This window comes from Ursus maritimus, unplaced genomic scaffold (genome assembly GCF_017311325.1).
Source record: "Ursus maritimus isolate PB19 unplaced genomic scaffold, ASM1731132v1 scaffold_24, whole genome shotgun sequence".
NCBI lineage: Eukaryota > Metazoa > Chordata > Mammalia > Carnivora > Ursidae > Ursus > Ursus maritimus.
In genome coordinates, this window is record NW_024424897.1 from 36,951,861 (window position 1) to 37,236,615 (window position 284,755).

The 284,755-nt window shown below is 50.7% G+C and overlaps 2 protein-coding genes, 1 long non-coding RNA gene and 1 pseudogene across 3 annotated transcripts in view; 2 read left to right on the plus strand and 2 right to left on the minus strand.

The window, feature by feature from the left end:
- CCT6B (chaperonin containing TCP1 subunit 6B) overlaps positions 1-1,629 on the plus strand; it is a 26,551-nt gene extending 24,922 nt beyond the window's left edge. Inside the window, exons 13-14 of the mRNA XM_008695397.2 lie at positions 846-918; positions 1,440-1,629. Coding sequence (XP_008693619.1) covers positions 846-918; positions 1,440-1,512 — 146 coding nt within the window. The 3' untranslated portion in view covers positions 1,513-1,629. The remainder of the gene's footprint in view (positions 1-845; positions 919-1,439) is intronic.
- A 56,910-nt stretch (positions 1,630-58,539) lies between these two features.
- Positions 58,540-191,732, plus strand: LOC121105034. Its single transcript, XR_005837476.1, has 3 exons — positions 58,540-58,746; positions 190,931-191,072; positions 191,160-191,732. It is a non-coding gene; the product is annotated as an uncharacterized LOC121105034 (long non-coding RNA).
- A 19,843-nt stretch (positions 191,733-211,575) lies between these two features.
- Positions 211,576-211,698, minus strand: LOC121105135 (annotated as a pseudogene).
- A 46,465-nt stretch (positions 211,699-258,163) lies between these two features.
- On the minus strand, positions 258,164-271,735 carry TMEM132E (transmembrane protein 132E). Its single transcript, XM_040639834.1, has 9 exons — positions 271,693-271,735; positions 269,968-270,898; positions 268,367-268,513; positions 267,904-268,096; positions 266,860-267,003; positions 264,348-264,553; positions 262,267-262,555; positions 261,160-261,351; positions 258,164-260,282 (listed from the first exon to the last, which is right to left on the minus strand). Exons 1-9 carry the CDS (start codon positions 271,733-271,735, stop codon positions 259,227-259,229), a joined length of 3,201 nt encoding a protein of 1,066 aa, XP_040495768.1. The 3' UTR covers positions 258,164-259,226.
- Positions 271,736-284,755: the final 13,020 nt, after the last annotated feature.

The window sequence follows — 284,755 nt, forward strand, 5'->3', positions numbered from 1 at the left end:
GTATCCTGGGCAGAGGGAGCAGCCAGTGGAAAAGCCAGTGTCTGAAGCTTTTGAAGAGGAGAAATGAGATGAGAGAAGTAATAGAAAAATCATGCAGGGTGTGTGGGCCAGTCCAAGGGCTTTGACTTTTACTGTAGTGGAATAGGGAGCAATTTTTGACAGAGGTGTGACATGGCCTAATTACGTTTAAAAGGATCACTCTGGCTATTCTGTGGAGAGGAGTCCGCTGAACAACTGGAAGGTTGGAATGGCCATTAACTGCATCAGAGAACTGTGGGTAGAGCAGATTGTGGTGGGGAGAGATCAGCATTGAGTTTTGGCAAAGTTAAGTTCGAAGTGTCTGCAGACTTTCAAGTGAAGTAGATAGTTGGAAGTGTGAGTCTAGAGCTCAAGAAAGAGCTCTGGGTTGGAGATAAGAACGAGAGTCATCGGAGCGTGTATGGTTTAAATCCAGAAGACTGGGTGAGATTACCTGGGGAGTGAGTGTAGAGAGTGAAGAAAAGAATCCAGGACTAAGTCACTGGCTACTCCAAAATTAAGAGCTCTGGGAAGAAGAGGAAGAACCAGGAAAGTCGACAGAACAGGAGCCTCTAATGCAAAAGAAAAAACCGGGCTGAGCGTGGTGTCCTGGAAGACAAGTGAAGAAAACGTAGTCAAGAGGCCGTGTTGTTTCTGATCCACAAGGCCTGAGAACTGACTACTGGATTGATTTGATAACGTGGAGGTCATTGTGACCTGGACACTAGTAGTTTTGGTGGTATATTGAACACTGTTAGAATATATAACCAGTATTAACAGAATATATCAAGATGATAGTGCTAAAATAGTTTGTTCTTACTTTGCAGGTGAGCCCATGGTAGCAGCAGATGTAGGAGTTTGGGATAATTATTGTGTGAAAAAACAACTTCTTCACTCTTGGTAAATTCATATTAATAAAAAGAGAAAGACTTTTAGGGACATAATCAGTAACTTTAAAACTTGTCTATTATTTTTACCATCTATACTGAAAAATGGTTAAATGTATGAAAAGGCATGGTATCCAGTTAATAATCCTAACTTCTGTCATTTTACAGTCCTTTTTCCATTTTAATTCTAGCAGTGTCAGACGTAGGAAATGTTTATCTTACCATTTATTTGAGGGGAAAGGGAAAGAAGGAAGTTTACTGAAATTGTACCACAGGCATAGCGGGGAAAAGCAAATGATGTGCTAAAAATGAGCTCAGTTTTGCTGGTATATAAAATCAAACTTTTTATTTTATCAGTAAAAGAGTTGAAATTATAATACAAGGGGTGATGTTTGTATTTACAATAGCTTCGTCTTGTAATATCTCATACCAACATCATTAAAGAACAAAGTACTTTTAGTAGCTGAAGATTGCTGGGGGAAAAGATGAGAGTGGGTTGGTAGGCTTTACTCACCCTATTTTCTTTTTCCTCAGCACGGTGATTGCCACCAACATTCTCCTGGTTGATGAAATTATGCGAGCTGGTATGTCTTCTCTTAAAGGGTGATTGAGTTCAAAATCAACTCTTCTAGAAGCTGAGATTTAGTGCATTTACATCAACTACCGTTATATAGCCTGAGCCATTCTTAATTTTTTGCACAATAAAAGCAGTTTATATTTGTTGGCTTTAGCAGTCTCAATAATACTTCATCAAGGTATAAAGAACACAAGAAGTACTTTCACAGTAAAGGAATAATAATCAAAATATTTTTCCTTAAGAGTTCTAACTTCTGGGATGCCTGGCTGGCTCAGTTGGAAGAGCATGTGACTCTTGAGCTTGGGGTCGTGAGTTGGAGCCCCACATTGGGGATGGAGATTACTTAAATAATAAGTATAAGAGTAGAAGAGTTCTAACTTCCTATCCTTTATTATATGTGTGATATGAAATAATAAGAAATATTTATTTGGTTTTCATCCCCAGTTCCTGGCACAAGAGCTTTTAAAACTTTTGTAATTTCCTGAGTAACAGAGGTGATAGGAGCATTTTTTTGGTTATAATATTTGGTCTCAATCTCTGCTTCCAGCTGTAAGAGACTCTAAGACCATTGGAATCTCTGGAATTAATGAGGGTCTTCTTGTATGCTAATTAATGACTCTTGATGGGCCCTTTGGAAGGCACCTGGGTGCCAGAGGAACCAACCTTGTGGCTAGAGGGTTAGAACTTTCAGCCTCTCCCCACATCTCCCACTCTACCCCTCTACCTCTAGGGTAGGTAGAGGGGCTGGAGATTGAGTTACTAATAATGTCTATGTGATGAAACCTCCATAAAAATTTCTAAACTATGGGATTCCAGGTTGGTGAACACATCCATGTGCCAGGAGAATCAGCCCACTCCAGCCCTCCTGGGGACAGAAGCTCTTGTGCCTGGGAACCTTCTGGACTCGTGCTATGTACATCTTCATTAGGTTGTTTGTTTATATCCTTAATAATCTGCTAAACGTGTTTCCATGATTTGTAGTCCAGTTGGATAGAAGTGTGAATAACAAGGGTACCCATTACTTGCAATTGGTGTCTGAATTGGTGGGGGGCAGTCTTGTGGGACTCAGCCCTTGATCTTTGGGGACTGCCCTACCTTCAGGTGGTCGGTGTCAGAATTGATTGTAGAACACCCACTTGGTGTCTGGAGAGTTGGAGAATTGGTTGGTGTACAGAACCCCCCCCCCCATTTGGTGTCAGAAGTGTTGTGAGTAGGGGAAGCAGTGTTCCCTTAGTAGGCTACTGCAGTTTTCATAAAGTAGGATCTATTGGGATTCTTAGACCTTTGGACAACTTTTAGTGAACAAAATATGGCGCATAGGTTTTTGAGTACCCAAGTCAATTTCTGGTTTGTCAGGGAGTATGAATGTAACAGGACAACATTTTATTCTCTCTCAAAATTCCTTCAGTAACTTTACTCCACTCGTTCCTCTTATAAATATGACATCACTTTGTGATTATAGCTTTGGGTTTCATTGAGATCTGACAGTTTATTTTGTATATAATATATTGTATTTTATCTGGTTCTTTGATATATGTGATCAGCAACTTACACTTCTGTGCTAACTCTCTGACCAGGTGGTTAAATGGAGCAGGTCTCATCTGGAAAGGAGTGGGGGGGGGGCGGTGTTGGCACCAACACTGGGAAATAATTGTTTTTGGCTTTGAATGCAGCTCTTCTGTATCAGTATTATGGCAATAGCTTTCCTTTCTTGTTTGAAGCACTGGAATTAATCTGTTGTACTCTTTATTATCATGAGGCTGCTTGTAGTTAATTTCTTTTTGTGGATGCAAGTTGATAAGAGACTAAAATAAGGCAGGTGCGTTTAATGGAACTTTGGCTTATTAGTGCATATAGTAGGAGGTTTGTTTAACCATTTCCTGCCTTAGTTGAAAACCTATACTTTTATACCCCTTTTCCCCCTGACTTGATATGTTGTCAGCATCTTTCCAAGTCAATAACCATGCTTCTGAGCTGTGGTTATATGACATTTGATTGTGTGGCTATTCTGTGATTTATTTAATTCTGTTTTCAAATTTTTTTCTCATTGAAAACAAACATTTCCCTTTTTAGCTTCTGTTCTTGTTTTATAGGATAAGTCTTTTAAGATGTGCATACCATGCATACTGCCAGACTTTTTTCTACATAAAATGTTTAAATTATGAAATATTTTAAATAAACCAGAAGGACAGGAAAAATATAAACCCCTTTGTACCCTCCACCTAGCTTTAACAAATAGTAACATTTTGTCATGTTTGCTTCAGATTTTCTTTGTTGTTAAATTGCCATCCTTTCCCACCCACACCCCATCTTATGCTTTCTCCACCCTTCCTCCCTAGAAAAAGACTGCCTAGAGGTAGTCTTTGATCTTTGAAATATATCATCCCCATGCACTTAAAAAAAACTTTTAAAATGTATGCATATGCCTGTAGCAATGTAAAATTATTCTTTCTGGGTTTTTAAAATATAGGAAAAGTATATACTTTTGCTGCTTTTATTTCCCACTTGACATATGGTTTTGAGATTTATCCATTCATTCATTTGAGCTGTTTTTGAGTATTCCAGTGTATCTCTATACTATAATCCATCAGTGGACCTTTTGGTTATTTCTAATTTTACATCATTTTAAACACCACAGCTTTGAATTTCTGTGTACATGTCTCTTTGGGCACATTTATGAGAGTGTTTCTAGAGATTATACCTAGAAAGGGAATGGCTTAGGTTTAGATTATAAAGTCATTATACCAGTTGACATTTTCCCCTGCAATGTATAAAACTATTGTTCCATGCCCCTACAACCTTACTAAGTCTTAGTATTTTTAGAGTTTTAATTTTTACCCATCTGAAAGGTATATAATTATAGCTCATCTTAAGCATTTGCCTTGATTACTAGTATAATTGAACATATTTTCATAAATCTCTTGGCCATTTTCAGTTTTACAAAATTGCCTGTTCACATTGTTGACCATTTTTTTCATTGGATTTGTCTTTCAGATTGGTGTATGTAGGACTCTATCTCTGTTTGTCTATCTATCTGTATTTTACAATATTTTCTCCCAGCCTGAGGCCTTCTCACCTTTGCAAAGTACTCAGAAGAATTTGATACACATAGTTTTATTTTTATAGACTAAAATTTGTCATTTTTTTCTTTTCAATTTTTTGGTGTCTTTGTAAGAAATTCTTCTCTACTTCAATAATAAAGATTTTAAAAATATTTTATGAGTTTTCAAATTTTATCACATTTAGGCCTTTAATTCATCTGGAATTAATTTTTGTGTATAGTATGTGTTGCGGATCTAATTTTCCCCCCCACATTGCCAACCAAGTGTTCTCAGGCTGGCTGATTTATGTTATCACCTCTATCATATATTACATTCCCTTGGATTGATCAAATTTTAAAACTTGCATTTGTTTCTGGTTTAAATATTTTATTCCCTCGGTCTGGTGGATTGTTATTATAACAATATTGCTTTAATTCTTAAAACTTTATAAAAAAGTCTTGATATGTGGTAGGGTGGTCCCCAAACCCCTTCTTTATTTTCTTCAGAATTGTTTAGGATATTCCTGGATCTCATCTTATCCTTCTTCCATGTGATGTTTAGGATCAGTTTGTTGAGTTACATGTTTTGATTAGAACTGCAATAATTTTATAGGTGATTTCAGGTTGAAATGAATATATAAGTATATATACACACCTTTCATAAATATTTAATTTCTCTTCATTTATATCTTACTAAGTGCTTCATTTGCTTTATTTTTATTTATTTATTTTATTATTTTTAAAAAAGATTTATTTATTTATTTATTTGACAGAGAGAGAGAGCCAGCGAGAGAGGGAACACAAGCAGGGGGAGTGGGAGAGGAAGAAGCAGGCTCCCAGCGGAGGAGCCCGATGTGGGGCTCGATCCCGGAACGCGGGGATCACGCCCTGAGCCGAAGGCAGACGCTTAACGACTGCGCTACCCAGGCGCCCCTTTATTTATTTATTTTAAAGATTTTATGTATTTATTTTGAGAGAGGGAGTATGAGTGGGGGGAGTGGCAGAGGGAGAGGAAGAAAGAGAATGTCAAGCAGACTCCATGCTGAGCGTTGAGCCCGATGGGGGCTTGATTCCACGATGGTGAGATCATGACCTGAGTCAAAATCAAGAGTTGGATGCTTAACTGACTGAGTCACCTACCCGCCCCAGTGCTTCAGTTGTTTTAGATTAGTAAATGTTTTGTTTTCAAGAAAGCTTTAGGTATTTCCTATAAAAATGCATTGCATCTTTGGCTAGATTTATTCCTATGTGTCTCATTTTGGAAGCTATTATGAATAAGCTATTTTATAAAAATTGTACTTTTTAATTGTTCATCATTGTACTATAGGCCCTTTATGGAGTCTTCATATTGGCTTTTGTAGTCCACAACCTTGCCAAACTCTCTTACTAGTACAGTAGTTTTTCTGTAGCTAAACAGGGTTAAGTCTGTTCCTTTTTTTTTTTTTAAATGATTTATTTATTTGAGAGAGAGAGAGCACAAGGGGGGAGAGGGACCTCAGGAGAGGGAGAGAGCGAATCCTCCAGCAGACTCCTTGCTAAGCGGGAAGCCTGATGTGGGGCTCAATTCCAGGGCCCTGGGATCATGACCTGAGCCAAAATCAAGAGCTGGCCACTTAACTGACTGAGACACCCAGGTGCCCCATCAGGTAGCATAAATTCTTCATCTGTGCCTGAACATGGTGCAGACTTTGGGCTTCAATTTCTTGTAGGAGCCCTGAGCAGAGCAAGTTTCTTTACTGTTCACTTGGTAAGTGGGTAGAGTTTGTCTAGCATCATGGAGAGGTGGTTTTTCCAAGGCTCTTCTTTCATCTAGGGGCCTATTATCAGCTCCTTCTTTCAAGGGTGGCCTTGTTTCTGTGTGAGCATCAAAAACTTGACACCTAAACTAGATCTTATATTTAGTTTCTTATTTTCCTGGGCTTCTTCTATTCACCTTTAGAGTTTATCACTGTTTGGGTTTCCTCATCAGGAAAATCTCCCTCTCTTTTAAGTTCCATATAGTTTTTTTAAAAGATTTTATTTATTTATTTTCAGAGAGATAAGAGAGAGCCAGAAAGCACAAGTTGGGGGAGTGGCAGAGGGACAGGGAGAAGCAGGCTCCCTGAGCAGCGAGCCTGCCATGGGGCTTGATCCCAAGACCCTGGGATCATGACCTGAGCCAAAGGCAGACGCTTAACCAACTGAACCACCCAGGCACCCCTATAGAGTAGTCAACTTTTAAGTATGTAAAAAATTCATGATAATTCCCTTAAAAATAAAAAAAAGACTTAATCCCAAGTTTGTTTCATAAAACTCTCAGTTTCAGTTAAAGTTTCATGAGCCAAGAATCGTTATCCCCCTGTCTGCCATTCTCCTAATGGTTTGTTTCTTACCTATCTTTTTTTTTTTACAGTCCTTTCCATAACAATAACTCTCTCTTTGAGATCACTTTATTGGTGCCATCATTATTGCTTTATGTTTTGATCCTGTCTGATAGTCATACATTACTGTCCTCCCAGCCTCCCACAATACCACTGCCATCCCAGGGTTTTGGCTCTTGAACATAATTCAGTTTAATATCTCTAAGTATTAGGTCTTGTAACAATCCATTCACTCTTCCTTTACAGCTGCCTATATAATTGTCAAAGAGATCTAGGGGAACAGGAATACAATCATTAAGGACATCCCCAGTGACTCTGTAAATAGACTTGCTTTCCTTATCCTATTCTAGATTGAGGTCTTTAAGCTTATCAACAAGGAAATCAAGTGCCTCATGAATTAATCTTCAGGCATACTTTTCCTGGCCAGATCTTTAGGCTATACAGGAAAGGGACAGAAATGGGAAACTGGAAGATCAGTGTTTTAGAGTTCAGAAGATCGGTGATTCGGTGCTTTAGTGAAAAACAAACATGCTGCTAAGCTATTTCTAAAGATTGCCTTGCACCATAGACTTGATTATGGATTTTTAAAAAAGATTTATTTATTTATTTATTTGACAGAGAGAGATAGAGTGAGAGAGTGTGAGAGCACAAGCAGGGGGAGCAGGAGAGGGAGAAGCAGGCTCCCTCCTGAGTAGGGAGCCCAACGTGGGGCTTAATCCCAGGACCGTGGGATCATGACCTGAGCTGAAGGCAGATGCTTAACTGACAGCCACACAGGTGCCCCTTGATTATGGATTCTTGTCTACATTTAGTTATTTTAGTTATTTCATAAATAACTTTAGTTATTTCATAAATATTAGCCTTTAAGGATTTTTTAACAAGATTTATTTATTTTAGAGAGAGAGGCCCAAGCAGACTCCATGCTGAGTGTGGAGCCCAGTGTGGGGCTCAATCTATGACCCTGAGGTCATGATCTGAGCTGAAGCCAAGAGTCGGACACTTAACCAACTGCACCATCCAGGAGCCCTAATATTAGCCTTTCTTTAAAAAGGAGACTTGAGCATCTGAGTTGGAGCCATTACTGAGGGGGCATTATATTTGAGGACAGAGAGAGAAGTACTAGAGTGCTGATATTTCCCCAGAGCCTGCAGATGGTAGGAATGGTTTTCCCATGACCAGATTTGCCATCTTCTCCATGCTCAGTAGAGTTCTTGATGGTACAGAACTGAGCGGATGATAGTCACAATGAGCAATGACTGCAGTTTCCTTCCTTCTGAGACTTTCTCGACATTTCTCAGTTGCTTAGTCCCAGAATCAGCTGGCATAGCCCTGTGTGTGCTCATTGCCTAGGCCAGGATGGAGCCAAGTGTCTTGTTGGACAAATAGCCTGTGGGCCTAAATCTGGCTCCTGCCCATGCCTTGGAGATAAATCTAGATGCAGAGGTTAAAGAACAGGTTTGGGCCATATGCTTGCCTGGCAGGTGCTTCACAAAAACCTCAAGATGCATAGGGTAAGGCTGCAAAAGCAGTGAGCTTAAAAGGATCTTTCTTATTGCCTCCTTCTTCTGTAGCCCTTGAGTTATATGCAGGGGCCAAGAACTGTATGCAGTGTTTGTTGGTGGAGGTGCTGTTGACATATAGGAGGCACCATTCCTTGTGCTTGACTCTTCTTCTTCTTTTTTTTTTTTTTAAAGATTTTATTTATTTATTTAACACAGAGAGACAGCCAGCGAGAGAAGGAACACAAGCAGGGGGAGTGGGAGAGGAAGAAGCAGGCTCCATCAGAGGAGCCTGATGTGGGGCTCAATCCCATAATGCCGGGATCACGCCCTGAGCCGAAGGCAGATGCTTAACGACTGACTGAGCCACCCAGGCGCCCCAACTCTTCTATCCATTGTAGGATGTTTCACACTCCTGGCACTCAGGCAATATATCCCCATTTCTTATGACAGCCAAGAATGCCCTTGCATTTCCAGATGTCTTCTGGAAGAGGGTACCACTGAAGAAAACTCCAGCCATTCAGGAATCTACCCATTTGTGTATCATTTTTATTATGTGGTTCTTTGTATTCACTAAACTTCAGCCTCAAGAAGTTCTCTTTTCTCCCTCACCCCTGATCTGGGTCAAAGAATATGATGGGCTGTCCTATGCGGGGGACAGTGTTGGAGACTCCCTCTGTCATGGAGTTGTCTTTGTGGAATGGGGCTGTGCTGGCTCTGGAACCAGAGTGCGTGGGATCATATTCTGTCTTGACCATCTATTAGCTGTGTGACCTGGGGCCAGTTAATTAACCAAAGTTTTCTCATCTGTTAAAGAGGGATAATATTGTACCTATCTTACAGGATTGTTGTGAGGTAAGTTAGTATATATAAATTGCTTTATCCAGTGCTTGGTCCATGTTTTGTACTTAACAGCTGTTTAGCTATTATTTTCATTACCAGCAATGGTATGCATAAGAGAGAAGGGTAGTTTGTGACATAAATAGAATAAAATCAACTAATGATAATAACCCTGCAAGCTTCTGGCTTTAGTCCTTAGACCTCAAGAAGTGTCAACATCGCTTCGACTGTAGGACTAGGATCATGCTGCCTGGAGGCAGGTTGGATGCTTGAGAGTATGCCAGAGGTGTGTCAAATGAATGTTTTCTTTCCTGTTTCCCTGTTGGGCACACTGTTAGTCTCTACCTCAGACTATGACTGGTGAAACTTGTGTAGTTTTTGTGGGGGGGAGGGGGGTAATGTTCCTGAAAGACCATAAGGCCTTTAAAACCATTTTCCCTACAATGTAGGGAAAGTATTTCTGCCTAAGCACTGTGTGACATGAGCTGAGAGTTCTTTTCTGTCACTCCAAATTAGACTTTCTAGAGATGCAGGCTTGACCTTACACATACATGTGGGTGGGTAAGCTGAAAGAGTGTGGTTTCAAGGCACCAAGAATGTTCCGACACTCAAACCTTTCTACCTCCTGTGGATAAAATTCCAATATTAGCACTTAATTCTTTTGTATTAAGCATTATGTGCTTTCTGGGTTTTTGTTTGAAATGCAAGTATGTAGAAAAGAGTTAACATAGCAGGCCTGACTCCTGTCCTTTGAAAGGCCTCCTTCTAAGGTTGGTTCCTGGTTGGGATCTGTCACTTGGATTTTGGGAGTGTTCTTACTACTCTGATAAGAGTGGCTCACTGTGCCTCAGCTAACCTGTCAACAGTATGGTTTGTGCTGAACATTTGCTTTCTTTCTGGTAGTCTGGAACTTGGGTTTATCTCAGGCATGGGGTGCCGATGTGACCAGCCTCCAAGAAAAACCCTGGGTGCTGAGTCTCTAATTTCCTTCCTTGGTTGGCAGCATTTCACATGTTACAGTTTCTCGGTGGGGGAATTCAGAGCATCCTGTGTGACTCCACTGAGAGAGGGCCTTTAAAAACTTGCACTTAGCTTCTTTTGCTGATATTGCTTTGTTTTCCTTTTTCTGTAATAATTTATAGCCAAAAGTATGACTATATACTGAGTCCTTTGAGTCTTCCTAGTGAATCATTGAACTTGGGGGTGATCTTTGGGTCCCCCAACACAACAATATTCCTGATATCATAAGAAAACTACAGAACAATATCTGAGCAAAAATCCTCAATAAAATATTAGCAACCTGAATCCAATATCGTATAAAAAAAATGATACACTCTGACCAAGTGGAATTTATCCCAGGAATGAAAAGTTGTTTTTACATTAAAAAATCCATTAATATAATATATCATATTAATAGAATAAAGGACAGAACCCATACAATTATCTCAATAAACACACACAAGAAAAATCATTTACAAGTTTAATGATACAACGCTGTGAACTTAGAATAGAAGGAAACTTCGTTAACCTGATAAAGGGCATCTATGAAAAGATGTCACTTAATGGTGAAAGCCTGAATGCTTTCCACCTAAGATCAGGAATAAAACAAAGCTGTCCACTCAAACCCCTTTGATTTAATAGTGTTAGAGGAAGAACTGTGTTCATAGACAACATTATCTGGTCTCTAGAAACTCTAAGGAATTAATAAACACAAGTTGTCCTTAGAGAAGAGCACATTGTCAAGTTTGCGTGAGAATGAGTATAGGGGACTTTCTTCTTAGAGCCCTGAAAGAGCCTGGCAACACGGGACTTGGAGACTTGGAGACGGAGGAGGTGTTGAATGGGAAATTCACAGTCTGCCCGCTGCCTGGTATGTGGTTAGTTTATCTACTAGAGTACATAGGTAACTAGGAAGACAGTCTTCTCTGATATGTATCCCTAAGACAAGAGCAGGGAATGTAGGGGTTGTTGACTGTTTAAAATTCTGCTGTAATGCCTGTCTGTGCCTTCTCATGAATTACTGAGAATGAACAGGGCTCTTACCAAAGGGACGGGAGGGGCATGACTTTTGGAACCAGACAGTTTCATCTTTGAATCCTACTTCTCTCTTACTTAGCTGTGGTATTTGGGACCATGCATCAGCTTCAGTTTCCAAATGGGGATGATGGTAATAATTACTGTATCTGTTAAGACATGCATTTGACTGCCAGCAACTGAGATGAGGGATAACAGTAATTTAAGCAATAAAGAAGTTTATTTCTCACTCATGTTCAGAGGCAGGGACATCAGGCTTGTATAGTGGTTCCTCAGTATCAGCTGGGACCCAGGACCCTAATTTTTTTGTTCCATGATTCTGAACATAAGATTTCCATCCTCAGAGTTGCCTTTGTGATCCATGAAGTCTGTTGGAACTTCAGCCATCATAACTGAGTTCCAGGCAGGAAGCAGGAGAAAGGGCCCACCTCAGGAGTCTCTTCGATTTAAGGATCTTTTCCAGAAGTCCCACACAATGATGTCTTTGACATTTCGTTGGCTACAGTTTAGTCTTATGCCTAATTGCGATAGAGACTTTAAAATGTGGTCTTTAGTTAGGCTCCTTGACACTCTCGGTAAAACCCAAGTTCTCATGCTGTAGAAGTAGGGAAGCGTGGCACAGAATAGGCAAAGCAGTCCCAGCCACACCTACCTTGCTGAGCTAGTGATGGAAGGGCTCCGCGATGTCATGCACAGAAAAGCCAGCACAGGGCAGGAGCTCATGAGTGTTCTTCCCTACGCCACCCCCTGGCTCTCACTACCTGTATCCAGGAATAAGGTGAATGTTTCCTAGGGGGCTGAGTAGAGGATGTAGGTGACAAGGGCACTAACCAAGGGCTTCTTCTAAGGGCAGTGCCTTTCCCCACGTTTGACTACTTGGTTCAGTGCCTGCCACTTCATAGATGCCCATAAGCGCTTTTGGATGAATGGGAGAGCATGGTATTTGGAGTCAGGCAAACTTCGTACTTGAATCTTGTCTTTGCCACTGCCTGATAAGGTTACTTAACCTCTTGAGTCTCAGTGTCCTCATCTATAAATTGGGGATGATGATAGTAGTTACTTCACAGCCTGTGAAAGGATCAAACAGGAAAGTGTTTTGTGAAACTCCTAAGCACTGAATGGATAGCATCATCATGGAATTTTACGGGGAGAAAAACAGTATGGGAGGCAAAATTCTTCCCCTGAGCCCCCCTCCCCTTGCTCAGCCTGCTTCTCTTCAAGCCATCTTTGCCCAGGTTCCTGTCCTTACATAGCCATGAGCGTGGACCATAAAGCCAGCCAGCACAGGTTGGCTCTCCACTCTGTCCCTTAACTGGTTGGTACTTAACTGCTCTATGCCTCAGTTTCCTCATCTATAAAATACACAAACCTCACAGGGTTGTTGGGAAGATGAGGGGACTTGATACAAAGCTTTAAGAACAGTTCCCTGTTCATGGCGTTAGCTGCTACTTTTATTTGGCATTCTCCTTCCTCTGCCTGGCACCTTTTCTCCATCCGATGCTCTCTACCGAAATTCACATCCTCTTGTTTCTCGTGAATAATGAACACACTTCTTCTCCGGTGCCTGCGGCCACCTAGGCAGCCCTCCCTCACCACCCTACTTTTCTTTGGCGACGCCTCAGTGGATGACAGGGTTTGCCACCTCCTCCTCCTAGAACTTGAAGCAGCAGCAGAGCGTGAGCTTGGGAGTGGGGGTGTTGCTATGGCCGGAATGGGAGGAAGGCTCCTCTCAGGAGGGCTCTCCTCTATCTCCAGCCCCCACCCATGACTGCGGCCTAACAGGCCCTACCTTGCACCACCCCACCCACCTCTGCAGCCTCATCTCTTGCCTTCCCCACCCCCATCACTTCTCTTTAGCCACATTGTTCTCCCTGCTGTTCTTCCCTGCAGGCTTGTTTCTGTCTGGGGGACTTTGCTTTTCTCTCAGCCTAGAACACTCTTCCCCCAGGCCCTTGCGTGCCTTACTCCCTCACTTATTTATTTATTTAGTTTTAATTACCCTGCCTTCTGCCGTGTTCTGTATTGTCTGCTTTATTTTTCCTCAGACCAGGCATCACTACTTGAGACTTCAATAAAATGCTAATTGTTAATTGTTTATCTCCCCTGTACCAGAATGGAAGATGCTTTCTGTCTCTGTCTGCGTCCTCAGTCCCTAGAACAGTACCTGGCACATAGTAGGGCCTCCAGGAGCTTTTGTTGTTGGGGTGAAATGCTGGTTAATGCTGACCTTTCTCTGATCATTTTTTCCTTTTTGAGCCTAAGATTGGGGGTGAACTCTGGGGTGAGATTGGGTGGGGGAGGCTGATTGTCACCTGATAGGCTTTAACATCAAGGCTTGGGGTGCTGTTCTGGGACCCCAGTTTTCTCTCCTGGCTCCAGATCCTCTGCTTCTATTACTTATTTATTTAGTTTTAGAGAGAGAAGAGAGAGTGTGAGTGAGCTCAAGCAGGGGAGGAGCAGAGGGAAAGAATCTTAAGGAAGCTCCATGCTCAGCATGGAGCCCTATGTGGGGCTCGGTCTCATGATCCTGAGATCATGACCTGAGCGGAAATCAAGAGTGGGTCGTTCAACCTACTGAGCCCCCCAGGTCTCCCCTCTGCTTCTGTAGTTAGTTACAGTCAGTTTACAAAGAAACTTCATATACATTGTCTCTGTCTTAATATTCACAAGGATCAAACAGTTGACCTCGGGTACAGCTGGTCACTGTGTGAGCTGCCTGCCCTCCCACCGTCTTTCTTATATGGCATGCTGCTGCAGCGCAGAAAATCCAAGTGCAAGACTTCCTCATCCTCAGGGCAGGCCCAGGGCTGCAGGCCGGGCTGGCCACAGAGAGACAGGGGCGAAGGGCAGGGCTCCTTCTCTAACTTGGGCATCATCCCGTGGCCCAGGGCCTGCTCGGGGACAACCTGCTCCACCCCTCCCCAGCCTCGACATTTTGCTGCAGGCTATTAAGGGCCCCCATCTGCACATCTCTCATTAATTAAAAATGCTACAAACCATCTGTTTGAGAGGAAGCCTCAGAGAGGGGCTGCCTGCCTGAGGCTGCATTTTCTCATACCTCTCAACTTTAATTGAAAACTTAATTTTAGACTAAAACCCAGGCCCATAATCCCTTCTTGCTGCTGGTGGCAGTGATGGTGGAGGGGGTGGGCCAGGTGAGCCCCTAGGTAGCAGAGGCTCTGGGCTCCCGGGGCACTGGTGCTGGGCAAAATTTAGGAGTTGTGTTAGCCAACTTATCAGGGAGCCTGGAGAGAGGAGCCAAGACCCAGAAGTCAGTGGCTAGAGGAACAAAGCCAGAGATGAAGGGGTAGCCCAACTTAGAGGAATACACCTTAGACATGAGAGGAGCCAGGGGGCCCAAAGCATCTCCTAACTGCTCTGTGTGTGGCGAGGCCACTTCTCCAAGTCAGCTACTTCCCCTTCCTGGGATACTGGAGTTGGGATGGGTCCTTGGCTTTGTGCAATGGGATGGTTTAAGGATGAGGGCCTCCTCAGGGAGTGGGGGCAGACCCTGGCTTTTATCCTGCCTCTGACTGCTTCCTTCCACCCTCAGTCTCTCTTCCCATTGCCCCTGCCCTGCCTGTTTCCCTGGGAACATTTTAAAGGCTTTGAGGTCACAGTCACTTATGAGGTGAGGGCAATGGGTAATGGAGATTTCAGCCAAGGCTTGATCCCCTGGATACTCTGCCGCATGCCTGGGTTTCTTGGATTTTCTCTGGATTTCCCTGGCAATTGAATAGATGGCAGTCCTTCTTCCCCACCACATACAGAAGGCCCTCTGGTTCACTGATGACATTCTTTTCAACTGCTCTCCCTGGCACCCACCCCTCCCCCCAGCAAGATAGAACAGCAATTACCATCCCCATTTCCCCATTTTCCAGAGAAGGACACTGGTGGCTAGGCATAGAAAGTGACTTGCCTGAGTCATTAACACGGCCGTTAGAGCCAGAGCTGGCGCCAGAACCCAGGCCTGGCACAAGGCCAGTTCTCTTTCTTCCCCATCTCACTGTCTCTTCTGGTCCTCCCCCTGTGGGTCTTGGAGCAGAGGGGATGATGGAGGCAGGCAGCATACCTTAACCTGATGCAGAGCTCAGTCCATGGTGAGGGTGACTGTATGGCAGCCAGAAGCAGCTGATTTATACCTGTGTCCCCAGGGCCTACTGCAGAGCCTCCTGTAGGTCCTCAGTCATGTGTACTGAGTGCAGAGGTGAGTAAATGAATGGATGAGGGAAAGAAGGAAGGAAGGAAGCTTGTTTGCTCTAAGGCAAGCCATTCTGGCAGCCTCTGAAACTTAGAAATTAGAGTGATGCAAGCCAGGAGAAATCACTGGTGAATCTGGACTAACCCAGCCAGCTCATTTTAAAGAAGAGGCCCAGACAGGAAGTGACAGGCCTGGGCTCACAAGCCCACTTTTGGAGGGCCAGGCCTGGAACGCAGATCTCCTAAGTTTTTCTCTTTCCCCTCTTGCCCTGGGTGGAGATCAAGGGCAGGAGGATCTGAGCTGCTTAGAATGGGCTTCACATCAAGTCACGCCAGCCTCTCTCTGTCTAATGTCCCCAAATCAATTTGCAAAACTTCCATTAATACTGTCAGGAAATCTGCAAGCTGTTTAAAGCCAGGGCAGCACAGTAACTGCCGGCATAACAGCTGCCTGGGGGGAGACCAACACTAATGGCATAATTAAAGATTAGTGTGGCCTTGGGCAGTTCAACAAAATTTACCTTTCTCAGCAACTGCTGATAGAGGAACTTTGAGTGGTGGGAGAGCCCCACACTCACTAAGGGCTGGGCCAGGTGGCTTTTCACCTCTCTTATTAACACTGTGCTTATACCTAGGAGGCTGGCATCTTCTGGGGACAGGGACAAGGAGCAGCAACTTGTTTGGCCAGGTAGAGTGAGGTTGATCCAAGGAAATACCGTAGAGCAGGGCTTCTCAGACTCTGGTGGGAAGCCACACCACCTGGGCATCCTGTGAATGCGGGTTCTCCTCCACAGAGTTTGGGGTGGGGCCTAAGACTCTGCATTTCCAACAAGCTTCTGGGTGATGCTTGTGCTGCTAGTTCTTGGAACACATAGTGAATAGCAGTGCCGTAGAGATAAAATCCAGAGATGATGACAGGAGCTATAGCTCAGACACTCATGAACACAGGAAGAGGCCAGCCACCAGGTTGTTTCATTGGTGTTTCCAAGCCAGCACTGAAAGGGGGTTCTTTCTTATGTGGGGGGTTCTTTCTTATGTGGGAACCGTGGCACAGGGCTCAAGACAGGTAGCTCTGAAACCCTAGCTGCTCCAGTTCAGAATCCTAGCTCCAGCGTTCAGTGCCCAGAAGATGGAGATAGTAATTGTACCTACCTTATGGAGTTGTTACAAGGGCTAAATGAGATCATTCATTTAAAGTATTAGTTCTGAGCATGTAGAAAGTGCTCCGTGTCACTGCGAGATTTCTTTTCAGCCTCAAGACAGTTTGCATAGAAAGGATATTCAGAGAATACCTATGTTTTTGAAAAGAATATCTAATTCATTAAAGTTATACATTTTATAAAAATCTAGTTCTTATATTTTAAGATTTAGCTTATAATTTTTCTTTTTATAAGTCTACCAAAATTTAACAGTCAGCTAAAGGGGCCTTTGGATGATATTTGTTCTACTTACAAAGTTAGCCAAGCATCCTCAAATACTTAAAATATCATTTGATAAATTTAACATATTTCATTTTATTCTTAAGTACTACGATTTATTACCTAACTGACAAATCTTCCCAAGTAATTAAGTAATTCTTATAAATGCAAGGGAATCTTAAGTTATCTTAAATGTTCCAACACTTAACACATATGAATTTTAAGATGATTTTTTAACCTTAAAATCACAGATCTAACTCAATTATTAAATTACATTTTAGATCGGAACTAAAGGCCAACTTGCTATTTAAATAGGGCCAAATTCTCAAAACGTTGCAAATACTTAAGGTGCCAATATGCACGGACCCTTTAACATCTAAAAATATTCATCCCGTGGGTTTGAATTTCTCTCCTTGAGGATACTTCTAAACATTTCTATATTTGAGGATGGAAGATTTTTACCCACTAAGGAGATAATTATACCTTCCTAAGTGGTTTTGGGGGTCACCTTCTCAGACAGTTGAGGTTGCATAATAATCAGAGTTATCGGCCACGACGCTGGCTGGATTCTTCTCAGTGGCTTTGATGGAACCTGCTCAGCTCCGTGTTGAGATGCTCTGCCAGGGACTCCATAAAGTAAAGAAGGAGGTGGGTACGCAATCTGCGCCCCAGGATTGGGGGCCTTTATTATGCAGTTCTTCAGTCCACTATGGAAATGTGAGACCCCTCCTAAGCCACCACAGCATGTGGTCAGGCTTTGCATCTATTGGCCTCTTGAGATACTGAAATATCCTCTTTCCCCAGGCTTTGATACCCTTTGACCTTGAGGAGATGCTGTTCTGTTTATATTCTTCCTATTTCTTAGGTTCACACCTCCTTAGATATGACAATGGCATCCTTTGGGAATTCTGGTTCTCTTTTGTGATTTGATTTACCTTTGTGGTTGCAGCTCCCAGGATCGTGCTCTGATAAGTCAATGTTAGCACTAAATTAGGATTATCGACACTGATCATCTTTTTTTTTTTTTTAAGATTTTATTTATTTATTTGACAGAGATAGAGACAGCCAGCAAGAGAGGGAACACAAGCAGGGGGACTGGGAGAGGAAGAAGCAGGCTCCCAGTGGAGGAGCCTGATGTGGGGCTCGATCCCACAACACCGGGATCACGCCCTGAGCCGAAGGCAGACGCTTAACCGCTGTGCCACCCAGGCGCCCCGACACTGATCATCTTAAAAGGAAGGTGAGGGGGTCTCTGTGCAGACCCCTGGGATATTCAGGAGAATGCCACACGGTGGCCCCCAGCTGCTCGGGACCTGGGCACTTGTGGTCACTCTTCCTCTAGATGTTTACGGTACAAAGGAAGGAGGATGAGCTCAGGGTCTGGCAGAGACCTCGGGAAGTAGCTTCACCTCTCTGAGCCTCGGTTTCCTCTTGTGTGAGATGGGGACTGTGGTATTTCCCTTGGTAGGGTAATCAGGAGGAGCCAGTGAGAATGAATAATACAGCGTAGTACCTGGTACATTGTAAGTGGTACAAAAAGTTACGTCCTTGTTCCCTTTCTTTCAGTCCATTTTCAAAATAGCAGCTGATTCCATATGTCTCCATAATTATAGGCAAGAGCAAATCTAAGCTGACAGATCGGACGGCGTTGTCTTCAAAACACTAATCATGGCCACTGTCCACTATGGCTGTCTGTCTGAGTGAGAATGTCTCTCCAAGGGCAGGGGCTCACTCAGCTCAGACTTTGCAATGTGGGCAGATTGGCCTCGGTCTGGAGGTGGCAGCTGACCTGTTTCAGGGAGCCATGGCCATTTCTTCACAGCCCTCCCTAACCCCACCTTGGGTCCGCTTCACTCCCGCTGCCTCTCCTGCAGCACGCTCCTCCTGGGGACAAATTGGCATCCCTAGGGTCGTAGAAAGAGCACAGGTTTATGGAGTCGGACAAACCTGAGCTTGAATTCCAGTTCTGCTATTGACTGGCTGGAGACCCAGGCAAGCCACTCCATCCCCCAGGCCTCTGTTTCCTCATCCACAGAGTGAGGGTTATCGAATAAGCCCTGCTTCACAGGGATGGCATGAGATGAACTAAGATGATGGGAACTTTGCAAACTGTAAAGCCCTGTACATGTGTTTACTGTAAGGACCATTGCAGTATTAGAACATCATTATGAAATTGACATTTTTTCCTCCCCATGTCATGTGCCTTTCTGAGGAGCAGTGCAAACGCCTCGTCCACTGCAACATCTTCTGTAGCCAGAGTGAAGCCTTCCCTTGTCCTTGCTCCCAGAAAGCCCAAACTTCCCCGTAGTAGAGTTTGTGGAATGCTGTAATCTCCATAGCTGGTGGCTTATTGGTTAGTGTCCCCCACTACATCGTGAATCCTGGAGGGTGTCTTTCTCTTTTTCTGTGTGTCCAGCATAAAACGGGGCCTGCCTCAATGGATGCTAGTTGAGTGAAAGCATGATTCACAGGCTAAGTGTGTAGTAGAGCAAGCAATGCCCTGTTTCTCCAAGAATTTTGTTTCCAACCATCTTCCCCTCTGAGTCTCTTCCTGGACTCCACTGGCCCTCCCACAGCTCCTCCCTGGGCTTCTCCACCCCTCTTCATTTCAAGCCCGGAACCGGATGCGCAGCTCCTGTTCCCTGCCTGAAAGATTAAATGCAGTGATGAGAAATGTGTTTTCTTATTGTTTTAGGAAACCCCATAGGGCGGGGGCGAGGGAGGGAGAAATGGAATGAGAGGCAACAATTTATCTTGTGCTAAAGGGACTATAAGGTTCCAGGAAGCTGTGCTCTTACTGCACACCTCTCCCCCAGTGCTGACCCTTCCTTTACTGGGAAGGTCATTGGCTGGGACAGCTGGCAGCCCAGGTGTGCCCATCCTTGCGCCCGAGGGGATTGGGGTTCAGTGGCCCTGGATGGAATTCTGATCCTGCTCAGGGACCTCTCCTCGTTGTAGGAGCACACAGGGGATCTCACTTCACCCTGCCTGCCCCCTGCCTGCCCTCAAGGCCTTTGCCTCGGTTTCTTAGGCACTGAGGTACCACAGAGAGGTGCATTAGGAAAGAGACAGGAGACAATTGCCACTGTTAGGTATGTCACCTTGAGCCCATTTGCCTCTCTGAAGTAGGGATAAGGACAGAAATGTGTGCCTCACATGGGCTGAATGAGTCCTGTGAGCTAGCCTGTGCCTCCTAAGCTCCAAACCCCAATTTTGTCCCTGTGCTCACAAAGGTTCTGTGTTTGGGGCTGATTCACAATGACAGATACATAGAAGAAGCAGATGCACACGAGCCAAGATGCTACCCTGTGGTTTATACAGAGAAATACAAATGCCAGGTGGACAGAATACCCACCTGACAGGGCTGATGCGACAGAGACCCAGGCCCAGATGTGGGCTCTGCCACTTACCTGCTGTGTGAATCTCTCCCAGTTGGAGCCTCAGTTTTCTCTTCTCTAAACTGGGAAGAATAATAATACCTACTGGATAAAGTTGTGTGAGGAACGAGGAACTATTATATGTTAAATGCTTAGCTCTGTTTGGCATTTTGAAAACACATCATAGCACATTAGCTGTTGCTGTTATTATTAGTTGGCCTTAATTAAGCAAAGCTTTCACCCATTGCTTGGGTAGATTTTCCAAGAAAGGAGGAATAGTTCTGTCTGCTTAGCTAAAACGTTCCCAGGGCAAGAGCTGGGGTGGGCTCTTCAAAGTTTGCTTCTGGGAAAGCCATTCTTTCTATTCCCATTGCTGACCAAGCTGCTGTGCATGTTGGACAGAACACAACAGCTGGGGGGACCTGGGTGGCTCAGTCAGTAGAGCGACCGACTCTTGGTTTTGGCTCAGGTCATGATCTTGTGATGGTGGGATTGAGCTCCGCATTGGGCTCAGTGCTCGGCGTGGAGCCTGCTTAAGATTCTTTCTCTCTATCCCTCCCCTTCTACCCCTCCCTGCTTCTCCCCCAAAACCAATCAATCAATCAATCAATCAAATCTTAAATTTTTTTTTGCTAAATTGCCTTCCATATACATTTTGTCACTTCACCAGCAAAATGTGACACTTCCTGTTTCTCCAAGAGTGTTCTCAAACTTTAAAGTAAAAAAAATTTTTTTCCAGCTTTACTGAAGTATAATTGACAATTTTTTCCCCCAATGATGGATGAAAAGCCATAGGTATCGTGCTTCAGGTTTTTGTGTTTCCTTGTTAATGAGGCTGAGAATCTCATGTCATATGTCTGAGAACTATTTTTGTTTCCTTTTCTTTGGATTGTCTGTTCTTCACCCATTTTTTCAACCTGGGCCTTTGTTATTTTCTCATCCATTTTTAGTTCTCTAAGAAATGAGGCCTTTTTTTCTGAAATATATATTGAAATATGTTCCCTTGACTTTATCATTTGTCTTTTGATGTTGTTTACAGTTTTTTTCATGTAAAATAAATAATTTTATGTAGTTGAGTTGATCTGTCTTTTGTTTTATGGTTTCTGGGTTTTGTGTCCTACTTAGAAAGGTGTTTTTCCCACTTTCAGATTCATTTTTTGGAAGTACATTTATGGTTTCATTGTTTACGTTTAAATCTGGGATCCATCTGGAATTTATTTTGGTGTGTGAAGTGAGGTAAAGATCTAACTTAAAATATTTCCCAGATGGCTAGTTCCTCAAATAAGAAGAAATGGAAGTCCTTCATATTTGAAATCAAACCCAAACAAATCAGAGGCTGTGATTTGTTTGAATTTGTTTGAATTGAGCCCAAACAAATCAGAGGCTGTGATTTGTTTGAATTTGTTTGAATTGAACCCAGACAAATCAGAGGCTGTGATTTGTTTGGGTTTTCACAGATGATAGGACCCACAATATCGTGGGTCCATATGAGCATTGAGAGCCTACAGTGATGGAACATGTCCACAAAAGTGATCTCCCAGGGCCCAGCCAAGGGACAGGCATTTGCTACAGGAATTTTCCTGGGGGCCGGCAGAAGGTGACTTAGTTATCTTAGTTAACACTTAGTGCTTACCATGGGCCAGGCAGTGTTCTAGGTGTGTTCTAGGTATTTACTCATTCAATGCTCACAGCATCACTAGGAACTATTGTTATTCCCATGTTACTGACTGAGGGGAGAAGTGACTTGCCCAGGCTCTCACTACAGAGGGGTGCCCCAAACATAGGCTCTGCTGCCTTTCATAGGGTATAAGCAGTGATAACCCCAGAGTCTGAGCCCGGAGCTTCCCAACTGAGGGCAGTAGGTTGAGCAATGGAGGCCCTGTCCTGCAGGAGCACACAGAATCTCCTGGGAGCAGGGAGGAGTTAGCACATGAAAAAGCAACTTTGGTGTTAGGATCTTTAGAAATGGAGCTTCACTTTGAAAACAAAATTTTGTTTTGGAAAACAAAAAATCCTCTATGTTTTTCATAGTGTAGGTCACTGAAAGGGCATGAGATCTTGATGTTGCTTAAACAGAGGTGTATATTTAAAAATACATAGTGGGCCCCTGGCTGGTGTAGTCGGTTGAATGTCTGACTCTTGATTTCGGCTCAGGTCATGATCTTGGGGGCATGAGATGGATCCTCATGTTGGGTTCTGCTCTTAGCATGGAGTCTGCTTGAGATTCTCTCCCTCTGCCCATCCCCTCCACTTGAGCACGCTCTCTCTCTCTCTCATAAATAAATAAATAAATAAAATCTTTAAAAATATATATTAAGAAGCATTGGTCCAAACCAATTTGCAGATGAGAAAATGAAGGTCTAATGTGGTGCCCAAGGTGTTGGTTGGGAAGCACGTCAGCTCTAGAGTCAGGGACATGAGCGATTCAACATTGTGTCCTACTGACTGTGTGACTTTGGGCCTCCTCCGGGGCCCTCTCAGACATACCCTCTCCTGTAAAATGGGAAAAAGACCACCCGACTCTCAGGGAAGGGGAGCCAGGAGTAAACAAAGTGGCCCAGCTTGTGCTGCATGGCGGGCTCCATCACCGTTACTGTGTGTTTGAGGCAGGCCCGTACATCAGCCGGGGTCATGACTCGGTGCTGCGTACCCTGGCTGACATCCACTGAACACGTGCGGCTGAGTGAACCCTGAGGGACCTGCCGCCTGGTTCTCTTTTCTGTCTCCTGCCATTGCGCTGACCCCTTCCCACCGTAGCACTGCTGAGCCTGGAGTGAAGCTGGGGGGTTCCCCTCCTCTGCAGGGGTGGCGTTGGGGGCTCTGTGCCAGCGAGGAGATGGTCAGTGGGGGCTGGGAAGCTTCCATGGGAGCTGCTCAGGAACTGCAGCTCCTGTTTGGAAATACAAATTGCTGCAGATTTGTCATCTCTGGAGAGAAACTGCATTTGGTAATTTCAATGTTTTTCGCGGTTTGGTGCTCCTGTCTGTTTAAAGGGAGGGGAGAGTGTGCAGAGCCTTGTGGGGGCGGGGGGATGCAGGCTGAAAAGTGAACAGGAAAAGCAACCTGGAGCCCTGAGGTGTAGGAAAAGAATCCTCTCCCCATTCTGACGGGTGGGCCTGCATTCTGGGGCTGAGCTCTGGGGTGTGGGCCATCCTCCAGCCCTGGTCCTGGTGTGTGCTGGCCTGGGCATACCATGGCTGTCTTTACAGAAATAGCAACAGACTCAGACCAAGGGCCAGAAGACTGGCACTGTCACTGTCCCTTGCTGGTATCTCTGCCTACAGGTGGGAGCTTGGGCCAGATGATACAGTAAAATAATGCACCAGTCTGGAAAAGCCTCAAGCCTAGTGATTGGTTGATAAGAGTAGCTAATAAACACTTCGATAATAGCACTTACCCTCTGCCTAGTGTTACTCTAAGGCCATGGGTCTATTAACTTGTGAATCCTCATAGCAATTGTATGAGGAGGGTACTATTATTTCCCCCATTATATAGATGAGAAGCCTGAGGCACAAAGAGGTTCAGTCACTGGCTGGGGGTCACACAGCAAGTTGGTGGCAGGAACTCAAGTCTCTCTCTCTCTCTTTTTTTTTTTTTTAAAGATTATTTATTTATTTATTCGACAGAGATAGAGACAGCCAGCGAGAGAGGGAACACAAGCAGGGGGAGTGGGAGAGGAAGAAGCAGGCTCATAGCGGAGGAGCCTGACGTGGGGCTCGATCCCATAACGCCGGGATCACGCCCTGAGCCGAAGGCAGACGCTTAACCGCTGTGCCACCCAGGCGCCCCAGGAACTCAAGTCTCTTGACTCATAGGCCTGAATTTATTGGCAAGCGTCATCTGTGAGGTCAGTCCAAGTGCTGACCCTCCAAGACCAGGTGTTGGGGGAAAGTGGTGGGAAAGTAATCAGGGTGTTTTAAGTCAAGGAGGATTGTCGGGGTCCACGTGGTTAATCGTGGGTGCTTCCTGAAGCAGGTGAGACTTGGGGAATAGTTAGGATGATCTGAGAGGTTGATGCCTGGGTGCTGGGCACCCCTGTCATATGACCCTGCATAGGCAAAGGTTGGGCAGCTGGAGTGGGAAGATTAGACAGAGGGGACTTTGGGCTGCTTAGCCATCTGGGAGGCTTGTGTGGGGAAGAAGGGGAAGAGATATTAGTAGGCAGAGCACTAGCACCTGGGCTTGTTCATTCATTCATCTATTCACCGAGCATTTCTGCAGTCTCTTCTTCATAGCAGTCCTTGGGTGCTGGGGCTATAGAAATGGGTAAGACCCAGTCCTGGCCCTGGACTTGACCGTCCTCTTTGCAAGACATGTTGGTAATAAGCTCAGTCATAGTATTGTGTGCTAAGAGCGCCGGTAGTTGGAGGTATCAGGGGACCTGGGAACTCAGAAGGGAGGCACCCAGCCCAGGCAGGGGGCGGAAGGATGGTTAGGGAAGGCTTCCCAGAAGAGGTAACTTCGGGGCTCAGGTATGAGGAAAAGGGGCAGTTCCACTAGAGGTCCTCACGTTGGCATGGTGGGATCCACCCTGCCCCCTCCCTGGCAAGCTTTTAAAAGTTGCTGTTGCCTGGGCCCCGCCCAGACCCATTGAATCAGGATGTCCCCTTGTGATTCTTTTTTTTTTTTTTTTTAAAGATTTTATTTATTTATGTGACAGGGAGACAGCCAGTGAGAGAGGGAACACAGCAGGCGAGTGAGAGAGGAAGAAGCAGGCTCCCAGCAGAGGAGCCCGATGTGGGACTCGATCCTGGAACGCCGGGATCATGCCCTGAGCCGAAGGCAGACGCTTTACTGTGCTACCCAGGCGCCCCTCCCCTTGTGATTCTAACATGCAGCCAATAGTGAGAAAAGCTGAACTGCAGGGAGAAAGGAGGAACTGGTGATGGGGAAGGGGAGAACAGTGTGAGGCAAGGGATGGTGTGGAGGTGGGAAGGAGGGTGGCATGTTCCAGGGGCCGCAGACCAGATAGCAGGGGCTGCAAAGCAGAGGACAGGGGGATGAATGCAGGGAGAGCTGTGAGGGGGGCAGACTGGGCTAGGGTGGGCACACACGCAACAAAACAGCTTCTGGTGTCCTGGGTAGGGCTCTCCATCCTGCCAGCCCACCCCATACCCTGCACCCATCCTGTGGGTGCTGGCCGCCTTGGTGAGGGGCAGGTGTTCACCTGTGTTCCCCTTGCTGCCCCTGCATGGAGCTGCCAGCCGTGCTGCTAGCTGCGTGCAGAGTTTACCTCGCAGAATGGTGCTGGGTCAGTAATAGAGAGCCCTTGGCTCCTAGAGGCAGCTCAGGGCTGCCAGAAGGGCATGGAAGCCTCATGGGATGGATGGCCATTGCCTGTCAGAGACCTTGGGACTTGGAGGAACCCTCGGAAGGGGCCCGATGACTTACCACGGCAGCCCAGAGCCCAGGGCTCCTGGGAAGGGGTAGCGGGTCTGGGGGGAGGGCTGCACTGACTGGGTTAAGCCCTGATTGGCCCTGTGGGTGCTGGGCACTCTTCAAAGGCCTATTTTTGAGCAAGCTCTGTCTTGCAGACTCTTGGCACCAGCCCTGAAATTCCACATAGTCACACAGATCTGAGTTCCCTCCTGAGGGCGGTCACACATTTGCTCTCTGACCATGGGCAAGGGACTTCTATCCTCTGGCCTCAGCTGCTTTATTGGTAAAATGAGAGTTGAAGTCCTAACCCAACAGGGTGTGAGGATTGAGACAGCGTGTGTAAAATGCTCGGCATGAGGTCAGTACAAGCTCAGCAAATGTTGCTTCTCACTTCCTTCCCCAGCTCCACCCTGCCTTTCCCTAAATATTGGTCCCTGGCATTAAACAGCTCTGGGTCTTCACATCTGTGTCTTCTGAAAAGTGTTCTCCGATGGCTCTGGATCCTGCTGGGGTTGTTCAGAGTGGGCTCTGCCCTTTCTCCCTTCTCAGGGCAGGACTGTGGGCTTCCTCCTAGGCCCTGATCCGGGCCAGCTGCCCCTTCCCTCCACGTGGAACACCTTATCATCGAGGTCCCAGCAGTACTTCCTACGTTGTCCTGACCCTGAGAAGTGGGCGCAGGGGACTCGTGAGGGGTGGATTTCCAGGTGAGGGCAGCTGGTGCCTGGAGGGCGGGTGATGGGGAGTTACGGGAGGCACTGCTGTGGAGATTTAGGAAGGGTTCAGGATAGATGCTTGTTGCTAGGTGACCAGCAGGGGCCAGTTGGGAGAGGTGTGCAGGATTGCTGTGGAAAACCCAGGTCCCTTTTATTGTTAGCTCCTAGGTGGATTCCGTCCCCCTGTCACGTCCGGTCCTCCCGCTTCCTATTCTCCCTCTTTTCCCTCTCCCCCATCCAGTGCCATCAAGAGCAAATTTGTACAAGGATGAGACAGAGTCCCAGGTCGTTGGCTTCAGGTTTTAATTTTCTTCCTTTTCATTACTATTCGCAGTTTGTGCTGTGTGTGCTTATTTGAGTGGGCATGTTTGTGTGTGGGGGGTGTGTATGCACATGTGTACACACTGTGTGTGCACGTATGTGTGTGCAAATATAAAATAATTCATAGAGGGGCGGTGGTGGCAACTGCTCCCCAATATTGCATGTATATGTGCCAGGCACTTGCTACGTCCTTTTCCCTAATCATTTGCATTATCTTTAATCCTCACAGCCACCGGTGAAGTAAGCAATTATGTCACCATTTTACAGATTAAAAAAAAAAAACACCCACAGAGGCTCAGAGAGCTTAAGTGGGTTTGTCTGAGGTACCTGACAGAGAAATGGGAGAGCCAGGCTTTGAACTCAGATCTGCCTGTGCACTTTTGCATTGAGTAACGCTCTGTAGAGACAGGGCTCCCCAGCTCAGGGAAGCCATTCCTGGCCTCAGGAGAAAGGCGGGTCCAGAGGAAGTACTTCAGCCCAGGACTTAGCAGGCCTGAGGTCTGCTCTCAAGTTTGTTGCTGGTGACTCAACTCTTTGACTCTTGTCTTCTCTGGGCCTCTCCTGTGAGTGGCCCTGTCAAGTTGATGCTCCGTGGCTCCCCTCCTAGGAGGGGTCTGGGTCTGCAGCCACTGGCCTGACCCATGTAGATATGGGGGCTCCGAAGGACTGTCTTAGCCAAGGGCAGGCCAGCTCCCCAGGACAGAGCCCTGAATGGAGCTGGGCAGAAGCCCACTCTCTGTGTCCTCCTGGAGGTTCCCGGGCCCAAGCAGACATATGGAGAGTGAGTTGATACAGGTGGTCTCAGAGCTGGGGCTTGGGGCAAGCCCAGCACTGTGTGAGGGCCCCGAGATGCAGGCAAGGAGCTGACTTGTCCACACAACACTAGGGAAACTAGTGGTGGTCATCACCAACCCACAGGCACATCTTTTTGCTTCTTCCCCAGTGAGGGGTTGGGGACTCTGACCCTGAAATCCTGGGCCCTAAAACACTGTGGCTGTGACTGTCTGGATGGAGGAAACTCAGCATTGGAGCGGCTGTCAGGAAACCCCTCAGCTGGCTTTGGAATTGCCTTCAAAACATCAGAGTTCCTTGCTCTGTCCAACAGCTGGCTGACGGCATCTGGTTACCAGTGATTCTGACTCAGCACAGACCTACTATGTGCCAGGTGCTTTTTATACATGCTGCCTTATTTAAGTGTAATGGCAACCCTTTGGGGGGCATTGTTCTCCCTGCTCTTCAGATGAAGGGACTGAGGCACAGAGGGGATAAGTCACCCAAGATGGCTGGATAAGCCGGCCGAGATGATCTGGAACCCAGTCAAGGGTATCCCTAGAAGGACTTGCTTTTGAACGTGGATGGAGCATTGAGTATGTACCTGGCTTTGTGTTGAGACCTTCCGAAGCAATACCCCACTTAAATGCTTTCTAACACCAAATGAGGGAAGAATTACTCTTCCTCCTAACAGATGAAGAAACTGTGGCTCAGAAGGGAAGTGGTAGAGCTGGCATTCAAACCCAAGAAGAAGCTGCCATGTCAAGGCCCGGCCTAGCCACGGGGGTGGGCATAGCCTAGCCCCTGCTCATGCCGGCTAGTGGTGTTACTGTTGGTGTCAGCACACACTCTTCCCTACAGACACGTTCCAGTTACGTGAAAGAGCAGTGAGGATGTCTTTATGGAAATGGGACTTTGGGCTGTGGGAAGCAGAGACATCTGTCTTAGGGAAACACTCTGTTCTTGGCTTTGCTGCCCTTGTCCTGAAGATTTCCCCTGGGGCTTCCCCCACCCCATGGGTTCCCTTCCAGTACTTGTTGTGCCTGCTTCTCTCCTCCAGGCAGCCCTGAGGGTGCAATACTGTGCCCACTCACCCTTCTCACCCAAGCCCAGACTGACCAGGACCAGAGAATTTGGGCCTGGGTTTCAGTTGCAGCAGGAGGGATCCCGGTTGGATCCTAGGAGGCACATCAGGACACTTAGGAGTTGTGGGAGGATGCATGTGGGACGGGAGTTTTTAAGGCCCAGAGCCAGCAATAGGGACAGTGAAAGGGGTGGGGTGGTTGGGGGGGGGCATGTCCTCTGACCCTGCTCTTGGGGAGAGTTCTGATTCAGGGGTTATGTCCTCACTTCCTTCCCCAGTCCCACATCCATGTGCTAGACTCGGAACCCCTTCACCCGCACTCTCTACTCTGAGCCTGCTCCTAATATTCTTTTAAATGGATTTCCCCCAGCTTCACAGTTTGGGGGCGAGGCTCAGGGTCCCAGCCACAATCCAGCATAGAGACTCTTACACCCCACCTCACCCCCAGTTTATAGAGCTTTCAGATTTTCTGAGCAAAGCAGCCTCCTCCCCCGACTGCCTGTGGGGGGCAGCCTTACCCCACGCACCCTCTGTAGAGCCCTGTGGAGCCCAGTTGCTCTAAGGGCTAGACTGGGGCTCCTGGGGGAAGAGGCAGAAGAGCTGGACCCCCTCCACACTTCCCCTTGGCCTGTGAGAGGGGAGAAGAGGGAAGATCGTGCCATGAGGGTAACCAGGGGCACAGCTGGGCATGTGGGTGGGAGCATCTAGGGATTCTGAGGGGCACCTCAGCCTGGTTCAGGGGAGCAGTTCTCACCCACAGTCCAAAGCTCTCCAGTGCCAAGCTATGACCCTGCCAGGCGCCCCCCTCTGCAGGGCTTTTTTGGATGCCCTGGATAGGACGAGTGGTTCAGATGTGACAATGAGAAGAGGAGGTAGGGATCCCAGTAGCTGGCTACGTGTGCAGGGAGAGATGGACCCTGTGGCAGGGGCTGTGAGGCAGGGTGGGCCGATGTCCAGCCTCTAGTCACCTCACTGCCCATCTACCAGGGTGCCCAGTCCCTGGAACCTAGAAATGCAGGGGATGGGAGGGGACTTGGGCTCAGGAAGACAACGCTGGGGAAGAGTGGAAGTCAAAGGGGAAAGGCAATGAGAAGACACAGCTCAAATCCCTATCAGCCAGGAGACGTTGGGCTTTGTGGCCATCAGTCAACTAGGGTGCAGTGTGGGAGGGTGGGGGTGAGGGTACAGGTGGGCTGGAGGGTGAGGATGCCTTTCCCCCAGGGCTGCTGGATTAAGTGCGAAGTGAGGAAAGTGCTTGGCACGTGGTAGGTGCTTACCCAGGGGCAGTTTCCTCTGGCCATCTTGTCCAGAGAGCCTGACTCCTTGATCTTTCTCCCCTGCAAACCGCAGCTCTGGAGAGGCAGCATGGTCTAGTGATTAGAGCAGTGTCTGGAGCCACACCGTCCTGCTTTACAAGCCTGCTGCAGCCACACACTAGCCAGGTGTCCTTGGGCAACTTATTTAATATCCCCGTGCCTCAGTTTTCTCATCTGTAAAATGGGGGTAATAATAATTCCTACCTCAGAGGGCTGTGCTGAGACTAAAATGACCTTTTTTAAAAAAAGATTATTTGAGAGAGTGTGAGTGCATGAGTGAGTGGTGGGGGAAGGGCAGAGGGAGAGGGAAAGAGAATCTCAAGCAGACTCTGCACAGAGCATGGAAGCCTACTCAGGGCTCGATGTCACGACCCAGGGATCATGACTTGATCTGAAACCAAGAGTTCGACGCTCAACGGCCTGTGCCACCCAGGCGTCCCTAAAGTGAGTTTGACTGTATGTAAAGCACTTAGGACAGTGCCTGTTCTGTGTGACCACTCTGTAAGGGTGTGTACCATTGTCACTTTTTTTTTTTTTTTAAAGATTTTATTTATTTGCGAGAGAGTGAGTGAGAGAGAGAGTATGACCAGGGGGAGCAGCAGAGGGAGAGGGAGAAGCAGACTCCCTGNTGAACGGAGAGCTGGACACAGGACTCCATCCCAGGATCCCCAAATCATGACCTGAGCTGAAGGCAGATGCTTAACCAACTGAGCCACCCAGGTGCCCCCCATTGTCACTATTAATTGTCACAGTCCCATATATGTGCATGACCCTGGGCTCCCTGTGAAGCTGTCCCCTAAGTGAGCTGTTTGAATTCCCCACAGCAGTCACTGAGACAGATCCATTAGGAATCCTACCCATTTTACAGGTGAGCATGTGGAGGCTCAGAAGATAAAGTGATTTGCTCAAGATCAGACCGTCCCCTTTTCTTAAAAGTGACTCTTAAGTTCTTTTCAGTGTGTGCATGGCCCTGAGTACCCTCCAGCTGCCGTCCAACCTGGGACCCCTGGTGAGCCAGGCCCCGAGCCTTGGGCCAGTGAGGATGTCTCTTCTCTCTTCGGGTTGCCCATCCATGCTGTCCAGTTTGCTTATTAGCTGTCTAGTTTGCTTATTAGCCAATTAACTGCAAGTAAAGTTATTTGTTAGCTTTGATTTAATCTTATATGTTAGTATCTTTTCCCGCTCATCAAAACAAAAAATAACAATAATTAAAAAACATACAAGGGAGGCAGGTTCAAGGCTCCTGGTTTGGAAAGGGGACTAGAAGCCTGGGCAGCTGGAGTGAGGGGAGGGCAGGGTGAGGTACGCCTGTGGGGCTGAGCTGGGAGTTTCAGCTGCCTCTGAGGCCCTGGGCTTCCCTTTAATTATGATCTGCAGGTGGCCCGGTGCCCAGGGTAAGGCTTTCATCTGACAGGTGAGGCTTATCTCCTGGAGCTGGGGAATTGACTCTGTAATTGACCAGGATGTTTTACCTTTGATGGTGTCCCCTGGTAGTCTGAGTCCCCGCACAAGGGACCAGGGGTGGTGGGGGGGTGGTGGGTGAGGTACGGGGGTGGCATGGTCGGTTTTAGCCGAGCCTCTGGTTCTTTGAGTGAGGGACTCACATGGAGCCTAAAACCCAAACAAGGGGGGGGGGGGTCACTGTGTGGTGAGGCGGGGTGTGAATGCCCAGGGGGCTGCTGTGGATAAGAGCCTGCACTCCAGAGTCAGACAGGTCCAATTTGAGGACTGGCTCTGCCACTAAGTAGCAGTGACTCTGGTCACCCTAATTAACCCTCTGATCTTCCATTGCCCCATCTGAAAATGGGGCTAATGGTGTCCATGTGACATAGTTACTGTGAGGACTAAATAGGATAATGGGTGTAAAGTGCTTTGTGCAGCACCCAGCACCCTTGTAAGTGCCCAATTAAACGTTAGCTTTACTCATGGTCTATGCATGTGGTATGCTTTGCGTATCCAAGCAGCGCTCGGCTTCAGGTGGGTTCTGCCCCGAGCCCTCTTATAGTGCTAGATCTGCAAAGGCTTGAAATCCACCCCTCCGAGGGCTCCCTTCCCAGGCAATGAGAAAACCGCATCGCCACCTAACCTTTCTTGAGCACCAGCTATGTGCTGGAACTGTGTGCCCTAATGTCAAGGAGCTCAGTCTCCTGGGTCTAGTTATATCACAGGCTGATGGGGATGGTAAAAGGGGGGCATCATAGTGGGCACTGAGCAGGGAATGATGCACTCTGGGTGTGACTGGTGGGTGGCTTCCCAGAGTGGCAAAGCCATTCACATTTGCTCTGTGCATTGAAGGAAGATTTTGGGGCAGGGTGGGGGGAGGGTTTTCCTGAAGATGAACTCGCATTTACAAAGGCCTGGAGAAAAGAGTCCAGGCAGTTCCCCCACTTTGTCAAGAGCACTCAGGCTCCAATTACAGAGAAAGGACACATCCCAGGCTGGGGGATGCAGAGTTGGGGTGGGGGTGGGGGATATTCAGGGAAATCCCCTTTTCTTTGAAGAGGCAGTAGGAGGCCAGGTTTGACAAGAATGGTGACAGGATCTGGGAGCTCGGGAGGTGGCTCTTCTGTCTGGCAGAAGGGGATTTATTTAAACAAAAGAGAAACAGGAGGGTGAGGGTAAAGGAGGAAAGCGAGACCAGTGTCTGCTCTCTTTCGTCCTGTGCTGGGGCAGAGGGTGAGGGGGTGTACCCAGTCCCTCACCTCTGGTTGGGGCTGTGGCCCTGCGGGTGAGGGTGGGCAAGATGCTGAAGAGACACTCCCCGCACATGGCAGAGGGGCACCTGCCAACCTGAGCCCAGGAGCCTGTTTTCAGGGGAGCGAAGGACCCGCTTGTCAAGCTTGGAGGGCCTTTTAATTAGTTTTATAAGAGGCCTCCATCTCCGTGTGTCTCTCTTCACCAAGATTCCCCCGGGAAGGAACAGGGTGGAGGGGAGACGGGTGCAGCCGTTCAGAGAATTTCTCCAAACCCTCATGCCTGCAACATTTGCCTGCCTGATTTTTCCTCTTGCCTTTTGTCTCCCCTAGAACAGAGACCCCCTGGGGGAAGGGAGAAGAGGTAGGGGTGGGGCAGCCACCTACCAAAGTTGGATGCTGGATGTTTGTGTACAGGGGCTGCTGGGTGGTAGGAAGCATGAGGACAGGTTGCAATATACTTCCTCGCTTTGCCACTGACCGGCTTGGTGGACCTGGGCATGTCCTATACACTCTTGAGCCTCCCTATTGGAATTTACAGATGGGGCAATAATGCTCATTATCGGGCTCACTGTCTGGAGTCATGCTGGGGATGAAATAAGATGTAGATGAGGCATCTAGCACAGACCTGGCAGGGTCCAGTCTTCAGCCTTGCCACAAGCTGGCCAGATGGTGTCCATGGGAAGTGTTAGGTGAGCAGTCAGCCTTGCAGAGGTCTTTTAGCAGGTGGATGGGTTCCCAGGTAAGGCCATCAGCCTTTGGGGTATATTCCTCAGCTTTCAAGTCTGCAAAATGGGGTTAATAATAGTATTTACTTCATAGGTTGTGTGACGATTAAATGAATTTTATGTCATAGTGTTTGGCTATAAGGCTTAATAAATATTAGCCATTATTACTGATTTTATTATTACTGTTAGTTAGCTGCTGAGGCAAACTCTCCAGCCCAAGGATTGGGTCACAGGTCTCAGAATGGAACAGAACTTGGCCTTAAGAAAGAGGTGGGAGGCCACAGAAAGCATTCATTAGAACCCTGGTCCAGGTCAATGTTGGAAGTGCTGGGTCGTGTGAAGGCCTGGATGGGTTGTCTTGTCTGGGGTGTGTGTGCCCAGGGCTGGTGTGTGGCTCCCTGTAACCCCCTCCCACCCTTTCAGAGTTCTCTCAGCGTATTTTCTGCTCGCCTTGGGTGCCAGCTGGGAGGGCCAGGTTAAAGCTCCCAGGCCAGGAACACCTGCAGCCTGGGCGCCTCCACACCGGGCTCCCATGGCGACTCAGAGGAGCAGGCCTGGCTCTGCAGGAGAGGTGATGTCAGAGGAGTGGGCCTTTCATCCCACCTAGAGCTTCAGTGGCTTTTTCTCACAGGAGTGGCAGTGCCAGGAGAGAGGCTGAGAGTCAGGACAGAAGAGGGAGACAGTAGACGCTGGGGTACAATCATGACCCTTCTTACCCTCAGTATCTCTGCATTCTCCAGTTCATGGGAGAGGAAGACGTTGCTGGCGGGGGGGGACACCCAAACCCTTAACTCTGTTCACAATTGGGGTTATGTATTTAGAATTGTATCTGCTGGACCAGTGGGAGGGGCAGTGAAAGCCGGGATGCTGGGGAACAGTGGGGTCCCTGAGGGAGAATTCATCACAGGGGGCTGAAGAGGTCTGGTCTTGATGTCTGGCTGCTGTACATGCCTGAGGCCTGGAGGGACAGTGGTTCTGGGAACAGGCGCGTGGCTGGTCATCAAACCCCTTTGAACCCAGTGACAGTGGTAGTCGGAGTGTCCCCAGAGAGAAAAAGCTGTGTATGTCAACTCAAAGAGTAAATTCATTTACTTTCTAACTCGTTGGGGCCCAAACAACACTGTGGTGGGCCCCTTGCTGTCAGCACCTGAACATAACACGGATTGAGGGAATGTTCTTCCCACCGTGCAGGAGAATGCTGAGTTCTTAGCACTGTGCCTGCTATGAAGGAGGTGCTCAAATATACTTGGTTAAAGTAATGGTAAGATTAAAAAATCAACCCACCTCATTTAGTGAAGGGTTTTGTTGCAGCTAATTTGCAGAGCAATCAAGAGCGTGAAAACCCAGGCCTTGTTGCAGTGAGATGCCCCTGGGGGCTCCCAGGTATGGGAGGGAGTTGGCAAAGGATTGAAATCCCCGAGTTGGTGGGTGGGTGCTTGGAGCTAGCAATATTTGGTTGCTGTCGTGCCATTTGCTTCCGCAGGCTGGCGAAGGGGCCATCTCAATGGTTTCTGAATGAGGCAGGAAAGTAGTTTGTCCACAGGAGAGGTGGGATCTAAGTGAGGGGAATGGAAGTCATTTGGCAATGCTGGCACAAACATTACACCTTTATGGCTCACACATCTATTATTTTTTCCTTTTTCGTCCCTGCTCATCTTACTGATGCACTCACGCATTCTGAACATGTTCACGTAGCTCTTGGCATCTGGGGGTGTGGGGCCCCCGTGAGGAAGGATCCGCGGGTCTGCCAGCATCCCGACTGAGGGAGCTTGTCTCCAAGGGAGACGTGACAGGCCAGAGAGCCTGGAAGAGGGTTATGATATTTCCTTTCTCATCTTCTGGTCCCGGCGCGCTCATGGTCTTCTCCCTCTTCTCAGCACTGTAAGATTAAAGACTGTGGATTATTCATTCCCAGTTGAGTGGAGCGCATTTCAAAGTCAGGGCTTCTGGGCATCTTGTCTCAGAGTTGCTAAGGGCAAAGGCCCACATTTTTGGGCCCATCATCTCTGTCAAGTTGAAGCCCAGAGATCCGGAGCCTGCCCTGCCTGCACCCTGGCCTTCGCCACCTGTTTGATTTCTTCCCTGGTTTCTCCCTGTTCAGATTTCCCTGCCCCACCTAACCCCCGAGGAAGCTCAGTTGTCAGTGTGACCACCTCCTGGGCACATAGCTGTGGCTTGTGGGCTCCAGGGTTACTGTTGCCCAGGGCCCTCAGGCTGTCCCTTCCAGTGGGAGCAGGGAGCCTGCGCGTTTGGGAGCTTGGCTTCCCGGGCAAGCAGCAGTGCTGACGAGCACTACAGGAAACGCTTGTGGCATGCGCTCTGTTAGCCATTCTCCTGAGCACTGTGTATGCAATGTCTCTGTTGAGCCCCACACCAACCCTAGGAGAGAGGGACTGTTTCTATTCTGATTTTGCAGACGAGGAAACTGAAGCTCAGAGAGGTCAAGTGACTTTCCCAAGGCCACACAGCCGACAGGAAGCCAAGCTGGGATTTCACAGCCAAGCGGTCTGATGCTAGAGTCTGCACAATGCGCTGCTCTGTTAGTTTGTTTATCCTTACAACGACCCCAGGTAGGGATGGGGAAACTAAAATCTTGAGAAGATAGGTGACCCATTCTGGGTCATGTAGCTTGTGAGGGGTAGAGCTAAGATTTGAATCCAAGGCATTCTAAATTAGAATCTGTGCTCCTTCTACAGCTCTCCCTGAGACTCATGGACAAGCTGACATTCTAGATACCCTTATGAAGGGAGGAAAAGAAGGGGCACTTGCAGACCCGGGGAGCCTCAGCCTGTATGCTTGGGTGGAGGTGGGGGCCACAGGGAGCCCTGGCTGATGGATCCAGGCTCTTTGGAATTTCCTGAGAACGCATTTCAGTAGATGTGTTTGCAATACAGGTTCAGTCTCACACCACCACCACATAAAGATTCAGAACCGACAGAGGAGGAAAACACAGATGCCTTCCTATCCGAGCCATTGCTTATCATTGAGAGTTTATCTCCAAGAGGCTGAATAATCATAACACACAGCCCCCACATGTGGCTGATCATGTATGTTTCATTTGGTTACAACACGAAAGTCTCTTCTCGAGTTAGGGCACAGCTCTGTGGCTGGCTTGCTCACAGCTGAGAAATAGAATAGACGTACCGGTAGGGCCCAGGAGCATCAGATACTGAGGTTGGTGCTTGAAGAACGTGTAAGTTGACAGAGATCATCGTGCAGCCTTTCCTGTGTGCAAAGCCATTCCACGTGTCCTCTTCATGGGCCATCACAGCAACCTGGGCCTTTCTTCCCAGAGAGGCACTGGTCAGAGGTTTGGGCCATTCACAGAGGGTAGGGAGGAAGGGGAGTAGGATGAAGGCAGCGTCTGGTTTGTGTGAAAACTGAGTGTGAGGCATGGAGGGTGTGTTTTATTTTTAAGACAAATTAAAAAAAACTCAACTTTGTCTTGTGCCTGAACCCAAATAATACTAATCTTATTTATGGTTTTGTTGTGTGTGTGGTTTTTTTTTTTATAATGATTTTTTATTATATTATGTTAGTCACCATACAGTACATCCCCAGTTTTCGATGTAAGGCTCGATGATTCATTAGTTGTGTATAACACCCAGTGCACCATGCAATGTGTGGTTTTTTTTTGAGCACTTACTATCTGCTGGGCATCGTGCCAGGTGTTTACAGTGCAAACTTATCAAGTAGGGGAACTCATTAACCTCATTTTACAGACGAGGGAGGTGCTGCTGGAAGGGGTGAAGAGAGCTGCCCCAGGAGTACCGTGAATGAGGGAAGGAGCCAGGCAGGCTGATTCTGGAGTCTGTACCTTTCTTGCTGGGCTGTTCTGCTGGACAGCGCCTCTCTGTGACCCAGGCTTCCCCTCCAAGAGCCTGGTGGGCTGTGGGAATGAAGGGTCCTCTGGCAGGAGGGAGCTCTCTGTGGTGACCTCAGCCATTCCACTTAGCCTCTCTGGGAGCCTCCAGGAGTGAGCAAATGATAAGTTGTCTTGAAGGAGGGGGTCTGGCTTGTCCCACGCTATGTGTCACTCTGTGTCTTAAGGCACACTTTGCTCATCTCTAAAGTAATGTTTTCCTGATCAGAGGCGGCCTGAGACCTGTGGCCCAGGCCTGGAGTGTTTGCACATGCCATTCGCTTGTTGGAAATGCCCTCCTCTCCCCTCTTCCCCTGATTGGGTCTTTTTAAACTTTCAGCTGTCAGCTTCAATGTCCTCTTCTGAGAGAGACATTCTCCCCCTCCTCCCCTGATGGACTGGCCTCAGCCCCTACCTCTGTCAGTCCTGGGGGCTTCCCCTGGCTCCTCTACTTCATCCCAAACCTTCCTATGAGACCCAGCCCTACCTGTGTATGAATTATTCAGGTAGAGGCTGAGGGCTCATTATGGGGACAAATATCCCAGCAAAAACCATCTGGCTGGAACAGAGAGAGAGAGAGAGAGAGAGAGAGTGGGGTAGCATTTAGTGTCAGGAAGTGATTTCCCATGGTAATTAAATGCTCACACCAGTGTGTGTGTGTGTGTGTGTGTGTGTGTGTGTGTGTGTGTGTGTTGGGGGATGTATTTTATCACTGTTCCCTCCCAGGCTCTGATCTAGCCTGTGTCACACCAGACTCCTGGGTCTAAATAGAGCACCATCCCCCAACTTGAGGGGGATTGATGTTTTCAATTAAAAAAAGAAAAGAGGAAGAATCAGGGCCTCTGTGAGGTTCCCTGAGAAATGATGGGAGCAGTGGGGTCAAGGGGAGCTGATTATGTAGATGTATTTAAGCTCTCAGCAGGGAATGGATGGTTTCCATAAACCTGCTGGGGGCCAAGACCCCCCTGTGTTTGCTGGCTCAGATGCAGCTGGGGGTTGTTTCTCAAGTTAGGGAGGAAGGGGATGAGCAGGTGCTCAGGATGAGGGGCTGCCTGTCAGGTGGGACCCAGTGGGATTTGGAGAATGGTGGGAGGGGCCCTTTCCCTTCTGGAGCACACACTCAGTCCTGTGTCCCCACAGAGGTGTGCCTCTAGGTGACACTTCACTGGAAAAATTCTAACTTGGTCTCTGCTGCAGACATGCTATGTAGCCCTGCTCTGGTCCTTTGTCTTTCTGCACTAGGTTTTCAGTGTGTAAAATCAGGTGAAGTTCTAGAAATGGATGGTGGTGACGGTTGTACAACAATGTGAGTGTACTTACCTGTACGCTTTAACATGGTTAAAAGGGTAAATTTTGTTATGTATCTTTGCCACACACACACACACACACACACACACAACTCTAAAAGAAAAATTAGGTGTATCTGAAGTTTCCTTCCAGCCTTAATGCTCTGTGGATTGATGATCCTGGATTCAAAGAAATGCCAAGAGCTTTATCGTTATTCGAGGAACAAGCTATGTGACCTCTGCTAAGTTCGTTTCCTCCTGTGATTCTCCCTCCTTTGGTGGCACAGTAGTTTCTCCAGACCTGGCCACTTGCTTCCCCTCACTGTTTTCTGTAAGTCTCCTGCCATGGCCCTGAAGTTTCTCCTCTCCCCAGAGGCTGGACCACACCACACCGCTTTGGTACTTCCACCATCATTTTTCTTGGCCTCCGTGGGTTCTTCTAGGGACCAAGGGGGACCTCTGCTTGGCTGTTCGTTGAGCCATTGAAAATTTCATGGATAATTCAGGAACACAAATCAAACAGGAGGCTGGAAGCTCTGGATTTATGAAGAAAAATGAGGCAGACTTGGCGATTTATGAGCAGTTCAGAAGAGCAGCATGGTGGAGTTTGGGAAGACTGGAGGACTGGCCTAAGGCGCTGGAGGGCATAGTTAAGGGAGGCAGAGGAGGGAGTAGGGCTAGAAAGAATGTAGCAGGCCTGGGCCTAAGCACCCAGACCACTAGATTTGTAGGAAGTTGTCTGTGTCCTGGCAAAATAGGGCAAGTGGAGTCCAGTGAGGGGCCAGGGATGCCTCAGGCTTCAGGGGCAGTGGCCAGCCCTCAAATCTGAATTTGGTTTCCCTGTGGCCTGGGCTTTGCTTGGGCTCCAAGGAGAAGGGAGGTAAGGGGAGGGGGTATATCTCCAGCCTTGGGGGAGTACTAGGCCAGAATTGAGAGGGTTGGCTGACCTGAGAGAGGGAGTGAGACCCCCAGTTGTCCAAGTGGCTTCTTTGAGGCTTTTCGAGTATCGGGATGGGGGGAGGGGAACCCTCAGTCTCTGAGGGTGGTGGTAGACTCTATGTAAATCGAACCCCAGGAACCCAGAGGGACATCCCAAAGGCTATCCCCAAGGTCAAGGCCCCAGAAATTTATGGGTCCCATTAGAAGTGGGGCAGGAGTCTGACTGGCTTTGCTCCTATAGCTAACCAGTAGCAGCTGGTTCCTGCCACCTCCCCAGCATGGTTCCTGCTGGACAGTCCCACCTTCTGTCCAGTTCCCCTTGCTTGGGATGAGCTCCAAGAAGTGCATTTGCAGATAAGTGGTCTAATAGAAATGACTATATATCTGAGGATCAGGGAGGAAGAGACAGGGATGAGCCCCCAGTAGGCAATGCTTGACAGGATGACATGGAAGAAGTCACATCACCTGTTAGGACTGAATTTCCTCATCTGAAAAATGGAAATTCCCTTCCATCAGCCCCTTCCATAATTCATAATGCTGTAGTATGGATGAAATAAAATTATGAATGAATGTGTGCTTGGTATCCTCTAAGGTGTTGTGTCAAGGTGGTGGATTCTCTTAGTTTTCCATGGGAATCTACCACAGTCAATTCTTCTTCCCTTCCTTTTCTTCTTCAGATTTCCAAGGTGTGAAAAATGAAGAGATTAGACCTAGTCAACTCTTAGTCCCCTTCTGACCTGAACAACTGACCCTTTGTGTTGGTATCTCAGTTCCTGATCAACATGTCCCTAGTTGAGGGTGGGGCTTCCAGGGTCCAGGGCTTCTAGCAGGCCGGACTTAGTTCAGACAGCCATTTAACAAGATGATATCTAGGTAGCGAGCTTTGCTGGTTTGGCTTAATCTCTTCTAGGGTGCTACTGAAGGTGTGGCTGGATGTATGCATTTGAATGACTTAGATGGGTGGGGCTGTCCCTTAGACTGTATCAGAGAGATTTTCCCAGAACTCCCGTCCTTTAATGTAAAACATCCCCACTTTAAGAACTGAAGGAGGTGGCATGTGAAGGGTTTAGACTCACGAGGTACGGGCAGAGATGCACTATTGACCTGGGAATCATTATTTAAGAGTCAGTGCATAGTTATTGAGCTCATACTACATTCCAAAGGCTGTTCCAGGCACGTTCATGTTCTTATTAATTTGGTTCCATGATAACTATGGGAGGAAGATGGTATTATTCTCTTTTGGCAAATGGGGAAACTGAGGCTGTTCAAGATCACACAGCTGGGAGTGGTGGAGCTGGGACATAAACCAGGCCTATCTGACCTCAGAATTGGAGCTTCTGCTACAAAGTGATATCTTATTCTAGGCCCACTTTTGTGTCTGGTAAAGCCCCCACAGTCATCTCACAATTGGCTTTCATTGATTTCTCTTTGAAGATGGTCACATTTTCCTCTTTCTTCATATGTCTAGTACTTTTGGGTTGTATCCTGGACATTGTTAATGAACTATTAGGCTCTAGATTCTATTATATATCTCTAAAAGACTGTCAATTTTTTGTTTTTAATTTGACTGAACTCAAACTTCAAACTCTGTCTCCCAGATGGTTGGCAGCAGCTGAAATCTCAGTTCAGTTCATTTAATTTTAGCTGGGGTTTTTGTCTCTCCTGTGCATGTATGTTGAAGGATCAGCCAGAGATTTGGGCAGAGATTATACAAAGAAGTTGGGGCTTAATCTCTGTGGCTCTTTCCTTTCTGGGGTTTCTGCCATCACTTTCCAGCTGCTGCGTTCACCCACATTTTCTCTGTTTCTTCGAGCCACTATGATTTCAGATTTCCTATAAATTTAGCTATCCTGTTTGACACCAACTATGGTCTGTTCTCAGGAAAAATGCTTTAAAAACATAAAATACACCCTTGTCATTCTTCCAAGTATCAATTCCTCTGCAATTTCTGCCTGTTCGTTGTTTTACCAGTGCCTCTGGGTAGTTTTGAAATATTTTATACAGAGTTTGTAGTTGTTATCTGTGGGAGGACAAGCCTGATAGGAGCTACTTGACTTCATTGGAAGCCTTGTTCTGCTTTTGAGCATGTAGTTCCTTCTATGGTTCTTACCAGGTGGGTCCTTCCTTCCTTCCTTCCTTCCTTCCTTCCTTCCTTCCTTCCTTCCTTCCTTTTTTTTTTTTTTTTGTTTTAGGATTTTATTTATTTGTTTTAGATAGAGAAAGTAGGGGGAGGGGTAGAGGGAGAGAATGTTCAAGCAGACTCCGCACTAAGTGTGGTGTCTGACATGGGTCTGGATCCCACAACCCATGAGAGCATGACCTGAGCCAAAATCAAGATTCAGACACTCAACTAACTGAGCCCCCAGGTGCTTGCAGGTGAGTCTGTTCTTAAAAGTATATCAGGCCTATCAGAGTCTCTAGGACTCTAGTCTTCAAGTCATAATAGCAGGTACTTATACCAAGACAATGTTGTATTGTAATTGGCTCTTGGAAATGTCATGCAACTGTGTATTGGACAGCCTTCGGAGTGGCTTTGACTTATGTGTATGTTGCCTTCAGTATCACCCTCTTNGGGAAAGAGTGCTTCTAGACTGCAAGGGGCTTCCATCCTCAGATCATTGTTCCAGGTACCATAATGCTGGGAGTTGGAGGGGCGAGCTTTGTCTCTCTCTCAAGCACATTTTTGGCAAAGTCTCCATTGGGAGGGCAAGAGGGGTCAGGAGGGAAAAGGAGGCAGATTCCCCAACTCGCCAATGTCATCCAAGTGTATGTCTGCTTAGACTTTGCCTTAGGGAGTTTGTCAGATGGCCGCCACCTGTTTAAGTTCCACCAGACACCTTCTGGAGCTGCAGGTGTGTGTCAAGGGCTGGAGGAAATTGGCTCTTCCCCAAAGTTCCTTTTCTCTTTTGTTGGTGATAACAGAAAAGCCAGAGCATGATGGAAAAATCCATGTGCTTTAAAAAATACTCCTGCTTTGTAGAAGGGTTGTTTTTCTCCCCTTTTCTTCTTAAAAAAAAAAAAAAAATCTCTTGTGTGTCAGAAAGATGAAGCCAGAAGAGAAATGTCCCTTTGATGGCTGAGAATTATTGTTTTAAAGGCTTTATTTAAGCCGCTCTTAACAAAACTCAAACATCTGGCTTGTGGCGCCTGTGTGCCAACTTTCAGCTTGAATGGAATGCATGAAGATGGCAGGCTCCCAGGCTGAGTGGAGGGAAGGCAAAGCCTGCTGTGGTCTGCTTGGCTGCTGTGACTGCTGTGGCCACTGTCTGCATTGTGTCTCCTCCATGGGGCAGGGGCAGAGGAAGAAAATCACTTTCTTGAGCATGTTTTTATGCTAGAGACATTTTGCTAAGGTGAATGTATCTGTGCCTATCTTTCAGGACTTACGGTGTGAAGAGAATCAGGACTTGAGATTAAGAGAAGCTGGGCTGGGGGGAAAGGAAAGGAGGGTTGTGTTTATCCAACACATACTCTGTGCTAGGCTTTTTCATATCCATTGTTGGGTTCAGTTCTTACAACCACTCCACGAGGTAGGTATTTATATCCTTTCATTCCAGGTAAGAAAGCTGGTTAGAACTTGCCCAGGTTTACCTGGTTAGCAAATGGCAGAGTCAGGAGTCAGTCTCAAGGCTGGTGCATCTCGAGTCTGGGTTTCTTTTTCTTTCTTTTCTTTTCTTTCTTTTCTTTTCTTTTCTTTTCTTTTCTTTCTGATTTTATTTATTTATTTGACAGAGAGAGACAGGCAGCGAGAGAAGGAACACAGGCAGGGGGAGTGGGAGAGGAAGAAGCAGGCTCCTAGCAGGGGAGCCTGATGTGGGGCTCGATCCCGGAGCACCGGGATCACGCCCTGAGCCGAAGGCAGACGCTTAATGACTGTGCCACCCAGGCGCCCTGGGCTTGGGTTTCTTTCATAATCTCTGGCTGCTTCTCACATGAGCCCTGAAGCCTGGCTTCTCCAAGCCACCTGCTGTCTTCCTCCCTCTAAGATGGAAGGGGCTATTCTCTGACTTGGGGCATTGGGAAGAAGGAGAGAGGGGATGGGCTGTCACTGCAAGTGACTTCCCTGATGATTCTGTAGCATCAGAAATAGATTCTGTAACCTAAATTTGTGTAGGGGACGTTTATGAGGATGTACCCTCAGGAAGCATTCACTATTCCAGGCTAGACTTCTGGCCTTGCCCACCAAGAGTTGTGTAATGTTGAGCAAGTTACTTGGCTTCTTTGAGCCTTAGACTTCTCAGGTGGGGATAAGACTACCCACCAGAAGGATCCTAACTAGAAATGCACATAAGAGCCCGCGGCTCTGGGCCTGGCACAGGAGAGGTGCTCAGCAAGTGTTGGTTTCTCTTCTCTTGAGCTGTGAGAGGTCCAGGTTCTGGCCCCAGAGCCAGGAGTTGAGATGCAGAGAGCTCTGGGAAAGCAAGGGAGACTAGATTGGGAGGCAGACACCTTGAGGGGCTTCAGACTCATTAATTGATTGGTCAGAGACTGCCGGTGTCCAGCTGGTGAGGAAGGCTGGGTGAGAGAGTGGGAGGCTCAGTGTGGGGCTGCTCACATGTCTCTTACCTGGTGGGCCCAAGAGCCTGGAGGTCTTCCTGCTGGAAAGATCCCTTGGAAACCATCATGTCCAGCTTTCACATTTTACAGGCAGGGAAAGTGAGGCCAGAAAAGGAAGAAGTCTTGGCCAAGGCGCTGTAGCCGGTAGGAAGCAGAGCTGGTTCTTCGCCTCAACTCTTCAGCTCTGAAGGCAGGGCTGGGTGGGGGAAGGCAAATGTAGAGTGACATGGCCTGAGGGCGCCAGGGCTGTAGCCCCCTAGCTGCTGCATGGGTCCTAGGGCCCAGCGGCCCTTACCTGAAGCCAGCGGGCGTGGGGGTGGTGGTGGTGACAAAGAAGCTGGAGTGGCTCCCGCTCCTGCTGATGCGCTTCTGATCTGTCTGTGAGCATCTGTTCGCCTGCTCTCTGATCACTGTGTGGGCGGAATCTGCCCATTAGTATTTTACACCCAGGGTCTCAGCACAGCCAAGCAATTAGGATGCCCAAGATCTGAATCTCTAGCTGCTGCCTCTAAATGTACTCAGGAAAGTTTCTCTTGTTTTCTTGAGCCTTAGTGTTTCCAGCTGTAAGATGGAAGCAAGTGACCTGCCTTGGAGGATAGGAGTGCTGGAGAAATCCCTAAATGGTGCATTGGACACCCTAGAAGTTAAAAGAGATAAATGTAGGGTACCACTATCATGAATTGGCTGTTTGGTCTTTTTCCCTTCCCTTCCTTTCTCCTCCCTTCCCTTCCCTTCTTTCTTCCTTACTCCTTTCCTGACATATTTTGAGCATCTGAGGGGCCTGCTGTAATGGCAAAAACCAGGACTAGGAGGTGGGACTGTATAATGGAATTTTTGCAGGAAAGGGTGAGTATGTTTGGAGAATTTCTTGAGACTCCCAGGAAGTGGGGGAGGCATAAGAAAGAATGGAAGGAAAGCGCATAGAAGATAAAGTGGCCCTCAGATCAGAGCCAAGCCTTAGGAGAGGCGGGAGGAGGGGAGTTCAGGGGAACATTGGGTCTTCACTATGCTGAAGGGACAGGGAATTCTGTACCCTTTTCCATCAAAACAAGACACCTAGGGGTCCTTTTGTTCAGGCTTACCCCATGGAGCTCGGGTAGCAATGGCTGCTCTAGGTCCTGCTGGCTGGGATCTTTTCTGGAGGTTATAGGGTTCGTGCTGTGAGCCTGGGAGAAGGGACCTGGCAGGAGGCATTTTTGTGGTCTAGATCCCAAGGCAGCCTGTCCTGGTGGGGCTGCCCATGGGTTCCTCCAGCACCCAGTCCACTCTGCCCTTGACATTCTGTTTCCAGTAGTGGGTTGGTTGGGGAACTGTCTCTCCCTGAGCACTGGGATGACTCAAAGACAAGGACTTTGTCATGTTCATCACATGTGGCCTACTTATGGCTGATCAAAGTCAAGGCCGAGGCAGTGTAGAAGAGCCAAAAGAGTAAGGATGTTGCAGTTGATTAGATCTGAGTTAGAATTCAAGTTTTGCCAGTTTCAAGCTATGTGACTATCATAGGTCAGGTTCCCTAGAAATAGATTCTGTAACCTAAATTTGTGTGTGGGAGGTTTATGGGGGTGAGTGCTCAGGAAGCATACCTATAATGGAGTGAGAGAAGCAGGATGGGGCAGAGCAAGAAGTGGAATCATGGTACAGTTGCAACAGAAGCCTCAGCCAATCCCTGGGGGAGTCTTAGGGCCAGCATGGCCCTTCGGTATTGTCCCAGACTGAGGCAAGGGAGCCAGAACTTTGTACCACCACTGACCAGTCATCGGATGTAGGCTTCCTAGGGAAGGGCATATACTTTGGCAAGGCAGCTTTTAGCTGAAGGCAATGCCTGAAGCAGGACTCAGTAGTCAACAGCCCCACTACTGGGAGGGTGAGCACCTCAGCCCTGAGGGGGCAGCTGGGAAGTACACCACATCATCCATCACAGTTACCTTGGGTAAGCCACTTAGCCTAACTGAGCCTCAGTTTCCACAATTGTGAGACGGAGATAATTGATTTATTCATTCAGAAGTTCTCTCAGGTGTTGGGAAATACACAGCAAACAAGACAGACAAAGCTCCGTCCCTCAGGAAGCGTACATTCTAGCTGGGAAGTGAAATGACTAGAGTCAAAGAGTGCTAAGTTCAAACCCAAAACCTAAGACAGTAAGGCGACAGGGACTGCTGACTTGGGCAGTTCTCTATTTTATATAAGAAGGGCAGAGCGGAACCTAAAGGAAGTGAAGGAATGCACCATGAGACCATCTGGGTCAAGATTTCTCAACCTTGACACTATTGAGATTTCACGTGGGATAATTCTTTGTTGTGGAGACTCTCCTGTGCATTGTCGGATATTTAGAAGCATCCCTGGCCTCTACCCACTAGATGCCAGTAGCATCCTCTCCAGTTGTAACAACCCAAAATGTCCCCACTTAGTGTCAAATGTCCCTTGGGGGGCAAAATCGTCCCCTGGGTGAGAACTATGTGTTCAGAGGAAGAAAATTCCAGGCAGAGGGAATAGCAAGAGCAAGGGCTGAGAGGTGAGTGCATTCTTTTTACATCTGAGTGACGAGGCCAGTGTGGCTGGAGTGATGTGAGCAGAGGGGAGAAAGGAAGCAGAGGGGAATGGAGAGATGGCAGATCATGTAGGATCTTATAGGCTGTCAGGATTTTGGCTTTGACTCCAAGTGAGAAGGAAGCCCTTCGAGGGTTTTGTGCAAAGAAATGATATGATCTGGCTTATATTTAAAAGGAATTCCTCTGGCTGCTCTTTCACAATAGTGATGGAAGATTAAAGATGATGTTTCTGACACACAAAGGTACTCAATAAATGGGCCTGTCATCCTCAAGAACAGGTGGAGTGTGCCCTTTGTCTGCATGTAAGGTCATTGTGCAACTTGGCTACCATCCCATCCCGGTATATTATAGTTGCTTTTTTTGTGACTCAGGTCTTGATGAAGACCCAAGAATGTTAAGAACTAGAAGGGGCTTTCAGGAGAGTGGAACCCAAACCACTTATTTGAAAGAAAAAAACTGAGCGTAGGGATACGAAGCAACCTGGACGAATCCACCCCCTGCATCAGTGGCAGTGCTAGGGTTAATATCTATAGAGTTGCTCTTTGGGAAAGAAAGTCTTTGATGGTGACCTAATTTGTGCTGCCTTATGTGAGTGTTTTTTTTTTTTTAATTAAAAAGATAAAATTCAAAGACAAGAAGAATGTGCTCAAGGCTGGATGAGTTTTTGCACAAATAAAGGATTTGACTGGAAAATTAGTTGTAAAATAATAATAATCAAAAGATGGGTTTGGAGCCTGTCTTCCTAGCAGGAAGCCAGATTGCCATATCAGCACCTGACAGTAACTCCTTTCTGAAGCTATGGAGCTGCTATTTTGCTTTAGCAGAAAATGGGCAGAAGGAATGGTTGCTGTGAGACCCACTTGTGGCCGCCTTTGTGTTCTTGGGCTTGGATAATATTTCTCTAATGGGCAAGTCACATTCTTAGATGGGATATAGAAGCAGAGGTAATCTTGAGTTTGACCCCATTGACTGATGTTCATCGTGGTGTAGACAGAACCTGAACATAGGGCCCAGGGCTCTGGACTTTATTAGGTCATGACTTTCTGGTTTTATCACTTTGGTGAAGTCATAAAATGTTGTGGTGCCTCCATTTGCTCATCTGTAGACCAGAGACTATAGTTTCTCCCCCTTTCCAGGGTGTTCTAAAGAGAAAAACACTTTATCTCCTAGTTTCTCTGCTTAGTGCTTTGCATTGAATGGGTACCTGATACACATTTGTTGAAGAAATGAATATTTATAGGGAAAAATGAGGTGATGTATGGGAAATATTAAAGTGAAGCATGAAGGACTGTATAAGACTCTCTTAATACTATTGGGTGAGTTCCTGGCCTCTGGTAAGTTGATGGGTCCTAGATTGAGAGGTTCCTTTTATCCATCCACCCGCCACAGGCCACGCTGTATAGTGTACACACTTTTCAGGAGGCAGAATTTCTCTTCTGTTCTTTGTGGCCCTTTGGAGCAGACTTGCTGAGCGGTATCAACACTTAGGATAGGGTAGCGCCATTTTGTTGCCAGGGTCTGATACCATGGCCATTCCTGACTCCCATGGGCAGGAGTAGGAATTGGCATTCTCTCAGGGCTTGGAGACCTGCACAAGTTCAGGCAGGATTGTGGGAGACGCAGTCCCTGGTCATGGTGATTTCTTTAGGGCCTCAAAGGAAGCTTTGGAGTTATTTCAGAGTGACTTGGCTTTACCAGTTACTATTATGTGTTCATGGGTAAGTTCTTAGCAATCTGCCTCATTTTTTTCATATGTAAAGTGGGGTTGTTATGGGCCACAACAAAAAAATAGATACTTTGGACTTGGACTTCATCAAAATGGAAAACATTTGTGCTTCGGAGGATTCTATCAAGAGAATGAAGACAGCCCACAGAATGGAAGAAAATATTTTCAAATCATATATCTGATAAAGGACTTGTATTTCAAATATATAAGGAACTCTCACAACTCAAAAATAAAAAGACAAATAACCCAAATAAAAATGGGCAAAGGATCTGAATAGATACTTCTCCAAAGAAGATGTACAGATGGCCAGTAAGCACATGAAAAAATGTTCCACATCATTAGTCATAAGGGAAATGCAAACCAAACCCACAGTGAGAGAATTTCATAATAGTAGGATGACTATAAAAAGAGAAAAAGACAGATACTAACAAGTGTTGAGGATGTGGAGAAATTGGAGCTCTCACACACAGGGAGAATGAAAACTGGGAGAAGAAAATTGCAGTCATTTCGGAAAACAGTCTGGCAGTTCCTTAAAAAGTTCGACATGACTTACCATATGATTCTGCAGTTCCACTCCTATGTGTATACACAAGAGAATGAAAACATATGTCCACATAAAAACCCATACACCAATGTTTATAGCAGCATTATTCAAAATAGCCAAAAGGTAGAACCATACCAAATGGCCATCAGCCGATGAATGAATAAACAAAATGTGGTCTATCCATGCAATGAAATATTTTTCAGCTATAAAAAGAAATGAGGTACTGATACATGGTACAAATGGGTGAATCTTGAAAACATGATGCTAAGTGAAAGAAACCAGTCACTGAGGACCACATACTGTGTGATTCCACTTATTTGAAATGTCCAGAAGTGGCAGAAGTATAGAGACAGCAGATAAGTGGTTGTCTAGGGCTGGGGGGGATGGGAGGGGTTGGGGGACTGATAACTAAAAGGTATGGGTTTTTGGCAGGGGGTGATGAAAACATTTTATGATTGTGCAGCCATCCTCTGAGAATATACTAGAAACCATTGATTTGTGTACTCTAATGGGTGAATTATATAGTATGTGAATTATATCTCAACAAAGCTGTTACAAGAGAAAAATGGGGATATTAGTAGGTCTACCTCTCAGTTTTGTTGTGAGGGTCAGTGAGATAAAACGCAGCGTCTGGTATGTAATTAGCTCCCAGAATACACTAATTGTTTTATTATTAATGTTATCACTGGGCTGTTGGAGATTATAGGAGATAAGGGACAAACTAGTTAGCATAGTTTCTGACACATAATTGGTGCCTGCAATGTTGGTGTCCGTCCTGTGCTTTCTTTCTAAATTTGGGAGATGTAGGGAGACTCCCACTGAATCCAGGACTCTGGTCAGCTCACCCTTTGGAGGGGATCTTTATGGCTCCAGCTGGGAGATCTACCATGGGAGGCAGCCAGGGGAAAGTGTGGTTTGGGGCCCATAATAGGGTTCATTAAAACCACAGACTTTTACGTTTCTCTGGAGAAATTCAAAGGGACATTTGTGGTTCTAGCCCAGTCTGTCAGCCTATCTCTGTCTCACTGCCTCTTGTTCCCCTTCCTCATCAGCAGTTTCTCCTCTTTGTTCTGGGATTGCTCAGTAAGGAGCTGAATTATTGTTTTTATTAATGTGGCCCCCTGAGCATTTTCAATTTGAATCCTTCCCTGTAGCCTAAGTCTCTCTCCCTAACTTCTCTTTGTAGTGCAGATTAGCTACATGGAAGGATATTTTACATTATTTTGCTTCCAGGAGGGATGGGGAAGATAGGGCTGAGCTGGAGTTTGTGGTGGGAGGCTTTGGTGCAAAGGTACGAGTTTTAGTGGTTCTAATTCTCTCCCCCACCTCTCGTCCAGGCCAGAGCCCTGTCATTCACCCTCTTTTGCCTCTAGTTTTTCTCTCCTCTGTCCCATTCATCAGTGCCAAATGGTAGGTGTGGGTGTGGTGGGAGGGAGTTATGGGGCTGAGGGGAATGACACATATGGTTTCCTATATTTCCCTGTAGTAAGGCCTAGTACAGAGAGGGATTTCAGGGTCCTGGTTTCACATGATGCATGTACACACGTGTACACGTGTGTGAGAGAGAGAATGAGATTGAATGTAGCGGATGCTGTGGTGTGCTGTATGGCCCAGATGCCCCCTTCAGGGCTGAATCATTCATTCCCCCAGCAGATGGCTCTCAGTTGAGTTCTCTGGGATTACTTCAGCCAAAAAAATGGTTGACTCACCCAAGGTCTTACCCCCTCCCAGGGATGGTCTGCATCCAATGACTGCTCATTGTGGGGAGGGGGAGATATAAGGGATCAGCCCCTTCCTCAGAGTGGGACGACTTTGAAGGGCCATGTCAGCTCCATAACTCTCTGTGGGATCTGCTGAGGCCTTAGTTTTGACTATATCACAATTCATTTCCTCCCTCCACCCAGTCCTGCCTCTTTCACTTCTGACAAAGAGAAAAGCAACCTCTGACATCCAGGAGCTGGCCCTGGACTCACAGCTAGGCTTTGGTGTTGCCCTGTTAGACAGAAACCTTCTCACAGAACACTGGACAAGACAGAACATGAAACAAGACCACTCTATAATCTCGTCTCATCAAGGACAAAAGCATGATCACTGTCCAAACCACAAAAATACCAAACATCCCCATGTCCTGACTAATGTGAGTGATGCGTCTTCTTTACCAACTGTAACTTTAGCTTCACTGTGTTTTTTCTTCCTTCTAGATAAGATTTATTAAGATACCTGATCATAGAATTACCCTTGCTTGCTAATAGCAGCCAATTCAGAGCAAAGCCCTAATTCCTTGAACCATCCCCCAAGTCACCTACCATGAACCCAAATCCTATAATAAGTCCTTTCTAACACCTTCTTATTGAGATGCCGTACAGGTCCCCATGGCATCTGGTCTTCCTCGTTGTAGCAAACAATAAACCCAACTGTGCACCTGCAGAGGTGTTCCTTGAAGTCCTTGGCTAGAAGGCATTGACACTTCCTTATGGGCATTGATTCCAAGGAAACTCTCAATAAACTTTCCGAACGTGAATCTCTTTCTCAAAGTCTACCTAAGTCAACTTAAGAAAGTTAGTGCCAGGAGTGGTCCAGGGAGGAAACCTTTGAAATGATCTCGGAACTGAAGGGCAGAAAAAGCTGAATATCAAGCCTAGTCTGCTACTCCAAGTTCATAACTATGACTGGGAAGGAGTGGGACCACCAGGTTTGTGATTGGAGCATCTGGGTCAATGCACTTGAATATCATGGATCTTCAGATCCTTTTGGTCCCTTTGGGTCTACAGAAATGGCTTGCTCTTCCCTATTAAAGGCCAAGAATCTCCCCTGCTCTGCAGAAGTTGATGCAGATGCCTGTCTTGGACAATACGCACTGCTTTCTGAATCTACCTTCACTTCTCCTCTGGCTACCAGACCAATAAATAAAGTTAACATATAGCCTGGCTGGGGGAAGTGCTGGGCCTGCTATAAAAGGAAAGGGACTATCTACCCTAGTTGTTGCAGATCCAGATGACACTTTGAGCAGGGGTGAGTATGTATAGGATTGGATCCCTTACAGTGCAAGGGGGATAGGAGACATTCATTCCCCCAGCTGCTGATAGCTCTCAGTTGAGTCATTCTCCAATAGTTTCCCTCAGTTGAAGAGAGCTGCTTAGCCTTCCCCAGTGTAGGCTGTATTCAATAACTGGACGATGGGATGGGGAGGTTAAAATTCCTGCCCCCTCTCCTCAAGGTGGCATGATTCTGAAGAACCATCACAACTCCAGAGCTATCTTTGGGATCAGCTGACACCTTTATGGCAACTGCATTACAGATACCTCTGCCCATTTCTACTTCTTTCACCCTCTCCTCAGGGTGGATCTGGGGGCACTCCCATAAATTCCCTGCATGTGAATTGCTGTTTCAGAGTTTACTTCCTTAGGGAATCCGACCTTAGACAATGAGAAAAAGAACAAAAAGAAAGAAGACATAGAAAACAGGAATGGCAAAGGAAAGAGATGGAACCTCTGAAGCTATGGGTCCCTCTCTGGAACTTCAACTAAGGCCAGATGTTCCAGCTATTTGCTTCTGTGCAGAGGCCCTACAAGGAGTGGCAGTGACTCCCCAAGTGACATCAAAGAGCAGCTCTCCATTAATAAGTAGAAGGAGGGCAGAGCTGTGGAATAAGGACAATGGGAAAGCAAGATAGAACTCTTGGAAATAAAAAAATACTGTTGAAATAAAATTCGATACAAGGATTGGAAGGTGAAGTTGAGATTTCTCAGAAAGTGAACAAAAAAGGAAAAAGGCAAGAAAAGTAAGAGAGAAAAAAGAGACCCCAGGGAAGAATCCAGAAGGTCTAACATTTGAATAATAGGAGTTCTAGAACAGAGAAAAGGGAGGGGTGAAGATTATCAAGAAACAATGCAAGAAAACTTTCTAAAGCTGGCAGACCTGAATCTACATATTGAAAGGGCCTATTAATATTAGGCCCATTCGCTATCCATATGAAAAAGAAATGAACCTTCATCCTGACCTCATACCATATACAAAAATTAATTCAGATGGATCAGAGACCTAAATGTGAGAAGTAAGACAATAACATATCTGGGGGAAAAAAGTCAGAAGAATCGCTATATGTCTTTGGGATCAACAAAGATTTCTTAAATAAAACCAAAACCACTAACTATAAAAGAAAATATTGCTAAATTTAGGCCCTATTAAAATTAAGAACTTCTTATATGGAACCACGAAAGATCCTGGCCATAATAACCCTGAATAAGAAAAGCAAAACTGGAGGCATCAAGATTCCAGACTTTAAGCTGTATTACAAAGCTGTAGTCATCAAGACATTATGGTACTGTCACAAAAACAGACACATAGATCAATGGAACAGAATAGAAAACCCGGAAATGGACCCACAACTATATGGTCAGTTAATCTTTGACAAAGCGGGAAAGAATATCCAATGAAAAAAGACAGTCTCTTCAACAAATGGTGTTGGGTAAACGGGATGGCAACATGCAGATGAATGAAACTGGACCACTTTCTTACACCATATACAAAAATAAATTCAAAATGGATGAAAGACCTAAATGTGAGACAGGAAACCATCAAAATCGTAGAGGAGAACACAGGCAGCAACCTCTTCGACCTCAGCTGTAGCAACTTTTTACTAGACACGTCTCCAGAGGTAAGGGAAACAAAAGCAAAAACAAACTATTGGGACTTCATCAAGATAAAAAACTTCTGTACAGTGAAGTCAACAATCAACAAAACTAAAAGACAGCCTATGGAATGGGAGAAGATATTTGCAAATGACATATCTGATAAAGGTTAGTATCCAAAATTTAGAAAGACCTTATCAAACCCAACACCCAAAAAACAAATAATCCAGTTAAGAAATGGGCAGAAGACTTGAATAGACATTTCTCCAAAGAAGACATCCAGATGGCCAACAGACACATGAAAAGATGCTCAACATCACTCATCATCAGGGAAATACAAATCAAAACCGCAATGAGATACCACCTCAGACCTGTCAGAATGGCTAAAATTAACAACACAAGAAACAACGGATGTTGGCGAGGATGAGGAGAAAGGGGAACCCTCTTGCACTGTTGGTGGGAATGCAAACTGGTGTAGGCACTCTGGAAAACAGTATGGAAGTTCCTCAAAAAGTTAAAAATAGATCTACTGTACAATCCAGCAATTGCACTACTAGGTATTTACCCAAAGGATACCAAAATACAGATTCGAAGGGATACATGCACCCTGATGTTTACAGCAACATTGTCAACAATAGCCAAGCTATGAAAGAGCCCAAATGTGGATAAAGATGACTCATAAATGGATAAGGAAGATGTGATATATACATCTGATAAAGTATTACACACACACACACACACACACACACACACACACACACGAGTATTACTCAACCATCAAAAAGAATGAAATCTTGACCATTTGCAACAATGTGGATGGAGCTAGAGTGTATTATGCTAAATGAAATAAGTTGGTCAGAGAAAGACAAATACCATATGATTTCACTCATATGTGGAATTTAAGGAAAAAAACAGATGACCATATGGGAGGGTAAGAAAAAGAGAGAGGGAAGCAAACCGTAAGAGACTCTTAATGATAGAGAACAAACTGAGGGTTGATGGAGGGGAGTGGGCAGGGGATGGGCTAAATGGGTGATAGGTGTTGAGGAGGGCACTTGTGATGAGCACTGGGTGTGGTATGTAAGTGATGAACCACTGAATTCTACTCCTAAAACCAATATTGCACTGTATGTTAACTAACTAGAATTTAAATAAAAATTTGGAAGAAAAAAATAAAATTAAGACCTCCTCTTCAATAGAGACAATATTGAGAGTGAAAAGCCAAAAGCCTGAAGTATTTGTCATACATACACCCAACAAAGAAGGTACGTCTAGAGTATATATAGAAATCCTACAAATTCACAAAGTAAGAAACTTTTACTTTTAAGAATGAGCAAAAGATTTACAAAATAAAGTCACTAAAAGAAATACAAAAATGACCAATAAACATATGCAAAAGTGCTTGATATTGTTAGTCATCAGGAAAATGCTAACTAAAACCACAATAAAATATCACTACATCCCTACAATGGTGAAAATAAAAGGTCTGACAGTAGGGTGAGAATGTAGAGCAAGTGGGACTCTCAGGCATTGCCACTGGTAGTGTAAATTTGCACACCACATTGGAAGGCTGTTTGGCAGCATCTTCAAAAGCTCAATGTGTGCCTACCCTGCGATCCAACAGTTCTACTGCTAAATGTAGCCTGAAGGGACATGAATACTTATTTCCACTGAAAGACATATGCAAGAATATTACAGAAGTGGCTCAAAACTAGGGACAGTTCCAAATGCCCATCACCATTTGTCTAAATGTGGGTATATGCTCACAATGGAATATTATGCAGCAATGAAAAAGAACCAGCATTCTCTACATGGAACAACGTGGGTGAATGTTAGAGACATAATGTTAAGAAAAAGAAGCCAGACACAGAAGGGTATACGCTGTAAAATTCCATTTATATAAAACCCAAAAAGGCAAAACTAGTCTATGGTGGTAGGAGAGAATAGCAGCTACTCTTGCAAAGTGACTAACCAGGAGGAGGCACAGAGGAGGAACTTGTTGGGTACTGGAAATGTTTGTATCTTGATATATATTTGTGTGGTTTGCAATATGTAAGATAGAAAATTACATGTAAGTTCCAACTTAAAATAAGAAGGGGCTTATTGAGTACTCAACACAATAAATGGAAAGAGTCCATATCAATTTTCAATTATTGTGAGTCAGAACAGCAAGAGAAAAGAACATTCTAAAGATTTCCAAGAGGGAAATCAGGTCACTCACAAAGGAGCAAGAATCAGATGGGCATCGACTCTCGTCAGCAACATCAGATATCTTCAAAATTCTGAAAGAAATTATTGTCAGCCTCTGCTTTCTATATTCAGGCAACCCACCATTCAAGTTGCAAGAACTCAGAAAATTTATGTCCTGTAAATCCTTTTTAAAGAAGCAATGTGAGAATGTGTTACAATATTAGAGGAGTAAACCATGAAAGGGGGGAACTGGGAAGGCAAAAGCTGTAGATAGAACCAGAAGAGCGGGGATGAATTCCAGGATAAACGCTAGAGAACACCTCGTCTGGATTGAAGCAAGAGATCCAGTGGCCGGGAGTGGGGCTCCCTGATGAAAAGGGAAACTGGGTAGAATATGCTTTATAAAGACTTTTAAAAAGTATTGGGAATATGATAAAGACAACCAGGACAAAAGAATAAAAATAGGCAACTGGAAACTTACAAGTGTGCATGCACACGCTTGTATAGACACACACACACACACACACACACACACACACACACACACACAACTGTACCTGAAAGAAAACCATAATCCTAGTACACCACTTGGCTTTGCAAGGAGTAGTCTTAATTGAGGCACAAATATGATTTTCAACTCTTAGAATCAATCTGAAAGACCTGTATGTTACAGGATAAATGTAAAAGTTAGCAACTTTACCAACATGAAAGTAAAAGTATGGATGGCAGAAGTTAGGAGGTGGAATGGGAGAAGTGAGGAGAAAGCAAGGATGGGAATATTGATATCCTATTTACAAAATGCAGATTCTCTTTTTGCCAAGTGCCACTCTAGAGGATGGAAGATGCCAGGGGTAACTAATGATGAGTGAAAAAGAGAGATATGGCAGGAAGGGGGATGGCAGGGGTGTGAGGGAGATAAATCCTCATCTATTACAGTAGTAAGTCAATAGATTGTGTCTAAAATTGATGAATCAAGAAATACCAGCAGAAGCATATTATGTGGAAAAATGGAGGTAAATATAGGAAGAGATGTTTTAAAAAGACATGGCTGCCTAGGGGGAACAGAGCTGGGAGTAGGAAGTAGTTTAGCAGGATACTGTATTTAAACTTGTGCATATATTATTTCACATAAAAACAGTTTTTTTTTTTTTTTAAAGAAGACAGACACAGGTCAAATAGAGGACAGTTTTTTCCCCTAAGGACAATCAAGGCATCAAGGAGCCCTGGGCAGCCCCCACCTGGAAGAGGAAGTCAAGGCTTTGACATCTGGGGGCTGAACTCAGTTTTTATAGGAGCAGGGATTTGGGGACTTTGAAATGTCACTAATTTTCATGCCAGCACTTCTCTGTGATAAACTTCATCCCTCCCCTTCTTCCCCCTCAAAAATACAATTTTCAATAAATAGCAAGCTCATAAATAACATGAGGCACTGCGGATCCTAATGAAACAGTGACAAATGTTATATCTTCATGGGATCAGGAGAAATAACAAAGGGGAGCGTGGGGAGGGGCCTGGAGTTCCCAGAGTTCCTGAGATTTTATTAAAAATCCTTTAAGTTTCATGTGGCCCATTAAAGCGCTTCTTCTGCAAAATAATTAAACATCATTCAGAGTCGTTGCTGCTTTATTAGGAGGATGCAGTGCCTCAGCTTCGGTGGGTGAAGGGTGTATTTCGAGTCTGTCCAAGACACGGGGCAAGTGGGCTGGCCTGGGTCCTCACCCTGGCTCCCCTGCTGGATAGCTGTATGACCTGGGGGACTCTTACCACTTGGGCCCCAGACTCTTCATCTATAAAATGGGAGAGTTGGATTAGATGTGTTCCTAGTCTGTTTGGGGGGGGACAGATTTCTCTCCCTCCACGAAATGCACAGCCACACGCACAATTTTATAAATAATTTTGTGGCTCCCTTATGCCTATCTATTATCTTCTAAAGTCATTTTAGCTTGGGTGCTCCAGGATTCTTTTTTTTTTTTTTTTTTAAGATTTTATTTATTTGACAGAGGGACAGCCAGCGAGAGGGAACACAAGCAGGGGGAGTGAGAGAGGAAGAAGCAGGCTCCCAGTGGAGCAGGAAGCCCAATGAGGGGCTCCATCCCAGGACTCTGGGATCATGACCTGAGCCGAAGGCAGACGCTTAATGACTGAGCCACCCAGGCGCCCCTCCAGGATTCTGTTCTTTTCCTTCTCTATGGCTTACGGCTTACAGCAACTGGCTCCAATTTTAATCATAATCATTTTAGTTATTTTAACAGGGTGAAGCAGAGCTCTTCATGAAAGTCCTTGTCCCTCCCCAGACATCATTTTTCACCAAGCACTGGCTTGGTGGCACATGCAGGCTCCCCGGACTTGCAAACTTAGGACCATGCCATGTGATCAACCAGATGGCCACTGCTGGACCCACTTGTTCCCTTTAGATCTCCCTGGGGGAGACTGCTTCCTTGGGACTCCAAATCCCTGCTTCTGAGAGTAGAGGTCCTAGGCTTCCTACTGAATCTGTGGTGTCTCCCTGTCAGGGTTCCTGGGCCAACATCTGCAGGCCCTCCTGTGAGTCTATGCCCCAAACTCTCCCCGTTACACTGCCTCTGGACTCCAGCTAAGCAATTGATTTCCTTTTCTCCCTCCAGCTTGGGAAGGCCCATGTTCCTGGTCCTCCATCCTGCACTGTGTCCCTGGGTGGGCCTGGCTGCTCGTTAGCCCAAAAAGCCTCTCCTGGAGTCCAAGCCTACTGATAGGACTTAGAAGACTAATCACCCCCATCCGTTGAGCACCTTCTGTGTGCTTGATGGTGAGTACAGTATCCCCTGTCGATGGTTATAGAGAAGGAAACCGACACTGAGCGAGGTGAAGGAATGTGGGCAAGGACACACAGCTAGCAATGGCTATGGCAGGCCAACTTAGAAGATGGCCCGCAGCGACCTCTGCTTCCTGGTATTCATGACCTTGTGTAATCATCTCCCCTTTCGTGTGGGCTGGACCGAGTGACGATTCTAACCAAGAGAATATGGCAAAGGTGATAGGATGTCACTTTCATGATTAGGTTACCAAAGCATGTGACTTCCTTCTTGCTCTCAGACTCTCCTTCTTGCCCTGTTGGCTTGCATGCTTTGAGGAAGCAAGCTGCCATGGGGGGTGGGGAGGCCTATGTAGCAAGTTGCTGAGGCCCTCATTGCAATAGCCTGCGAGAAAAGAAGTCCTGCCAGTAGCCAGGTAGGTAAGCTTGGAAACAGATTCTTTTCTAAGCCAGCCATCAGTTGAGACTGCAGACCCCGGGCTGACACCTAAATTGCAGCCTTGTGAGAAACCTTGTGGCTTGCAGAGGGCCCAGCTAAGCTGCAGCCAAATTCATGCCCTACAGAAATAGTGAGATAGTAAATATGTGTTGTTTCAAGCTGCTAAGTTTTGGGGTCATTGTTGTGTGGGTTATGGATAACCAACATAATGGCCAGGCTGGGATTTGAAGCCAGGTGTGTTTGGTGCTAACATTCTGGGTTGATCCTGTTGCGGCTGCTTCTCTCCATCCTTGCCCCTTAGCCCCAGTATGGGGGTCTCTTGGTAGTTGGCAGGCCCTGTAGCACCTTGGCTTCTGCTCCAGGGCTCACCTATGCAGTGGCAGATTTGGGGGACAATTACGTACATAGTTCAGCCTGAAGGCTGATGGGATGGTTCATGAGGGAGTGCTGGACCAGGAGCCAGGAGACCACTTCTCATCCGAGCTTTATCCTAAGGAGCCCTGTGACCTGGGACAGGCCTTCCACTCTCTGGGCCTCAGTTACTCTGTGTGCCAAGGAGGTAGTTGGTTGAGAACATTGTTAAGGTTCGTTTTACCTGGTTCTTCTGAGTTAGAGATGGATCGTCTGGCTGCGGGGGGCTTCCCAGGCAGTGCCAGGTTCCGGGTGAGTGTGACCTCACCTGTAGGAGCTTGAGGGTTAGACAGAGGCTGTGGGCAGCTGCCCTGTTTGAGTCTGGGGAGGGGGCAGTTATGACTCGAACTCCTGGTAGGGGTCCTGCCTTGGTCCCTGAAATTCCTGTTTAACCATCATTTTCTGGGGGACTTTCAGTGACCTTTGGGTGGGGAAAGCCCTCTGGAGTGGAGGCTTTGTTCCCAGAGCAAAGGGCAGGGGCGGTGGGACTGTGTGTGTGTGTGTGTGTGTGTGTGTGTGTGTGTTGAAAGGGGTGCTAGCTCACTGGGCTTCAACAGGGGGCATTTATTATGTACAGGGGAATGTGATAAATGGGGGCCCATCCTCCTGTCTTCTTTCAGTTCCCTGCCCCTGGGGTGATTTATGCAGCTCCATTTATGGTCCTGGGAGGCTAACACAGAGAAGTTATTCAACTTCTTTCTTTCTCTTCTCTTTCCTTTCTCTTGCCCTTTGCTGTGTCTAGGCGGGGCAGGGGTGAGAGGAGTTCTTTAGCATCTCCAATAAATGATAGCTGTGGATACTCATACGGGCCTCTTTGCTGTCTTTGAGCTGCATGGAGTCTCGGGTTTGGAGAGATTTGCTTTCATGCTTCAAGGAGGCAGAAAAGTAGAAGGCTTTAAAGTGCAGGCTTGGAGGCAGACCACTGTGTTTGAATCCTTGCTCCAGCACTTCCTAGCTGTGTGACCTCAGGCAAGTGACTCAGCCTCTCTGAACCTGGGTTTCCTCATTCTGTAAGATGAGGCCAAAAGTACCTTGTCGTCTCATCGAGTTGTTGTAAGTATTAAATGCGACAGGGTAAGAGGCTCGGCATAGTGCTGGCATGTAGTTAGCAGTCAGTAAGTGCCCGTGATGATGAGCGTCCCCAGGCCTGAGATGTGACTGGCCTGAAGTCTGCGGCCCTTCAACTCTGCTTCTTCCAGTAAGCCGTGTCACCTGCTGCCTCTCTGTCGAGTGCTGTTCTTCTGAGGGTGGCACTTTGGCTTGAATTGGACCTCGTTTCTCTGCTGCTTCTTGAATGTGTCCTTCAGTCTTTTCCTGGAGGCGGCAGAGGTGGGAGGAGTGGGTGGGGGAGAGACAAGAGAGCATGGTGCTGGGAGCCAGAGCGGGAGGCCTGGCTTCTAAAGCCCACCTCTGCGTGTCTATTTATAATTCCCCAGGGGTTTTCTCTTTCCTCACCTCCTTCTTTCCCCATCTGTACATTGGCATTTATCAACATGTGTTAGGCTTTGTTCTCATGTGACAGAAAAGAAAAACAAAGGCTCAGAGATGAAGTGGCTTGCCCAGGGTCACATGGCTAGAAAGAAGTAGAGCTGAATTCAAATCCTGATATTTGGGCCCCTGTCTAGGACCTTGACCGTTTTCCCAGGGCTTCAGGCTCTGAGTGACCCTGGGCGTGTCTCCCTCTCTAGCCCTCAGTTCTTTTGCCTGGAAATGAGGTGTGGGGCCCAGATCATCCCTGACAGCCCTTCTGGCCAGGGGTTCCTGGCCCAGGTGGAGGCCAGGTCTGTCTGGTTCTCACGTGGGAGGAGCAGACATCTCCAACTTTCTCTGGCCTTGTTGCTGATGGAAAGTTTCTGCCTCAGCTTCACTGTACCTTTTGGAGGCTTGGGCCCTGGAAGCTGAGTGTCGTACTTAATTATTCAGAAACCCATATATTCTCTGTAAGCAAGAAATCCTCTCCGACAGGCGAGAAATGCCAAAAATTGTTTATTGCTCTTTGCTTCAAATCTGGAGTAGGAAGCAGGGTTTGGGAGGTGTCTCCGGCTGCTGAAGACAAGTCTCTGTTCACTTTCGGGTACAAGTGCTTCTATCTTATCTAGCTTTTTTAGGGGCAAGGTGGTCCCTGGGTCAAGGATGGAGAGGCAGGGGTCGCATGACCCAGGTCCCCATTCTTCCACAAACCTGCTGACTGGCTTTGGAGAGCTACCATCTCCTTGGAGCCTCAGCTTTCTCATCTGAAAAATGGGTTCACGTACACCCTGCCCCATAAAATCAGTGAGGTTGTGAAGGTCACTCAGGACCTGAGAGAATGCTTGAATTCATGGAGTTAAATACTGCTGGTGATGGGGTTCACGTGGGGGCCGGGCAGGGAGGGGAGGAGAAAAGCAGCTGGAGAATGGGCAGAGATCGCTCGTTTCAGAAGTTTTCAGAGAAGCAGGATGCTCAGCCGCCTCTCCCAGCATTTCCAAGATTTGTTTTTGTTTGGGTTCTTGCAAAGATTCCACACCATCTCTGTGCAGGGCCTTTGGGGCAGGATGGTAGGAAGTCACTGTTGACGCGCCACAGGAAGTCGAGGAGGGAGACAGGTGCTTGCTGTGTGTTGGTCACCGGGCCGTGGACTTGGCCTGGGTTTCTCCATTTTTTTTCAGCAACTTTGTCCATTTTGCAGATGAAAAAACTGAGGCTTACTAAAATTGGCACTTGCACAGGGCCACAGAGTGACAAGTAGCAGAGCAAGGGTTCAGGCACGTGGGTCGCCTAGTGTCCTTTTCCATCAAATCATAAAGCATCATCGGGAAAGTTCACTCTGCAGGTGGTAAAGGACTTGAACAGCATCCCCAGAGCCCTGGCTCTCTGCATGGCTGCAGTGAGAGCCAGCTGATGGTCCTTGTCTTGGTTCCTTGTCTCTGTGGCTGGACATGGGTCAGGTCATTGGTCTTGGAGTCAGAGCTGTAAGAGGGTGGTAGAATGGCTGGTGGTGGTGGAGTGTGTGCCCCATGCTGCCTCTCACCATTGTGGATGCCTCTACCATACCTCTGCCTCTCCTTCCACTGGGCCAGTGACCTCCTGGCCACATGCGGCCTCTGGTCCAAAGAATTTCTCAAGGTGGGGTCACAGCACTCCTCATTACTCAATTCACTAATTCATTTACTTAGGCATACATTTGAGAAGCATGTGGTAAACCTGACTCTGAGTCAGACTCTGGGCTCAGCTCTGGACAGTGTATGTGTGTGTGTGTGTGTGTGTGTGTGTGTGTGTGTGTGTGTACGTGTGCATGCACACGCATGCATGCCCACTAAGACACTGCTAAGACAGTGTCCCAGGGACGCAGCCTTGCAGTAGGGGCTGGAGTAGCAGCCTGTACCGGACAAAGCAAGACTACCAGGGAGGGCATGGTCATCTCCTCAGTAGAAGGGGTGGGGAGGGGCTGTCAGGGAAGCTGGCCCTCCCCTCACTGCCAAGGGTAACTGAGGAAGTGTACTTCAAATGCAACACAATTCACTGAGCACCTACCTGAGGAAGGATTTAAAGATAATCCAGACCCCGTGGTCTCTGCTTTTGTGTGGTTAGGGATGGCCCCCAGCCACCAGCAAGGTGTTGTTCCTGGTGGTGGGAACCAGGAACTTTTCCAACCATCCTTTGCTGTGTGGACTAAGGTGGAATAGCTTATTGTCTGGAGCTGGGGGATGTGTCAGATGGGGCAAGACCAAGACAGTGGGGAGAGTTAGGTGACTGTTGTCTTTGTATGGCGAGCAATGATAGGGGTCCAGATGGGGGCCTGGGCAGGGAGGCAGACACTGTCAGTGCTCTGTGCAGGCCCCTCTGCTCTCACTATTTCCATGCCCCCAGACCCGGGGCCACCAGCTCTAGCCTGCAGTCTGGGCCTCTTTGCCCAAGGCTTTTTCTGCCAACTGGAACCCGCTCAGCCATCTCAGCAGGGTGAGAGAGTGTCCACTGGTGATTGACAGCAGTTGGTGGAGACAAACCCCAGCTCCCTCACTCATCGGGCAGGATTACCCTGAGGTGTGTTCTAAGCTGTCCCCAGAGCCCCTCAGTTGTCTTTGTGAAGCCTGCTTATAACATATTCTGTGTTGGCTTCACTCTTTCCCTGTTTCATAGCTCTGCTCTCCTCCTGATACTTCCTGGGGCTGCCTTCTAAATAACCGTCTCACACTCGAATCCTGGCCTCAGGATCTGCTTCCGACGGAGCCCAGCCTAAGACACATAATGACGAGGACAGTGTGGTTAGCCAGACCCGGGTAAAGGTGTGAGGCCACCACATAATCACTGTGTAGTCTCGGGCAAGTCGCTTATCCCTCTGAATTCGAGTGCCCTCCCCAGTAATGCTGGGGGGGGGGGTGCTGTGGGAATTAAATCAGCAGTGCTCCTGACCCCTGGTAGATGTGGAATAAATGGGAGCTATTATGATTATTATCTGATTGTGAAAAATCGGAAGGCAGCCTAGATGTCCAGTTACTGAACTGAGATACATGTGTCCCCTAGTGTCATGGAGCATCGTCAGTGGGGAGGGAGGGGGGCAGTGGAAGACGAAGGAGGATGCTCTTTGAGACAAGTCAGAGAGAGCCGGATGTGAGCATGGAGGAAGAGGACATCTGCCCCAACTTTGGATTCAGGCTTCACTGGCCTTTGGGGGAGTCAGGCTCCAGAAGGGAGATTCTTGATTTCCCGGAAATGGTGGTAAGGCTAGTCGGGGAGCTGTGGTGGCACACTGGCTGACAATCCCAAGGAGTTTCCCATGACATGAGCATCCCTGGTTCTAGGGTTCTGGTCCACCTGAAACTTGGGTTTGCTCGGCCCTGGAGTCCACATGCCACAGACCTGAACCCCTCAATACTCAGTCGTGGAACCTCATCTCATGGTTGCTCACCCCACCTCCTTTTGTGCCCAGGCTTCACTGGGAAGTATTTATTACACGTCAGTGTGATAAATGAAAAGTCATATTTTACTGTGAATTATCCCCAGCCCATGTGAAGCGTAGATCTATAGCCTGGAGAGTTATTAAGTGCTTACCACGGAATGCTATAAAAATCTCATCATTTTCCCCAAGGGCCTCTCCCACTAGGGAATGGGGAGGGAAGGGGACTGTGGAGAAAGGGGCCTGCTGCCTCAGTTGTGGGAGGGGGAGAAGAAAGGTCCGCCAGGGCCAGTTGGATTGCTCCGTTCAGGGAAGACACCCTGGGGTGGGATCCTGGGGTTCTTGGCTTCTTGTGTTTGGCTGTGACCTTGAGTATAGTGTCAGGAGGCCTCAGTTTTCCTATTTGTAGCCAGCAGCCATGGGCAGTGATGGTATTGAAAGTTGTGAGCCACAGGCCACATCTGATAGTGACTGACAACATAAAGCTTAGTACGGTAATGAAATAAAGCCAACGACAAAGTGAAACTGACTCTCACATTTCACAGAACTGCTGAATTAATTGTATGATGTAGAGAAGCCATATAGTTTAATTTTTTGTCTGATTAGGAACCCCCATGTATCAGCCAGGATCCCAGCAGGAAACAGATGGCACACTCACATTAGGATAATTCCAGGAGGGATTTAATAGAGGAACAGTTTACAAAGGTGTGGGTAGGATGTAGGGAAAACACAAGTGTTGGGCCCATACCCCCAGGGTTAGTAACAGTGATCCCCTGGCTATGTCCCTCCTTGGGCTATGAAGGATGAGAGAAGTGAGCGGAAACCAGAGGTAGCTGGGCTGTGTGGTGCAGGCTACTCCAAGAGGAGCTGGGACCTTCTGTCTTGAGGCCCAAGGTGGCCCTGCAGAGAGCAAGTGTGGAAGCTACGTACCCCTCCTCTCTCCTGTGCCCTGCCAGGGCTCCCACTGACCAGGCCCAACAGGAGGTGGAAGGAGTTGGGGCCTGGGATCAGGTGTCCATGCCGGTCAGCATCTGGGGGTGGGGGCAAGGTGAGGATGAAGAGGGGATCTGAGAGCTGAACTGAAAGGACCCAGCCAGCTCCCCATTGAGGCTGGCTTCTGCTTGAATATTTCAGGATGGGGTGGGTAGGGGAGGCACAGGGCCTCCCTGAGTAACAGGTCCCACTGTTAGGCTGCCCTCATTACTGGGGAATTCTTCCTCAGGGTGAGCCCAAGTCGGCTTCCCTATAAATCCTCCCCACTTAACAACAAATACAATCGTTATTAGGCTGCATCTGAGATGCAAATGGTCAACAGTCAGTGTGACTACAGTTAGTATCATTGTTCGCTTTGCATGACCTACCCTTGTTTTTATAGCTTTTCTCTTTCTCTTTGGTGATTCTCCTGCATCTGTAAACAACAATGATGCTGACATTTCCACTAATTCCGTGCACCACTGATGGCACGCAGAAGGTCTGTGTTCTCACCTCGGTGCACTTGCTGAAAGACTAATAAAATGGTTCCAACATTCCGATATGCAAAATTCCCTGTGACCTTGTGAACTTCTGCCTCCCTTTATACCAGGCATGTTTTCTCCTCCTGGGCCCTGAACTGAGTGGCACATCCAGGGAGGCAGACCACGGACACCTACTTCTGAAGCAGAGGGGCACATGGAACAGGGACCTTTTCCAGAACCCAGAGTCCCTGCTGACCATGCCCACAGAACGGCAAGTTTGTCCTCCAGATCCTGAAATGTGAGGACCAGGAAGGGGCGTGGTGAATGCCTTCACCAATTTCTTTTCTAGCTGGGCACCTTCTTCCCAGCCACTATCGCCTAAAACCCCATGTTCATTGACTCGGGAATCTCATGAATGGGAGGTACCCTAGAGGTCTGACTGTCTTTCTTTTTTTTCTTTTCTTTCTTTTTTTTAAAGATTTTATTTATTTATTCGACAGAGATAGAGACAGCCAGCGAGAGAGGGAACACAAGCAGGGGGAGTGGGAGAGGAAGAAGCAGGCTCATAGCAGAGGAGCCTGATGTGGGGCTCGATCCCAGAACGCCGGGATCACGCCCTGAGCCAAAGGCAGACGCTTAACTGCTGTGCCACCCAGGTGCCCCTCTGACTGTCTTTCTGATGCAGAACCCTTGAGAACAGGCCAGGATGGTGGCCTGGTGTCTGTTTGAATACCTCCTGTTTGACAGGAAGCTTGCTACCTTTTATTTATTTTTTTATTATTATTTTTTTTAAAGATTTTGCTACCTTTTAAAGATAGCCTGTGGAAGCTATAGAAGCTGGGATGATTATCCAGTCAAGGAGAGTCCTGGTTGTTTTAAGGGTTCTCCTGCTAATGAGGGAGAACACAAAGGGCAAAGAGAACAACAAACACATAAATGACACAGGCTATTGGGGCGCGTGGGTGGCTCAGTGGGGTAAGCATCTGACTCTTAGTTTTGGCTCAGGTCGTATTGGGGTTGTGAGATCAAGTGCTGTGTTGGGCTCTGTGCTCAGCGGGGAGTCTGCTTAAGATTTTCTCTCTCCCTTTGTCCCTCCCGTTTGTGCCCTCTCTCAAATAAATAAATAAATCTTAAAAAAAAAAGACATAGGCTATCACAACCGTGGCTTCTGCTCTGTCTTTTCTATCTTGTTTTAGAGAAGGCCAGGAAGGCAGTTCACCTTCCACGCCCTCCCCATCCAGGAGCTCATCAAACTTCCCCACTTCCATCAGATCAGGAGCTCCGCAAAGCTCCCCACCCAGCCAGCTCTCAAGCCCCCAGCAGGGTGCAGCACTCGAAGAATCTGGATTTACCCTCCCAGCTGCCTTACCCATCATTCTGCCTGCTCCCTGCCGGTCCACTTCGGTCTCTGAGGCCTGCCTTCCTCTCAGATCTCCCAGGCTGAGCTCTCCAAACCCTCTTCTCTCCTGGGACCGCCCACCCCCTCCCCTCTGCCCTCTGTTAGGCAGCGGTGGGCTTCCCCTCATTGGACCTTTTGCTTCTAGGGGCTGGGAAGACCTCTGGGCCCTGAGGAGCTTGGGGGGCAGAAGATAGAGGAGGCAGCTGGTCTTCATAATAAATCCTTTGTCCTGTCAGGGAAGCACCCACTGTCTTCCTCCCCCTTATCGACCCCCCCCCATCCTGGCTGAGCCCTCCCGCCCTCCGTCCTCTCCCACCGCTGGCCCATCTCTTCTCCCGTACATGCCACCCTGCCCAAATCCTTGGTACATTTACCTCATTAAAAAGATTACATGGATAACACCTATTATTGTAGAACAACTAGAAAATATAGATAAATGTGAAGAAGATAAAAGTCATCTGCAATCTATTGCCTAGAGATAACCTCTGTTGAATTTTTGGGTGTAAAGGCAACCCTCAACTTATGATGGCTCGACTTAACAGTTTTTCGACCTTATGATGAGACCCATTCCATAGAAACTGTCCTTTGAATTTTTCATTTGGATCTTGCCCCACGCTAGCAATACACGGTACAGTGGTGTCTCGTGGTGCTGGGCAGTGGCAGCCCACTGCAGATCCCAGGCAGTCGCACGATTGCGAGGGAAACAGCTGAGACACTCGCAATGGTTCTGCACCCCTACGACCATTCTATTTCTCACTTTCAGTACGGTATGCAATAAATTACACGAGATACCCAACACTTTCTTACAAAGTAGGCTTTGTGTTAGATGATTTGGCCCAACTCTAGGCTAATGTGAGTGTTCTGACCATATTTAAGGTGGGCTAGGCTAAGTGTGATGTCTGGTAGGTTACATGTATTAAATGCATTTTCGACCTATGGTATTTTCAATTTATGAGGGGTTTATTGGGATGTAACCCCACTGTAAGCTGAGAAAGATCTGTATATCCTTCCAGACTTACATAAAGATATTTTTCTCCTTTCAAGAATGGCATCATGCCATACATATTATTTTGCAACCTGCTTTTTCACTTGAGATATATGTGCACATTCTTCTACGACAATAAATATCCTCCCCGACATTGCGGTTTATGGCTGTACAGTGTTCCGTGCATGCACGGGGCACAGTTGGGGGTTTAATTCCTAGGGTGCTGGGGATACAAAGCGGAGATTGTCTCCTCTCCTCCCAATGCGTGCAGTCTGACTCATTGCTGGTCTGTTGGGAACTGTCCCACTGCACCCTGGGCTTTCCCTCTTGCCCGATTTCTAGGAGCTTAGCCAGGACTAGCTTGGGGCAGTGTTTTTATTCTCCCTGGCTCCTCCCTCTCATTTGGTCTCTCATCTTTCTTGCACCTTCCATCAGTGCTGCTGGCCTGAGTTCTGCCACTCTTCGGGGGCCCTACTTTGTGTTTCGGCAGAGAGTGGGAGTCAAGTGCTATTGGAATTTTCTGTTAATAGAATTACTTATTCCCCCTTCCCTAAATGTTTGCTTGTCCAAATTGCCCCTGTCTTTCAAAGGCTCAGGTCAGAAGCCACTTCATTCCAGGAAGCCTTCCTTCCCCTGGATACTGACAGTATTTTGTCTTTACTCTTATCCTGGCTCTGCTACTTACTAGCTGTGTGACCTTGGGCAAATTACCGAACCTCTCTGAGTCTCAGTTTCTTCATCTGTAAAATGAGGTTAATACTAGTATCTATCTCCTACGATTTTGCCTGGTAAACAGTAGGGGCTCCCTAACTGTTAGCCACTGGTAATATTACCAATCTTCACTGCTCTATTAGACTGCAAGTTCCCTGAGAGCAGAGACTGTGTCTTTCTTAGTCATCTCCTGGTCTTACCTGTGCTCTTCATTCCCAGTATCTAACGCAGGGCCTGGCACCTAGATAGCATGTATCACTCACTCCATGAATAAGTGAGTTCAAACCCAAATCCTGATTTGCAGACCAGGAGGAACCATGGCTTACCAGAATCACAGCAAGCTAGTGGTGGGGCTCAGAGGTCCTGCCTTCCCACTGAGTGTCCTCTGCCTGGCTGGCCTCTGCACTGATGAATCCTATCGCCTTTCATCAGTGGTTAGTTGTGTATAGAACTAATTAGGGGTATTTGGTCTGAAGGCTCTGGTGGCTGGAGTTCTCCTTCTAAGAGCCTGGCTCTGTGGTCCCAGGAGGTTAGGTTCCCCTTCCCACTCCAGCATCCCCTTTTTCCCCTGATCCTTAAACCTCTCATCCTCCCCTTCCCACTAGTCCTCTGCAGGTGCAGGAATAAGATGGAGCCCTGCCTCTTCCCCTGGCTCCAGCCCCTTGGCCCTCTTTTCCAGCCCCGCACCGGTGCCTTGGTGGCTGAGATCTGTCATTAGGGGATGCGGTCAGCCTGCACACTTCATTACACAGGGGGGTCATGAGTTAGGCAGCTGGGGGGTCAAGAGTGCAACAGGGCTGTGGGCACAGGGTGGCATGGCAGAGATGGGGTGGCAGGGAGACACTGCTGCCCCGCCCAGAGGTGACTGAAGTGCCCAGAGGGGACAGGAATGTCCGATCATTGGCCTCCCAGGTGTCTCACTCAGAGCTGGGGACACAGCGGTGGCTGGACTCTGGGAGCCTCCTGGGAGCAGGGCAGGTGTGGCGGTGGGAGAGGGGCAGGAGCCTGTCTCAGCATACCTTGGTCAGTGAGATGGGCATCTAGTGCGTTGAAGGGGAGCGTGGATAGGCTGCATCCTGGGCTCTCTGAGCCACCCTCCTCGATGGACTATCCCATGGAAAGAACATGTGCTTTGGAGTTTTGAGTCTTGGTTCTGCCATTTCCTCACTGTGTGATCTTAAGCAGGTCATTTGAACTCTCCGAACCTCAGTTTTCTGATCTGTAAAATGGGGATAGCAATAGTGACTTCATAGGGCTGTGGGGATTAAGTGCAGCTATTTGTGTGCCTAGCAAAACCTCAGTGAGCCTTGGTTTCTTCTTACATCCTTTTTTACTTTTTGGCATTCTCTTCTTTCTCAACAGGGTGAGCCCTGAGAGCCCAAAGAAAATCACAACTGCCGGGTTCCCAGGGCCCGGTCTATACCCTGCTCGGCAAAGTTTCACCAGCCATACCCTCCCCTGAGCCACACTAGGGTCTTGGAGTTCAATGCCCTTTGCTCCTACTCTCTGCCAGCACTCCCTCTAGGGGCCAGGCTGCTATCTTCTTGCTCATTCTCCCACAAAATTAAAGGCTTCTCCCTACGGCAAATGCCCAGTTTGGGGAGACTGTGGCTCCTGTCCTGGGGCCTTGGGAAGACCAGACTAATAGCCCAAGGTGGAGAAAAGGCTTCATGATGACTCCTCCAAGCCCAGACCTTCTCTGTGGTATAGACCCCCAACCAAGATACACAGCTGTGATTCGCACTCAGGTGGCCTAGCCCCTCCCTTTATAGATGGAGACAGTGGGGGACGAAGGGGCAGTGGCTTGCCCAGAGTTGCGTAGTGAGTGCAGGAGTGGCTGAACTGGGATCTGGAACTAGTTTTCCCACCTCCCAGTGTGGAGCTCCTGATGCATGTTCATCCAGCATCTTCTGTGTGCCTCTTATTGGTTTCCAAGTCCTGGGAGGGCTCTTAGCCTTAACCTTGGCCCCTTCCTTTGGGGAACGTGGCTTCCGGAGCCATGCACAGGGTATGGTTGATGGGGCTATGCACTGAAATGGGTTCAGGTCTCTGGGGGCCACCACACTTGGGGCTGATGGTTTTCAAAGGTGGTAGGAGATTTCTTCTTTCACTGAAGCACTTCAGGGCCTGTCCTAGATTCAGAGAGCTGGAGGTTGGGCAGGGGTGTGGGGGGGTGTCTGAGGAGGAGGGTGATCAGCGGTACCGACTGATACTGCAGAGTTTTATCCTCTGTGTCTTGTTCCAGTTCAGAAAACATAAAAATGGCCCTATCTCCTTTACCCCTGCCCAGGTGGTGGGAGCAGAGGTTTCCAAAGGGACAGATTTTTTTAAACAAGATTTTATTTATTTATTTATTTGAGAGAGAAAGAGAGAGAAAGGAGAGTGTGAGTGGGGGAGGAGCAGAGGGAGAGGGATAAGCAGACTCTGCGCTGAGCGTGGAGCCCCATGCGGGACTCCATTCCACGACCCTGAGATCATGACCTGAGCCCAAATTGAGTTGGATGCCTAACCAATGGAGCCACCCAGGCGCTTTCAAAGGGACAGATTTAGCTTAATTCCCCACCTGCCTGCCCGCTTCTTGGGCTGGGGCGGGAGGGGGTGTGTTCTATTTCTCCGTCTCCACCCTGGGAGCCACTAGCTTTAACCTTTCCTACAGGGCAGGCTAAGTGGATGGTCCCCCCCACCAAGGACATTTAACATACACTAAGGGTGTCAGTAAAAACCAGACATTAGCTCTGATGAGTGTGTGCATCACAGAAGCTGTGTTTGAGAGTTCAGGGCTGTTTTCAGTTGAATCCCATATGAATGGTGCAGGTAGGGCAGTACCATGGTCTTTCCAGAGCTTGATGCTTCCAGAGGTCTCATCCTGGCTCTGAACAGATCCCTTTGAGGATCACTTGAAAGCTGTGGACCCTCTTTCCAGAAAGGCAAATATGTACAAACATTTGGTGTGTACTTTCAAACTTCATAATATTTCCCCTTGTTTAGAACCCTTGCTTCAGAAGGTGGAGTCACGGCGCTTCCCCTGCTAAAGCAGGGTGAATTGACCTGCCGAAGGGACAGAGGTAGGGAAACATGCTTTCCGTCCTTAGTAGTGCCTGGATTGATGTGGGAGAGATATCCTGCCCTGGGGGAGCTCCTGGTCTGATGGGGGAGGCCGTCTGTACTGTCTAGGAGGTTCTAGGCCAGTGTTCATGGACTAAAAAGAGATGAACAATTACAGAATGACCTAAACTCTTTGGGGGCTGAGAAAGGGCCAGAGCTTGGGTTGGAGGGCTGGGAAAGAGACAAGCATAATCCGGGAGGACTTCGTAGAGAAGGGGTTGAGGCTGATTCAGAGTGAGGGAAGAGGTAGGGGAGTCAAAGGGAGGTGGTAGGATGTTGCCTGTCAGTGTGCATGCCCAGGTATTAGTGCAAAAACCAAACCCAGCTGAGTGGCCAAAAAAGGCACGAGGCCCCACACATCTGCACAGATTTATAGGGTTCACCTTTAGGAACATCTGCTCGTTTTCTCCCCTGACAAAGGAAAACAGTTTCAAACATAAATCCTGGAATGGCTTGGATAGATTTCTCCACCCCTCCCTCTCCCTGATTGCAGGGCCTGAGGGTGTAGGAAATGTGTTGTCTTGTGTTTATCACAGCCAAGCAGAGCTCGGGGTGGCAGGCCTGACAGCCTGGTCATGTGGAGGTGATATACGGAGGTTTGGGAGAGGGCCCCAGAGAGGAGACTTGGCATTCGTCCTTCAAACACAAAGTCACGCTCGCTATTTATTTATTTATATATTTGCTTGACGGGGACAGCTTGCTCCCAACTCTGTTGTGGGCACGAGGCACACACACTGGGAGAGGAGATGCTGGGGACCTGCTCACCTGTGCATACCCAGGAAGAAGAAGCCAATGGCCCGGTGTTGGGTAGGCCTTGCTGTTTGAGCAGACAGGTGACCCTGCTCTCCTGTTTTTTTTTTTTTTTTTCCAGGACTGCTCCATGGGTTTCAAATTCCTATGACTCAGGAATTCTGTGCTGCTACTATAGACTCTGTGATTGATGCTAGGGTCTTTCTGATTTAGGATTGGGACAATCCAGAATTATTTCCTCCATAAGGAGGTTTGTGATTTTTTTTTTTTTTAAAGAGTCACAAGTTCTGTGGGATTCTTTCACTCTGTAGTGTTGAGAAAGGATCCATTTCTTTCTCACATTCTGGAGTCCCCTTCAGGAGAAGGGAAAGAGAAGCCTAGGCTGAAGGTCTGCTGCTGGGAAGGAGGAAAACTCAACTGTACTTAATTCTTTGATATCCTCGGGATAGAGGGAACCCCAGAGTAAAACCCACGCCCAAATGCTTTCTTCTTGATTCTGAAGTCCATAGCATGATTCTTCTATTGCTAGACCCAGTTTTTCCTTTGTAAGGTCCCAAGTGACAACTCCCCTCTGGCACCTGAGAATGTCTGGTTGCTCACTCTTTACCCTGGTCCCCACCATTGGGACTGCTTACAGGTTTTGGTGCTCGAAGCTTGGTTTTGAGCTCGTCACTTGAAGGGTTCTGGGGAGCAGGGTGAGGGGCCTTGTGAGGAGCACTCATCTCATTGTTGAACCAGCCTCTTTGTTAGAAAGGCCACTCCCTCTTGCCATAGTATCATTCTTTTCTTATTGTCAGTATGAGGCAGTTACCTCCTAAATCCTTTATTTGGAAAAGACATCATTTGAATGCTTGGGGGACAATAACTACAGGAGGCAAGAAAAGCCAGGTATTGCTCTGGTAACAGTAGCCTGCAGATCCTGATGGCATAATACATCGAAGGCTTACCTCTGCCCTCTGCAAAGTCCACTGGGCATGGCCTCCAAGTGGCAATTGGACAATCTGGGCAGCTCCTGTCTCAGCTCAATTCCACCATCTCACCATGTGGCGTTCATGGGAGAGACCATGTGGCCATGTGGCCACAACATGGGAGAGACCTCCAAGGGCAGTCATGTCCTTGTTCGGTGCTTTGTTCTGGAAGTGACAGACATCTTTCTGCCCACAGCCTCTTGCCAGGATGGGCCCCAGCCAGGGTCCCCGGATGACTAGCTCAGCATCCTATCCCTGTGCTCTTTCACGGCCTGGTCCTATGGGGCTGCTTGGGAGGGCAGGTGGAGGCCTGGGAGCTCTCCAGGGCCATGCGGCTCGGGGTGGTCCTGGCCAGCCTCTAGCCTCTGACTCCATCCATCCAGGGCACGAGGGCCAATTAGTCAGCACGCACCATTATGCCGCCTAAACAACTACTTTAGATGCAGCCAACACGGGCGTCGTGTGGCAGCTGCGATGGACGGCGGCAGTTGTAATTAGCAGAGAATTCGGGGAAGGACAAATGGGAGGCTTTTATAGTCAAGCAAACCTCAGAATTGAAATAGCTCTGCTAATTGTGCTTCATGTGCTTATTAACATGACCTCAGATAGTCAATAATGTCCCCCGTCTGAGGGTCTCTCTCTCCATTGTCTTTGGGACTGAGAAGAAGAATGGTGCTCTCACTGATAGACCACCTACTACGTGCCAGGCACCGTTCTATTTTACATGTGTCCCCTCGTTTGGTTCTCAGAGGAAACTGAGGCGCCGGACAGCAGGGTTTCTCTCCCGGGGCTCTGCGGCCTGGTGGCTCTGCCCTTCACCGCTGCGCCCTGAGAACAGAGCACACTCTTTGTGTAAGGCGAAGGCTTTTCTCCTCGTGTCTTGGAGATCCGAGGAGACCTGGAGAGAATTCTGCGGGTTCGTGAACTTGGAGGCGAAAAAGTCCCATCTTTGTTTTCATCAGTCTTTACCTGCAATTGAGTCTTTCCCTTTAGTATGAATGCAGGGAGCAAACTGCAGTAGGTAGAATTAGCAAGACTTGGGATTTGTCACCGATAGAAATCACAGGCATTTGCATATCATATTACATTTAATATCTTGAAAAACAATGTTTGCTCAGCACTACTTCCTGCTACTAGATCTTGTTCTTTAGCGCATTGTTAAAGAGGTACATGTATTACTATGAATGCACGTATAGTTATTTGTTTATTCAAATTTTTTATAGAAATGTAGTTGACATGCAATATTGTATTAGTTTCAGGTGTACAACATAGGGATTCAACATTTATATCTATTAGGAGTGATCACCATGAGAAATCTAGTGACCGCCTGTCACCATACAAAGCTGTTAGATATTATTACCTATATTCCCTATGTTGTACGTTGTATCCCCAGAGCATACATGTATTAAAAAAAAATCTTTCGGGGCGCCTGGGTGGCACAGTCGTTAAGCGTCTGCCTTCGGCTCAGGGCGTGATCCCAGAGTTCTGGGATCGAGCCCCACATCAGGCTCCTCTGCTAGGAGCCTGCTTCTTCCTCTCCCACTCCCCCTGCTTGTGTTCCCTCTCTCGCTGGCTGTCTCTCTATGTCAAATAAATAAAATCTTAAAAAATAAAAAAATAAAATAAATAAATAAAGATAAAAAAAATCTTTCGATAGTGACGACTTTGCTATAATTGGTTCCCTTTGCAATTGTACATACTTTATTTTGTGTTTTTAAAGGCAACATCCCATAGGCTTTACCAGACTGCCAGAGACTTCCAGAGCACAAAGGTCATGAACCCCTCTGAGAGGGTCTCTCTGAGCTTCACTCACTTGCCTCAGACACCATGTCATCTGGAGTGAGTGGGTTACATCCTGGTTGACGCTCTTCCTACTTTATAGGGAGCTAGCAGCAATTCCTTGAATGTGCCAAGTTCTCTCTCTTTTCCATACCTTTGTGCAAGCTGTTCCCCTTGCCTGAGCGGCTGCACCTCCACCCCTACCCCATCACCTGGCTCCTCGGCTCTACCCCGATCAGTTAGAGTGCAGCACCTCCTCCTGCCCCCGGGGCGGCCTCCTTGCTCCTCCAGGCTGGGTTAGGGGGGCCTCCCTTGTGCCTTCCCAGGGTGAGCTCCAGGGTAGTAATGATCCCATTAGATTGGCTTAGAACACGTTAACTGTGGTGGGGCACTTTGGAAAGACAGTCTTCTGGAACACCGAGGTGCTGGCCAGAGGCTTGGTTCTAGGCTACCTGGGCCCCTACTCTGCTTTCTCCTCTGGATGACCATATGGCCCTATTAGTACCTGGTTGGCTTTAAAAATAACCCCGAGTGGCTATGCATTTCCTGAAGTGTGAGCGCAAAGACTGTCAGGGTCAAATGTCTGGATGGTGCCACAGCCCTCAAGCAGAAAAAGCTAGTGGTGTCGCTGGGGTGGGAGGACCCTGCTTTTGTGAAGAAGGTCTCTTGTAGCCCTGCGACTCTGGAGACCCCAGGGACCAGGGTCCCGCAGAGCACTGCTGCGCCTGCTTCTGCTCTGGGTGGTAGTTCCTGCTCCTCGCAGTGTGTGTCGAGGACCCCTTCCTGCCAGCTCACTGCAGACACCCCCGCTGCAGCGGCTGCAGGAACTTCGCGAGCAGGTCGCCTGGAAGAATGCCTTTAATCCTCATAAGCCCCTTAGAGGGAGGCACTGTTATCTCAGTTGTACGTATGAGGAAACTGAGGCACAGAGAGGCGCCCCCCCACACTCTGATTCTGCAGCCAGAGTTCTGAACACCAGACCTCTTGCGTTGCGTGTGAGACACCCACTGCAGAAGGCCTTGTATAATTCAGAAACTTGCCTAATTTAAGACAATTCCTGACATGCTGGTAGGTGTTTCTGTTTATCAGCTGAAGTGGCACTGCCGTGTGGTGAGCACGAGAACACGGTTCGCAATTCACTGGGCCTGCCAGCTTCAACATTCTTCATGCTTAAAAAATATTTGGGATAGACATTATTTAAAATTTTACATATGAAGTGAGACTTTATTAATATCTTTATCACGGCGTCAAATCCACATATACACAATCTCATAAAACATGAAGGTATTATGCTGCTGAGTAATTGGATTTTAATCTGTCGATGGAGCCTGGACCGGAAGCCACAGTAGGGAAGGTGTGTCTTTATTCATGTGTGTCCCTGTACCTAGCACAGTGCCTGGCACCCGGCAGGTGCTCAGCAGCAAAGGGTTAAGGGAACACCGTCTAACTCAAAGCATTACAGTTCGATTGGTTGTGATCTCTTCTTTGAAGGGGAGCCACCTTTAAGCTTGTATTTCTTAGTAGTTTTGTTCATCCTGAATTTACCACCTCCCTCTTTCCCATCCTTAAAAAGGGGAAGAGAAAGAAGAGACATTAGTAACTGATAATGAAAAGGGACAGGGACAGAAGACCTGAGGATGAGCAACAAGGCCAGTGTGTCATCCTAAAGAATGGGGCTTGTATGCTTAGGGCACAGGCATGGGTTATGTATCGGTCAGGGTGCCTGCAGCAATGGAAAGCCAATTCTGCATAACTTAGCAAAAAAGGGAATTTGATCTAAGGTTCATGGAGCTAAATGGGGTGGGGAGGCTAGTCTTGGGGACAGCAGGAATCCAGGGGTTACTGCTGAGGTGGAAGAAGGGAGAGGACACGCTGCAGGCCAGCCTGGTCAGGACGCTCCACGAGAGGTGACAGTACACACAGTGGGAGGTTTCCTAACAGGGAGGTTGGGTGCTAAAGGGAAGAGGATGTGAGTGCTGGAGTGACAAAGGGGACATGTATCCACCACTTGCATCTCCAAATAATCAGGTGGAGGGGACAGTGAAGGTTGTCTAATCCCTCTTTGTGTCACCGATGAGAGAATGGAGTCCAGCTTCTTTTCCACTTCATTTCTAGTTGGTGATAGAAGCACGACCCGAGCCCTCTCTCTGGGTGCTCTGCGCAAAGAGGGGGCAGAAACATTTTAACACTTTAAAGACCTTCCAAGCACCATCAGTCTTTATCATGATGGGTCAAAGGCCCTGCTGTCAATATGCCCTGATGGGGCATCCCTCGCTCTCACCCCAGTTCCCTCAGCCTGGAGGATGGAGGGTCTGGAATGTCCCTGGTCCACTCTAGTGGGTAGGCACTCTCACACCTGGGCGTGTGTGTGGTGGGCAGGGTTTATAGTCACGGTAGTCCCTAGCCAAGCGCACCCCTGCCGTGCTTCCAGGCGAGCAAGAATGAAGATCTGAGGAAGGCCCCAAAGGGCAAAATAAGAGGGAGGGACATCCAGGAAAGGTATAAGCCCTAGGTTCATGTGGGAGGGGCATTTTTATGTTCCCTTGTGTGCTACTTGCTGTAAATATGTGAATCCCAGCTAAGTTCTACTGCCAGAAGAATACAGCCACTGCCTGTTCTTGACAATTCATTGGGCTTTATCCTGGGTGGGGATACCAAGATTAACTGAACACCTACTATATGCCAGACTTTCTATTTAGATCATCTTATTTAATCCAATATTTCTTTTTTTTTTTTTTTAAGATTTTATTTATTTATTAGACAGAGATAGAGACAGCCAGTGAGAGAGGGAACACAAGCAGGGGGAGTGGGAGAGGAAGAAGCAGGCTCATAGCGGAGGAGCCTGACGTGGGGCTCGATCCCATAACGCCGGGATCACGCCCTGAGCCGAAGGCAGACGCTCAACCGCTGTGCCACCCAGGCGCCCCTAATCCAATATTTCTACCAGTCCCGTGAGACAGTTATAATTACCTCATTTTATAGTTGATGAAGCTAAGGCTCACGTAAGCCTCCTAGCTGAGGAGGGTAGAGCCCAGGGCTCGCACAGTGACGCCACCTTCTCTGATTCTCATGTAGGTATGTGTGTTAGTCAGGGTTCTCCAGAGAAACACGACCAATAGAACAGAGATTTTTATTTATGTATTTATTATATTATATTTTATTGATTGTCAAGAATTGGCTCATATGATTTTGGAGGCTGAGAAGTCACAAGATCTTCAGTCAGAGAGCTGGCCGCAGGAGATCAGTTCCATCTTTCCCATTCAGGTCCAAAGACCCGAGAGCCAGGAGAGCTGATGGTGTAAGTTCCTATCTGAAAGCCACCAGGCTCAAGATGCCCAAAGAGCCCATATTTTGATATTTTGAGTCTAAAGGCTGAAAAGACCAATTTCCCAGCTCAATCAGTCAGGTAGAAGGAGTTCCCTGTCACTCAACCTTTTTGTTCTGTTCAGATCTTCCACTGATTGCTCGAGGCTTACCCACATTAGGGAGGACAGTCTGCTCTGCTCAGTCTACCAATTCAAGGGTCAGTCTCATCCAGAAACACCCTCACAGACACGCCCGGGAGGATGTGTGACCAAATGTCTGGGAACCCTGTGGCCCAGTGAGGTGAACCCACAAAATGACCCATCGCAGTGTGGCACCAGGGACAGTGAGGGGAGGGGCCTTGGAGGCCATTCTATTCCGTCTTTGCAGAGGAGGTTTTGAGAGGGAGTAGACGTGTGTGTGTGTTGTGTGTGTGTGTGTGTGTGTGTGTGTGTGTATAAGAGAGAGAGAGTGTGTGTGTGTGTGTGTGGGGTGCTAACCCTTTTCTCTCCCCTTCCAGAGGAGGATACTGAAGCATTCCCAGCACACAGCCAGCTCAGCGCCACAGGTGGAAGCCAGATCATCCGTTTTGCGGATTAGCTCCCCCGGGGCTGAGTTCTCCCAGCCAGAAACAGCAGCCAGGGCTCCCGGAGAGGGGAAGGAGTCAGCAGGGGGCCCATCATTTCTTATCCTGGGACTGAACCAAGCCTGCAGCCCTCATCTCCCTCAGCTTGGCAGTGTGGTCACAGGCCCGGTGCTTGGACTGGGAGTTGGGCCTGCTGGTTCCTGGCACAGAGACTGCAGGCCTCCTACATGCATTCTCTTCTCTTCCTCTGTGAGAACCCTTCACAGAGCCACCCAGAATAAAGACTACAGTTCCTAGCATCCCTTATAAGTAAGTGGGCCATATGACCAACCTAGGGACAATGGGCTGGAAGCAGAAATGGTTGGTATAACTTCTAGGAAGTGTCCTTAAAGGGAGGGTGACCTTCTCTCCCCCAGTTTCTTCTTTCTTGCTGGCTGCCATGGAGATGTCATGACTAGCACCAGAGCAGCCGCATTGGGCCACGAGGTAGACGTAGGAGAGGCTGTGAAGCGACAAGGCAGATGGAGCTTAAGTCCCTGACCCCCAAGGCACCATAACAGGCCTAGACCCCCACCTGGGAAGTGACAGCTAAACTCCATCTGGATTTTTATAGCCCCTCCCTTGCTGCAGGACCTGGGGCCATGGCTCAGCCTCTCTGGACCTCGGCTGGTTATGGATAGTGATAACCACACACGGTGTGACCTCCCGTGCAGGGGGTCAGGTGTGAGTGGGCAATAGGGAGTTTCACCTCCAAGGGGACAGCATGTGGAGAGGCGGGGGGTTTGGTTCAGCATTAGCTGTTTGGGAAGGTGGCAGAGTGAATGGAGACAGCCTGGAACAGGGTTGACTCTTGGTTTGGGGACTTGTGAGTCAAGTGACCTTGGGCAGCTTGCTATCTGTGAACCCGAATGTCCTCGTCTGTGTATTAGAGAGGGTGACGCCTGCTTCACAGATTGTGTGAGAATCAGAGACAATGTGGTAGGGAGCCTGTGCTCTGTGAGAGGCAGGTGCTCTGTGAATGGTCGCTCTGAATTTCATCGTTGGTCTGAGGGTCCAGAGACCTCGATTTTTGGATGTGCCGTTGAGGTCATGGGCAAGTCACTTAACTCTCTGGACCTGTTTACTCACTTGGAAAACGGGGGGAGAGGTGGTGACCCGATCGCATGAACTCGGAGGTTCCTTTCCAGCCCTGGTTGTTGGTCTAGACCCCTTTTCCTATACTTTACAGGCAGTAAAACTGAGGCTTCGTGTGGCAGAGACAGCTCACTGTGCTCCCCTTCCAGAGTTGGGTGAATGTGGGGGAGCAGCTGCCCCACAGGGGTGCATTGCCCCGTCTGCTTCTCACAGAGGCAGTGTGAGCTGAAGTCATGTGTGTTGCTTCTGGGCCAAGATGGTGAACACATGGGTATATCTTTCCCACCCTCTCTTCCCCACCTGCCAGCTGGAAGTCCAGGCCCAAGGCAGCCTGGGAGGCTGCCTGTTAAAGATGGCAGAGCCCCTCTCCGCCTGCTCTGTCAATGACTGTGGGGGGCGTGGTGCACTGACCCCCTGCCCCGTCCAGCACCACTTTGGCCTTTGTGTGAACAAGACATCACTTCACTGAGATTTCAGGGTTCACCTGTTAGAGCAACCAGTGTTATCTTCACCAATACACTGAAGAGCCAGAGTGAGTTGTCTAGAATTTATGCCTCCTCTCTGATTCTTGGTGGCATCTTATTTGACAGTCTAGTCTTCTCAAGTAGTTTCCTGGTTCCTTGAGAGCCAGAACTGTGGCTCACACCACCGCAGGCTGATGACACCCAGCCCCACTTGCCTCTCATCCACCCACAGGGATGACCTGCCGGCTGGGACCAGGCAGTGGCCAATAAAGACTTGGTGATTTGCATTGAGTGTCTACAGGCCACCCACCTGAGTCCTACCAGGCTGCAAGCTGACCCCACAGATCAGGTGCTATACCCTCCCACATTCCTGGAGGCCCCAGAGTGTGGGAACCCCAAAACAACAGGCAAGGGAGAGCTAAACTCTCGACGAGGGGAGCCTGATTAGAGCAGGACCCAAGGCCATGTGGGTCTGGGAGACGCGTCCGTGAAATGGGGAATACTTTGATATTTTGTGGAATTGAGGATGGACATCTGGACTGGGACAGAAGCCCTGATCTGAGTCCAGCTCTGCCCCCAACTTGTGTGTGACCTATAGAAGCCCAAGGTCACCAGAGAGCTGGTGACAGGGACAGAGACCAGAACCCAGGCTCCCCTCCAGCCACGGATGGGTTCTTTCCAGAAACCACCGTCCCCTCACTTTCTCTTCCCTCCAAGCCTGGGCATCCCTGATTAGGATGCTAATGGAGGGAGGGGGTGAGGAAGTGGGGGAGTGCAGAGCGAGGAGAAATACCGGGGGGACTGGGGAGCCAGTGGCTAATTAAAGGCTCCATGTCAAAGAGGAATGCCAAGTAGGTAATTTCCATGCCATTTGAATAATGGGAAAACGTTTACCATTTCTCAGGTTTGCTTGTTGAAGACAGAGGGGAAGAAGGAAGGAGGGGAGAAGATTGTGGCTGGAGGGGCCTCTCCATACTACTGGGGAAGGTGGGGGTGGCGCGGGGGAAAGAATTGCTCTAGGGAGGTGGAGGGAGGCAGGGAGCGGAGGGGGCCAAAGTTCTGCCTTTCTCCAGGAGGTCCTGAGAAGTTCCTGAAGCCGGGCTAGGGGAGAGGGCAGCGTGGTGCTTGATGCTAGGTCCTAGCAGTGTTCAGGAGCACCCTCCCACGGCCGCACTACACTTCAGAGTTGGCCTCATCCTGCCCCCTGGATCGCCTTGACAGGCTGTGGGGTAAGCAAGGAGTGGGTGACGGTGATGGTGACGGTGGTGATGATTCCTATGTTAGAGGTAAGTAACCAAGCCCCGGAGAGCAAGGCCACATTTGTGCATTTATTCATTTATGAATTCGACAAAACAGTTTCTTGGGGAAAGAGTGCATGCCAGGCCCAGTGCCGTGTGACAAAGGCTGTGGATGAGGAAGACACGGCCCTGCCCTCCGAGAGCATAGTCTGGAGGGGAGACGGGGAAGTGAAGGCACACATCACTGGGTGCTGTGCGTGGCGGGGCTGGACGGCCTTAGCCTGCTTGCCTGAGGCAGTTGGGTGCTTCCCAGAGGGACAGGCATTATGCTGAGGTTTCCAGCAGGAGCTTGCCTAGTGACTGAAGGGAGGAGCATGTTCCAGGCTGTGGGAAGAGCACATGCAAAGGTGTAGAGTCCCAGGAGGGCTTTTCTTGGCTAGGGAATGGTGAGAGGACCCATGTGTGGGGACGGTAGGGCTCCGTGGGGTGGCGTAGGGTGGGAATGTGGCTGGAGTGCTTGTTGGGAGAGGCTGAGACCACAGAGGCAGATCCCGGACACATTGTGGAGGGCCTGTGTACTTTGCTAAGCCACGAGGATTTGATCTTCAGGCAGCAGGGCCCTAGGGAGTGGCTGAGCAGGGGCTGGTGTCCCATGGCCGAAGCTACTGCTGTCTCCTTGCTGGAAGCCAACCTTAAGAACCTGGGTTTCCCAGCCCAGCCTGCCTAGCCCGGGCTCCTGAGCTCCTTCGAGTCATGGGGACCCATGAGTAGAAAGCCAAACCATGGGGTAGAGGGTCCCTGCTGCTCTGGCCTGTTCCTTCTTATAGCAGTTACCTGTTGATGCTTCACAAGTTACCCCAAAACTCAGTGGCTTCAAACCACAGACAACATGTATTGTCAACCGTGCTTTCTGTGGTTTAGACATTTGGCAGTAGCCTAGCTGGGAACCTCTGACTCTGGGTTTCTCATGAAGTTATGGTCAAGATGCTGGCCCAGGGCTGCAGTCATCTGAGGGCTGGACTAGGGCTGGAGAGCCCAACGCAAGAGGCCCCATTCCAAGATGGCTTCCTCGCATGCCTGACCAGTTTGTGCTGGTGTGGTCTCAGTTCCTCGCTACTTGGAGCTCTCCAGGGCTGCTTGAGGTCCTCACAATATGGTGGTGGGCTGTCCCCAGTGTGAGAAAGAGAGAGCAAGTGGCAGTGGCAATATCTTCAACGACCTAGCCTCGAGGTCACACACCATCATTTTGCCATAGCCCCTTGGTTACGCGGTGTGGGAGAGGATTACACTAAGGCATGATCCAGGAGGTGAGGCTCATGGGGGCCATCTTGGAGGCTGCATACCACTCTGTCCTCCAGGGAATTGTGGACAGCAGCTCCTGCAGCCACACTAAGCAAACCTGGCTGGGGAGATAAAGTGGTTTCCCTGGAGAGGGAGGGCAGGTCTTACCTTGTTCTGCCTCCAACTTGCTGTGTGACCCTGAGCAGTTTCCCAAGGTCTCTGGGCCTCTGTTTGCCATCTCTGTGATATGGGAGGAACTCCTCTGCTCTGCAGGGCTGGGAAAACAGAGGACCCAGTTTCTGAGGGATGGATGAGAATTGCAGAACATGGAGTCTTCTCTCTTCTCATCCTTAATCTCATTTCCCATTTCTTCACACAGTTAGATAATCAGTTTTCCTGGAAGTCTTTGCAGCAATCAATTTGCATAACCCCAAAATAAGCACAGTTCCTTCCTTTAAGCTAACTCTCAGCTGTAAATATCCAGCTGGCTTTTGTGCATTTGAACCAGTGTGGTTTAACTTTCCTCTTCCAAAGACCACTTTGCTCCCTGGGTGGCTTGGAGCAGAGGCGGGACCTGGTGTCAGCTCTCCTCACTTCCCTCATGTTATCCCAAACACTGTGTGGCCAATGCCCGGGAGTCAGGCCAGGCCAGGCCCAGTGGTCCTCTCCTTTCCTTCTCAGCTCTCCTTTGTGGTGGTGGTGGTGGGGGGCTTGGTGGTGAGGGCCTCAGGATGCCAGAGCCGGAAGGGATCTTGGAGACATCTCATGCAAACCCGCCATTTTACAGATAAGACTCGGAGAAGGCCAGTAAGAGCCCAATGTCACACAGCAAGTAGAGAGCAACACTGGGCCGAGAATCAGGTCTCTGGACCCCATGCAGAGCTCTTTCTGGTCTCACTACGGGCATGCCCGAGAGGTACTCTGTGGTTACTCTAGATGGGTCCTGGGCCACCATGGCTTAGGCACCCCCATCTCTCTAAAAGAGGCAGGGCAGGTTCAGGGCATGCAGGGCAGGTGCTGGGCATGGGGCAAGGGTGCTATCAGTGTGGGCCAGCCAGACCCACACTTAATGGGCATATAGAGGGGGGTATATACAAGAGAAGAGTAAGAAATGGACCAAATCTTTGAAGACTCATGCTCCATGGAGGAACAACAGAGCAGGAAAGAATCAGAAAGCTAGTGTAGAATGACCTAGACTCTATGAACTTGGGTATAGAGGGCCTTGGAGGTTGGCTTAAATCTGAGAAGCCCACATGAAGGGGAGGGGTGAGTTGAGTTCCCAGTCTGTGGAATGCAGGGATGGGCAAGCCAGGAAGAGGCAAAAAGGCATGGCTCCTCAATGGGCCAGCAGCTGCTTCTCCCACTAGGCTATGTGCTCACAGCAGTGGGGGTGTCATGGTTCACTCTGGCATGGACCACCAACCAGCCCTGTGGCCTGTGGCCAATGCTTCCTTGTTGGTCTCTGAGGTCCTGCAGGTTGGCCTCACTGAGTCTTCTTGTCCCTTTTACTTCCCACACTGTTCAGCGGGGTGAATGGCACTGGCCCACTTCTGGCTGGTTGACTTAGTATATTTCTAAGTCTTCATTTTTGGTCATTCCTCTCCCCTAAATTGTCTTTCATTGTGAGCTCAGAAAGCAAACTCCCTTGGATCTTGGCTTGAGTAAACCTTAATCCCAAGGAAAGAAATCTGTTAGCTAGGACAGTATCATCCCAGGTGCCCAAGAGTAAAAGGCTTCTGAATTACTCAGGCATGAAACTTCTCCTCCTGCAGACTAGAAACTCCCCAAGGGCAGGGCCGTGCCTGTCACCATGTGGCAAGGAAGAGGGCAGGAAGTCACATGCACTGAGGGTCTGTACCAGGCACACTCTACCTTTGTCTTCAGTTGAATGTTCCTGATGTGGGAGAATTTCTGTCTCCATTTTATGGCCAAGAAGCCTGAAGACCAGAGAGGGCAGACACTTGCCTAAGGTTACACAGCCAATTTGTGGCAGAGGTGGGTTTGGTAGCTGGGCTTAGGGGACACCAAAGTCCAAGTGCTTTTCCGACGTGTTGCAGGCAGGAGGGGTCCTGCCCTCCACCCCCTAGCTCTGTAGTTGCTGGCCTTGCCAAGATCCTCAGGGAGCTGGGGAGGGCAGCCCCCACGGCAGCTAGATTTGCCACTGCACAGGGCTGGGTTAAAGAGAAGCATTGACACTAATTGGGGAGCAAGAGCCCCCAACATCTTTATTTCTCGTCTCGGCTGCTTGGCCCAACAAAAGGCCTTTGTCTTAGCTGGCGCAGTAACAGCATCATGTCATGTTCTTCCTGCCTCCTTCAGCCAGGCTCCTTCCTAGGCCTTTTCACGCTCCCCACAACTCCCCATCACCATTTCATATACAGTCACGGACAGGAGACCTGGGGGGACTGCCCAGCCAGCTACCAACTAGCTGTATCTTGAGCAAGTTGCTTAACCTCTCTGGGTCTCAATTTCTCCACCTGCAAAATGGGGTTAGAGGCTGGAGCAGACATTTGCTAAGTTTCACTGGTAACTTCCTTCCCATCTTGATGACTGGTGTTTGGGAGGGCAGTGTGACGTTAAAGTCAGGGCCACTTCTGAACTCTGGCTGCAGGGATGGGGGCATCCCCAGGCAGAGACATCTTATCCAATCACATTATTGTTAGAGTGATGCTATTTGCGTATAATTTGCACTTTCTTTTATTTTTTTTAAAAAGATTTTATTTATTTATTTATTTATTTATTTAACAGAGAGAGCCAGCCAGCGAGAGAGGGAACGCAAGCAGGGGGAGTGGGAGAGGAAGAAGCAGGCTCTTAGCAGAGAAGTCTGATGTGGGGCTCGATCCCAGAACGCTGAGATCACGCCCTGAGCCGTGAAGGCAGATGCTTAATGACTGCGCCACCCAGGCGCCCCTGCACTTTCTTTTAATGTCCAAATGCTCTGACATACTCACCCTAATCTCTCCCTCCCTCCCTGCCTCTCACCACCTGTTTTCTTTCTCTCTTTCTTTCTTTCTTTCTTTCTTTCTTTCTTTCTTTCTTTCTTTCTTTCTTTCTTTCTTTGATTTTATTTATTTATTTGAGAGAGAGAATGAGTGAGAGAGAGAGAGACAGAGTGAGCAGGGGCAGGGGCAGAGGGAGTAGCAGACTTCCACTGAGCAGGGAGCCTGATGCGGCGCTCCATCCCAGGACTCCTGGATCATGACCTGAGCCGAAAGCAGACGCTTGACCAACTGAGCCACCCAGGCGCCCCTCACCACCTGTTTTCTATCGCCCACCTCATGTCAGCCCCAGTCCTATCTGGCCAGGTTGCCCCAACCGCAGCCCCTGCCTGTCTTTTACAGTGCGACTCAGCCTGGTAGCATCTACAGTATGCCTGGACACTGTGGATGGTGACCCTCATATTCAGCTCAGAGGGGTCAAGCAACTTGTCCACAATTCCACAGTGAAGTCACAGTCAGCATTCAATTCCCTGACTGCCTGACTCTGGGATGGTGCTTTCCTCCTTGCAACTCAAAGTGAGGCCCATGGACCAGGGGTATGGGCATCGCTCGGTGCTTGTTAGAAATCAGGCCCCACTGCAGACCTGCTGAATCAGGGTCTGCATTTTATCAGGATCCCTAGGAGGCCGTGTGCACACCAGAGGTAGAGGGAAGCACTATTCTAGAGCTCTGTTTGCCACACTGGCTTCTAGGTTCCAGAGCCACTCGATGCTTTCTGGAGGCAAACTTTCATGATGTCAGAGCCAGAGAAGCCCTCAGATGTCTCTAATGCTGGTGGTTGATCATTTGTGCTCTTTGGAACACTGAGGTTCCCAGAGGTGTCTTTGTGGCTTCTCTGCTGTGGGGTGGGTGCCCAGCAGGCAGGACCCCAGAACTCCCATGCTTGCTTGAGCACTTACCCTCGGATTAGGTTTATAAACTCATGGAACACAATTTCAGTGGAGTGGGTTTGATTGTTAGGTCTATTGGCTAAAAAAATTCTTTTTAAAAATATGCTTTATTCCATCCTTCTATTTTACAAGTGAGGAAATCAATACTCAGAGAGATGTAGGGACCTGCCCAAAGTCACACAGAATCTGAGACCAGAATCCAACTATATCAATTAGGATCATTTTTTACTGCAAGTAGCAGCAAAGTTGACCTACAGAGGCTTGTGTAAATAGAGTTTCTTACAAGAAGGTCGGGCATAGTTTGCTGAGGACTGGTACTATGTTCAGCTCAATGAGGCATCAGTGGCCCTGGCTCTTCCTCTTTCCCATTTAGCCTGCTCCACTCCTCACCACAAAACCCTCAGCCTGCCGCTTTTATCCTCATGGCAGAAAATGGTTGCTATTGCTCCATACCTTCCATCCATGTTCCAGGTGGGAAGAAGAGGGGTGGATGAATGAGCACAGGGCATGCTTCTGGTTAGTTTCTTTCTTTCTTTTTTTTTTTTTTTAATTCAGGGAAAGGTGCCCTCCCCTGAGGCTCCTATTTGTTGTAGGTCAGAACTTGGTTACATAGCCACCCCTAGCTGGAAAAGAGCCAGGAGTAGAGGAGTGGGGAATGCGCTTGGGTGAAACCATCTGATGGTAAATGCTTCCCTACCTAGGGATCCTGTCCTGGTAACCCGAGATTCTTCAGGGCCCAGAATTACAGCCTTTGGGATGGGATGGGATGGGATCTGTCTGAACTACAGAGGCGTATGTGCTTAAACCTCAGGGCTTGATCCCCCCCACCATCAAAATGGTCCTTTATGGGAGCCATTTGGTGTGGGGACTAGAGCTTTGCTAAACAAAGACTTACATACTTGGGGGCTTGGAGGCAGAGGGACTGGATTAGAGGGAAAACCACAAGGGCTAATTCTAATTCTCTGACTATCTCCACTGCTCACAGCCCCTAATGAAAACATGTGTAAGAAACCCGCAGGGTTAATTTTGCCGGAAAAAATTCCAATAAAGCCCCATTAGATTTTCACGTTAAATTAATGTAATGGATGCTTAAAAGCCATGCTAATTAGGCTTTGTTATTAACAGGAATGTCAGGTGGATGGGATCTGGCCCAGAGCTTACATTTTTTCCGGGCCACCTATGGGAGATGGATTTGTCAGTGGTCGGGAAGCACCACACCATATGGCCCCACCAACCCAGCTCCCACTCATGCCTTGGAATGTCTTTAGTCATTTAAATTCATTTGCCTGGAACTAGAATATTTGCTTCACCAAGATGACAGGCAATGAACTCTGTTTTGGTTTTATTTTTATTTTTTGGGACATGTCCAAATTTTCCCTCCTCGGAGCTGTCCTAATGTTACTGCTAGGGACATGGCTTTGATGGGTTCCTCCCTTGCTCAGAAACATTTGATAGCTCCCTATTGCCTATCAGAAAAGTCCAGAGTCTCTGACTTGGTATTCAAAGCCTTCTGGGATTTAGCCCTAATTAACTTTTCTGGGCCCCCGTTCCTCTCCATATGTACTAAGGGCAGGCTCCTTGTGGAACTTGGCCTTTCCAACTCCCCTTGACTTTGATCACAACCTGCAAACCTCATCATCTCAGCCTTCCAATACTTGTGCTTCCAAGACTTCTTGCCATTTTACAGTTGGTAAAACCGACCCTGATCACTCAGATTCCCTTATATAAGGTACCTGGCATGTTTTAAGTGTTTAAATAATTCTGTCTCTCACTTTTCTCCCTTACCCTCAACCTGTCTGTGGGCCAGGCTGGACATCTTTAGGGTGGCTACCTGTATTGCACCAGGGCTTAGGACTTGGGAATTCCAAATGCCGCATGGCATTTGGGAAGAGGCTCTGTTTTGGAAAGGGGAAATGTACAAAGCCAGGATGAACAAGAAAAGGGAAGGCCGGGGCCCCTGCTCCTCCCATCACCCTAGGCTCTCTGGGCCTCAACACTAGAGGGAATTTGCATTATCTTAGGGAGACACTGACCCTCAACCCCAGACTCATCTGCCTGTTTATAGGGGATAAAACCTCTACTGCTTGGCTCCAGGCAATCTGGACATGAATGCCAGCTGTTGAGAGGAGCTGGCAGTGCATCTGGGGCACTGGGGGCTGTGGGAAGTTGCAGGTCAGAGGTGGGCTGGCGGGAGCCTCCGCCCTGTGGGAAGCTGAGCCTGAGTACAGGCACCCGTGAGCAGAAGGGGGCCCAGGGTCGCTTTGCAACTGTCCTATTCGTGTATCATAGTCCATGCTCACCCCTGAAAGTTCAAGGACATAAACCTCTTTTCCAGGGCCACTGGTCTCTCCAATCTGAACTAGGACAAGCGAGAGGTCATTTAAACCTCTTCTTTCTCTGTTCTTTGGGATCTCTCATGTCTTTGTCTGACCCATGGGGTTGGCTATTACCCCTCGGAGGTGAGTTAGATTTTCCCTTTAGGGTCACCACCAGGTTCGGGGTGAATTGCATGGCATCTGACAGGAGGGCTAGGGGGTAGATGTTGGTGCAGGGGTGAGTCTCACATGGCTAGGATTGGCGGGAAGGGAGAGGGCATGGTTCTTGGGAGTCTCATCAATCATCCAGACACCTGTTCATTGAGCCCTGGGAACTCAGAGCAAGAAGAGGGGACAAAAGAGCCCTCTCATCTCCAGGAGGCAGCTGGAGAAGCTTAATACTTTAGAAATCGCTCAGAGGATTTTTTGAGGAAAACCTAGCCATGATAGGGATGTGACAGCACAGGGAAAGGAAACGCGGCTCCTCTGGGCCCCAGCCACCACAACTAGAGGAATTGCTTGAGATTGAAATGTTTATTTCCATCCCGGCAGCCAAGTAAAGTCAGAGGCCAGCAGGCAGTGTGTGTGTGTGCGTGTGCATTTGTGCATGTACACACACACACACACACACACACACACACAAAAGTGTAGTTAATGCAAGGCCTCCCACTGCAGAATAAATTGCCCGACTGACCCCAGGTGGGAGGGGACATGCCTCCCCCCTCTTGCACGCTAGAGATTTCCCCACGACTGAGCCTGTCAGCGACACTGCCTGAAATGCAAACCTAAACTGGCCATCAGTAGACGGCCTGACTCCCGTGCACCGTGCGCTGTCATTGGAGAGGATGGTAGGAAGGAGGCCCAGGCCTTCCCCTGCTGACTCCATGTATAGTCCTCCCTACCCCCCACGAACTCTTCTTTCTTAATGAAGGCCATGTGGCCTTGTGGAATTTGCCCCTGAGCCTTTGTATGACAGGTGGCCCCCAGATGGGACCCACCTTGCCTGATACCCTTCTCCATGAAACTTCGTTAAATGCCTGGGTAATCTCTCTGCCTCACAAATTCTGCCCAGATGGCAGAACGGAAGTCCTGGCAAAGATGCATGAGCCCAGATGCCCAGGGTCTAAAAGAAATGAAGGTGGGGGAGGGGGAAAGGGAGAGGTGGGGGTGGGGGGATGTGCCGGGAATCTGGGAGCAGAGGGTATGAGTTTCTAGCCTGTGCGGAGATGGAGGGGTGAAAGAGTCTCCATGCACCAGGATGTGCCCTGCCCATCCCAGGCCATCTGCACTGCCACGTCCGTCCTGGCACTTGGCACAATTGGGCTCAGTTCTGAGTACCCCTCAGAAAGGGGGGCTGTTGGTCCAGCCCACTGCCTGGGGCCACTCAGGCTTCTCCTTCTTGGTGCACAGCTTGTGGGTTGTGAGGTCACTGAACAGGAAGGTGAGAGAACAGGAACTAAGAAGGCAACACAGCAGGGGATGCCCACAAAACCTTGGCCTTTCTGGGCTGGAATGTGGGGAAGGGGAGGGAAGGACCAAAGGCCAAAGGGTCTCCGGAGGTATCTGTGCCTATGCTCTGGGTTAGAAGCCAGGCTCCTGGGGAGATGAACCCTTCCCCTGGCTCTTCCTGCCCCCTACAGCAAGAAGAGGCAACAGGGCATTGAAAAGACACATGAATAAGGTGGACTGTGTCTCTTTCCTAGACCTTGAGGGTGAGGACTCTCCACATGACCAACAGAATAGGAATCTTAAAGTTCCCATCTATTGCCTTCCCGACAGCCACCCGTCTGCCCACTTGTTTCTTGCTATCAGAACTCAGATCCCAGCAGCCATGCTTTTCAGGGGAGGCTGGGACCCTCCCGGCCCCAGGAGGGGCTCCTGACTAATCTGGGCAAATGTGGCAATCCCATGTCCTTGGCCAGTGATGTTCACACATGGGCATGCTGTGTAGTTCTGGCCAGTGCCAACTAAGGGTAAGATTGTTGGTGGAGAAGGAGTACTTTCTGAGATCTGGAAAACTGACTTGCCAGAAGCAGCAGCTACTCCTGCCCACCACCTTAGGGTGTCGTTAGGTGAAGATGTGATGTCTGGAGCTTCGGCAACCACATTGAGATCACAAAGGAAGTAGTTAAGATGCTGAGGAATGAATAGAAAGAAAGAATCTGGGTTCTGGATGGTATCCCAGGACTCAGCTGAATTAATCAGACTTGGAATTGCCTTACCTCCAGACTTCTTAGCGTAAGAAATTATGAACTCTTTATTTTTAAAACTACTCATAATTGAGTTTTCTATTGATTGTTGCTGAAAGCAGCCAACCTCATCATGTTTCTGAAGTTAGGCTGAAGTAATTCGGATTGTCTGCTATGATTCTCTCTTTGGGGGCAATGAAGCTGTCTCTGAGCTCCCTGGAAGCTTAGCTTAGCTGGAACAGCCTCCTTTCCCTCTGGGCAAAAGTTGCTGAAGAGTCTGGATGTGGGAGCCAGAAGAATTGGGTTCAAATCCCACACCTTTATGCAGGCACTATGTGACTTTATGTTAATTATTTAAACCAGGGGCTGGCAAACTTTTTTCTATAAAGGGCCAGATGTAATTATTTTAGATTTGGTGGGCTATACGGTCACTGTTGCAACTATTCCACTCTTGTTTTAGTTTGAAAGCAAGCCGTGGATAACACCAAATAAATGGGCATGGCTGTGTTCCAATAAAACTTTATTTACAAAACAGGTGGCATGCTGGATATGGCCTGCAGGCCATGGTAAGTTAACCCCTGATTAAACTCTTGGGATCTCAGCTTCCTCAGGAGGAAAATGAGACTAATTCCTGTTTTCTTCATGGGGCAAGTCTGCATATCAAATGAGTTGACTTAAAACTATCACTACATAAAGTATAATGTATGTGGGGGCCCCCTTTCCTATGAAAATCAAAGGTCCTGGCACTTAGGGTTGGAGAAGTGCTTGACTCTGCCACCTACATATAGCTGTGTGACTTTGGGAAAGTAACCTAACTTCTCTGAGCATCACTTTCCTTCTCCCAAAGTGGGGATGCTAAGACTGACTTCATACATGGTTGTGAGGGTTAAGTGAATAATGTGTCTAAAGTGTTGCACAGATTGAGTACCCAAGGAACTATAGTGAGTGTTATTTTAATGAGTAAAGTCCCCCTTTTCTGACCTGGCAGATTACGTCTTGTCTCACTCTATCTGTGTCTTGACATTTGGTAAATCTCCATTCCTCCCATGGACCCCAGAGACCTTGGGGGCCTGCAAACCTCCCCCTGCCGTGCACTTTCTCTCCCTCCACCACCCACCCCAGCCCTCCCCACCACACCCATTTCCCCATTTAACAGAACGAGTAATTAACAATGTTAATTCTAATCTCATTTGCTAATGAAGGCAGTCTAATTGCACCATAATTGGCAGCGGCAGCAGCAGAAAAACACAAAATAAACCCTGCGTGGGTAATTCGGTTTAACTTCTTTATAATTACCTTGCAGGCTGGGACCGGGTGGTAGTGAGTGGGATGCGGAGGTTGGGGAATTAGGAGAAAGGGGAGCCAAGACCTGAGGAGGGGAGAAAGGGTGAACAGGGAGCCCTTCTCCTGTCCCACGCCCCACTTATCATGAGACCTCTAAGATAAACTTGCTTTTTGCTTCCCATTTTCTGCTTTGGTGAGTGCTGGCAGACCTCTTCTGCAGGCTGACTTTCAACTTGCAACTTGCAGATACACCAGTTACACCAGTTAAGGGCGGGGACTTACCAGTCCTCCAGTATCTTTATGAGCCCACCTTTCCCCAGTAGCACCTCTATGAGACTGGAATGCAGGCCCCCGATCTGGCCCAGCCTGTCTTCCCATCCATATCTCACAGTTCCTACCTGATATTCCAGACAAACCCAACTGTTGGCCCTGCTTCTGCACAGGTTGTGTCCTCTGGAACGCCATCCCCACATTCCCCTTCACCCCCTTGGACAACCCATCCCTTTAAGCCCTTTGAAGGAAGTCTTCCCCGACCCCTAGAGGCTAACTTGTGCTCCTTTTCCGCTTTACCTGGTACAAACCTGCTATACTGCACATCCCATTACTTAACCTGTGCCCGTTTACTGTTTGCAGGCCTTGTTGGTCACTAGATTTTGTCATTTTATTTACCACCCGCCGCCCCCCACCCCGTGCCTGGCCCAGACCACGTGTTGGATTCTACTTTTGCAGAAAGCTTGAATGAGATGTAGGAGACCTTGGAGAACATTCTGGAAGCCTATGACAAGGCCCTGGGTTCTGGTCCTGGCTCTCTGGCTTAACCTGCTGTGGAACCTGAGGCACTTCTCTGTCTCGTGAAAGGCTCACACTCTATAATCTCTCCTTTTCCACCTGGTTTCAAAGTTGAGGTCTTCTTGCATTTTCATGGTTGAAATTCTTTTTCTCTTCATAAATAAATAAAAAAAATGTACAAGTTAGCCAACCTCATAATATCCATTCCAGGCCATCATTGTCACGGAAGCAAAGTTTCTGCCTCAACTTCTTGTGCATTCTTCTCCATTTCCACCAGGTAACCTCACTCTGATGTTGATGGTTCTGCATAAGTGAGTAAACATCTTCTCTGGACCCTAATAGAATGTCTCCCACATCTCAGCCACCTAAGCCATACCTTAATAGCATCCCCTGCCCAGTTTTGGAAGAGAGGAGTACCCCAGGTATTTATTCTGCTTATACATACAATCATTTCCATAGCAACCATCTGTGATTTAGGGGGAGCTAGGAACTGCTTTCAGTGAAGGGGTGGTAGCAGAGGAAATCTAGCATTTCTGTCCTAAAGAAAGCACTTTAGAAGGAGGGCCCTTCTTCTGAGCCTGGAGTCCCCACACACTGTATCAAACGTGGGCGTCAGCTCTCTGAGTGTTCACAGGCATCTGTGGTCTCTTGGTTTCATTTTTTCATTGGAGACATCCCTCCTGGAGTCCTCCATCCTTCTGCTCTCACATTCCCCAGGTGGAGCTGCCATCCTTAATCCTGGGGTTTCTTTGCCGCCACCTGGAAACCTCCTTGGCTCCTCTCCTGTCTGGATATCATGTTCCCTGGTCCCCACAGCTCCATTTTTACTTGGTTTATGCTCTTATTTTGGTGCAGTATGGGAGATACAATTTCTGAGACTGCTTATGAGAAATTTAATGCCATGCAACTTCCTGATCTTTTTTATGTAACCAGACTTCCCCTTTCTCTCTGGTGGCTTTAATAACTTCATCCTTAGTGTTTTGAAATTTCCCAATGAAGTGCTTTGATATCGGGGCCCATTAATCTGGAAACTCATATCCTTCAATGCTAAGACATTTGCTTATGTTACTTCTGTGATCATTGTCTTACCTCCGATTTCTCTCTCTTTCTGTATTGCCTGTGAGTTAGATGTTGGATCTCTTGGACCGATTTTCTGAAAATTTTAATCATTTTTCTCCTGTATTTTATTCTCACTCTTTGCATTTTAGGAGATTTCCTCCATGTTATTCACCAACCCTCCAGTGGAATTTTCTCTCTCTTTTTTTAATTCCAAAGTTCTTTTTATTTCCTGAATGTTCTTTAATCTTTTTTTAAATTTTAATAGGAGCCTGTTCTTTTTTCAAGAGTGCAGTATCTTCTCTTATACAAGGGTAACTATAGGGTTTTGAGATATCCTCCTTCTTCCTAAATCGCTTCTGTTTGATCTGAGCCCCTCTCTCCCAGTTTTTTTTTTTTTAATTCTCCATTTTTTGTATTCGATGCCCTGGCTTCCTGGAAGGCCCATGTGCATGGGCCCTGTGTGTGGCAAGAGGATGGAGGATGTTTGGGGGGACACTAGCTCTCAGTCTGTTCTTGGGCTGTACTGTTCCATCTGAGAGGAGTCCCCCCAAGCTCCAGCCTGGGTGGTGGAAGCTGTGCTGCCAGTGCTCAGGAAATTGAGTGGGCGTAGGAAGCACGTAGACTTTTCCTTAATACCTGTGTTCTGTCATCACCTTGCCCTCGGTGATGACTTGTGTTCTGGAATTTAAAGCCCTTCAGATCCCATTGCTCTCCTCTCTTATGAGGGAGAGTGGGGGTTGTGTCTGGAGGGTCTGACTCCTTCATATTCAGACTCTCAGTCCACTCCTGACTTGAGCCCCGCTCTCAGAAGCAGCTGGCATTCCTCATACTTGAGACTTTCTGGGCTTCTGCACCAGCAACCAGCCAGGTCCTGGACTTCGCCACGGCCAACTTAGGTTTCAGCCTTTTCTGGCCTCCTGAGTCAGTTGTTATTCACCCATCTGCTCCTAAGCCTCGGCAGTTTTGTTGCTGTTGCTTCCTCTCCTTTTCTCCTGGCCTGGTTTATGTCTTAACAAAATTCCTTAGTCATTTTAGTGGGGTGTTGGGAGGAAGCAAGGTAAAGAGCGACTTCCTCATGTGTGCACAGCACTTTAGTATATCTGCAGTCCATCCCCATCCGTCCTCTCATCTAATCTGCACAAGAGCCCAGTGGACCAGGAAGGGAGGGAGGTTTTCTCTACCATGTTTAGCCAGAACTCTGAACATGACCCTTTCAGCAGCATTTAAAAGGAAGTGAGCAAGAGTTGGAAACAGAGGTGAGGGGTGGTTTCACCAGCATTGCCCCTGCTTCTCCATGCTCCCCATGTGGAATTTACTGAGAAGTGAAATGCCATCGGTGATGTGGACCCAGTGGGAAGAGGAATTTGGAATCAGAGCAGCTAGAAACCCTGGGTCCAGGGCACCTGCAGTAAAATTGCTTTGATGTAGTAACTGATGATGTGAAAATTAAAAGTTTGAAAATCAAAGGCAAAGCCTGATAGTGATGTGGGAGGCATTGAGGGGGGCCTTTGGGACTTCTTCCCTCTTTCCTCAACTCCTGTTTTTCTTTCTGGGTCAGTAATTTCTGCTTATTGGCACATGTGTGTGTGTGTGTGTGTGCATGTACATACATATATGTATTTGCATGCATCTGTGTATGTGTGTGAGCACACGTGTGTATGTATCCGTGTGTACATGTGTGCATGCATGTATCTGTCTGTGTGTGTGCCTACATTTATGTGTGTGTGTGTGTGTGTTGGGCAAGAGTGACAGTTTGTGAACTTCAACTTGGTAAAGTGGGAAGGTAAAGGATGTAGAACTGGATTCAAGGACATACCTACTTATGTTATCATAGGCAACTCTTGCTTTTCTTTGAGTCTCTACTTTCTTATATATAAAGTGAGATTTACGATGTCAAACCTGGATACCACATGTGGGGTGGGTATTGTGAGAGTTTGTAAAGTGTTAAGGATCATGCGATTGTCCTTCCTTCATTCATTCTTCTGAGACATACTTTTTGAGCTTTTCCTACCAGGACCCCAGTTCTGAGAAATATACTTTTACTTGGAAGAAACAAAGACATAGGCACCTAGGATACTGTACAGAGCCTGGAGGAGCACCAAGGGGAACATTGAACCCAGCAAGAGGAGGAGGAGGAGGCCCCTTAGAGCTCAAGGTTGGAAGTGGGAGGTGTGTGTGAAGAAATGATATTGCAGACAGATGGAGGAGGCAGGAGGCCTGGGTTAAAATCTCCTTAGGCAGAAGAGGAGAGATACAAAGGCATGGACATGAGAGTGTGATCTCTCCGATTTGCCAGGAAGTTGGTCTCAAGGGGTTGGGCACCATGATAGTCTGGTCCACTGCCCTCTCTCCCACTTAGGGACAGTCAGGCAAGATCTGGGCAAGTGCTCGCTCTGGTGGTCATTCTTTGATTTATTCTTGAATGTAACAAGCATTTATTAAGCTCCTACTTTGCTATCCCAGCTGTAGGCTCTGGGGATGCAGGAGCAGGCCCAGCCAGTGGAGCCCAGAGCTGTGCAGGGCCCTTCTCGGCAGCCCTCCCTGCAGGTGCACCTTCCAGGCTCAGGCTGGCTGGGAGGGTTCTCCCAGAACAATGTCACTGCGGAGTTTTATGCTGTTTTATCCCCTTCCAGGGGAACGTCTGCCAATGACTTTTACGATGCCGAATAAAAAGCCTTTTTTTTTCTTTACATATTTTTATTTCACCTTTAAAGGATGTACAGTAAGGGTGAGAACATCTTGATGAAATCTCTGCAGTAAATAACTCTTGGATCTCTTTCTCATGCAAGCAGAAGGACAAAAGGACAAGGCACGCTGGAAGTGGCCTCCTCACCTTCCTCATCCTCACAGGGCTGGGGCTCAGTGAAATCACAAGCAGGTGGGGAAGATCTGCCCCTGCTCTGGAGGAGGGGTGGTGGTTCCTCCCTGTGGCCCCTAAGGTCCACGCATCCTAGCCCTTCTCCCTCCTCCGTGGGAAGGGGCGAAGGGTGCTTGGCCACCTCTGGTGCATGCCACACACTGTGCCAAGCACTTCATCTTGGTATGAGAAGGTTAAGTGGTCAGGACTCCGGATCTGGTCTGCTTGAATTTGGCTCCTGCCTCCTCTACTTGCTGGGTGTGAGACCTCGGCCAAATCATTTGTTGCATCCATGCCTCAGTTTCCTCATCTGCAAAATGGGAATAACAGCAGTGCCTACGTGACTAGAGCTGTTGGGGTGAATAAATAAATTCTTGCAGGTAAAGCCCATAGAAGAGTGTCTAGGGTGTAGAAAAGTGTCGCTATTTTATTATTTCATCTTTGCATCAGCTCTGCAGGCCCCAGCCATGTGCTTGTCTCACTCTCAGCTGAGGGCCAGCCAGCCTCTTGTCTGAGCCTGTGAGGAGGGTGAAGCTGAGTGGTCTGCCAACAGCAGCCAGTGGGACAGCAGGGGACAGTGGGGCTGAAGGAGAAGTCCCTTCTTTGGAATGCAATTCCCCAAAAGTTCTACTCCTGAGGAATCGTTCTGGCATTTCCTCTGAGAAATGGCAGGTCCGGAAGGGGGAATGACTTCCACAAGGCCAGTGTTGCCTCAGCATGGAGCCAGGGTCTGTGCGCAGCCATCTGCACTGACTCCTGGTCTCAGGCTCCTTCTTCCCTGAGGGACACCTATTGGGTGTGGGTGTGTCTGTTTGCCCCTCGCTTCCAGACCCAGGGGAGTGTGGCAGGGGAGGGGTCCTGTCCCATGTGTCATCGGTGGCAGGGTGGGGAGGTGGCCAGGGCTGTGGGGTCAGTGATGATACATGCCCGTGTGGTCTGCTGGACTGAGAGGCGCCAAAGGCTATTTTTAATGAAGCTGTCAGCTGGGCCCCTGGGCACTGGGGAGCAGACTGGACAGAAAAATCATCAATTTAAACAGAATATGAGTCAGAGGTTTGGGTGGGGTAAGGGCCTGGGATCAGCAGGACAGCACTGGAGGAGCTCTGTGGGGAGATCATGGCACCACCGACAGGCTCAGCTCCAGTGGCCCGCATCCCACCCTCGCCCCACCCGCAGGGCCCCCCCGTGCTGTTCGGGTCAGTTCAGCAAACCTGTCCTTGGCATCGGCTCTGTGCCCGGAACTGAGCCAGTGCTGGGAACAGAGACAGGAGATGTGTCCCTGCCCACAAGGAGCTTGGTCTGAAACGGGAGACAGACACGAGAGTAGTCCATGATCGTGACCATGAGGAAAGTGCCTAAGAGGACCGACTCTGGAGCTTGACTGTCTGGCTTTCGGTCTTGGCTTAGTTCCCTCCTAGCCTTAGGACCTCGAGCAAGTTACCTAACCTGGTGCTGCCTCTGTTTTGTTATCTGTAAAATGGGGGTGGGCCCCAACGGATTTGTGACTATTATTGCTGTATAACAAGCCTCCCGAACTCAGGGGCACAAACAAGCACCATGTTATTGCGTGTTGACAGGTTCTGTGGTCAGGAACTTGGGCAGGGCGCAGTGGAGCGAACTGTCCCTGCTCCACAATGTCTGGGGCCTCAGCTGGAAGATGTCATTGTTTAGGGGTAATGAACATGCTGGGCTAGAATCATCCGGAGGCTTTTCTCTCACATGCGCCTTCAAGGCTGGGCTCAAGTGGGGACGGCAGAGCAGAGCCCCTCGCAGCCTGTGCATGGGGCTTGGACTACTTCCAGCATGGTGGCTGCTGAGAGGGAAGCTCCTGAGGGGAAATGTCCAGAAGCCAGAGCCCAAGATGGAAGCCACGTGGTCTTTCATGACCCAGTCTGGGAAGGCACCCTGCGTCACTTCTGCTGCACTCTGTTGGGTGAGGCAGTCACAAACCCATCTAGGTTTAAGGAGCAGGGCGGGGGGAGGTGCATTTTCAAAACTGGCACTCTACTCATAGCGTGGGGTGATTAAATTAAATGAGACACATATTGTGGGTCTAGGATAGTGCCTGTAAGCACCCAATACATGCTAAGTATTATAATTAGTGCTCTCGTGGGGAAGGAGGTGGTAAGGAAAGGCTTAAGAGTGAAGGTTGTATCTGAGCAGGGCTTTGAAGGATGAATAGGAGTTTGCTATGTACTCTAGTGAACACAATTCATGTGGAGGGGACAACTTAGGCAAAGTGAAAGAAGGCTTGAGACAATGATGTGTTCAGGGAAACCATGAGTAATTTGGCTTTGCTGAGGCCCTGAAGGCAAGGAAGAGTGACCAAGGATATGCTTGAGAGGCAGCAGGCTAACAGGTGCCACAGCAGTGTCTTGTGGGCCTGACTGAGAAGTCCGCATTTTGTCCTGAGGGTGTCAGAGAGCCATGGAAGGTTTCAAGAAGGGGAGTGACATGGCCAGGTTTGTCAGAAAGATTATTCTGGCAGCATTGTAGGGGATGGGTTGGAAGGGAAAAAGCTGACGCTGGGGACCAGTGAGAAGGCCATTACAGAAAGAGATGAAGAGGGTTTGACTTAAGCGGGTAGCCGCGAGGGCGAAGGGAGCCAGAAGGATGGAGAGCCACTTAAGCCCTAACATGAGCTGGATTAGGGGTAACTGGAGGTGGGAGGAGAGGGAGCGGCCCAGGGGGTGGATCTGTGGCAGGAGGGTCAGGCTGGATGTGTGTGGGTAACATTGACCTTGCTCCTGAGCAGGGCCAGGGGAACAAGGCCAACACGCTGTTTCCTTAGCCAGGCCTGATTCTGCTGCTTCCTCTTTGGAGGATGCCTTCAGCTCACCTCTGAATCCTTCCAGATTGACTTGGGCCATACCGCTTGGGGTCCAGCTGGCTGTGGAGGTGAGGGAGAAAGAGGAGTTGAGGATACCCCCACTTGAGAGCAAGGGCGGTATCTTTTCCCTTCTGTGTGCAAAGTTTGGGAAGCCCTTCCTGAGGATGAGGGGTCTCTCTTCTTAGAGCCTTTCCCCAGGCTCAGTTCTAGGGTGTCAGTGACCTTGGCTGGGGGTGGCTCAGGCTCAGAATGGCAGAGTTCCAGAGTAGTAGAAAGGAAGAGTCCTGGTAGGAAGACCCAAGTCTGGCACTAGACAGGACTGTGTTTTAGCTGTGTTTCTGCTTCTTCTTGGCTGTGTGGACAAGGCATTGTGTAGGACGGAGGCCATGCCCTCACCTTCCCCACAGGATTGATAAGGGGGCTAAATGGGACACAGATGGGAACAGCATGGGTTTGAACTGTGGGTCCGCTTATATGTGGATTTTTTTCGATAAATGCAGTACACTGCTACAAATGTATTTTCTCTTTTTTTGTGATTTTCTTAGTAACATTTTCTTTTCTCTCATTTACTTTGTCGTAAGAATATACTATATAATACATACAACATACAAGATGTTTTAATTATTTGTTTATGTTATCAGTAAGGGTTCCAGTCAACAGTAGGCTATTAGTAGTTAAATTTTGGGGAGTCCAACGTTATGGATGGATTCTCAACTGCATGGGGAGAGGGGGTGAGTGTCCCTAACTCCTGAGTTATTCAAGGGTCAACTGTAAATGTGTATATATGCGTGTACATCTATATCTATATCCATATCCATATCTATATATCTATAGCTACCTATCTATCTTATTATAAGGACTTGGGTCACACAGTTACAGAGGCTGAGAAGTCCAAGATCTGCAGGTGGCAAACTGAAGACCCAGGAGTCAACAGTGTAAGTTCCAGACCAATGTTCAAGCTCAACGGTCAGGCAGAGAGAGTGGATTCTTCCTTACTTCGCCTTTTTGTTCGATTCAAGCCTACAACAGGTTGGATGAGGCCCACCCACGCTGGGGAGGGCAAGCTGCTTTACTCACTCTATTGATTCAATTTTTAATCTCATCTAGAAATATCCATACAGAAAACACCCAGAATAATGTTGAATCACCTATCTGGGCACCCCTTGCCCCCCTCAAGCTGACAAAAGATTAGCCTTCCCAGAAGAGCTTGCTAAGGGTCATGCTGCAAACTTGTGGCAGACCCAGAGCAGGGTCTGATCCAGGCGGAGATGGGGGGGCAGAAAGCAGAGATTTCAGCCAGTATCTCTACCCCATGGCCAGAGGACAGAAGTGGCCTTCTCCCAGAGAGTACTGCATCAGCAGCCATTTGGCCTGGGTTCTAGTTCTGGCTCTGCTGCTTTCTAGCGGAGTGACCCCAGGCAGTCACGTCTTGGGGCCCTGGTTTCTTCCTTTTTGCAGAGAAGGTGTGTTGTGAATCTGTGACTCACTGAATGGCCATGTCGCATGTGACAGCATGGTGAGGGAATTCAGGGCAGGAGACTACATTTGGCAGAGAGTGTAGAAGAGGGCTCAAGATGGTGCTGGAGCTGGCCTTCCAGAGCCACCAGCTCTGTGTCCTTGCAGGAGATACTTACTCTCCCTGCACCTGAGTTTCTTTATCAGCAAATGGGGATCCAGTGAGATAATGCATTCTAAGTGCACAGTGTGGTGTGGAGCTCATGCAGACCTTCCAAGAATATTAGTCATTAGGATTTGTTGAGAGCCTTCCACGTGCCATGCATCTTATTTATTTTATTTACATAAAATCCTCAGCTCATCAAATCATCCCAGTAGCCCAAGAGGTGGTATGGCAGAGGCAAGACTATGCGCTCCACCTCTTCCTTTTCCTCCAGGACACGCAGCGGACTACACTTCCCAGCCTGCCCAGCAGAGGGACCATGTGACCTCAAGCTGGCCAATGGAATGTGGGCAATGTAATGCCCTCTGCTGCTTCCTGGCTGGCCCCCTCAAACTGCCTGTGTGAGATGCCATGTGTTTTCTCTTTCCTCCTCAGTTGGATAGCTGTGGAGGGTCTAAAGCAGTGATGCTAAAACAAGGCAATTTTTTCCCCCTCTTTCATTGGAGATTTCCATTTGGCAATATCTGGAGACATTTTTTCATTGTCACAACTTGGGGAAATGCTACTGGGGTCTAGTGGGTAGAGGCCAGGGATATTTCTAAACATATCAGAATTCATAGCACAGCCCCTACTACAAAGAATCATCCAGCCCAGATGTCAGGAGTGCTGAGATTGAGAAACCCTGATGTGGAGGTCCCAAGGCCTTGGAGTAGTCTATAAAGAAGAGCCTGGGTTCTTGAATGACTGTGTGGAGCACAGCTCTCCTTCCTCCAACGTGTAGACTACAAGCAAGAAATAGGTCTTTAAATCACAGAGATTTGAGGGATTATTTGTTAGAACAGTTGGCCTACCTTGACTAATGCCGGTGGCTACTGCTATGCCCATTTCATTGATGAGACAACTGAGACTGAAGATCACAGAACTTGTAAGTAAAGAAGTGTGGGTTTGAATCCAGGTTTGCCCTGCTCTTAAACTCATGCTTGTCTCAGTGTTCGTGCACCCTCTTTTCAGCTCCTGATTTTAGGGAGAAGCCTCATCATCATTTCTGTCCCGTCTGTCACATCCACTAGGGGATTTAGGTGGAGGCAGCCATAGGACAAATCACTAAATTGCTGTCAGGACTCTTCTGCTCTGAGGCGTCCTGCTTTTGGATGGAGCGTGCTCCCCAGGACAAGCTGCCTGTGCCCTCTTGTCCCATCCCAGGCAGCCCATGTTGGTTATCTGTGACACTGGATACCCCCCTAAAAAGGGCTGGTGCCCACCCCATGCATGTGTCCACTGTCTAGTGCATGGAGACCCCTCCCATCACATGCTCTGCCTCCTGAGCCAGCCCCCACCTGCTCCAGGTTTGAATTTCCGGGCAGGTGTCTGGAGGTGTCTTGGCTCCCTGTTAATTTCCTGACTTGGCTTCCTGAAAGGCAGAGGGCTCGGAGGTGGCTGCCTGGAGTGATGAGGAGATAGAAATGTCTGCTCTGGCTTCCTGCCTGTCTGTGGGGGCACCACTGCCCATCAGCCCACCTGAGGGCCCGTCCCCTCGCAGTCCGGCCACACAGAGGGAGTTGAGGGTGGGGGCTGGTGACTCTAGCTGTGGGTGGGCTGCAGAGCCTCATCAGGGAGAAACACATGTGTTTAAGCCTCCAAGAAGGGTGTGTGTGGGGTGTATGTGTGTCTGAATGTGTGTGGTGGAGTGTTTACCTACACCTATGCACACTGAGAGTGGTAGGAGCCACCAGCAGGTCATTTGGCACAGAGGATTTTTCTGTGTCCACACAAGTTAGCACCATTCCAATATTTTTTTAGGAAAGGAGACCCCTCCTTTACTTATATAACTCACAAGGGTGAACTCAAGCCTGTACCAGTTCCCTGATGGGTTGGAAGTCCTTCCTCCAGTCTGCTCCAAGTTCCTCTTGTTGCAGTCTGTGTCCATTGTCTTTATTTCGTGGAAATAGATGACATCTTTTTGGCTCCCTGATGTCAACCCTGCAAGTACATGAAAGCAGAAACTGTGCTAGTTAGAGGTGGAGACCAACAGTGCGGGAGCCAGGAGGTGCAAGGTCCCTGAGCACAGCAGGGGCTTGAGGATGTAGTCTAAAGAGTTGCCTTTCTGGGCGCCTGGATGGCTCAGTGGGTTAAGTGTCTGACTCTTGATTTTGGCTCAGGTCCTGGGATGGAGCCGGGTTGGGCTCCCCTCTCAGCAGGAAGTCTGTCCCTCTCCCTCTGCTGCTCTCCCTGCTTGTGCTCTCTCTCTCAAATAAATAAATAAAAATCTTAAAAAAATAAAGAGTTGCCTCTCTCCTTTTCAAGGAGGAGGGAGGAGAAGGTCCAGGCATCCCTGAGCAAAGGAGCTCTCGGGAGGACCACAGCTCATTTTCCTGAAGCCTAAGGTAGCATTAAGTTCTTATATCTGCGAGCAGCCTTTCAAATTGGCTACTGCCACTGCTGTCTGTGTGTTACATAAATCCTCATGGAGACAAGAAGCAACTAGGGAGCGGGTGGGGAGAGAGAGAGAACGCAGAGATTCAGGGAGAGGTGGACAGAGAAAGTGAGAGCTAGAAAGGGGAGATGGTAAGACACAGAGAGAAACACATTCAGATAGATGCAGAGACAGGTAGCAGGACAGGTGGGGAAACAATAGAGAGACTGAGGAGAAGAGAGAGGAGAAACAAATCAGGAGACACATGGAAAGCAAGTGTAAGACAAAAGGACACACAGACAAATGTGCAGAGTGAGGCAGAGAAGGCAGGAAATAGGGAGAGTATGGATGGACAGGAAGGCAGGCAGGCAGCCAGCCAGCCACACACATACGGAGACACAAAGAGGGGCCAAGGGAGAGAGAAAAAGACATCAAATTAATTAGAGACACAAAGAGACACAGACATAAAGCAAGCAAAGGGGATCCAGAGAGATGAGTTTTCTTTTCTTTTTTGAAAATAGATTCTTTATTTATTTGACAGAGAGAGAGAGAGAACATAAGTAGGCAGAGTGGCAGGCAGAGGGAGGGGAGAAGCAGACTCCTTGCTGAGCAGAGAGCTGGACGTGGGGCTCAATCCCAGGACCCTGGGATCATGACCCGAGCCGAAGGCAGATGCTTAACCGACTGAGCCACCCAGGCTCCCCGAGATGAGTTTTCTTTTTGTAGAATCTGGAGTTTAAAACTGGTTCGCACATGAAGGGGAGGAGGAAGGGTTCGTTCTTAGAATCATGAAGAAATCGGTTTGGGTGGAGGAGAGTTCAGGGATCAGAGGAACACCTGCATGGAAGTTTCCATGTTCACACACACTTGGGTTTTGCAGGAGCCCTGTGAAGTCGGCAGACAGGGATTGCTGTCTCCCACATTTGAAAGGTGGGTGATGGGAGAGACGGGGAGTTCCCAAGGCCCCCCGCCAGTAAAAGACGGTGGTGTTCGCACCTGCAAGGGCCGCACTAAAAACTTGCAGGGCATTTCTTGGAGTGCCCCCAGGGAGACTGATGGGTTACAGAGCTGTTCTGGGTTCTGTGCTTCGTGCATCTTCTCAAAGTGGGGGTAGAGGGCATTGCAGAATGAGGGCAAATTTGTGATCCATACCAGACTTTTCTGTGGGGGTCGCCTCTGGTGGGAAACTTGGCTTCCCCCTCCTGGAAGTCAGAATTCTCCTTCCGGGTAGTTTTGAGTGTTGTGTGTGCCAAATGAACTGTGTGCTTCCTGTCCACCTAAAATCCCTTGATTTGACATCCGCCTTTGTCTGAGATGAGAGGTCCAGTGCCTCTGATGGCAACCAGGGACTTTGAGAAGAAACTTTCGTTCTTCCCTCCTCCACCCCCATTCATTTCCCAAATGTTCTGTATGTGCCAGGCAGCTGCTGGTTGTAGGTACTGAGGGATTCAGAATGAACAAAACCAGTAAAAAACAAAATAAAATAAAAAGATAAAAAAGACACCTTGCCTTGCCCCCAAGGAATTTACATTTTAGAGGGGGTGACAAAAACAAACAAAATCAATTTTAAAAGAGGCATTATTAATGATAACTCATGTTATGCAGGAAAAAAGTAAAGCACGGAGGGGAGAGGTGCTGGTGGTACGGTTTGTAGATGGCAGCTGGGAAGGCCTTACCTGGCAGATGACATCCGAGTAAGGATCTAGAAGTGGGGAGGGGCATGTGAGTATCTGTGTACGTGCAAAGGCCCTGAGGCAGGAGGTAAGGAGTAGCAAGGAGGCCAGTGTTGCTGGAGCAGAAAGGACGTAGGGGAGAGTGGTAGATGATTAGAGCAGAAGTCCGTGAAGACTAGAGCACGCAGGGCTCTGTAGGTCATGGTCGTGACTGACTTTTACCCTGAGTGAGACGGAGCCATTGCAAGGTTCTGAGCAGAGCAGTGCCCTGACCTGACTTCGATTTTAATGGAATTGCTCTGATGGCTGGGTTGGGCCTCGTGTGAGGAGGGCAAGAGCTGAAGCAGGGAGACAAATTTTTCCACATTAGCAAGGCTCCGTGAGGCCACAGGATGAAAAGGCACCGTTTCTGCTCTCAGAGCAAGTTGTACTTGGTAGAAGGTGTGGGGTTCATGGGGACAGGTGACCTTCGCCTCTATGCCTTATGCCCCAGACGGTTTCGAGAAAGGGCTGAACGTGCAGTGCAAGCTTCTGAGTTAGGCATAGGAGGAGAAAGCAATTGTGTTAAGTATATTGTAGGTGTTGAGCACTGTTCCTACCAATACAATTTAATTTGAATCATCACACCAGCTTATGAGGTGTTTTCTCCTCTCTCTAGACAAGGCCCCTGAGGCTCACAGTAGTAGTCAAGGAGCTTGACTGGCCTCCGCAGAAAGGCGGGTGCTTCTCTATCAAATAGAGTCAGCCCACCTGGAAAGGCCTCTTCGTGCCTCTGGGCTGATGCCTCACCTGACTATGCCCGCCCTCGGCCCCACAGCACAGAAGCCCCAGGGCCCGTTGGTAACTCTCAGCTGCCTTGGTTCCCTGTCTCTCTTCAGAGGAGGCTCTGTGTCATCCTTGAGTGAGTGAGTCGAGCTTTTTCCTCCTTGCGAGACTCTCACAAGCTGTTTTCTCTACCCAGAACACTCCTCTCCAACCTTCTTTTGCAGGCAAAACCCACCCCCCTGTCAGGTCTAAGATACCAAGTTATCTTCTCGGGGGGCTTCTCTGGATCCCTGCATGAGTCAGCCTCCCCATTCCGTGCCTTCCATAACATTTGGGATTTTTCCTTCAGTGCTCATCCTTGGGCAAAGGCAGGAATGGGAGAAGCAGGAGGGATGCTCTCGGGGGAGAAGAGGGATGTGAGGCATCGGGGGCCTGGCAGGGTCAGGAATGGTCTGCTACTAGTGATGGGGAAGGCTGGGTCCAAGGACACGCGGACCTGGCATGGGTCACATGCGCAGTGCGCTGTGGGCAGTGCCTGGACTCTGTCTCCCTGACTTTAAGACAGTAAGATGTCTCATACCTCTTGTCCCCTTCTGATCTTCCTCCACCGTGTTCTCAAGCAGGGGGCATGGGGGAGCTGGGGAGGTGGGGCCTGAGAAAGTAAGAGCCTGAACTCAGGCAGAACCCATCTCATCTCCCAACTGGACCCCTCCCTGTGAGCCACAGCCCTTTCCCATAGGTAGGACAAAGCATTAAGGACCTCTCTTTTCTTTCCTTGCTGACACTCTTCCCGGAAGCTGGAGAAATGGAGGGACCCACTCGGCCTGGGCACTGTCGGCTGCCGTGAAAGGGGACTGGGCTTGTCTCTTCCCTTGTTTCCCTCTGCATTCACTCTCCCTCCCATGCTGGCCCCCCAGCTCCGGGCTCTTCCTACTGGACACTGGCGGGGCTGTTGCTGGCAGAGGCGGTGAGTGATGGTGACAGTGAGTGACTTTGGAGCAGTCAGGGCTGCTCCACCTCTCCTCTGGGGAATCTCAGAAAACAGCATTGGAAATGGAATGTGACCTTGGTTGCACGGCATAAGAGAAATAAGATCTCAGGCCAAATGAAATCAGGGAGAAAGCTCGAAAGAAGTCAAATTCCCTTTTCTTCCTTTTTAGTCTCCTACGTTTGGTGCCCACGGGACTCAGTTTTGAAAGCACCTGCTGACTCTCACTTAATCCTAGCAAGTGGGAGTGTCCCGGGGGCCAGGGCAGGGAGACAATGCTTGCAGGTAGTGAGGAAGGTAAGTGTTGGTGAAAGACAGTTTTTCCTGGTCTGATCTCAGGCACTTTGGTTTTATTTTTGTTTTGTCAAGAGAAGAGCTGCTGTAACATTGTACTTATTATTTCTGTCTCTTCCTTACTGGAGATAATTGCAGTTGGTGCTGGTTTCTTGTAGCAAAGGCATCAGAGAGGTACAGTAGAAAGGCCGGGCCAGGCAGTAGGAGACAGCACTTTGCCCCCAACGCAGTGTGATCTCAGGTCCTCATTTGTCCTCTCTGGTCCCTGTGTCTGTAGGGCTAGGTTTGACCTGTGGACCCTAGGCCCTTGGACTGTGACAGGTCAGAACGGCAGAGGATGTCGCCAGACCTTCTGGGAGGTAACTCCGGATTCCTTGGGAGGCGAGGCCTCCTGTGGCCACCAGATCCTGCGTGTCTGGTGTCCTCTCCTGTTGAGAAACTCCAGGCTGGTCTCCCCTTGCCTGGCTCACTCCCCCCGCCCGGGCATCCTCAGTGAGGCCCTGACCTCCATCTGCTTCTCACTGCCTGCTGGGAATTTCCTTCCAACAGTGGTGGCCTCCATGAACCTCAGCTCTTCCAGGGCTGGGAACACTTCATTTGGCAGGCTGGAGGCTCCCGATCTCTGATTCTTTCTTCTTGACCCTCTGGCCAGGGATAAGTGTGGGAACAGATGGAAATGTCTGATTCGAAAGAGGATACTTCTCTCTGAGACCTGGATATTTCTGCTTCATGGTGGTAGAAGTGGGGCGGGGGTGGGCTCCCTTGGGAGAAACTGGTTCAGGGGTCCTGGCTTAGGTTCTAACTCACTCTGAGCATCTAGCATCTGTCTTCTTTCTGGGCCTCAGTCCCCCTATCTGTAAAATGAGGGGGTTGGATGATGCCTGTATTCTCAAGTGATCATTCCTGGGCGTCTGCCTCAGAGCCACCTGACTGCTTGTTAAAAATGCAGAGGACCGGTACCTTCTGTAGACCTTCAACATCGAAGCTTCTGGACAAGGGTCTGGGAATCTGTATTTTAATAAATCCCACCCGATGATACTGATGCACGTGAAGTTTGACCCTGGCTGGAGCAGATGACCCCGGAGGGCCCTCTGACACTCACGCTCTCCCAGCCCGCCTGCCTCGTGCTGTGGCGTGTGATGGAGTGTTCAGTGCCATGTACAAATGTTGTGTCACATGACATCCTGTAGGAGGATCTAGGGAGGCCTCGCTCTCTCTTTAAAAATAATAAGGGCACAGCACTTTTTATTTTCTTTCATCCAAAAAAGAAGTCCTGCATCTGTGGGAGGGAGACGCTAGGTGAGGACCAGATGCCTCACCTAGAGAAGAGATCACGGAGAAGGAAATAGTCACATCTCCAGGAGATGCTGTGGGGGACAGATTGGCCTTGTTCTGTGAGACCCTGAGGGCAGGTGCAGGGCTATATGGGCACATGTGGAAGGAGGGACGTGCTTCCTAACGACAAGAGCTGCAGGCCGCCTTCGGCGGTGGTGAGTGCCGGGTCAGGGCGGAGGGTAGGTTGATGTGTGCTCTCTTGGGAGAAATACGGTGGGAGAGCCTCAAGCAGCAGATGGGCTTGAAGACGTCCATAAAAGTCAAGCAGCTTTGCCTGTCTAGGGTTTAAAGCAATGTGCACACACCTATGCACACATACAAAGAGACACTCATGTGTGCAAACCTCCAGACACACGCGTACATGTACTCACAAGTGCACGTTCGCCTACGTGTGGCAGAGGCATGTTCCCATATGCAACAAGGGCACACAGGCACACAGAATGAATACATGTGTAAGCGCCACGGACAGGCGTGTGTTTCACATGCTGTACACATCCATCTCAGTCTCTCTCCTCTGGCTGCTTGTTTCCCTCCCCACCAGAGCCTGGGCCTCCCTGTGCAGCTTCCAGGCTGGTCTCTGGAGTCGGAGCCTTGTTTAATCTCCATTAGCTCTCTTATTTCCGGCATCAAATTAAAAGTGTGACCAAAAGTTAATTATTCTAATTCAATTTGGCCCTAATGCGGTGCATGCGTGATGGGAGGCCCTGGGTGGAGGTGAGGCCTGGTGTGGGCAGGAGGAGGAGACCTCAGGATTTAATACGCCTTAATGATTCTTACAGGAAAATGCCCCAAAGCCTTTTTTTCTCTGCGTCTTTCCCTGCCACTCCCCCAGTTTAGATTTCTTAGAAATCTCCGCGTGCTCTTGGGAGCTTGGCTCTGGGAAATATTTGAGGAGATAGCAGTCCTCTCTCTGGAGGCCAGAGCAGAGGTGGAAAGGGGTGTGCACATATGTGTGCTGGTGGAGAACACAGTCCAGACTCTCACGTCAAAAAGCCTCTGGAGAGCCGAGCCAGAGCTTCTCAGGAGAATACGCTATCGAAGCCCCTGCTGAGCCTTCCCCCTTGGATAAAGCTGAGAGAAATGAAGATTACTGCCTTTGTTGGACACTTGGGAGCAGCCAGCCCTCTTCTCCTCCAGCTCAAACTGCTTTTCAGATCAGTCTCCAGCTTCTGCTCCCACTCCCCTCTCAGACTTGTCTGTTCTTTCCCCTCCCTCTCCCGCTTAGGAATAGAGATTTTGGGCTCATATCCAGCTTTCCCTAGTAACCAGGCATTCCCCAAATACTGAGTCTTCCCCCACACGTGAACATGGAGCCCTTCATGGGTGCTGGGGCTGGGAGGAGCTGGGGTGGCGTCTGAAGGAGACTTAAGATTCGTGCCCTGGGGGCTTTCTGTCTCAAGAAGCAAGCCCGGGCCTTGGGGGAGATCCTGGACTGATGGAGGAGGCAACGTCTTTGTTGGGAAAGATAATAAAATCACAGAATCTAAGTTCTTGAACATAGCTTCAAAATAGGAAGCTGATGTCAAGCCGCTAGCTGATGCTCGAATAGCTTCTACAGCATTCCTACCTCTTTGCACCCCCCCCCCCAGTGATGGGAGCTCACTATCTCCTCAGGTCTCCCTGTGTCCATATCTTCCTGCCCTGTGTCTAGCTGTGATCTACATCCTTGTCCCCCCCCCCCCCCCACTGATCCTACAACTGCTTTCCGGGGTCACACAGGACAACTCTGCGCCCTGACAGTGCATAAAATTTTTGAGGATAATGTATAATGTTAAACCTCCTCTTCTCCAGGGCAGCAGTTGCTCAGCTGTCCTCCCACGATGGGGCTGCAAGTCCACATGTGATCGTTGGGATAGGCTAACTGCTATGATACACCATGTCCCAATCTCAGGGGCTTCGTTGACATACAGGAGTTGAGTTCTCATTCAAGTAACTACTGTTCAGTGCTGGTATTCAGCAAGCAGCCTTCTGTGTAGTAATTCCACATCCCTGTTTCCTTCCTCCTTGGGTTCTGCCCTCCTATAGAAGGAGTCTTCTCTGTTTAGCCAGGGAGCAGGTCATGTCTGGAAACGATGTGCATCAGTCTTGCCCACACTCCCATAGGCTGGAACCCGGTCACATGGTTGACCCTAAGGGCAAGGCAGGCTGGGAAATATGGGCTGGTGGTGAGTCCAAGAAGAAATGGGAAATGGTTTGGTGAGCTAGCCAATCTCTTCCATATCACCCTTAGATCACCCTTCTCCAAACATGCTCCAGCATGGGCAGGGGAGAGGGTGGGGGCAAGGGCCAAGATTGTTGGACCAAAGTGGGGTGCTGGCCCTCCAGACACTGCCCACTGGCATCTCAGTGCTCCTGAACAGAAGGTGCTGGGATGTAGTCATTAGGAGCACTGATCTGTAGCATGCATTAAGAGGAAAAGAAGGGAAACTAAATTTTGTTTTTAATCCAATTAAGGGAAAATACCAGGGATGGCAGGTTTGTGTGTTGTTACTCACTGGCTCATTCAGCCATTCATCTAAGCATTCTGGTTTAGCTACATCACTACAGTGAAGCAATTGGCGTAAGGAATGAGTTTGCAGCCTATGGGGGCAATGGATGAATCTGGAAGGAGAGTGAGGGGTGCTTGGCAGGCATGCATATCTAGGATGAATGAGAGGTGGCCTGAACTTCATCTTTCATTAGGTGACCCTAACACTGGCCTGTGGGCTGGGCAGTAGGTTTCTAGATCCCAACCAACAGGACGGAATTCGGCAAAGTTTTTCCCGGCCCTTGATGGTTGGACTGGATTTATGATTTCTGGTCATCTTTTCTCCTCTTCTGCTTCCTTTTCTCACTCTTCCTTCATTTCCTTCTCCTCTTTATTCTCTGGAGTTATGAAGATGGTGAAGAGTGGAAAGGAGTTCCCAGGAAGGGAGCCAGCATGAGTAAAATCAGGGAGAGGCAGAAGGCAAGCGGATGGACCATCCTAGCTGGAGGAGGGTGGGGTGGCAGAACACCAGAGGGAACTGGACCAATTGTGAAGGACCTTGGATGTCAGACTATGTCGTCTTTGAAGTGTCTTTTTCATTGTTGCATCTCTAGTACCTGGCACTGTGTCTAGCACATAGTGGGTATTCAATAATAATTTTCTGAGTAAGTGAAAGACGTTCTGTAGCCAATGTAAAGCCTGAACTTCAGCCAACTGAAGCTGGTTGAGGGGTAGAGTGGCATAATCCAGACACGTATTAAGTGCCCAGAAGTTTTACAGTGGAAAAGGAATGGGAGTATCGGGTTCTTGCTCCAGAGAAGTTCACTGTCCAGTTGGACAGCTAATCCACTCATGCATGAAGGATTCTAAGGCAACTTATGTGAGAAATAGCACAGACCTGCTGCGGGCCCCCAAAGTAAGGAGCATATAGTTGTGAAATACATTAGGGGAAGATTCTTGGAGAAAGTCAGAGTGTGATTTGGATTGCTGGAAGGGTGCTGGGAGGGCATTCCTGGCAAGGAACAGCCAGAGTAAAGGCAGGGAACAGTAGACGTTCATTGGGAGGGGACAGTGAAGAGACTGACCTGTCATATTTAATAATATCCTAGAACCCAAAGACCCTTCATTTTTTTCAGAGCATCAAACTGAGGCTCAGAAAGGGTAAATAAGAAGCCCGGGGTCACATAGCAAATGCTAAGAGGACCAACCTTCGGGCTCTCAGTCCAGTGATCTTTCTTCTACACCATGCCACCAGCTACCCTCTCAGGCAGAACATCAAGTAAAAATTTAACAAACCTAGTCACAATGTGTCAAGGAAGGAGAAGAAAATCCCCAAACTTTGGGGCCCTTTCTGGGGTTGTGCATCATTCTAAATGTCTTGCATCTTCAAATGTTTTCCTTTGGAGATGCTAAAAAGATCTTGGGCATCCTGGGAGGTAAGGAGGAGAGACAGAGGGAGATAGAGAGAAAGAGAGAGAGGTATGGAGAGATGGTGTAGTTGGGGGCAGAGCTCCATCTGTTTGCCATATGGTAACCCTGGGCACCTGTCTGGTTGGCTTTGACCTTGACTGTGTAGGTGGGTAGTTATGCACAGTGCAGGCTCACTTGCTCCCACTCTGGGATTTAGGAACTTGGGCTGGAGCTCTTTATTTGAGCTGTTAATCTTTTATTCTTTTGTGGTCAAGTCTTCCCCATTATGGTGGCTTTGGGGTAAGTTTTGCTTTTCCTTCAACTGACTCCCTACTGGCTCAGACTTTGCAGTATGCACATCATATTTCTTGGGGCTGATTCTGGCTTTGTTTCTGGGACCTCTGGTTTTTTTTTTTTTTTTAAATAACAAAGCTGTTCTTTAACTTCCAGGGAGTGAGTACAATTTGCCAGTATCTCCAGAAAGATAGTGCTATGACGAGTGGTAAGGAATAGACTATGGCGGCCCTTCTCATTTTCCTTGATACTGTAAGAAAAACATCAGAGTCAGAGCCTGCCAACAACTGTCTGTGTGACCCCCTTCTCTGAGCCTCAGTTTTATTCCTGGGAATATGAGAGAATTGGACCAGATTTTCTCTAAAGTGCATTTTAGTTTTAGCTGTTCAGAATTCCATATTTATGCCTCAATTTCTCCCTTGGTCAGAGATATTTATTGAAAATTTCTTCTGTATAAAATAACCTGCCTATTTTCCCTCTCCACCTCCATACATGGAATGACTTAAAACACAGTTGCAAAGTAATGTATCTCATTACATAAGCAACGAGAGGGAATGTCAGCATTAGCATCTTGGTTAAGGGCATGGGCTCTGGAGGCAGACCTCTCTGGTTAGAATCCTGGCTCTACTACTTATTAGTTTGTGACCTTGGGCTAGTTCATAATCTGCGTGGATGTCAGTTTCCTCATCTGTAAAGATAAGGATGTTAATAATACTCATCTTAGTGGGCGGAGAGTACCTGTGTACTTGTGCTAAGTACCTGTGTACTTGTGCTAAGCATTTCTCTAACCCTTCACGCAGGGACCACCACTTTCACTGGGGGAAGTGATGGGCCCAGAATACACTTGTCATCAGGTGGATTCCCCTGGAGCTGACAATATTTACTAATCTACCTTCTTTTCTGTGAGCTACCTGAGAGTGGAGACAACTTCATTTTTATTTCTATCCCTGGTGGTAAATACAGTGCCTAAGTTCATGCTACTCCCAATCAAGCCATCTTTTTATTGCACATAGAGCTTAGAGTTGGTGCTTAATGAAATTTTCTGAGCTTTGTATGAAACACTGAAAATGGATGTTGGATATGTGAAGAGCAAGGAACAAGTTGAATGGTGTTGGGGGTGGGGATGCAGTTATAATCCAAGAAGGTTTACTGAAAAAATGAGTCTTGAGCTGGTTTTAAAAGCTGATTCAAGATCTCCTTCATGGAAGCAGGTGCCTTTGGGGACTTGTACCAGGTATCTTGGTCCCCACTTAGAAACAAAGGAATAGATAATCTGCTCACCTAATCTTCATGCCCAGTCTAGGTCCCATCACCAATCCTTTCTTTGTTCCTACCTAGAACCTGGGTATTACTTAGATTTCTCTTTCTCTCTCAACCCCTTTATTCTCTCCCACTCCAAATATCAAGCCATAGGTTTAACCTCCAGAATATTTCTCCAATCTGTTCACTTTTCTATTTTTCCACTGCCACCACCCCAGTCCAACCTGCCATTACTCTTTGCCTGGATTATTGTAATAACTTTATAGTGGATGTATCTGCATGCACTCTAGAGCCCTGTATCAGTTAGAATTAGTTTAGAGTATGAGTAACAGAGACCTAGAAGTCTGCAGGTGAGCAGTTCAGCACTACTGTGGTGGCTCTGCTCCACAGCATTGTCAGGCACTGACTCCTTTTATTTTAGTGCTCTATCATTTTTACTTTGTGACCTCATGGACCAGGATGGATGCTTCAACTCCAGCTATTATATCTGCAGTCCAGCCAACAGGAGGAGGACAGTCCCTTTAAAGACACTTCCTGGATAGTGCTTCTACCACCTCCACTTATCCCATTGGTCAAAACTGAGTCATATGGCCACACCTAGATGCAAGAGAGACTTGGGCTGGAGTCATGTGCCAATTGGCAGACTAGAAACGCTGAGGAAGGAGGTGAGTGGTAGTACTGGCGGACAATTAGTGGCTTCTACTACAAAGCTCTACAACAAATTCATCATCATTTCACTTTCCTGCTTAAAACCCTTCAATGGCTTTCAGATTCTTTTAGGGTAAAATTCAAAAGCTTAACACAGCCTACAGAATTATGATCAGATCCTACCTTTTTGGCCTGAGGTCCTTCCCCAAACCCTTTGTGTTCTAACCATCTTCTCTCTCACCTTCGGGGGTATCAATGGGGGCCAAGAGTCAGTGAACAAATGTCCCCATCCTCTGTCCTTAGAGAAATAATTATAAAGAACATTCCACATGGTTCTTCAGAGGGTCCCAGCAAGGCTGAGCCTAGTTACCCACAGTGTAACCAACTCAACTATGTACCTTTACTGGTTTTTCTCCTTCCTGTCTCACTGTCCCTACTCTGTTTTCCTTACTCTGGTTTGCTGGGATCATCTTCTAAGTAAACCATCTCCCAAGACCTTGTCTCAGGTTCCGCTTTTAAGGGAAGCTCAAGTAAGACAGTTAATACTAGAAGTGGTCCTAGAAAGTACATTATCTACATGGGATTCTGGAACACCCCTTACCAGTGGGATGGCAATAGGGACTCCATTATAGGTGGCTAGTGGGGGTTTGAAAACCTCTGATGTACTGAAGCATCCTAATTACTGAAACTTTCACTTAGTGGATTGGGTTAGGTACAGTTAGAGGGCAGACAATGCTAAAGCCCAACCTCAGGTGTTAATGATAAGAAAGGGAGAACTGCAAAGGAGACTGAATGTGCAATCTCCATAGGCCTCCTAGACTCAAGTCAGGTCTGTGATAAAGAAGGAATTAGACCACAAGAATGGACAGGGACATGGGGTGATGCACCTGAGAACATTGAACTCCCAGATTCCCCTGAACCCTCTTGGCTGGTAACAGTAGTCCACTCCCCTGTGTTAGAACATGTCAGCATCTCTTTGTCTGAAGACCATGCAGAAACTTCTTCTGACTGGGCTGCCTTATTGATGCTTGTCCAACCTCACGATCTGCCCTTCATTTCCCACCCAGATCCGGAACTAGAGTCAGTTCTTAGCCTGCTTCAAGGGAAATATAATCTCTATTGTGGAAGGAAATGGTTTTTTCACTGAAAGAGTTGCAGAAGGACCTGGGTAATATATGGCAGTATGAATTGGGAAGTCTGTATGGGAGTGGAATTTGGGGGTCATACTTGGAATGGGGTGGAATATAGGCTGGAAACAGATTTATGGACATAGGGACACTCTCTCATGACTCAGGATTTAGTGTTCTGGAGAGGGCTCCTGGAGCCAGTCCTAATCTGCTGCTGGGATGGCCCCTTGAAGATGTCAGAATAGCCTTGGCAGAGCACTGAGGAAGGGGTCAGAAGGTTCAGAGAAGTGGATGTATTAGAATGGATTTATTACATGAAACCAGGAAACCACCACCTAATCTACGTGCCCTGGGAAGGCCAGTAAAACACTCGCCATTAAATTGATAAGGAATGCGCTAATGAGGGAGGCTCTAGCACCATCGAACTGCTCAGTGGTGGCTATCTTCTGGAGGCCAGGGCTGAAGTGGGAGATGTAGCCTTAGAACTAGTTCTCTGTGTCAATGGGGATGAGAAGGTTCTGGACTAGCAGAGGTCTGGTGGTGGCATTAATCATCAGAGGCAAGGTGGACATAATTATCATAGTGGGAAGCAGGACCAGAATGGCCACCAGGTTGTCTTGACACACAGGGAGCTGTGGTGATGGGTAACACACTATGATATTCCTAGGTACTAGTAGGTAGGTGGCCAGTTAGGGTATTCCATGACTTATATAACCAGGAAAAATTAAAAAAAACCCTGGGTATCTGATGGTCAATATCAGCCACTGCAATAGAAAAACATGATTTCTCACCCATGCTCTAGATTTGAGCTAATTCTCAGACCTAGTGTTCATCAAACTAATGGAAAGACCAGGTCCTCTTGAGGAAGAACCTGCAATGCCACCACAAGTATATACAATAAATATTCCCTTAATTCTTTCCCAAAGGAGCCCATGACAATTCACCAAAGAAAGAGGAATGCCCAGACCTTTTGAGGAGTATTGAATACAGGGTCTGAACTATCAATGATGCTAGGGGACCTGTAATACCATCAAAGTTCCCCAGTTAGACTGGGGGTGTGTGAAGGCCAGGTGATAATGGAGTCCTGCCTATGTTCACCTTGTAGTACATCTCATAGGTCCATAGACTGTTCTTGCAGTCATTTCTCTAACCCTTATACTTCTTCATTGGCAGAATCCTCACATTGGTGCCCTCACCTGTGGAGTAAGAGTTTTTATGGTAAGAAGAGCCAAACAGAATGTCCTGTAACGTCCCCTCTCTCTAGCCAAGGCAGAAAGTGAAAAGCTATCCAAGTGGAATTGCAGAGATTAGTGCCACCCTCAAAGATCTAAAAGATGCAGGTTGTTGGTCTTCATTTAACCCTATTCAGTTCACCTATTTGCCTTCATCCTCATTGGATTTGATTTGTTGTTACTGTTTACAGTGCTTCCATTAGTATTGCTATTTGAGGGACTAAAGCACGCCTGATTTATCCACATGGGATCCCACAAAAACATCATCTCAGACCAAGAGACTCATTTCATGGTGAAGGAGGTCGACATGATCATGAGACATGTTGGTGCTGTGCCTCCAATAGCTAGAATACACATGTCTGGGAAACAAGGGATGGAAGTAGTGTTGGGTCCACTCATTATCGTTTCCAGTAACCTTTGTGGAGAATGTGTGCTCTCTGTTGCCACAAGTCTAGGCTCTGGTTCCTGTGGGGAACACTTTCATCAGGAGATAACATAGGGGTCTGCTGTGAGTGACACTAGGAGTATGCCTGGTCACTTTGGGTTCTTCATATTAGTGGAATAGCAGGGAAGGAAAAGAGGTTGGGGGAATTCCCTACAATTTTCATAAAGCTGGGTTTGATGCTACCTAATGAGGGAAAGGAGGACTCAATCTGGAGCTCAGGGATTCACTGGGACATCTTTTGATGTTTGCATGCCTGATGATAGATAGTTAATGGGCTATCGTAGCAACCCTAGTATGATTAGGGCAAGGCAACCAAGGGCTTACACCCCTCAGGGAGCAAGCAATCCAGAGCAGCTGAAGTCTGACTGAAGGTGAAGGAAATATAGGGTAAGTGGGAAAGGATGTAGATTATGAATATCGACGGTAACCTCAGGATCTGCTACAGCAGTTGGTACTGTACCTTGATCCACTAAATTTCCTGCTTAAAGACCTTTTTTTTTTTTTTTTTAAGCTTAAGGCCAGCTACATCTTGAAAATTTAGTGACAAGGTGCACTTATTTTGGGTCATGAGCAGATCTGAGCACTACAAGGGGTGGACTGTAGCAGACACTTCCTGTGCCCCATGCCACATTCCCTCAATTGACCTGATTTCAGTGCAACTCTGGTGGACAGTTCTGGGCATGCTGCCAGCATCTTATCTCAAGCCTGCAAAGTGGTGTCTCTGCTTTTTTGATTCAGGGCTTTCTCTGAAGCCAGAGAAGACTGCTTAGCCTGCACATGTGCAGTGTGGAAGTGCAGGAAAATGAATACCTCTGGGGGTCACTCTGAAACAACGGGGACAGGAGTCAGAGGTGAATGTCCCAGCTTCTTCCCTTCAAAAGGATAATTCTGAGATTCATTTTGCACGGTTATTCAGAGGGTCCTGAGTTTTCTATATAGGCAACTAGTTCAATAATCTGTGCTTTATTGCTTTTTTCCTTCTCTGTCTCACTCCCCTTACTCCCTTGCTTTGGCTTCCCAAGATCCTCTCTCAAGTGAATTATCTGCCCCTGAGGCTCTGTTTCAGGCTCTGTTTTGAGAGGAACCCAAACTAAGAACCCAAACTCATTTTCTCCTTTGAGCTTATATAATTTCTATTCAGATTTTCACCTGTGTCACTTCTTTCCAAATTTTTCCCCAACCCCCAGGTCTTGGTAAGATGCCCCTCTTATGTCTATACTCCCAGCACCTAATAGAGCACCTGGTCTATAAAAGGCTCTTGGTAAATATTTGTCGAGCAAATGGCTCCCCCAGTGGATTCCTCCCAGGAGGAGAGAGTCCCTGAAGACAATTCTGAATCTTGCCACCCTTCGACACAATGCTGCAGTCCCCAAATACACCAGTGCTGGCTCCCCGTGTGGGACAGAAGTCCATTATCTGCTCATATCAGACTCTAATACTCCTTAGCAAGGGGCCTTGGTAACTAGGCTGGATAAGTGCTGCACAGAACACCATCTCCCCCCTCCTGTCCTCCTCCTCTACTCCCCTCCTCTCAGCCAGCCACATTAAGTGAGTAAGTAATGAGAATGGCTAGAAATTGAATTTTATGAAAAAGTAATCTGCAGCTTAGAGAACAAGCAGGGAAGAAGGGGGGAGAGATTTGATGAGATGGGGGAGACGATTTTAAGGGCCGTCAGAGGGAATGAAGGAACATGGGAGCCGACAAGGAGAGTCAGGTAGGAGAGTCATTCAATTAGGGAGGCTGAGACAGTGGCGGAATTTTGTCCCCTTCTTCTGTTCTTTTCTCTTTTTCTCCATCCTTTTCATCGTATCTATGGGTATTTTGTCTTTGTGTTCATGGGGTGGAAGGGAGGAGGACTAAGACAGAGACAGCAGTAGGTGGAGGGTAGAAGATGTTCAGACTGTGGGATAAATTACTCTGCCTGCAACTCAGAGAATACTGGCATCTGGGGCATCAGGAATGAACAAGGGGAGGAGGCAAGGGGCTGAGGACATACGGGGATGGGTGAGGACATGGAGTGCTAGCATGGCCGTGATTCACCCCATCCTAATTTGGCCTCCCTCCCAGATGGCCTCCCTGGTCGTCCTGGGCTAGTCACGATGGGTGAACCACACTGTGGGACAAGTTGTGGTCAAAGTAGGGAGCGAGCAAGGCTAGGTACTTGTTACAGGGAGAAGAGCATATTTGTCATGCATCCTATGGTGTGTGAACCCCTCACTGGGTGTGTATATGAGTGATCACATTATATCCTGACAACTTTACAAGGTTTCCACTTTCAAGATGAGTAAAGTGAGGCCCGCAGAGGTTAGCTGAATTTCCGGGGACTCACAGGTGGTGTGATAATCCACTCAAGGAAGACTGAGAGCTCCCTGAATATATGACTGGAGTTGTGCCAAAGCCTGTGCTGACCAATGTCTATGTTTGTGATTAGAAGGTCACTTTAGGGATGTGATTATGGTCAGAGCAGACATGAATACTTGTATTGCTCACAGGTAACCAGCCTTTCTCACATGCCTACACACACCTCACCTGCCTTGCAGCAGTCCCCCTACCTTTGTGTCTTCTTACAAGCCCCCCAGGCCCCCTCTCTGGGCTTCAAGCCTCTCACTCACACACCCACGTGCCCCCCACTCCCCACTGCCATTTGCAAACAGCTAAGTGGAGCACAGCTTGAGTTTGATGCTTGGTGATGATGAGTTTCCCAGCAGGGGAAGGGTTTGCTTTGCAGAGACAAAGACCAAAGCAGCAACATTAAATCTTCCTGCTCGTCCACACTCAGAGCTGCAAGGAGGCCCAGACAGCCGTCTTTGGGAAAGCAGCAATGGGGTAGATCCAGAGCAAACAGAAACCCCAGGGGGTTAAATGCAGCAATAGAGATGCCCAAAGCAGGGCTGATGGGATAATGGAGGTGGGTATATGCAAGGCCATTAACTGGCGGATGAAAGGACAGAACCACAGAGGGAAAAGGCCACAGGGAGAGGAGAGACTGGAAAGTAGGGGGCCAGCTTTTAGCTCAGGCTCTGCCACCTAATCATGGAATGATTTTATGCTTCAGAATTTTAATTCCACTTTTTTTTTTTATGGGAGGGGAGGATTGGATTACTTTTAACTCCAAGTAAACCGGAGTTTAACTAGTCAACAAAGCCATGAGCAGTTCTAGGAAAGGGACTATATTTTAGCACAGTTACTACAGACAGAAGGGACCCAGTGATTTATTCATTCATCTACTGTATAACCAGGCCTTATGCTAGGGCCTGTATGCACAGTGGTGAGCAACACCAGTTTGGACCTTGCCTTCTGGAAATCCCTATTCTAGTGGCAAAGGAGACATTAGATAATAATCACACAAAAAGCTGTCTCCTTATAACCACAATTTGTGCTCTGAAGGAGAGGGGTAAAGTGCTATGAGACAGCATTATATGGAGATTTAATTTGGACTCTAAGTTTGGGGTAGCACTCCCTCTGAAAGTGACATTGAAGATGAGCTCTGAAGAATGAGCAGGAATTAGCCCTGTAAAAAGTAGGAGCGCAAAACTTCCTGGGGATGGAGCCAAAGCACCCTGAAATGGGGAAAAGCTTATCCGGTTTGAGCAGTGAACACAAGGCGCATGTGGCTGGAGCACAAGAAATGAGGGGCCACTGCTGAGGAGAAGGCTGGGGAGGTAGGTGGCAGCCTGGTTGGCTAGGGTAGAGTGGCTGGGCCTAGTTGGCGAAGGGTGGAACTGTCCGAGGTGCTGATCGAGAAAGGGTGCTAAGGCACCAGTGAGCTCTTGGGGCTACTCAGAGGAAAACTTTGGGTGGTTGTGGCTTCAGAGTACGTGGACAGTGGGCCCCCCTCCATACCAGTCCCCCAGATCACTCTTTCCCTGACCTTTGTGCAATGTGACATTTCAGCATCCTTTATACTTGTCATTATTTGGAATATTTTATAAACTCACCTCCTATAACCATCCCCCGAAGGAGCTGGGGCAGGAAAGATATTCCCTGCTGCAGGAACGCAGAAAAATGAAGAACTTGGTGATTTTTTTCATAAAGAAAGTGAGGGTCTTGGAACCCATTAGCCAACCATCTCCTCCACCTATTTATACATTTATATGCAGGATTCAGAATCATAGGACATAGGGAGTCTGTGGCCAGGTTATGAGAGAGAAACCTAAAGGTGTACAGGAAGGTACCAGAAATGAGTGAAGTGGGTCAGGCATAAGAAAACTGAGGGATACACTAGGGAGAAGTGAGGTCTGGGGCAATTTGGAGAGTGCACATCCTGTCTAAAGGAGCAGTAATTATGCAGCACCATGGCTATTGCCATGAAGGGATGTGGGCCCACAGTTGCCCCATCTTCTATTTTTAAAGAGGCACTAGAAATTTGGATTTTTAGATGAAATTTCCTATTGTCTAAATTACCAAGTAATTGAATTAAAAAAAAATTTCCCTAGTCTAGTGAGTCATACAGAAAATGTCTGTGAGGCCCGTGGGCCTCCAGTTTGCAACCCCTGTTGTGGTCTACTCCCCTTCTTTGATAGATGAGTATATGGCTCTAAAGAGAGGATGCAACTTGCCCAATGTGTCAGGGAATACATGTTATCATGGACCAGAATGTACCTTCCCAAGCTTGGAGTGTCTGCTACATGCTAGGCCCAGTGGACACAAAGATGTGTTCAGAAGACATAGCCCCAGGCCCGGACGTGCTCATGGTCTGGTGAGGAGCAGGCCCACCCCTTCCAGGACACAGTATGATGGCTGTTAGCTGTTGGCACGGAGAAGGCGCAGAAGAGTCACATGCATACTGATGGGGTGGAGCTATTCAAAGAGAGTTACAGTCTCCTGCAGCCCAGGTGCCCAGCTTCCAGGGTGTGTCTCTGTGCCAGCAGGTGGGTGCTGAGGGTGAGGATCACCACTCCTCTTGGCTGGAGGCTGGATGCAGGAGTGCAGGCGGGAGCGTCTCTGCTGTGCCTGGCAGAGGCAAGGCTGTGCCCGCAATTTACAGCCCGCTCTCTGCCACCTAATTGCACCATCAGCGCTTGGTGTCACAGGGCCAGGGTGAGGATGGATGGGCTACAGTTATGGGCCTAATGGCCGCACTAAAGTGTGGTGTTTACAGTGTTAAATAGCCTAGCCTGCCCATGCTTGAGGGCCACCCTCCAGCTCCATTTTGGGCCAGGAGCTCGGTGCATCTGGGCTGGGTTTTGAGAGTGGCTTGAGAAGGGGCTCCCCACTCTGTCTCCTGTATCTCGTCCCTAATGTAGGCAGCAGAGCTCTGTGTTGGCAATACAGGCCTGGCACTGGTCCTCTTCCCCTCCTTTCTGGGTGGCAGCTTTGCACAGATAGGGCTGTGCTTTTACCATAAGGCTGGGGCTCCCCCAAGGCAAGGGCTGTGTCTCCCTGACAAGACTGGGGACTCCCACCAGGTAGGGCTTTATACCCATTATCCTACCAGGAACTATATCTCTCTCATCAGACTTGGGGCTCCCTGAACTTGGGGCATATTCATCCTCCATCAGACTGACTTCTCTAAGAGGATGTACTCTTTCTCCCACCAGAGTCCTTGGGGGTGAGGACTCCATGCTTTGGTTCTTTCCCCCTTTAAGCTTCAGCTTGCTCATCTATGAAACGGACTCCCAACACTCTTCTGCAGGTTTCGTTTTTGTTTTGTTTTGCTTTAAGAGTGGGCATTCAGCGCTGCTCCTCCAAGCGTGGTCTGCAGACCACCTGCCTGGGCGTCACCTGGGAGCTTGTTAGAAATGCAGTGTCAGGCCCTGCTTCAGACCTGCAGAATCAGGGTCTGATCTGAACACCATCCCAGGTGACCGTCATGCACACTGAAGTCTGATTTACAAAGCTCCTAAGACAGTGCCTGACATATAGTGGCCTCAATACTATTTGTTTCTCCTTCACCCTTTTGGCTTCCCAGTGTCTGCGTAGGGGCATTGTAGGGGTCACGAGTGGATGGAGATGGGGACCCATCTCAAGGGCCGGGCCACAGTACATGCTCAATAAATACTTGTTGAATGCAAGAAGGGACCATTGCATCTGAGCTCTCCAAATCATCCACCATGCTCACTTGACTTTGGCCCCTGCCCTGTTGCTCTTTCTCTCCCAAGTACTTCTCTTCTTGCTGGCCAGAGGAAGGGTTAAAATCTAAGAACCAGCAAAATTTCCATGTCATGCTGGATGGTGCCTGCTCAGGCCACATCATGGGGGCTCTGGCAGAGGAAGGGTAGTGGACAGGCATTGTGCCGCCCTCAGAAAAGGGACTCTAAGCCCCTGGACACAGCCTCAGTCTACTCTGGGGAGAAGCCCAGGCCACATTCCCATCCCTATCCCTGTGTGGACTTGCTGTGCAGCCCAGGGTAAGTGATTGTCCCTCTATGGGGAAAGGGAGATCAGCCTCTCTAAAATAGGTGCGCCCAGAGGGTGTGCCTCCTGACCTCATACTCAGTTCAAGAGTCCCCTTTGCAGGGTCCCTGATGAGGCAATGCCAGTCTCTGCTTGAGCATTCCCTGTGCTGGGGAGTTCCCTACCTCACAGGGGAGCCTCTCCACGTGTGGAATGCCCTCATGGCTACCAGGTACCTGAATTATATCTGCCTGTATTTCAGTTCAGTGTGACTCAGACAAAATCAGGGCACGAGAAGAGGCTCTGGAAATAGACATTGTCACTGGTTTCAGGGAGTACTCAGGGGAAAGAGGGGCAAGTTAGACTCCTCTAGCACAGGGCAGAATGTGATTATAGGTTTGATGGAGATATCAATGTTCTGGGGACACAGAGCAAAGAAACCGTTATTGTTGTGTGTGTGGAGGAAATCAGGGAAGCTGCATGGGGGAGAGGGTGTTTGAATTGGACTTTGAAGACTGGGTAAGATTCCAGTGGATGTGTCTGTCTTTGGATGTCTCTCAAATCCTCTCCTCGTCACCATGCTCACTGCCCCTGCCTTGGTTCCAGCCCCAGCCCCTCTCACCTGGACTAGTCCAGTGGCCTCTTAACACTGGCCCACCACTCTGTCTCTTGTCCCACCCCCTGGAACCATCCTTCACTCAGCCGCCAGAGCAAATGCATGCTCACAGCAGTCAGTGGCCCTGCGGCATGCCCCTGGCACTGTGAGACCCTGGTGTTCCTTGTCTCACCACTACTCCCCTAGTCTTCACAACCCAGCGACCACAAACTGCTCCAAGCTTCTCAAATGTGTGTGTTCTTTATGACTCTGACCCATTGCACATGCTTTTCTCTTTGCTCAACACACCCTTCCCTCAGCCGTCTTACCCAGTTGCTAAATCTCTCTTTACCCTTCAGGATCCAACCCTGCACTGCAGGCATCCTTGGTAGCTCTCTCTCTACCGTCATGGCCACCACACTATTTTTAAATGACTTTTTGGGGAGACGGTCTTCTCCTGCTATATCAGGCAGAGATTTGTTAATCTCATGTTATTCTGTGTTTTATTAGTAGTGCCAACGGTAGGTGCTTACTGCATGTTGAAGGCACAGATGACTAAGTGAGTAGAGTTGCAGGCAGAGAACAGAGTTTAGGCATAGGTGTGGAGGAGGGACAACGCGATGAGCTGCTTGCTGTGGCTGGAACGGGAGGTGAGGGAGGAGGTGGGCTTTCAGGGGTTGGGGGCTTACAGGAGGTGGGCTGCAGCTGTCTGGATCCTTATCCTGTCCTCTGGGGAGGGCCCTTCAATCCCTGGCTCCTCAGCTGGAATGGGTGGGATCCACCAGCCTCCTCACCCTCTGCCTTCCTCACTGAGATCCCTCCCGAGACAAGGGGGAGGGAGACGGCTCTGGGGTGGCAGCTCTCAGATGCATCCTTTCCAAGCAGCGTGCTCTGCTGTCCCTATAGCAGGGGCTGTGTCGGCTTGTTGCTTGCTGGAAAGGGAAGTCAGGGAGATAATTGTGTCTCCTAGGGAAGAAATATGGGTGTAGGCAGCAGCATCTCTCTTCCACTTTGGGAGAAGAGATGTCTACTCAGCATCCTTCCCCAAAGTGGGGTGTGGTAGGGAGGAGTGTTTAACTCTTTCCCTCTAAATGCCCTCTGCAAAATCAATTCCCAAAGACGAACAGTGCCTAAGGAATTTGGAATCATCCAAAGAGGTGGTTGGGGGAGAGTTCTTGGCTTGGGATGGGCTGATGGCAGGTGGGGAATCACAGATGTCCAAGGGGACAGTGGGCAACTCTGGAGCATATCAGTTGAGAGAGTGGCCATGGTGTTCATTTCAGTCTTCCACGTTTATCCCGCTGTCATTCTTGTAGATTGTCTTGTTTCACGCAGCCCGAGGCATCTACTTTCTGTTTGGCCCATGGGCAATCTGAGCCCTGCTCCAAAGCCAGAGGCTGGCTCAGAAGGCACAGAAGGGGCTCTTGCTCCAGGCCAGGCAGCCCTCCATCTCCATCACTCGATTAATTTGATTTCCAAATGAGTTTATTCATGCCATTCTCCTTCACGGCCCCAATCTGCAATTTCCATTAATTAATGATTGTAAATTGCTAAGTAACGAACCACTTGGTTGTGCTGCTATTATTAATGGCTGGGAGTGGACCTTGATCAGAATGTGGGGGAGAAGGTTCATTAGCCTCATGTGGAAGGACTGTGTGCTGCAGACAGGGCCAGTGGTCCAAGGGGAGGGCAGAGTGAGGGCATGACAACCCTTGGGTCCCATCTTCTCACCAGCTTGGGAGGTAGGAAGCTTTGGGGCCGTGGGATGCCCCCTGGTGGTGGCCCCGAGATCCTGAGTGTCAGGGTTGGGGACTGAGGGAGGTGGTGGTCAAAGCTATCCCTAGAAATGGCAGGTTGGGAGATTGCACAGGGCCTGGCCAGCTGGAGCAGTGAAATGATCCAGCAAGATTGCTGGTGAGGGCTGGGGGTGACCTTGGGGGGAGGGGAGAAGGTAGGCCCCCAACACCTGCTAAGAACGGACTCCAGGTGCTCAGAGTTGACCCAGGCATTCATGAAACATCCATACAGTAGCTGGGATCCAAGGCAGCTCGAATTACATGCTTAACAGGGACATGACTCTAGGGCCACCAGAGGTTGAGGGAATGGAGTAATTTATTCTTCCTGGAAGAAGCTTGGAGGTCTCATTGGAGAAAGCACTATTTGAGCAGGAGCTCTGAGGATGGGAAAGACCTTTCTGATGGTGAGTGAGGGAAGGCCATTTCTGGAGGAGCTTCAGCAGAGCGAATGCTAGCATGTTCCGGCAGCAGCGAGTGATCCAACATAGCCAGGGTGTATGTGCATGTGTGTGCACGTGTTCGCAGGCACGTGTGGGATAAGTGATGAGCAGTGAGGCGTGAGAAGGTAAGCTTGGCGAAGTGGGCAGCAGCCAGCTTGGAGCACAGCCTGGCATGGTGGTTAAGAGTGTAGGCTCTGGGGGCGCCTGGGTGGCACAGCGGTTAAGCGTCTGCCTTCGGCTCAGGGCGTGATCCTGGCGTTATGGGATCGAGCCCCACATCAGGCTCCTCTCCTAGCAGCCTGCTTCTTTCTCTCCCACTCCCCCTGCTTGTGTTCCCTCTCTCGCTGGCTGTCTCTATCTCTGTCAAATAAATAAATAAAATCTTAAAAAAAAAAAAAAAAAGAGTGTAGGCTCCGTATGGGTTTGAATCCCAGCTCTGCCACTCAGGGGTTGTGCTCTGGGCATGTGGCTTAACTTCTCTGAGCCTCATTTATAAAATAGGGATAACAACAGTAGCCACCTTACAATAAAAGTTGCTGTGTGGATCAAGTGAATTAATACACATAAAGTGCTTAGAATAGTGCCTGTCATAGAGAAGGTTCTCTACGAGGTCAGCTATTATTATTATAATTATTCTGTAAGAAACACAGTGCTACTGCAAGATTTTCCAAGGAGACTAGACATGGTCAGAGGAATTGGGAGCAGAGTGCCCAGAAGGGCATCCAGAAATGGGGTGTTTGGATTCTCATAATGACTGGGGGCCACAAATTAATGAGAATATCAATTAGGACAGGCCAGGGGTGTTAAATATCTTGTAATGTGTAAGACATCTCAGTCAATGAAGAACCAGATCCCCCTATATGCTGTGGTGCTGCTGTGGGAAACTCAACTTGGATGACTAGCTCTGGCTGTGGGTGCAGTGGCCTTGGAGAGGGTGGAGGTCAACTTCAGCCCTCGGTGCATGTGACCACACCTCGGGCTGGGCTGGCGGTCTAGCAACACAAACGTGCAGATGTTCCCCTTTCATCCTTTTCTTTCTTTTCCTCTTTTTTTCCTCCTTCCTCCCTCCCTCCTTCATTCCCTCCCTCCCCCCACTCCTTCCTTCCTCCCTCCCTATCTCCCTCCCTGTCTCCCTCCCTTCTCCTTCCTTCCTTCCTTCCTTCCTTCCTTCCTTCCTTCCTTCCTTCCTTCCTCCCTCCCTCCCTCCCTCCCTCCCTTCCCTTTTCTTTCTCAAATACTGTCAAATTCCAGGGAAAAAATGGCAAACAGGTCAGCATCTCATGGAGCTTTGATTCTAGAGGGAGAGACAGACCAACAGGGTGTGGTGGGGAAGTGCAGCATGGGAAAATTTAAAAGTGAATCTAACCCAGTTCTGGGCTCTGTGCTCAGACCATTGGACTGCAAGGAACAGAGACATTCACTCAAGGTTTTCAACAAATGGAACTTATTATAAGGCTACAATCACAGCCTGATGGGAATCCTATGGGAAGAACAGGTTTCAGGCACTCCAGTCATTGGATCTGGGGGGAAAAAGTCTGGGTCCATGGCAACTATTGGATCTAGTTTTCTTATTTCTTCAGCAGTGTGGAGCATTGCTGGGGTGTCCCTGTACTGAGACATCAGGAATATGGCTCAGCCGTGCCCCACATAGGGGCTTCTGGCTGGCTCTAGCAGCTTCTCCTGCTCTCAACAGCTTTCTTCTTTTCTCAACATCCGGATGCCTCATGATTTCTACTTAACTCGTAACCTTAAGTTACCCCAGACAGCCTCATGGCTTTACCAACTTTGTGTATCTTCCCATTCAAATTCTGTAAAGAGGATCTGCCTAGCTTAGCCCAGCCCATTAGGGGAAGCCTTTCCCAGGTTGGCCACCTCTGAGGGGCCCACGTGCCGTCCAGGTGACTGTGACCTGGCCGCACGGTATGTGCCCAGCTCAGCACAGTAGGCTTCACTGTCTTGTCCAAGATATTGGGCCGTGTGTTTCACACACCCTAATAGGATCCTACAACCACATGCATGTGGCAAGGGCGTTGTCTTTCTTTCTGAGAATGGTGATGACCCAAGTTGTAACTGCAACCCGAGGTGAGGTCAGGCAGCCACTCTAAGAGCTCCCTCTGAAAACTCTGTTCCCCCAAACTTGTCTAATTCCTGCTGCCCTGATGGTGAAACTCTGGATTTTTGTTCTAACCATATTTAGCCTTGAGTCCACTGGCTCAAAGTCCTGAAGAAGTGGGACATAGCATGATTTTCCAGGGACTTATCCCTGGCAGCGCTCTTTCCTTTCCTGGAATGTGGTCTGGTAGAAAATATAAACTCTGGGATCAGGCGGTGGCTCCACCCCTTACCTGGCTTCCTGAGTCTTGGTTTCTTCACTTGGGAAATGCAGATCCCAGTACTGCCATCAGAGGTTCCTTCTGAGTGGCTGGCTCTAGATGCTGCCTGTGTGCTCTGCTTAAGGCCCTGTGTCCTCAATGGTTCGACAGGGAGGTGGCGGGGGTTGGGGGGAGCTGAAGGGGACGGGCCCATCTCACCCACAGAGCTAATCCTTGTCCTTTCCTGCAGTTCTGTTGTGCTCCCCACTCAGCTCGACCCCAGTGCCTGTCACCCGCACTTCCAATGCGGGGCCTCTGCTTGGCTCTGTAGGCTGCCTATCTCCACGCGCACCAGCTCCCTCTGCATGGGAGGATTTTCATCATTCCTCCTGGGCCTGGAACCAACGACTCTTGTTATTTCCCCCAGATGTGCTCCCGGGAAGCTTGATAATCACTGTCTCCTCCCCAGTGTCTCTCTCTCTCTTTTTCTTTGTTTCTCTGTGTATTTCTCTCTACTTCTCTCTTACCTTTGGTTGTGTTTTTGTGAGGATTCATGGCTGAGATGCCACCACAGACCCTGTTCTCACTTCTGCCAAAGTCTCAGGGAAATGGGTAGACATGTGGAAGAATTTCCTGATGTCACATGTCACCAGGCAGTATGTTGACCATCCTTCCCCTGAGAAGGTGGTTCACAGGAGACAGACGCTGAGCCGCACGCAGGTCTCAGGGGAGCCGGCCGGGGGCGGGTGTGGAAGGGTTGCTCAGCGGGATTTAGGACTCTGCTCTGTGGATTTGAATGCAGTATTGTTCTCCCATCATTCATTCTCCTCCATTACTGTTGGATAACTTAAAAATCCCAAAAAATTTTTGACATTAAACAACTCTCGGTGAAAAAAAAAACAACCCATCCCAATCGAACAATAAGGATATTTTCATCTCTCCTCATCTCCTGCAGGCTTCGTTAATGCACACATTTGTTTTGCTTGGTGGTAACCAATGTGTGAAGACATTTTCTGCCTCTTCCGCTTATCAGTATCTTACCTGAACGTTCCTCTGTATCCACTTAGTCTACAGAGCTGTCATTTTTAATAACTATAGCACATCAATGTGACCACCGTTTGCTTACCACTGCGTTGAGCATTTGAGTGCCGGCCAAATTTCCAATCTTGCAGACAGTGCTGCCTCGAACATCTTTGTCAAACTGCTCCCCCCTCCCCCTTTCCTTTGGATTATTTCCCAAGGGTTGATTCCCAGAAGGGGAATTACCAGGTCAAAGGGCACAAATAGTTTTGTAGCTCCTTTTCCACTTTGCAGATTTTTCCCCCGCAGACAGACTTGAGTGGTAACACTACCACCAGCATCCACAGGGATGGAACAGTGGGGACGAGGGCTTCCGTTTCTTGGGATGAGACCTGCTCCCAACTTGCTGTGTGACCTTGGGCAAGTCGGGTCCCCTCTCTGGACCTAGGTCTTCTTGTCTGTAAAATGAAGGAGTTGGACGAGGTGATCTGTAATGAGGGACACTGGAGTGCAGGATGATTTGAATGGCAGACACTGGAGGGTCGAGCGCGCTGGGATTTGCGTTCCTCTCCTCAGCAGTGAAGACAAAGCTGGGATGATTTGTTATTTGTGTGTCAGATAAATTGTGTCATGCATGTATGCGTGGGATTGGGGTTGTGCTGGGGAGATGTAACATGGCTATCCTGGGGCCCAGTCACATAGTATCTCTTCTGGTTGGTCAGCACCCATGCCATGTTGCTGATTAAGTATTTTGAGTTTTATCCCTGCGCATTCAGGAAATGTTTGGGAGTTAGAACCGGGTTTGAATCCCACCTTGACATTTGTCGGCTTTGTGGGATTTGAGCAGATGACTTAGTACCTTGGTTTCTCATCTATAAAGTGGGAATAGAAATACCCACCTCATAGATTGTTCCAGAGAGTGAAATGAGACAATTCATATAAAACACTATGACAGTGACTGTCCCGCTGGAGCCAGACCAGATTAGTAATATTTTCCAAGGACCTTGTGCCCTTCCCAGCTGGTGTGATCCTTGTCAAGCGGGATGCCCACAACCCAGATTATTGCTGCCTCCTCTCCTGAGGAGGATCAAATCGGCAGGATCCTGCAACGTGCCCGGGAAGGGCCTCATCTTTCTTGGGGGTAGCCCAACCCTGGCCTTTTCTGGATTCGGTTCATGAGGAGCCCTGAGCTGGGCTGGCCCTCTGGCTGCTCTCTTTCCCTCTGCACACACAAACTCCTTACAGAGCTTCCAGGCTCCCAGGGCATTTGGAGGAGTCAGAGACTCATGGGGCCCAGCCAGCATGGCGGCAGCCTGTGCTGAATTTGCTCCATCTCCAACTCCCAATTCAAGCCTTTGCTCTGTGTTCCATCTATACCTCTGCCTTGTCCTGGAGCCTTTCCACAAGTGTGGGCTTTCAGAATTGGGAACCCTTGGAACGGTCTCCAGCTTCCTGGAGAGCCCTGAGCCCATCTTCGGAGCCAAGCCCCTGCCACTTGTGACTTGCTCCTTTTTCTGCCCTGGCTACAGGCCTGTGGCCAGGCTCTGCCGGGTCCAGCTGCTCGGTTCTCCCCTTCATTCATCACCATCTGTAGGTTTTCCCAGAACGCTTGCCTTGCCAGTGCTTCTCTCCCTCCCAGCCCCTGCCATGGGATTGTCTGCTTGAGGAGAGAAGCTGGTGGAAGGGCCTCCAAGGGAAGGCGCATCTACTGGGAGATGAAGCCAGGGCCCTAGGCCAAGAAGCTTCCGGGCCAGCAGGTTTGATAAGGCCTGACTCTGGATAGTAAAGCATGGAAGGTATTGAGAGAGGTAAGTGGGGAGGAGCAGAGTGACTTCTGGATTTGGGCCCAATGAGGACTTTCCTGATCGCACAGGCAGTCCCTCCCACTGCTGTTCTAATGCCCAGACCATATCACAAGAACTATGCCAAGTCCACGGATGGATACTGAGGACAAGATGAGAGGCATTGTGTCTGTTCCCATAGAGCTTATAGGCTAAGATTCAAGTCCTCACTCTCCTTCCCACATGGTCACTGTCAAGCCCTCTGTTATTTGTGTCCTGCTTGGCTCACAGGACCGGCCTCTGTAAGGGCCCACCTGTGCCAGGGACAGAAGGACTGAGAAGAGGCAGCGTCCTGCTGCTGCCTACAGGGAATTGTCTCCATACCAGGGGTTGGAAACCTCTGGTTCACCATCTGCTTTTGTACATTAGCTTTTCTTAGAACACAACCACACCCGTTGCGTCTACACTGTCCGTGGCTCTGTTCCCTCTACAGTGGCTGAGGCGAGTGGCTGTGACAGAAACTGGATGGCCGGTAAAGCTTGAAATACTGCTGGCTCTTTAATGTCTCCTGAATGTTCAGGGAACAATATGAGCCCCCTGGAAATTTAGGGACTTGCTGTATGCTGGCTGTGAGGGGACGATCTGAGGGCTGCCTGGGTCCAGGAGGGCCAGGCTGGAGTTAGCCGCCCAAGTGCAGACACCCAACCCCCTCTGCTTGCCAGGCCCCCCTAGTGAGCTGGGCAGCCCCCGGCAAAGACAGTGGGGCCCTAGGAGGTATTCCTCACCCTCCACTGGAGCCTCGGGCCTCCCCTAACCTCTTTGCACACATTCCCCCCTTCATGAGTGGAGGGAACTTTGGGGAAGAATCTGCTCTGGTCCTGCCCTTGTCCCTGCCACCCTGTTCTTCGGATTTCTTGCAGACAGGAGCACTGTGGGGAGGCACCACACTGCTAAATTGTTGTGTCCCCCTGGTCTCAGTTGGTCCATCTGTAACACGGAGACAAGAAGACTGCTGGGTTCTTGGCTCTCCCAGAGGAAAATGCACATCTTATTCCTCAGTCAGGATGGCTATCAGCGTAGTTCTTTTGTTGGGGAAGGAGAGGGAACAGGGTCTCTTCAACCGGAGACCCATGGTTTTTCCTACAGTGAGCCCAAGGCTGTAGACTCCCATTCCTACAAAGTGTCTTTCCAAGTAACGGAAACAATGTAATTAGCAGCCTCTTTGTTCAGGGTGTTAATTAACTTGTTTTTTCTGAATACACCTTTTTCCAGGTACAGCCCATCATCTCTCGGGTGCTGGCAGGGGGAAGGCAATTAGATCCTTGTTACTGTGCAATTAATTATGGCTTGGAAACAGCTCAAGGAGGCTGGGGGGAATTCCTCAACAGTACCAGCCCCAGGAAGGGGTCTGGCTAAGAAGTAGGTGCTGAGCTGAGCCTCGTTTGTGGGATCGGAGAAAAGGCTGTGGAGCCCAGTTCAGGGCATTGCAGAAAGGCAGATCTGAGCACCTCGCTCCCCTGCTCAAGAACTTTCAGTGGCTCCCTAGTCCCTATCAAATCAGACCAAGCTCCCTACTTGAACATTGAAAACCATCTATTATGTGGCCTAAACCTATCTTTCCAGAGTTTCCTGCCATCACAGCTACCCATAGTCCATCTTCCAGGCAAACAAGGACTCAGCTACTTGAATGCGCTTTCCGTGTCTTTGTCCACACTCTTTCCCTACTTGGGGAAAGCCCTCCGTCTTTTAGCTTGAATGGCATGATCATCCTTGAAAATACTACTCCCTCCTGGATCTTTTCCTAAGGGCAGAAGGGGTCTTAGAAGGAGTAGGGGCTTTGGACTTACATAAACTTGGACTCAAGTAATTAACCTCCTAGAGCCTCAGAGCCTGCCCCTCCACTGCTCCCGGTGCAAAGAGGGCCCTGGGACTGGCCTCACGGACAGTGTGCGACAAGTGCCCAGCTTGGATGAGTCCCCTTTGTGGGTATCCCCACTCCCCACCCCTGTGTTCATGTTGTGGCTGTTAGCATTGCCTTTGTGGGAATGGTCACACCTCCCTGGATCATAGGCTCTGCTTTTTTCAAACTAGTTTCCATCTTTTGTCCCCTCTGTCCTTCACATCAATCTGCTGAGGTGGGCAACTGCACTCCAGACACCCTCTCAGAGAGACGGTCAAAGGTGGTGGTTCTCAGTGACGGCACTACTGCCCCCTAGGGGGCATTTTGGACCACCGCCAAGATTGGAGGGTGCCTGGCAATGGGCCAGGCTAAGGTGCTACATGTCCTGCCAGATGTCATGCCCGTGAAACATGTAGTGTGTGTTTGTCTGGGGCTAGAACTTAACTCTGTGTTACTTGTTTCCACTATTTTGGGGCATGAGTTTATATATAAATATAATTATATATGTTATATTATTATATATTATATATAATTAAATATATTTACATATAAATATAATTAGATAGATCTAATTTTCCAGGAATGTAACAACCAAGTACAGTCAGAGGAAGGTTGGACTTTGTTTTGATGAGTATTTTACTAAGAATTGTTCGTCAGTTGGAAAACCACATTGTAGATGGCAAAACTGCTCATGGTGTCTCAGTCCCCAAAAGAGGCTGCAGACTCTGTCGGCATTTTCAGGTTTGATGTTCAGGAGGCATTTAGATGCTAGTGTTTGACTCCTTCCTGAGTCTCCATGGGTGCTCCCGCTAAAACATGCGCATACTGAAATACATATTGTTTTATTATAATCCCCCCCTTATTTCACCTTTATATTACAATTAGGGCATTTAAAAATTATGTCTGGAAGCAGGTTGTATTCTCTATGAATTCCATTTCATTTCAAGAGGGCATTCCCAAATGTTGGTTATAAAAAGGGATGATGATAAACCTGAGACTAGCCCAGCCTGGAAAAATTCCTAGTTGGGCCCCATCCCTGTTTGGTAAGGACCAGGGTCCAGGTGGCACATGGGAGGGGGGTGCTGCAGGTGGCTTCAGATCTCCACCTCCCCACCCCCGTGCCTCCACGGCTCTGTGTGTGTGCAGACATGACTGCCATGTGTGGGTGTTTTGCAGGGTGTGCCTGAAGGTGAGCCAGGCTGACTGTGCTCCTGAGTGGCAGGAGTGTGTGTGCATGGCAAGGTGGGCCCTGTGAAGACACACACTCTGCCTGGGGCACACCTGCTTCTGGGTGTACCTGCGGGAGCCGGGCTGGAGGCAGCTGCCAGCTGGTCCCACTTGGAGCCTTTCTTCTTTCAAACAAGAGGGAAACATTTGTTCAGTTTCGAGGGGAGCCTGTCACACAGCCTTGCTGGGGAAGTGACAGGCATTTCTGCTAAGGAGAGTCCTCCTGCCCTGCTTGCTGCTGCCAGCCCCGCCCTTCCCCAGGCCCCCGGTCCAGGTCCCCTTCCAGGCAGACCCCTCCACTCTTCACCTCCTCCTGGACTAAGTCGCTTAGCCAGATACCGGATGATCAGGGCTCCTGGCTGAAGCTGAGCTAAACCAGGAGGAGCTGCCCTGCCTCCACCACATCTGGACTTCTGGCAGCTCCTTTCCCGCCTTAGTTTCCCCACCTGCACAGGGCCTTAGTTTCCCCACCTGCACAGGGCAGGTGTCCCCCTCGCACTCACGTTTCTCTAGTCTGTGACTTTCTTTTCAATTTCAATTCTTCCTGCCAATCCTTTACCCCTCTCTTGGGCTCCCTGCCACGTATGAAGTGAATTAATTAGAGTTTAATAAAGGGCTTCCAGAGTAGGTTTTCTTCTTCTGGCTTCTTCTCCCATCCCAGGCCAGCCCCTGCCCTGCCAGTCCTTCTTCTGGGCTGTGTTCGTGTTTGCAGTGGAAAGCGGCTCCTGATAGGAAGTTAATGTTCCGGAATGACAGTGCCCACCTTCTGGGAGTGCAGGGCCCTTGTTACCCTCACAGCTAATTAGCTAGTGGCTCGGCTTTGGGAGATGTGGATGGAGCTGGAAGCCTCATTGCAGATCAGGTTTCTTTTCTGTTCTTTTTAAAGATTTTATTTATTTATTTGAGAGACAGAAAGAGTGGCGGGGAGGGGCAGAGGGAGAGGGAGAAGCAGACTCCCTGCTGAGCAGAGAGCCCAGACACAGGCTCAATCCCAGGGCCCTGGGATCATGACCTGAGAGGAAGGCAGATGCTTAACTGCTTAACCGCTTAACCTAACTGACTGAGGCACCCAGGCGCTCCGCATATCAGGTTTCGATCTCCAAACAGTGAGGTGTTTGTCTTGGCCCTTGGGAGAGCAGGGAGCTGGGCAGTGCTGGGAACATTAGTATGCGTGTGTTCGTGCACACACACACACATGCACCTGTTCATAGGCATGGGATGGGCTATGGGATGGAAGGGGTTTACACAGTTGTCTGTGGATGATGATCTTGAACTCCTTCTCAGGCCTGGGCCTGAAGTAGGTCGCGGTCCTGCCTTGTGGCCCATCATTTCAGGTTGGACCAGCCAAGGCAGGAGCCCCTCATGGTGTTGCCAGTTACAGGTCCTTCCAGTCTGTAACCAGGCAGCCTTGTTCTCATCATCTGATCTCATACCCACCTCTTTCTCCCTAAAGAATGGGGAGTCCTGCTTTGCTGCTGAAGGCTGTGGAGCCAGGGGCTGGTGGTTTGGGGGCAGTGGAGTGGTTTGAGGTGATGGTCACTCGGGGCTGTTGTTACAGGTGCTGGAAGCTGATGCCCTGATTCTCCTTCACGGATGTTTTGCATGTGTTTCCGTCTGAAATAGCCCTCCTGTTCCCCCCTCAGAGGCAGCAGGAGAGAATTCCAAGGGAAGGCCCCTCCTGCTTTCAGAAGCCCAGAGGCTGAAAGAGCCTTTTATCAAATTGTTGGGCCCATGTTGAATGACACATACTTCTACCAAAAAAATTATTTGTTGTTGAAATTCCAAATTAGCTGGGTATCCTGTTTTATTTTTGAAATCTGACAAACATGGAAGGGCATCTGGTCCATCAAAATGGGCAAACTAGGGTGATGTGTTTTGCCCTTGGGTGTGGCCAGCTATGCTCCCGAGCTTTCTCATCTGTAAATGGTACTATGATGACAAGGTGGGAGGCCGAGGAAGACCATGGGTTTTAAGACCTGGGTCTGACAGCCTCCCAGGCTCCTCTTCTGCTCCTGGTGTATCCCAGAGGCTCTGGGAGGTCACACAGCTTCCCAAGCTCGGCTGATCCCCTTCCTGGCAGGACTGATGCCCTGAGCCTGGACTCAGGCACCTGTGTGATTGACAAGCTGTGAGGTGACTCCAAGGCTCACCTGGGACAGGGAAAGGCAGATTCAGGCCGGTGTCCCCACTGCACCCAGGAGGACAGGGAGGCAAGACCACACCATGAGTTCTGGCTGAGCCAGCTCTCAAGCTTAGCTCTCCTGCTTCCAAACTGGAATTACAAGACCTTGTTCTTGCTGCCTTATCCCGAGCAGGAGCCACGGGGAGAGGCACCGTGCAGAACAAAGCATGGAGGCCCTGGAGAGACAAGGCATCTCTGAGCCCAGGGCTGTGCAAGGAGCTCAAACCCTTCATCTTGCCAGTGCCCCTGCCTCTCCCCAGCCTGGATTTGCTGCTCACACCAGCCCCCTCCTCGCTGCCTTGCATGCCTCGCTCCCACCACCAGATCCTATTCCTCTCACTGCCCTCTTTCTTAATTTCTGCCCCTTCCTCATCTTGAAATCCTCCTGGACATCGTATGTCAGAACTCAGCCATGCATCCCCAATGCCCAGGGCACTGCATATAGTAGGTGCTCAGTAAGTAGCGGCTGGATAAAAGGACCCTGGATAAAAGGACCCTAGAGTCAGGACACCTGGATTCTTACTTCAGCTTGACTGCTAACTGGCTGCATGTCTCAGGACAGATCATTGAACCTCTCTGGGCCTCCACGGTCTACTCCCCAAAGTTGTTAACACAGAGTCAATGAGGAAACGTAGGTGACTTGTTATTTCCTTATTAATGTGGTCTCCTTGGCCCTAAATTGCCAGAACATTTTCTTCCTCGTGCTTAACTGCATGTAACCATAGGAGAACTTGCGGCCACATCCTGTGCGTGCCTCATCTTCCAAAAAAGGCAGGCTCCTGAGACTCTGCCACATGTCCTCAGGGAGCTCCTGTCCACTGAGGTCCCCAGTCTGAACTTCCAGTTCTGCCTTTTCTCCTAAGCTGTCCTAAGGCCCAGCCACCCGTTACCTGAAACTTGACAGGATGGAATCTAAGCTCGGCATCCTCTTCTCCAGACCTGCTTTCTGCCCCTCGGTGCTCCTTCTCTTCGTGGAATGGCCCCATCATCCACCCAACTGTCCTGGTGGAAACCTGGAGGCAGATTTTCCTGTAGGTCTCCACCACACACAGTCACCAAGTCCTGCTGACTTAACTTCGTATCTCCTCTCCAGCCCTGGCATGGCCTCTGCTCCATCACCCAGACCTTGGCCACAGCCTCTAGGCTCCAGGGCTAACCCCTTGAGTCCTGCTTCTGAAATGGACATCTGATCCCAGCGCTCCCTCATCTCCAGTCCTTCAGTGTCTCCCTGTGTTCCCCAGGGTCCAGTCCAAACCCTCTCAGGGTGCCTTAGAGGTAGCCCGGTGTGTTCTGGCCCCTTCTACCTCTCCAGCCTCAGCTTTCAACACTCCTCTGCCTCCCAACTTCAGACTCCTGACTCCACCGTTCTGAATGAGCTGCCTGCAGGCTCCTGAATTTGCTCAGTCCACTCTCCCTCTGCTGGACCTTTGCATGTGCTCTTCCCTGACTCTTTACCTGGCTAACCTCAGTTCAAACTTCATGTCTCTAGTTTCTGGAAACTTGCCCTGACCGAAGCCCCCCACCCCCAAGGCTCAGTTAGGTGCTCCTTCTATACAATTCTACAGCACCAGCCTCTTATCACATTTTAGCATGTCTTACCTTACCGACACTCACCAGTGCGTTGTCAGGTCCCGTGTATCTTCCCCAACAAACCCTGGGCTCCTTGAACGGACCATGTCTGGTTCATCTTTATGTCCTCAGTGTGTAGCCCTGTGCCAGACACCGGGCAGGTGGAGGCAGTAGAGCACAGTGGTTAAGAATCCAGACTCTGGCCCAGCGCCATCCAACATGGCAGCCGCTTGCCCCATGTGGCCAAGGTGCACTTGGCGATGTGGAGCGTCCACACTGGGAATTGCAGTGACTATAAAATGCACTCTGGATTCCGAAAACTTAGAATGAAAACAAGAATGTAGAGTATCTCATTAATACTTTGTTTTATACTGATTATATGTTGAAAAGATAAAATTTTGGATATGATGGGTCAAGTAAAATATCTTATCAAAATTAGTGGCACCAACTTATTTTTACTTTTAGAATGGGATTCTTAGCAAATTTAAAGTTACACACACAGCTCATGTTATACTTGCATTGGACAGCACTGCTGGCCCTGAGCTCCTTCCGCCCCTCCCGCCCCAACCCGCCCAGATTCAGATACCCACTCCATTATTCATGGGTCACATGGCCTTGGGTAAGATGCTTAGATGGTTTGTGCCTCAGTTTTCACATCTGTAAAATGAGGATAGTATTCGAATCCTCTGCGTAAGATTGTTATTTTTTTTTCAAAGATTTTATTTATTTATTTGACAGAGACAGAGACAGCCAGCGAGAGAGGGAACACAAGCAGGGGGAGTGGGAGAGGAAGAAGCAGGCTCATAACAGAGGAGCCTGATGTGGGGCTCGATCCCAGAACGCCGGGATCACGCCCTGAGCGGAAGGCAGACGCTTAACCGCTGTGCCACCCAGGCGCCCCTGCATAAGATTGTTATTAATATTAAATGAGTTAACTTGTGCTCTGCAGATAGGAAACCCAATATAAATATTAACCGACGCCATGGTGATTAGTTACTCAATTAACATTTGTTGAATAAAGCATTGAATTCCTGAATCCTAACCTCCTTGCCTTCGCCCTATCCCTGCAGCTACCACTTATCTGTCATTCAACATTTATTCAGCAAATATTTATTGAGAAACTACAATGAGTCAGGCATTGTGATCGACACTGCAGGCAAAGAGGAACACTTAATCGATCAATTAATTAATTCAGTGACTCTTTGGGTAGCATATCTTTTGTGCCAGGTGCTGTCTGGGCTCTGGGATACGCAGAGGCTAAATGATGCCCTCTGGACACATGGAAGAAACAAGATCTCAGCAAGGTCACGGCTGGCACTGTGGGCTGTGCGCAGGGACAGTGTGTGCGCGGGGTGATGGGGACAAAGAAGATGGACCAAACCCATCCTGGGAGAGGAGGGTGTCAGAAACGCTCCCTTGGAGGGGGCAACTGCTGTGTGAGCAGGGTCCAGCAGGGCAGAGGGGGGCTGCGCCCGGGAGTGGAGAGACATTTCCTCCACCATCCATCAGATGCTGAGCAGAGAGAAGCAGGGTCACACAACTTAACCTGAGCTGCGCAGCCCACATCAATATCAGTCGAGGCGGCTGTTTGTTCCTAAGTGGACAAGCCAGCTGGTTGATTGAATTTTTCACTCATCATTAGGATGTTGAACAGAATCTAGAAAACACAGCCCTGCAGCCAGAAGCTTGGGCATCCCTGGGCTTAAGCTTGGGCCCCCAGACGGCAGTACCCCTTGAGCTCCCCAAACCCTTAGAGCCAGGCTCCTCTGCCGTTTAGTGCACAGCTGGGAAGTTAAAAGCAGTTTAGCGATAATTCCACCTCCGCACTGAAGACTTCCACTGACTGTTAATGAATTTAAATGCTGGGGATTTTCTCTGATGCCTCATTGCATATGCTCCTCACATTAAGATGCTAATGAGGGATCTGTTGGACAGAGGCGCTGGAGCCAGACCAGGGATGGTGGCGGGGGTGGGGCTGCTGGCTGGCCAGGCCTTTTCTCATTTCGTATTGGCGCTTTGTCAGTGAACTCACCGAGAGGTTAACTAGCGGGGCCTCCATGGGGACTGAGATTCCGTCAGCTGGGGCTGGCTCCTGCTGGCTCACAGAAGGCTTCTCTTCAAAGGAGAAGGCTGCCGGGCACAGACCTTAGGAACGAACAGGGGAGTTGCTGTAAGACCCCAAGGTCTGGGACCCCATCAGAGAGTCAGAAAGGCTGTGCCTTCGTCAGGGGCTTGGGCCACAAGTCCATGTTCTCGGGAGGCTCCCGTCTTGAAGAGCAGCAGGAGTTCTCATCGGTTCCATCTCCTGGGATGGAAGTGGCCTGAGAGATGGAAGGGATGGGAGGAGGACAGGGAGGTGTGCAAGATGCATTGACCTTGGCCCTGAGTGGCAGACATGCTTCGAGGCTGGGGGACAGCCGGGCCACACTAGGTGCTGCCCTTGAAGACAGCATGGGAGGTAGTTGCCCCTAGGCCCAGGGGGTTGGGGGAAGGAGCCTGGGCTTCCCTGGTCTCTCCCTTTTCCGACAGAGGCCAAAAGGAAGAGAAAGAGAGAGGCAGGAGACAGAGCGGGGGTAGAAGAGCAGAGAGATTAAGGGTGCCGATTTCTGGGGCCAGGCAGCCTGGCTCGGGTCCTGTCCTGTCTCTACTACTTATGAGCCGTGTGCCCTTGGGCCATAAGTGACTTAAGCTTTCTGTGCCTCAGTTTTCCCATTCATGAAATGGGGATATTAAGAGCACCTGCCTCATTTATGAAGACGATATGATCAGTTTTATTTGTCAATTATACCTCAATAAAGCTGAAAGAAATTTAAAGAGAGAGAGAAAAAAAAATAAGTTAACGTATGTTCGGTGTCCAGCATGCTGGAAACACTCGGTATCTTAGAATTATTTCTATTACTGGATGAAGTTGTCCTTGACCAATGTTGGGGTTCTGTTTCCTAAAGAAGAGACTGGGGCAGTGCAGAGAAGCAGGGGCCCCATCAGGAGGTGCTGGGAAGGGGCTGTGAGGCCCCAGCCTCCTTCCTCCCTGGCCACCCCCCCCCCCCACAGCAGCTGCTAGCTCCCCCAGAAGCCACTTCTCTTGGCTTCCTGAAAATCCACTGACAATTTTGTAAATTTGCTTAAGGATTAAATTAATAAGCTCCTTCTTCTTGGCTCCCACAACTGTACAGCCTGGCACTTCTGTGCTCTGGGAAATGCCTTCTGAGGCAGTGTCTGGAGGAAGTGAAGCCGCTTTCAAGCTTACCTCTTCCTCAGGGGTGGCCCCAGGATTGACCTTGGTCCTTCCTTCTACATATAACTCCCGTTCTCAGCACCCACACCTGCCAGTGTGGCAGAGGGCAGGAGACCTTCTCACTGGGTGAGCCTTTGGGAGTCCATCTCTGTGTGTCTTCCTCCCTCAGACTGGGTTGTTGACCTCAGAACTCTGTCTCCCCCATCAGACTGGGAGCTTTTGCGGGGTAGGGTCTGCATCTCCTCCATCAGACTGCACTTCTTGGACCGGAGCCTCCCACACCTCCCAACAGTGAAGTTTAGGGCCCAGAACCCCTGCCACCCCCAAGTTCTTCTGAGAGAAGGGGACAGAGGAAGGGGGGCCGGCAGGGCTCCTAGACCACCCTGTTCTGGACATTCCCTTACACGGCACAATCCCAGTTAAATAGCAAAGGTGGGAAGGATCTTGGGGGTTGAGTGTGGGGGTGTTCTATCCATGCCACCTTCCTCCACAGTTAGGGCTGGCGGCTCCCAGAGGAAACACAGGGTGATGTGGACAGGAAGCTCCCCACAATCTAAGATGGCGCCTGTGTACCACCCCCAAACGCAGCATGAGGCTGTGCTTAGGGAGCAGTGATACTATGGCCTCAGTGGTCCATCTCCCCACTAATACCAGGGCCAGGCCTCGCTCAGCTGGGCTGGGGGGCCCCCAGGTGGCTGAAGCTCTGGTTCCCTAGGACTGTTCTCTCTCTCCTGTCTCTTTCTCTGCTCCTTCTACCTCTTGCCACACATGAACTTGCTGCCGAGTAATTGCAGCTGCAGAAAGGGTTGCATTCATCCAGCCACTGTGCTCTGAGCCTTTGATTAAGGGTCGGGGGTTAACTTCTTGCCATTCAACAGGCAGTGGGGCTGGGGGCCCCCTGATCCCTCTCCTCTCCCAGCCAGTAGCTCTGCTAGGAGAGCAGCAGATGAGATGCAGCTTTGGGAAGGCCAGGGAAGACAGAAAGTGGGGAGCAGGGCCCCTCCATTAGTTACCAAGCTTCCCATACCCCAGCTCTATCCCCGTACCTGAGGGGCACTCAGCCAGGGCAGCCCAGCCACTCCCAGGGAACCTCAAGCTCTGAGATACTGCGCAGGAACCGGGTCTGACCTTTCTACAGAAGTTCTGGTGGTGAGCATCCAGCCTGTGCTTACATGCTTACAGGGATGGGGAACTTACTACCTCCTCATATAGCCCATTTATTTCAGAGTGGGACAATTCTGTTAGAAAGTTCTTTCTTTCTTTTTTTTTTTTTAAAGATTTTATTTTATTTATTTGACAGAGACAGCCAGCGAGAGAGGGAATTCAAGCAGGGGGAGTGGGAGAGGAAGAAGCAGGCTCCTAGCGGAGGAGCCTGATGTGGGGCTCGATCCCAGAACGCTGGGATCACACTCTGAGCTGAAGGCAGACGCTTAACAACTGCGCCACTCAGGCGCCCCTAGAAAGTTCTTTCTTATCTCAAACTGGAATCTGTTCTCCGGCCTGGTGCTGGCCTTTGGAGACATGTAAAATAGGACATGTCCCTTCCTGTGTTTCTTCCTTTCATGAGCTCATTCTCTCTTCTCCGCTGTTTAGACACTTCCTCCTAGACACCCCCCATGGACTTTGCAGTCCAAAGACCGTGGTCCCTGCTCCGCCATGTAGCAACTTTGTGCTTTTGAGTATAGCATTTCACGCCTTTGACGCTCAGCTTCTGGATCTATAAAATGGGGACAGATGGGATGAAAATGGGCATGAAGTGTCTTGCAGTGTCTGATGCAGAGTAGGTCTTCAAGACTCCATGGTCCGTTTTTCTGTCTTCTACAGAAAGCCACCCCTCCCCAATCCGCAGCCTCGCTCAGACACAGACCATCGCTGGAAGGCCATGTCACCCTTATCCTGGCTCTGTCCCAGCCAGGCTTCCCTCCGTCTCTTCTCTGCCATCCATGGGCTAAGGAGACACTCTGGGCTGTGGTCTAACAGTCGCCCCCGGGGTTGAGAGGGGTTCTTGCTGACACTGAACTCCCTCTGCTGCACGTGGGTGTTTCGGTATCGCTGGCTGCTTCCTCCTCCTCCTCCACCTTCTCCTCTGTCCTGAGGAGTCCCGGCTGCCACCCTGGGCTCGGCAGGCACAGGGGCATACGACGTACTGTTTTCAGAGGGTGTTTTAATTACCCCTGGAGACAAGCCTGAGTTACAGAGCCCCATGGGCATGTGACACACACTGTTTATGTTCTGCCTTAAGTCATTGTATCTTTGGTGAATTATGCAGTCTTGTGGAAAAATACAAATTTGGTGGTGGAACTAGAGATGCTAAGGAGGTCTCGCCTGTGTCCCGGCCTGTGGGTCCACCAGCTACACCGCTGAGGTGGCACCGGCGGCTTGGGAAGTGCACGGGTGTTTCCAGAGGGCTCCTCACCATCATCTGTCTGCCACTCTGTCACGCTAGTAGATCTCCTCCGTGTCCCCATTTTATCACTTGGTCTGGCCGACACCTTCATTTGGGACGATCCGCCCTCCCAGCAGACCTCAAGTGGAGGATTGTTTAATGCACACAAATCCCTCCCATCCCTGTACACACACCCCTTTCCCACAGCTCCCATCCACAGAAGAGTCTGTTTCCCCAACCCCGGCATGGCCTGTGACTTGCCTTGACCTACAGAACGCAGCCTAAAGGGTGTTGTTTGTGATCTGGGACCCAGGCCTCAGGAAGCTTGCAGCTTTGCCATCTTGGGGGACTGTCCAGAGATGTCATGCAAGGAAACCAGTCTAGCTACTGCAGAATGAGAAATCAGGAGGAGGAGAATGGAGTTTCCCTGGCCAGCACCACCTGCTCAATATGTGGGTACGGTCAGCTTTGACCTCCCAGCAGAGTGGACCCTCCAGCGGAAGATAGCTGCATGAGCAAGACTCTGGAAAACCTTAGAAAACTGCCCCCTCTCCCCTCCCCACCCAGAATCAGGGGAAATAAGAAATCATTGCTGCTTCAAGCCATCTTGGGGTGGTTTGTTAGAAAGCAGCAGTACATGAAAGAGAACCCAGGTGCAAGCAGTGTCTGGGCATAGCCACAGGAGGCTGAGGAGTGGAGAAGTGAGACAGTGGTCAGCATTTATTGAGCACCCATCATGTACCCAGCTGCTTCTACGTTCTGGGAAGAACAAGTTCATCTGCCCTCTGGTGGCTCACAGTCGGGTGAAAGAGACAGACAAACTAGAACAGAAATTCTCCACGGTGGGGACGCCTGGGTGGCTTAGTTCATTAAGCGTCTGCCTTCGGCTCAGGTCATGATCTCTGGGTCCTGGGATCGAGTCCCGCACTGGGCTCCTTGCTCAGCGGGGAGCCTGCTTCTCCCTCTGCCTGCTGCTCCCCCTGCTTGTGCGCGCTCTCTCCCTCTCTCTGACAAATACATAAATAAAATCTTAAAAAAAAAAAAGAAATTCTCGGGGACAGCACCAGCCTTTAGGGACAGTTTTAGGAACAAGGAGGGGCATTTTCGATGGTCACTGTTACTGTAGGAGATGCTCCAGGCATTTACTGGGAAGGGCCAAGGCTGCTGAAAGTCCTGCAACAATGGGATAGCCCAGCACAATGAAGAATCGCCCCGTATCCTGCATGACTTTCTAATATCCTGGTTGACATTCATGGAGGTGAAAAACCTGTTTATAATTATTGGAGCCTGGAACCTAACTTTGTCTTGTCTATAAACACAAAGCATTTGTGTCACGAATTTAATATACACTGAATTTTCCAGGAATACAACTACTGTGTAAATTGAAGGGAGATTGTACTTTGTTCTGTTGGAAACATTACCAGGAGTTATTAATCATTTTTGGAAAAATCACATTTCCGATGGCAACGCTCGTTGTGATATTTGAGTTCCAGACACAACCCCTGAGTGCCAGGCTGTATTTGAGACTGAGGCCCTTCCGGTGATCCAGTGTGTGGGGACAAGGCTCTGATCGTTCGCTATGTCTTCCAGTGTAGTCAAACCTGAGCATTTACATATTGAAATACATATTTTATTATAAATGATCTTCATTTTACTTTTCTTTTCTATTACAGTTAGGACATTATATTGATTTATTTTCAAATTATGTGTCTAGGTAGGTTATACTATCCATGAATTTCATTTCAGGATTGTAAAGGAGCCATTACAAACTGTTTGTTATAAAAGTGGGGGGGGTTGATAGGGCCGAGAGCTAAACCGACATTTCAAGCCAACGACCCTACCATGGGGTGTGAACATAAGGCTTGGGGGGACCTGGAAGAGGATAGACTTTTAGTGGGGGTGGGGACCGCTGGGAGGTCGAGGATCAGGGAGGACTTCACAGTGGAGGCGATCTGTCAGCCAGTCCCACAGGATGAACCCACGGAGCTCGTTATCCCCCCAACAATTCTGAAGAGTGGACAGGCAGGGAGTCAGTGAGCTCTTGGTAAACGTTGGTGCACGAATGAACATTTATGCTGTTTCACAAATGAGCAAATTGCAGACTGAAGCTCCGAGAGGTTAAATGACTCACCAAGATCATACAGTTCTGAAGTCACTGAGCTTATCACTATTTCCTCGGCGAACAGTCTCGGACCGCCTACGACATGGTGGGTACGTACAGGCACTGCCAGCCAACGTGCGTTTACTGAGCATCGACAAGGTGTCAACATGGTGGGTCTACGGGAGAGTAAGACCTTCGTGTGTGGAGGAGTTAGAGAAGAAACGTATCAACCAGGATCTGTCAGCCTTGGCACTGCTGACATTTTGGCCTAGACAGTTCTCTGTTGTGGGGAGGCTGCCCTGTGCATTGTAGGGAGTTTAGCAGGGAAGAGGGAAGAGAGTTTGGTCTACTGTCATTGTCATTGTCATCGTTGTCACCACCGTCCTCATCACTTCTGATTATATAACACTTCCACGTGTCAGGCACTGCTCCTTACGTAGACTGACTCACTGACTCTTCTCAAGCCCCTTAAGCGTGGCTATTGTCTCCATTTTGCAGATGGGGAAACTGAGACACAGAGGAAGCAGCAAAGATCTCGAACGTGGCACGTTTTAAGGGTCAAATGATGGCCAGAGTGGCTGGCGTAAACACGAGAGAGAGTGGTGGGAGATGTGTTGGGGCCGAGGGGGCCAGATCGCGCTGGTCTTGTGGGCTGTGTGGAGAGGTTGCTGTGGCAGGCTGCCCTCCTCTTCCAGCGGCAAGAAGGTCTCCACTAAGTCCCTCTCTAGGAACTGTGGTCAGCTCCATTCAGGGTGACACTTCGTGCCTCGGGGGAGACAGCCCACAGCCGTGACAGGTCAAGGCGGGAGTATAAGGCTTGACCACCTTACCCGGGACAGCTCTGAAGGGCCGCCCCTGCCTCAAGAGCTCCTGTGGGATTGGCTACAACTGTATCGAGGGTCAACCTTACCCCCCCATCAGTCTTGCCTCCTTCTCTTTCCCCACAGGCATGATCCGAGTATAGTCCCCGGTAAATTTCCTACCATTGGGGTTTTACTCTGCTTGCAACAGGAAGCCATTGGAGTGTTTAAGCAGGGGCGGGGGGGCACAGTGGGACCCATTTACATGGGGAATGTTTGCTCTGTCTGCCGTGTGAAGTGGCAGCGGGGAGGTGGGTGGGGTTGGGGGGGAGACGTAATAGTGCAGGGGAGAGGGTAGCAGTAGAGGTGAGTGATAAATGGTCAGTTCGGGGATGTGTTTAGGAGCAGGAGTCAGTAGGACTCGCCATCCGGTGTGACAGAAAAAAGTATCCAAGATACCTTTCTGGGTATCTGAGCCACTGAGACACAAAAGGCGTGTTGGGAGAAGGAGGAATGGATTTGAAACGGAAATCGAAGGTCCTTTTTGGACAGGTTGAGTTTGAGATGCCTCAGAGATTCAAGGACAGATGCTGAATGAGCAGGTGGATAAGTGAGTCTGCAGGTCAAAGGGATGGTCAGAGCCGGAGCTATGCGTGTGAAGGTGGTCAGCACCCAGATGATGGATAAAGCCGTGTGAGCAGATGAGAGCCTGAGAGTGGGTTCATACAAAGCATAAGGGGGCTGGGGCACTCCAGATTTAGGGCCTAGGCAGAGGGGAAGCCGGGACTAGAGATGGGCAAGGAGTGGCCTGGAAGGAGAAAAGCAAGGAAAGCAACAGTTTTGAAGGGAGGGAGGGGTCAACCATGAGGAATATTCCCCAGAGGTTACACGAGGTGGCAACAAAAGCTGACTGGAGATAATGAAAGAATAGGGGGTGAAGAGATGGGGAAGTGAATGTATGTGACTCTTTGGAGGAGGTTTTCTATGAAGACAAGTGGGAGAGAGGGGGCACCAGCAAGAAGGGATGGGGGCGGATCCCGGTGGCATTTCTATGTATTGATTTTTAAAAGTTTGGGTGTTTTTGTTTCTTCATTTAAGTAATCCCTGCACCCAACGTGGGGCTCAAACTCATGACCCCGAGAACAAGAGTTGCATGTTCTTTCGAGACAGCCGGGCGCCCCCCTCGTGGCATTTTTCTGGCACACTATACAAACGCATGTTTGTGTGGTGATGGAATGTTCCAGCAGAGCAGGGAATGGGGACAATGGTAGAAATGACGTCCTTGAGTTGGCAAGAGGGGGTACAGGTAGCCCAGTGGGGGAGGCTGGTGACAGATGGGAGCAGAGGCTCTCCCTGCATTAATATGGAAACGAGGACCGAGTAGGTGGGCTGAGATGTGGTGAGAACCAGGAATCAGAGTGGGGAAGACAGGCAGGCTTTTTATTTCAGAGTCTATTTTTCTCCTGTGAAACGTGAGACAAGGTCACAGGGTGAGAGAAGAGGGGTGAGAGAAGCGTGTTAGAGATTTGAGGAGAGATGTGGAAAACGATTGTCTCAGGCAGTGGCAAAGCGAATTTTCCAGGGGGCTGTCATCGGAGAGGCTGGAGGTTTTGAGTGCCCATCAGCATGAAGTAGGTCCAGCCATCATGACTGCCTGATTTTTCTTTGTGGTGTTCAGCTGTCAGGAGCCGGCACAAAGCAGGTGGGTAGTGGGGTTTGACCACAGTCAGGGTCATGCCAGGTAATGTGGCAAAGACAAAGAAGGACAAGGGTATGGGGGGCACTTGCAGTGGGACGGCTGGGCTGGAGTGCTGCCCCGGGGAGGGCATGGAAGGGCATCTCTCGGAGCTCTGCGCACTGCCAGGACGGGGTGCCAGAGTAGGCCAAGTGGAAAGAAAGGAGGTGATGGCCAGAGGGTTCTCAGAGATGTTGACAATCCAGATCTCAGGGAAGGCACAGATGAGATGATGGAAGGTTCAGAGAAGGAGCGTATTAAGGGAGGGAGGAAAAGGTCACTGGCGTTGAGATCAAAGAACTGACAGGTTTATTGACTGGATCCTCTTCCTGGATGCTGACTAATGCCAGAGGTACTGATGGGAAGAGGGTGAGGGGTGTGTTCAACTCACCAGCGTGCTAGGTCTGTCTGTGACTGCGGGGGGAAGAGGGGCAGGCGGCAGAAGTCTGCAGTGGCGCCCTTCCAAGAAGTTAAAGAAAGAAGCTAGGGACACTGCTGGGAGTGACACTTAGAAGTAAGGGGGTGCATGTGGTGTGAGAGAAAGGAGGCATCATTGAAAGGGCTGTAGGAGAACGCTATTCTCAGAGAACCAGTCTTCTCTGAGCAAGAAGGCCCAGGGAAGTGTCAGAGCAGGGGCAGAGGAGCGGTGCATTTGCTAATGACCAGATGGGATCCAGAGGGCTTGGCGGGAGGGCCTGGAGTCTGGGAAGGGGTGGGAGATGGGTGGGTCTAGGCCATGGGCAAGACCACATTGGAATAAGCCTGGGCCAGGCCAGACGACAGAGTGCATCAGCAGGAGGCTGATGGACAGGGAGGGGGATGAGACCTGTGCTAGGGTCTGTCCTGGACGCCCCGTAGCTATTCTGCCCTGTGGCAGGGCTTTGGACGCCTGAGGGATGGCAGAGGTCCCCCCTAGGGTCAGCGCTGTGAGGCTAAGGCCGATGGCCTGTGGGAGGAGGTCCTTGGAGAGGGCTGGCAGCTGGGAGCCACATTCCCTTGATCTTCTCAGTCTGACAGAAACTGGGTTTTCTCCCAGAACACTGATCCCTCCTCAGTCCTTTCGAGGGGCTTTATCTCACACTGTACCTATTGGTCGGGGGGTAGGATCCATTTCCTCCTTGCTTGAGGGCTTTGGGCTTCCAGGTCCCCTCCCCCAGGGAGAAGGGACTGACCTCTGAGGTATTCAGCAGCTAAAAACGGGTTTCCCCCTGCAAGTGGCCTGTGTGTCCAGCGAGAGTCACCAAGGGAGGAAGTGGGCCCCTGCCTTGGACGCAGGGCTCCAGGGGCTAGGTTGCAAGTTTGTTCGAGGGCAGGGGCCTGAATTTGACCTGGGCAGGCTGACAAGTCTTCTGGGGGAGTTGGGGGTGTGGAGTCTGGAGGGCAGAGTGCTGCACTCTTAGTGACAAGGATGGGGAGGAGCAAGGACCAGAACTGGTGACCCCAACACCAGCCACTCATTGATGTGCAGACAGTGGGGAGGCACGAGAGCCAAAGCTGGGGGCCACATACACGGTAAGATACATGTTCTAGAAGCTTCCCTCAGCAGCGGCATAGGGATGAGGAAGCAAGTATTGGTGGAGAAGGCAGCTTGAACCCAGAGAGGGGGTACCACTTTGAAGACTGAATTGAGAGCTAGGAGTGAAGCTTTCAGCTCCCCACCCAGGGGGCTTCTCACACTCCATGTGCCTGGGGGCTGGGGAAGGAGGCTCTTCATCTGCTGAGCGCCTTCAGCTTCCTCTTGGCTCCCTACCTGCCCCTTCACCTAAGGTTCCTCCACAGCCTGGAGTCTCACTCCCCACATCCCCCTCCCACCCCAGTGGAAGCTGTGGTTGGGTGTTGCTGTCCTCTTCCACACTCTGAGAATCCTGGGGCTTGGTCTCTGGCTTTGCAATGGAAGGGAAATGGGGGGATTGCTTGGGAGCAGGTCTCTAGGTCCCTATGTCAACAAGCTTACTGGGATACCTTCTAACTAGGCTCTGGCCCACTCCGCATGCCCCTTAATCCCCAGGGTTGGAGCCCACTTGGCTGACTGTTTTCCTGCTGCATAGACAGGGAAGGGGGGGTCTGAGTGCAGATGGCTTTACTGGGATCTGATAGCAGTGGGGTGGGATGCCCCAGGGTGACAGCTCTCAGATGCTCAGTGTCTCCCTGAACTCAAGCTCTCCCCCCACATCATGGCTGGAGGGTGAAAGCCTGACTCACAGAGGGGGTATGACTGGTATCAGGTGACACAGCTTCTCCCCACTGGCTCCAGAGTCAGGGGCTGCTCTGCGCCCCACCCCCAGTCCTACTCAGCTGTGGCGCCAGGGCAGGGGATGCGCATTCTGGCCTGGCTTTTCATCTCCGTTCTGCTGCTAGCCCCGCAGGGGCTACCCTCTCCTGGGCCCGATGGGAAACACCTGTGTCCCCTGTGTCTGCTGCTCTGTACCTTACTGCAGCTCCCCCAGGCAGTCTTTCTTTGTGCCCATTTCACAAACGAGGAAACTGAGGCTCAGAGGGGTGATCCGACGTTCCCAAGGCCATGCAGGTAATAAGTAAAAGAGGTGTGTTTGAAAAATAGTCTCTCCCGACTCCAAATCCACCGCTCTCTCTGCTGCATGGGGCCTTGGTCTCCCATCTGGTCAACGGAGTCTGGACTGTTAATCTAGAAATTCCCTCCCTGGTCTATATTTTGTGGTACCTCGGGGGAGCAGGCACGTTCAGGAGCAGAGCTTGTCATGGAGGGAGTCGGGGGCAGGAAGGAGCAGGAGGGGTTTCAGGCTGGGTCCCACATTCTCTCATTCAGCTTCTGACATTATCTCCAAATGAGGTATTTCTCCTTGTCTCAGAGATACCCCGACAGGCTCAAACGGCTCATCCTGTAGCTCCACACTTGGTCCTCTTACCAGACCACACCATCTGCAGCATATTATGAATTAATTAAAAATAAACCTGTAATTATCGTGTTAATAGAGCAATTATATTACATTGTAATTTTTGTGTTAAAGCATTAAATTGTTAAATGTTAAGATGTAATATATGCCACGCTTTTTGTAAGCCTACTGTGGCAGAGCCTTCATGGTTTGCACACATGGGGAGCCTCACACCATGGAGGAGCCTCCGAGCGGCCCCATGGTCGCAGGATGTGTCCCCGAGCCCGGTCAGAATGCGGCTGGGGAGGGAGGCGGGCTCTGTACTTCCTGCCCTGTGTTCTTTTCAATTATTTTTTCCTTGCAGAGAGCTGCCCTTCACCCCAGCCTGGAAGTTCAGGCTATCAAAGAACCTGCCAAATCAAAGCAAAAGGAAATTGGAAAAGGGGACAGAAGCCCTGACTCCTACGTTTCTTTAGTAGGCCTCGGGCGCGGGTCGGAGGTCAGCCTGGTGGGGACACGTGGTCGGTCAGTGGAAGACGTGGGCTTGTGGGGCAGGGGTGCCAGTGTTTGAGTGTGAGGAGGGGGCTCCCAGACAGGAATGGGCTGGAGATGGGGAGGAGATGGGGATGGCCACCACGTGTTCGGCTAGGCAGTGCCCAGAATACTCACCGGAGCTTCCTGGAGGAGGTGGCATCCTGTCATAAGCTTATCCAGAATCTAACCTGGAGATGGTAAAGCCCCTCCTTCCTCCTCCTCTCAGCAGCCATGTGGCACCCATCTCGTCTCCCTCTGGAGGGTGCCTACCCCAGGAAGAATTGAGTTAGTACTGCTCCCGCCCTCTCCCAGCTTTTATCCTCAGAGAAACACATAACCTCATGGAGAAAGAAGCTTCTCTTGAAGTCTGGAACCCTAGGCTGGCAGAGCTGGACCTTCCACCTCCTTGCCACAGTCCCCACGCTCCCATCTTACAGAAGAGTTAACAGAGGCTCAGAGTAGATCACTGACTCTCCGTCTGGTATCTCCCTAATGTTCCATTTTCTCAGATTTCTGGGGAATTGGTAGGATGAGTTTGGGGTGGGGGGGATGGAGGTCAGGAGGCTGAGGGCATTTACATTTACTTGGACTTCTGGCTCTCCAATAGTGAAGCTTGTGGAGAGCTGACTGTGTACCATAGCTTCCCCATAATATCTGCTTCCCGTGGTCCACTGTGCAACAGGCCAGCTCTCTCGGACACTGAAATAGTGCAGTGAGGCTGGAAGTGACCTCGGGGAGCATCTTCATCCCACTCTCCATCACCCCACTTCTCTGCTCCACTTTATTTTCAGAGGAGGAAACTGGGACCAGAGAGGGCCAGTGACTTGCCCATGATCACACAGCAGGTCCCCAGGAAGTCTAGTCTGCACTCCGTGCAACTTCTGTCTGTCTCCACCCAGCACTGTACCCGCACTTCCTGCCCAGCTGCCTCTCCGGTCCCTGCATCCCTGTCCCATACATCTGCTTGGCCTCCCATGTGCCTACATCAACTCCTCTCCTGAATTTTCAACAACAAAAAATGGCTGCCTAGATGCCACCCAGGCCCCAGAGATATTGGTAGGATCCACTATACAGCACTCGACAGTTTACGGTATGCCCGGGCAGCCATATTCTCAACTAGCTTTTTGTACCGTGCTGTGTGCCAAGTCCTGTCATTGTCCCCATTTAACCCCAAAGAATTTAGGGGCAGTGTTAAGACTTGCCCTCAGAATATTTTTGGAACTGGAGGAGGTGTAGGGCACTGGCTCTGGAGTTGAACTGCTTGGGTGTGAGTCCAGGCTCTGCCTCGTCCTGGCCATGTGTGACCTTGGGCCGGTCTCATGCCTGTAAAGGGGAGCTCATAATTGTGGTTATCATGGGTTATGTGAGTTGATTCATTTCCAGCACAGAGGAGGGCTGCCAAAGAGAAAACTCCATAATATTAATACTCATCATTTTGATTGTTCGGGGGGCTTTTCTGCCTGTCCTGCTGCCTGGATAGCATTCTCCATTCATGGCAGGGGACTCATTTGCATGGCTTTTCCCCTCTGAGCTCCACTTCGTACAAATGTGAGAGAGGGCAGTGGGAGGTGACCAGGCATCTCTGTACTTCATGCTGGACCAGCTTCTACCACTTACTGTGTGAGCTGGGGAGAGTCACTTTCTCTGAGTCTCAGTTTCTTTATCTGGGAGATGGGGAGAGACCTCACGGTGCTGTTATGAAGACCAAATGAGAATGTCTGTACAATATTAGTAAGCAGTCATAATATTTATGGTGGGATTGCTGAACGGCAGGTGAGGAATTTGTCTGAAAACAAAGGAGTGGTCCCAATGGGAGGGCTTCCTGGAGGCAACAGATCCCGGCTCCCAGGCCCCACACTGGCTCAGACAGCATCAGTGTCCTGGGCCAGGCCCATGTTGAGGAAGTGCTGGGCCCCCAGTGGTCTGGAGTGGTCCTCATCCCTGCCCCAAACTGGTAGGGCTAGTGGGAAGCCACACAGGGCAAAACCTAAAATCACAGCAGCGCTAACTGGGTTTTAAGTAACATTTGCTTCTAAGTACTTGTTTCTCAGAAAGAGGAGGGATGCTGGTGGTGCCATGCAAGCAGTTCATCATGTTTAAACCTTTCCCGCCCTCCCCTTGTACCTACCCCCTGCCCCTATGGAAAACCCAGCTCAGCCCAGGGCTGTGTTCAGGCTTGGGACTGAGTGTGGAAGGGGGGAGGAGAAGGCTCAGGAAGCCGAGCGCTCCTATGGGAGCACTTGAGGCTGCTTTGCCTTTCTCCCTCTCTCCTCTGCTTCTTGTACTCATTCATTCATTTGTTCGTTCGTTTATCCACTGGGTCGTTCACCACTCATGCATTCCTTCACTTGTCCATCCGCCCTCCCATCAGCCCCTCAGCAGTCACTGAACACAACCTGATGTCAGAGCAAGTTCTAGCTCCCGCGTCATGGAATCGGCAAGTGCACCTGCAGTTCAGGGACTGCTGTCTGTTCAAGGTCCTGGCGACCTGCACCGCAGCCTCTGGAGACCGGCAGACCAGGTTCAAGCCCACGTCTGAGCTCTTTCCTCCACTCCGTGCTCTTCCCTGATGATTCTGCCTCCTCGGGGTCGTTGGATTCAGCTCGCCATCCCCGGGCCCATGCCCTCCTCTGGCCTCCTTCAGGCTCACTGCCTTTCCTGCCAGCCTCCTCCTAATTGGCCTCTCCCTCCTCTAATCCACTTTAGGTGTGGCTGCCACCTTAACGTTGCAGTCTGGCTGTGTCACCGTCTTGCTCAAAACTCGAGAGTGGCTCCCTATGGTTCGCTGAATGAAGCTCAGATTTTTAGTTCTGGCATCCAAAGCCCTCAGCTTGCTGCTTCTAACTTACTTCTCCGGTCCTATCTCTGTCTTCCCATTGATGCACACTACGTTTCAGAAAAGTGGGGCCATTTCCTCCTTCCCAACTACCCCACCAGACTTACGACCGTGAGGTGTTTGCTGACACTTTTCCCTCTGCTTGTGATGCTCACCATGCAATGGCCACACCATGCCCACTGGTACACATCTCACCTGTATTAAAGGCCCTATTAAGTGCCACTTGCCCCAAGACTCTTTCCCAGGTCCTGCCGCTCCCCTAGCTAGAATCATCTCTCTCTCCTCTGGGTCCCGGAGCACTTCACCTGAGCCTCAGTGAGGACCCACAGACTTAGCGGCATGGAAGTTATGGATATGTCTTGGAGTTCCTGGAGATATGCAGGATGGCTTGGCCTTCTGTGCTCCCAGCAGGCCTTGCACAAGCCATGCATACAGCAGGTGCTTCGTTATCTACCAGTGCCCTCAGTTTCCTATTGCCCACATGCTCCTCTTCTGGAAAGGCAGCCTCGGGGTGGTTTTGGAGAGGGCCCTGGCCTTGGAGGCAGTACAGTGCGCTGGCTAGCGGCACCAGCTGTGGGCAGACAGACCTAGGCCGGCTCCACTGACTAGCTGGTGACCTTGGATAGTTTACTTACCTGCTCTCACCTCAGTTTCCCCATCTGTACAAGGGGAGATATTGACGGTAGTGAGGTCACTGGAGTATGATGGTGCGAAATAACACGTGGGAGCCCCTAATCACAGCACCTGTCACTCCAGATAAACTCGTTCCACCATTGCCAGCGGCGTGGTCTCAGGAAATGAATCACTCTCCCAGGACTTGACTTTTTCATCTGTAAAATGGGAATAATAACCCCTGCTGGCTTGACTTGGGACATTACTGAGATCAGACGAGGCAGCTGTTTTGTGAGTCAGTGGCTGTGAATGGCAGAATCCCAGCTTGGTTGTTTAAACGAGGAATGTCATTGGCTCACATAAGCCAATCAGAGGAAGGCCAGACCAATGGATCTGGGCATCTGCTTTTAAGTTCAGTTTGTCTTTTTGTACACCTGACTTCATCTTGGCCAGTGAGAAAGCCTGCAGCTGTGGCCACAGGCAACTCTACCCACCTTCTGGCCTCATGACTGAACAGGAGAGAGGGCTCTCCACCAGCCTCCGCTAGAAAATACCTGGGGGGGGGGTGTAATTGGATGAGCCTGGTCACATGATCGTCTGCGTAGCCAGAAGAGGCCGGAACGCAAGGTGCAGTGGGAGACGCAATTTACCGAGGCAGGGAGAAGATGTTCCAGACGGAGGGGACAGAGTATTGGGCGGACAAGTGGAATGGATGTCTCCTTCAGAGCCCGAAGCACTTCACACATCCATCCGAGTCGCGATAAATGAGCACTTCCTGTGTGTCTAGCATGGGGTGGGCACTGAGAAAATGAAGATGAGACGCTATCATTGCCCAGAGCGCCCCCTAGTCTAGCGAGGGACTTCTGTAAATTAAAATCGCCTTTACAAGAGCTGTGAAGTGGCGTTATTTCCATTCCTATTAATATATGACTTTGAAAGTCTGTGAGAATCTCTAGGCGTCTAGGGAGATGGGAAAGAAGGAATGGGAGATCAGGATAGGAAATCACAGAGGCCAAGAAATAGATCACTTAACAGTTTGTAACAGACCATTTTGCATGTAACTGTCTCATGCCGTCTTCACAACAACCTGTTAAAGTGTTCTGGAAAACCGACCTCCGCACTTCGGGGCCAAAGTATAAGGCGAAGACAGAGTTTGGGATATCTACCAGAGCTTTATTGCTTTGGGGGCAAAGGAGACCACACAGGCCATGGCCTTCAAAAACGGCAGGCCCTTTGGGAGGAAGGGGCTGGGGTGGTTTATGGGGACTTACAGGATCTAGCCGGTTTTGGCCAGAATCGTGTAGGTGCTGCCAGCCTCCTTCATGACGTCTTGAGGGTGGTACCGGGTCCTGAAACAAAAGGCTAAGAAGGGAGGAGGGGAGCTTTGCGAAAGAGAGGAAAACGGTTACTTCAGAATAGAGCTTCGCTGAAGCCTCAGCGCAGCCATTTTGATTTTTGTTCAACTTCATGCTTTTAAGCGGTTTCAAAAGTAGGAAATATAATCTGCATTTTAGAGGTGAAGGAAGAGAATCTCAAAGAGGAAAAATGACTCCCAGAGGTCACCTGGTTAGAAAGTGGCAATGCTGGGATTTGAATCCTGGCTTGTCCCAGCGGCAATGCATGCTTTTTGCTCAGTCCCGCGAAGTGGGGGTGGTTGGCCAGTCCTTGCCTTAGAAATGTCTTCCACTCCTCCTCAGAGCGGCCGGAGCATGCTTAGGAAGTGGTTGGGGCTGACAGCTGGGAAAATCAAGAGTGGAATGAATAAGTGGCCAATAGAGAAAATAATTCAGTAGGCAGGACTGAAAGGAAAAGACCTCGCAGGGGTGTGTGTGTGTGGGGGGGGGATCCTGTGCCTGAGTCCCCTCCTCCCTCTTCTACTTCGCCCTTTCTCATCTTCAACCTAACTCCAAGTGGCAGATTTATTAGTTTTAATTAACATCCCAAATGCTGGGAAAACGTCCAAATTCCAGCTCCCGGTATCACTGGGTTTCCACGGGAGGGGGAGCGAGGGGGCAGTGCCAGGAATAGCAATGGGGTGGGGTGGGGGAGGGACTGCAAGAGGGGTGGTCCTCCCCGCCTGGACCTGGCCTGGGACTCCTCTACCCCTCTTCCTCTGGCTCCAACCTGACCCAACCTTGCTGGAGCTAGGACAAGGCTGACTTTAGGGGAAGGGGAGGCCCAGCCCAGTGTGGGATTGTGGGGGTTGGGAGTACTTGGCTCTGGTCTCACCTCCCCTGCTTTGTGACCTTGGCCAAGCCCCTTAACTTCTCAGGGATGATCGTGAAATTCATCTGTGAAATGAACAGGATGATTCGAAGCCCTGTAAGAGTCTTGGCAGCTCTAATTTGTGATTCAGAGTTTCTTGCAGATCTTCTAACAGCCTTGCTTTCTGGACTCCTTCCCTCCAGGGGAACTCCTTGGATTCCTCTGTTGGACTCTGCTCATCTCTTAGGGTGGTCTTCCAGTTTGGCATCTCCACTCCCAACCCAGATCCATTGCCTCCTCTTAGAGTAATGAGCACCCACCACCTACGCCTTTGATGTCTGTCAATACTGGGTTTGGCCTTGGCCCCATCAGCCCTTACTGGGCAGGCGTCTCAAGCAAGTCTGCACTTCTGTTTCCTCATTGCACAGTAGGGATGACAATGCTTGCTTCCATGGGGTGCGTGTGTATGAGGTTGGGGTGGGGGTAGAGGTGGTGGAAATTCAGCGAGGTAATGCCAGTACAGTGCTGGGTACATTGATAAATCTGGGACCCACCCGTGACCACGGCTGGGAGCTACCCATGGGCCCTTTCCCTTTGGGCAATGCACAGAGGGAGGGGCTGCTGTAATTAGCGGACCAGCAACCACTGCTGTAAGAAATTCTAGTCCCTGGCAGAGACCAATTTGTAGGGAGCTCTTTAGATTCCAATTCGACCCTTCGCCTGCAGAGCAAGCCCCTCATCCTTAGCTTGGCACTCTTTCATGCTGTGCTGAGATCATGCAAAATTATTCAACTAAAATCATCCAGCAGGAAAAGCAACCGAGCAATCACAGTTTACTGCTGAGAAGCCATGGCCTTAACCCAGGCTGGGCAGCAGGAGCTCAGCGGGGCTGAGAGGCCAGCTTGTTTCAGTGTTTTCCAGAGATGGGAATGCAGGCCCCGCTGGGCTCCTCTCCCCCAGCAGGTGCTTAGCAGTGAGCCCCAGGACTGAGTAGCCAGACAGTCTGGATTCACCTCAGCACCAGGCCTTGTGGGTGTCTTCAGCCAAGGACCCAGGCCTTTCTGAGCCTCTGCTCTTCCAGCTGGAGTTGCTGGTATAAGTTGAGGAGTTTGTAGCTCACAGCCATTGTTCCTGGGCCCAGAGAAGCATGTCCCCTCTCGGGGTCTTGAGGGAAATGGGGAAAAGAGATAGAGAAAGAAATGAGGGTTGAGGGTGAGAGAGCAGGAAGGAGGAGAAGGAGGACAGGTATAGGAGGATATCCAGGATTATTGTCCATGGGAGCACAGTTAGGCATCTCTGGTTGCTATGCCTTGCTTATAGGGTCCTTACTCCAAATTTGTGTGTATCACTCTACCCCCACCTGGAATACAGTGGAGACCCAGAGGAGCCTTGGCTATAAATGTGCTCACCTTTCCACCCCTTCCTTCTTTCAACTGACCACCCATCCAGCCATTCATCAATTTACCTACCCACCCACCTATCCACCCACCCACCACTCATCTACTCATCCATCCATCCATCCATCCATCCATCCATCCATCCACCCAACTATCCACCCAGTCACCCACCCACTCATCCATCCATCCATGCATCCACCCACCCATCCACCCACCCAACCATCCACCTATTCACCCACCCACCCATCCATCCATCTATCCAAGCATCCATCCACCCATCCACCCACCCCTCCACCTACCCCTCCACCTACCCAAACACCCATCCATCCATGCATCCACCCACCCAGCCACCCACCTATCCACCCACCCTTCCTTCCACCCATCCATCCGTCCATCCATACATGCATCCACCCACCCAACCATCCACCTATCCATCCGTGCATCCATCCACCCAACTATCCACCTACCCACCCACCCTTCCTTCCACTTACCCATCCATCCATCCATGTGTCTATCCACCTACCCATCCACCTATCCAAGCATCCACCCAACCATCCATCCACCCACCCACCCAACCACCCACCCAACCACCCATCCATCCATGCATCCACCCACCCAGCCATCCACCTATCCACCTATCCACCCACCCTTCCACCTATGCACCCACCCACCCATCCATCCACCCACCCATCTACCTACCCACCACCCACCCACCCATCCATTCAGGCATGCATCCACCCACCTGTTCATCCACCCAACCGTCCACCTATCCACCCACCTATCCACCATTTATAATGTTCACATTCCATAGCAGGCTTTTTGCAAAGGAAAAAGAAATGAGAAATAAAATGCTAAAGTCTTCAAAACCAAGCTCCTCCCCCATCAAACCTGCCCTTTCCTATCTTGGATTTTGGCTCTGCCATCCACTGAGTTGCCCCAGCTGGAAACCTCAGCCTGTTCTCCACAGCTTTGCCTGCTCCCTCGCCAGCCCCTCCCCCCAGCTCTCATTCTTCCTTTCAATCCATTTCACCTTCCATCACCCTGACTTCCTTTGGTGATTTCTTCTCCCTTCCATTCATCAGCACCACCACCTCCTGGCCAGGGCAGGAGGGAGCCAGATGCTGGGAAGAGACTGACTTCCTTTCTTGATTCCAGGCCAGCACTGGGCATGGGGGGCAGAATAAAGAGATGTGGAGTCAGACAGGCCTGTTTCTAAGCCTGCCTCTGCCACTTGCCAACAGTGTGACTTTGAACAAGTTGCTTCAACTCTGAGCCTCAGCACTCAATCAGACATTGAGTGCCAGGTGCCCCTGCAGTACCTGGCACACAGTAGGGGCTCCACCTTCCCATCTTCTCCTTTCTCCCTGTCCTCTCCACAGGTATGTGCTTCCCAACTGTCATGTCGCGGAGGGGTTGCTGGGTTAACCATCCCAGGACTGGCACAGGCAGAGGACCGGAAGTCACATCAGAGCTTGTGACAGAAGGAAAGTAGAAACTCTGCTTGGTTTCTGGGTTCTTACTTTTTTTTTTTTTTAAGGGAAATGCCAGAACTGAACAAAAGTCTTTCTGGCAGGGATGGGGGATAAGCCTGGAGAACCCCAGGACTCCCCACAGATCTTTGCGCAGGAAATCCCAAAACTCCATTTCCAAGGCAGGCACAAAGAGGCTCCCCCTAGTCACAGTGCCTGGGGCTTGGTGGAAGGAGGACACCACCACTTCCCTGGAATGAGAAGGAAGGAAACAGCACCCTGCAAAGGTGTGTCCAGGTGCCTCTGATCCCTACTCATCACCCCTGCACACATAGATTCCCCCAGCAGAATTTTTTTCCTGCTGGTTTAAGATTCTAGACTGTTACGGCTTGATGGGTTCAGTCCTCTACTTTACAGATGAGGAAACTGAGATCTGAGAGGGGAGTGGAATTGGAAACATGCCTCTTGCCTTCCAGTTCAATGTTCTTCTTTCCCTTGAATTTCCAGGTGAGTGGACTTGGTACAGGATAGAAAAATGTCCTCCCATAAATGCCAGGATGTGGTTTTCCTGAGCAGGGAGGGAGGAGCTGGCATGGGGATGGGTGGCTTCTGGCAACATCTTATTTCCTGGGGCCTGAGAGGTGGTTTCCTGGGTGTTCACTTTATATAACTCATTAAGCTCTACAGTCATGGATTATTCACTTTTTGGTATTTGTGTTATATTTCACAATAAAAAAGGGTTTAAAAACCTCAATAAATCTCACTGAAATCAATTACACATACAAAAGGAAAGCTAAAGAGGCTTCAGGTATAAAGAAGACTCCATCCAAGTTCCTCTCCTGGTAGGCGATCTGTGCCCAGTTACCCTCCTTGGGAAACAGGTATGGCTGCCCTCACCCCTCACCCTTGCCATCCAGGAAAGTGAGTTCCAGGGATTGGGTCAGGACATTTGCTAAGGGCCCCCATTCTGCTTCAGGAGGGTGATGGTTATCGTGGCTCCTGGATTATGGGTCGGGTGAGGGTGCCATGAGGGCATGTTTGTAAATGCCATCCCTGGCCTCACCCTCACGGCCATGCCTTCTTTAAGAACCCTCTGCACTTCTGATCTTTCAGAGCAGCAGTTGCTAGAAGTCTGGTAGCCGGGGTCCTCTCTGGGTTCTACTTTCCTTTTCTGTAAAATGGGAAGATTGAGAGGAGGTAAAACATATCTTTTGGGAGTATTCCCAGAAACGCCTAGATTCTGTTCACCACAGGGAAATATGTCACCCAGAGATGTCATTTGACTTTCCCAAGGTCACACAGCATCCAGTGCAGCCCTGAATCGAAGACCTTATTCCCAGAACTTCTCAGGGAAGCGTACCTCCCTCCTTCCCTCCTCTCCTATGCCCTTGGCCTGGACCCTGGTGGGGCACAGGGCAGAATTCTGCCTGAGAAGCAGCATTGCTCTCTTTTGTCCCTGATGATGCAGGGCTGGCCCTGAGCGCTTGTGACTTTTAGATTTTCTGAGATTTAAGGCCAGGCTGGCTGGTGGCCTCCACCTCCCCAGGCTGTGGGCGGGAGGAGGGGGTATGATTCATCTCTCCTCTCCTGGTGCTTAATAAGAACATGGCTATAAATGTAACCGGGCCGTTTATGAGCTCTGCTGGCCTGCCTCTGGAAGTCAACCTCACAGTTGGCTCCCGGCCTGGCCCAGCCAGTGTTGCTTCTCCCTGTGGAAGAAAAAGGGGGTTCCCTCCTCTGGCCCCTCTGCCCCTGGGGACCAGGAAGCCTCATGGAGTCGGGGTGAGAGGGGGCAGCTTTTCTTGGACATTATTAATTCAGTTATGATTATTAATTTGTTCAGCATTTGCTAAGCACCTACTAGGTCTATGAGGCACAGCGCTAGGGCCTGGAGACACACTGATGGGTAATTTCCAGTTTTGGCCCATAGGGGTTACTGTATCTGGTGGAGACCCACAAGAGGTCAGATAATGACTACTCCTGTGATAAATGCTCTGACAGCCATCAGCAAGGGGCTGTGACCTGCTGCAGGGCGGGGTGGCCAGGAAAGAGTCCGTGAGGGAGATGACTGCAGAGACCAAGGGTGGGGAGGGGCTGTCGGGTTTGGGTGGGGAAAGGGGTATTCCAGGCAGAGCGAGTAGGTTTAGAGAATAATGGTTTCAGGTGATAGGGAAGGAGGGGTGGGGGAAGGTGTTAACTGGAGGCCACTGGGGCAGGGCCACACCTGGGGGCCTGGCTTTTATCCTGAGGACCAAGAGGGGCCTCTAAAGAGTTTTAGAAAAAGACCGGGGGGGGGGGGGGGTCTGCCTTGGGTTCAGGGTGTGATCCCAGAGTCCTGGGATCAAGCCCGCATGGGACTCCCTGCTCCACTGGGAGCCTGCTTCTTCCTCTCCCACTTCCCCTGCTTGTGTTTCCTCTCTCGCCAGCTGTCTCTCTCTCTCTCTGTCAAATAAGTAAATAAAATATTGAAGAAAAAAAAAGAAAAGAAAAAGATGGGGGAAGCAGGCACCTGTGAGGTGTTCACAGGAGTGCCTTAGAAAGATCTCTCTGGCCGGTACACAGTCAGCTCCCGCTCACCATCGGATGGTATCACCTTGCTCAGAATCTCCATGCCACCATGCTTGCAATAGTCCCACATCCTCATGTGACTTGCAAGGCCTCGGGTGACGTGGCCCTGGTTTCTTGGCCTCCTCCATCCCACTGTTCCTGCGGCCGCTTGGACCCACTAAGGAGGTCCCCACTTCAGAGCCCTGTCCTTGCCTCACAGGTCGTCTGCCTCCCTCAGTTAGTTCTCTGTTCAGATATCATCTGTTCAAGCTGGCCTCCCTGACCATCCTTGGGGAACCCCTAACTGCTTTCTTTTTCCCCAAAGCACTTATCTCTTCCACATGAGGTTTTATTATAGATGATGCATTTATTGAACCGTACGTGGTTTCCCTAGCTCATAGGGAGGCCCCACAGAGGCAGAAATGCTCTCTGTCCTGTTTCGGATCCCAGCACCTGGAACATGTCTGGCTTGTGGTTCACTTCAGATATTTGTGGGTTGAAATAATGGTTGGGTGGATGGTGGTCAGGCCAAGGTCAAGGTCAGGAGGCATCTCAGGAGAACATGAAGGTTGTTGGAACCTCTCTGAGGGCTCCCCGGGGGCTCAGGAGGCTGCTCCTCCCTGATGGGCTCTGGCAGAGCTGAATTCTGCAACAACAGTCCTTCTCCTTCCACACGCACATGCTACACACAGAGTCCTCCCCTTCACACACACAGCCCTCCTCCTTACACACAAACACACACACACACTCCTCCCTTGTACACACACAGAGTCCTCCCCTTCACACAGAGTCCTTCCCTTTATACACGCTCATGTGCACACACACGCTCTAAAAACTATTTTATTGTCTTTACTGTGTTTGATCTTCACAATTCCCCTCTATTTTGATGGATGCAAAAAGAGGATGATGCTCTTTCTAGGGCTATATAGAGGATGAAATGAGTTAATATATGGAAAATGTTTAGATCAGTGCCTGGAAATGGTAGCCCTCTAATACCAGCTTTTTATTTCGAAGGCAATGAGAGGTGAAGTGACTCATCCAAGGTCACACAGCTAAGAGGTGTGGGAATGGGAGGGGCTCATACCAGGTCTCCTGACTCTTCAACCAGTGACCTTTCCACTTCACCTTGTTGTTGCTCCCACAGAATTCTCTCCTCTCTCCCTCCCCATCCTGACAGTTGGGTGTGACTAAGCAGTCTTAGGCCCTGTACACACTGCAGAGGGTTCAGCTGATCCACAGAAAATCCCATACGCTCACCAGGAGTTGTCCGCATGCTAAGTTCCAAACCCCAGGTATCACAAAGGGCTTCTTCAGTCCGTAGGAACCTTCTAGCTGTGAGTTCTTGAGGTCTGCCCTAAAGGTGGGTTTCTGTAATGCCTGGCTACTGGATGACTGCATGAAGGAGGGAGATGGAGAAAACCAGTTAGACATCCTGTTTTCAGCTGTGAAGATCAGGACTGACTGGCCTGGGAACCTGCCCAGCCAGTAAGCACACTTGTGTGCCAGACCACTCCACTGTCCCCCAGCTGGCCTCCCTCCATCCCTCCTTGCTCCCCGAGACTGCCGTGCTTCCTTCCCTACTCACTGTCACCATTCCCTTTTCTTTTGACCTTTCTCTAATGAGTTCAGAGTTTCTCCATCTGGGGGAATAACTCACACCATATTGCTGGCCTCTTGAGTGCTTTGGGCTGTCTCTGTTTCACAGAGGGGCAGCACGAGGTCTACAATGTTGAGACCCACATGGTGAACTGATCAATGATAAAACGCATACGTCTGGCAGGGGAAACAGGGGAAGCAGGGGAAGATCCCCACCTGGACCTGCTGACTTCTGGTTATGCAATTTTGAACAAGCTTTGGAACCTCTCTGAGCCCCAATTTCATCTGCAAAATAGGAAGAGTAATACTTACCACATTGGTTTGTTTCGTTTTGATTTTTGAAGGTAGAATGAGACAACAAGCATAAATCACACACACAGTGCCCGGCGCTAATAAATGCTCTGTATATGTTAATTCTCGCCCTTCCACAAATATAGAAGAGGGAGTCGAGTTGGGGCAGGGGGGAGGGGCGTGAGGGTGGTGAAAAACTAAACAAAACAGAAAACCCCGCAAAAGACCCAGACTCCAGGAGCAGTCCAATCAATGCGGCTGCAGAAGCAGACCATGTTATCATTGCTTAACCAATTTTGCAGAGAAAAAAAAAATCAAAGGATAGCTACAAATGAAAAACAAACAGAGCAAAACCAATACTCATTTATCTAGAACTAGTTTGCTGTCAGAGGAGGGGCAAGTCCCTCTACCCAAGGACCTGTCGATTCCAATTGTGCAGAAAGATGACAGGCAAGAGATGCACTCTCTTCCTCAGCCCTGGACAATGAGGGAGAAGGGAAGGAGGGAGTTCAGCCAAAGAAGCAAGAGGGGGGGCCCAGGCAGCCAGGATGATAGAGATGTCAAGCTGCTTCTGTAGAATACTGTGTGAGCTTCCCTCATCCAGTAGCATTGCTCAGTTTGCAAAGACATTTCTCATTTTGCCCAAAGGCCCAGAAGGTTCCAGAAAAGCAGAGCCACATACTGGCTGAAGTGTAAACCCCCGGGCAGGGCTACCATGAACTGCTGGGCAAGTTGTTTACAGCACAAAGACTCCCAGGCTAAAGGACATGTGGGAGCTGAAATCCAATGTGTTTTCCCTTAGGGTCCTGGTCTGATGGGGTGACCTGGGATATCCTTCCTAACTCTGGAGGTCAAGGCATTTTATAACCAGCTCTGGACTCTTTGGAATGTCCAGCCTGTGGGACTTCTCTGCTGGGCCCGATTGGAACCAGGGGCATCATTGGGGAGCAGTTTTGCTCCTGGCTTTGGCTCCAGGCTGCCTGGGGGATTCTGGTGCTGCCACTCCCTTTCTATGTGACTTGGAGAAGTTAGGTATATGCAATAAGTATCCATATATAAGCCAACTATAACCTAAATGGATGAACATAAAGAGATACTGGTAAGGTTCCACATTCTCCTTGAAGTGATAAAATAATGATTCTAAGTAGACTGTGAAAAGTTAAGCATGTATAATTTAATTCCTAGAGCAATCACTAAAGAACATTTAAAAAAGTTATACAAAGAGATATAGTAAAAAGAACTATAACTAAAATAGAATACAAAAAATGTTTACCTAACCCAAAATAAGTCAGAAAAGGAGGAAACAGAGAAACAAATGAAAAAAGAACAGAAGGATTAAACAGGAAACTGATAAAATGGCAGATTTAAATCCAAACATATCAGTAGTTACATTAAATGTAAATGGTCTAAACACACACATTTAAATGTAGAGATCATCAGAATGGATTAAAAAAACACAACTCTGACATAGATATGTGCTGTCTACAAGACACTGACATCATATATATATATATATATAGATGTAGATAGGTTACAAGTAAAAGGGTGGAAGAATATACGCCATGCAAATACTAACCAAAAGAAAGCTTGGTGGCTTTATTAAGATTAAAGTAGACTTCGGAAAAAGAAAATCATCAGAGATAAAATGGGTTTTTACATAATGATAAAAGGATCAATTCATAAAGAGGACAAATTCTAAATGTGGATGCAATTAACAACAGCTTCAAAATACATGAAGCAAAAACTAACAGAACTGAAAGGAGAAATAGACAAATCTGTAATTGTAATTGGAAATGTCAACACTCCTTTCTCAGTTATTGATAGAATTAGTAGACAGAAAATCAGTAGACCTGATTCAATCAACTGGATCTAATAGGCATTTGCAGAACACTTAACCCAACAAAAGTAAAATATACATTCTTTTCAAGTGCACGTAGAATATTCACCAAGCTAGGGGATATTCTGAATTAGAAAACAAATATTAACAAATTTTAATTGAAGTCATGCAAAGTATATTCTCTGAACATAATGGAACTAAACCAGATCAGTAATGGAAAGATAACAGGAAAATCTCCAGACACTTTGAGTCAAAAAACATTCTTCTAAATAATCCATGAGTCAAATAAGAAGCCTCAAGGGAAATTAGAAAATATTTTGAACTGAATGAAAATGAAAACACAACATATCAAAATTTGTGGAATGTAGTGAGGCAGTAGTTAGAATTTGTGGGATGTAGTAAGGCAGTAGTTAGAATTTATAGCATTAAACACTTATATTAGAAAAGAAGAAAGGTTTCAAATCATTAATCTTAGATTCCATCTTAGGAAACTAGAAAGGGAAGAGCAAAATAAACCCCAAGCAAGCAGGCGGAAGATAGAGCACAGAAATCAACGCTATTGAAAACAGAAAAGCAATTTTAAGAATCAATGAAACCAGAAGCTGGTTCTTTGAATACATAAATAAAATTGATAAATCTCCAGCAAGACTGATAAAGAAAAAAGAGAGAGAGAGAGAAGACAAAATTACAAGTATCAGGAATGAAAGGAGGGCTATCACAACAAACATTAAAAGGATGTTAAGGGAATAATACGAACAACCCCAGGCACATAAATTTGACAACTTAGATGAAACGTACAAAAACCACAAACTACCAAAACTCACCCAAGATAAAATAGATAACCTAAATAGTCCTATAATTCATAAAGAAATTGAATTTGTAGATTAAAAAAATCTTCAAAAAAGTAAATCTCCCAGTCAAAATGATTTCTCTGGCAAATTCTTCCAAACGTTTTAAAAAGAAATAACACAAATTCTACACAATCTCTTCAAGAAAACAGAGGAGGAAGGAATACTTCCCAATTCATTTTATGAGGCCAGCGTTATCCTAACAACAAAACCAGATGTAGAAAGCACACAAAAAGAAAACTATAGATCAATTTCCCTCATGAATATAGATACAAAATTTCCTAACAAGGTATTAGCAAATTGATTCCAGCAATACATAAAAAGAATAATACACCATGACTAAGTTGAGTTTATCACAGGAGTGCCAAGTCAGTTAAACATTTGAAAATTAATCAATGTCAGCCACCATATTACCAGTCTGAAGAAGAAAAACCAGATAATCATATCAACTAATGCAGAAAACACATTTAACAAAGTTCAGTAGTGATTTATGAGACAAACTCTCAGGAAACTAGAAACATAAGGGCATTTCCTAAACCTGATAACAGATATATATATATAAAAAAACCCAAACAACCCTACAACTAACATCATACTTAATGGTGAAAAATATAATGTCTCCCCCTAAGATCAGCAACATGTCAAGGATGTCCACTCACCACTGGAAGTTTTAGCTGATGCAACCAAGAAACAAAATAAACAAAGGCATACAGATTGAAAAGTAACAAAATAGAACTGTCCCTATTCCCAGACCAAATGTTTGTCTATGTAGAAAATTCTAAGGAATCTACAAAAATAAAAACTCCTACAACTAAGTTGCAGTTTGGCAAGGTCACAGGATACAAAATCGACACAGAAAGATCAATATTTCTACATACCAGCAACAAATAATTGGATATCAAATTTAAAAACAGTATCATTTACAATAGCTCCAAAAATATGAAATACTTATATATAAGGTTAACAAAACACATTAAGAATTCTGCATGCTGAAAACTACAGAATGAAGATGAAAGAAATCAAAGAAGCCCTTTCAGAAGAAAGCATAGGAGAAAACTTCAGTGACTTTAGGCTAAACAAAGAATTCTTAGTTATGACATCAAAAACATTATGTATAAAATGAAAATTTGAAAGTTGGATTTCATCAAGATAAGAAACCCTTGCTAAATGAAAGGCACTGCTAAGACAAAACATAGGCTGGGAGCAAATATTTGCAAATCACATATCTGACAAAGGACTTGTATCCATAATATATAAAGAACTCTCAAAAGTCAATAATAAGAAACTGACCCAATAAAAAATAGGCAAGAGATATTTCATCAAAGAGAATATATAGATGGCAAGTTAAGCACATGAGAAGATGTTCGGTATCATTAACTACTAGGAAAATGCAAATTAAAACCACAATAAGATCTCATTACCCACCTTTAGGATGGCTAAAATAAAAAATACTGACAACAAGTGGGGATGAAGATGCAGAGAAAGTGAAACTCTCATGCATTGCTGGTGGGAATGCAAATGGTACGGTCAACCCAGAAAACAGTTTGGGAGTTTCTTATTAAACGCATATGTCATACAACCCAGCAGTCCTGCTCTCAGGTATTTACCCGAGAGGAAAGAAGACTGTAGGTGAGCGTTTATAACAGCTCTATTTATAATCACCCCAAAGTGGAAGCAACCCAATTGTCCTTCAGCGAGTGAATGGATGTGTATGTCCATGCAACAAGATACTCCTCAGCAATAAAAAGGAATGAAGTATGGACACACATAGCACTCTAGATGCATCTCAAAGTCATTATGCTGAGTGAAAGAAGCCAGTCTCACAAGGTCACATGTTGTATGGTTCCATTCACGTAACATTCTGGAAGAGGCAAAACTATAGTGATAGAGAACAGATTTGTGGTTGCCAAGGGATGAAAGTGGGGAAAATGTGGAAGTCCACGGGGGCAGCAGGAGGGGCTCTTCCCTGGTGATGGAACTGCTGTGTTGCCGTGGGCACGTGAATCTATGCAGGCATTAAAATTCATGGAACTGTAATCAAACAGAAGTCAATTTATTCTATGTTAACAAATACTTTTTTTTTTTTTTTAAGGAGATGGGTCGGGGGAAGAATTAAAAGGATATCAGTACCTTGGCAGGCCAGCGTGCGGTCGGCCCTAGGGATGGAAGAAATCGAGTTGCAGAAGCAGGGGTCCAACCACCTCTCCCTGGCAGGAGGTCCCATTCCAGAGCCAAGCCTGGGAGGTCCTAGGTTTTATGTCATATGAACACAGTTTCTGTTTTGATCATCACTTCCCATTGTCACCATCCCATCCGGTCCAGCTTGAGAGCAATGGGAAATCCATGTTTATCTGATTTTACACATTAAAAACATCGTTCAACCCCTCAGGGACATTTATCTCCTCCCTCTCGCCTTCCTTTTGGGGAAACTTCCCCTGCTGCTCCAGCCACAGTTGCCTGTGTTAGAAACCAGGTGGCATTTTGGGGCTTCCTTTCTCACCCGACCTCTGTAAGTCAATTAGAAGTTCCTTAATATATTTTGAATCTCTATGGCTATCTTGCCTAACCCAGGCTGCAATCCCTACCTCCCCAACTGCAGCCTCTCACTGCTCTTCCCTCTCTGGTCCTGCGGGCCCCATCCATCCACGCCCGAGCCAGGATGCTCTTCCTGGGGCACACACCTCACTTCCCTGCTTAAAGCCACAGCAGCTCCTGGTGGTGATGGGGTGGGGGGGAAGGGGGTGGAGGAGATGGGGGGTTGGGGACACAATTTCTTCCTTAGCCTGGTCATGTGGGGTCTGGCTCCTTCCAACCTTGGTTTACTTGCAGGCTCTCTAGCCAATGCCTCTCTCTCTGGACGTCAGAGCCCCATCCATTCCTCCCATCCAGAGTTCTGTCTCCACTGTTCCCTGTGCCTGCAATTACCTCTCATCCCCTTTGCTTGGCTAATTCCCACTTTTCTTTCAGTCCCATCTTGGACATCTCCTCCTGGAAGTTTTCCTTGACCTCATCCTACGAGGGATAGCTCATGTACCTGTAGTGTGATTTTTAAGCTTTTCATTGTCAGGGCATCCCTTTCAAAAGACATCCATCTAGAACACATTGCCAGCTGTATGACCCAGCAACTAGCAAACAACCAGATGAGGAACTCGGCTGCCCTCCCTCATGAAGACACCCCCCCCTCCAGAGTTGGCCAGGCTCTGCCCTGTGGCTGATGGCTCAGAGTCCCCGCTCTGGGCAGCGGGGCGGGCGGGGGGTGGGGGTGGGGAGATACCAGTGCCCCTCTGCACGGCAAGCCGTCCATGGCCATTTATGTAGCTTTATGTAGCAGGAGAATTCCAGATTGAGCCAGAAGCCCGAGGTGCCAGTGTGGGCTTTCCCACCTGACCTGGGATAAAGCACCACCCCTCGCCAGACCTCAGTTTTCTATCTCTGGGATGGGACGTGTGAAACCCCCCCAGCCGGGGTCTCAGAGGGCCTGGTTGACAGGTCCTAAAGCTGGGTGAGAAGCTGCAGCCTTGGCTCAGTGGGATGACCCAGAGGACGGGTCGCCAGGGCTGCACATGCCCTCTCTGAGCAGGCTCAGCCAAAGCCATGCAAGGCGAAGGCATGTTTGTGGGACGGCTGAATACCCTCTGCCCCCCTTCTCTCACACCCCCTCTTAATTGCAGGGTGGGCAGCTGCCATCTTCCCCCTCCTTCCCTCACCCGTGTTTTGTTCAAACCCCTAATTTGTCAGTCAAGGAAGCAACAGCGCATTAGCAATGGGTGGGACGTGCCAGGCAAAAATGTGGCGTTCGTTCAGCCTGGGGCCCGAGTGGGGAGGGGCACCGAGTTATTCCCCTGCCTGTGGAGTGGGAGATTGGGGTGGTGCGTCTCCCCTCACGCCCTTTCATTTCTTCACCTGGAGAGTGTGCTTCCGAATGGAGGCAGGCCGCGGGCACGCAGTGGGTGCTTTGCTTGCCTCTGACAGTTGCCATTAATAAAACATGACATTAAATCGGAGCTCGGAGGGAATAATTGGAGACATTTATCACGTCTGCAGCCAGAGAGGGGGCTGGCTCACCGGCATGGAGGCTGGTGACCAGGCACTGAGGGGCGAGCTGAGCACCTAAGGGCCAGGGGTGTATGTCGGGGTTGGGGGACGGACATCGGGAAGAGTTAGATTCTAGGTTTGACACTTCTGACCCACCCACCCACCCCCAGGGTTTTTAGCAGCTTTAAGGACCATCCCTTTGGCCTAAATAGAGGCCAGGAGGCCAGCTCTGCTGCCAGACAAGAGGCGTTGGAACCCTGACCCCACTCCTTAGCACCTGGGCAAGTTCTCTAATTTCCTGAGGCTCGGTTTTCTCACGTGTAAAATGGAGGCGGTTAGTAATGCTTACATCCAGGGCTTTTGTAGAGATGATGTGAGCTCATCAGTTACCTAGCGCACAGGAAGGGCTCAGGACACATTAACTGTTATTTTATCAGTTGAGCTGGCTGAGGGAAGCATGGAGCACAGGATGGGTGCGCCCACTTCCGAGGTGAAAGCTCACTGTTAGGAAGTGGGGAAAGCGTGTGCTGCATCCTCAGACAGACCATCTGGGCAGTTTCAACCCTGACCACTCGGCACCTTTCTCCCTGTGAGGCTGTAGACAGGTCATACAACCTTCATGACCCCCTCACGGAGCTGTTTTAAGGGTCCTGTATGAGTGGATGTATAGCTTCTAGCTCAGAGCTTGTCACACTGTGGGACTCACTTGCTTAGGTGTGAAGAGTCTGGCTCAGGCTCAGCAGGCTCCAGGGGTTCAAATGATACCACTTAGAGTGGACTGCCTTCCAGCCCCACATCCTAACCTCTGTCCGTACTCATGCACTTGGTAACAGGCCTTTGCCGCTCCTTCCACTTAAGGGGTGAAGTGGATTTCAGTTCCCCTTGACTCTGGGCTGTGTGACTTATTTTGGCCCGTGGAAGGGGCAGAGTGACAGTGTGAGTGTTCTGAGTCCAGTCCTTACAAGACCTTGTGTGTTTCGGCTTGCTTTCTTGCCCCTTTGCCCTTCTATGCGAAGGACTTTCTAGCCTGCTGGCCCACGGAGGATGAGAGCCCTGTGTTACAAAGTCAGCCCAGCCGCTACTGTTCCTGCAGTGGAGTGGCCCCGCTGAGCCTGCCCCCGGTTTGCTCATGTGCAGGAAGAGAAGCTTACTGGGTATGCTGCTGCAGTGTCGTGCTTGGCTATTGCACGTAAAATCTACCTGATACACCAGGAGCACGCCCTCTCCATCTCTCAGTCTTCTTTCTCAAGAAGGTGCTGCCTGTACTGTGGCAAGTTGACCACCAACATATCCAGCTTACCTTCAACAGCTATGACACCCCAGAACAATCCCCAGCAGGTCCTATAAAAGTCCGGGACCTGACTCTAATTGACTCAGATTAGGTCAAATGTTTATCCTCAAACAATCATTGTGACCAGAGGTGTGGAATTCTTTGGTGGGCCTAGGTCACATGCTTACCCAGGAAGCTGGGGCCTGGGGTCAACCTAGAGCTCTCCATCAATCCACATGGACTGAGAGGTAGGAGAGGTCATTCCCCGAAGGAAATCAGGCTGGCCTTATCAGAACAGGGAGGAATGGATGGTAGGCAGGCAAGAGCAACAGATGTTCACTACGGGAAGGCAGGGAGGACATAATTACATGCTCCGGAAGGAGAATTTATGGGTATTGATGGCTGATTGAATAAGCAGAACATGACCGCCAGGGTTTCTAACTGGTGGAGGACGGATGAGGTCATCTGCAAGAAGAGACCAAGCTGTGAACAGAGGAGAGGGAAGACTTCGGGGCACAGAATCCCCGTGGCTTATTTGGAGGGGAAAACAGTAATCCAGTCTGGCTAGATTGGAGATCTTCATTTGTGTTTAATTTTAGGTTTCAGAGAAGTCCCAAGAGAAATGGAGCATTTCACATTCAACAGACCTCCCTGACTATGTGTTTTTAGGACGAATGTAGGTTATTCCAGAAGGCTTGTCCCCAGAAGGGCATACTTCCATGGAGGAATCCACACCTTGAGAAGGGGTAGGTAGGTCCCCTCCTGCGCAGCAGAGTCTTTGGGGATAAGCCAGGATGTCAAAGATCAGTCCTGATGCCCAGAGAAAAGTCCCCCTGGCTCCGGGGGTCAGTTAGAATGGTGGGGCACTGAGATGGGGGTCTGGACACCAAGCTGGACTTCCTTCTCTCAGCAAAGCTCAGGCTGGATTCCAAAGCTGAGAAGCTGTCTCTGAAATGTGAGCGGTAAACACGTCTACCATGTTGCTTTCAAACGTAGATGGACCGGACTTGATCTTCCGGGATCTCCCAGGAGATCACACAGTGAGAAGATGGCCATCTGCAAGCCAGAAGGAGAGGAAACCAAACCCTGCTGCCACCTTGATCTTGGACTTCCAGGCCCCAGCACTGTGAGAAAAGAAATGTTTATTGTTGGAGCTACCTAGTCTGTGGCAGTTTGTTGTGGCGGCCCAAACAGAGGACTCTGGGAAAGAGAGTGGCAGTAACCTGGGCCAGGTGTTTACCAAGTATCATTCCGTGTGACCCTCAAGTGACCTCCTGGAGGAGGGGTTATCATTCTCACTTCCCAAGTGAGGAAACCGAGTCCTGGTGGCTGGGTCCGTCCGACTCTTTCCACATTGGCGTACTCCAGACCCAAACTCCTGACAGCTTATGGTTCTGACCGAGGAGGACCTTGGGGACCTTCGTGGTATCAAGGAGGAGGGGATGGACCTCCTTCAACCATTTAATTTCCTAAAGAATTGCACCAGGTAGATACTGTTGTCCCATTTTATCGTTGGGGAAACTGACGTTTGGAGGAACTCAGTGTCTTGCCCATGGCTCCATGGCTGTTAAGAATTTGAACCCAAGCCTCTCTGACTACAGATCCTGCATTTTGGACCGCAGACCCAGAAAACCCCTTGTGGAGCATGCCCCCCAACAGATGGGAGCCCGCCTCCTCCAGACTGATGCTACTCTCTCAATATCCCTTAAGGAAAACGGCAGCGGGCACCACGACACGTGCAGTGCCAGTTCCGTCAGAAGCCACGGGGTAATGCGAGGACGATCTCAGGGTGCGCCAGCTCAGAGAGTAAGTGGCCCCTCGCCCTGTCTTTCCTGGATCTCCTCTTCCTCTTGGGAAGTCTCTGACTCTGACCCAGCCCCGTGCTCTTGGTGGCAGACCCCTGCTCACCGTCCCTGTTACTCTCCCCGTTGTCTACCAGGCCCCAGCCACTCTGGTCTTCAGAAAGCCAAGCCTCTTCCCCTCTTCCCTGGCCTTTGCCCATGCTGTGCCTTCTGCAAGGATGTTCTCTCCCAACTCCAGATCTTCACAGGACTAACCCCAACGATGGAGGCGTCAACTCCTCTATCATCTTCTCTCGGAGCCCCTTCCCAACCATGTCCCCTAAATCTGCCACCTGCTCCTGTCTCTATCACTTTATTGTTTCCAGAACACTCTCAGGGCCAGACATCATCTTGTTTATTTACTTGTTTGCTGCTCTTCCTTCCCACTGTCTCTCCCAGCATGCAGAGCAGCTCAGCATCTCAGTGCCCAATAAATGATAGTCGAAAGCACAAATGAATGAAGGGCCCTTTAAGGTGGCAGCAGCAGGGACTGGGCCGGGGAGCCACAGATTCCTCTTAGGGAGAGCTGCGCATTTTGACGGTGCCCTGGAGGGGGTGGTGGCTGCTTCCCTTTAGAGGTGCTCAGCAAAGGAGCAAATAAGCAAATGGGCCGGTGTGGACACAGCCTGTGAGGAGCACAGGTGGACCTGGGGAGCCATGCCAGGGAGCCCCAGGAGAAGCTGTTCACTTTGCGGGAAGCTTCTCTACAAGGCTCCCCTCCCAGGGCCCCTCCTTGGCTCCAGGGCTGAGTGGGGCTGGGCCGGACTGGGCGGGGCTGGCTGATTTCCGCTTTATTATGTTATGATGATTTCCCCCTCCCCGGAATGATTAGGCCTTAATAAATAACATTTCTCTCCGATATTGTGCCATCATTAATTCTGCTTAGCTCTCCTCGGAGAAAATTTTGTGGAAACATTCTCAGTGCTGCTATTTAAAGCTAAATTAATTCGGCTGATTATTTCTGTCCAAGTAGATTTGTGCCCAGGCGGCTGGGGCCAGCTCTGAGGAGAAGCGAGGTGGGTGCTTGTCTCTCTCCCTGAGGCCTTGCGCAGGGTCTCCGCTTGCCCCTTGCTGTGCAGAGCTCAAGCTGGAGTCCTCCCTGGCAGGGAGAAGAAAGAGCGAACGGGGCCCAGATCCCGATTTGGGGGGCGCAGGTCCTCCTAGCCTCACCTAAGATGAGGGCAGTAAAGGCAGGATCCATCAGCCATCGTTCCTATCACTGGCCTCACAAAGGCTTGTACAAGGGCTCAGGTCCTTACAGAAGCCACTAGTGTGATGCTGGGCTTCATCGAAGAACGTGGGAATCTATGAACCAGGACGGGGTCCTGCCAACCAAAGCTGAGTTCAGCGTAACCCACTAGGGTTCTATGTACTAGTTCTGGGGCGCTATGTAAAAATTGGGGTTCTGAACCTCCTGGGAGGACTCTGCAGCCAAAACGGGTTCTAAAGAACAACGAGATTGGCAAACAGCAGTCAGGCAGACAGCAGGGTCCTGACCCCCAGAGCAGGTGTCCTAGTCAAGCATGCCGGTGCAACTCCGCTGAGTTCTCTCTAATGGGGCAGGGCTGTTAGAGCTCAGCAGGTTTCTCTGGAACAAAGCAGGATTCTGTGAATTCAGATTTCTATAAAATCACCAAGGGTTCGGCACGACCAAGCATGGTTCTGAAGAAAAAGGCAGGATTCTGTGTAACTGGGTGAGTTTCTGTATAACCAATTGGGGTTTCTGTAGAATACAGCCGGTCTCTGTATGTCAATATTGAAAAAAAAAATTTTTTTTTTAAGCCAAGAACAGAGTTCTGGGAAGCTGAGTGGAGTTCTGCAGAATCAAGTGGAATTCCGCATAAGAGAGCAGGCGCCTGGGTCCATGAAGAGGGCTCTGTGGCAAGTGCAGGGTTTCTGATAACAATGGTGCAGTTATGTGTTTGGGATCCAGCAAGCAGATCTCTCTCATGTATAAGGACCTGAGATCCAGACAAAGCAGGGCTCTACGCAGCAAAGCAGAGTTCCTAAGGGCTCTAAGAGATTATCACTTTAAATGACCGAGAGCCTTTGTGTGTGCTCTCTGCAGTGGGCCCGGTCCTGGGCGGCAGAGCAGGGCACAGCACGGCTCGGATGGTCTGGCCCAGGCCCAGTGCCTGCATCCTGGCTGCAAGGGAGGCTGGGAATATGACTATTTGACATTTTTAGTGACGATGGTGGGAAGCTGGTCATGCCAGATGAAGTAGGGGACTCTTCAACTTAGCAAGGGGTTCTAATATAGAACAGCCAAAAAGAATGGCAAATTTCCATTGCATCCGGCTTCCATTGTGCCGAGTCTCCCGAGCCCCAAGGCCTTTGCTCGTGCTGTTTTCTCTGCTTGTCTCCCCGCTGCCCCATCGCCCTCCTACCAGGTGCCTGCAAACCCTCCACGTACCCTAGGTCTCAATTTAAACATCATGAACTCACAGAGCTTGCCCTGACCTTTCTCATGCAACCTGTTTGCTCAGACAACACCTTCTTCTTTTCCTCCCTTGTACCTACCACACTGTGTACATACATATTGATCCGAGGTTTGTCCCTCTCTTCTCCAAATGCTTTGTTCACCCCTGTGCCTGGGCTTCAGCTCCTTAGAGAGATGGTCCCTAAGCTTCCACCTTGGGCCCCCCAGGCTGCCCTGCATCCCGGACAGCGCCACCTGGAGGGCAAGCACACACCTCGGCTCCCTGTGTCCCAAACTGGGTTCGTCATCCCCCTGCCCCGAGATGGGCTCACCTCATAGTCCTGCCATGTAACCAGCTTTGTCATCATCCTTCCACCCTCCAAACAACACATCTTGGACTCTCCGCCTCTATCACCCTATCACCAACCCAGTCTGTGCAATCTTTATGACTCATCGGTCTACTCTTCCCCTGACCATCCTCAGGCAGGCCCTTCCCCACGTTCCTTTCCGCTCCTTGTAATTGAGCTGCAGTGGCGGGCTGTGGTGACCCAGGAAAGAGAGTGTGATCATTTCAACTGGGGGTCACTGTCCGTTGCAATACACAGGCCTAGGGTAGCAGTGGCTTAAAGAAGATCAGAGCTGATTTCGTTCTCATGTTTATGGGCTGGTCACGAGCAGTACAACTTAACACGGCGGCCCCTTGGCGTTGGGGGTCCCTTCTACCCGACTGTTCTCCCTTCCTCAAGGAGCTGACCTCCTTAGCGTGGGCAAGATGACTCACCAGCATGTCCACTGGGTCTGCTTTGCCTCCAGTTAGAAGGGAGGAGAGGGAGGCAGCCAGCCGCCTTCCTCCAGAGCATACCCAAGAGTTGCACACAGCACTTCTTCTCACCCACTGCTGGCCAAACCCAGCTGCAAGGCAGGCTGGGAAATGTGCTTGCTTTTGGAGGGCCACGTGCCCAGCTAAAATCCAGAGCTTCCACCAAAAAGGGAAGAGAGAAACACAACGGGCAGTCTCCGCCGCACAGGTTTAATCACTAAAATAGCACAGACATGAAAAGCAAGCATTTACTGAGCCCGGCAGGCACGCACTTTGATTTGATCCTCAGGACCCCATTGCAGTTGGAGGTCGTCTCCTTTTCACAGAGGAGAGCACCAGGGGGAGAAGGGGGCATTAAGTGACTCATGCAGGATTGCAAACCCGAAAGTGACAAGATGGGGTCCGAAGGGATGGCCTCTGATGCTGGAGCCCAGGATTTACCCATCAGACCACTCAGGAGGGATGTCCCAAGGAAGCAGACATTGCTGGCTCCCCCACAGCCCTAGTCCCAGCACTTCAAACAGTAGGGGGGGCTCATGAATATTTTTGGACTGATTGGATCTGCTCCTTTCTTTCTGTTGGTGCCTCGACCAACCGAAGAGGAGGGACATCCACCCTTTCCTGCAGGAGGGCCTCCCCATTCCTATGGGAATGTGCTGACAGGGTCTCCTGTTCCTTACTTATTCCTCCCAACCCGGGCACCCGCCCTGCGTCTCCACTTTCCCCACTGTGCGTGTGTGTGTGCGTGTGTGCATATGTGTGCGTGTGTGTCTGTGTGTGTGTGCATGTGTGTCTGTGGCTGTGGGGGAGGCACACATTCCTCTGTGAGGTCTGGTTTTTCGAGAGTGAGAACTCAGCTAGAAAGAATTCTTGCCACGGTCTCCTGGACCTCGAATTGCTTCTGTGCCTCCCCCTTCATAGATTACTGCCTGGGAATGGGATGCTGAGTAGCGGGGGGCTGTGCATCTCTCCTTTCCTCCCCGACGCATCAAGAAGAGCCGGCATTTATCAGCCCCTTAGCGCGTGCTGGCTCTGTTCCACGCACTGCATTTACTTCTCAGCCGGTCTGATGAGTCGGGTGCTCTTTTCAGTCCTGTTTCATAGACAAGGAAACCAAGGCACAGAGAGGTTAAATAACTTGCCGAAGGTCACACAGTAAGTGATGGAGCCGTGAGAAGACGCCTGTAACTCTACACTGTCACTGTGCTAACAACGCACTGTTAGATGGGCAGACACTTTGCACTGTATAGGGCCCTGTCGTGGCTACGGTGAACTGCCATTCACACTGAAACTCATTTGCCCGATAAGGAGGCTGAGGCTCAGAGGGGCTAGCTGTGCTCCCTGGTGGACCAGCTTGCTGCCAGGCCTCTCTGGGGCTCCGTGTAATCTCCAGTGGGTGGGGGCTTGAGAAGAATCTGGTCCTGAGGTCCCTTTGGCTCTGAAGGCAGCTGTCTGGCTCGTCTGCCTCTTTTCCCTCCAGGGGAGCTCGCCGGCTCTCCTCGGGGGGCCCCACCCCTGGCAGCCCTCTCTCCCTTCCAGCTGTTCCAGCTGTGCACGTGTAGGGCGGAGTGGTGGTGGATGGTGGGCGTTGAGTGGGGGAAGAAGGCTGTTTATTTACGATGTGACAATTTTGATGTATTTGCTAGGGGGAAAAACACCCCAGCACCACACAATTAAATTAAAGACTGGCGGTTGTGGGCGAAGCTCGTCTACAGCTGACTTAGAACCCAGTAGATTGGAGAAAAACAACAGAAATGGCTATGGCTCCAGTCCCTCAGCCAGGCAAGTGCCCTGCAGCTCTTGGTTGCTGCTCTGGACGGGTCCCAGCTTGCCCAGGCGTGCGCCCTGACTAGGAGCCTGTTTGGGGGGAGTGGTGGGGGTCTTGCGGGACAGCTCTGTGTGTCTTATTGGCTTTTATGGTGCAATGGGCCCTCCTGGGGCATCGGGGAAAGAAAGCATCCATATTCTCTATGGACTGCTCCATCTTTTCTCTGCTGTCCAAAAATGTGGCCATTATAGTGAACTCCCTCCTTTCTTTACCAGTTAGTCCCCTGGGAGTTCTAGCACCTTTGTACCTCTCCAGTCCATTCCCTACTCTCTCTCCTCTGCTTATTGGGATGCACATCGTGTGTCTCATCTGAAATATGGCAGCCGGCTCCTTACCTGGCCTCCCTGCCTCCAGTTTTGCCTGATTTGCTCTACTCTACACTCAGCTTTTATTCTCCTACCTGCATGATCCTAGATGTGCTGGCATGTCGTTCAAAGCCCTTGTCTGAGTCAGGTTTTCTGTATGATAATGCTGTATAACAAACAACCCCCCAATCCCAATGGCTTACAATCACGAACTCCGACTTGCCTCACTCCTGGGTCTTCAGGTGGGCGGGGCAGTTCTGTGTCAAGCTGTAGGCTGAGCTCAGGTGTGTGACACATAGCTCCCATCCGGGGATCAGCTGGTGCCCAAAGCGCAAGACGCCACGCTGGACCACATTAGCCAGTTTAAAGTCCCTGCTCACATCAAGTTCACTAACACTTTATTGGTCAAGCCCACGCAAGCCGTGTGGCCAAGCCCCATGTGGGCAGGGAATATACTCCGCCTCCTCTAACAGGAGGAGGCAAGTCACATGGCAGAAGGAGCAGATAGGTCATTCTAAGGAGGAACTGAAGAATTGGGAATAATAATCCGATTTGTCGCAGTCCTTTATAACTGGTTCTCAAAGGCACAGTCCTGAGACTGGTATCATCAGCATCACCTTGACCCCACCCCAGACCCACTGAGTCAGAAATCTGGGAATGGGGCCTGGTAATCTGAGTTCTGACAAGCCCTCCAAGTGACATAGGCCATAGTTTGAGAACCACTGCTGGACAACCAGGCTGCCCTCCCCCTTTTTTCATCCCCGAGTCCCATAAGCTATGACCTCCCCTGGAGCCTTCCTTCTCTCTCTAATGGAATGCTCATTCCTCCTCCAGCTGGCAAATTCCTGCTCATGTTTTAAGGCCTGAGCCAAATGTCTCCTCCTTTGGGAAGCCTCTCCTCCACCCCTACCCCAGGCGGAATTAATCATTCCTCTGTGTTTCCACAGAACCCCTACGGATACACTCCGTACAGCGGGCCTCGGATTGTAGGACAACTTCGTGTTTGGAACAGGGCATCCTCCGGGGCCAGGACTCTGCCTCATGGGTTATTTCGTCCCCAGCGCACTACCTACATTGGGCACGCAGTCAGCGCCCAGTTACTGTTCAGTGATTCTGTTGCTGACTTTCAGGTACTCTTGCTGGGCTGAGGGGGCGCAATAAAAAAGCCTCAGGAGGGGCGCCTGGGTGGCTCAGTCCTTAAGCGTCTGCCTTCAGCTCAGGGCGTGATCCCAGCGTTCTGGGATCAAGCCCCGCATGGGGCTCCTCCACTGGGAGACTGCTTCTTCCTCTCCCTCTGCCCCTGCTTGTGTTCCCTCTCTTGCCGGCTGTTTCTCTCTCTGTCAAATAAATAAATAAAATCTTAAAAAAAAAAAAAAAAGCCTCAGGAGCCCGGGCTTTCCAGAACGTTAGGTGGTGAGTATGGATGGAGGGGGGATCATGGGGGAGCCAGTCTGGGCTCCACTCGGGCTCCAAGAGTTGAGTCACGGGGAGGTCCCGGATCCCTGGGCATGGACAGGAAGCAGGTGAGGAGAGCATCTGGTGCCCAGATGTCCGGCAGCTGTCCTTGCTTATGGCCAATCTGGTAAAGGCTCACCCGGGGACTCTGCAGGGCTGGAGAAGCACTGATTGTTTATCAGATGTTGGGAAGGCTGACCCACCTGCAGCCTGGGGGATCCTGGCAGAGCTCCCACCTCCATCAGACTAGGAGCTATGTCTCCTCAGTCAGGCTGGCGGCAGGATGAGTTTTCTCTGCCCCGTTGGACAAGGAGAACCCTTCTTCCCCGGTTGGGCTGTGTCTTTCCCATCACACTGAGGGCTCCTGGTTCAGGGACTGGGTCCCCCCACCAGACCTGGGCATCCCTGGGATGGGGAGGGGCTGTGGCCTTTTTAGTCCTCTGCTCAAAGAAGGAGGCAAAGAACTCTCAATTCACTTTCTACAGCTGAGATCCTTGTAAGGCTCTGTTCTCTCAACCCACCCATTGCTCTGCCTTCAAACCCAATGTATCTCCAGACGAGCTTTCTCCTCCCTTCCCAAAAACACTGAGAGAATGAACGGTCAACCCAAGGAGGAAGAGATTTCTGCGGCCCTGTGGAGGGATGGGAGCTGGGGCACCGAGTGCTGGGAGGAGGGTAGATGCAGGCCAGGAAGAGCCCCGGGCTCTCTGATCTTTGCCTTCCGGGCTGACAGGTACATTTCAAGGGAAATTGAACCTGCACATGGCGGCTTCGTTTGCGTTTAATGCATCTGGTTGGCAGTGGGCAGGAGGCTTTTGATGTCTGCGTCTTGGTGCCCAAGACTTTTTACGCTTCTTTTCTTTGAAGCCAAGGAGACTTGTGTTTCTGCCAAGAAGTAAATAGACTTGCATATCCTCCAGTGCCTTAGTCTTTGGAGACCTAGCTCCCAAATGCCATTCCTCATCTGCTCAACCTGCCAACGGCTCGTGTGGGACTTAGCTCAGGAAAGCTCTCAGGAAACTGTCTTTGCGAGCGCGGGATCTGGAGACGCCGTGGGAGATTTCGGGATTGGGCTCACCAAGCTCCTCCTTCTAAGAAGCAAGGGAAGGGGCCCTGTATTCCCGCCAGGGCTTCTCGGCTGGTGTTCAGCTTCCCCGTGGTTTCCTCTGTGTCCCCATCTCCCCCGCCTCTAAAGTCATCCTTAAAACGGTGTTCTTGTTTGTAATATGGGCAATTGATGATTTCTCAATCTCCTGGAAAGCGTGAATAAAGCACCTTTAGAAAGCTTGGCTGTTTTTATCCACCTTTACAGTAACAGCAGGCTTGCTGTGCAAGGTGGCTTATGCGGTGGGGCTTCCTTTGGGAACAAATTGGTGCCCTGAGCCCCTCCTCATAGAAATTTTGCAAGAGCCACAGGAAAACACTGAGACCGCCCCTCTGTCCAGTCCTACTGCCTCTGCTTCCAGGCCCCCAGTCTGATCCCAGCCCCATCTCTACTCCTCTTGGGACTCTTCAGGGAAGAGCCCTACTTTGGACCTTGACCTTCATGAAGACAGCTGGGGTCATTTCTCTGGTTGAAGCAGTGAGGGGCTTCACAGGAGGGAGAACTGTGGCCTCTTTCCCTGTTCACCCGGTGGGCCTATGGACACTGGGATTCGGGGGTCTTCTGACGTCTGGATGGTTTTCAGTACTTTAGCAGGGTCTGGGGCATTGCTATGTCCCCCTCCCCACTCTCTGTGCACCCAAACATCTCCATGAGCGGTTGGCCTGTGGCTCTCAGAGGCTCCAGCCCAGCCTGGTGCTCCAGGGTCTGGAGGGAGGTGGAATCTGAGGCTAGTGAACAGGGGTCTGGGGGTTCTGAGAATAGAGGAGGAGCTGCACTGTAGGAAAAACGGGGACTTTGTGCTTGGTTGGGGGAAACTGAGACTGGGGGAGGCTCCATCCTGAAGGGATAGGCATTCTTTATGGGGATGGAAAGGGCTGTTCTCAACTATACCATAATGTCAGAAGCAGGGACAGCTGGAGACCTTGGCCCCCGGAGCAGGAAGTGGAGTAGATGGGATTATCTCCCTTTTCATTGTTTTATGGTGACCGAAGTGGGCAAGGCAAGAAGGGGAGGGGCTCCCTGGCTCCCTGAGGTCTGAGCCACAGAATGAGAGTGAACTACAGGACGTCTTAGATGGGAACTATAGACTGACAGAGCCTCAGCGGTCCCCAGCTAAACTCCCATGACCCAGGGGTGGGCATGTGGCACCGTGGTGGTGGCGGGTGGAGTCAGGACTGGGACTTGGGCCCCTCGCCCTTCAGCCTAGTGTCTTAGCCCTGACCATCACAGGTTGAACTTGAGAAAGAACTTCCCGCCTCTGACAGTTGTCACAGACACAGGAGCATCTCGGAGTTGGCTGACAGCTCCAGGTAGCTCGGCAACCAAGGGCAGCCAGAGAGCTTCACCTGTGAGTCAGGGAGGATGACCCTGACCCCCAGCTGCATGCACCCACCTGGCCTGAGCAGAGGTTTCCTATGACTTGGAAGGACGGCCGGGTGAAAGCTGGCCTCACTGTGGAGCCGAGGTCACTGGAGGAGGGGGCACCTGGCACCAGCCTCCTGCTTAGAATAGACATAGACTCATTATCCAGCTAGTACCTATCATAATCCTGAAGATGCGCGGTTCCCCTCCGGTGCCTTCAATCACCACCCTGAATGCAAGCGGAAACTTAAAGCAGGCGTCAAGCCCACGCAGATGGAGGCTGACAGCTCTGTCTCCGGGCTGCTCCTGCGCTCCCAGCTCAGCCAGTTTCCAGGGCTCGGAGACACCTGGCTTGTGAGGTGGTGCTCTGTCCTCACCAACGCTGGCCTAGCTGGCGGGGGGAGGAGGGAGCCCCGGTGGATGGGGGGTGAGTGTTGGGGTCCCTGACATGGGACCTCTGATCCCGGTTGGGCTAGGACAGGTCAGGGATGCTCGCGCCCATCTCTCACTTAACACAGGGTTGCAGGAGATGACATGGGGGATGTCGGGTGCACAGTAAGCTCTTTATCACGGCAGTAAACTGACTATGTTCCTAGAGCTCCATCCTCCCAGATGCTGGGGTCTGTCACCCTCACTCACACCCTGAAGAATAAATACTGTGGGTCCAAGGCAACCTTAATCCAGCCCTCCCCTCAACGCCCAACAGGGGCCCAGGCTTCTCAAACTGCCTGAGCCTGTGAGGGGAGGAGATCTCACCAGGCATGTGCATGTGTGTGGGGGGGACACTGTGTGAGTGCCTTTGTCTCAGCTCTCCTGGGCCGGCGGGCTTGGCTAAGCCCCTCCTCTTCTTTGCACCCCCATTTCTTCACCCACCAAATTCCAGGAGGGGTGGCTGGGAGGGTTCCTAATGGTCGTGCAGATGCAGGACTCCTGGGCTCTTTGAGCTTTCCCTGGGGTCCCAGAGGTGACAGGGTAGAGGAGCACAAATTCCCCATCACTCAGACTTCCTCTCAGGAGGGAGGGGTCAGGAAGTGGCCCCTTCCATGGGTCCAATCTGCTGGGTTACTGCCAGGAGGCCATGCCCCCTCCACATTCGTCCCCCGTGGGCCCGGTCCATGTGGCTGCTGGCACCCCCAACAAGAGATGTTTAACCCAGGGCTTCCTCTCATGCAGGGTAATGTCAAAGAAAGAATATAAATTCGGGGCCAGACAGACCTGGGTTCAAATCCTGATTCTGCTACTTCTAGGCTGTGTGGCTTTAGACCAGTCCCTTCTCCCATCTGCAGCCATAAAGTGGGGGACAAGAGTGCCTTCCTCATGGGGCTGTTTGAGGATTCGATGCAGCCCGGAGCATGGAACACACTGGGCTTGCCCCTGCTTGTTTCTCAGTCGGGGTTAATCCCCCCTCTCCCTGGCCTCCTGGTCTCAGGGTGGCAGGAGGGTGAAGCAGCCACTTGGGGGTCACGCTGTGCCTGTCTCCCCAGGACCTGAGCCTTCCCTGCCTGCATCTCTCCCGTGATGCTCCGGCCAGCAGCAGAAACCCCAGACATGGTGCCTTTCAGAAGCTAAGGCCCAAAGGCCAGATTTGGTGAAAAAGTCATCTTCGAGGGACTTTTGTTTCCTCCTAGACATTTACATTCAGGAACACAAAATGAGGCACCGACCGGAAGGCCGGTTCCAGGAGCCAGGCTGATGTGAAAGGGGGTGCTCTAGCCTCAGAGCTGTGCAAGGAGAGGATTCCAGACCCAGGGCTATTCCAGGAGGCCTGGCTGCCAGAGCTGGGTGCCCTCTCCCCTGCCGCACCCCCGCATCAGGGGAAGGGTGGCGAGGTGAGGAGGGACAACCACAGTTCAGAGCCAGGCTGCCCTGGGCGTGACTCCCAACTCTGCCACTGGAGAGCTGTGTGGCCTGGGGAGATGAAGTTAACCTCTCTGAACTTTGGTGTCCTCACCTGCAAGATGGGGACAACCACAGTTCTCTGAGCACATTGGAGTGCAGATTAAATGAGGCAAAAATCTGTGAATCTTCACAGCTGAGAGCCCGATGCATCGTAGGTGTTTAATGCATACGTGTTTCCTCCTATTGAGATTTTGGTTGAACTCTGATGTAAGGCAATTTGTTGTGTTTGATACTGAGGACCCAATAGGGACTCCTCCGGATGCCACAGTCCAGGGGGAGGAGCTCTCCCCTCCCTCCCTGCTTCACTCTGGGGCTGCTGGCCGGGGGAGCGGGAAGTCCTGTTGGGAGCTCAGAAGCGCTCAAGCTGGCTGCTTTTGAAAAGGGGATGCTGGGGCGCCTGGGTGGCTCAGTCCATTCGTTAAGGGTCTGTCTTTGGCTCGGGTCACGATCTCAGGGTCCTGGGATTGAGCCCCGTGTTCCCCATGTCAGGCTCCCTGTTCAGTGGAGTCTGTGTCTCCCCCTCCCCCTGCCCGTGATCCAGCGAAAGCACTCTTTCTCTCTCTCTCTCAAATAAATAAATAAAATCTTTAAAAAAAAAGAAAAGGAAAGGGGGTGCTCACAGGCCCAGGGTATACACGCTGGTGGTCCCTGTGTCCCTCATCCCCAGGCCTCGTCTTCTCTTAACCTCTCAGCTGAGTGACGTCCCTTTCTAGAGCTGTGTTCCAAACCCCTTCTATTCTGAGCCCTGCTGAATATAGGTGATCCCTGCCTGGGGGGAACCGGAAATGGCTGACCTGTGCTCCCAGCACCGACTTTCATCTCCTTCCTCCTGCCATTCCGAACCCTCACTTCATTTCCTTCACCAAGCAGAGCTCAAGGTCAGGTTAAAAGGAAAAAAGATTTTTAAAAAAGAACAGGAGCAGGTCTGGCTCTTCAGCCAGCCTCAGGGTTGGGCTGGCACTGAGGTTTGGTGTTGGCAGGGACCATGCGGTCCCTTGGAAAGTCAGGGGAGAAGACCTGCAGGTGAACCCCAGGGGCCCACGCTGCTGCTTGCTTCTCACACAGCCTTGATGAAGTCAAGCCTTGGCCCTCTGTTTCCTCATCTGTAAAATTCATCTGCAAAATTCGGGGAGGATGAGGTTGCGGGCTCCCACCTGCAGAAACCCTTGCCCCACTTTTCCTGTTCCCCGCAGCTCCAGCTCTCCCAAAGACCGGGGGGGGGTGGGGTGGCGGGGGGGGGTGCCTGGGCCGCAGGAGGGAGGGGCTGGGGAAACCAGGGCGACTCCTTCCTAGAGTGGGTGCTGCAGGGTCTCCAAGGGCGCTCCACCTCCTGGCTCCTGACAGGGAATCTGAGGTGTGACTGGGGCAAGAACCACCTGGAGTTTGTGGAACAAAGAGACGGGAGGGCGTCCATCACGGGGAGTGCTGAGAGAACACGTGGCGTTCTCTCCTGTTCTCTTGGGAGGCACAGCACTTCCTCCCGCCACACTGTGTTCCCTTGGACTGTCTGGGAATGGCCATCAGAGCCCCTGGGAGACTTGGGGCAGGGGAACCCACAAAGGCATTGCTCCAGGCACTGGACTTGGCTGGTTCATCGAATCACAACCTGCTCCTGGCAGGAGCGCAGGGCTACAGAGCCTGCAGGGAGAGGATGGGGGTGCTTCCCCGACGCTCCCATTCTTCCTGGCCTCCGTGCCATCTATGGCCCTCCTGCTGCTCTCCTTGCTTCGGCCCTGACCTCCTCCTCTCCAGGTGTCCCCCTGTCCTCCCCTGCTCCAGATGGTCCTCGGGTGACGTCCAGGCCCTCAGAAGCTGCCCAGGGCACATGTGCTCCCTTTGGCCTGTGCTCTCCACAGCGCCTGCCCCAGACCCCCACTCCCAACCAGCACCCCACTTGCTGCTTTAAAAACTCGCGTTTCATTTTCATGCTTACCTGGGTGACTTTGTGGAAGGGATTCCCTGCCTGGAATGGCTTTCTGTCCCCAGCCAGGCCAGCTTCTTATTCAAACCCCAGCTCAGGCATTAGTGATTCAGGACTGCCTCCCCCACACCCCCCATCCCTTCTTACTTCCATCAGCACAAGTCACAGCGTGGCATCTTCCCTCTGTGGGCTTCCATGGCCCGCCTCCTCTGTGAGACTCACAAGTAAAGAATTATTATGTTTTTTTTATTAAATCTTTGTACCCCCAGGGCCTCGAACAAAGCATGGCAGAGTGAAAGTGCTTGACAGATAACTGTGGTTGTATCCACAGAGAGACGGTGCAGGCTGTCTGGAACCTACCAGTATGGGGAGGAATTAATAACAAACGTGCTTATTGAGTGTTTACTATGTGCCGGGCATTTTAATGACAATAGGTGACATATATTGCGAGTGTGTACTGTGCAAGCAGAACGATATTTATTCCTCACAAGAACCAACAGAGGTAGGAGTTTCCAAGATTCCTCTTCTATATAGATATGGAAACCGAGGCACGGGCAAATGCCAACCCTTGTGACAGCTTATTCACCAACCGAGGCTGTCTGCTTCAGAGCCCAAACTCTCTGCCTGGCTCTGGGTCTCCCGTCTCACGCCAGGGCACCAGTTATGAGCCCTGGAAACGTCTCGAGGACCGTCTGCCATTGTCTCTTTACATAGCGGGGAAACTGAGGCCAGGGCCAGGAGAGGTTTGCTGGGCCTCCCCACTCGGCCGTGTCTCTTCCCTGGCTTCCCCCCTCTTTTGTCCTCCTCCTCAGAAAGAGGAGACAGGGGTCCCTCTGGTCGGACCCTGCCCATCCTCGGTCCTGTTTCCAGGCAACTTGTTTTCTGGGCAGCGCCCCCTGGTGCTGCGATGTTGCCATGGTGACCACAGTGGGTCCGGGCACATCTTCAGGATGGTGAAGGATGAAGCTCCAGTTCCTTCCCTCTGGGAGACCCAGGGGTGCACAGATAGGCCCTCTGACTTGCAAACTCACCAGGCACATGCCAAAGGAGGACAGGGTTAGGCCTCTGGTGTGGGCGGAGCCAGGGCGGAGCTGAGACCGGAGCGGGTAGGAAGGGCGGGAACAGGTGCCAGAGCCCGCTTCACTGGAGTGCAAAAAATTCCCCTCGAAATTCCTTCTTCAGAGACCGTGGCACCAGAGCCTCGGCATCTAACCCCTGGCCTCATCTTCCCAGAGCAAGGAGGGGAAGGGGATTTCATATTCTTTGGAGGAGGAGTCATCTTTTATTTTCCTTTATTCACTTGAAAAGTATATTAAAAATATACACCCCAAGGAAAAGGTCACCCCCAGTGCCACTACATAAAATTACACAAAAATTTATTAAAATTGACACTCTCCTCCAAAGTAAGACCTATCGCTCAGAGGTTAAAAACTAACCAGTTTGTGAAAACTACTTACTGATTATTTCTATGCTCAGACAGATATATCCATCTCTCTCTAAATACATTCATATCTGTAAAAATATATTGTATTAAATTGGAATCATACTCTACAAATTGGCTTACATCTTGCTTTTTTAACTTCACAATATATCCTGGAGATTTTCCATATCAGTAAGTATCAATCTATTTTATTTTGCTGAGGAGGGGATTAAGAGCAGAGAAAGAGGAGGCCTGAAGCAGGGCAATCCTGGGGGGGGGGCTCCCTGGAGGAGGTGGGGGGTAACAGCTGACCAGAGCAGAGAAGGAGATGGTTACAGTAACAGGAAAATAGTGCTTATTATAATTACAGTGTGCCAGGTATGGTAATCCCATCAACCCATTTATTTCCCTCACAGTCCACAAAGGAGATTGGATCCCCCCATGTTTACGGGTGCAGAAGTGGGGCCCAAGCTCACAACGCTGGAATGTGGGGAGAAACCAGGACTCGATCCCCGCCCGGCTGGCACCCGCCAAGCCCGTGGCGTTCCCGCACCTCGGGTAAGGCAAGCTGTGCAGCCCCTGGTGGCTGGGATCTGGGGGAGCCCCTTCCCGTTTCCCCAGCCCCCTCTGTCCTTTCTCTTACAGCAGTCAGAGCCAGGTGGAGCTCTGCGCTCCACAGAGCACTTTGGAATTCATAAAATGGTAATTTATTGAACAAGCCTTTGGAGGAGGGAAGTAATGAAAACCGCTATATAAATTACGAGGCCATTGGTGTTATAGGCTGGAGCTAATGCTGTTAGTCCCCAGAAGGGTACAGGGAGCCTTCCCCCAACTCCACCCTTCTTGGCCAAGGTGTCGGCCCCTGGAGAAGAGCCTCCAAGAACAAGAGGCCGGTGCGTCCACGAGACAGACAGGCCTATGCCTGGGCTCAGCTGGGGAAGCCTTTCCTCGCGGCAGTGGAAGAACTGTGTTGTAACCACAGCGCTTCGTGGATGGACAAGGGCCGCGTGGGGTGGGCTGCGCGTCTGTTGGGGTTCTTAGCACTGTGGCACTTCCTCAGTCTGAACATCCCGGTTATCTTTCCTCCCAACATTTTAATTCCGGCGTCAAGATGCATCTTACATGTAATGTAATGTAGCTCCCCTTTTGCCCTCGAAAAGCTGTTAACTTGACTTTCCCTTAAAATCAATGGCCTCTTAAAATTGAAGAAACATTACATTCTTGTTGCTCTTGTTGTTTATGCCATGAGAATTTTGCAGGCCTGGATGCCACTTCCCAGTCCTTCCCTCACAGGGAACCGGTTCCTGGCGGGAGGACATGTGCTGTGTGACCCTGAGCATGTGGCCCTCAGTCTGGTGAGTCCAAAGCAGATGATTTTCCCGAGTGTGGGACCTTTAGTGTTACAAAGGGGCAAGTCCTGCTGCTGTCTCTGGGCCCTGACTTCTCCAGGAAACAGAAAAGTCGCATCTCAGAGATTCAAGGGACAGATAGGAGAAATAAGGCCCAGAGAAAGTAAAGACCTTTCCACACAGCATGTCCTCGCCAGGCCCAGCAGGAAAGGGATGTGGAGTCAGGCCACATCCCCTGCAAATGTCCTGCACTAGCTTTCCTGGTTTGGTTACTTGGGAAGAAGTGGGGGTGGAGGTGAGGAGGGGGTGCTGCCTGAGAAGGCCTGGGGCCTGGCTGCTCTCTGCTAATGGCCCTCCAAGTTGAAAGGGAGCTGGGACTTAGGCCTTACTCCGGGCTTTTGCTGTGTGACCTTGGGCTGATTGCATACCCTCTCTGGGCCTCAGTTTTCCCATCTATAAAATAAAGAATTTTGGTAAACAGAGTAGTTTCTAAACCTATGTGCAAATTGGAGCCACTAAGGCAGGTTGTTAAAATACAATTCCCCGGGCCCCACCCCAGGCCAAGCACCTCTCGGAGAGGGCTCAGGAACCTCTGAATTTAACCAGCTTCCCAGGTGATTGGATGCAGTTAATGTCTGAGCTGATATTTGGGCACTCTGGGCTGGGTGGCCAGGAGGTGGATGGGAAAAGCCAGACTGTGTGATCCTGGTGGGAGTGGGGTTTGAGGAGGCATTACAGGGGAACACCGGAAGTGAAGGGCTGGGCTTCAGAACAGCTGACGTTTTTTGTTTCTTGGCTGCGTGACCTGGAGCAAGTTACTTAACCCCTCCGAGCTTTTGTTTCCTCATCTATAAAAAGTGGAGTAATAATTCCCTAGAAGGGCCATTGAGAGGATTAAATTATATGATCAATGCCAGGAAGATTCCTGTTTCCCTCTCCGACCACACATCTCCCACATCAACGCAGCCCAGCTTGGCCCGCCCCATCCCGTGGTCCTGACTGAGTCTGGCTCACATCTCTGTCCCCTGGAATCTGGGGGACCACAGGGTGAGCTACAGGGCCAAGGAGGGTCGGGGAGGGGCCTGGCAGAGGAGGAGAAGGAGAGGAATAGCAGAGAGAGAAGGGAGGGAGTGGGGAAAGGTCCTCTGGGGACTGAAATATGGTTCCTTCATTCCAGAATGTGCTTCTTAATCAACTTAATGGGCCTCTGACTGAGCAGGGGCCTCGGAAGCTGGGAAAGATGGGGACGGCAGCCGAGGCCGCCCACTCCGGGCTTCCGAGGAGGGTTCTGGGGGAAGCCTGGAGGCTGGGCTGGCTCTTGAGACCTTCACCGTTTTCCCTCCTGACCCTCGCCCAGCCCGGTCCTGGCTCCCCCTGGATTTGGTGGGACTTGGGAGCCCCTGACCCTGGGCTTTTGATTTCCGACCTCTGACTTAGCTTAGCAGACTCATGAGTTCAGGGTGTGGAGGGAAGGTGGAGAAGCCCACTGTGGGGTGGGTCAGGGGTCATGGTCATGACCGGGGCACCCAGGGGGGGCTCTTTCAGATGCCATCCATCAGAGGGGTTCCAGAAATGTCCTGCAGGCATTGGCGTTGATTCTCGGCCTGAGTCACCGGTGGTGCCAGCTTCCCGAGCAGGGGGCCTTGTGCCTTAGGGGTGCTAAGGTGGGAAGTGGGGCCCCCGTGTTCTCTCCACCTCCTCTCCTTCTCCACCCCGGAACTACCACCCATTGGAAGGAATCTGGCATAAGGGGGTCTCCCGGCTCGTGGTTAACCATTCTAGCAAGCTGACTTCTTTCAAGCAGCTCTGTGCTGCGCCTTGATCTCCCCGACCTTACAGTGGGGATCCTGATACCACCGTCCCAGCAGTGAGGGAGATCCGTGGTGAGTGAGCGAACCGCTCAGTGCCGAGTGGGTGCCCTGGACACCTTGGTGAGATTCGATCTGCCACTCGGGCGGTCTGTAGACCTGGTGAGGTGTCTCAGATCTGTTGGGGCAGAGGGTGTGGGGAGTGGTGGAAGCAGGAAGACGGAGCTTTTCCCAGGCAACTGGGCAGTGTCCTTCCCAAGAGGAGGAGCTGAGCAATGCGTGTCTTCCGCGCGCTGGCATCTGCTGGCCAGCAGCCCGGGGGCAGGCAGGGATCTGGTGCTGTCCAACTGCGTCACAGTGCCAACGGTGTCTGGGCCGTCCCTTTGGGGGTACAAAGGCCAAGCGGGCCTGAGGACGAGGGGCAGGGTCAGAGCAAAACCCTAAGTCTCAGGTTCCTGGTGCCGGGTGCATTTTCTGCCCCATAAGGATGATGATAATGATGGTGATGATGACAGTGGTGAAAACAGTGGTACCAGTGCACGCTTACCAAGCATTTTACTGAGTATTGGACCCACGTTCACTCATTCAGTCTTCACACCAATGCTATAGGGTCAGTGTTACAAATTATTCCCATTTGACTCCTCAGGGCATCGAAGAACAGACAGGTTAGGTGATATCCCGAGGCCACAGAGCTGGAGGTGGCAGAGCTGGGGTCCACACCCGGGCTGTGTGTCCCACCGTGTCCCACACTGCAAGTTCACCGTGAGGCGCATGGAGGGCCCCTCCTTGCCCTGGCCCCCCAGCTCCTGGCCTCCAGCTGCCCCGGCACAGACCTGGGGTTGGGGGTGGGGGGTAAGACAAGGTCCCTCCTTCTGGGAGCTCCTGCTGGGAGATGATTAAGTCGATTGCCTTGAGAACATTTTTTGTCTCCCTGGTGTCAAGCCCAGAACAGCCAGGGAGACAATGGCTGCAGGAATCGCATTTGTTAATCTTGCATTCGTTAATTTATTTTATTTTCCATCCTTAGAATTAGGACGAGCCTCTTGAACTCAACATGCAAATGTATGCAAAGCAAGATGAACAGGCGTCTTTAAAACCTTGGCACTTTGTTTCCCCTCCTTGCATTACTGGAATTGCAGCTTTCCCCAGCCAGGGGCGGAGGGGTGGTGGCAGTGGGCGGGCCTGGGGGAGGGGGTCCTTGTCACATTCCACAGCAAGTTTCTGTCCATGAACTCATCTGACCCTCCCTGGGACGCTCTGCAACCACATTTTACTTAGGAGGCCGAGGAGGCTCAAAGCAGTGACATGTGCTCAAGATCACAGGAAGGAAGGGGTGGAGCTCAGGTCCGGGATTTTGGACTCCAGACCCTGTTCTCTTTGCTCCACACACACCTTCTCCTGCCCACGGCCTCAGAACTAACTTCTTTTCTAGCCCCTACGCAGCGGGGGACCTGCAACTCGGTGGCCTGGCTGGGGCGAGCTGGGCCTCTGGTCCTTGAAAGGTGGTGCGCAGGGAAGGACTTTGGAGGCCCACGGCCCCACTGCAGTCCCCAATATCTTCTCCTCCCCCGCAGCCTTTCCTGCAGTTGGCCTTGGCCCCTTGGCCAGGCGGTGGAAAGAGGCTCTGACTGCAGCGCTGCCCTCCTCCTGCCCTCCCCACGGGGCCCAGTGGAGCGGGTTATTACTTGCCAGGTGTTTAGCAATCTCTCGGATCAGAGGCCTTGGCCTAATTGCCAGAAAAGCCTCCCTTGGCTCCCCAGGAAGCAAAAGCTGACAGATTTCCCAGCAGCAGTCATGTTGCTGGAGGGGAGATGGAGAGAGGGGGAGGAAGACAAAGAGAATCAGAGAGGGGCACACAGAGAGAGAGAAGTATCAGGACTTGCAGATCTCCCAAAAGGAGGGACCTGCCTCCCTTCTCACCTCTCCTCCTCTCCATCTGCCCCTCTTCCCTCTCTCCCTTAATCTACTGGGAACCCAGTTGCAAAGCTAACATCCTGAAGGATGAGGACAGGGCTGTAGAAGGGCCTGGGGACCGGCATGGGGCAGTGAGCTGGGGTGGGATGGACAGGGAGGACGGGAGCAGGCCCCTGGGAAGAGACAGAGAATATCAGGGAGTCTGGAGGAGCCTATGCAGGCAGGGAAATGTTTCTGAATTCTTTGGACCAATCCCCCCAGTGGGTTTGTGCTGACTCTAAACCCCGAGCTGGGAATATTATCTAGCCCCTGCCCTGCTTCCCTGCTCTGACGGCCTCACCCTTGCCCAAAGCCCTCCCCACCCTTAGACCCAAGAATGAGGAGTTTGGAGGCCCAGGAGAGGGGTCATGCAGACAGACCACGGTCGCCTCCCCTGGGCTCCTCGCACCTGGTTCCTGCACCCAAACAGCATGTTCTAGGCGGCAGCCTGTTGCTGGGGGAACTATGCCCAGGCCCAAAGTGAGGCTGCAGGCTGGTGTCAAGGGAGAGGTGCCCACCATCTGTTCTGTGAAGAAACAGATACCATTGGCTCAGCCAAATCCAACAGCCTGAATGAAAACAGGTTCTCCTGGAATCCCAGCACCACGGCCAGCTTCTCAGTGAGCGATCTGGGGCCCTGGGCAGAGGGAACTCCAGGGCATCAGCCGTCTCCAGGGCAGGTGCGCACCAGCAGGCCACCCACCCCGATGATGCTTTCCTCCTCATCCCCTTCCCTTCGTTGAATTATTCTCCAATGTCAGATTTTACTGGGAAAGAATGAGAGGGAGTTTGAAAAATAAACATTAAAAAAAATAAGTCAATAAATAAGAGAGCAGACCACTCTTTCCCCCTTTCATTTTTTAAAGGAAAAATTAATTTTCCCTTTGCCTAAGTACCTGTCACCTTAAATTAATGTCTCTGAGAGTGAAAATGACAGAGAAGTTGGGTCATTAGGCAAATTTTAATTAGAGGCTCAGATGTCCTTTACTAATAAGATGCTACATATATTTCCTTCTGTTCTTGCCTCCCGACTGCGAGGACATCTCTGCAAAGCAACCAAGGCCCCCCGGGGGGGGGGCAAGGAGCTGGGGCCTCGGGGAGATGGGTGTGGGGCAGGGGAGGGGAATAGTGGGGGCCTTTTCCATGCAGGGGATTGGGCAGGGCAGGGGATTGTGGGGAGAGGGGGTCCACTATAAGGCCCAAATCAGCTTCCATTTCCTGGTGGTGTGTGTGTGTGTGTGTGTGTGTGTGTGTGTGTGTGTTGTGTGCATGCATGTGTGTGCAAAGACACAGTGTATCAGAGATAGCAGAGCAGTCGAGAGGTTGGGTTCAGAAACCAGACTAGTCCAGATGCACATTTAAGCTCTAATTATCTATCCTTGAATGGTTACTTAACTTCTCTGTGCCTCAGTTTCTTTACCTGAAAAATGGGGATAATGGGTGCCTACCTCCTACAGGGGTTGAAATGGTTCAACCTGAATTAATAAACCCTTCGAAAGGGGCCTGGTGGTGGTAAGCCCTTGATGTTGGCCGCATGTGCCCATGCGCTGGGGAGAGGGTGCAAGGGCACACACGTGTGTACTTGTGTGCGTTACACTTCAATGGAGACAGCACTGAATTTGGACTCAAAAGACAAGACCTGGAGTCGGACATCTGCTACTTTCACTCTGGGTGACGTTGGTAGGGCGCCTTCCTTCTCTGAGCCTTTTTAGGTTTGCCATCTGCCAAGAGGCTCAAAGATGAGACCTGGGACTTGGACCAACCCTCCCTGGGAAGGACAAGACTCAGATGAGCCTTGCGGCAAATGCTGGGAAGCAGCGGCCATGGGTCAGGGGCGTGTCTGCTCACACCCACCCTGCGGGCAGCACGGATCTGCACGCAGGCCGGGCCGGGATGCCTGCCCTCACTCCCAGCAGGGGTGTAGGAGTGTCTGTGACCGTGGTCGGAGACAGGCTCTTTAAAGGGCTCCCTCTCCCTCCCTCAGGGGACTCCTCTGTGCTCTTCCTGATCAAGTCCTCCTCTGGCTCTGCCAATGGGCATCACTGCACCCAGGCCCACGCCGGCCGTGGTGTGGGCACAGAGCTCGGTGGCCCCTCCACAGCCGGTGGTGGTCAGGACAGCAGTGGATGCAGAGATGATCACATCCTCCCCTTCTCTGTCTGGATCTAACGTGCTCAGGCCCAGGGCTGGGACATAATTCANNCTTCTCTTATCTTGTGGTAGGAACCCAGGCCTGGGGTACCCCCGAGACTCCTCTGGGGACATGATTGTCCGTTCCTGGGCACGAGGACACACTGGCTGTGAGCCTCATCCTGGATATTCCTGGATATTCTTGCTCCCCCTTGCCATGTTTGGGGGAGGAAACAGAGAGTGGAAAAGTGAACAGGCTCTGTGCATATTAAGCACCTACCATGTTCCAGGCTGACCTGTTTCATTCTTTAACCACCCCAGAGATGCTACCATTATCACCTTTCACGGATGGAAGCACTGAGGCTGGGTAATTTTCCTAGGTCCCTCTGGTTTTAGTCCTTTCCTTTGTAGATAAGCATGTAGGCTAGTGGCAGGGCCCTGGGAGCGTCTGAATGTCCCACAGCCTCTGTGGCTGGCAGGTGGTAGGGTTCTGAGCAGCTGTGTGCCTTTAGATGAGGCCCTTCCCCTCTCTGGGCCACCATCTCCCTCTGGTGCTGAGAATCCAATGAGCTCTGGCAGCTTCTCCCGAGACCAGGTCTGGAGGACTCCGGCGAGAAACGCAATAATGCAGTGTTGAGGGGCTGGTGCAGGGGGTGGTATGGCTGAGTTGAGGCTGTCACTCCCCCTGGCTCATTGGCCCCAAGTTCATCTTTGGGGCACGAGGTGCAAGTGAAGGGCAGAGCCATTGCTGGGCCATTACTCACCAAGGCAACACCTCGCCGCTGCTGGCTCACTGGACCCAGCTTCTTGCAAAAAGGAAGGGAAATTGCACTCATTTTCCAGGAACAAAGAGGCCAGCTCACTGACCCTGCCAGTTTCCTCCTACCTTTGCTCTGTTCCCTGCCTCCGCTTGGTTGTATAAGGACTTCTGTTACCTCTCAGAGATGGGTGGAAAGACACCCCCCAAAAAAACAAGCAGTGGGGCATAGAGCCCAGAAGTGGGCAGAGACCTCAAAGTCCTCCTCATCGATCCCTCCTTCCTTCCTTACTCTGGTGGCGAGGGAGTCAGGGGCACTTAGACAGTGGCAGGAAAAGGAAGGGTGGAGGCCTTCTAGGGAGAGCAAATTTGCTGATGGGGTTGAGAAGGAGCTGGGGGTGGACTGTGGGTGAAGAGCAGTCGAGACTAGGGAGAGAGAATTCACTTTCTTGATCATCTGTTGTGTAGGAAGCTCTTCTACACATGCTATCTCATTAAATTCCCACAATACCCATCATCAGCCCATTTTAAATACTGAAACAGACCCAGAGAGGTTAAGTGATTTGCCCAAGAACACAGAGCATCGCAGGTGGCAGGGTAAGGATTTGAACACCAGCCCTGTCTGACTGCAGAGCCTTTTCTGCTCTCCCATGATGTCTCTCTCCTGCTCAGGAGGTGGGAGTTCTGAATTCCAGACATGGACAGAATGTTACATTACTAGGCCAATCTCTCTGAGCCTGTATTTACCAATCTGTAAAATGAGAAGATTAGACTAAATGATTAGTGCTGTCTTTCTGTGCTAAAGAGGTGAGAGTTTTGGGGCTCCTCCAACACAGAGTTGAGAACCACCAATGGCTTGGAGGGGCATCAGCGCATTGGAGCTGACCTTTGTCATGAGTGAATTAGAATGAAGTTTGTGTGGCTCTCAGAACTTCATCATTACCACCTTCAGATACAGAGTACTTTGTCTATTGGTTCTAGCTCTGCCTACGTATGCCTGCCCCCAGGAAGGGAGTAAAGACAGCCCCACCTCAGGGCTCCAGCAGGCAAGGACACATGAACACTATCTCTGTGACACAAGAACCCTTCTCTCCAAGCCACAGACCCCAATTAGCAGCTTAGCACCAAAGTTCCCAAGATGCTTTCCTGTCTTTGGATACACTGAATAATGGAGATGTTTCTGGGGCTGGGATGAGGGGGATGGGAGGTAGGATGTGAACCTGTAAAAATGTAGAAAGAGAGATTTCAGACTCCTGGGTGTTGCACTTCCTTCACACTTTTAGGAAGGTGTCTGACTCCTGAAAGAACTCCTGGCCCAAGTATAATTTTCTTGTAATTACCCCCCTTCCTCTGAGCTCACACTATCATTGTAAGTATTGAGGAGTGAGAGAAAGAGACAGGGCTCTGCCTCCTGGGGGAGACCAGTCCTTGTCCTGTGGGAATGTGAATCCAATGAGGGACGCACAGCTCCCAATGGGGAGGAGCACCCAACCCAACAAGCTATCATGGCTACCTCCCTTAGGGCGTTCTTGGGCTGAGGGGGCGGGGGGGAGATAGTATCCTTGTCTAGTGAGGGGCTGGTCTGAAGGAATTAAGGGGACTGAAGGCAGAAAATATAAAGTTCAAATGCAAAAAGATGAAATAACTGAAGAGGAGGATTCAACTTAATGCTGGAGGGAAGAGGGAGAGGGGTAAGTCACCCTCAGGGAGCCCAGGGATAAAGTTGAAGGGTGTGTGTGTGTGTGTGTGTGTGTGTGTGTGTACGCACACATGCAATCACATGCCAAGGACAGGAACTCCTCCTTTCTAATTTTGTTGGACAGAGACTGTAACAAGGAAACCTCAAGAAAAGGATTCTCTTGTCCTGTTCCTCATCATCTGGGGCAGAAAAGCTCAAATTGGAAACACGCATATATCATGCCTCCTTCTACCAAGTTGAAGTTGTTAGACTTTGTACTCTTTGTTGAGTTATGAGGAAAGGGCCTGGAAGTCATAAGAGCACACTTGGTCACTGTTTGACTTCAGAAGGCTCCTTACCCCATTCTGGGCCTCACTCTGGTTGACTCAATTTAGAAAATCTCTCATATCTTTTGTAGTCCCTGACATTCTTGTTTTTGTTTTTGTTTTGCTTTTCCCCTTGTGAGTCTTCTCAACCAGCTTCCTGGAGGGGCAGGATCTGCCTGTGGTTCTGAAGACCCTGGGGCCAATGAGAATCCCCCATCTGGCCCAATTACAGTCATAATAGAAGTAATCTGAAGTTCAAGGGGCCTTTGCCTTCTTGGATTTCTGAGGCAGTGTTCAAAGGCTTATTGTATGTCTGAAATGAGTGAGGCACAGAAGGGAGGACATGTCATTCACTCAGTCCTCAGGAGAATCCTGTGAGGAGGGATTGTTATTATCAGACTAGTTTTATGATGTGAAAGCAAAAGTCCAGAGAAATGAAATATTTGGTCCAAACTGACCAGTTAGCAAGTGGTAGATCTTAGTTTCCAGTACAGAACCCATACTTCTTCCATTCCAAAATGAATGGCGGACCATGGATAAGAACAGAATGGGCCTACAAGAATCTCTTAGTCAGTCCTTTCAGATTGCCTCTATCTTTCCACCTGCACCCCCGTCTCGGTTGCGGCAGGCAAAATACCAGATTTCTTGTCATGGTGAGTCCATCCTTCTCCCTTCTCTGGAGAGTGAAGCTGGGTGGGGCTTCTCCTTCTTTATCCTTGCCTTCCAGATCTCAAATATGCCTCTTGGGAGAGTTTCTGTCACACTAAGTGGCTTTGAAAGATTGGAAATGTTCAAACAGCCCGTTCTGCTCCACAAGGGTCATGTGGCATCTCCCTAGAATAGTAAATCTGCAGGTGGGGAAGCGTCCTGCTGGGATGAGCTCTACTCACCCAATAGCTCCCGCTGATGCCATTCTTTCTCCATTTCACACCTCTACATTGTGTGTAGGGACTGTGAGTAGCAACAGTGTGTTAAGGGGGAAAAGCCCCTCAAATGCCCAAAGGAAAACACTTTCTTGTAAATATTGGAAATGTGATGGAATTGTCAGCATTACTCAAAACCAATTGCATCAGTTGTGAAACACAAGTCATGATTCTGTTTATTCTGCATCAGTGTGAAAATTGCTAAAATGTCATCAAGAAGGGAAGCAAAAGCAAAGGAAGCTGGGTGAGAGTCACCAGAATCCTGCGTTTAGGAGAAAACAATCAGGATCAAGTTTATAAGCATGAGTCAGCACCACGGACAGAGACAGAAGCTTGTCTGCCCTTCTTTCTTTTTAACGATGCTGTGCCTATGGCTAGGGTCAGGTCCTCCAACGGGCAGGCCTCCTTCTCCTGACCCCTGCCTTCCCTTTGCCCTAGCTTGGGCATCTCCTGAGGGCTGTGAACAGCTGGCACTGTCCTGGCACAGTTACAGGATGAACTTGCTACTTTTCGAAGCTCAGGCCTCCGACACGGAGGGCATCTGGGCTGCTCAGGCCTCCTCCCCACAGGGTAGGTGACCTTCTTCTTTGATGAAGGAGCAGGTGGGTTGGTTTGGCTCTAGTGAGGATTTTTGCTGTGACAGGTGGCCTAGAGCTATTGGACAGGAACCCTCTCCCTTCCCCCCCATCCAGGAGACTCTGGCTGCAGGGAAGAAGGAGAAAAATTAAAACTACAGTTTATTATAAAATTAGGGCCATAAAACCACAGGCTATAGCAACACAACAGCTACAACCATAAATATAGAGCCCATTCGATCACCAAATAGGTGATTTCACACATTAAGTAGGAACACTTATGTACAGGTAACAGAGAACAACTCCTGTGCTTCTGTTTGTGGCAATAACTGGCCCTTTATGGAGTTCTTGTGGCCGCTTACTGGTGAAGGGACAGAGGTCTGGAATGGGGTAGGTCAGTGTATATAAAACTGTGGCCAGCCTCCAAGAAGCATGAGCCCAGTGTTCAGGTCAGATTGTTAATGCTCACTTTGGGACATAAGAAGCTGGATGATGTTTGCTTGTTGTTGTTTTCTAATCAACATTTTTATTAAGTTTTTCTCTGTGGTATGCAATGTAACCCAATCTTCCATCCTCTGATGAAATCTTCAGTAAAACTGGCTACGAGTTTATGATGTACTTGAATCAGCTGTTGGGGTCTTGGCTAAAGTGCTAGGCCCTCCTTAAGGGTGGGTGCAAGTTGCCAACAGAGGCTATATCTGGGGCTCTCAAACTGGTTTCCATCTCTAGGTAATTCAAATATGGTTCAGCATAGAGCAGAAACAGATCTTTTATCTTGAAACACAATGAATAATGAAAGTTCTGTTGAGTTTCTTGAGCTATCATCAAATGTGATACTGTTTTTCCATAAGACTGGAGTTTTTCTGTGGCAGGTTATTTTTCCTCCTAGTCCTTCTGTTTTTCCTGGCTCCAGCCTCATCAGTAGAGTACCTCTCTCTGCTAACTCCAAGGACAATGCCAGACTGGGCTCTTCCAACTGCCCCGGTTCCAGCTTGCCACATGGAAACAGAATGTTTTGAAGTATTTCTTGGGTTTTCCCCCCCCATCAACCCAATTTTTATTCAGTGAGTCATGACCACTGTCAGCATTCAGAACTCAGCTCTAGGACTGGTTTTGAGCTTAGGCCCCTCTCTTCCCATCTGATAAGGGTTTCTACAGCCTCCCTGGATCTGTCAGGGTCACGAGGCAAAGGTGGATTTGTAGAGTAGAGTTTTTTGCTCTCTAAGTTCTAGAAAAGGCTAAGAGGTACTGTTGACAGTTATCCAGCAATGTCTCTAACAACTAGTGACACATTCTAATCTCTAAATTCAACAAACGGTCCTTCAACAAAATTCAGTGAGCGCCTATGGTATGCCAGGCTCTGGACACAGGGGTGTAAAGTGCATTAGACACAATCCCTTCCCTCAAAGTGTTCCCAATCTGGTGGGTGGGTGAGTTGTAAAGGTAACAAATAAATGATAATGTAATAGGGGATGTATAAGAATAAGACTATTGCCATGTCATTACCTCTGGCTAAAATACTTTAGAAACTGGAATGTGCTTAACTCCCATAAGGGGATCTAGAAGATGTGATTAGTGCATATTGAGACCTCTTTTATGAAGGGACAATGTCTGCAATTCCATGTTAGAGGGTCATATCTAAGCCCTTACCTATGCCCCAACTGGAACAGTCCACCTCATCTTCTCCATCCCCACTCCAGGCTTTCTGATCTCAAGGTTAACTCCTTTCTGAAATTACACTCATTACCCCCTGCCCAATTTCCAAGCCCCTTCTGAGAAGTGAGCACCTCTGGGTCCAGTGTCCCCTTACCCACATGATAACATGTGTTGGAAGATTGACTAGTTTTATTTTATTTGTGACTCAGGTCTGTCTGTGGCTTCCTTCCATGTCCCTGTGTTCCATTACTCTAGTTAATTGAGATTTAGCCCTTTATGTAAGCAGCAGAACTATCCTGGGGGAAGAGGTGAGGTTCTCTTGCTGGAGGACTCCAGGCAGTCTTTCTGAAGGAGGGGAGGTGTGTGATATGGGACCTTGAAAGATGTAGAGATATATAATTAGCTTGGTTTCATATATACGAATGTTGTAGAATGTGGAGGCTGGTGTGGAGTAGGTAGCTGACTTACCCTGCTCTACCTCCCTTGTGTCTACTCTGGGGAAGACCCAGACCAGACTTATGTCACAGAGGACCCTGAATATCCTTCCACTGTCAGAAAGGATGGCAATCCAACATTCTGTAAACTGGCTCTTGTTTGCATTTTTCAGAGGCAGGAAAAGTCACACCCTTCTCTCCTCTCTCCTGCAAAAGTTATTTCAGTGATCTATATTGCCAGGAATAATCTTAATATGTTCACAGAACTTTATAGTTTATGAGATTTTCCACTTGGGTGTAAGCAAAGCCCTATAGTGTGACAAGTTGGGAAAGAATTGTCAGTTTCATTTTATAGACAAGATGCTAGGGCCTCAGAGAGATTGCCTTAGGTGGCGAGCTGGGACCAGAACTCAGGTCTCCTGACTCCAAGGAAGGACCTTTTGGTTCTACTAGACTTGAAGCTCTACCTCAGCCTAACCTGAATCCCTATTGCTGAACATGACTCTCACTTCTTCATACTTGGTCTTCGAGAGGTTCCACAAGCGGGATCCCCACGTGATTTGAAATCCCTTGGGCTTAGCCCATATTTCCTGAATAATAGTGATAGCTGGCAGTTACTAAATGCCATTTGTAGGTATTGTTCTAAATTCTTCACATATATGAAGAATTTCACACAACTCTATGAGGTCAGTATTATTATTATCCCCACTTGACAAATGGAGAAATTGAAGCACAGGGATGTTAACTAACTTACCCAAAGTGGCAAATGGCAGACCAGGCAGCCTGCTCCAAAGTCTGTACTGTTAACCACTACACCGCACTCTCTCTGGAGGGTGACTTATGTTCAAGCCCTTGTTCTGCATTTACTTGCAATGCTACTTTGGATGACTCACTTAACCCCTCTGGGACTGAGTTTTCTTCATTGACAAATAACAACAATACCTCACGTTCATATGGTACTTTGCAGTTTACAAAGTGCTTTGTCAGACACCATCTTATTTGATCCTCACAAATGTCAGTGAAGAAGATGACAATCTTGACTACACATGAGAAAGCCCAAGGCTAACTAGTATGCACTGAAGTAAGCCCTGGTACCCAAACCTTGGTGGTTCCCTTGATGTGGATTTTGTGTATCTTGGACTAAATGCTATCTAAAAGTCCTGCCAGCCCTTATCTTCTCTGTGCTGGAAAAAAAAGAATATGGGGTGGTCTCAGTCAATTTGGGGTGCTACAATAAATTACCATAGATCAGGATGACTTATAAACAGCAGAAACTTATTTCTCACAGTTTTGGAGGCTGGATGTCTGAGATCAGAGTGCCAGCATGGTTGGGTTCTGGTAAGAGCCCCCTTCTGGGTTGTGGACTGCTCACTTCTTATGTCCTCACATAGTGGAAAAAGGGTGAGAGAGATCTCTAGCATCTCCTTTATAGGAGCACTAACCTCATTCATGAGGATTCTACCCTCATGACTTAATCACATTCCAAAGGCCCCACCTCCTAAAACCATTACACTGGAGGTTAGGATTTCAACATATGAATTTAGGGGGGACACAGACATTCAGTCTATAACAGGGGTAATAGTGAGCTCTTAGCTTGGGGCCAGCCCAAGCTGGTGGTACAGATAGCAACTCCTTTGTATGCAGCACTCAGTTAGACATCTGAAGCTATCCTTTGTAATCCCTCACCAACCACAAGGCTTAATGGGAGCCTCCCACAGACCATCCTCCCAGTAGAAGCTGGCTTTAGAGAACAGCCATGAAACCACCTCTTGACCTTCTCTTCCTCAGCCTGAGAAGCCTCCTCTCCCTTGCCCTTTCATTTTTTTTTTTCAGTTATCAACCCTGGGGATGGCCAGGAAGCATCTCTGAGCTGAGGCTTTGTCCCCAGAGAGGCAAAGGGAAAAAGGGCAAAAATATAAAATAAAGATTATACAGAAGAATTACCCTGCATGTTTCTCCCATCTCCCTCATCTCCCTGTGTAAATTACCCTATTATTCTGCTCCCTTAGGACTCCTGATCGTCCTTATTTCTTCTTTTGAGCTAAAGTCATTCATGCAGTAAATTAGTTCTTTGCTTCGAAACAGCTCTGATTGTAGCAGTTGCCACCACCAGTAGCAGCACCACATCCCCCGGACAGTTTCCAAAAAAAAAAAAAAAAAAAAAGAGAGAGAAAAGAAAGAAATAAAGAAAAAACCCTCAAGAACTCTCCCTTCCTCCTCCCACTCTATTCACATGTATGGAAAGACATGGGGTGCCCATTTCCTGGGAAATGTTTTCTTCGAAAGGCAAGTAGGTGTTGAGAGGGAGTCCAGATGGAGTCCTAACTAGGAAACAACTCAAGTTGGACATGGTCTGAAAAGTTCCACTCTGCTGTCTCCCCTCAAAAATCAAACCTTGGTTTACCTTGGGTTACTGAGGAAGCAGTATAATAACAAAGAGGTTAAGGACCCAGTTTTGGCGTCAGACACTCCTGGACTGACTCCTGGATTCTGCCACTTTTTAGCTATGTGATCTTCGGTAAGTGTCCTAAAGGACCTTACCCTGCAAGTTTCCTTTAAACATTTATACATATTCATTTTATTTGTATATCTGACTACCCATCAAGTATTTATTTAGTGCCTACTATGTGCCAGTTTCTGTTGTAGAAGTTAGGGATTCAGCAGTAAGCAAAACATATAAAAATACCTGCTTTCATGCAGCTTACACTCTAGTGAGATAATTCCAATATCTGAGGTCAAATGATTTGCAAGTAATTTCTCTCATTCTGTGGGTTGTCTTTTCAATTTTTTGATAATGCCTTTTGATGCCAGTACCATACTCTTGTTTACTGTGGCTTTGTTACTACAAAGTTTTTTTTTTTTAAGATTTTATTTATTTATTTGACAGAGAGAGACAGCCAGCGAGAGAGGGAACACAAGCAGGGGGAGTGGGAGAGGAAGAAGCAGGCTCATAGCGGAGGAGCCTGATGTGGGGCTCGATCCCAGATCTCTGGGATCATGCCCTGAGCCGGAGGCAGACGCTTAACGACTGCACCACCCAGGCGCCCCTACAAAGTTTTGATATTGGGGGAATGTGAGTCCTCTGACTTTGTTATTATTTATCAAGATTGTTTAGGCTGTTCAGGGTCCCCTTACAACTCCACATGAATTTGACAATTGACTTCTCCATTTCAGAAAAAAAAAAAGGCTCTTGGAATTTTGATAAGGATTGCATTGAATCTGTGGATCACTTCAATTAGTATAGGCATCTTAATTAACAATATGGTCTTTCTACCTATGAACATCGGATGTGTTTTGTTGGGGAGGGAAAATTTTCCTTTACCCTTTGAGGCTCTTTTGGCTGATCTAAGAATTAAATAGACATGAGATAGATTACAGGAGAAAATCAAGTTTAATCATGCATCTACAGGAGTTCCTTAAGAATATGAGGCCTCCAGGCAGTCAGGGAATTGGGGCTTATATGCCACCTAGAGCTAAGGAGAAGGGGGTATGGGCTTGGGACTTCAAAGAGAAGGAAGACAATTTACAGGAGGATGAAAAGGAGTAAATATTTGGTAAACACATATTTGCTGGGTTGTGCAGATACAAGGAGACACAGAGGAATTTTAACATGACTTTGTTGGGTTCCTTCCTGTCTACCACACCTAGTTCATATTATACTGTAGTCATCTATGGTGATAGCTCTCTTCCTGGAACAGGTCCTCTATCTAAATTTCTTTTAGGCAGTTAGAGGGAGGCAATAAAGAAAAACTTCTTGAGTCTCCTATTTCTTGAAAGTAATCAGCCTAAAATAATTCACATGCCAAAGATTTACATTTTGGGGTGGTAAATTTTTCTCCCTTAAGTTTCCATTTAATTAGGTCTTCTTTAATTTCTTTTGGCCATTTTTGTGGTTTTCAATGTATGAGTCATCTCCTTGGTTAAGTTTATTCCTAAATATTTTATTCTCTTAGATGCAATTATGAATTATTTTGTTCTTTTAACTTCCTTTTCTATCTTTCAGGTATATAGAAACACAACTGATCTTATACCCTACAACTTTGCTGAACTGCTAGCTCGAGGAGCTTTCTTGTGAATTATGTGGGATTTTATACATATGGGATCATAGGTCATCTATAAACAGAGGCAGTTTTACTTCATGCTTTCCAACATGGATGCTTTTTATTTATTTTTCTTGTCTAATCGCTCTAGTAGTTAAATAGCAATGGTGAAAGTAAGTATCCTTGTCTTGTTCCAACACCTGCCTTTTGAGTTGCCCTGCTACTTATTACTCCTTGCCCTGGTTTCAGTAAATTTGGGGGGATGGATGGGACTATTACATATTTCTCTTACTTTTGTTGACCCTAGAAACACACTTAAGTCTTTTTTTGCAGGAGATAGTCGTTTTGTAGTGAAAGACATTTTAGGTTATTTAGTTTCCTAAATAACCTAGAAGCAACACAGGATGACACTTTGAAAAACTCTGACATAGAAAATGGGAGATTAGTTCTCATGGCCTAGCTTAATGGCCCTTTCTCCATCTCACCCAGAATAATAAAAACAAGCTATATTATCACATTAGAAAGTGAGTCCCAAGGAAAACCTGGAAGTTAATCAAACTTATAGGGGTTAGAGGTTGGGGGAGGCTCTTGGAGAAACTGGCTTGAAGGATGGGAGATGAATAGATCTTGTATCCCATACAATTACCAAGTTCGTTCCATTTCTCAGCCAGGTGTCTAGTGTCCAATCATGTAACCCCTTGAAAATGTGTCATCAGTTGCTAGGGAACTTACCCTTGAGAACATGAATCATACTTTAAGCTGTGCATCTGTATATTCATGAGACGGGTGGGTGGGGGAGAGAGAGAAAGAGAGAGAGAGGGAGAGAGAGGGAGAATGAGATATGGGGGAGATATACTAGTTGTCTCATGGATTCCTCTGAAGAGAAGCAGAGAAAACACTGGCTCTTCTCTCTCTTCTCCTGTCTGTTCTTCCTGGGACCTCAACACCATCCCCCTTTCTCTGGATATCTGGGCACACACCCCACCCTCAGTTCCTGTGAGCCCAGGTGTGTGAAGGCGGACGTGCTTCCACCTGCCCAATAAGCTGTTGAGCGCTGTGACCTGCTGCCAATGCCTGTGGGTGACGTTGCCCAGCTACAGTTGCTGGGGGAACCTCAAGTTAGAATTTCTTCACTTTAGGGCGTGTAAAGTCTCAATCACTACACTGAACTAATGTTGCTTTTCCCTGGCTAAATGTAAGTGAGTGTCAGTTTCTGGGATGATTGAAGTTAGAATGTTCCTGCTTGGATACTGTCAATCACTCCTCCCTCACTCTCTGCTGAGAACACTCAGCCTGCACAGCCCAAATGGGAATCCTGGGGGAAACACAGGAAACCATTGGCAGGCCCCTGAAAAGCCCCTATCAAATGGCACATACATCCGGGGAGGCCTTCTGATGGTGGAGTTAGTCCCCATCCTAAAAGAGTTCCCAAGCTGACGGAAAAGACAACTTCTAGCCTAAGGAAGCTCCTGGTGTGGTGGGGAAGACCTAGGTCCTATTTAAAGTAAGCACTTAGTCTGATGGGGGATACCTAGTCCCTGCCCTTGGGGGTCCTGTGGGGAAGACACTCTTATAGGGAGACACTCGCATGGCATCATGCTGTCCTTCACACGTCCTACTGGATTGGTGTGATAAGGCTGGCTGGGCATGACTGTTGACAGAGAACTGCTGGGACTCATGCTGACTGGCTTTCTGACATACAGGGCTGTAGGACCTAGCTGAACCTTTCTTTCACCCAGGAAATCCTGACCACTCTTTTCTGCTCTCACCTGAAGGCTATTCTGAGTTTTTTCCATTCTTGACCAGCTTTGCACCCCCTCTTTCGACTCCCCTTTCCCCAAAGGTTTATTATGAGATTTTAAACATGAAAAGAACTACAAGCACTCACAATTGGGTACTCAGCGTGTAGATTCTACAAATGTGAACATTTTGTCATATCTCCTTCAAATATCTATCCATATACCTACCCTTCAATACATCTTATTTTTTGGTATATTTTAAAGTCAGATGCAGACCATCAGTATACATCACTCCAAACACTTCATCATGTATATCATTAAGCAGAATTCAGTATTTGCTAGTGGTTCTTTGTGTGTGTGTATGTGTCAGGGGGTGTTAAATTTATATCAGTGAAATGGTAAAATACACAGATTATTAAAGTATATTCTTCCAGAAGATTTGACAAATGCTTACACATGTGTAACCCAAATCCCTATCAAGATATGGAACATTTCTATCACACAGGAAGTCTGTTCATGCCCCTTTCCAGTCAATCACTGTTCTCATCTTGCAGAAGCAATCAGTTTTCATTTTTAAAAAGACCTTTCTAAAATTTCATGTAAATGAAACCAAATAGTATTTACTCATCATGTTTTTGGGATTCATCCATTTTGCTGCATGTGTTGGTACTTTGTTCCTTTTGTATCACTGAGTAGTGGTTATAATTTGTTAATCCATTTTTCCCATTATGTGATGTGGTTTCCAGTTAGAGGCTACTGTGAACGAAGCTGCCATGAATATTCTTGTAAAAGTATTTTTGTAGATGTACGTTTTCTTTTCTTTTGGGTAAATACCTAGAAGTGGAAAAGCTGGGTCATAGGGCAGGCATACATTTAGAACACCCACCTTATTTTGAAATGTCTGTTCAAATATTTTTCCCCTCTCTTTGTTGGGTTGTTTGTGTTTGTATTGTGTTTTAGTTCCTTATATATACTTTTTTTAAAAGATTATTTATTTATTCATTTGACAGAGAGAGAGAGAGAGAGAGAGAGAGGCACCGAGAGAGGGAACACAAGCAAGAGGGGTGGGAGAGGAAGAAGCAGGCTCCCGGAAAAGGAGCCTGTTGTGGGGCTCGATCCCAGGACTCCAGCTCACGCCCTGAGCTGAAGGCAGACACTTAATGACTGAGCCACCCAGGCACCCCTAGTTCCTTATATATACTTGATATAATTCCTTGAATGGATATGTTTTACAAATATTTCCTCCTAGTCTGTTACTTGTTACCCATTTTCTTTCTTGGATAGGAAGTAGGATTTATTGGTAGGTGTGAGTAAGGAGGGGGTGATGCAGATGCTCTCAGGAGTGCAGGGCTCACCATTTGTCCAAGGGGGGCACAATTAGGCATGTCTTTGACCCCACAGCCATCTAGGATAAACTGCTTTTCAGCTGCTATGTCTTCAAATTCATCTGTATTAAACTTGGTAAAGCCCCACTTCTTGGAGATGTGGGTCACCTGGCCACCAGGGAACTTGACATTGGCCTTGTAAAGGGCTTCAGTCACATGCTTCTTGTTCAGCAGCTTGGTGTGGATGGACATGATGACTTGGCCAGTGTGAACCATGGTCACTATGCCTTTCCAAAGGCACCCCGAATACCTGTCTGGAGCATAGACTGGGGACAGCATGAGGTCAGACATGCATGTTCACTGGAAAGTGTGGTCTCCAAGGTCCCTTAGGACAACCCCTATGCAGCAACAGGCTGCATACACTACTGAGGAGGCCACTGTGTGCAGCCACCGCACACCATAATTTTCTTAATGAGGTTTTTGATGAGCAGAAGTTTTTAATTTTCATAGAATCTAAATTATGATTCTTCCTTTGATAGTTATTATTTTTTGTCTCCTGCCTAAGAAACCTTTGCCCATCTGCAGGTCAAAACATCCCCTATGTTTTATTCCAGAAGCTTTATAGTTTTAGCTTTTACATTTAAATCTGTCATTCATCTCAAATTAAATTTTGTGTGCTTTGTGAGATAGGGATCAATGTTCATGTTCCTCCATATTAATAGCCAATTGTGCCAGCAGCACTTGTTGAAAAGACTGCTTCATCCATAGGATTGTTTTGGCTCTTCACTGAAAACCAAACGACCACATATGTGTGGATCTATTTCTGGACTCTCTATTGTGTTCCATTGAACTATACATATCTCTTTATACTACCATCCTGTCTTGAAGACAGTTTACCAGCTTTATAGCAACTTTAAAGCCTTAAAGTTAGGTAGGGTTAAGTCCTCTAACTTTGTTTTTCTTTATCAAGATTGCCTTGGATATGGAATGCCTGGGTGGCTCAGTCGTTAAGCATCTGCCTTTGGCCCAGGGTGTGATCCCAGAGTCCTGGGATCAAGCCCTGCATCGGGCTCCCTGCTCTACTGGGAGCCTGCTTCTTCCTCTCCCACTCCCCCTGCTTGTGTTCCCTCTCTTGCTGGCTGTCTCTCTCTGTCAAATAAATAAATAAAATCTTAAAAAAAAAAGATTGCCCTGGATATTCTAGATCCTTTGCATTTCCATATAAATTTTAGTCAATGCCTATCAAGTTTTATGAATAAAGCCTGCTGGAAAATGGGACTGGGATTGTGTTGCACCTGTAGATCAAACTGGAGAGAACTGATGTTTGAACAGTGTTGAGTCTGCCCAGAAGACGAACAGTAGAGTCTGCCCAGAAGAGAGAAACACTTATTTTATTTAAGGCTTCCTTAACTTATCTCAGTATTTTCACAGCAGTTTTCTGTGTATAGTTCTTGTACATCTTTTGTTAAATCTATTCCTAAGTATTAAAAAAAATTTTTTTGCCTTATTATAAATGAAATTTTTAAAAAACGTCTTTTTCCAGAGGTTTGCTGCTAGTATATGGGAAAATAATTGATTTGTGAGTATTTCTCTTTTATCTTGTGGGTTTTTTAAAAAGATTTTATTTGTTGATTTGAGAGAGGGAGCTAGAGAGAGAGCACAAGCAGGGGGAGGGGCAGAGGAAGAGGGAGAAGTAGACTCCCCACCGAGCAGGGAGCCCGACGTAGGGCTCGAGCCCAGGACCCCAGGAGAATGACTTGAGCCAAAGGCAGCTGCTTAACCTACTGAGCCATCCAGATGCCCTTTATCTTGTGACTTTGCTAAATTCACGTATTCTAGTTGCTATTTTGTAGGTTACTTGGGATTTTCTACATTAAAAAAAAAAATCACATCACCTGTGCATAAAATTTTAGTTCTTCCTTTCTGATCTCTGTGCTTTTTACTTCTTTATCTTGCTTTATTGCCCTGGCCAAAACTTCCAACGAAATATTGAATAAATGTAGTGAGAGTGGACATCTTTGCTTTGTTCCTAATCTTAGGGGGAATGTGGATTCAATTATACTAAATATGGTGTTAGCTGTAGGTTTTTCATAGATGTACTTTATCAGGTTGAAGAAATTCCTTCTCTTCCTAATTTGCCCAGATTTTTTTAAAAAATGAAACATCCAAATGGTGTTGGATGTTATAAAAACAGTCATAGTTTTTCTTCTTTATGCCGTTAATGTAGTGAATCACATTAATGAGCTTGAGAGTTCAAACAATCTTGCATTCCTAGGATAAACCTACTTGGTCATGATGCATATTTTTGTGTATTGCTGGTTTTATCTGCTAATAATCTGTGAAGGATCTATGCTCATGAGGGATATTGGTTTGTCTTTTTTTTTTTTCTTTTTGTAATGTTTTTTGTCAGGTTTTAGTATCAGGGTAAATCTAGCACCATGAAACAAGTTGGGAATGTTCATGTTCCTCTATTTTTGAGTTTATATAGGATTAATATTATTTCTTTCTTAAATGTTTGATCAAATTCATAGTGAAACCATCCAGTTATGGAGTTTTGCTTGTGGGAATGTTTTTGGTAACAAATTAACTTTATTTAATAGATAAAAGGCTGTTTAGATTTTTCTATTTTTTCTTGTGTCAGTTTTAGTAACTTGTATTTTTCAAGGAATGTGTCCAGTTTGTCTAAAGTTGTTCATAATGTTCTTATTACCCTTCTAATGCCTGTGGGAAATGTAGTAATAGTCCCTCTTTCAATACTCCCTCTTAAGTCCATGATATTAGTAACTATGCTCTTTTTTTTTCTTTCATCAACCTATGGCCCCTCCTTTACTCCCTACTTTTTTGTTTTAACTAATGCTCTTGCTTCTGACTTTTCTGGAAAAGTCAAGGGTGGCCCTCCTAGGCCAGTCAGTTCTCCACTCTCTACTTCAACATGGCTTTAGCTTCTCTTTCTTCCTTCCCTCCTACCTTAAAGGAAGAGTTTTCCTTGATTCTTCCTGTTCAAATGCTCCTCTGACAGGAAACCCATGTCCTGAACTCCCATTAGGGTTCCAACACCCCCAACACAACATTCTTCTTGATCCGTCCCTCTTTTCATATTACAGCCCACACTGCTATCCATGCCATGGTGTCTTTAGGCATCTCCAGCCTCAGCTCTGGATCTGATGGTCCCAAGTATCAGAGTGACTTATAAGTCTAGAATATGTCATGTTTCACTCACTGGTATTTTCCTCATGTTTTCCCTCCATATGGAGTATGTTTTCCCCCACAGTCTTCCTGGAGAACATTTACACAATTCTTAAGGAACTTCCTCCTTGAAGTCTGGTGAAATCAATCATCTCCTTGTTCTGCGGTCTACTCGGACTGCTACTGTGGGTAAAAGCATCTGTTATACTTTGTTGTATGCATTTGTTGATGTCTTTGCTTCCCCCACTGATACCATGAAGTCCCTGGGGCAGGAACCATGTCTGTTTATATTTATATCCTTAGTGCCTGACACACTGTAGACTCAACATATGTTTGTTGACTGAATATAGAACATACACATTTTGTGAAGATCAGGGTTTCCAATGTGGAACCACTCACCCTTTCCCCATCAGTCCTTTCTTCTCCTGTTCTCTTAGTCTGCCTCCCTTTCTCAAAAGTGTGATATCACTGGTGAGTCCTTGCTCCTCATTTTTTGCCAACTTCTGCTCCGCTGGGTCCTTTTCGTTTTCTTCCTATCAGTCTCTGTTTTCTCCACTGAATTTTGAAGTAGCATTACATCACTCATGAACCACTATGTCAAAATCTAGCTCTTGGGCTTTCCTCTTGCCCCCCTCCTATCCATCCTTCCTACCATGCGATGATTAATTCCCTTAAAACATATCAGGAAAAATGGGACTACATCAAAATAAAAAGCTTCTGTTCAGCAAAGGAAATAGTCAACAAAACAAAAACAACCTACTGAATGGGAGAAGATATTTGCAAATGACACATCTGACAAAGTGCTAGTATCCAAATATATTGATACAACTCAGCACCAAAAAACAAAATAATCCAATGAAAAATGGGCAGAAGACATGAACAGACATTTCTCCAAAAAAAGACAGACAGATGGCCAACAGACACATGAAAAGATGCTCAACCTCACTCATCATCAGGGAAACGCAAATCAAAGCTACAGTGAGATATCACCTCACATCTGTCAGAATGGCTAAAATTAACAACACAAGAACAGCAAGTGTTGGCGAGGATGTGGAGAAAAAGGAACCGTCCTGCACCGTTGATGGGAATGCAAACTGGTGCAGCCACTGTGCACAACAGTATGGAGGTTCCTCAAAAAATTAAAAATAGTATTACCAATGATCCAGTAATTCCACTACTGGGTATTTACCCAAGGAATATGGAAACACTAATTTGAAAAGATACATGCACCCCTATGTTTATTGAAGCATTATTTACAATAGCCAAATTATGGAAGCAGCCCAAATGTCCACTGATAGATGAATGGATAAGGAAGATGTGGTATACACACACACACACACACACACACACACACACAGGAATATTACTCGGCTGTAAAAAAGAATGAAATCTTGCCATTTCAGCAACATGAATGGATCCAGAGGATATGATGCTAAGTGAAATAAGTCAGAGAAAGACAAACACCATATGATTTCACTCTTACGTGGAATTTAAGAAACAAAACAAACAAAGGAAAAAGGAGACAAATCAAGAAGCAGACTCTCGACTACAGAGAGCAAACTGACGGTGACCAGAGGGGAGGTGAGTGGGGGGATGGGGGAAATGGGTGAAGGGGATGAAGAGCACACCTGTTGGATGAGCGCTGAGTAATGTATGGAGGTGTCGAATCACTATATTGTACACCTGGAATTAATGTAACACTGTATGTTAACTATACTGGAATTAAAGAAATATATATTAGGAAAAATCTTCCCTTACTCTTCATCACTCACAGGACAAACCATAGCTCCCCTTGATCCAGCACCATTGCCTTCCAGGTGCTGCATAGATGTTAGGTTAGTGTTGCTTTTTAGGGGCATGTATTAGTGTCCTGGTAAGGATAAGAAAACTGAGGCTTAGAACCGTAACTGACTCAAGGTCACTCAAGTACCAGGAGGAAATGGACCCAGACCTCTGCTTTCCCTGGTAAGCTTGCACCTTGTTTCCTAATTCTCTTCTCTTCCCACCTTCAAGTAAAGATGCCTGTAGTGGAGGCCATGACAATTTCTTTTCTTTTGTCTTTGTTGTAATGCAAGGGCTGGCTTATGCTTTGATGGCCAAGGCATCCACTTCAGAGACTGCGATCTCGCCATCTAGAATGAACACTTAGCTGGCCACAGCCTGGATAAAGAGCCGGGCCACCTCCTCCAACTGAGGCTTCTTTGTTTTACAGCTCGTGGCTGATTTTGATAAGTGACCACTGGGGCCACTTGTCTTTTCTCTTCTCTGTGCTTTAAATTCCTGCCTGTATATTTTAAATTCACCAGTAATGAGCCTGAGAAACCCTCAGCCTCCAACCTTGACCCCAGTGAGAACAAAACCCCCATCCAGACGGGCTATCTCTCCACCTGTGACCTCGCTGTGTGACCCCAGGTGTGCTGTGTAATTTCCAGGTCTTGTAAGTAATAATCCTCTTTTTTTTTTTTTTTTAAGTTTCCTGATGATTGTTGCTGAAGGGTGTCTTGCAATCGTAATGAGAACCACAAGGGCTGATCTAGTCATGACATTGGTTTGGAAAGCGTTGTGTGCCAGGTGAGTGCCCCCAGGCATTTCTAGCCCATAGCATTACTGCTGATAGGTTGAGACCTCTCAAAAGCATGCCCTGCAGAGAAACCATGGGGCCTATCCTTGTGTGTCCTTCACTGTCTTCCAGAAAGACCATGTGCTGCTATGCTGGGTCTTGGCTCTCACTGATCCCCTTTCCAGAATGCTCCCTCCCCAGCCCCCAGCCCCATTTCTGGACACTTGCCAAATTTCCACCCCTCCTTCATGCTCATGCAACTCTCGCTTCTTCCAGGAAGCCTGACTGGTTATACCATCGGGGATATCACGACCCTTTGATGGTTTCTTCCTGAAGGTGCTGGTTGCCTGAACTCAGCATAAGCCCAGCAAGAGCAGCTGCTCTGCACCCCATCAGCCAGCACAGGGCAGGTTCCCACAAATGCTTCTTGTCCTTGAGGGTTTCCTGTTCATCTCATAGCTGACTATTCGCTCACTTGATCTCTGGGACCCCCCCCGCCCCGCTTTACTGAGATTTAATCGACATATAATATTGTGCAAGTTTGAGGTGTATAACGTGATGGTCTGATACATGTATACATTGCAAAGTGATCACTGCAGGAGGGTTGGTAAACACCTCCCTCACCTCACATAATTAACATTTCCTTTCTATGGTGAGAACATTTAAGATCTACTCTTTTTGCAGCTTTGAAGTCTATAATGCAGTTGTCACCATGCTGTACATCAGGTCTCCAGAGCTTACTCTCCTTATAACTGGCACTTTGTGCCCGTTGACCGACATCCCCCATCTCCTTGCCTCCAGCCCCTGGGAACCAGCATGCTACAATCCATTTCTACAGGATTGGCTATTTATTTATTTATTTATTTATTTATTTATTTATTTATTTACTTACTTATTAAAGGTTTTATTTATTTATTTGACAGAGAGAGAGACAGCCAGCAAGAGAGGGAACACAAGCAGGGGGAGTGGGAGAGGAAGAAGCTGGCTCCCAGCAGAGGAGCCTGATGCGGGGCTCGATTCCAGAATGCCGGCATCACGCCCTGAGCCAAAGGCAGATGCTTAACGACGGAACCACCCAGGCGCCCCCAGGAGTGGCTTTTTAAAATTCCACATGTAGGGGCGCCTGGGTGGCACAATCGTTAAGCGTCTGCCTTCGGCTCAGGGTGTGATCCCGGCGTTATGGGATCGAGTCCCACATCAGGCTCCTCTGCTAGGAGCCTGCTTCTTCCTCTCCCACTCCCCCTGCTTGTGTTCCCTCTCTCGCTGGCTGTCTCTCTCTGTCGAATAAATAAATAAAATCTTTTAAAAAATAAAAATAAAATAAAATAAAATTCCACATGTAAGTGATAGCATACAGTATTTGTCTTTCTTGGTCTGCCTTATTTAACTTAGGATATTGTCCTCAAATTCCATCCACGTTGCCACCAATGACAAGATTTCGTTCTTTTTTAAGGCCGAGTAATATTCCATTGCACGTGTGTGTGTGTGTGTGTGTGTGTGTGTGTGTGTGTTCATACACTACATCTTCCTCATCCACTCACCCACAGGGCGACACTTAGGCTGCTTCCATGTCTTGGCTACTGTGAATAATGCTGCATGACCACAGGGGTATAAATATCTCTTCAAAATTCTAATTTCATTTCCTGAGGCTATGTACCCAGAAGTGGGATTGCTAGGTCACAGGGTAGTCCTGATTTTATGAGGACCCTCCACCCTGTTTTCCATAGCGGCTGCACCAATTTACATTCCCACCAAGAGTGTACAAAGGTTCCATTTTCTCTGTATCCTCGTCAGCGTTTATTAGGTCTTGCCTTTCCTCACCACCCCAGCTTTACTGATGTATAATTGACAAATAATTATAAGATATTTAAAGTGTATGCGTGATGATTTGATACGCATATATGTTGTGAAGGGGTTCCCCCCAACACGTTAAGTAACACACCCGTCACCTCACATAGGGCATTATGCTAAGTGAAATAAACCAGACAGAGAAAGGTAAATACTCTTTGCTATCACTCATATGTGCAATCTAAAACAAAAGTTGAGCCCACAGAAATAAAAGAGTAAAAAGGACTGAGGAGTGGGGGAAATAGGAAGAGGTTGGTGAAAGGGTCAAACTTTCAGGTCCAAGATCAATGAGGTCTGAGGATCTAGTGTATAACACGGGGACTACAGGTGATAACACTGTGGTGTATAACTGAAATTTGCTAACAGTAGAACTTAAATGTTCTCACCCTCCCAACAAAAAAACCCCAAATCCCAAACAAAAAAGCCCACGTTGATCTTTGAATAAGCCCTAACAAGAGCGAGTCATTGGGAAGGTGACCTAGAGCTGGGGCTGGTGACCGGGTGCTGGGGACGAAGACGCGAGCACACAGGTCCTGGACCCTTGTTCTGCGCTAGGTTCTATTCTAAACCCTTCACAGGGATTGTAAATTCAATCCTCACAATAATCCCTTGAGGGAAGAACTATTATTAGCCTCACTTACAGATGAGGAAACTGAGGCACAGAGATATTTTTTTTCTTTTAAGAAATTAGTCAGATGGTTGCTACACGTGTGGTGAGCAGAGAGCATAATGGAAAGATGTTGAATCACTATGTCATACACTTGAAACTAATGTAACATTGTGTGTCGACTATACTAAAAAAAAAAAAAAAGAACTCTGCCCACGATCACACAGTGAATGGCAGATGAGGAGCCAGGCGTCTTGGCTGAGTCCAATCTAAACAGCTGGGGAGCTCCCATTCCTGCGTAGGTTTACTCATTACAGACGAATAATGATAACCGCCACTTATTGGGTACTAAATATGTGCAATATATTATTCTAAGCACTTTAGATGCCTTGTTTCACTTTAATCCTTTCCCAAAAAGAAAAAAAAATTCAACGAAGCCAGTATTATGACTCACATTTCACAGGTGAGGAAATAGATGTTCAGAGAAAGTTAACTTGCTCAAGGTCACACAGTAAGTAAGATGCAGAGCGGGGACCTGAGCCCAGGTCTGTCCGACTCCAAAGTGCATACTCATCACCGTCCCATCCCGCTGCCTCTGCTGTCACAAGATCTCAGAATTAGAAGAGCCGCCCTTAGAATCTCCTACTTGATGCGGCAGTTGTTCTGATAATCTCTGACAGAGGATCTTCCCAGCCCAGTTTGAATGCTTCCAGGGGTGGGGAGCTCACTGCCTCCTGGGGCAGTCCACCTGTGGTTGCACAGGGCTGATTGCCAGAGAACTCTTTTTTTCCAACGACCGCAAGAAGTCAGTCTCCCTCAGTCCCCAGAAAGCCCCTTCCAGAACTGCCTCTATCCCCGTCCTTCAGGACAGACTGTGGGTTCCTCCAGCTATGCTCTGGGAAGATGGAGTCAAATCTCCTGAGCCAGAGAGGGGCTAACTGGCCTAAAGTTGTGCAGTGGGGGTGGGGAATCAGGATGTAGCAGGCATCCCTGGGAAGAGATGTTCTGGGTCTTTCATCTGAAGTGGTTTCTGATCTGTCTGGCTGAGCGATTGCCTGGAGCCATTCCCGTTTAATGTTCGCGTAGATTCCAGGCTGGGCTATCGCAGGAGTAAATCACCCGGGCCTGACTTAGCCCCCCACCCAATTCCAGCCCCCAGGACACGTAGCTCCCTGGTCTCCATGGCAACAGGGCCATCTGTTTCACAAAGCATCCTAGGCCAGGAGAAGTTCATTCTGTCCCAACTCTGCTAAGTTATGGGTAGTGCAGGAAGAAGCGGGAGAAAGGAGCCTCTGGGGAGGAGAGTGGGCTTTTGTAGTTCCCCATGATTCCATTTAGAACAAGGCAGCGACGTGTCAGAGCCGGAAGAGCCTGTAGAGGTCCACTGGCCCAACACCCTCATTTTATGTATAGAAACTGGCTAGAGTGGCGCCTGGGTGGTGCAGTCGTTAAGCGTCTGCCTTTGGCTCAGGGCGAGATCCCGGCGTTATGGGATCGAGCCCCATATCAGGCTCCTCCGCTATGAGCCTGCTTCTTCCTCTCCCACTCCCCCTGCTTGTGTTCCCTCTCCCGCTGGCTGTCTCTCTCTGTCAAATAAATAAATAAAATCTTTAAAAAAAAAAAAAAAGAAAAGAAACTGGCTAGAGAGAGGAAAGTGGGCGTCACGCAGCATGTTAGGGACAAAGCTGGGGCTAGCAGGTAACCAATAAACATTTGCTGAATGAATGAATCGTAGAATCGTAAAGAGTTGGAGGCCGCCAACAGATTATGCCAAAATTCTCATCCAGTGCATGCAAGTGTCCAGAAATTACACTCTACAACAGATGGTCATCCAAACTGTGCTTGAATGCTTGAATTGTGCTCCATCACTATCTTAACTGCTTCCATTACTGGACACTTTGAATTTAAAGCTTCTTCTCCATACTGAGTTGAAGCCTGACTGCCTGTCAATTTACCCATGGGTTGTTGATTCTGTCCTTTGGAGCCACGAAGAGTCCAACCCTTCACGGGTGTTGTCTTGTTTGACTAGCTCTGGGGGGACGTCTGAGAAGAGGTGTTTCTTCATCTTCTAGGGGCCTCAGGGGTGAAATAATTGACCAGAGGTAGAGTGAGAGCTAGTTAAGAGTGCCCTGGCCCTTAGGTGTCTTTTATCTCCTCTGGGTGCTTCCTATTTTCCTCCCGTCTGGTGGGCTGGCCCAGCCCATTTCTTGTCTGTACCATCTGTGGAGTGACTTTCTGAGCTGCCTCTCTTGCCTCCCCCCCCTCCCGCTGCCTGCCCCCACCTCCCAGGGACCTACCATCTCTGTAAGGCAAGAAAACAGCCCCCTGCCCGACCTCGGGCCCAGGCCTTGTGACTCAGTGGAGATGGTGTCCCGTCCTGAGTCCGCAACCCAGCCCCTCCCTCCTCAGCTCCTCCACAACCACTTCAGCAGCACCGTGATCCCCATCCCCAACCCGCGGTGTGGAGGCTGGAGAAAGGCAGAAGGGCCAGGGCATCACTCATCTTCCTGCTCTGGAGACTCTGTTCTGTAATTTGGGGGGAGCTATTAAGCTCCTCCAAACATTTCTGTTTCCCTTCTCAATGCCCCTAGTGCCTTGTATTTCCTGCAAGAAGCTCCACGTGGGGCAGGGTTTGAGGGGGTAGGCTGCGGGCCACAGTTCCAGAAGGGGGGGGTCACCTTGGCAGATGGGGACAAAGGAATGAGTGCCGCAGGAGGCAGAGTTAGGGCTGAGAAAGGGGTAGTAGAAGGTGATTTTGGGAGACCCTCCCCTTTCCTTCCTTCCCACGCATCTGAAATTCTGCCCCTTCCTTCTATTCTTCCAGTTAGGCTGCAAAGCTCAGAACGTTAACAGACCATCCCTTCCCGGACCTCAAAATGAGGCCGAATGCCTTCAGGTGGATTGATATCTGGATTCCCTCCCCCTTACCGGGGAGCTTGCTTTCCACCGCAGGGGGCAGTGGTTTAGCCAATCAGTGCAGGCATGCAAATGAGAGAATCCTGAGTAGCCTTTTCCCTGGCCATTCATCAGCAGAGTTTCATCCTCAGCTCTAGAATTGGTCCATCACCAGACTGAGCTTGGGAGTTCAGGCTGTTATTTTCTTTAATAACTGGGGCAGTGGGCAGGGGAGGGAACACAAGAGTAGATAATTAGAACACACACACACTTTCAGTTTACTTTGGAATGCATTATGTCACAATTTTACATCCTGTTTGACTTCAAATAATGCGACAATTAGTTGATTTTTGTTCGATGGTGGGGGGGACTGGGAGAGGGTTGAGAAGGGCCGATGCGGAGAAACATGGGAGGCATATGGTAGCTACCACCGCCACCCGTACCCAGTCACACTTCCCTACATTATGTCCTGTCTCCTTTCTGATTGGTGTCAGACCCCTCTCCGTTGCCCCCTCCCTCAGATATGTTCACTGAGACCGCTCCAACATTTAGCACCAAGGCCTCCGGTGGGCCCTGAGTGGGGCTCTGTGTGCACAGACCAGACATGAAGATGGATTGTTCCCCGCAATAAATATCGACTGATTCATAAATCTGGTTGCCAGATTCAATCAAAGTCGCTGCCTGCATAATCCAGGAGCGTAAGACGCCAGCTAATTCTGTGCTGGGCCGGCTGATTCCCAGCGGAAGATGTATAAACGTCAATGTCTCTTAGCTCCCTGCAACCTGGAGGCTATGTGCTGGGGCTGGGGAGAGCAAATTTTCCCAGCCGAAGGGGCAGGTGGTGAAGACACAGTGAGCCAAGGGGCAGAAAGTTCTGCAGGGCAGGACTGCCACTGTTTCTCCCTCACCATTCCCCGGCCTCCTCAACTCGAACCTGTCTCTACAGCAACCACTGTCAGGCTGAACCTAGGGAATGCTGAACATCTGGACGAGAAGCACAACCCGCCAGCCCATCACTCAGATGTCTCTAAATACCTAGAGCTTTGTACTGAAAAAAAAAACACCCAAAACCAAACCACCTTGACAATGATTTTTCACTTTTCATCCAGATGTTGGATGTCAGGTAAATACAGCCTTGGGGGCCCTTAATTGCTCTTTCCTAGAACCCCCTCGTATTGACATGGGGTCCCACAGCCCCTGTGAGGAATTTAATAGAAGGGAGAAGGCAGTTGTTCTTGCTGGCACAGTCTTTTCAGGTGCTTTGGGGAGGTTTCTTCTTGTACTTGTGGCTGGCTTTGTGGCTAGTGCGGCTGGGGTTGTTTGAGGGGGAGATGGAGGGGACCCACCCCATCTCCCCTCCCACACCCCTCCAGCACTTGGACCCAGCCCCCACTCACCTTCGCTCTCACACATTCCCACGTGGGGCACCCTTTCATTTTCCTGCTTCATGCAGCCCTTCTGCTCTCATTCTCTTCTGGACTCAGAGTCAATAATCCAAACTGCTCTCTCCTCCCCTGCCTATTACAGGAGTGACTCCAAGAAACCAGGCCTGCCCTGCCCGGCCATGGGCAAAGCTGGGTTCCCTTTGCTCCTGATGGAGGAGAGGCAGGGCCGGGAGGGTACGGGAGCCGGGCGTGGTCAGGCCAGGGGCTTGGGGACCGCCTGTAGTAGGTCCAGCTGCTAAGAACGTGGGCTAGGCTGCCAGACGCTCTGGGCTCTCATCCCCGCTTTGCCACCAGCTCTGTGGCCTGAGGCAGTCCCCTGAGCCTCAGTGTTCTCATCTGTAAGATTGGGTTGGTAACAGTGCCTGCCTCACAGGATCGTTGTGGGGTGAAGGCAGTCAATGCGCCAATGAGCTGGAGCAGTCACCAGAACAGGACGCGCGTTCCGGCGTGGGTGGGGGCTTCTGCCCTGGGCGGGGTCCTTGGCATCCCATTCTACCAAGCGTGTGGGGCAGCAGGAGTGCGCAGGTCCCTGGCTGGTGCACGGAGGCTGCAAAAATCAGTCAGATAGAGTCCCCGTCATGCTTCTCCATGATGTCCATAACGACTGCAGCCAAGGGACAGAGGGTGGGGCTGGGGCAAGTGTTCCAACCGTTTGGAGAGTCAGGGAAGGTCTCATGGAGGGAGGGGAGATGGCTTTTGGCTGGGTCCCCAGAGGATGAGTGAGTCACTGTGACTGGCATAGGAGGGCACTTGAGGAGGGGGCACTAGCGTGAGCAACAGCACAGAGGTGGGAAAGCACAGGGTCTGGAGAACAGACGATGAGAAAGGGAGCTGAACTGGGAAAGGGAAGGTGATGCTAAATCGTGGAGGCCCTTGGCTGCTCCTTGAGGGACCGTGCCTGAACCCATAGGCAGCGGGAGCCATTGAAGGATCTGGGGGAGGGGAAATCAGAGCCGTGTGGTGTGAGGTATGATGGCGGGAGAGAAGGGCGCGAGACTGCAGAGGTGGTGGGGTGTCAGGCCTGGGCGAGGCCACGTGGAATGGATAGCGACCCCACGTAAGGTGAAGGGTGGCTTCCAGAGAGCTGGCATGCACCACCAGGAAAGAGGGTGTGGGCAGCGGGGCGGGACACACCGTGTCTCTTTGGTGGTTACTCAGTTTCCCTCCGGGGAACGGGAGCAGCCACCTCCTCAGCAGGTGGTCGTGGAATTTGGAACAAAACCCTCCTAAATCCACAGAACGTTAGAGCTGGAGACACCCAGGGAGGCCACATGGTGCAGCCCTTTCTTTTCTGGGTGCCCAAATGAGGTCTCCAGAAGGTGGGGAGCCGTTCCAGTGCCACCTTGCTGGTGAGGGGCAGAGCAGGGGTCCACTGCGGCTCCCGCCCCTGGCCCAGCCGCTTACATGCCGTTAAAACCGCGTCAGTCCCTCAGAGGCGGGCCGGGCTGGACTGCCCACCAGGCACCAGCAAGGCACGCGGGGGGGCAAACTGAGCGCAGCGCTGGCCCCCCTTCCACGAGCCCGCACTGCGGCAGGAGAGAGACCGGTGCATTCACATCCACACGTGGGATCCGTGCGGCAAGAATTTCAACAGCAGGAGGTGCTGCCGCGTTCCAGCAACTGCGAGATATTCTAGGCAACGCGAGCTCTGCGCTCACCCCCTCTGCTTTCCTGTCAGTCTCTGGCTGCCTGTTGACTCTGAATATCTTTTTCTAAATTTTCCCCTCTCATTTCCCTCCCTCCCTCCCTCCCTCCCACTCACCTTCCGTGGCTGGTCTGGACCCTCCCGATGGATCGAATAGAAGCGTATGCTGCGGTCGGGGGAAATGTGTGGCTGTAATGACCAGGATAATTGGGACCACCCAGCGGAAATGTCCCGCCTGGCCTGGCCTGGCTCCCGCTGCCCTCACTCACACACTTGTTCGCAGTTGGCTGGTTTTACAGGTGCCTGGGTGTGACATCTTCTCGTCGTTTCCGAACACCAACCCAGACTGTGGCCCAGGTGGTGCTGGCTCCCACCTTCAGAAGGTGAGGGATCCGGGATGGTGTACACGTGCACCAGGCACGTGAGATGCTCCGGGGATAAAGCAAGCCGGACAAAATCCCTGCCCTCCCAGAGCGCGTGGGGGACAGACTAACACATACATACATTAGGACAAAATATATCGTACTAAACGGCCGGAGGTATTAAGGAGAAAAGACAAGGAAGGGGGGTTAGGCCATGGTGGGGCTGACTTGCAATTCTAGCTGGTGTTGCTGGGGGTGGGTGCTCTCTGAGAAGATGATGTTTGAGTCAAGACCAGAAGAAAGTGAGCCAACCATGTGACGTCTGAAGGACATGCGGGCAGAGGGAACTGCAATTGCGAAGGCCCAGAGGCAGGACTGAGCCTGGGGTGTCTGACGAATGGGGAGGTGGCCCATATGGCGGAGGAGGGGTGAGCATCAAGGACAGAAGTAGGATGGGAGGTCAGCGAGGTCACAGGGCCTGGGTTATGCAGGTCCCTGGCAGCCAGCACAGGACTGTGGGCTTTTCCTCTGGCTGAGCTCCTGGGGGAATCCTCCTAAGACCCAAGCCCTGAAGAAGAGCAGCTGCCCTGTTCTATCGCCAAGAGCCTCCGCCTCCTCCCCTTCCTCCTCCCCCTATCCAGGACTTTCTGGGATGGGGGCTGGTCCTTCTGTGCTCTTGGCACAGTGCGCGCATTTCCATCTAGTCTACACGCCTGTTCTGGGGGTGTCCAGATGCCTTGGCCTTGGGGAAGCTGGGCTGTCCATACAGGCAGGGCGAGCCTCAGCGGGGAGAGAAGAAAGGCCAGATCCCAGGCGAACGTCTGATCTGCGGGTGCTGCGGGCTGGGGTCCTCCTTGGCTGCAAGCAAGGTCAGCTGTCTGCCGGCCTGCTCGGACCTAGCGCTTGGGACACAGAGTGTTGTTTTTTAGTGGATGAGATGATCCCCCAGCCCTACTCTGACCCTCTCCACCTGGCTCCTTCCCGGCTTGTGGGGTTTTCAAAAATCGGATCCAAGGGTAGTATTAGGAAGAGTGTGGGCTCTGAGGCCAGACAGCTTGCAGTTCTCGATCTACCATATACCTGCTGTGTGATCTTGAACAAGTGGCTCAGCTCCTCTGAGCCTCAGTTTCCTCCTCTGTAGAGCGGGCAGGTGGAATGGTGCCGACCTCCTGGGGCTGCGGGAGGGCGGGATATGACGATCGTGCTGGCATGTAGCAAGCTTTTGTTATGGCAGCAGCCAGAACACGGGTAGATCCTGGAGTCCTGGCCTCACTTGGGGGGTCAGGGTGGCAGAGGCACCGGAGCCACTATTTCTCAGTGCCCAAGGCCCTGCTTGGGGCCCAGGGAGCGCTGGAGGTGGCTGTGAGTCTCTCGCTGTGGATCACCCAGGGACTGTCCTCATAATTGTGCCGCTCTCCGTGTGGCTTCTGCCTTCTCTCAGGTGCCATTTGCTCGTCCAGTTACCTCCTGCTTTTCTCTTTAAGTGCATGGTTTCTGCAGGTTATAAAAAATGACCATTTGCAGCAGAGGGAGGAGAGAGAAATCCACACGAGGGGCCTCAGGAAACGTGGGTTCTCACCCTACCTGTGCGGTGTGGCCTTGGACGGGTCACCTCTCCTCCCTGAGTCTGAGCAATCAGCAATCATTTCTAGAAAAGTTCCAGCTTGGCCCAGAGGATCAGGGGTCCCTCTGGCTGGGAAAAAAATCTATTCTGAGGATCGAAAAATAAATCAAACCCAAGTTCTAGTGCCAAAGTTGAAAGCCTCTCATCTGTGAAAAGAGGGTTTAAATTACCCTGTGTTTAAAAAAGAAGAGAGAGGGAAAAAATTAATGGGGCTTAGAATGGAAAGTCCAAGTGCAACCTGCTCCGTGGGCAAAGGGGGTGAGAGCGGGCAGGGTTATTATCTTCAGCATCTGAGCTTTTGGAATCTGTAATCTCTGATTTAAAAAGTTGTGCAGGTGTAGGGAGGGGGTGGGGGAGTTCCAGATTAGGTGTTAGAAGGGGAGGAGGTAGGCCCCAGAGTGGGAAACTGGGGAAGATGGGGGGCGGGGGACAGCTGGAAGGATCGGGCCAAGTATGGCTGGTCTGAGGGTGAGGGTGGCTTGGAGGCTGGGCTGGTGAGAAATTTTCTCAACCTAGAGAAGCAGTAAGGTTTGTTGAGGAAAAGCCTGGCAAATGGCTTTTGTCAGTGAGGTAGCCTCACAGGCCTGAGTCATCATAATTTGCATTTGCTTCCCCCTATAGAATTTACTCCAAAGTCAGTGCTCACCACTGGGGTCAAGGTGCGGGCTGGCACGAAGGGTGCAATTTGGGGCCAGGCAGGACCAAATCGGGCTGTGTGGGGAGAGCCTGGGCAGGCCAGGAGTGAGTCTTTGGCTGTGGCCATGGTGTAGGAGGTGGGGAATGGGGCCATCTCAAGTGTTTAGGGGACAAGGGGGCTTAGCCAACTGGAGGACTGGAGGCATCACATAACCTGGTGTGGACCACCAAGGGCAAAGATCTGTGGGCAGGGTGTTCTAGGTGGAGGGATGACATGAGTCAAGGCTGAGAGGCGGGCAAGTACAGGTCTGTTGGAGGAACAGGAAGGGGCCCAAAGTCAGCCATTGCTTCTAGGCCCATTGCTCATTCTAGAGACCCAGGACCTTCTGACAGGACAGTCTTATGTCTAGGGAACTCCAGCTCTTGTTGGCACAGCTGACGGGATTGCGGTATGCTGAGCCAATCAGAGAGCCCTGCTCCTGGGAATTGGGAATTTGGACTCAGAACTAGTCAGCTGCGTGGTGGGGAGGTGAGCTGACAGGAAGCTCGTCATGGGAGCAGGGATTGGGGGCAGACCAGGTAAAGCCGCCTGCTGGTCCAGGTGATGGGGCCGTGAGTAAGCAGAGAAAGCTGGCGTGCAACAAAGAGCAGCGGAGCGTAGCCGAGAGCGGAGAGAAGCCTATACAGACCCTGGAGACCCCACACCAGGTGTCCTGTTCTGCTTCCATTTAACTCCTGTGCGTTAGTACCAGTGGGTTTATGTTCCTGGCCACCAGCGACCCCTGGGCGGGGACCCCTGGCCTGCTGCAGGATGGAGCATGTGTGCTGGGAAGGTGGCAGGTGTTAGAGAGGAGTCTGAGGTGCTGGGGGCCAGGTCGGGCAGGGTTTTGGACGGCGGGCTTCCAGATCCCATGTAACTTTGTAGTCGCATGTAGACAGGGGGTCACTGAAGTTTTCAAGTGCCTTGGAAGCCCAAATGTAGTGGAAGGGAAGGGGACATGTGGACCCTGCAGTGAAGGCCGAGTGTCCCCGGACAGAGAGCCTCCAGGGCAGGAGGCAGCTCAGAAATTCTTGCCGTGTGCCCCTTGCAAGGCGCGGGCCCAGATCCCCAGTGGATGAAGGAGGCACCTTCTGTCAGTTTCCCTAGCATGCTCCCTCCCCCCATCACTGGCAGTCTCGAGGAGCCTGCCCCCACACCCACACTCCCAGTGACCACAAGCTGTCCACGGGTTCATGCCTGCCTGGCCCAGCCCACAAAAACAAGAGTCCTCCAGCTCCCAGCACAGTGGTGTCACAAAAGCCCAGCATCTGGATTCTGACAATCTGGGCTCCGATTCTGGCTCATACTTGACAGCTGTGTGACTTTGAGCAAACCCCTTAGCCTCTCTGAGCTGCAGGGACCTCATCTATAAATCACCATTGATAATCCTCCCACCTGGAGTTGTCCTGAGAATTAAATGAGGCACGAATGTAAGAGGTCCAGTGAGTGCCTGGCACGCTGTGCGTACCCAGAACTCCCTTTCCTCCCTTCGCCTTCCTCCTGCAGAGGGTAGGGCTGGTCACATCTACACTGCTGTAATCCCTGTGCTGTAGAGTCCAAGAAGGTCTCCCCTCTCCAATGACGAGGGCACGCCTGGCACTTCCGAAGTGTTTAATATGTGCTCATTGAATTAATGAATGTGTGTAGAAATGATTCCCAGAGATCTTGTTCCTGGAATCTGGAGGCTACTGCCTCTTCACCTCACTCTTCCTTCTCTCTGCCAGGACCATCCAGTCTGCAGAGCTGGACATCGACTTGGTCTGGGGAGACCCGTTCCTTGTCTCCTCTAAGCTGGCAGTCCCTGGGGCCTGATGCAGCTTCCAGCTACATCTCATCTCCCTGTCCGGTGGCCTCTCCCACTGGTGTCTGGGTACCGTGTCCCCCCTGCCCCCCTCCTGTCCCCACCCCAGACTTTCGGCTGAAGCCTCCTGCCTCCCTGATGCTGGGTCCCTCTGAGGCTGTGAGTGGCCCCAAATTTGTCTCCCACCCTATAACTTGACATTAGTCTTGCTGTCTCTGACACCCTATCCTTTCCTCTTTCACCCCCTCAACCCTCTCTCCTCAGTGATAACCACTGTTCAGAGCATGACAGGTGTTCCTCCAGACCTTTTCCTATACATAGCTTAAAATCCTTCCCTTAACATAAAATCCAAACTCCATACCATAGCTGACAAAACCTTTTCTGAGCTGGCCTCTGCTTTCCTCTCAGATCTCACCCTCCCCTCCTCCCCTCCTCCCACCAGGCACACACCAGGCTTCTGTCTGGCTTCCAAACACAATAAACTCCCTCCCACCTCAGGGCCTTTGGGCAGGCTGTTCTTTCTGCCAGGAACAATCTTGGCCTTATGGTCACATGACCAGCTCTTCACACTTAAGTTTCCCCAAAATGCTACCTTCTTGGAGAAGTCTTCTCTAGCAATGCTCCCTATTTTTTCACAGCGTGTATACTGTTGAAAACTTCGAACTGCTGGGGCGCCTGGGTGGCTCAGTCATTAAGCGTCTGCCTTCGGCTCAGGTCATGATCCCAGGGTCCTGGGATCGAGCCCTGCTGGGAGCCTGCTTCTTCCTCTCCCACTCCCTCTGCTTGTGTTCCCTCTCTCCCTGGCTGTCTCTCTCTCTCTCTCTGTCAAACAAATAAATAAAATCTTTCAAAAAAAAAAAAAGAAAAAAGAAAACTATGAACTGCTGATTTACTCATTTGCGGTCCGTCTCCCTGGAGTGTAAGTTCCATGAGGGGGGGCCTTACTATTACTATTATTATTTTTATCACCCTGTGTTCCCTAGGAGCTAGATAACAGCACACAAAGCTCCGGGAATATCTGTTGAAGGAATGGATCTTTCCGTGCGTGTGTGTGTGCGCCTGTGTAGTGTTCATTAACTGTAGTGGGAACACACTGTCGGTTTTTTCTGAACTGGCTTCTTTCACTCAGCCGTGGGGCAGGGCCATCTACCTTCAGGATTCGCTGTTGGTTTACCTGCCTGTCACGGCTGGTCTGAGAGCTCCCGAGGCAGGGCTCACCCAGGGAGGAGGCGGAGAGGGAGGCAGGGGGGTCTGTCTAGAACATCTCATGGATCTGGCTTTGGTCCTGCCTCAGGCTGGCTCCATGGCCTCAGGCAAGTTCCCTGGAAGCTTCTGTTGCCTCAGCTGGGATACTGATGGCTCCCTCTTGGCTTTCTCGCTGCTGAGGGTGAGTGACAGCATGTGCCCCAGGCCCAGCCCAGCTGGCTCAGGATCCAGGGCCCGCCAACCAAACGGGGGTTCTAGCTGGGTCTGCGGCACCAGCTTCCGGGCTCCACACACAGAGGGTGGCCCTGCCCCGCGGCCCGCACAGCCCTGGCCTCTGGCTTCCCACCTCTGTCTCCTGGGCAGGGAACCCGAGGCCCCAGGTGGGAGAGGAAAGGCTGTCCCCGAGGAGACCGGACAGCCCTGAGCAGTCAGCCCGGCCCGCTCTGCAGCATCTGCCCCTGGCTGGGAAGGCAAAGAACAAAAACAAACCTTGCTGTCATCATGCAATTAAGTGGAAATCAAATAATCCCAAGAACAGAAAAGCCAATTAATAAAGGAGCAATGAAAACTAACAGAACCACAGGGGCTGCGAGGAAATGTTGCACAAACACAAACAGAGCTGGACGCTGGAGGCTGGTGGTGGTCGGGAGGCGGCTGGGCTCTGGGCTGTGGCCCGGGGGCCGGGGGGTGGGGGAGGGCCCAGTCTGAAGGTGCCCGGCCACAGGGGATCCCCTTGGGCACAACCCAGCACAGCCCAGCACAGCCCAAGGGGGCTGCTAGACTCGCTGAGGAGACATGGTTTCTGCCCTGGAGATTAGGGATTTGAGTTTATTAAACTGCTGTTACATGTCAGACCTGGTGCAAGTTATTTTCACACAACATTAATTCCCCAAAAGTTATTACCCTCAACTTGACCATCTCGTTTGGCATAAAACTCACAGTGCTCCCTCCCGTGGCTCGCTGGGCCCTACTCACTGCGGCCCCCATTGCCTCTCCAAAGTCCTCACCTATGACTTGCTTCCTTCTAGCATCCTGTCCCCCCCCCCCCCCCCCGTTGCACTTACTGTTTCTGCCTCCCTGGAACGTGCTTTCCCTAGACATTCACAGGCCTTGACCCGCTCACTTCATTTTGCTCAAATGTCATCTCATCCTAGAGGCTTTTCTTGACCACTGTTCTGAAAATAGCACCCTGCCCCACCCTTCTGTCCTCATTCCCTTTCCGGGCTAACTTTCCTCCATAGCAATCATTCCCACCTCCTGACCTTTTGTATATTGATTTGGTTCTTTCCCACCTCCTTCCTGCTAGAACATAATGTCCATGAGAGGAAGAGTCCTTGCTTTATCCCCAGCGCTTAGACCAGCATATAGTAGGTATTCCACACATAGGTGTTGCATGAATGACTCAAGTGAAGCACAGAGAGGTGAAGTCACTTGCCTAGGGTCACCCCAGCATTAGGTGGCAGAGCTTCTCACCCACTAGCCCAGACTCTTGCCCTCACTACACGGTGTTCCAGGCTTCTGTGGCTCCTGGCAGGATGTAGGCCGCCAGGGGCCTCCCAAAGATGCTGGCATCCTAACCCCCCAGAACGGTGAATGTGTTAGGTTAACAGCAAAGGGGAAATAAGGTTGCAGATGGAATCGATCGTTAACCCGCTAAGCTCACAAAGAGGCAGAACGTGCCCTGTCATGCAGGTGGGCCCAGAGTAATCACAAGGGTCTTTCGATACGGAAGGAGGGCAGAAGAGTTCAGGGGGATGTGATGGCAAAGGCAGGAGTGAAATGATACAACGGGAGGGCTTGCGGGCCCTCGCCGCCCCAAGCCGGGGCTCTCCGGAGGCGTCTAGAAGCTGGGAAAAGCAAGGAAACGGATCCTTTCTCGGTGCCTCCAGAAGGAACCCAGACCTGCTGACACCTCGGTTTCAACCCACTGAGACCCGTTTCAGTCTTCCGACCTCCAGAGCTGTAGAACACTAAATCCGTGTTGGTTAAGTCACCAACTGTGCGGTGATTCCTCACGTCGGTCACAGGACACTAATACCCACGTGTCCAGAAGCTGCCTGGTCTCAGGGGGGCGGGAGCCTGAGCAGAGGGGGTGGCCGGGCCTGGGGATGGCCCAGAGCCCAGTCCCTCAGTGCACCTGAGCCCCTCAGGGCAGGGGGTGGCACCCGGGGGAAGGGGCTGGCCTGGGGGCTGGGCTAGAGGGGAGGGCTGGGGGAGGCAGGCAGGACGGGGTCTCAGGCCTGTGCCCGTGGCCTGGTGGCTGCGGTGGGGGCTGGGGCGGAGGGGTTTTTCCAGAGCACTGTGAAGCCGAGCCCCGGACCCACAGTCCCTCTGTCATTTCAGGGCCCTCTGTCCTGATCCCTTCCCCTCCATGCTTGCCTTTGGCTCACAATTAAGCACACGCATACCCCAGTGGGTACCAAGCTCGGTGGCCTCTGCCTCTGGCCTGCGTGAGGCTGCGGGACGGGCTGGAAAGAGAGGCCAGCCAGGAAGGGAGGTGGGGAGCAGCAAGGACAAAAGCCACTCCCTGGTCTGGGGCGACATGAAAGCCTCCCCGGCTGCTCCTCAGAGGCATAAGGCTAAATCACATCCTGACACCTCCCCATGTGCAGGGGCCCGGGAAGGGCTCAGGCCCCAGGTGTGGACAGGCCTGAACCCCACGGGTGGCCCTGCTCACAGTTACCGGGTGTCCCCAGGCACGTTTGTTGCTGGAGCCCTCTTGGCTTCTGGCTTCCGTTGCCACATCCATAAAATGCGGACTGTGACTCAGGTCCGCGTTCCTTACCTGGAATTCAGGAGGCCAACAATCCCTGAAAACTGAGCCCTTTTTCGAAACTCATTTGGTGACAGACTTGATTTGAATTGACATGAGGCTGTAAACACGGAGTTTACCTACTTTACTGGGTGTGAAGAGTCACGTGTCTCGCTGCAGCTACACGTTAATGTAGTTGACGATGGGTTGCACCCCTGGGGGCTTTATCAAATAGACATTTTACGCACTGAATTACTTTTAAAACATCTGGTTCCCAGGGTTTTGGAAAACGATTTGGACCTACAGCATCCATGCTATGGGGCTGGAAGGAAGCAGTCTTCTTGGGGCTCTTGGGACGCTGTGGGTGCTCAATAGATGCTCAGATGACCCCTGGAAGGAGGCGGTAGTGTTCTCATTCTACACATCAGAAAGCAGAGGCTCAGAGAGGTTAAGTGACTTTCCCGGGGGCGTCTGGCGGCAAAGAAGCCGAGCTGCACTCAAACACCAAATTCCTGGTCGTAGTCACTCTACAAGCCACTGAGTTAGAATGTCCACCGGCAAGTGACTCGTTCTTCCGAGAGTCGATCCAGGATGGAGTCTATCCCATGGCTTCTGCCCTGTGCACCCCCACCTTGGTCCTGCCGGACCCAGGACTCAGAGAAAGGCAGGCTGGAGTTCTCGGCTCCTCCTTTCTGACCAGGTCGAGTTTGGGAAGCCATAACTTCCACATTCCCGGGTGACCTGTGTGCAGAGAGCTCTTGAATGCCAGCACTGGGAAACCGCTCTGTCCTCCATTACCCTCCCTTCCCCGGCCACGTTTACCAAGGTCTCTGGGCATTGGAGGCGCAGGCTCTTGCTTAATCATAGCTGTAGCTGGGAGTGGGGTGGGGGTGGCGTTCAGGCCCCTCTTTGCTATCTGAAGCCTGCGCGACTTCTAAGTTCGTAGGGTCAGGGAACCGTGAGGTGCTCGGGGGTCAGAGAGGGCAGGCTGGAGGTGCCTTGGCACCACTGGACCACCTGGGGCCATGCAGGGGCATGTCCTGTGAAACCAGGGTCCCCAGTGAGGCTCTCAGCGTGTCAAGGCAACAAGACGCAGAATGAACGGAAGGCCTGGTGGCAATGGGCAGTTCAGGGAGCCCACACAGCCCACGCATGGATCACCCCTGAAGAGTAAGGGGAGATGGGGGTGTTTTGTGCCCAACAACACTCAGCGTGTCCCCAGCGGAGCTCAGGAGCCCAGCCGCCAGAGGTAAATGGAGACCGGAAAGGACTAGGGAATAAACTGGATGATAGAATCAGAGTCCAGGAGGGTCTCGGTTGATTAGAGCAAACACCAGAACTGGACAAGGTGAAGCTTAACAGGGACAAAGGGGACATCCTGCTGTGGGTGTTCCAAGAGCCCAACAGCAGGAGGGACGATGACCTGGGGGCTTTAGCAAATAGCGGACACCAGGCGACAACGATTCTTTTGGGGAGCGGTATGGATACCCAGTGGAGATGTTCCGGGCTCTGTTCACACAAGAGCAGCAGCCAAAACAAGGGGCAAGATGGTTCTTCTGGGGTCAAGTCCAGTTCCTAGTGTAAGATTCAGGAAGGATATTGACAAAGCGGGGTGTCCACGTCCAGGGGTGCCCCCAGGGGAACTGGAGCCTGACACTACACGTCGGGGTTTAGAGATAGGGATAAGAAACTTCCTATCTGAGAGCCCTGTCCCCCGTCTGGTTTTAGACAGCTGTGACCAAGAAAGCCTCAGGTGTAAAGGGCATGGAAAAGCAGGAAGGATGGGGCCAGAGACAAAGCACTTTGTGAACCATTAGGAATGCCAGGCTCAGGCGTCTGTTGGGACTAAGATGCCCTCTGTGGGTGGGTGCGCTGACTCAGGGCAGGGCAATGGCCCAGGTGCCCCCGGGGTGTCCCTCCCAGCACCCCCCCCCCCAGCTATGAGCCGCCCCGAGCTAGGAAGAGAGGAGCATGGTGGGGAGTGGGGTGAGGAGCCCGGGACCGCTCTGTCTGAGACAGACTGGCAGCCTCAGCTGGCTCCGAGGCCCTGGGAGGAATGGAGGCGGGCAGGGGCCAGCAGAGTGCACTCTCCCTTTTAATTACCCCCTCGGCCTAATTGGTCTCCCAGCCTCCCCTCCTGCTGTGAGGAAGAGGCCTTTGTTTGCCGGCTGCATGTTTACCAAGCAAATGGTTTTTAAAAGCTTTCATAGACACAGAGAACCCACTTAGGAGGCTCGGCAGATAAAATTATTTATAGAGATGAATGGTTATCGTTCCGTGCCTTTAGGAAATCGGGAACCATATGCCCAGGTGGGCGGGGTGGTGGCTCCTCTGCTCAGCTCCCCGCTGGCTGTTCCCCGCCCCCTTCCCCTGCGCTCCTGGAAGGTCCCCTGGCCCCGGTCCTTTCCGTGTCCTCCTGTCCTCCGCATCTTGTCTGTTTCCCTTTCGCAGTTCCCTGTCTATTTCTGCGCCTCTGCTCTCCCCGGCCCACCTTCCCCCTCTTCCGCAGTCCCTTCCGCTAGCCCCTGCTTCCCCGGCCTCCTCAGCTCTCCCTTCGCTTTTGTCTGGGTGACTCTGCCCCTCTCTGTGTTTTCCAACTCGCTGAATCTCTGGCTCTCCTTTCTCTGCTTCTGTCTTTGTAAGCCTGCAACTCTATCTCTCTGTCTCTCTCTGTCTCTATCTCTGTCCTCTGTCTTTGTCTCTCTCTCTTCCATCTCTGTCTCCTCTGTCTCTGTCTCTGTCTCTCCTCTATCTATCTGTCCCCCTCCATCTCCCTGTCCATTTGGCTCTGTCTCTCTCTTATTTCTCTCTCCCCATGTCTCGGTCTCAGCCCCTCTTTCCTTTGCCCTCTCTTCTCTCTCTCCAGCTGTACCCTGTGTGCTTTGTCTGGCCAGCCACACTGGGCTACAGGCGGTGGGGGTGAGCCCCTCTCTGTGAGGGTCTCTTGGCCTTTGTGAAGCCCTGTGAGTGGCTGGTGGGGTGGGTTCCTGAACGACCTGGGCCCAGCTGCCTCTGCTGGGGTGAGTAGGTCATGGCTCCATGTATGTGGGCCTTGAGGGTGGGGCCCTCTGCTTCCCCTGCAGAAACAAGGACCACGGTGCAAGAGCCTGCCCCCCAGGGGCAGACAAGGAGAGGAGCAGAGAGAGGTGAGGCTGGGAGCCAGAGCACCCCTCAAGCCCTTGCTTGTCCTCGGGCTCAGGCTCACTGGGACAGGGGGTAAGTCCTAGGGGGCATGGGAGGCTCCCAAGGGTCAAGGATTCCAGGGGAGCTCTTGGGAACCGGGCAGAACTTTGCGAAATTTCTCTGAGATCAGGTCCACCGAGGCCTACCCCCAATTAGGCTCCTGTCGACCTGCTAAGCCTACCAAGTGCACCCCAGTCCTTCCCTCCAGTCTGATGGGGCCCCTCAGGGATGGAAACCCTACTGTTAGCCCGCTAGTCTGCTTTCCAGCAGCTGAGCCTGAGGACGCATCGTCTCTACACGGAGACACTCTGGAAATAGAGAGGGGTCAAGCCCCTGACTTTGGGAGGGCCTGGTCTGAGGGGGAAGACATAGCCTCCATCCATGTGGCAGTATTGTGGTCTTTGGAGAGTGGGGACAGGCTGGCCCCAGTGCTGATCGATGCGTCACTAGCAGTGTGCCCTGGGCTAGTCACTTGGCCCTTGAAAGCCTGATTTCTTCCTCTAGAAAATGGTTTGGTGATAATACATCTCAGGGTTGATGGCAATATGACATGATGATTAAAGCCCAAACTTGGGGTGGGAGATCACTAAAAAACCCAGGTCCTAAGTCACATTCCCCTTTTCCTCAGCTGTGTGGTGTTAGGCAAGTTACTTAACCTCTCTGAGCCACGGTTTCTTTCTCTATAAAATGGTGATAATAATAGTCCCTTTCACCGTAGAGTTATTGTGAGCTCAGTTTAATAAGATCTTGCATGCACAGTCTTAGCTTGGACAAGTTACTTAAGCTCTTTGTGCCTCAGTTTCCTAGTGTGCGAAATGGAGATAATAATAGCACTCACCTCTCATGGGGGTGAGGGGGCTAAATGAAATAGCAGGTGGAAAGCCTCTGCACCGCGGCCTGGTAAGGAGTGGTGCCACCGGACGCTCACCCGTCCGTTGTTGCTACAGCACAATGCCCGGCCTGCTGTAGGGTGTGGTCCCATCCACGCCCCGCCCCCACGGACACTGACCTGCTTCCTACAGCACACTCCCCTCCTCTGGGAGTTCCCCTTTATTCCCGTTGTGTCTGCTATGACTGGAAAGAGGGGAAGCAGGGGGCTGTGGTCTCCTGGGAAGATCTCTGTCCACATTCCTGTTCATCCATCCATCCATCTGCGGACTTGCAGCTGGAACGACTGGAAAGCTCTTTAATGAGCCCCCCTGGGGGCTTTCAGATCACCTGCTTCCCAGGGGGCCCACTGGTGCAGCCCACAGGAGGGGGGGTGGGAATGGGGTAGCGCATCCTGAGCGGAAGCCCCTAGGTGGAGGAACCCCTTGCCCCCCACGCTCCCCAGCAGGGGTACCTGGTGTTCCAAAGCCAGCGTCGGGGGCGGTGCGCTACCCACGTGTCTCCTTCGCTACACTGAGCTGGACACAGCAAACGGGCACAGAACTCCTGGGATTTTGGTGGCCGGGCCTGTGTGGTCATCCTCATTGCTCTGCCTGATCTGCTCGTGGGCGGGTCCTGCCCTTCTTCCTCCCTGGGGAATTGATGAGGGGACTTCAAATCGGGGCTGTGGGGGGCCCGCGATTCTGGTTTTCTGACTTTGTACTTGAACTTACATTTAGAGACATTTTGAATCTCCTTATCATCTGGACCTCAATTTGCCAGTTTATGGGATGGAATTAACAACCCTGACCCCACTTAGCCTTTTATGGGGGGTGGATTAATAATTAATAACCACACTAATGCCAGCTAGCCTTTATTAAGAGTTGAGTGTGTGGGGCGCCTGGGTGGCTCAGTCGTTAAGCGTCTGCCTTCAGCTCAGGGCGTGATCCCAGTGTTCTGGGATTGAGCCCCACATCAGGCTCCTCTGCTGGGAGCCTGCTTCTTCCTCTCCCACTCCCCCTGCTTGTGTTCCCTCTCTCGCTGGCTGTCTCTCTGTTGAATGAATAAATAAAATCTTAAAAAAAAAAAGAGTTGAGTGTGTGCTAGGCACTGTGCTAGGGCTTTTTTGCATGGTCCCATTTACTGCTCGCAACCTTATGGGGTAGGGGCTATTATGGTCCCTGTCCTCCATGCGGGAAAGCAGACAGGTGATGCCCTTGGCCCAAGGTCACACAGAGAGTAATTTGTAGAAGAGCTGGGGCTCCAACCTTGCTCTATCCGGTGGGCTGTCCGGGTACACTTTCCACTGAACCACACTGGAGGCTCTAAAGACCCAGGAACTTTGGTGAGGGGGGAAGGTGCTGATTTTCAATCTGGGGAAGGAGGCCCCACTGTAAGGAAGTCTTCCCAGGGGATGCTGTGGCCACCGAGACAGGCCAGCTGCCCTGAAGTCTGGAGAGCCCTGCCTCCCATAGGAGGATTTTTGGCCAGGCTTGCTTGGAGGCGTGGGGGTGGGAACATAGGGTCTCTCTGGTTCTCTCTGCATGATGCTGGGGCCATTTGGAACATGAGTGACAGCAGGGCCGAGGTCTAGGGAAGTTGAGAGAGACCCAAAGGGAAGCCCTCCTGGTTGGCTCTGCTCTCCGAGCACTTGGCACATAGTAGGTTCTCAGTTAATGCTGTTCGAATGACTGACTGAGGATCCCAGCAAAAAGATCCCGAGCGAGCTCCCTGTTTTCCCGAGCCCCCTTCTGTGAAGCCCACGTTCTGGGCATGGCTGAGAAGAGGGAGGCCCCTTTCTGCTCAGAATGTGGGGCTGGGGCCTCTCTTCAGGAGGGAAGCGTGATGTCTTTCCCTGTTTCTGTTCGCAACAATGTAGCACAACAGCTGTCGGGAGAGATCACGAGGAGTCCTCACCGCCTTGCTCACGCCCCAGGAGCGGCACTGGGACTGGTCAGACAAGTGGGGTGCACCCCGCCCCGAACCCCCACCATCCCACTTTCCAGATGAGAAATTGCCAGCCATCTTGGGAGTATTAAAGGATAATTTATTTTGAAAAAGTACCATCATGACTCTCATACAGAAATAAAGTGAACATGTGTCAAGATTGTATTTAACTCATTAATTAGTGAGGGACCCCATGAGATGTTACAACCTGTTCAAAGGAGAATTCAAAGTACCTCTCCATATAGTCACATACGGTATGCTGGAATGAATTTACAAATAGAAGCAAAAACTGGCAACTCTAGTCAGTATCCACAGAACAACAATCACTTGCATGCCTCGGAAAGCAATTTGCATTTCTATGGGAGAGAATTATTTGCATTATTATCACTTGGGATGTGAATGACGGCAGGGCAGGGGTCCAGGGAAGGAGATCAGAAGGGCCCCGCGTTTTAGGCTTTGCCATGGGCAGCCTCCCTGCACTTGGCCGACCCTCTCCCAGTGGGCGGGCCTTAGCTGCAGGTGCGGTGCCCGCGCACCTGTGCACAATCTGGAAGCAGGCTGAGCTGAGCGGGCCCTCCGAGACCTGCGTTTTACCTGCTGGTGAGCAGTTTGTGGCCTGAGCACTCCAGCCGGAATAGTCAGACGGTGCCCACGACCCCACCCCTAGAGGTGCCCTCAGCCTGATGGACAAGAGGCGATGGGGGGCAGCAAAGGGAGGGCCAGATCTGGGAGGAGGCAGAGAGAGGAGGAGGAGCCCTGGCAGGGACAGAAGGTGAGGGAGGGAAAGTTTGCGGGGAGAGAGGGAGAAAAGCTGAGAGGTGGTTTGATGAGGAAGCAAAAATGCCAGACTGGAAATCCGGGGCTGAGGTCCCACACTCAGCCCTGGCTGCCTGGCCTTGGTGCGTGGAGCCTCAGTTGAAGGGGTGACATAAGATGGGCCTTAATTCTGACTTCTCTGTGGGTGTAGTGGTACTTATGAGTGTGCTGGTCCCCAGACCTGCCACGCCCTTCCGTGCCTCTGTGCCTTTGTCCATGCTGTTCCCTTTGCTTGGAATGCTTCTCTTCTTGTCCGCGTGATAGAGTGAGTCCTATGCCCTGGCAAGGCCCGGCCTTGTCAGAAGTCATCTTTCTTTCACGTTCCAGACTCTCCCAGGCGTCATCAGCTCCTGGTGGCTCAGCTGTGCCGGGGTATGAAGTGGTAGGTAAAGAACAAGGGACTGGAGATCAGACAGACTGGGTCTCAACCCTGGCTCTGCCACTTAGACGTGCTACCTCGAGCGAGGCTAGCCTCTCTGAGCCTCAGTGTTCCTGTGTCTGAAAATGGGCCCAATTTCATTCCGGTAACGGTACCCACCTCACAGTGTGTTGATGCTTCGGGGGATCATGCTTGGAAAACCCCCAGCCCTGTCCCTGGAGCCCGTGAGCTGTTAATATACACCTGTAAGATGGCCATGGCCCTCTGGTCACTGCGGTCCGTTGTGACCATATGCCCCGCTGAGCCGGGCTGTGTCTCATTTACTCGTGTGCCCCCATGCTGGGTCCAGTGCCTGGACCTTCGCAGGCTCGCAGTGAATTCCAGGTGGATACAGTGCTTTTGGAAATAAATGGCAGAAGTGGAGCGATGGGGAAGGACCGATAGGAGGAGAGGGCCAGCTGGGCAAGGTGTGGAGGTCTGAGCTGCCAAGGGGAGCTGCCAGGGACAGTGATAACTGGCTTGGGAGGGAGCGGACGGGCCCAGCTAAGGCTGGCTGCTGGTAGGAGAGCTGGCATCTGGCTGGGGACTTATCTCTCAGGGCAGGAGCCCTCTGGATTTTCTCCAGGACACGGGAACTCCCCCCTGGACATGCCCAAGGATGGATGGAGATGGGAGTGTATGAGAATCAATCCTTGGCTTTCTTAAAGGGAAAGAAGAGATGGTCATCCCAGGCAGCTCCAGCCAGGGGATGCTCTCACTCTTCTCCCGAGATGGGGACAGGGTGGGGTGGGGGCACAGGGAGGAGCGGTGCACTTCCTAATGCTGCTCATGGGGACTGGAGCACAGAGAAAGGCAGCTACTCGGTTAAGGTCACACAGCAAATCGATCCATTCGACTTGCATGATCTCATTTTACAATCACAGAGTTGCGGGAGGTAGGGAGGACAGAGCGGGTTCTTTCCATTTGACAGATGAGAACATGGGCACTTGGAGGAGGCAGGCGCAAGCCCAGGAGCAAGAATGAGTCAGCCGCAGAGCAGTGAGCTCAGGACCCCAAGTCTTTCATCTGGATCAGGGGGCTGGCCCTGGCCCTGGGCGGGGCTTTGTTCCAGAACAGCTTATAGTCAAGTTTTGGACCCCAGAGCTTGGTGATGGGATGGAGAGGGGCCGTCCTGCCAGGGACTGGCAGCTAGCTTAGCCGAGTCCCAGGCTCGCAGATTGCCCTGGAAACAGAGGGGCCGGGGGGGCTGCCAGGTTTGTTGGCGGCATGGCAGCCCCACCCTGGGAATGCGGAGAAGGTGGGATTTGGGAAGCGGCGCTGGGCGGGGCTCCAGCATCCTGAGCCTGCCCCTGGCAGTGCCCACTTGGATCCCAGCGGCTCTGGGCCTGGCCTGCCACCACACAGGGTCCATCCTGGCAGCTGATTGCAAGCCTGCGTGCTGCCTAGAGAAGCCACCTCTTCCCGACCCTTCGCTACATTACAGATGGGAACCAATTTACCCCAACGCTCAGGGGCGGGGCAGGGAACCCAGGGACCCAAGCCTCCAGCCTGCCTCTGCCCCCCTCATGCCCTGTCCTAGCTGCCTGTCCGCTCTGCCGCACTGTGCAGAGGCTCTAAGGCCAGGTGACGGTGATCAACTCCCCTTCCACGGGGGTCCCGGGCCTCCCAAACAAACGTGGGAGATGCGGGGCAGGTGAATGCTAACATGTACTAACAGTCTGTATGTGCCTGTAGACATCATTAATCCTCCCAAAGACCCTATGAAGTAACTGTCCTTGTTCCCATTATACAGATCAGGAAACAGAGGCAGAGACACTCATTCACCTGGACAAAGTCACAGCTCGTAGGTAATGGAACCAGGACTCCAGTGCAGCCCTCAAGCTCATCCTTCCCCCATCTCCTGCCCCGTGGCAGAGAACTCTCAGTGGGGGGAGGTACAGATGCAGGGACCAATGACCCCCCATCTAACATGATGCGGGAGGTAACAGAAGGGAAAGGAAGGTGCCCCGGGAGCTCAGGGGAAGGGGCCCAAACTTCAGACGGGGGGACAGCAGGGAAGCCTTCTCACAGGGGAGGCCTTTGGAGCAGGGCCTGGCTGAACAGGTAGAGACGTCTTCAGGAGGAAGAAAGAGCCAGAAGGCTCTGCTCTGGCAGAGGGAGTAGCAGCAATAAGGGCGGAGTGCCCGTCTAGAAAGTTTGGGCTGGATCCTGCAGGCTTTATCCCTGTGTGTGTGACCGTAAGCTCTGGGAGGGTAGAGGGCACGTCTTTTATTTATAGCTCCTTCCCAAACTTGGCACACAGTGGGCACACAATAGATGCTCAGTACGTCTTTGTCAGTTGAATGAGAAGTGCCTGTTTGAGCCCAGCACCCAGGACCCCTCGCTCTGCCGCTCCCTTCATCGCTCTCCCACCCACCCTGAACTTTCCACCCCTGCGTCCTTTGTAAGGGATTCCTCTGCTGGCTCTCAGACAGCTAGAGTGGAGGATCCTTCCCAGGGGGCTGAGTCACACCACCCAGCCGGGCTCCTGAGCCACAGGGTGGAGTTTCTCCTGCTGCTCTGGCCTCTCTTCTCTCCCTCCTCGGCCTACCCACACCCACCATCAGCGGGGCCCTGGGCAACGGTGCAAAGGGAGGCCCCCACACCACACATCTAAATACCTAAATGTCATGGAGACGGCCACCCGACTGGCAAACATACCTTCGTAATGACAAAATTGCCGAGAATGTATGAGGCTACGGTGGTAAAATACCAGACAATTTCACGATGACTGTGCGCGTCCCGGAGTCCTGTTGGTGGGCTGCTGTGTGGATGAGTAATACAATAAAAACGTGTAGAAGAAACAGCCGGACGCCAGACAGTAGATGATGCAGGAGTCTGTTCACCTGAGGTTCAAGAACAGGCAGAATGCGTCTGCGGTGCCAGAAATCAGAGTATCAGTTGCTTCTGGGAGGTGGGTTTCCGGGAGAAGGAATACGAGGGGCCTGTCTGGGGTCTCGGGTTGTCTTCTATCTAGAAGGGGGGTGTTGGGAGAATGGGAGTATACACTGATCCAAACTCATTCAACTGGATACTTAAAATGAGGGCATTGCACCACATGTCAATTACACCTCAAACACGGTAACAGAAAACCAGTAACATCAGAATCTTGAGAAATTTAGAACAACTCAGGATAAAAAAAAAAATCACACAAAAATAGCTGTGCACAATGCCCGAACTGTCACATATTTACTCCACAAAATTTATTTTTCTTGCCGTCATGTCAGCAAAATCACCAATTTTGTTGTTACAATCAGGGTTTTTATAGAATTCGTGTTCTATTCGCAGGAATGATCTAAGGCAACATTGTCCTGTAGAAATAACATGAGCCAAAGATGCGAGTCACGTTTATAATTTTCTAGCAGCCACATTTTAAAAAGTGAAAATAAACTGGTGGAATTTATTTTAATAATATATGTTATTCAAGCCAAGGCATCCAAAATGTTTATTTTAACAAGTAATCAATATAAAAAATTATTGGCATATTTTGTGTTCCTTTTTTCTTACTAGGTCTCTCTCCGGAATTTGGAGTGTATTTTACACTTACAGTAGATCGCAATTCCAACGGGTCACATTTTAGGGGCGCCTGGGAGGCTCGGTGGGTTAAGGGTCTGCTTTCGCTCAGGTTGTGATCTCCCAGTCCTGAGATGAGCCCTGCATTCGGCTTCAGGCTCAGCAGGGAGTCTGCTTCTCTCTCTCTCTCTGCTTCTCCCTACCACTCATTCTTTCTCTCTCAAATAAATAAATAAAATCTTAAAAAAAAACTGGTCACATTTCAAGTGTTCAATTATTATATAGAGAGTGGCTACTGTCTAGGTTACTGTCTAGCTCAGCTAAGGGATAAAAAAATCATATGCAATCTTATTCCGAGTGTACAAAATTTGAATATATTTTCATTAAACACTTAAGTTCAACTGATAGAAAAAAAAATTCAAAAATTAAATTTTGTTCATGTTTTTTAAAAAGCCTACAAAACAATTGATTAAAATCAAAAGATGTAATTACCTGTTGTAATTATATAATTAACGAATATCAACAATTTAAATCAAAATTATTTACATAATGCGGAAATTTTATTTTAATTTTTTGGAAAAGATATTTATCATTAAATACTTTTATAAAAAATTTTATAAGAAAATAGCATTAAGTGTTCAATTTTTTTGTTAATGTGACGAATCAGTATCATGCTTTTTATATCTTGATCTGCATATAGACCCTATGATTGATACGAATTGCTCAATGCAACAAAATATTCCTTAGTTGCTGTGTCACCTGTAGCAAATACTGCACGTAATAACTTGGTAATTGTGAGTACTTCCAGAACCATTAATTGGAGCAATCAGATAGCTGAAAAGGACACTTGGCATTACTTGGAAGCGCCTTTTTTTTTTTTTCAAGAATCTATTGCATTCGTGCTATCTCAGAGTGAGGATATTCGAAAAGCTAATTAATTCGTCTTCTTGGTTACCTAAGGGCTTCCGCGGCTCTATGCTTTTTCCACGTTCCCCATTCCATCAAGGGGAGCATGACGGCAGTGGCAGCAGGTCCTGGGAAGCTTCGCGGATATCTGACGGTTGTTTTTGATTTTGCAAACCTGGAGCGAACGACGTGGATGGGGAGGCGCACGTCGCTGGGGCCCTCACCGGGCAATCGTGAGGGTGGGTGTTCAGGGTTATGGGCCATCTGACAACGGCCCGGAGCGTGATATTCCTGAGCGACAAGAGGTGCCCTTGTGTTCTTTAAGGGGGGGTGTGCATGTAGTGAGTTCCAGCAGCTAGCTGCTTGGTTTTATAAATAAAGTTGTACGACGGTCACCCCCGTTTGCTCAGGGATTGTCTGGGGCCGCTTTCGAGCTGCAAGGGAGAGAGCACACGGCATGGCCCGCAGGCCTGAAATTGTCGCTGTCTCATGCTTGAAGATAATTTGCTGACCCAGGGCAGGGTCTTGCCTGGGTCTGAGTGGTTCTTCTCCTTGGGGCTCCTTGAGCTGAGATCTCACATGCATGCAGTCCAGACTCAGGCCAGACTTCTGTGGTTTCGAGCCCCTTAAGGAGCGGTCTAGGGGACCAGGGAGGTCCCCCAAAGCAGGTCCTCCAAATGCAATTCTGAAGGCTTCAGAATTTCTGCAGTGAATTTGCTCTACGCATGGCATTTGGGATCATATTCTCTCCTTAGCGAAGCCAGAGTAAGCAAGGGGTTGGGGCTGACCAAGAGAATGTTTCTTTTCCTTCCCCGCTTCTGTCAGCCACTCCCCATCTCTTACCAGAAGAGCTGTAATGAAATTTCCCACAATTCTCCACTCTCCTCTCAAGGAGCAGAGCTGATACTAAGCTCTGTCTTCTGGCCCCAGTGCCCTGGACAAGGGATGTTGGTGAGCAGGGCGCCCTGCCTGCCTGGGGAAGCCTGATTCAGCTCCAGAGGGTGTGCCAATGTGGTCAGAGATGTGGGGTGAGTAGATAAAGGGCAAAAGGTTGGGGTGAGGGCCGTTCACCCCTCTTGCAGTACTGGTCACGGTAGCATTTTGTTTGATTCCATACCAGTCTCCTCCAGTAGCTGCGTCGCTCTTGGTCAGCCCCGTTGGGCCTACACAGTAGTAGGCACATGGCGGCTTCCCCGTCAGTGCATGCGGTCAGCCATCTTGGCATGAGTTCCATGCCAGGCATAGGTATGGGTTACAAAGATGAATCCAAAGGGTCTGTGCTCTCAAGTAGCTCACTGTCCAGTGGGGGAGACAGCGAGGCTAGCAGCTTGGGTCCTCACTTTGAGGGCAGAAGCCTCAAGGAAGCACTCCCTCTGAGAGCTCCAAGTAGGACACCATAATTCAGCTTGCAGGATGGGAAGGCTTGGGCAAAGGGTGACAAATTAGACTACTTGTTGAATGAACGCGTGAACAAATGAGAGATGAGGGCCCAAAGCTGGGTCTGTGAACTTTAAAAATGTGGAAAGGGATCACTTCTGAAGATTTTAAATTGAATCCATTTAAAATGTTCCTATGCTGAAAAGCGGGCCGGGAGGAGAGGCCTGGGGGGAAGGGCTGAACTGGGAGGGGCTGCCAGGAGCAGGAGGACCAAGGCCAAGGGGATGGGCTCCTGGGCCTCCTGCCCAGGCTCACCGGGCAATCCCCCCAGAGCTGCCAGCCCCAGGAAAGTTGTCGCTGCTGGCGCAAGAGAGATGAGCTGTCGCAGCGGCTCGAGGACAAATCTCTTTTAATTTTGTTCTTTGGAGGAGGGGGTGGGGTCGGGCCAGTGTTGGAGTGAGAGATTGGCTCTGTGAGTAATGGCCACGCCAGCTCCACTAACACCCTTGGTGAGGGATGAGGGAAGAGAGGCCCCCTCCCCTCCCCTTTCCTGGGGCTTGCCACCAGGGGACAGGGAGGGACTGCTGTCCGCCTGGCCTCCACCTGGGCATGCAGAAGCCCACCATCTCGGAGAGCTGAAGCAGGAAAGGTCCTTAGGAACCATCTTCCAAGGGCTTCTGACGTGGCCTCTGTGGAGTTTGAAGGAGTCCATGGGAGGGTCCTCAGGGGTCTACCGCCCCCACTGAGTAGCCGCTGAAATTTCATGAGTACGAATTTGTTTTACCAAAGTGGTGGGGCTATGTCCATGGTTTTCCTTGGCTTCTCTAAAGGATTCATACTTCTCACCCCAAGTTAAGATTCTGCCCTCTTGCTTAACAGATGGGGAGAGAGAGGGGCCTTGTCCAGTGTCCCCTGGCAGCTGTGCGGATCCTGGGGACTGGGCTGGTTGTGTTCGTCTTCATTCCTCATGATCTCTGCTAAAGGGGGGGACCGAATGAGAGAATTCCAGTCTCCCGATCCTCCCTGCATGGCCTTTCTCCTTGTGAACCACGTGGCGGAAGGGCTGGGGGGTTGAGAGGCAGGGGTGAGACCAGGGGGTTCCAGCAAAGCCTGTTATGTGTGGTGTGTGCATGCGCTGCCCTGCCTGCTTCCGCAGAGGTTCCGAGGTGTGGCAAGGGGGCTCTGGTGCTCCAGGAGGCAGACTGAAAGCACCTGCAAAGACCCCTCCCCTGGGGCAGCCTATCTCTATACTCCCCCCAAAGACACCTGTGTGGGCGGGGGGGGGGCATAGGGCAGCGTCACTGAGGGGTGAGGAGGCCACAGGCTGCAATGGAGGCCAGGTAAGAGGGTGTCGTAGGGGTCCTAGTAAGAACTAGGAGGTGGGACGACAGAGAGAAAGAGCAATGGAGGGGTCCCCGACCCTGGTAGTGACAAAGGGGGGAGGGGCAGGCTTCTGGCTGGTGCTGGGATGTTTGAAAATGTGGAAAGGGATTGCTTCTGAGGGTTCAGACCATATCTAGCCCTAGTCCCTGCTTTGGCTCTGCGTCACTCTAGGCAAGACTGGTCTATGGGTTGGCCTCAGTTTTCTTGTCTGTTAAATGGGAAAGAATCATAGTAGGAACCCTTCTTAGCAAACAAGGGCAGAAGGCAGGAGGGTGAGCATGAAAGCACTTTGATGCTTACAGAGAGCAGATGCGGGGTGGTTGACAAGCCTTCCGGAAAGGTTGCGTGAGGAGAAGCAGTGGGGGTGGGAAAGGGAGGAAGGGGCAGGGAGGGCCAGACAAGGAAGCATCACGCTCCACTCAGGGCGTCTACTTGCCCTCCCCGCAGCACTGGCTACTTGACAAGAGCACCTGACAGCCTGACAGGAGGCGGCCTTCGACCTGGGAGGGAAATGGTGAACTATGATTTTCCGCATGTTCTAGCCCAGTCCTCGACTGCCCTGGAATACAGATAACTCACAATGGGGGAAGACGGGAGGAACGAAGTCCAGAAGTAATAAGGTTGCGGGAGGCAGAAGCAGGATAAAAATTATTCAAATGTTGAAAGCCAAATTGCTTGTAAGATCCATACTCAGAGGGGCGGGAAATAAAGAAATAAAGCTGGGAGGATCTGGGAAGGCATCCTGGAGGAGGTGGCTTGTGTGAGGGCTCTAGGTAGGATCTCGAGAGGGACGTGGACAGGAGACAGCCCAACGCAGGGGACCGCACAGGCAAAGGCAAGGCTTCAGGAACAAGGGGAGCCCCGCTGTTTTTCTCCCGGCTCCATCTCGGAGGCTAAAAAGGTCACAAGGTGGGCTCATGGTCCATTTGACGTCCTAACTTTGCTTCTTGAGGGTGTGTGTGACTCCGCCGAGGGTCCCACCCCGTGGGCGCCCACAACTGGGAAACGCGTCCCAGTGCTTTCTGCCAGCCTCGCAGCCCCTGCGGGAGGCCTGCTGCACTGGGCTCGGCTCCAGGCTGTTCTCCGAGAAACTCGCCTGTTTTCCACTTCGCTGCGGGGCAGATGGATGACGCGGAGGCCACATTTTTCTCCCCGAGCAGCGGGGAAAATGAATCTCAGCAAGTGCTGCCGACACCATCCTACCAGGTTCCACATCCGTCTCGGCCCCGGGCTGCTGACAGAGCACCGGCCTATCCCTCAGCCCACTCTGGGGCCCTGGAGAGAGAGTGAGACAAGAGGAACATTCCTCCCCACGGCTGCTTCTCTCCCGACGCTGGGCCTCTGACCTGGACGGCACTTGGAAGCAGACGTGGTGCCAAGACAGAGAGATAATGAGGCTGTGGTTGGGCGAGAGGAGATGGAAGGTTTTGCATTCAGGCCTGAGAGCCTTACGCAGTCTTCAAAGCGTGAGGCAGGGCCGTCATTTCACTGGAACCCCAAAGGGCAAGTCTTCCCGGGGATGAGGCAGCTGGGAAGATGGGACAGTGGTCTGCAGACCCAGATCTGAATCCTGGCTCCTTCTGTGACATTCTAGGACTTGGGGCAAATCATTCTACCGCTCTGGGTCTTGTTTTCTTCTGAAATTGGACTGGATTCCTCCCAGTGTTTGTGAGTGATGACGCGCTGGGGATTGAAAGATGTGATACGAACTGTCCCACCATTTATTGAGCACTTACTGTGTGCCTTAGACTGCATGGAAAAGAGGGCTGATCTTCACAAGAACCTTGGGATGAGGCCAACTTCAGCCCCATTTTACACTTTGGGTAACTGAGATGCTGATTCGAAGTGACTTTCGTGACGGAAATGCAGACCCAAGACTCAAACCCAGCCCTGTTATCTCCACGGTCTTTTCTTCTTACTAGACGACGTGCTCCCTCCCAGGGCGCAGGGACCCTTGCGGGCCCGGAACTTGGGGAATCTCACGGAGAAATAAATAATTGAAAGGAGGGATTTGGGAGTCTTGAGAGAGCCCTTGGGGGAAAGCAGTCCCATTCTGGGACTCAGGTAACATCTCGCACAGCTCTCTCTCTCAGTGGGCCCCAGGCCCCCGCCACCGTCTTTCCGAGAGCTGATCTTCTGGGGCCATTCTGTCAGTCCCCACTGGAGCACACTGGCCCCGGGGGACAGCCCACGCTCCTAGTTCGGCCCCACCTGCCTCCCCAGTTTGCTTGCTGAGCTCTGGGAGAGAAGCCTTGTGTGTCGACCCGGGCCCTTCTCTTACTTCTCTGTGTCTCTGGAGTCTGGGTTTCCTTCCATCCTAAGTGTTCCTTACGCGGTTTCTAGAAGAAAGTTTTGACTTTCCTGAGGCCTTTTCTATTTGGCCATCGAACTTTGTTCCACCTCCTTCCCACCCCTCTGGAAATCCTCCAGGCAAAAAGGTAGAGCCTGTTTTTACGGGAGACTGAGGCACAGGCAGGGGTGAGCCTGAGCGCTTGAGGGCAGGGGTTCCTCCAGTCTGGTCTTTGAGAACAGCTGCGGCCGTGCCTGCCTAGGGGCTGTGGGTCGTGGGTGGGCCGGGGAAGGCAGGCGCTGCCCACTGTGCCACTGGGGACCAGCTGGGGCTGCCTTCCCGCCTGTGGGCCCCGGTGGGTGAGAAAGAAGGTCGCCGCACATTCATTCCCTTTCAGCAGAGGGGCCTGGAGTCCAGAGCAGCCCAAATAGAGTCACACACCCTATCCCGGTTCACGGTCTCACGGGGGGGACTGAGCTTCAGGCCTCAGAAGGGGAGAGGAATGGAGAAGGGAGAGGAGAGCCCTGGCGGCAGGCCAGCCAGCCTGTGAGCACAGCCCAGAGAAAGGCCAGCGTGAGATAAGCTCCCTGCTGTTAGGCTGGGCCTTATCTAAAACCTGCAGATGTCTATCTCTGCCCGGCTGAATGCTTATGGCCCACAGGGGTCCTCTGAGCCCTATACCAGGCTGAGGAGAGGGAGCAGGGTCTGTGTAGTCTGGCAGGCTGCTCCCTGGCCCGCCTTAGGTGAGGGCCTGCTTCTCTGAGCTCAGTCTCCCTGGCCTCGGCTCCAGGGGCCACTCTCTCGAAGCACTCCTATCCCGTACGATGTCACCTGGACCAAGATCAAGTCACTCCACCTCTCTCTTCCCAGCACACACAAAAGATTCAGTTCAGACCTCCCAGTTTCAGAATAGCTGCAAGGAATATCAGTAAAGAGTCTGTCCTGAAGACTATTTTAAATGTAGGTATTATGACACCAGCCTGGATTCAGATCTCTTTTGGGTTGTCAGACCAATTGATTGAACCCCTCCTGCCCCCAGATTAGCAAAACATCAATATCTTTCTTTTAGGGACCCCAAGCTTCTCCTCCACATTGTTGAAGTACCCCAGACAGGTGGCTCAGTCTAAGAGGAAAGTCCCATGTCTAAACGCCAAGCTGAAAAAAAAAAATGGGAGTCTCATATGGAGAATCAGATCACATGTCACATCACTTTAGAAAATTCATCTTTCCCTGGAAAATGATAAAATAATAGCTAGCATTTACTAAGGTGAGCTGCGGGCTGGACATTTTCTGTTCTTCACATGCAATAACTCATTTCATCCTCCCAAGAACCTTATGAGGTGAGTGCTATCTTACCCCCATTTCATAGACAGGGAACTGAGCTCAGGGAGAAATCAATTTTGCTGCTTTCCATGGCAAGGCCAGATTGGCCGGGGTGACCCCCAAGTCACTTGGGGTACCCTTCCCGTCCAGCCAGCCTCAGTGGGGCTCCCTCCATCCACAGGAGAGGTGTTAATCTCTCCAGATCTCTGTCCCCTTTCCCACAGGAGTCTTCATGACTTCTATGCAAAGAATGTCAGCCCAGAGAACCAGCCCCCCACCCCCAGGGCCTCTGGTCCTAGGCTCTACCTCACTAGGCACCAGTCCAAAATAAACCATTTCATTAGAGTTAATAACATAGTCCCTTTAACTGCAAAGTGTTTCCAAATAGAGGGCCCTCCAGTCTGCTTTAATGAACAGATAAGAATCTTTGTAATGAACTCAGTGATGGCTTGCATGTAAATGGGAATGCTTCTGAGTGCCGGAGACTATTTATTTATTGTTTTAAATATGGGGTAAATACGCTCCTGACCAGCCCTCCCTCCAACAAGGTCCTATGCAGTCACTTCCCGCCCCCCTCCCGCCCCCACTGAGGTTACTTCTGCAGATGGGCAGCGGCGTCTCTTTGCAGAACCCCCCCTGGGTACACGAGAGCCCAGAGTGCTGCCTGTCTTCACTCCAGCCCCTCTTCATTAGGTCCACTGTCCTTCCCTCTGCAACGCTGGGCCTTCCTGCCCCGTGGCGTGGTGGGGTTGGGAGGGCCCTGCCCCACCGCGCGCTCAAACATTAGCCGCCTCTGCTTATTACCGCGCTGGGGCTGTAGTGCGCATGCGCTGGGTGTGCGCGCGTGCGTGTGCAGGCCCGTGTGTTCTTGTGTGCACGCGCGTGTGTGTGTTGCGTATGCATGCATGCGTGTGGGGGCATGTGAGTGAGTGGCGTGCTCGGAGAGCGTGCGTTTCTGCGTGCTCTGTGCGCGTGTAGGGAGCGTCTGCCCGTGCACTCTGCGTGCCCAGCCGCCCACCAGAGCCTGGTTCCTCAGCTTTCGCCAAAGCAGCAATCGAATCACCCGATGCTTCTGGCGCTTTGTGGTGCCTGTTCACGGAGCAGGGTTTGCTGGGGCGGAGGGTCACCTCGTGGCTCTGGCATCTCTGGAGATTTCCTGGAGGAGCCCCGCTGCTGACGATGCTCTCGGCTCCCCCTCCTCCCCACTCCCCTCCCAGGGGAGAAGAGAAGCAGTCCTTGCCCAGAGGGGGCAGGCTCCCGTCCCCTGGGCCCAACCTTTCCCTGGATACCTGGATAGAAAGCTGTCTCACCAGGGGACTGGAATCTGGACCAGAGCAAGGAGGAGGAGGGGGCAGAGGCAGGAGGACCCTGTAGGGGGCAGAGCTCAGAGGACAGCCGAGGACCACGGCAAGCGTGTGTAAGGGAGGAGGCCCGGGAACAGTGTCCTAGCTCTAGGGGAGGGCAGAGTATGTGTGGAGGTGGGAAGGGCAATAAATAATAAGGAGGGGCAGAGACGGGGAGGCTAGGGGGACCCTTCAGTCTGCATAGCTTTCTCCCGCCCTCCTCCCTGAGAGGTCCAGGGTGCAGGGCTGTGGGTGGAGTCCACTTTCAGGGCCAGTGCTGGGCTGCAGGGCTAGGTCCTAAACGTGGGGCCCAGCGATCCACGCCAGGGCCCTGCTCACGGTCCCATGTTCCCTCGTTCCCTCGACTTGGCTTGCTGTCAGTTCTCCTAGCCTCCAGGACCCCTCCTGGAGGGAGGAGCTACAGGGAGCAGCCCCAGTGCCCCTGCCTGCCGTCCTCGCTGCCTGCCTTCCCAGCGCTGAGCGCTCAGGGCGGGCCTGCCAGGCACCAGGATGCCTGTGCTTGAATTTATGTATACAGGTCTGCATTTGGGTCACCTTTGGGCTTCTGATGGGAGGGCACAAAGGCACAGTACTGGAAGGACCCTCTGACGACATCCAGTCCACACCCCTTGTCTCACAGAGGAGGGCCAGAGACACAGGCACAGTCACACTGTGAGGCGGGTTGTCCAGGGGACTGGAAGCCAAGCGCCTTGGCCCCGATCCAGAATCCAGGCCTCCCCACTGTGGGCCAGAAAGGGGCTGGGCCTCTCCCCGGCCTCTCCCACTCCTGGACAGCGGTGCTCTCCCCAGCAGCCCAGGGCTTCTCCAGGGTCACCCGAGGGACAGTCACTGCCTCCTCTCCTCACACCCGCTCCTCTTGGCTGGGTGCCTGCAGAACTGCTCTGTTCAGCCTGGAGAAATCCATCCCACCTCCTAACCCTGTGCGCGCTGGGTCCTGACTTCCCAGCCATCTGGTAGACCTTTCTTCATGCCTCCCCTCAGCGCCACCGACAACCCTGCTCCAGGCTGCCTTTCTGGATTCGTGCCTGCCTTCCACATTTAGTTCATTCCCTCTGCCCTGTGGGCTAAGTGCATGCATCAAGTACTTTGGGCTTGCTTGCACCTGTTTGCACGTCTCTCTAAATACACGATGTCCTTTCTTCAGGGTGTGACCAGTCTCCCTCATCAGATGGGGTGTTTGTCAAGGGGAGGTGGCTTGTTTTCCCCCTCGGACTGGGAGCTGCTGTAGGACAGGACCTGTTCCTCTTCTCTAAGATTGGGAGCTCCCGTAGACCAGAATCTGGTCTCTCCCCTCAGACTGGGAGCTCCCTGTGGGCGGGGGACCTTTCAAGCTCCGTCTGAGCCCCGAGACTCACTGACCCTCCGGCACGCACAGGGATGGTCACCATTCCCACCCCCCTTTGCTCGTCCACTCTGCTCTTCCCACCCCAACACGGCACAGCCAAACCCACGGTGGCATCACGTGGAGGACGGCAGAGGCGGCAAAGCTTGGAGGACAGCCGAGGACCACAGAAGCCTGTGACTCTCCCTCCTTCCCTGCAGCAGCTGTATCTCAATAAGGGGGGTGTGTGTGTGATGTGGCAGGGCTGGGTGGTGCCAGGGCTTCACACCTAAAGACACACAAACCATCAAGATCGAAGGCTCGAGGGACCATCTGAACCCTGGATTCTACATGAGGGTCCTGGCTTGTTCCACACGTGGGCTCAGTCTGTGGCTGAGTGAGAACGCGCACCAAGCCCCTGGACTCCCAGCCGGGTGTTCTTACGTCTGCATCAGAATGGTCCCTGAACTCCAGGTCCCCGAGAGGTGGGCAGTGTGGGGCGGTGGAAAGATGTGGAACTTGGAGCCATGTAATCTAGGTTTGAATCCTGACACTGTCTGCTAGTTATTTGTTCTGGGCCATGAGACAAGTCGTATAATTCTCTCAGTAGGGGAGGAAGTACTGTCCCCCTAACAGTGGCAGAGAGCCCACAGTGCTCATAATGTTCCATCTGTCCCCGCACACTACCCGTGATCTACGCCTTCAATGGTGGCCCCACAGGCTGCTTCCATCACTGAGCACATCAAATCTTTAGAGACCCCTCCTTATCCCCCATCTCAGCGTCCAAATTCCTGCAACCTCATTCCCCTTCGATTGCCAATGTTGCTGAAGGATGTAGCAGAAAGAGGGTAGATTCGTAGCTGCCCGCCAGGCCACTTCTGAGCTGGAGGCCATCGGCAAGTTACTTGCCCTCTCTGTGTTCCAATCTCTTTAATAGGGCAGTGATAATTCCTACCTCTCTAGACTCTTCTAGCGATACAGGTGTTGAAACAGCGGGGCCTCGTGAGGTCAGTGGACACTGCCCAGTAGTGGTGATTTCGCTGTTTGTCCAAATGGGGTAATTGGAGACCAGAACTGGTGATAAACTGGCTGAAGGTCACACAGCAAATGTACTGTCAGACTCCAGGAGTCCTTGCCGACCTGTCCTAGGAAGTAGCCTCCCTTCAAGTGAGGGTTCCCTTTCTTGGGCCCATTTATTGTATTTTCAACGTTCTCAGTTTGGCTCCAAGACCTCTCCTTCTTCTCTCGAAGCCTTCTCTAAAGGGGAGCATGGTGCTTGGCACATAGTAGGCGTGTGTGAAGATTTGTTGAAGCAGGCATGGGGGCACATGCAGGGCTGGTGTGGGCGGGGAGCTGGCAGGGGGGTGGTGGGCAGGGAGCTGAGCCCCAGGATGGGCACAGGCTTAAAGCGTTTTCTCTGGCTCTGCCTTTGCCAGGCCCGGCTGTCGGAGAAATCTCATTTTGCTAGCAAGCTGATTCATGGGCCTGGGGGTCCCAGTGCTCCCTGAGCAGCTCTCTGTCAATAACTATTCTTTACAAGGTCCCTCGATTCGTTTTTGGGGTTGAAGACAAATTTTTAAAGAGAAGTTCAGTGCCAGGGCCATTCCAGAGGGGTTGTTAACTTAATGTCCTGCCTCGTTCCCTCCAAGCCTGCTCCCTCTTAAACTACATGAGGGTCAAGACTTGCCATTTCTAGCAATTGCTTCTGAGTTCTCGCATTTGGACAGGGAGTGAGGAATGGAGAGGAAGGGGCACGGATTACAGGACAGGGCGGCAGGCAGCGTTCCAGCTCTGTTATGAAGTTTGCCATGTGACTCTGGGCCAACGGTCCCCTTCTTCGGGGTTCCCTGGGTGTGGAACCATGGATGCTGACAGACACCACTACAAGAGCTTCCGCTTTGTCTCCTGGAGTGGCCTGGTCTCTGAGGTTCATTTGGGCAGGAGGTCTCGGTGTTGAGCAGTGGCTCTCATCCCCTCCCCCTCATTCCCACGTGGGGATGACAAGGCGGTTGGTAATTCCACACCCGAATGCCACGGTGTCTACCTAGCTCTGTTCCCACTGCCCTGGTTCTTGTCGCTTCTGCTTCATCATCCTGCTAACTGGTTCCCCTGTCCCCCCAAATCTTCCTTCTGTCACCCGGTCAGAGGGAAAGAGTTGGAACCTCAAGTCGGAGCCTGACCCCCCAGTCCATGGTGAACCCACCAGGTGCCTCTGGCCTCTGCAGCTTTGCATGTGTGTTTCATGGTTCTTCCTACCACTGGGGACTCATATTCCAAAAATATGTGCATAGAGAAAGAGAAAACATGCGCAGAGCTATGGCGGAGAAAGAAAACACTGGGTATGCGGTACTTGGCCTCTGGACCTTTATGCCTACTGGAATGCCCTTGGCTCTGTCCTCAGCAAGCTCAGTTTGAGAATGTCTCTTCCCTCCTCCTTTGTGTCCCACCAACCCACGGTAAAGCTATCATACATGGCATCAATCATTCCAGATAACCGTGGACAGCTGACATGCCCATCTTCCCAGCAGGGCTGGGGCTCCTAGGGGACAGGCCCCTGGTTTTGCCTCCATGCTCCCTGGGAGGGCCCGGTGCAGAGTAGGAGCTTAATGTGTTGAGTAAACCAATGGATCCTGAACCTTAAGGCTTGAGAATCTCCATTTGCTGAGAACCTCTACGAGCAGGGTCTGTGCTGGGAGCTTCGGTCCTCACAGCTACCCCAGGGCTGCCCTGATCCATTGAGCAGATGACTGTGGAAGGCAGGCTTCCTTCCGTGGTGGACAGCAGCATGTTGGGGTGGGTGCCAATGCAGCCCTAGTCCTGTCCCTGGTCCCTTGAGAGACAGATGTTGGTTGCTGTAGCCACCTGTCTGGGGCCCTGGAGGCTGGCTAGGCAGCCTTGGCTGGGCTCTTGCCTCTGGCCAGGCCTCCTGTCTCCATCCCCCTGTCGCCACACCCGCCCCCTCCCCAAGCCTGCTACCCATTCTGGGGAGTGGCCACCCAGGGCCATGGAAGGCCAGGTGCACACACACAGGCCGGATGAGCCCTGAGGGGCTGTGGGCTAGCCCTTGGTCTGCTGAGAGGGAGAGGCCCACCCAGCAGCCTTTGCTCTCTTCTGCTTGGCTCTCTGCTGTAGAGACCCCCAGGCTTTCCTCTACGGAGAAGGGAGGCCTCCCTGAGGGGTGACGGTGACAGTGACAGTGACAGGGAGGGAGCTTCTCGGTGGGGTGGACTACAGGTGGAGAAGGAACCTAGACTGAGCTCAGGTGGGCATATCAATCCTTTTTCGCCCCTCTCCTTACTCTTCTGTGCCCCCCCCCCCCCGCCTTTTCTCTGGAGGCCCTGAAGCTTGCTCCACCCTTCCAGCCAATCACGGCAACTCCTAGAAGAGGTTCCTCTTTTAAGGGCACAGTTCTGGGTCAGCGAATCCGTCATGTCCTGACGCGGGCAGCTCTCAGCACCAGAGGGTCCAGAGGTATGTGCATGCTGGAGCAGCAGCGCGACTGAGGCCTGGGTCAGCCGTGTTTTGATCTCATGTCATTTAGTGTGTCCTCACTGTGCGTGTGCCCGTGCGTGTGCACACGCGTGTGCACGCATGCACAAGGACGAGACACAGAGCCAGGCACTATGCACTTTCTGTTCTCCGGGAGCTGTTGCTCCGGTCCAGTCTGGTCACCCCCATTTATTTAAGAAAATCCGACACAGTGGTGGGTAGAACCCAAGAGAGAGGTGGCTGTGGGCTGGGAGGGGTAGGGGAGACCCTGGGCTCCCTGCTGCCTTTGCCCGTCCCCAAGGTCCTCCACAGCATCCCCTGGTACGCTCTCCCCCTCCCACCAGATTCCACTTCCTGGGGGGATGGGTGGCTGCCCCTGCAGAGAGGAAGGAGTGTCAGCAGAGCAGGAGGGGCAGGGCTAAGGCGCAGTGTTGACCTCGCTGTGGGCTCAGTAGGGGGACCCGGCCCCCCTGGGCTGCCCAGACCACAGTGCTGGGGTGTGGCTTGCTAGGGGCAGGCCCAGGGCTCCTCCCCATTTAGGCCCCTGCCCACAGCAGGTGGGGACAGAGGAGGGAGTCCTGAGATCTCAGGAAGGTGCCTGGCTTGGCCCAAGACCCCTCTGTAGGGTCAGCTCCCAGGTCCTGGGAAGGGACTGGGGGCACTTGGAAGCCAGCAGATGCTACAAGTGTCCCCCCATCCCCCAATATTTTGTCCACAGCAAGATCCTTGGCAGGGCAGGCAGCCGCCACCTCCCCACCCTGCAGGACGGAAATCCCTGAATAATGGTTTGAGAAAAGTCTTTGTGCAGCTTCTGACACAAGACCCCCCCCAAAGCCCCCCAACACAAGGGGAAGACAGGGGACATGGGGGGCAGGGGCACAGTGTGGGCCCACCTCACCCCAAGCTTGGCCTCCGTGCCTCACTTTCGGGGCAGGGGGTTGTCTAAGATGGGAGGAGGTCTGGAAAGGGTAGAACAAGGGCTGGGAATGTTTTCCTCCTAGCAAGCTCCTGATGAAGGAGCCCTCCACCTTCGGTGGCAGAATCGGGTAGGGGGTGAGGTGGCGGGAAGGACCACGTGGGGTAGGCGGCCGCCCAGCACAGAGCAAAGCTGCAGGGGCAGGGAGTACAAAATCCACTTCAGCCGGCCTGCATCAGTGTGAGCAGGGGTCCCAGCCGTGTCCTACACAGAGCCCACCCCCGGGGGGGACGGCGCCTCTATGCGATCTCTTTGATTCTGCACATGTAATTGTGCAGGTCTGGGGGCGCAGCGGGCCGCGTGGTGCCCGCCACATCAGGGCAGCCCCAACCCAGGTCCTCTTCGTCCTCCTCGTCCTCTTCGCCGGCGGGCACCGAGTCATAGGCCAGCTCCTCCGTGGGCAGCGTGGTGAAGGTGGTAAACTTGACCCGCTTGCGCTTGGAGGTGGGCGAGCTGGCAGGGTCCTCGGCCTGGTCCCGGGCCGAGCCGCCCGAGGAGCCGTCGCCCCGCCCGTGCACCTGGCTCTGCACGCTGGTCTGCGAGCTGCCGCTGCTGTGGTGATCGCCGTGGCAGCAGGCGGGCACGGTCTCCAGCGGGTTGCCCGCGGGCGGGGACAGCTCCCCCTGCACCCGCAGCGGCTGCCCGTTGCCCAGGAACACCCAGTGGTGAGAGTGGTCCATGCTGGTCTGGCCCTCGGGCGGGATGCGCTTGTGCCGGTAGCGCAGCACGAAGACGATGCAGTTGATGAGGAAGACGAGGATGGCGAGGCAGAAGACGCCCAGCAGCGCGTACATGCCGATCTCCAGGTCCGTGAGCCCGCGCGGCATCTGCAGGAAGCCGGTGGGCAGTGGCAGGAAGTCTTCCGTGGGTGGCACGGCGGGGCTGGCGGTGCCCGGGCCCGGGGCCTCAGCTGCGGGCACCGCTGTGCCGGGTGGGCCGGCTCCCCGGGCCTCGTCCTCGCCCCCACCGGGGCCCGGCTGGCTGGGCCCCGGGTAGTCGTAAGTGGGGTCCTCCTCGTCCCGCCCAAAGTGCACCCGCAGGCCCACGGGGGTCGTGGCCAGCACACTCTTGCGCTTGGTTTTCTGGCAGCTCTCGGCGATGGTGAGCTCTGCACGCAGCAGTTCCCCTGCCCCCTCGGCCTCCGCCACCACCAGCGGGAAGGCCCGGTCCTGGGTCACTGTGGCCACCCGCTCGTCCAGGCTGCTCACAAGCAGCCCGTAGTCCCGGGGGCTGTAGAGGGAGAGGGGGGCTGTGGTGCCATCACTGTAGGAGAGCCAGAGGCTCAGGAGGGCTTCCTGGAGGAGGAGGAGAAGCAGACAGGAGTCAGAGAGCTAGTCATGGCTGACTTCACTGCTGGGTGCTGAGCAGATGCCGAGCTCTGTGGGGACAGGGACTGAGGTACTCTGGCTCCTGGCTGTATTCCCAGCACTGGAACCATGCCTGGCAGGTGGCAGGTGCTTAGAAACAATTGTGGGAGTAGGAAGTCCTCCCCTGGAGGTTGTGGTCAGGTAAGGGGCACGTTACTGCCCTAAGAATTTCCTAGTCCACTCATCCTTCTCCCTTTGATGAGCTGAACATATGTTTTGCTTTGGGTCTACCTCAAGTCCCTTATGCTGCCAGAGTAACCCCATATCTCCATGCCTGACCTTGGTATCATCCCCATTAGAATGTGGAGATTGAGAACACACCCCACCCCAACTTTCTCCTCTCTTAAAACATTCTGAGAATTGCCTTCCCTGCAGATGAGGGAGCAGGGCCCCGAGAGAAGGGATTGGCCTGTGGTCATCAATGCCTTCTTGCTCCCTGTGCTCCCGCCTGTCACCTTTCCACCTGTCCTGTGCCCCGGTTCTGTGGGGGGCTGCAGCTGGGGCTCCAGAGATGGGGGTAATTCCTAAGGGTGGAGGCAGAGGTGATGGGCTCTCTGAGAATCCAGGAGGGGGAACCCTCAGTGGGAACATCTCAGGGTGGCAGATGCCGAAGGCGAGACCTTGGCCAGACTCCCTGTGCAGAGGGCAGGGGAATGGGGTGGGCCAGGTGTGTTGGGCACCCACGGTAGACAGCTCTTCCATTAAAGCCCGAATTTAGGGGACTCATGGCACAAGGAAAAACTGGAGTTTCCTTCTTCCTTCCACACCCGAAGCCCCCAGGTTGGCAGGCTGGGCATCCTGTTACCTGCTTGAGGAAGCTGAGGGTCTGCTGGGCAGCCGTGGTGGCCAGGATGGTGTGGCTGCTCCCTGGGCTGGGCCGCAGGGAGAGGGAGAGGCTGGCCACCACCTGGGCCTGCAGCTGTGTGATGCTGACCTTCTCCTCCGTCACCGTTAGCAGCGTCTCCCCAAGCACAGACTCCGTCAGTGGGGACACCACCTGATGCAGAGTGAGGCAGGGGTGGGCAAAGGCCAGGAAAGCAGCACCCCCAGGATTCCCAGGCACGGAGGAATCCCAGCGCTGCTGGAAGAGAGGATGGGCGTGCGGGGCAGGGGTGGTGGGGCAGCCTGGGAGGCCGGACTCTTGGGCTCTGCTTTAGGGCCGCAGCTGGAAACCAGGGTCCAGAGGCCAAGTGAGGTTCAGGGGCTCGCAGGAGCCAGGCAGGAACACGGATGAGTGGGGTGGGCAGATTCTGAGGTAAACAAGAGCCTCACACGGTGATAAACAGGAACTGATGTTTGGCCTCAGTGTCAGGGAGACGAAAGGGAGTGGTGGGGACTGTGGCATGCAGTACTGACTGTAGCCAGTTACTGCCAGGTGGCAATGTAAGCCCAGTGTTGCCAGATTCATATTTTGTAAAATTAGAAATCTAGATTTTTAAAAGCAAGAGAGCTCCCAATGTTTCAATGTTGGATCCGTTGCTTTACAGATAAATACATCTGCAGGCAGATTCTAGCCAATGGGTCACACTATCCACCATCTCTTAGAGGGATCATTTCTACCCAGGCCCCCAGTTGTAGAGGAAGAGGGTCAGAATTGAGTTCCTAGGTCCCAGAATTCCCTTTCCTGAGCCCCCTCCTCTGCCCCTCTCCTCATCCACACCTGCTCTCCGGGACCACAGCAAGCCACACGGGGTTGGTAAAGGTCGACAGGGCTTGCAGGGAGATCCTTCGCCAAGAGGAAGTGAAAGGCGCTTACCTCTGATGGTGGGGTTTCTGGCAGGGGCGTGGGGGTGGGGTGAGGGGCAGAGAGTGTGTTTGGGGCCTGCCAGGGTTGATCCCAGAGGCCGAGGCCCTAGAAATCCTCTCCCAGGAGCGTCTACATTCACTGCCCACGCAGTGCCCCCGTGCCTACCTTGAACGGGGTCGTGCCCGGCTCCAGGCCCGCCAGCGTGCTGCTGTCCACCATGCGTGCCACTCGGGGGTCCCCCACCCGCATAAAGTCGCTGACCAGGTCGGTGACCTCCACCAGCCAGTCTGGGCCCAGCATGGGGACCACCTGGTCGGCGCCCTCGGACGACGTCGTGTGGAACTGGGTGAACACCTGCAGGGTGGCGTGCTGGTACTGGAGGGCGCAGCCGCGGCTGGCGCTCTGCCGCCGCTCCTCCTCGTCCTCGTCCTCATCCTCGCTCTCCCGGGCCGACCTGCGGTGGGGAGGCGGGGAGGCAGGGGGTCAGGGCTCCTCGCCTGCCTCCAACCGCACAAGTCACTGCCTCCCCCGTGTGGGTTGCGGGCTCCTCCCCGGCTCCCATGGGTGGGCGCTGGGCACATGGCAAGCCCCCCGCCCCCCAACCCCTGACCGCATTCCTTCTGTCTCTGAGCAGCTTGGAGCCAGGAGTCCCCAGACTTTTCTCTCCTAGAAAGGTACCTTCTTGCCCCTCCCTGGCCCTCTCGGCCTCTGCGGGGCTTCACCCACGCCTGGGAATAGTGGTGTCAGATTCTGTCTCTTTTTCAGCACTGAGTATGCGCCTGGCCCTGCTCTCCGCTCTACACTGGAGTGAAGGCATTCCTCGTTCAGAGTGCCAGAGCGCTTGGCTGGAGTGCCCTAGCCACTGCGTGCGAGCAGAACTTGCAAGTGCTGAACCTGGATATTTGGCTGAGGAGACTTCCAAGCCGCATGTGTGTGGAACGTGTGGCCTGGTTCCTCTTGCTGCTTACAGGAAGACCCAAGAGGAGAGAGGTAAACTGAGGGAAGCACAGTAAGCAAAAGGGAGCCAGGACTGGATGATTCAGGAAATTCAGTCTATCCAGGTTGCCGGAGATGCTAAAACCGGGAGATTCGTGGTCAGGAGAGCATGCTCTGGAGAGAGCGAGCCAAGGACATGGCTAGTGGAAGGGTCTGCTCTGGAAGGACCGAGCAACCCAAATATTCATTCACAGAGGGCTCTTTGACCTGTTAATGCATGCTGAGGAAAGTGTTAATGCGCCCATTCTGCAGATGAAGAACGGGTGGGGGCCCAGAGAGGTTGTGTAAGTAGTCCAAGATTCCCCAGCTAGGAAACAGCAGTCAGGATTTAAACCCAGCCGGTCTCGCTTCAGAGCTCACTCCACCCTCCCGGACTTGAAGCTGGCCCGGAAGCAGGTCCCCGGGCAGAATCCCTGGCCCCCTCCCAGACCCACTGGATCAGAATCCGCACTGTAACAGGCTCCTCGGGCGACCGTGTGCATGTTCAAGTTCGAGAGGCTCTGATCTACATGGCCTGGCTCTTCCTCATCTCTGCAGACTTGAACTGAGCCCAGCTCTCCCTTGGCTGCTGGCTCTTCCCCCAGCCCAGCCCCTCCCCTCTTAGCTGCCCGCCCCTCTTCCTTGCTCTGCCCTCCTTCTCTCCAGCAGCAGTGAGGGGCGAGTGGAGTACATGCCCCAGAGATGCCCACGCAGGTGCGCGAGGGCCTGCCCAGCAAGGGAGCCTGGTGTGAGTCACTGTATGCCGGGGCTGACACACTCACGAGTGTGCCCTGGTGTGCACAGGCTGAGGTGCACATATATAGGTTTTGTCTGTGGCCTGGCTGCTCTTTCACCCTGTCTCCCTAGCCAACTCCTTTCCACTCATTCTTTAAGACTTAGCCAAGAGTCACCTCTTCCAGGAAGCCTGTCTTGACTTATCCTAGAGGAGGAGGTGGTTCTCTCCTTCGTGCCACTTGACTCCCCACACAGGGGGCTTCCTGTGTCCACCATGTCCTGCGGCATGTACAGGACAGCCTCCCTGCTGGACTCAGCTTGGCTGGGTCAGGCACTGGCCACACTCACCCCATGTCTCAAGCACCCATCAGTGCCTAGCACACAGTAGCTGCTCAATAAAAGTTTGTTGATCGCACAACCGACCTGCAGACTGTATACACCTAGAGCCCTATACACATACGTGGATCAGACCATGTGCCAGGGCTGTGTCCACCTATGAGCATCCCGAGTATCCACTGTGTGCAGAAGGGCTGTACCTCCGGTCGGGGAGGATAGGTACCCTCCAGCCCTTCACTTGGCTGAGACGTGCATCCGAGAGTTCGATGTGCAGGGGCAGCTTGGGGACCCAGACTGTCATTTCCAGGGGGGCATTGAGGATGTCATAGCGGAAGGTGACCCTGGCGTTCATGGACCCGCGAGACTCCTTTCCACTCACAAACACGTAGTCGCAGCTGCTGGATACCTGGGGAGGAGGAAGGAGGTTGGTTGGCCTGTCTTGCCCTACGGGGCATCCTGCGTGCTGAAGGGGAGGAGCGGGGGGCGGGGGGCACCACATTTATTTCCCCTGGGAGATGTCAGCTTCAGGTGTCCCTGTTCCCATTGTTTCTCCACAGATCATCTCAGTGGCTACTATGGGAGATTTGTGTTCCCTGGCAAGGGGCCAACATGCACCTGACTTTACAGGAGGCTGCTTCTGATGGGGCAGACCACACCTCAGAGGAGCCTTCAGGCTGAGGGCCCCTGGGCTGGCTCCCCTTCCCATGTGCTCCGGCATGGGTGTTTTTTGGTAGTGTCCTCACGGTACAGAGGGGCATGTCCTGAACCCATGATCCCTCCATGGCCCATCTGGCCCTGTGGCCGCAGGAAAATAAGCAGTTGGCTAATTTCAGGTGCGGGGACTGTTCTAGCCAGGGATGGAGGTGGGGGATGGGGAGAGGGAAAATGAGGACAGACAGGTGGATGCTTGCCACCAGTGGGTGCAGCTTTTACAAATGCATGCTGACCAGGACCCCAACTTATATTCTTAGAGGTTCCTTGGATGGGCACGTGCCTGCCGAACACATCTCAGTGGACACCTGTGCCAGCACTCGGGACAGATGTAGGTGGGTGTATACGTTAAATGTGCCCAGTATGTACCTGGCACACACTCTGGAGTGAATCTCGTGTGCAATGCATTGAGGTGTACCTGCTGATACACGCCCATGGGTGCACACCCTCGCATGTGGGGAGGGTCTAATCATGTGGCTTATGGGCTCATGACACTCTGAAGGCTCTGGTCGGGGGCAGGGAGGCTGCCGGGACTGTGGCTCATCTCTGACACGCTCCTGGCTGTTCCCAAACTCCTGCGATCTCCCTTAATTATCTCAGATGGGGGTGGTAGGACGTGGGACAGCAGCCCCACCAGAAATGCCCATTTCCCACTTCAGAAGGCAGAGAATTCCATCTGAAGGCTGGCAAATTCCATTCCGAGTGTTGGCAAACTCCATAAAGAACCTGAGTGTATTTCACTGAGAATGGAAACAAATTCCATGTAGAATCTTTGTGAATTCCCTTTGGTATCTAAGTAGTCAAGACTTTATTCTGGTCCACTCTGTGGCCAGAGTGGGGGAGTGTGGAGGGCAGAGGCAGGTGCTGGATGAGGGCCTTTGAGAGCAGGTCCTTTTATTTTTTCTTGTCCCAGGCTGCCAGCCCTGGAAAGCCCCATGGGCCTGGACAAGGCTTCTACTCTGCAGGGGATGGAGGGGGGCACCAAGCCATCTGCTCTGGCTCACTTGGGGGGCATTCTTCCTGGACAGGGGAGGGATGAGGTGGGGCTCCAGCTCCCCAGACCTGGAGGGATCTGGGGCAGAGTGTGGAGAGAGGGAACGAGAGCACGCACACACCCCAGGCTAGCCCCAGTTAGCCAGAGGCAGGAGGACACCCACGGCCCACTCCTCCCGCTCTCCTTCAGGCTGAGCTATTTACAGATTCAGGGAACACATTCCCTTGTCTGATCATCTGATTTTGGCACCTGCTGGAGGCTGGCCTGATAAACAGCTCACCCACCACACCGACACCAGGGCTGCCACTCTCCTGCGTCACTGCCTGTCCCGCTGTCTGTGACTGCTGTCCAAAGGGGGCAAATCTGGAGGCTTTCCTGGGGAGGTGGCAAACTGGGTCATCAGAGTGAGACGGCTGTCCTGTTTGTTGGGCCGTGAAGACCTAGGGCCTGGAGTGGGTCTCTGGGGAGGGAGCTGTGGGAGGGGCCTGCAGGAGTTGGAGAATTTGGGGTGTGTGCCCCGAGCGGGTCCTTCCTTACACAACCTTCACTCCTGGCCTAACTCACATGCTTCTGGGGCTTCTTCTCTGAGCTGAATCTCCTCCATTCGGGCACCAGCACCTGGGTTCAGGGCGGGTCCTTGAGCCTTCCCCACCCCTGCCCCCGCCCGGCTGCTCTTGCCCCATATCTGTCTGGACAGGGGCTCAGTCATTTGCTGCATCGGACTGAGCTCAGGCTGTCAACACTGACTTCTCTCCTCTGCTTGCCAAACGGTCTCTTTCATATTCCTACAGGAAGCCCTCCAAGACCAGCAGTACCCAGGGCTTTTCCTCATCCCACTCAGGCTAGCCACGGATGCCTGAAGCTATTCTTGCCCCCCCCCCCCCAGTTTCTTCTTTTGCCTACCATAGGGAGCTGCCTGGGATGCCAATTCCCCTCTGACTTGGGGTTCTGCTCCCCCTGGAGGTCTGAGGCCTTCTTCCCAGGGGCCCCATCTCCAGGAATCCCACCTTGATGATGTCCTCATTGTCAGATTCGCATTCCACCAGGGCGGAGACATCTAGGACGAGGCCAGTCACCTCGATGGCGATGACCTTGACAGGGATGGCCACCGTCCTGCCAGTCAGGATAGCCGTGTTGATGATCTCGGTGTCCTGCAGGGAGGGTGGGGCCCTGCTGAGCGGGGGCGCTTGTGGTCCTCTGCTCTCCCAGGACACGCCAGCCAAGGCCCAGGCGCCTGGCTGCCCTACCCCTCAGATGCACGACCTTCCCCTGCGGACACCTGCACACATGTGCAGACAGGTGCAGCTGCCAGTCTCACTCATCTTCTCGCACGCTCTGCTCACTTGGCCTCCCGCAGTAGCCTTCTGGGTCTACCTCGCTCCACTGCCAGGAAACAACCAGCTTCCCTCGACACCTTACATGCCCTCAGCACACACGGAGTCATAGCCAGCACATCTGCCCGGCCATTCCAGATGCCCCTGGGCTGGCGCAATGTCCCTCTGGCTATTCCAGGGGCCCTGGGCTGTTCACAGATGGTCACTCTAACCTTACCACCCCATGGCACCCTTCCCACGTCCACCGTGCCTTAGAACAACATTCACATTCCCATCACCACACCTTTGTCCACGTGATCCCCCCAGAGCACCCTTCTCAACTTCTCTGATTGTATGAGCCCTTCCTTCCACATGTCCTTCAAGGCTCAACTGCATGGCCACCTCCTCCAGGAAGCCTCCCCTGAGTGGCCTCTCCATGGGTGACTTCTCCCACCTCTGTCCCCCTGAGCATCTGCTGTCCTGTTCCTGCACCAGGCGCAGAGCACCGCCTGCCTCCAGGAAGTGCGTGCGTGCATGCATGCACGTGCACACACACACACACACACACACCTATGCTCAAAGGCACACCTGGGTGCAGGAGGCAGTCACACACTCGGGCGCGGGCCCACACGTCCACACGCATTGATCCATACGCACGTGCAGCTGGGCACATGCTAGTCCCACACACGCACCACGACAGACACACGTATGCACTGACCCTGTCACCGCCCCGCTCACCATGGCTAGGGGCAGGATGGCTTGTACATCCCGCTGGATGACCGTCAGCTCAGTGACCGCCCGCTCCAGGTCAGGCAGGGCGCTGTGGCCACGGTAGTCGATGTGCCACATGATCCTCCGCTTGACCGACTGGCTGGTGAAGTTCTCCATCTCAAAGTCCAGCTGTAGGATCTCCAGGGGCCCCTGGCCTTCCCTGCAGGGTCGGGGCAGGAAGCAGAGCTCCAGAGAAAGGGCCAGGAGCAGCTCAGGGGCTCTGAAATCCCTGGTGGGGCCCCCAGCCCTCCTCGGCAGCCTGCCTGCTGGGGCCTTCAGAGCTCCCCGAGGTGCCCCAGCCTGGACCCTAGAGTCCCCAGCATCTGGGTCCCGGCCCTTCTGCCAGCCTGGTTTCCTCCATCAAGAATTCCCCTGCCCCTTCTGGGCGCTGTCCTGCAAAGAGGGGGGCAGGGGTGCCACCTCGGCTTACCAGGGGGGCAGGGGGGTGCCCTGGGCCCAGGCCACATCCACGGTGGCTGTTGAGTGCTTTGCCCCAGTCAGCAGCTCCGAGGTCACGTGCCACTGGCCACTCCGTGACTTGGTGCCCAGAAGGGTCACACCCTTCTTGGCCTTCACCCTGGGACAAAGTGGGAAGAAGAGGGAGATGGTGAGCCTACGGCCCAGGGGCTGCCCACCCGGCCACCCCCCTCTCTGCCCAGGCTGGGGCTGGGAGTAGGGGGAGCAAGTGAGTAAATGACCCCAAGCCCTAGACTCAACACCAGAGATGAAGCTGGGGAAGCTGGTGTCATGTAGCTGAGACCTCCGACCCTCAGTGGAGGCTACGATCGCTCTACCATATCTCTCTGCCAAGTTTTATCAGCCTCTACTTGCATACCTCAGTGATAGGGGACTCACTACTGCACACATCCCATTCCATTCTCAGAAAGCCCCTAAGGACTAGAAACCCCTTTCCTATATTTAGCTGAAGTGTAACTGTCATGGGTTCTGCTGGGGCAAGAGAGAACAACTCTCTTTCATCCCAATTGTAACAGTTCTTCAGACAGCGGGAGGGGGGCAGGTGTTCCCTGAGTCTTCTTTTCTCCAGGCCTAAAATTTCTAGTTCCTCCAACTGTTACTTTTTGCTATAGTTTCAAGCCAACCCTTGCAACTAGGGTTCAACCCTTGCAACTAGGACTAGTCACCCTTCTCTGGACACTGAACACACAGGTGTTGTGGTCTATACTAAATACAACACTTCAGCTGGGCTCTGATTAATACTGACTAAAGCAGAATGGTGACCACCTCCTTAATCCTCCATGTTCTACTCCTATTAATGCAGCCCCAAATCTGTGATGACTAATAGAAATCATATTCACATTCAGGTATCAATCATTGAATCAGGTCTATCTCTTCCAGGAATACCAGGAATATCTGAACTTTCAGGTGGTAGACTCAGGAGAGAGAGCAATACTTAACTCAAAGAAGTTGAAGGTTAATGGCAATGTTTTGGGTCCTATGCATAGTGCCTGGGGTGGGGGGAATATTTTGGTGGGGCCTTTCATACGACTTAAGGTATTTTTGACTTTGTGAACTGTATCCTGTTCAGGGTGTAGAAAAGGCTGGGACTCCCGAAATCTTTTCTCCCAACTCCAGGATTGGGCAAATGTCCTGACACATGGACAGTCTCCTGCTCCTCTTTTGGCTCCCAGCCAACGTGCTGCTCTCTGATCTCCATTTCTTCTCTTTGGCCTCGGTCTCCTCATCTGTAAAATGGGAGAGTTGCACCAGCCAACGTCTAAGGGCCCTTCCAACCCCATTCTATCATTCTTGATACCTATGCTTGTGAAAGCTGACGTGTCTCCTTAACCATTTCTGTGAGCTACAGAGGTCGGGCAGGAATTTTGTTGTCCTCAAGCTGATGAGAACAGTGAGGCTCAAGCAGACCGGGCGTCTTCCTGAGGTTGCTCGAGTGATAACGGAAGAGCAGGACTAGGATGCTGGCAGGCAGGCATGGGCACAGCCCTACAGGGGGGCGAGCTATGCACTTGACCTCGGAAGGGAAGGCAGACCCCTCGACCACAAGCCCCCTACCTGAGTGTGAAATGCTCCACGCTGGGGCTGGAGGGAGAGGAGGAGTTGGGGGCCAGGTAGAGGAGGATGCTGAGCACCTCCCCAGGCTTGAGGGGCCGATCCGGCAGGCGGATCATCAGGTTGCTGTCCAGCCGATGCTCCTGCAGGGTCCTCCTGGGGGGCGGGCGGAACAGGCTGATGCTGCCGATGCGAAGCAGGGGGTGCTGGGTGGGGCTCTCGGCGCGGGCGCCCGGCCCGGGCCCGGCCCCGCGGCGGGGGCCCCCACAGCCCCCCGAGGCGTCGGGGGCGTGGAGGGTGTAGTAGAGCTCGGCCTGCTGGCTCTCCCCCGCGGCCTCGGGGTCCAGCCCGTCCGGAGACTTGCGGCGGGCGGCGGGCGGCGCGGCGGGGGCGGGGGGCCCGAACCAGGCCAGGGGCAGCTCGGCCCGCACCAGGCAGGTGGCCAGGCCCCCGCTGAGGCGGCAGGAGCTCTTGACCTCCCTGGCGTCCCGGAAGGCATGCAGGCGGACGCAGGGCAGCCGCTCGGTGACGCCGAAGTCGTCCCAGTCGCGGCCGGCCACGTAGAACAGCACCTGGGCCACGGGCTGCGAGGCAGGCACGCGAGCGCGGACGATGAAGGCCCGCACCTTCCAGTTGACCGTCAGGCGCTCGGGGATGTCCAGGGTGCTGGACGGCTGCAGCAGCTCCCGGGCCACCACCTGGCTCGTGCTGAAGGGCCCCAGGGAGACGTTGAGGACGGGCAGCTCCTTGGTCTGGAACACCACGAAGGGCTCGGAGCGCTGCAGGGAGCCATTGGCGACCGCCGGCGGCAGGGGCCGTGCGTCCCGCAGGAAGAAGGCCAGGCGCGTCCGCGACAGGCGGTAGCTGACCGGCAGCACTGGGCTGGCTTGCGGCCCCGGGGGGCTGGGGCTGGCCGGGTGGGAGCGGCCGGACGCTGGGGACAGACAGAGGCAAGAGCCCGGAGGGGTCAGCAGAGGCTGTGCTGGGACCGCAGGGCACCCCAGCCTCCCACCTTGCAGAGGACATCTGCTCCAAGCCCGCCCAGCCTGTGCTGGGGGTCAACTGCCCTCTCATCATTGCCTCTTTTGCCCCAGCCTGGGGGTAGACCTAATACCAGCGCAAAGCACTGTGAGGCTTTAGAGAGGTTTTATTCCCCCGCATCCTCATCTGTAAAATGAGGGTAAAATGGGTTTCTGCCTCGAAGTGCGGTTGTGAAGATTTACCAAGTAGTGTGCAGAAAGGGCTGAGAGCAGAGTGTGGCGCTGGGAAAGCCGGGACCCTCGCCGTGACAACCCGCTCAGCACTCTGCAGGCATCAGCATGTTCCGTCCTCAGATGGACCCTCCCAGCTAGGTATTCTACCCTCTCCATGGGTTCAATCCGCTTTCTATCAGTAATTTCTCTTTGTTGAGAGCCTAGTCTTTTATCTTACGGGTCAAGATGAAGAGTGCTTAAGTAACTTACCCAAGTCACCTGAGCGACAAGGGCAAGAACTGAGATTCGAACCCGGGGCTACCTGACTCTGAAAGCCAAGCCCGTTTCTGCTCCAGCTGCTTCAGATGGTGCAGGGCCCCCAGAGATCCCTTATTTCCCCTTACTTCCCCCCGCCACACTATACACGCAGGGAATTTGATCCCACGTCTCCCAAACCCAATGTGGGCCTTGGGTCTGCCATCTCTGGTCCCCTCTGACACCTGTGCAGGACCCTGTCAAATTCTAGCAACCCCACCTGTTGACTCTGTGGTGTGTCCCAAGCTGCCCCCGTCCTCCATCCCCCGAATCCTGCCCCAGTTCTGGCCTGGATCCTGTTGCTGTGACAACGTAACATGGCATGACTGGGTCTCCCCTCTCCCCCTAACCGCCTCCCTGGCATCCCCTCCCCTCCATAGCAGCAGAGTGATGTGTTTGTCTTGGACACAAATGGGACTTTGTTGGCCCCTCGCCGCCAGCTCAACTCCTGTTGGACACTGTCAAGGAATAGGAAGGACCAAGATGTGGGGGTTCAAGGTTTGAGAAGCAGTTCTAGATCTTGCCATGGACGCCTGAATCACTTTCCTCACCTTTAAAAATCAGGGTAATAATAATAATGCTGATCTTGAAGGATGTGGTGCTGTCGTTGTTCTGTTTTCGAGAATCATATAAGAAAGCACTCTATAAATTGTGCAACGCAATGCCAATGTCTATAAGTATTATGCAAGACTGCCTCCCTTCTGCTTACAGAACAAAATCCAAACTCAGCTTGACCCTGAGTGTGGCCCTCAGGGTCCTCTACAATGGGGTTTCAGGCTTCCCTTTCCCCAGGACTTCTCCCTGCAAGTCCCTGCTGCCAGCATGACTAGACAACTTCTGGCTTTAGCACTCACCGATGCCACCTTATCTCCCCTCCTTTGTTCATGCTGTGCCCTCGGATTCAAATTCTCTCCTTTCCTAACCGCACATGTCCAGATAGGACTCTTCCTCTGAGGTTCAGCGCCAATGCCACCTCCTCCGTGAAGCCCTCCAAGATATGACCTCAAGTCCTGGGATTTTTCTTCTCTGAGGGAACCTCTCATCCTGCCTTGTATGGAAGTTGCTTATCTATGAGGCTTTGCATTGAGCAAACCTTCAACAAATCATGGTTGATTTACACTGAGTGATTTGTGGAGACCCGTGTCCCAAGGAGGAGACTCCTAATCAACGCTACAGTGGTTACTTGCAGTTTATGCACATTCATCATTTTCTCACCATCAACGAAACCTTGACAGTTCTACAGACCTTCACAGCCAATTCCTCATAAAGGCAATGGACTAAAAATTCCCAGCTCTGGAGACTCTGATGGCTCTGGTGTCTTTTAAAAAAATCTGTGGTTTAATTTCCTCATTAAAAAAAAGAGGTGTATATTTGGCTTGGGGCAGGGCATAGGCCCTTGGGGTCAGGTGTTCTAAGAGGAGAGGCACCTGGTCTCATGCACCTTCTTAGGGCTCTCTCTGAGCGGCCCTTAGGACCAGCTGGGGAGACTGCCTGTGGGGGTGCAGCCCATGCTTTCACCACCAGACTGCTTCTTCCATTCCCAGGAGAACTCTGTTCCTGGACCACCGTCCCCCCTGGATGCTCTGTACCCTGCAAGTTTCGCTGGCTGCCAGTGGGGGGGGGGTGGAGGCAGGCAGCCAAGCCCAGATGAGGACAGGAAGATGTCTGAAGAGATGGGGAGAGGCTTCCTGGCTGGAATCCCTGCCCCACAGTTACCCCAGGAGTCTCTGAGGTACCCTTGCCAACGGGGGGAGGTTGGCCCAAGTCACACATGTTGGGGTCCAGGGCAACCATCTGAGCCAGGGCTCAAGGAGCCAACCAACTGCTTTGGAAGCAGCAGGAAGCACGCAAACAAAGATTTCAAGACTCACGTTCAAGGTTCTCCCTGTGACACTTGTTGGCAAGTTACTCCCCATGTTGGGCTTTGGTTCCCACATCAAAAGTTGAGATGGTGACTTCGGCCCCTTCACTGGGATACTGAGAGTAGCTAAGAGGCCAACGTGGAGGAGGGGGGCACTGCTCTGTGTGGCGGGATAGCCAGGGCCGAGATGGGTAGGGGCCACCCTGCTTGTCCCGCTGGGGTTGGAGAAGGGCACCTGCCGCAGCTGTAAGCGCTCACCATCGGGACCGGGGTGCACAGGGCGGGGCTGCAGAAATCATAGCCACTGGCCCGGCCCTGCTTACCGTCCCCAGGGGAGCCCAGAGGCTGCTAAGTGGCACTTAGTCCCCTTTGGCCCTCTCACTGTCCCAAGCCCGCAGTGGGCCCTCTGAACCCCTGGGAGGCGCTGTGGGGGCAGGAGCCCCCAGATGGGCAGCAGATGGGGGCACGGAGGAAGGGACTGGGGGCCACGTTTGCACGCACCCCTGGGCCCTCAGTAGATTCGTATTGAATGAGTGGAGTTCTCGAAATGAGTGCCCACCACTGACTGGGGTGCAATGCAGGGTAGAGGGCGTCTTCCTGCAGCATCCGGGAAGCGCCTGGGCAGCCACTGAGCGGGAGGGGGCCCGGTGCTGGGCAGCAGCCTTGCAGACAGGGAGTCTGAGCGTCTGAAAGGGGGAGCGACTTGTGTTAAGAAAACAGCTTGCTTTCAGAGAGGGGAGCCAGAAGAGACAGTATTAGGGCGCGACAATTTTTGTATCTATCTCGTCGTGACACACGACACCCCCTCCAGTCACCACCGTGAGTCATTCTACCCGCTGGCTCGGTGGAGGCCAGTGTTGAGATTCCGGCGCTAACCTCTGCTCTCCTGTGCTCACTTACTCGGGAGTCTAAGGGAAGTTGCTTGATCTCCCTGGGCCTCAGTTTCCCCCGGGACGTGGGAGAAGCTCTGGAAATGTTCTGGGGCGGCGGGGGCGGAAGAGGAGGAAGGCGAGACCTGCGGAGCTGTCGGCAGACAGGTCAGGTTTTCAGGGACGCTCCGTGGGCAGCTGCGCGCACACTTGTGTGTGTGCTGGTGTGCACGTTGGCCTGCCGCTCAGCACGAAGCAGGGCCCGGCCTGGGGAAGGAAGAGCTGCTGGAAGGTTTCCTGAAGGACCGCAGATGGGGGAGGGGCGCATCTACACAGATCTGAGGTTGGGCGGGTCCAGGCGTGGGGGAGGGGTGCTGTAGGGGTGTGACAGGTGGACGTGACAGCCTGGACCCCCAACAGAGGGGGAGCTGCTCCCCTGGCATGCACCTGCCCCTCAGGCCCCACACCAGGCAGCCCACATGGTCTTCAGGCTTGGCTCTGAACCCCCGCCACGCTTGGCCCCTCGCCCTGCTCCACTTGCCCCCCAGAGCTCTTGCTCTGCAGGCCCCCACTTCCTGCTCTCTTGTTCTGGGCCCAGCTCACGCTGCAGACCAGGCCTTGCACTGCCTTCCTGTCAGCGGTCTCGACTCCCCCAGAGCGGCAGCCGGGCTCCCCTCTCTGTGCACAGCCTTGGGCCTCCTGAGGCATTTGGGCCCAGCCCTGGGATCCCCTCGTCCTCCTAGAAAGGGCTTTTCCACATCCTCTCAGGTGCATGACGGGTGTTATGAGTTGAATTGTGACCCCCACCCCAACTCATACATGGAAGTCCTGGCCCCCCAGGACCTCAGAACGTGGCTGTGTTTGGAGACAGGGCCTGCAAAGAGGAGATTAGAGTACAATGAGGTCAATAGGGTGGGCCCCAATCCAATACGTCTCGTGGCCTTACAAGCAGAGGGGATCAAGACACAAGCAGAGGGGATCAAGACACGGACGCCGAGAGGGAAGGCCAGGGGATGATGCAGGGAGAAGGCGGCCATCTGCGGGGTGAGGAGAGAGGCCGCAGGAGAAACTGCCCCGCTGACCGTCTTGCCCGGACTTCCAGCCTCCAGCACTGAGAAGCAAGTGTCTGTCGATTTAGCCCTCCAGCCTGTGGCAGGGCCGCCCAAGCAGACTCACACAGGGGATTGGCTATGTGTGCCCCTCACAGCCTCCGTTTCCCCAGTAAGGAATGGAGACGCCGTACCAGGGGAAGAAGATGGGCTGGGATTGCGTGGGTTTTGTGCACAGGGATAATGATGGTGGCCAAGGCCCTCCCAGCCCTTTCCTGATGCAACACCTTGCATGTGACCCTTCCCAGCTGAACCCAGCCAGCTCCTTCCCTCAACCCCGGAAGGCACACCCAGCTCTTTGCAGCGCGGTAACTAAGAGTGGGTTGGCTGTGGGTGCCGCAGCCTGCACTCCCATCCTCCTGGAATCTCCTCCCCTCCGCACAACCTCCCTGGGCACTTAATCTGCCCAGCCCCTTGGGGAGCACAGACCCACGGCCACTTCAGGGTTATGCTCGACTGAGAGGCGGCGGCCTTCATTCTTCCTTTCTAGTTCCAGAAAGAGATGATGGTGTGAATAGAGTCTTCACTGGCCCTGTGTACAAGGGCGTTGGACTGGACCCACCAGCACCCAAGAGAAGAAGGCAGGAGATGGGATGTGGGGTCCCCTCCCTCTTGCATGCCTGGTCCTGGCACTGCCTCTCACCACAGCCACCTGGACGGTGCTTCACCACTGCTCTGCTCTGTCCAGCTCTGGCTCTGACTGACCTGGAGCTTGGCCCTGGTATGAGTGTGACATGCGAATTACCATGGAACTGTTTCAGCCGTCCCTGCTGTTGATTGCCCCCCGCAGGCAGGACGCTGGCCCACGCGCCCCTTCACCTGTGCAGAGGTCTCTCGGGCCCCCAACACCAGAAGGCACCTACTTGTTTAGGTTGTTGCCTTTCCAGCTGGACTGGGATGCGGGCGGACACTGGGTTCTCGAATCTCAATTCTACCCTCTTGTAAGGCCTGGGGCACCTGAGCAGGGCCGGTGGCTGGACAGAGGCCCTCCCTTCTCATCTCAGGCTGGCTGTTGGTGTCTGGGAGCACAGTGGGGGGCTCTGGCCACCCCCCCAAAACCTTTCCACTTTCTCTCCAGGCATACAGGCCAGCCCCCGTCCCTCCCCCCAAAACCGATAGAAAATATAAATTCATCTACATGGAGGCTAAGCCAGGCAGGCTGGGGATGGGGGTGCCTCTGGCCATCTCCCTGCTTCTAATCAAGATCAGATGCCTCCTGCTTCTACCTCTAATTGCCCCAAAATTAAAACTAATCGCTGGCAAATCAGGAAAAAAAAAAAAAAGATTGTCATTAGCTTTGGTGAGTTTGAGGCTGAGGGACACAGCAGGGTATGCCCACAGGGCCCAAGGGCGCTGGGCTGGGCTGGGAGTGGGCTTGGTTACTCACCTGTGTGTGTGCGTGTGTGTGTGTGCGTGTGTGTGTGTGTGCAAGGGCCACCCCAGATGTCAGTGTCGGGGGATCCTTCGGCACTTGCTCCTGAACTTGTCTGAATGTAAGAGTCAGCAGGAGCAAACCGACTCTAGGGCTGGACCCGGGCTTAACACAATCCGAATCGCCAGGGGAGAGACCTGACCGTCTGTATGTTCATCCAGCGTCCCAGGCCTTCTTATCACAGGGTTTGGAAAACACAGTGCTAAGCAGGAAGGGTTGGGAGACACTGAAGGTTGTTACTTGTATGGCGTAATTTGGTGCAGCTGGCCGTGGATGAGGAAGGACCCAGAGTCTAGAACAGTACCTGGCACACACAAGTGCCGAATCTATGAACGGATGAAGGAATGAACGAGAGGCAGCAAGAGACATGGTTGCTGCAGGTGGCAAGGATCCTAGGGTCCCTGTGTTCACTATCAAGAGGTCAGGGATGGGCTTTGCGTAGTGATCCCCCCCACCCCTCACCCCCCAGCTCAAGCCTCTAGGCCCCCAGCAAGGGTGGGACTTTGGGGAAAATATCTCTGGTCCAGGAAAGCTTCAAGGGAGGCAGCTCCCCTCCGAGGGTGCCTGGAAGGGGGCTCTGGTCGAGAGGAGGGGCGCCCACGTTCCAGTCCTGCTCTTCCCTGGCTAAGGGGTTTGATCTCACCGGAGCAAGCATGCTGTTTCTGAGGCCCCATGTCCAGCAGCAAAACGGGGAATCATCCACCAATATACCAGGGGCCATGGAGCGGGGGCCAGAGTGGGAAACACCTGTCTTGAGGAAGGTGTTTTGTTTTTGTGTTTTAAATTAGTGATACCGGTATCGGCAAGGGTTTTAAGAAACGGGGCATCCACACACCCTACTGTCAGAGGGTACACTAGACGGTTTTCTAGAAAGCACTTTCAAAATATGCTTTAAAGGCCTCGACACTGTGCATACTCCTTGCCCCAGGGACTCCCCTTGGGGAATCCTGTGCGTAGACATCAGCTCAAAGATTTACGTAAAAAGACACTCACTGCGATGTTGTGTTTACTAGCAAAAATTAGAAACTCCTAAATGTCCCAAAGCAGGGTATGGTTAAGTAAAAGCAAATGCTCAGGAACGGATGAGGGCAGCCTTTACAGATCAAGTTCTCAAAAAAATAAAAATTACTCAGATGGGAAAATGCTCACAAAACAGTTTGAACTAAACAAAGACGGGTGTAAAACCGGCTATACGGTGGGATACCCATTTTACGTAAAAAGATGTAGACACTGGGAGGAAAGACATCAAAATGCTAATGGTGGTTATATCTGGGGGTGGGGATTATGGGTGATTGTTATTTTTTACTTTAGGCTTTGACGTATTTTCCAGTTGTCTGCCATGAACATGGATTGCTTGTAAAATTAGAAAGGAAACAATAAATGTCATTAAAAATGAAGGAAAGGGTTTGAAGCTATTCCAAGATATTTTTTAAAGGAAATTGGGGAAAAAAAGAAAGAAAAGAAAGACCTGTGTGGCTGGGGAGCCACACAAACTCCAGCTCAGATCCCAGCTTTGACACTTCCTCACTGTGTGACCTTAGGTAAGTTACTTAACCTCTCTGGGCCTCAATTTCCACACCTGTAAAATGAGGATCCTAGAACCTATTTCATAATGCTGTCATGACTAAATAAGCAAATCGCCGGTACAGAGTCAGTGCTCAGTGTTCATTCATTCATTCATTCAACACTTATTGGTTATTTCATTCTGAGAAGTGCTGACCTGCTTTTCTCCAGCACTTGACGCATTGTTTAGCTCACAGCACGTCCTCTGTCAGTGTCTGTTAAGTTGAAAAGGACAAGTACAGAGATGATAGGTGTGTGGAGCCGAGCCTCCCAGGGAGCCCAAAAGCAGCACAAGGCTGGAAGGAGTACTAGTTTTGGGGGACCCTGGAATCCAGCTCACGCAGATCTGCCAGTGGCCTGCTGTGTGACCTTGGGCAGTGTCTTCCCTTCTCTGGGCCTCACTGGGGAGAAGCGGACGGTCCCTGCCCTGCCTGCTGCATGGGTGACCTAGGCGTGGGCAGATGCCATGTGTGCAGGGAGTCTGGTGGGTTCCGGACCAGGCAGGGGTCAGCTGGATAAAGGGGAGGTGACAGCTAGGCCCAGTGGGCCCCGAACACCGCCCTCCCCTATCTGCGAGGACAGGGCCTCCACATCCTCTGAAACAGTTTGGGTCTTGCCCAAAGACGCTGGGCGAAGGGAGCTGGCAGGGAATTAAACCCAGCCCCAGGCTCTGTTCATCAAGCCCAGGGCCCAGGGCAGAAATGCTTCTGTCTTTCTCCGAGTTGACAAAGATGCCGTACAGGCTGGTCCATAGAGGTGCGTCCCCACCCAAGGCTGGGGCTGCCCTAAACCACCTCTTAGAGGAGCCCAGCAGAGGAGTGGGTGCCTCCCTGGGGTGTGGGGCCTGAGCTGTCTGCCCTCCCCCTGAGCCCCACTCTCTCTCCCTCCCCCACTTTGCTGTACCCCTTCCCAAGGCAGCTTCGACAGGGTGGGGCTGTCTCCCTCTCAACCTGGCTCCTGCGCCCCCACACGGAGGCCCCTGTGTGCCCAGAGCCCTGGCTGGGCTGGGAGTAGCCAGTGTTTGTATAAGCACTAACCCCGCCCTTCGTGGGCCGTGGAGGGCAGGTGAGAGGCAATCAAACCTTCTAGAAGCCCACAACCCCCAGGTGGCTCTTGCTCTCCTCCTTGGAGGCTGTAAACCCTGGAAAGGCAGCTTTCCGGTACACCTGGCTGGAACATGGCCCTCTGGAACACCCCCACTCTGCCTCACTTCCCCGCTGCCTGCTCACTCCCAGGAGCACAGGTGATAGGCCACCAGGTCACTTCCCCCGTCTACCCGGGAGCTCCGTCTCTTAGCTGCAGGGATGGCAGGGTCCCTACCAAAACCGAGGGTCAGAAAGACTCCCCTCAGATGGGCTCTGCCATTCATCAGCTGTGGGAGCTTGGGGGAGCCGCTGAGCATACCTCTACTGTAGTTTCCTCAACTGTTGGGGGGGGTGATAGCAGCCCCTCTTCCACCGCGTTGCTCCAGAAAGGGAATGCTGGGCTGCAGGATGACCTATGAAGCCCTCCTGCCATGCCAGGCACACAGGCAGCCTCTTTAAATGTCAGCTTTTGTTTGGGAGTTACTGTCCTCATCACGGAAGGGAACCCACACAGCCTCCTGAGTCAGGCCCAGGGATCCTCCGAACTCCAGGACCCTCCTCGCCGTGTCCGAGCCTTCTGCTGCTCTGACTGGGGGTGCCTGCCTACTGCATGGCTGCTTCCTTTGTCCCCGGCACCCAGCATGGTGCCATGACCAAATGAATGACTGGGGGTCCTGAGAGCTCGTGCCTGCTGATACGCGCGCACGTGCACACACACACACACACACACACACACACACACGTGTGCGCATGTGGTCCGTACCCGTCTTCCCCTTGCAGGCCCCCCCCCCACTCCTATCCTGGGACAGCTATCCTGACCACACCACTCGTTTTGCTCCCTAGCCTAAAATCCTTCCCTCCACCAGTTGTGACCCATCATCTTCAAGAGTAAGGAAGGAAATCAGAGAGACGCAGGTGGAAGAATGGAGGGGAGGAGGAACCGCTGGTGGATGAGAGAAAGAACCAAACTCAGCTAAGTCGGGGGCTTCCCAGGGGCCCAAAGGGGGGCCAGGGCCCCAGGGCCCCAGGGGTTCAGGCAGCCACGACCCCCAAGAAGCTGCTGCTGGGAGGGCCCTGCTTGCTGGCCCTGGCCATCTGGTCCTATTCCTGGGCACCTGAAGTCCACTCAGCACGCAGCTTGGCAGATCGGAGACCCCTGGAGCCAGGGCTCTTGTGTCCTAGCTCCCTGCTGGCTCCAGGGGCACCTTCCTGCTAGCCCCGGAGCCTCGGGGCCAGAGGGAAGCGACTCCAGGGATGGTTTCCTGGTCCTGAGAGCCTGGCTAGGACCACTCACTCCCTTCCCCTCCAGCCTCTGCTCTCTCTCTGTGGGATGCTGTACACTCCACCCGAACCAAGGGTACAGAGACTCAGGGCCCATGAAGGGAGGGAAGGTGAGAAGGGATAGCCCTGGAGGGGGTGTGACCGACCTCTTGGGGGAGTCAGCGTGGTGACCCTGGGGCTGGAGGAACCCGAGCACAGAGGCAGGGTTCCTGGGCTGGGTGAGTCCAGGAGAGGAGGGGTTATCAGCTTCAGAGACAAAAGCCCAGTCCCTTCCAGAACGCGCAGTGGCTCTGGCCCCCTCCCAATGCCTGCTCTGGGAGCCTGCCCTTAGGAGCTGTGAGTGTGTGTCTGTTAGTCTGTCTGCATCTGTGAACTCAGGATGGGGACCAGAGGCTCAGACAGGCTGGTGAGGACAAGGAGGCCTTGTATTTCCAGGCAAGCGTCCCTCACCCCTGGGGAACAGCTCTTTTATTGATTTCTGAAAATCCGGAGGGGACCCCATCCTCACCTCTGCCCCCTGCCACAACTGTCAGGGCGAGGGCAAACCTCAGTCTGCCCAGCTGTAATGGGCTTGATGTGAGGTCCCCTTTGTGGTAGAAACGACTGGGAGGGGGGGCTCCAGGGTGGAGGAAGAGGGGTTGGGGGTGTCCTATGTGGCCAGGTCTGGAGACTGCCAGTGGCGGTGGGGCTCAGAAAAAAAGGAAACTGCTGGGACAGCCCCTGGTTCCCAGCTGCCCCTGCCCACCTCGGGCCATCGTGAGATGGAGGGCTCCCCACATATACCCCCAGAACCCCAAGCCCACATCTCTCCAAACACCACTGTTTCTGGGATTTCAGGAAGACCACAGGTACATGGGGGAATAGGGCAATGGAGTCCCACTGCTGTGCTCATTGCCGGCGGGGGTGGGGGGGGGGGACTTTTGCAGACAGGGCCCTGCTCTGCCAATCTGGTCCTGGGGCCTCGAGCAGGGTGGAGGGGAGGGCAGCTACAAGCAGGGCACCCTCCGGGGAAGCAGGCCCAAGGGAGGCAGGCCTCCCACGAGGTCACACCATACACTAGAACTGCCCCTGCCCAGGGCCCGGAAACCCAGGCTTGACCTCCTCTGCTGGCCTACCTGCCCTGGCCTCTGGTTCGCGCTCCCAGGAGGGCTGGGGAGAGGTGAGAGCGGAAATGAGGCAAGGATGAGGAAGCTGGGCGGGTGACGGTGGCTGGGAAAAGGAGAGAGAAAGCTGGAGTCAGGAGGGAAGAGGGGAGGTAGAGAAAGAAACCAGGAGAGGGAGGGGCAGGGGCGAGGGAGGAACACCTCAAGCCTGGCGGGTGGGGGGGGCTGGAGAAGCGGGGCAGGGAGGTGGGCAGAGGGCAGGGGTGGGGTACACGGTGCCGGCGCACCCCTCCCCCCCAGGGCGTGGGATCTGCCGCAGGAGCCGCGGGGGAGGGGCTGCTCTCCGAGTTACACTAAATGACTAATGTGCATTATCCTAATTATAGCGGAGCAAGCTGAGCCTTCCCACTGGCGCGGCCGCCTGCATCTCCTAATAAACAATTAGCCGCAAACAACAGAAAAAGAAAGAGTGTGTGTGTGTGTGTGTGTGTGTGTGTGTGTGTGTGTGTGTGGCTCCAGCCTGCGTCTGCCTGCGGTGGGTGGGGGTGAGTTTGGAGCTGGGCCTTGGGAGGGGGAGGCTCCGGGACAGTGGGGGAACTCCATCACCCCTGCAGCGCACTCCATCCCAGTCTGGGGGTCAGGGCTGCAGCGCCCAGAAGGGCCACAAAGGGCAAGGCAAGCTCCTGGGGGGCCGGCTCCTATTCAGAGGCTGCTTATGGAGCGCAGGCACTGGGCTAAGTGTGTCACTCCTGTCCCCACAATAAAACCAGGAAATAACAGCCCTATTTCTGCCAATGAAGGAACCACAGCTCAGAGAAGCTAAGAGGCTTGCCCCAGGCCCCAGAGCTGGGGTTAGGCCCCGTCAGGCCTCCTGATTTCCCTGGCCCTGACCTCACTTCCTGGGAGCTCTGGGACCTGGAAGTTGAGGACCTGGTGAATTGAGCGACTGAGCTGTGATCCAGAGCCGCTCGGAGGGTGGGCGCTCTTGTGAACACAGGACCTGCAGCTTGTCCTCAGTGCCCGTGTATGTGAAACATCTAGGACGTTCTGACAACAGTCCCGAGGGGTGGCTGTTCCTCCAATCCTGTTTTCACCAAGGTCTAGTGAGACGAGGTATTTGTTCACGGTCCCAAAGGTTTCCTGGCGGAGCAGGGTTCAGAAGTCAGACTCGGGATCCCTGGGATGGCTCAGCGGGGTGGGAGTGGGGGGGTCTGCTGGGACTGCACAGCTGGGCCCTGGGAGCCAAAGGTCCATTTCGGGAGTTTCCAGCTGGGGAGGAGAGAGTCACCCACAGAGGGGCAGAGCACATTTCAAGCCAGCCTGGGCATCCGGAGCCCAAGATGATCCTAAGGCTTTGGGCTGTGGCTGGGTTTCCCTGACTCAGTTACAAGCTGTCTAGAACCTTCCCTAGGGAGTCTTCTGTGGCCCCCAGCTTGGGGCCTAGGGAACTGGGAGGTTGGGGAGGGAGGCCCCTTCTTGAGCTGGCCCCTGGGCTGGAATACAGGTATGTACTGGAGGTGGGGCACATTTGGGGACCAGGGCATTTGCCACCTGCAAGAAGTGACTTGGGCCTCAGCTCACCACACCACAGTAGTGTGACCCATCTGTCTTGGTTGGCTTGGGACTGTCACGGGTTTCATGCGGACGGTCCCTCAGGCCTGGGCAAACTGATGCAGCTGGTCACCTTAAGAAGGAGGCTAAACATCCCTTCCCTCTCTGCCCCATGGGGTTGTGACAGGGCCTAGAAAGATGAATGACAAAGTGTGTAGGCTGACTGTGGGGCCTGGGCCAGTTTCCTGGGGGCGGGGTGGGGTGGAGGGTGGGAGCCTTGGATGGTGGAATCTGCCTGCCAGCTGGGGAAGAGATCAAGCCACTTAATTGTTGGGCCTCAACTCCCTCATCCATGAAATGGGGCCACAAAACCCACCTATATATGGGTGTTGTGAAGAGTAGATACAGGAATCCATACTGAGTGCTCGCGGACCCCAGCTCACGGGTGCCCCCGTCACCCCCGTGGGGCCCTCCTGATATTCCGTGCCCCGCCCTGACTGCCCCTCGAAGCCCAGGTGCCCTTGTCCCTGGTTTCTCTTGGCACCACACTGACTGACTGATGGGCAGTCTTCCAGCTGATGTCCCATGGGCATTTCTAATCCAGGGCTGGACGAGGGTCTTCAAGACTCTCTGATTGGAACCACCCACTTTACAGGTAAGAAGACTGAGGTTCAGAGAAGACAAAAACCCTGCCCAAGATCTCACAGCTCCCGCCTCCCCCATGTACCACGCGGGCTCACTGGAGCCCATTCCTCCTCCTTGTGGTTTGCTGTCTATTCTGCTCCCCGGACCAACATCCCCAGGAGTGTTTCTTTCCCACAGTGCCCTGCGTTGTGTGTCCCTACCTGCTCTCAAGTCACTCCCACTCCCCACCTCACACACTTGGGTCTGGGCCACTCCAGCCATGCTCTCTGCCTCTGTGCCTTTGCAATGCTGTTCCCCCTGCCTGCGGTGCTGTTCCACACACACTCTGCCTGGTAGGTGTCCCTTGTCCTTTGATTTCTCCCAAGTGCCACCTCCTCTGTGATGCCCTCCTTGGCCTCCCCCATCGCTGGGTTAGGCACATCTGAGCTCCTTGCATCCAACATTCTGAATTTTTCTCTGTACAGCGATTGTTGTTTTCCAGGTTTTGCTTTCTCTTAGATGGAAACCTTGCTGAGGGCAGGGACTGGGCCTTTCACCTTGCAGCCCGACTGCCCAGTGCATTAGTACTCAATAAAGATATTCAACACAAATATTTACTCAGCCCCTTCTCTGCTCAAGACCCTGCTAGGAACTGCCAGGGAGGCAGAGATAAAGAAGATAGTTTCTGCCCATAAGGAATTTGCCGGCTAACAGGGAGACCAGACAGGTACATAAATAACTGCTAAAAGGTAGAAATGCTGCAAGGCTCAGGGGGAGCCAGATGCCCGGGGGGGGGGGGGGGGGG

Excerpts from the sequence above, each read along its gene's own strand:
- TMEM132E (XM_040639834.1), bottom strand. The coding sequence starts at position 271,735 with ATGGAGGACGGGGGCAGCTTGGGACACACCACAGAGTCAACAG. Across the intron at positions 268,514-269,967 it reads GTGGAGCATTTCACACTCAG|GGTGAAGGCCAAGAAGGGTG; the intron begins GTAGGGGGCTTG and ends ACTTTGTCCCAG. Across the intron at positions 267,004-267,903 it reads CCATCCTGCCCCTAGCCATG|GACACCGAGATCATCAACAC; the intron begins GTGAGCGGGGCG and ends CCCTCCCTGCAG.